Source organism: Schistocerca nitens, chromosome 4, assembly GCF_023898315.1.
Source record: "Schistocerca nitens isolate TAMUIC-IGC-003100 chromosome 4, iqSchNite1.1, whole genome shotgun sequence".
Lineage (NCBI taxonomy): Eukaryota > Metazoa > Arthropoda > Insecta > Orthoptera > Acrididae > Schistocerca > Schistocerca nitens.
The window spans coordinates 524,327,320-524,615,677 of NC_064617.1; the positions used below are offsets into that span (position 1 = coordinate 524,327,320).

General features: G+C 43.5%; 1 pseudogene; it reads left to right on the forward strand.

The window, feature by feature from the left end:
* The first annotated feature begins 10,053 nt into the window (after positions 1-10,053).
* LOC126253915 (5S ribosomal RNA) lies at positions 10,054-10,171 on the forward strand (annotated as a pseudogene).
* The last annotated feature ends 278,187 nt before the right edge of the window (positions 10,172-288,358 follow it).

Genomic DNA, 288,358 nt, shown 5'->3' on the forward strand with positions numbered 1-288,358 from the left:
TAATCTACATCTTCATCTACATATATACTCCGCAAGCCACCCAACGGTGTGTGGCGGAGGGCACTTTATGTGCCACTGTCATTACCTCACTTTCCTGTTCCAGTCGCGTATGGTTCGCGGGAAGAACGACTACCGGAAAGCCTCCGTGCGCGCTAGAATCTCTCTAATTTTACATTCGTGATCTGCTCGGTAGGTATAAGTATGGGCAAGCAATATATTCGATACCTCATCCAGAAACGCACCCTCTCGAAACCTGGACAGCAAGCTACACCGCGATGCAGAGCGTCTCTCTTGCAGAGTCTGACACTTGAGTTTGCTAAACATCTCCGTAACGCTATCACGTTTACCATATAACCCTGTGACGAAACGCGCCGCTCTTCTTTTGATATTCTCTATCTCCTCCGTCAACCCTACCTCGTACGGATCCCACACTGATGAGCAATACTCAAGTATAGGCCGAACGAGTGTTTTGTAAGCCACCTCCTTTGTTGATGGACTACATTTTCTAAGGACTCTCCCAATGAATCTCAACCTGGCACCCGCCTTACCGACAATTAATTTTATACGATCGTTACACTTCAAATCGTTCCGCACGCATAGTCCCAGATATTTTACAGAAGAAACTGCTACCAGTGTTTCTTCCGCTATCATATAATCATACAATAAAGGATCCTTCTTTCTATGTATTCGCAATACATTACATTAGTCTATGTTAAGGATCAGTTGCCACTCCCTGCACCAAGTGCCTATCCGCTGCAGATCTTCCCGCATTTCGCTGCAATTTTCTAATGCTGCAACTTCTCTGTATACTACAGCATCATCTGCGAAAAGCCGCATGGAACTTCCGACACTATCTACTAGGTCATTTATATATATTGTGAAAAGCAATTGTTCCATAACACTCCCCTGTGGCACGCCAGAGGTCACTTTAACGTCTGTAGACGTCTCTCCATTGAGAACAACATCCTGTGTTCTGTTTGCTAAAAACTCTTCAGTCCAGCCACACAGCTGGTCTGATATTCCGTAGGCTCTTCCTTTGTTTATCGGGCGACAGTGCAGAACTGTATCAAAAGCCTTCCGGAAGTCAAGGAAAATGGCACCTACCTGGGAGCCTGTATCTAATATTTTCTGGGTCTCATGAACAAATAAAGCGAATTGGGTCTCACACGATCGCTGTTTCCGGAATCCATGTTGATTCCTACAGAGTAGATTCTGGGTTTCCAGAAATGACATGATACGCGGGCAAAAACGTGTTCTAAAATTCTACAACAGATCGATGTTAGAGATATAGGTCTATAGTTTTGCGCATCTGCTCGACGACCCTTCTTGAAGTCTGGGACTACCTGTGCTCTTTTCCAATCATTTGGAACCTTCCGTTCCTCTAGAGACTTGCGGAACACGGCTGTTAGAAGGGGGGCAAGTTCTTTTGCGTAATCTGTATAGAATCGAATTGGCATCCCGTCAGGTCCAGTAGATTTCCTCTGTTGAGTGATTTCAGTTGCTCTTCTATTCCTTGGGCACTTATTTTGATGTCAGCCATTTTTTCGTTCGTGCGGGGATTTAGAGAAGGAACTGCCGTGTGGTCTTCCTCTGTGAAACACCTTTGGTGAAGGGTGTTTAGTATTTCAGCTTTACGCGTGTCATCCTCTGTTTCATTGCCATCATCATCCCAGAGTGTCTGGATTTGCTGTTTCGAGCCACTTACTGATTTAGCGTAATACCAGAACTTCCTAGGATTTTCTGTCAAGTCGGTACATAGAATTTTACTTTCGAATTCACTGAACGCTTCACGCATAGCCCTCCTTACGCTAACTTTGACATCGTTTAGCTTATGTTTGTCTGAGAGGTTTTGGCTGCGTTTAAACTTTCAGTGAAGATCTCTTTGCTTTCGCAGTAGTTTCCTAACTTTGTTGTTGAACCACGGTGGGTTTTTCCCGTCCCTCACAGTTTTACTCGGCACGTACCTGTCTAAAACGCATTTTACGATTGCCTTGAAGTTTTTCCATAAACACTCAACATTGCTAGTGTCGGAACAGAAATTTTCGTTTCGATCTGTTAGGTAGTCTGAAATCTGCCTTCTATTACTCTTGCTAAACAGATAAACCTTCCTCCCTTTTTTTATATTCCTATTTACTTCCATATTCAGCGATGCTGAAACGGCCTTATGATCACTGATTCCCTGTTCTGCGCTTACAGAGTCGAAAAGTTCGGGTCTGTTTGTTATCTGTAGGTCCAAGATGTTATCTCCACGAGTCGTTTCTCTGTTTAATTGCTCGAGGTAATTTTCGGATAGTGCACTCAGTATAATGTCACTCGATGCTCTGTCCCTACCACCCGTGCTAAACATCTGAGTGTCCCATTCTATATCTGGTAAATTGAAATCTCCACCTAAGACCATAACATGCTGAGAAAATTTATGTGAAATGTATTCCAGATTTTCTCTCAGTTGTTTTGCCACTAATGCTGCTGAGTCGGGAGGACGGTAAAAGGAGCCAATTATTAACCTAGCTCGGTTGTTGAGTGTAACCTCCACCCATAATAATTCACAGGAACTATCCACTTCTACTTCACTAAAGGATGAACTACTACTAACAGCGACAGACACGCCACCACCGGTTGCATGCAATCTATCCTTTCTACACACCGTCTGTGCATTTGTAAAAATTTCGGCAGAATTGATCTCTGGCTTCAGCCAGCTTTCTGTACCTATAACGATTTCAGCTTCGGTGCTTTCTATCAGCGCTTGGAGTTCCGGTTCCTTACCAACCTAGCTTCGACAGTTTGCTATAATACCGATAGCTGCTTGCTCCCCGCATGTCCTGACTTTGCCCCGCACCCTTTGAGGCTGTTGCCCTTTCTGTACTTGCCCGAGGCCATCTAACCTAAAAAACCGCCTAGTCCACGCCACACAACCCCTGCTACCCGTGTAGCCGCTTGCTGCGTGTAGTGGACTCCTGACCTATCCAGCGGAACCCGAAACCCCACCACCCTATGGCGCAAGTCGAGGAAACAGCAGCCCACACGGTCGCAGAACCGTCTCAGCCTCTGATTCAGACCCTCCACTCGGCTCTGTACCAAAGGTCTATAGTCAGTCCTGTCGACGATGCTGCAGATGGTGAGCTCTGCTTTCATCCCGCTAGCGAGACTGGCAGTCTTCACCAAATCAGATAAGCGCCGGAAGCCAGAGAGGATTTCCTCCGATCCATAGCGACACACATCATTGGTGTCGACATGAGCAACGACCTGCAGATGGGTGCACTCTGTACTGTTCATGGCATCCGGAAGGACCCTTTCCACATCTGGAATGACTCTTCCCGGTATGCAGACGGTGTGCACATTGGTTTACTTGACTGCAACCAAAATGAGAGTCAGAAATTGAGATACGATCTTAAGAACTTGAATTATAGTCCTAAAGAAATTGTCTACCATTTATTTTATAACGTCTACTGTTTAAGCCAAACGTTGTGACTATATAGACAGTAGTGGGTCCTGATAGAAGTTATATCCCACGGTAATTGATTTCTGAGCTTTGAGGCATTACATGCGATCTCGTCAGAAAGGCAGTGTCAGCTATAAGGCAGACCATTAGTTGAAATCCCCTTTCTTTCGCTCGTTTTTGTTTAGATAGTACTGAGAAAATGGTTCAAAAGGCTCTGAGCACTATGGGACTTAACTTCTGAGGTCATCAATCCCCTAGAACTGAGAACTACTTAAACCTAACTAACCTAAGGACATCACACACATCCATGCCCGAGGCAGGATTCGAATCTGCGACCGTAGCGATCGCGCGGTTCCAGACTGGAGCGCCCAGAACCGCTCGACCACCCCGGCCGGCATCGTTCTGAGAAGATATAGTAAGTACTGTAGGCATAAATTCCAGTTTCCCATTTACAAGACTCGGCAATTGAAGATCAGCTAATGTTCGCAATAAGGTCTTCCTAAGACATTCAGTGCGCTGGTGGCCGTAACTAGACCATCGATTTTGGCGGCGTAGCGAAGGTGTAGGAGGCATGGCTACGCTAGCTTTGCTCATTTGTCGACGCGGCATGCAGCAACTGTACTTTTCTGAAGTTTCGTTGCTTTCGCGGTCCGCTCTTCGGACGACACTACAGAAACATATTGTTCGACATTCAATTTTGAAGAGCATGACTCTAAATTTGTAGGTGACGTTTAGCAAACAGCGTTGTCCGCTCTGGCACCAATAGTGGCTGTAACCCCGTGGGGAGTCGACACAAATTGGGCTCGGATGACAGATTTGGGTACAGCTCGGGCAGCATGCTGTCTTGCATCAAATTGTTGAAAGGTTACGTCATGATGACCTCCAAAATGGTTTACAGTCATCAGTTTTTATTTAGCGTATGGCTAATACAGACATATCATGAAATTACATATACATATGTACATATTAACACACAAGAAACTTAAGTTTGTCTTTACAACTGAATATCCAGTCCTTCAATCCAGTGCACTGCATCTGGAGTTGCTAGCAGGAAGTCCTCTTTGGCGCCGTGATAGGCTCGAATCCTGCATTCACTGACAATGTGGTGAACAGTCTGGTATGGAGCCCCGCAGTCACAAGCTGAATCAGGCAGCTTCTTCCACTTAAAGAGAGCATCCCTGCATCGCCCATGGCTGGTACGGATTCTGTTGAGAGTAGACCAGGTCTTGCGTGGTAAGTCGAATCCACTTGGAAGTTTAGCACCTGAGAAGATGTTATGCAGGTGCACATCTGTCACTGCTTCCCACCGACCTTTCCATTCTTCAAGAGGTTTGAAATTCTTAGCAACCATGTCAGCAGCATCGCACAGAGTTGTGATTTCAGTCCCTTGCGATTTAAAAGTGGCAGGTCGCTATGCACGGCTAGGTTAGAATTCCTGGAGATCTTGTGGAATTCTCTCATAAGGGCAGTACATCTGCGTAGATCAGGAGGCATTATACCGGTTAACAGTGGAAGCCAATAAACTGGAGTATATCTGATTGTGCCAGATATTATGCGCATTGTCGTATTCAGCTGGGTATCAACAAGCCTTGTATGATGACTATTCATCCAAACAGGTGCACAATACTCAGCACTTGAGTATACCAAGCCCAGAGCTGAAGTTCGCAGGGTGGTTGCTTAAGATCCCCAGGTAGTTCCGCATAGCTTATGGAGGATGTTGTTTCGAGTCCTCAGCTTTTGATCTAAGTTAAGAAGGTGTTGTTTGAAGCATAGTGTACGATCCAGGATGACACCAAGATATTTTGGGTTCCAATTGTGACGAAGAATTCTGCCTCTGAAACTTACCCCCAGTTTTACGTCATCAGTATTACCACGTCTCAAACGTATCGAATGCTGTCCAAATTATCTGCTTTACGAACCAGAGCTGAGAATGTCGTGTACCCAAAAGCAACCAATACATTTACATCAGGTGCAAGGGCAATTAGATGATGACGCATACAGTCTGACAACGTTTGTTCCTCTCGAAGCCTCCACACATGGATACACCCAACGTGAAACTGAAAGCAGAAATCGGACTCATCTGAAAGGCGATGTGGTCTCAATCATGTGTCCAGTGTTGTCATCGGGATCGCCTCTCCCTGCCGTCGCATCACGGGATTCTGCGACAATGGTCTCCATGTTTACAGTCCGTTGTGTTCCAGACGACATCATCACACATTCAGTGTGGGTACTTTTCTTACTGCAAATAAGCCCATTCCTGACTCAAGGTAAGAGACGTATCAGTACCATTCTGCGCAGCCAAGCAAGCAATGCGTGTGTTGTCTCGGCCGCTAGATGCATGGGGCTCTCGAGATCATGCATGGCGTTGAGTAAGGCCTCCTGCACTCATAGATTCCATATTCGTAAGACAGTCGAGGGAGTCCTGCCAACGAGAGCAGTAACGTCGCGAAATAATAAGCCCCAACCTCGGTAGACCACAATCGTGCTACAAACACATGCCTCTTACACGAGGAATAACATGATATTCTCACAAACGAATAAAATTTAGTTGCGATTTCAGAATGTGAAATCTACTGCACAGTCTTTCCTTATCTGCACAATTTTGATGATATTACTTTTGCGTAATTGTTACGGTTGAACTAATATGCTAACAACGTGCATGTAAGTTACTGTCACGTAGTTTACTTCATGTGAACTTGACGTTTGTTATTTGCTGTCTTCGGAGCTTGTGTTCTTCACAGGATCAAAGCTGAGCGTTTCCTCATTGAATAAAGCGTTATACCTTGTTTTCCTTTTAAAAAAGAAAAAAGCTGCTACAAGACCTCTACCGGCGCAGTAAATACAATATATTATCCATAAAAGTGACACATAAAAGCTGTGATATGCGAAAGCCCATAATCCACGAAATTCGACTGGATACTGAAACTGTCGTCGAAAAAACTGAAATGCTGTCTCCCTTAGACTGAATTTATAGATAGTTTCAAGAGACCTCACAGGTATGCAAATCATTGAAGAAATCAAAGGCTACACACTGATACCGATATTCAAACCGTCAGCTGCTTATTTCCGTGTCAGACTTCCAGCCAACTTTCAAGGCTGACACACATAAACAGTATCACAGGGGTTATGACAATGATGATGAGAATGACACTACACTGCAAGAAATGTGTGAAGGCAACTACGTGAGCCATAAACATCACACGAAGCAGCCAGCGCCACCTAACAGTGGTTGATGTGGTTAACGCAGAATCGTTATAAACTTTCATATCTGCTTCCTGATGAACATTCAACACAAATTCGTTCTCTTGAACGAAACCCCAATATCGTTTTCTTCAAGTGGCTTCGACTTTTCGGAAACTACTAGAGAGGTAACTTCAAATGGCGCTTTCGCTCGTCGTCGGAAGGAGAGCGGTTCAAATCGGCAATTCATATCGTTTTTCGTGATTAATCTAAATCGCACAAGCGAAATTCCAGGCTGGCTCCATTGAAAAATGACAGAGCCCTGGTATCTTTTCCCATTATCATCATTATTATCTCATCATGGCCGTTTGCCATCGTACGACTGTGCAGGTGGTCTCCGAATGAGGTTACGATGTAACTGAGGCACTGAGTTTTGCAATTGAAAGGAATCGGTTCAAATGCAGTGCAGCAATCTCTGATTAGGTTCTTGGTAATTTCCGTAGATCAATTAATGCGAGTGGCTGAATAGTTCCTTTCGAGCTGAGGCTTTTGTTGGTGAAGATCTCATCGTCGATTAGTTGTTAAATCCTAAACATTCCTCCTTTATTTCTCTCTACTGCGTAACACGCTTTTGCTTGAGGCCTTTCAATTCTCCGTCTCTATCACTGCCTTCCCCATACCTTCCTTCGTTCTTCAACATGTTTCCCACGAAGAGCAAAGTGCGAAAGCGAGGTTGGCACCCTGCAACTAAACCTCAGGAAAGTTCAGTTGCTGCGTGCTGCACCGACAAATGAGCAACGTTGACGTAGCCACGTCTCCTACAGCTTCGCTACACCGAAACAATCGATGGTCTAGTGACGGCTGAACAGGGGAATGCTCGGTCCAGCTCGCAGTCGACGAAGACTACAACATAGTCTTAGACAGGCCACCAAAGCACTGAATGTGTTAGGAGAAACTTACTGCGAACGTTATGCTGGTTGATCTTCAAATGCCGAGTCTTGTAAATTTGTCTGTATTAAGTGCTACTTTAATATTCAGCGACAGCTGTAAATACTAAGAACATCCCTGTGGAAGTGGATTATACAAATTTAAGTCATATCTGCATTGTAATAAGTGAACAAATACTTTATACGTTGTAGTTCCGTTCACTCTCCTCTCAGAGAATGCGCCGTTGTGCAGGCTAGAGTATTTTCTTACAGGCACAACAGTTTCTAATTCAGGAATAAATAAACTTCTGTAGATTCACTAAATACATATTACAGTGTCAATCAACTGTCTTTTTGTTGAGTCATGTATGAGGCTAAAGAGGAATCGAGGAGGACAGCCAGAAACACAAGAGCAAAAGAAGCTAATATTTTCTTATTTATTTTGTGTCTATTTCACCTGGTAATATTTGGCCTTCAGACACTCTCTTACTTGTTTCTAGATACCCTTAGTGAGTATGCATTACGATACATAAGAATTCCACAAGTAATACACATATATAAAAAAGTTTTGCATCACCCCAGTTCCCAGAACTCTCGAAGATAGACGTTGACTGTGGATATTGTATCACAGACACAGTCCCTTTGTCTGTTCAGAGATGTCACTAAATCCGCCAAAAGATGTAAACAACCATGCATGAGCAGCGCCTATTAGACGGAGGGAGTCCGAGAGCCGATCAGTTCTAGTCATTCCACCAGGAAGGATGTATACGGCTCGTGTTGTCTGTAGTTCAACCATACCTAGACGACCAATACCTCGGTTCGATCGCGTCCGTATTGTTACTTTGAGCCAGGAAGGGCTCTCAACAAGGTAAGTGTCCATGAGTCTCGGACTGACCCAAAGCGATGTTGTTCGCACATTGAGGAGATACAGAGAGACAGGAAATGTCGATGGCATGCCTCGCTCAGGCCGCCCAAGGGCTACCACTGCAGTGGATGACCGCTACCTACGGATTATGGCTCGGAGGAACTCTGACAGAAACGCCACCATGTTGAATAATGCTTTTCGTGCAGCCACAGGACGTCGTGTTACGTCTCACATTGTGCGCAATAGGCTGCATGATGCGCAACAACATTGCGAATGGACCGCTCAGAATTGGCATCACGTTCTCTTCATCGATGAGTGTCGCATATGCCTTGAACCAGACAATAGTCGGAGACGTGTTTAGAGGCAAACTGGTCAGACTGAACGCCTTAGACACACTGTCCAGCGAGTGCAGCAAGGTGGAGTTTGCTTGCTGTTTTGGGGTGGCATTATGCGGGGTCAAGGAAGGCACCGTAACGTCTGTATGATATGTGAATGCCATTCTCCGACCGATAGCGCAACCGCATCGGCAGCATATTGACGAGGCATGGACGACAATTCGCGCCCCCATCGTGCATATCTTGTGAATGACTTCCTTCAGGATAGAAACATCGCTCGACTAGAGTGGCCAGCATGTTCTCCAGGCATGAACCCTATCGAACATGCCTGGGATAGATTGAAAAGGGCTGTTTATGGGCAACGTGACCCACCAACCACTCTGAGGGATCTACGCCGAATCGCCGTTGAGGAGTTCTACAATCTGGACGAACAGTGCCTTGGTGAACTTGTGGATAGTATGCCACGACGGATATAGGCATTCACCAATGCAAGAGGACGTGCTACTGGGTATAAGAAAAAAAATGGTTCAAATGGCTCTGAGCACTATGGGACTCAACTGCTGAGGTCATTAGTCCCCTAGAACTTAGAACTAGTTAAAACTAACTAACCTAAGGACATCACACACATCCATGCCCGAGGCAGGATCGAACCTGCGACCGTAGCGGTCTCGCGGTTCCAGACTGCAGCGCCAGATGGGTATAAGAGTTATCGATGTGTACAGCAACGTGGACCACCACCTCTGAAGGTCTCGCTGTATTTTGGTACAACATGCAATATGTGGTTTCCATGCGCAATGCAAAGGGCAGAAATGATTTTTATGCTGATCTCTATTCTAACTTTCTGTGCAGTTTCCGGAACTCACGGAACCGAGGTGATGCAAAACTTTTTTTGATTTGTGTATAATGTTCATAATAATGACAAGTAAATTACAGAATGTATAAAAAACCTATGTATTCAGAGGAGGAGTGGAAACTTTTTTGTGGCAAAGATGTCACAGGCGGACCTTTCTTGCTAGAGGTCCTTCAGTTTTCTGACACTCGGGATGTTCAGTGATGGTGCAGAAAGTGCCGTGTGATGAATGTTGTGTCAGAGATGTGACTAACATGTCGTCCGTTTACATTAATGCACAACTGCATCTGCATGCCAATGATTGTATAATAAGGTCAAAACAAACACATGTCTCACTAATAATGACTGCAGTTTCAAACGAGCAGCCAGCTGTTATTGACTATCAATAGACGTCTCCTAGACGAAACGCTTCACCTCCCCACACAAAAATAAATCTGAAGATGCGATGCTGGAGACCCGGCAACGGCCTTGCCGCAGTGGGTACACCGGTTCCCGTCAGATCACCGAAGTTAAGCGCTGTCGGGCGTGGCCGGCACATGGATGTGTGACCATCCGGGCCGCCATGCGCTGTTGCCATTTTTCGGGGTGCACTCAGCCTCGTGATGCCAATTGAGGAGCTACTCGACCGAATAGTAGCGGCTCCGGTCAAAGAAAACCATCACAACGACTGGGAGAGTGGTGTGCTGACCACACGCCCCTCCTATCCGCATCCTCATCTGAGGATGACACGGCGGTCGGATGGTCCCGATGGGCCACTTGTGGCCTGAAGACAGAGTGCTGCTGCTGCTGCGATGCTAGAGAACGAGATGACTACGGTTTAGTTCACCTCCCCCAGTAAAAAAAATTGGGAGAAATGTGATCAAATTGTTCTCTGGTATCAACAGTCAAGTGTGTAGTCGCACCGGCATGCTGAAGCCATACTCATGCGATCAGTTATTAAGAAACTGTAAACATTAGTACAATTTTTCATATAAACACAAAATAACATAAACAATAATATTGTAATTGTTTATCGAGTAACCGTTGTAACGTATATGCAAGTGATATGCAACGTAGCTGCAGCCAACATTGCCTATATTCGTCTGTGAAAATGGACTCAATAAGCAACCTGAGCTGTCAGTAAACGGAATGTAAACTGCATTACACTGTGTGTCAGTTTCACTGTTATTTAAGCCCTCAAAAGATCGTTACATGAAAAACTTTTGGATAGGCTATCTGACTGCGTAGTTGAATATGAGAACTACAGCAACAAATGAACCTGTAACAATGAATACCTAAGTTATATGACTGTGTTTTTGAACAAGAATTTACAAGTGATACACAATCTGACTTGTGCAATGGAATTCACTGGATTAGAGTATATGACATGTTGTATTGTGACAGTGTCTCTGTTTTGGCCCTCAGTTTTGTACTCATCTTTTTACATGACTTCCTTGTTCCACGTGGCTTACATCAATTCGCAGCAGCATGCGGCAGCAGCGGCTAAAGCTTATTGATACTAAGAATGAATTTAATAAAAAGGAGTTTGCTTGGGTCCTGTTCATTACTAGATAACTTGTGAGAAGGGATTTCATTAATTATTCTGATTAAAACTTCAGAATTAACATGACGACGACGTAGGTGTCAATAATGGCTGAGTGCCCTATTATACAAATGGTTCAAATGGCTCTGAGCACTATGGGACTCAACTGCTGTGGTTATCAGTCCCCTAGAACTTAGAACTACTTAAACCTAACTAACCTAAGGACATCACACACATCCATGCCCGAGGCAGGATTCGAACCTGCGACCGTAGCAGTCCCACGGTTCCGGACTGCGCGCCTAGAACCGCGAGACCACCGCGGCCGGCCCTATTATACAATTATTTCAATTTCAAAGATACATTTAATAAGCACAGTAGTTAAATATTAATTAGATTTGGAGAATAACTGTTATTATTTTGAGGATAAGGAGGCTTCTTTAACTAACAAGCAAAGCATGGGATTATTACAAACTCGGACTAACAATCACGAGCCTAACCTCGCTTTTGCGCTATGCTTGGGAATTTCACCTTGAATTCCATCTTGAAGCGTAGTTAGGCCATCGGAATCTCTCCTGGCTGTATAAATGAAATCAGGCCTTGAGTGTGGTAAGATCTGCCATCACCGACGTGAGGGCAGCGTGACACGTCTTCTGTCTCCGTGCTCTCGACCGACACTGTTACTTCCACTTTCGCAGACCTCGCCTCAAAGCAATGCTTAGAATCGCGCTCCCATATTTCGCCCTCAGATTGCTACCATAGAAATCTGAGTGCTTACACAATGCAAAGAATAGCGTTGAGTTGGCTACATTGTTTTCAATGTAATGGAGAGTTCTGACATACTCCTTACAATGGACACTGCCAGCAGTAATGAGAACTTATTCTTCTTAGCAGTAAAATGTACAGGGGTTAGACAAAAATATAGAAACAACGAAAACTTCAGGCTTGAACATAAATGTAGACGGTAGGCAAGCCTGCAGGTTAGACTGTAGTATCTGACCACGAACGGTAAATGTGCAATGTCGTTAGTACCCTGCTAGTGTCAACTGCAATGTCGTCAATACTTTGCTAGTGTCAAACGTGGTCAGAACGCTGTTCTTTGTATTTGTGAGTGCCTTATGTGGGAGCACTATGAGTTTGAACGTGGGCAAATTGTTGGGGCTCGTATGGTAAGTGCTTTCATAATCAAGGCAGCCGAAGGGTTTGGTGTTTCAAGGGGCGCCGCTTCAAAGATTTATACCGCATACAGGAAAAGCGGCAAAACACCTTCCGCTAAGTCACAAAATGAATGAAGTGTAAGTTGATTAATCGTGACAGATCCTCATTTAAAAGCGTTGTGACGAAAAATAAGAGACGACAGCTGCAAAAATCACTGCACAACTGAATGTCGCACTTGAGAATCATTTCAGCACCAAAATAACACGACGGGAGTTGCATAAGGTAGGAATTTCAGGGCGGGCTGTAATTCAGAAACTACCCGTGTGTTATGCAAATGCCCGTAACAGGAAAACGTGGTGCCAAAACTATAAAACCTAGACTATGGAGATATGTTATTCTATCGGATGAGCCTTATTTCGCACTGTTTCCAACTTCTGGCCTTCAAAAACCTGTACCTGCTATTGGAAACAATAAGTTATTTTTCGAGTGTTCTTAGTTTTGTTAACTTGTATTTATAGTGTGCCACTTTGTAATATGCTAATGTAATCTTACTATGACCAGAACGAACATAAATTTGGAATAAAAAATTGATGTAGACTGTCAAAGCACCAGAAGAAGAGCGGGGAGAGATTTAATTGCATTGTGCATTGAAATAAAATCACGGGTGTGACTGAATTCGGTTATGCTTTGTTTTACGAGAGTAATATAGTCAGCGATGTAACACTGACAGAAATGGAGGAAATGATGTTATTTTCTTTGCCAGCGATTTTCCTACAACGTGTTAAAGTGTTATATTTTTGGTGTTTCCATATTTTGGTCCATCCCCTGTAATTGAGTTGCAAATGAGATTCCAGTCTCAATGTTCCGCATACGAAGCAGTCAAAAGATCTGTAAACGTTGGCCTAAAAGGAAGACGAGTGTTGAACACTCAGTGGACCATATGGAGAAAACAGTGCACGCGTGACACTTTTGACACATAAAAATATCTTTTTATTTCTTTTAAACGCACTAAAATTTTGTATATGTAGTATCTGGCCATTAAGCACATGGAGATAAACAAAGAGTTTACCTGCATGTTTTTAATATCCAGATGGGAATGTGCCACATGTAGCGACTTTATAAATCGCGTATCTTAGGATCTGAATATGGCAATACAACTTTACTGAAACTAGTAACCAGTATGTGTGTGAGCCACGATCCATTTTGGATGCTTTTTTACACTGATACAGATATCTCTGTCCATCTGACAATGTCAGATGTCTACGTCAGAGCAGCGACTACTAAGACGCGGGATTATCCGAGCGGTCTAGGGCGCTGCAATCATGGGCTGTGCGGCTGGTCCCGCCGGAGGTTCGAGGCCTCCCTCGGGCATGGGTGTGTGTGTTTGTCCTTAGGATACTTTAGGTTAAGTAGTGTGTAAGCTTAGGGACTGATGACCTTAGCAGTTAAGTCCCATAAGATTTCACACACATTTGAACATTATTGACTACTAGGAGAGGTAACTGGAAGGTGTAGATAACTGTAGCAAACAAAACATTTTTGATTTTCGCAGTGGTTTCCATGTCACAACCGATCGGACCTTAGTTTCCGAATAGCCCTCATAGTAATGAATACAAGGGATGTAGGAAGTCTCGATTCAGTCTATATTTTGTAGAAAAATTTCCTCATTACTTTGTTGCCCAACAGAAATGCATGGAAATCGGATGTGGAGTTCACTGGTCAGCAGAGGTGCGAGAAACGATAGCAAAAGATCAGCGGATGAGATGGAAGGAAGAAAAGAGAGGGTGATCAGGATGAAGAAAGCGTGGACGTTTTATTGTTATGCAAAACTGAACAGCGTCTCGGAGAAAGACATCCGAGAAATAAATGGCGAGGGAAAGCTACCAACATCAGCGGAAGAACACACATATTAAATTATCTTCCACTTTTATTACATCCAGTTAGGAACTAATAGATGAAACAACGTAACAGTAATTGTGACAGCTATCGGACGCTCGAAATTAAAGGATATTTACATTAATTACGGTCAGCGTGGACAAACACAACCTGTACGAGGTTTTTCCGTTAGTCATTACGTGTAGGTATCAGGTGAATTACACGATATCACTACGGGCGACTGGCGTGCGGCGACAATTACGCCGCGTAGTGGGAGAGAGGGTAATTAACCGGCGTGGCTGAGCAGCCCTAGAGGGCGCCGTGGCGCGCTTTTTGCCGGCCCCTGGTCCGCCGCGGCAGGAGGGTAGGGACGGGCACAGCAGCCCAGCTGCATCCGCCCCCTCCCCCCCCCCCTCCCACCACTCCTACTGTGGCCCCGGGCACACTCACGAAAATTACACGCCAGCCAGCCGGCCGGGCGGGCGGCCGGCCGGCGCAACGCCGCGCCACGGGCAGATCACAGGGCTCTGTGCGGCCACGTGGCGCCATGGCAGGCCCACCGCTGCAGGCCGCGGCTGTGGTCAGGAGGAGAGAGGCGAGGAACTCAGCGACTCCAGCGCTGATGGTTGAATAAATCTGAAACCAAGGAACCGCTGCTACGTCAGCGCTATAGTGGCTCCCTTCCTTTCAACTGCCGGAGGCCCACGAGAAAGCCCGAGGCTCGTACGTCACAGCAAGTGATCCTACAGGTCCTACGAGGTGCAGCAACTGTACCCAGAATATCAGACGAAACTTTCTGGCAGATTAAAACTGTGTGCCGGACCGAGACTCGAACACGGCACCTTTGCCTTTCACGGGCAAGTCCTCTGCCAACTGAGCTACCCAAGTACGATTCGCGCCCCGTCCTGACAGCTTTGCTTCTGCCAGTATATCGTCCCCTTCCTTCCAAACATTATAGAAACTCTCCTGCGAACCTTGCAGAACTAGCACTCCCGAAAGAAAGGATATTGTGGAGACATGGCTTAGCCACAGCCTGGGGGATGTTTCCAGAATGAGAGTTTCATGTCAGCGCACACTCCGCTGCAGGGTGAAAATCTCATTCTGGAAACATCCCCCAGGCTGTGGCTAAGCCATGTCTCCGCAATATCCTTTCTATCAGAAGTGCTAGTTCTGCAGGGTTCGCAGGAGAGCTTCTGTAAAGTTTGGAAAGTAGGAGACGATGTATTGGCAGAAGTAAAGCTGTGAGGACGGGGCGTGAGTCGTGCTTGGGTAGCTCAGTTGGTAGAGCACTTGCCCGCGAAAGGCAAAGGTCCCGCGTTCGAGTCTCGGTCCGGCATACAGTTTTAATCTGCCAGGAAGTTTCATATCAGCGCACACTCCGCTGCAGAGTGAAAATCTCATTCTGGATATATCAGACGAGTTTAAAAGTTTATGACTGAGTGTTTAAGTGCATGTAAGTTTACGATACCACACAACAAAATCAGTATCTTTAAAGGGTACATTCCCAATAAAATATTTTATAAAAATTATTAAAATATTGATTTCCCGTGGGCCCTGCACGGAGCCGAGCGTTCGCCAAGTGTGGCAGGCAACCCGACTAATGTGACGTCACAACTTTGTTGCCGGGCCTATACAGGGTGTTACAAAACGGTACGGCCAAACTTTCAGGGAACATTCCTCACACACAAATAAAGAAAAGATGTTATGTGGACATGTGTCCGGAAACGCTTAATTTCCATGTTAGAGCTCATTTTAGTTTCGTCAGTATGTACTGTACTTCCTCGGTTCACCACCAGTTGGCCCATTTGAAGGAAGGTAATGTTGACTTCGGTGCTTGTGTTGACAATCCGACTCATTGCTCTACAGTATTAGTATCAAGCACATCAGTACGTAGCATCAACAGGTTAGTGTTCATCACGAACGTGGTTTTGCAGTCAGTGCAATGTTTACCAATGCGGAGTTGGCAGATGCACGTTTGATGTATGGATTAGCACGGGGCAATAGCCGTGGCGCGGTACGTTTGTATCGCGACAGATTTCCAGAACGAAGATGTCCCGACAGGAAGACGTTCGAAGCAATTGATCGGCGTCTTAGGGAGCACGGAACATTCCAGCCTATGACTCGCGACTGGGGAAGACCTAGAACGACGAGGAAACCTGCAATGGACGAGGAAATTCTTCGTGCAGTTGACGATAACCCTAATTTCAGCGTCAGAGAAGTTGCTGCTGTACAAGGTAACGTTGACCACGTCACTGTATGGAGAGTGCTACGGGAGAACCAGTTGTTTCCGTACCATGTACATCGTGTGCAGGCACTATCAGCAGCTGATTGGCCTCCATGGTTCATCCAACAATGTGTCAATCCTCATTTCAGTGCAAATGTTCTCTTTACGGATGAGGCTTCATTCCAACGTGATCAAATTGTAAATTTTCACAATCAACAAGTATGGGCTGACGAGAATCCGCACGCAATTGTGCAATCACGTCATCAACACAGATTTTCTGTGAACGTTTGGGCAGGCATTGTTGGTGATGTCTTGATTGGGCCCCATGTTCTTCCACCTACGCTCAATGGAGCACGTTATCATGATTTCATAGGGGATACTCTACCTGTGCTGCTAGAACATGTGCCTTTACAAGTACGACAAAACATGTGGTTCATGCACGATATAGCTCCTGCACATTTCAGTCGAAGTGTTCGTACGCTTCTCAACAACAGATTCGGTAACCGATGGATTGGCAGAGGCGGACCAATTCCATGGCCTCCACGCTCTCCTGACCTCAACCCTCTTGACTTTCATTTATGGGGGCATTTGAAAGCTCTTGTCTACGCAACCCCGGTACCAAATGTAGAGACTCTTCGTGCTCGTATTGTGGACGGCTGTGATACAATACGCCATTCTCCTGGGCTGTATCAGCGCATCAGGGATTCCAGGCGACGGAGGGTGGATGCATGTATCCTCGCTAACGGAGGACAATTTGAACATTTCCTGTAACAAAGTGTTTGAAGTCACGCTGGTACGTTCTGTTGCTGTGTGTTTCCATTACATGATTAATGTGATTCGAAGAGAAGTAATAAAATGAGCTCTAACATGGAAATTAAGCGTTTCCAGACACAGGTCCACATAACGTATTTTCTTTCTCTGTGTGTGAGGAATGTTTCCTGAAAGTTTGGCCGTACCTTTTTCTAACACGCTGTATACCTCGCTGCCCCCAGTTCTGCCAGTATGACGGCTCTGAGAAAGATGATGGAGTGGTCGCTTAATACTCGTAGGGTGACCAGCTCTCCCATATTACCCAGGATCGACCGAATTACATCAATATTTCATTTTTTTTAGGGCTCCCAGCTCCCTTATCGTCCGCCTATTTCTCCTGTATATTTCATCAGTGGTCACTGGTGTAAATATACTCTTCACGATAAATGATGAAGGCCAAAACAGTTGCAGGATAAAGATTTATTAAAATTCTTGACCAAGGTTTCGGTATATATAAATATACCTTCATCAGAAGTAAAATATCCTGAACAAGAAGATACTTTCATTAGCAAAAACTTAGCATCGGAAATAAGAAAGAAAAAACACTATAGCTTAAGTAACCGTAAAATTACCACAGTATTACAGGCACAAAAACTTTTACTCACTTACTAAAATTACGTCCGCATCTCGTGGTCAAAAATTTTAATAAATCTTTATCCTGTAACTGTTTTGGCTATCATCATTTATCGTGAAGAATTTCGACAGTTGCTGTTTCAGCCATGTTTAAAATCTTTAAATATACTCTGTTTGGGTTCACAGCGCACATTAAGTGTCGCAGCCAACACAGTGAACTAACGCTTAATCGCGAGTGCCTCAGTATAGAGTATCACTCCAATTTGTTAGCGACAGAGATGCTCTCTCAGTCCAGTACTGAGTAGAGACTTTGTTCCTTGCTCTCTGCGTAAATGCACGATCGCACTCGCTCCTGCTACGTGTCCCCGCTTCAAGAGCGTCACTGGAACGACCCCTCTCGCTGCAAAAAGCGATAGGGTATATCATCTGCTCTTCCCCTCTCTTCTCTGGCTCATTGCTTCAGAAATAGTCCGCCAATCAGCATTACTCTTACAAACAGGAGAATGGCGCTCCTTTTAAGCCGACCAATCGGGAAATATATGGCATCTGCGTTAGGCGTTTACGGTCCACCTGTGAGAAGTCTGAAACTGCACACTAGGTCCATCAAAGAATGCATATGCTGAGGCTCTCCCAAACAATACAGTGGGTTTTGCTTTTACAGTGAACACTCAGGCTATTAGCCCTTTTCTCTGGCAAAAACTTTTTGGTCCCTGTGCGGTTGGCCGGCCGGCGCATCTGCGTGCTAACTCACCCTCCTATGGAATTTCCAGCGTGCTGCTTGCCTCCGCCTAACAAAAACATCTGTGGCCATTGTGTCTTGAATATTTGTGTATGCCAGCCTCGACTTTTTAATCTTGATGAGCACTTGCGATTCATTTATTAGATTTGTATATCGATTAAATGGAAATATGTAAAATTGACATTACCCTATCGAGTCTGGGCTCGAATGAAACGTCTTCATACACAGAATACGATGGTGAGGTCGGAATATGTAAGAAATGAAAAGCAGGATACCAAACCACCTTACAAGAGGTCACTGGTATAAATATTGACCCCGCAAAGTACTATCAACAGTTCAAGTTTTGTGACCGACAGATCTCAAAAAGGTTTCGTATTATGATCAAACTATTGTCGACATAGTCAGTTCTCTCAAGGAAACATTTAATTATAAGATCTGTAACTCAGTTTTCTGTCGGTGCTTCCACCGAAAGATCAGTCTGGTTGAACGGAACGTGAGTAGCATAATAAGAACAACACCGTCTCCGTGTGTGGAGGAGTCGTGAGAGGGGGGAATGTTTGTTTCTCGGTCAGTATTGGTAACCCAGGGGTGCGCTCGCTTCTTGTCACCTTACCACGAAATTATTGCACTGGGCCTTTACAGTAAACAAGTACTGTGGTGACTAAGGAAAACGTATGGCACTGTGAAGGATTTCAAGACAATTGTGCATGTAGTGTCAGCGTGTCATTGTGAAATATCGCAATAAAGCTCACGATAAGCTGACTGAAGCGCCCTCGCTCCCAGGTGCAATAGTATCGTGGTCGAGTAATACCAGCCAAAGCTGTGGTACAAATAACACACACTCCTTAGGTTAGTTAGGTTTAAGTATTTCTAAGTTCTAGGGGACTGATGACCACAGATGTTAAGGCCCATAGTGCTCAGAGCCATATGAACCATTTGAACCAATGCTTGAGTGCAATATTCATTTCCCAATTTATAGCACATATTTTTGCACTCTAAAAAATCTGTCTCGGATTTTGGACTTACTCCACAATATGGAAACATATCGTAACATATCACAAATACAGTAAATGAAATCAAACGATCCTTGTTTCTTAATATTCATTCCTCAATTGTCGTCCGTTCCAAGAAAATGCAATGTAGTTGTAGAGCTGAAACTCATTGTGACCAAATGTCCCGTAAACCTTCCTTAAAATCATGGTCAGATATTGGTCATCCTATCTACTCGTCTGCTTGTATCCTCTTACTGAAGTGTGAAGTGTGTGAAGCCCTGACGTTGCACTAGATGGTGAGCGCACAATCCTTTCGATTGTAGTGTAGTACTGACAGGGCGGAAATGACACTTTTTCGGTATCAGGTGGCCTCTAAACGAGCTGTGTTTAGTGAACCTGTGGTGTAAGAAAAAAAAAGTTTGAAGGCATGGTGTACACGCTGGCAAAAACGCTCCCTAAAAGGAAAAGAGATGTTAAGATATAGTTTGATGCTATGGTCCATACTTCAGCCAGAAAACACACTGAGTTCGTGCCGTGCAAACAAAATGGTTCTATTTTTGATTAACAAATTTAAAGCACTGTTTGAATTTATGTGCATTTACAGCTACATATATACATACCCATGTAAATACACACACTAATATATATATATATGGGTGTCCCAGCTATCTTGTCCACCCAAAATATCTCTGGAACAATAACAGCTATTGGAAAACGACTTTCATCGCTATCAATGTAGGACTGGGACCCATGAATGTACATATTTGGAAACATTCTAAAACGAAAGAATATGTGTTTTTTAACACAAACTTATGTTTTTTTTAATGGACCTCCTATATTTTTTCTTCAGCAATCCATAGCATGACAAAGCACATACACAATGGCGTTGATTCCATCGCAATATTGCTATTACATCCCGAGATATTAAGACGCGAAGTTGACGCTTGAAACACCCGACATGCGCTGCTGGCGCACGTCCTGAGGCTCAGGCGTGAACCCCATGCTGCCCGTAATCGCGATGTGATTCACATGCGTAATCACACTTCCATACTTATCAAGAGGTCCGAAACGAATAATACGGTCTGCTGCCATCCTGCATTAACGTCGTACATTCAAGCAGGTATTTATCCCATAGACTAGGGGTGATGCGGTTCTGTAACATATCTGTGTACCACAACGTTAGTCACAAAGTTAACTTCGCTTATCGTTAATCCGTTACTAAAAAGGTAATGCCGGTCAACGTTAAAACTTTACTTTACTGTAGATCTAGCGCAAGTGACAGTTAATCATTCACTCGTAATAGTAAAATTCATGTTGATGGTTTTAGTGAAACGAGCAAGTGGACTAAAAGTTTTACCGTTGTTTAGGTAAAAATGTTTTGATTTGGGAAGTTCAGGTAGGACATAGAAGATGAATGTAAACATGTTTAACCAATTAGTTTTATTGTCACATAATTATCAATGTTATGTTTATCTAATGCGTTAAATGACAAATTGTTGCAAACAAATGTTTCTTAACATCACTGGGTAAAATGGCCCTTTGTAGAAACTTCTACTGTGATACCAGCACTACATACTAAACATAGCGTTCACATCTCATGCTCAAAGTGATGCCCATTGGCTTGCATACATAGGGTCACTCTGCGGATGAAGGATGCCCTACTTCGCGCTACTGTTTCCTCTTTGATGGCTGTACAAGCATCAATAATGCGTTGCTTCATGTCCTCTGGTGTTGTTGGTTCATGTTGGTAAACAACATCCTTCACTGCTCCTCAAAGAAAATAATCCAGCGGTGTAAGGTCCAGAGATCGGGCAGGCCACCTAATTGGGCCACCTCGTCCAATCCACCTACCAGGGAACTTACGGTTCAGAAGTCGTCGTGCTCGTAAGGCGTTATGAGCAGGGCATCCGTCATGCTGATACCACATGACCATTCTCCGGTTCAGAGGTACGGTGTCCAAGAGAACAGGAAAATTGTGTCGTATAAATCTGGAGTATTGTCTGCCATTTTGGATGCCATTTATAAAGAAAGGTCCGATAATGGTATCTCCAATAATCCCACACCAAACATTAACTTTCCACGGACGTTGATGCTCTACCTGACGGAGCCATTTTGGATTGTCTACGGACCAATAATGCATATTCCTCATATTGACAATTCCTTTGTTGGAGAATGATGCCTCGTCGGTAAAGAGAACATCTGCAAAAAAATTTGGATCAGTCAGAAGTTTTTGCTGAGCCCACCGACAAAATGTTACCCTATTGCGGAAGTCATTTCCATGAAGATCCAGGTGTAAATGAACATGGTAAGGATGAAATTTATGACGTTTAAGAATACGCTGTGCACTTGATTTCGACACACCAACTTCACGTTCAATTTGACGTGTGCTGATTTGAGGATTCACAGCTATGGTAGCGAGCACAGCAACTTCAGCACGTTCATCTGTGCGTGTTCTAGGACGATGTCGAGATCTTGGATTTAAGCTTCCCGTTTCACGTAGACGAGATGTGAGACGACCAAACATCCGGCGCGAAGGCGATGGATTTTCAGGGAATCGTCTTCTGTACAGCCGTTCTGCCTGAACAGCATTTCGTCCACCTACAACAGGGTACAGTACAGATATGTAGAGTAGGGTAGAAAACACACATATTAACTTAATAATCATAATGTTCGCTAACAGTACTATCAACAAACAAGCAATCTCATAACGTATTTCCCGTCAACGTACATTCTCCACAGATCAGCAGCATTTCTACCATATCTTCATGTGCGTACATTATACTGTACAGTATAAGTTCCACAACACAACGTTTATTCACAATGTGTACTACCTCCGTGCCGTCACTAGATTACTCTGATGCACGGCTACACTGGCAAGCGGTGTACGGCAAGCCAAAGCAACAACAAATGGGATGCTCGGAGGGTGGTGGAGTACAGGAGTTTGCATGGGTCGCAAATCATAAACAAGGCGAAGTGGTAACTGTGGCAGTAGTGGGAACTACGTTGGACACTTGACTAGGTTGAGCCAGGCCCTGCGCGACAGGCACAATGGGTCATATAACGCATTAGTTAAACCTTATTTTGGGTGTGCAGGATAAATAAGACAAGCTGACGGGTGTACACCTATCGGTACTGGTTCATATTGTGTACGTAGATACGTAAAACGTGCAAGAGGGAAACCATTATGTGCTTATGAGAGTTGATGGCAGCAGACCGTATTATTCGTTTCGGACCTCTTGATAAGTATGGAAGTGTGATTACGCATGTCAATCACATCGCGATTACGGGCAGCATGGAGTTCACGCCTGAGCCTCAGGACGTGCGCTAGCAGCGCATGTCGGGTGTTTCAAGCGTCAACTTCGCGTCTCAATATCTCGGGATGTAATGGGAATATTGCGATGGAATCAACGCCATTGTGTATGTGCTTTGTCATGCTATGGATTGCTGAAGAAAAAATATAGGAGGTCCATTTAGAAAAACATAAGTTTGTGTTAAAAAACACATGTGCTTTCGTTTTAGAATGTTCCCAAATATGTACATTCATGTGCCCCAGCCCTACATTGATACCGGTGAAAGTCGTTTTCCAATAGCTGTTATTGTTCCAGAGATATTTTGGGTGGACAAGATAGCTGGGATAGCTGGGACACCCCATATATATATATATATATATATATATATATATATATATATATATATATATTCAAGAAAATGGTGTTTGAAGATCACTTTGTACGTTTTCCCTGAACAGTTCTAAAACTGGGGCTTCCATCGAAAATTTATTGCAGTACAAAATCTTATTACAATAAATTTCCTAAAAAATTCGGTTTTCCTGCATGACTTATAGTTTGGGTGTAGCGAGTGAGAGAATATGCTTGAAAGTGTTGTGGGTTGCATAAAAACCAGTGGTAGGGGCAGTTGAATGACAGAGTATGCACTATAAGGAAAATGAAAGAAGGTCCACAACGAAGAAATTATCCGAATGGGACCGAAATCTTTAGAGATGTTGTACACGTATAGACAAACAAGTGATTACAATTTCATGAAAATTGGGCGATTTATTCCAGAGAAAAGAGCTTCACAAATTGAGAGACTCAATAATGTAACGGTCCAGCTGTGGCCCTTATTCAAGTAGTTATTGGCTTTGGCATTGATTAATAGTGTTTTTGGATGTCCTCCTGTTGGATGTCCTGCCCAATGTTATCCAGATGGTGCGTTAGATCATCATAATTCCGAAGTGATGGGAGGCCCTCCCCGTAACGCTCGAAATGTTCTCAGTTGGGGAGAGATCTGGTGAACTTGTTGGCCAAGCACAAAGACAAATAGTAGAAACTTTTGCCATGTGTGGGCAGGCATTATCTTAGGCATTATCTTCCTGAAATGAAGGCCAAGGATGGCTTCACATGAAGATTAACAAAATAGGGCATAGAATATTGTCGATGTACTACTTTTGCTACAAGAGTGCCACAGAGGACAATCAAGAGTTCTGCTATGAAATGAAATGCCACTGTACATTATCACTCCTGGTTGTCGGGCCGTATAGCGGGCGACAGTTAAGTATGGTATCCCACTACTGTGCTCTCATTGATTGGAGTACATTTGTCATCAGTAGTCGGCTACCATCCTAACTGTCGCCCACCATACAGCTCGACCACAATAAATGGCGGTCCGGCGGGATCCTTTTAGTTGTCAGTCGCAGCACCATTACAGCCAGTGGTATGTCGACGATATTGTATGCCTCATTTTGTTGCCCTTCGTGGAAAAGCCATCCTGGGCTTACATTTCAGCAAGATAATGCCCACCCTCACACGGCGAGAGTTTCTACTTCTTGTCTTCGAGTCTGCAATACCGTACCTTGGCCAGCAAGGTTGCCGGATCCCTCCCAAACTGAGAAAGTTTGTAAAATTACGAGGACGGCCTCCAACGATATTGCCATTTCGACGATCTACAGCAGCAGTTGAACATAATTTGTCACGATAACACTCAGAAGGGCATAAAACAACACTATCATGGCCGAATAACTGCTTGAATAAGGATCTGAGGTGGATAAACACATTACCGATTTGCTCATTTTTTTAAGTACTTTCTTGAGCATAAGTCGTCCAGTTTCACTGAAATTGTAATCATTTGTTTGTCCCTACATGTACAGCCAAAACCAAGCTCCGCTCGGGCAGGTTGCGGAAGACCCAACGGCACTGACTGACCGCCATGTCATCCTTAGCCTACAGGCGTCACTGGATGCGGATATGGATGGGCTTGTGGTCAGCATATTGCTCTGCAAGCCGTTTGCAGTTTTAGTGACCGGAACCACCGTGTCTCAGGTAGCCTCTCAATTTGCCTCACAAGGGCTGAGTACACCCCGCTTGCCAACAGCGCTCAGCAGACCGGATGGTCACTGATCCTAGTGTTGGCCAAGCCCGATCGACAGCGCTCAACGTTGGTGATCTGATGGGAACCGGTGTTACCACTGTAGCAAGGTCATGAGAGTACATGTACATCACATCTGCTGATTTCCATCCCATTCGGATAATTCCGGCTTCTTTTTTTGCTTTTTTGCAGCAAGTCTAAGGGTGATGGATCATGTCATGAGGAGAGAAGTTCGTTAGAAACAAAATGTTCGCTGAAGGCGTTCACTGTCGCTTCCCACTAACGCTGTGCATCTTTTGTTATTGGTTACGCCCCTTAGAGGTGGCAGGTCATAGGCTCCCTAAGGTGCGCATATGCAGTGTGTGTCGCCTGTAATTCAGCCATTCATTCTGCTTGAAAGGGGGTAAGCAAAACAAACGTAAAGTTCCTGTATCTCTTCTAAAATATCGTTGCCCACTGATAGATACCCATTCTTTGTAAATCACTCTACCAATTTACTGAGGTAGGTAGTACACAGGAGCAGCGTACCTGGTTAGTAGACCCTGCTAGTTCGATGAAATCTCGTCATCTCAGGGCCAAGGAATTCAATGAAAAGATGCCTAGCGTTGCCGGGGTTATATCCTGCGTTATATACTATTCCCACTACCGTTCATTATTGGTATTGCGGTAGCAGTGTGTACCGTGATAGCTACTGGACTCAGGGCGATGCCTGGTGCTTACGTATGACATTGATGGGTCCGCGTTATTTGGCACCTACAAAGGTGTGTTACTATAACACATTTCAGCAAGATAATGCCCACCCTCTTCGAGCCTGCAATACCGTACCTCCGCCAGCAAGGCCGAGAACGGTGTCTGAGGTGTGGGTAGTACTCTGTAGATATTGGTTTCAGTACGCAGCAAATCTAAAGCCCTGGAATATTTTTCTCCCCTTTCATCACTGGATGTGTGTTACATTCTGCTGCCTCTCGGAGACATACCAACGTGCACACCTGAATTGAAATATAAACCTGTATTTCAGAACACCGACGGAAGCGGGTAAGAAGGCACTGATTACGCACAGTCGCAACCTGGTGTCATCCCGTCTAAATACCAAGCGACAAATGACAAGCATACTCAGTTCCCATTGCTGCTTTTAGTTACAAAGACAAGTCGTTCCGGCACGAAAAGTTATTCCATTCTCAGTCCTGCTTGCAGCAACATTTACAGCGCTGATAGAATCAGCAGACATGGAACATTATAATCAAAATAACTGATGACTGCTCATCACTGGCTAATAAGCGGCCTCAGCTTGACTCTGGCGACTCTACAGGTATGTATTTAAGATTCCTCTGTTTGTGCTGGAGTTTGATGATTATTCTCTTCTTCTTGTTGTGTTGCAGATGTGGTGGCTGTGTGACTGTAACAACTGCTGCTTGACCTTACACGATGATGATTCTTTCGTCACCCCACCTCAATTTGTCAACGATTAATTCATTGTGCCTGCAATCACCATCACAGCTCAGTTCGTCATCATATGTGTGGTACTGCTTAATGCCATTGAGCCGTGGTAAAAATTGCTTTTTTGAAGAGCGCGCCGCAGCGGGTAGTGTGAAGCAGTCGTCCTTCGTTTCTGGCGGTGGCGCCGCAGTGGCAATCGCAGCTTTGGTGTCTCCCTCTGGTGGGACAGGGGAAAGGTTGCTGTTCACGTGCATTTAAGGGGCGCTATGAGCTCGCCAGTCGGTCAGTCTGGGTCAGTCTCTCGTCCTCAGCTTGCTAGTCTGTCTCTCAACCGCATTTGTTAAGCCGTTAGTCTCTGTCTGTCGTTCAGATCAGCCTTTAAAGCCGGCAAAATGAGAGTCTTTCCACTCCGCCAGTAAGAGAACTCAGCAGGTGGTCACCCGGTCGGGGCTTAGTTCCTGCATCTGAGTCTCCGCGTTACGCCGCCAGTCTGCTCGAGTTTGCTCAGGCAAAGAAAGGATATTGCGGAGACATGGCTTAGCCACAGCCTGGGGGATGTTTCCAGAATGAGATTTTCACTCTGCAGCGGAGTCTGCGCTGATATGAAACTTCCTGGCAGATTAAAACTGTGTACCAGACCGAGACTCGAACTCGGGACCTTTCCCTCTCGTGGACAAGCGCTCTACCAGGAGTGCTAGTCCTGCAAGGTTCGCAAGAGAGCTTCTGTAAGGTTTGGAAGGTAGGAGACGAGATACTGGCGGAAGCAAAGCTGCGAGGACGGGGCCTGAGTCGTCCTTCGGTAGCTCAGTTGGTAGAGCGCTTGCCCGCGAAAGGCAAAGGTCCCGAGTTCGACTCTCGGTCCGGCACACAGTTTTAATCTGCCAGGAAGTTTCATAACTATAATCAACAAGAAATGAGGCAATGTGTGCAAGAAAAGGCAAAATGTCGCCCACCGCCATCGGGGGTTCGTACGAAGGCGGGACAAGTACTTCTATCAGAACTGATGTTATGGTATGCTTTCTTTGTTGCCGATTTCGTACCATCGCTCGCATGTAAAGGCCAAAGCTTTGTTTCACACGCTTGTGAGGTTGAGGCCACCGTTCCGGAACTGTAGGGTTAACGTGTCATATTTGGTATTAAATAACATACCAGTACTAATATAATAAGCAAGGCAGCCATGAGGCGGCCTGCAATACCGTTCGGTATTGGTAGTGATGATGAAGTCCCATACTCCGTACTGCCGTATTAGGCAAGGTCCTAATGGAGGTGGTTTGCCATTGTCTTCCTCCGACCGTAATGGGGATGAATGATGATGATGATACAACAACACCCAATCATCTCGAGGCAGGAAAAATCCCTGACCCCGCCGGGAATCGAACCCGGGGCACCGTGCTCGGGAAGCGAGAACTCTACCGCGAGACCACGAGCGGCGGACGGTATTGGTAGTATCTGCGCTAAATGGGGTAGCCTTGACGCTATGTGAACGTTGGTGTATGCCACACGTTGGATCGTGTCAAAGGCTCTCAGTGAGTTGTTGCGTATCGTCAGACGAACATTCTGCAGAAGCCGCCGAGAACTCGCCCCCGCTGACCACCGCAGTGAACGGGTAAATGTGATCCCCAGACATCTCAGTTTCCACCGTCTGAAACGGTCCCGGTACATCTTCCAGACCTCGTGCAATGTGCATAATTTAGGATTTCGTCATGTTAACGACACTGCCTGCCGCCGTCCCGGAAGAGTCTAGATGTTCAACAGCCTGACGCACTTCATGTCCTGATCTGACAAGAAGGATCAGGTCGTCCGCATATGCGCGACAAACGAAAGAGTTCTCATTAAGCGCTATCCCTGTAAGTGACCACCTCATAACACACATCAGCGGTTCAAGTGCTATCGCAAACAGCATCATGGAGAGTGGGCATCCATGTCGAGCTGAGGTGTTAATGGGAATCGTGCCCGCTTCCCGACCGTTTACAGTAACCTTCGATGTAGCCCCTCGTAATAGCCTCATAACGATGGAGATGAAAACAGGTAGAACCGCCATTCGGCTCATGACTGACGCCAAGAAGTCATGGTTTATCCTGTCGAACGCACGATCGAAGTCCGCAGATATCAACGCAGCTCGCATTCTACACGTTTCCGCAAGGGCGATAACGTCACGGTATTCACTTAACGCCGAGGAGATGTTGCTTCGCACCCCTAGGCAAGGCTGATCAGGGGATATTGTCCTGGATATCGCCATTTTGAGACGAGACGCTAGTAGTCGTGCAAAGGATTTATAGTCGGTGTTTAGCATAATGATAGGCCGATATTGATTAACACTGCGACTCCCCGCCATCTTCGGGATGGGAAGAAGGAAGCCCGTCACAAAATACGACGGTAGGGGCATTTCAGGACGCATCGCCTCATTGTACATCGACGCGAACTGTGGCATCATTATTCTCACGAATTCTACATCTACATCTACATCTACATGACTACTCTGCAATTCACATTAAAGTGCTTGGCAGAGGGTTCATCGAACCACAATTATACTATCTCTCTACCATTCCACTCCCGAACAGCGCGCGGGAAAAACGAACACCTAAACCTTTCTGTTCGAGCTCTGATTTCTCTTATTTTATTTTGATGATCATTCCTACCTATGTAGGTTGGGCTCAACAAAATATTTTCGCATTCGGAAGGGAAAGTTGGTGACCGAAATTTCGTAAATAGATCTCGCCGCGACGAGAAACGTCTTTGCTTTAACGACTTCCATCCCAACTCGCGTATCATATCTGCCACACTCTCTCCCCTATTACGTGATAATACAAAACGATCTGCCCTTTTTTGCACCCTTTCGATGTCCTCCGTCAATCCCACCTGATAAGGATCCCACACCGGTCAGCAATATTCTAACAGAGGACGAACGAGTGTAGTGTAAGCTGTCTCTTTAGTGGACTTGTTGCATCTTCTAAGTGTCCTGCCAATGAAACGCAATCTTTGGGTTGCCTTCCCCACAATATTTTCTATATGGTCTTTCCAACTGAAGTTGTTCGTAATTTTAACTCCCAGGTTCTTAGTTGAATTGACAGCCTTGAGAATTGTACTATTTATTGAGTAATCGAATTCCAACGGATTTCTTTTGGAACTCATGTGGATCACCTCACACTTTTCGTTATTTAGCGTCAACTGCCACCAGCCACACCATAGAGCAATCTTCTCTAAATCGCTTTGCAACTGATACTGGTCTTCGGATGACCTTTTTTTTTTGTGGTCATCAGTCTACTGACTGGTTTGATGCGGCCCGCCACGAATTCCTTTCCTGTGCTAACCTCTTCATCTCACAGTAGCACTTGCAACCTACGTCCTCAATTATTTGCTTGACGTATTCCAATCTCTGTCTTCCTCTACAGTTTTTGCCCTCTACAGCTCCCTCTAGTACCATGGAAGTCATTCCCTCATGTCTTAGCAGATGTCCTATCATCCTGTCCCTTCTCCTTATCAGTGTTTTCCACATATTCCTTTCCTCTCCGATTCTGCGTAGAACCTCCTCATTCCTTACCTTATCAGTCCACCTAATTTTCAACATTCGTCTATAGCACCACATCTCAAATGCTTCGATTCTCTTCTGTTCCGTTTTTCCCACAGTCCATGTTTCACTACCATACAATGCTGTACTCCAGACGTACATCCTCAGAAATTTCTTCCTCAAATTAAGGCCGGTATTTGATATTAGTAGACTTCTTTTGGCCAGAAATGCCTTTTTTGCCATAGCGAGTCTGCTTTTGATGTCCTCCTTGCTCCGTCCGTCATTGGTTATTTTACTGCCTAGGTAGCAGAATTCCTTAACTTCATTGACTTCGTGACCATCAATCCTGATGTTAAGTTTCTCGCTGTTCTCATTTCTACTACTTCTCATTACCTTCGTCTTCCTCCGATTTACTCTCAAACCATACTGTGTACTCATTAGACTGTTCATTCCGTTCAGCAGATCATTTAATTCTTCTTCACTTTCATTCAGAATAGCAATGTCATCAGCGAATCGTATCATTGATATCTTTTCACCTTGTATTTTAATTCCACTCCTGAACCTTTCTTTTATTTCCATCATTGCTTCCTCGATGTACAGATTGAAGAGTAGGGGTGAAAGGCTACAGCCTTGTCTTACACCCTTCTTAATACGAGCACTTCGTTCTTGATCGTCCACTCTTATTATTCCCTCTTGGTTGTTGTACATATTGTATATGACCCGTCTCTCCCTATAGCTTACCCCTACTTTTCTCAGAATCTCGAACAGCTTGCACCATTTTATATTGTCGAACGCTTTTTCCAGGTCGACAAATCCTATGAAAGTGTCTTGATTTTTCTTTAGCCTTGCTTCCATTATTAGCCGTAACGTCAGAATTGCCTCTCTCGTCCCTTTACTTTTCCTAAAGCCAAACTGATCGTCACCTAGCGCATTCTCAATGTTCTTTTCCATTCTTCTGTATATTATTCTTGTAAGCAGCTTCGATGCATGAGCTGTTAAGCTGATTGTGCGATAGTTCTCGCACTTGTCAGCTCTTTCCGTCTTCGGAATTTTGTGGATGATGCTTTTCCGAAAGTCAGATGGCATGTCGCCAGACTCATATATTCTACACACCAACGTGAATAGTCGTTTTGTTGCCACTTCCCCTAATGATTTTAGAAATTCTGATGGAATGTTATCTATCCTTTCTGCCTTATTTGACCGTAAGTCCTCCAAAGCTCTTTTAAATTCCGATTCTAATACTGGATCCCCTATCTCTTCTAAATCGACTCCTGTTTCGTCTTCTATCACATCAGACAAATCTTCACCCTCATAGAGGCTTTCAATGTATTCTTTCCACCTATCTGCTCTCTCCTCTGGATTTAACAGTGGAATTCCCGTTGCACTCTTTATGTTACCACCTTTGCTTTTAATGTCACCAAAGGTTGTTTTGACTTTCCTGTATGCTGAGTCTGTACTTCCGACAATCATATCTTTTTCGATGTCTTCACATTTTTCCTGCAGCCATTTCGTCTTAGCTTCCCTGCACTTCCTATTTATTTCGATCCTCAACGACTTGTATTTCTGTATTCCTGATTTTCCCGGAACATGTTTGTACTTCCTCCTTTCATCAATCAACTGAAGTATCTCTTCTGTTACCCATGGTTTCTTCGCAGCTACCTTCTTTGTACCTATGTTTCCCTTCCCAACTTCTGTGATGGCCCTTTTTAGAGATGTCGATTCCTCTTCAACTGTACTGCCTACTGCGCTATTCCTTATTGCTGTATCTATAGCGTTAGAGAACTCCAAACGTATCTCGTCATTCCTTAGTACTTCCGTATCCCACTTCTTTGCGTATTGATTCTTCCTGACTAATGTCTTGAACTTCAGCCTACTCTTCATCACTACTATATTGTGATCTGAGTCTATATCTGCTCCTGGGTACGCCTTACAATCCAGTATCTGATTTCGGAATCTCTGTCTGACCATGATGTAATCTAATTGAAATCTTCCCGTACCTCCCGGCCGTTTCCAAGTATACCTCCTCCTCTTGTGATTCTTGAACAGGGTATTCGCTATTTCTAGCTGAAACTTGTTACAGAACTCAATTAGTCTTTCTCCTCTTTCATTCCTTGTTCCAAGCCCATATTCTCCTGTAACCTTTTCTTCTACCCCTTCCCCTACAACTGCATTCCAGTCGCCCATGACTATTAGATTTTCGTCCCCCTTTACATACTGCATTACCCTTTCAATATCCTCATACACTTTCTCTATCTGTTCATCTTCAGCTTACGACGTCGGCATGTATACCTGAACTATCGTTGTCGGTGTTGGTCTGCTGTCGATTCTGATTAGAACAACCCGGCCACTGAACTGTTCACAGTAACACACCCTCTGCCCTACCTTCCTATTCATAACGAATCCTACACCTGTTATACCATTTTCTGCTGCTGTTGATATTACCCGATACTCATCTCACCAGAAATCCTTGTCTTCCTTCCACTTCATTTCAATAACCCCTGCTATATCTAGAATGAGCCTTTGCATTTCCCTTTTCAGATTTTCTAGTTTCCCTACCACGTTCAAGCTTCTGACATTCCACGCCCCGACTCGTAGAACGTTATCCTTTCGTTGATTATTCAATATTTTTCTCATGGTAACCTCCCCGTTGGCAGTCCTCTCCCGGAGATCCGAATGGGGGACTATTCCGGAATCTTTTGCCAATGGAGAGATCATCATGACACTTCTTCAATTACAGGCCACATGTCCTGTGGATACACGTTACGTGTCTTTAATGCAGTGGTTTCCATTGCCTTCTGCATTCTTCATTATTCTTGTCAGAACAACATATTTTTTCTAATAATAACTCTATTTCAATTAATACAGCGAAGCCGGATACCAGTGTGGGAAAGAATGACAATTTTATTTATTTAATCGATCACATGTGCACTCCCACAAAATAAATCCCTACATCCAGTTTGGTGAGATCTGTGAAATGAATGAATGTATGGTCGTCTGCTAACCGCAGATAGTGAATGTGAATATATGATCGTCTTTGAGACGATCCTTTGGCCACCTTTGGTGGGACCAAAGAGATGAAATTTACCTGAGCTTTGAGCGCCTGAAATGTGGCTCACCAATACGGTAGCAAGGTGCTCCCCCACTTCGGCAAAGGTGCGAGAGAACCTGAAGGACGGCCATGTTTCAGCGCTCTGCCGCTGGATCGTGTGCTGTTAAGACCTGTCTTAGTTGTGCTCCGTAAAGACAAAAGAATGGAGACATGGTATGCATGTGGAATATTTAAGAGTAGTTTGAAATAATAATTTCTCTATTTCAGGAACTTTTGTGGGGAGAATTAAATGTCAGGCAGGTAATATTAATGGGATCATAGTAATCTTCGGAAGTGACCAACGGTCACAATGAAACCACGCGTAGCAATGTTGAAATACTTCCGTGTGCTTAAGTTAAGTTGAATTACTAGCATGTGTACTATAAGTTGAAATATTTAAGAAATAGCGTGTGCAGGACTTGAAATTAGAGGCGAGTACTTCCACGTGGTGAGTACTGTGCGAGTCTCAATCTGTGTATGGGACAAAGGATAAAGAGAAGTACTCGTCCATGGTATCAGTTGAGGACTCGTGTGTGTGATGAATATGTTCTTAATATTACTTTGCGAGCTATGTTTCCGTGTGTCGCTTGATTCAAACTATAACACTCTGAGAGAGAAACAAGGTGAGTCAGCCGTCTATCCAGCAACGCCACTTGGCTTGCATTGCACAGGAAGACGTGCATATATCTCCAGAGTTCATAGTAGGAAAGTAGAATTACGAAGTGGGGCAGTGTCGTGTGAAACTGGGATAAATATTAATTGAAGTGGGAAAGCTGAAAGTGATAATGTTGTGACTATTCCCTGTGTAGTATTTCATGTTGTAGTGTGGTGTATGTCATGTAATTTAAGTATGTGTGGTTTTCATGGGAGAGTAGCAAGGTAGTTTCAGAGGTAGTAGGTTATGCGTGTTCCTTTTGTACTGCTCGATCTGGAGGAAAGTTTCGTGATGATGATTGTGAGAGTCGAAGTGTGAGAAATTATAAATGATCCACCATCCTATCCAGAAAGTGCACTGTAGCGTTAAATAATTATGAGACCATAAGATAGAGATTCACCAATGTAAAGCCACGCCCACTGGGCGGAATTTCTCATGTGTTATTGTTGTAGGTTATAGAATTTGTGTGTTTAGGTTATAGAATGTATCGGAATAAATAAGATAGTGAAAAGAAAAAGATTGGTGGCCTTTTCCTTCGAATTGTATGTTGTCATGATATCCAGAATTTATAATGTGTGCGCCACTCATATTCAGTGCAATGGCCACGTGTTGATAAAAGCCGTTAAATAAAAAAAAAGAAAATGTGGTATTGCCAGTGCGTAGTGAACAGGCAGAGTTCTGTAAATTACTGATAGTCAGATGTGCGTTTCCGTTGCGTATTATTCATACAGGAGGATAATTTGTAACTTAATTGTGAGTACGAGAGTTCATGTTACTCGATAAATAAGAATGAATCCACTCGCTTGGCAGACCACTCATCTTGCAAGCCTGACTGCTTGATGCCACAGTATGAGCAAGGCATGTGGGTGCCTCTCAATATCACTTCAGTTTTACTCGATGATTTGCCGTCTATTACTACGAACTGCGACATTCCTGACAGGAAATCACGAATCCAGTCGCACAACTGAGACGATACCCCATAGGCCCGCAGCTTGATTAGAATTCTCGATAAAACTCTAACACAATCTCATCTGGCCCTTGTGATTTATGGGCCGCTCCTCTTTTGAGTGCCAGCTTTATATCGTCTTCTGTGAGTGGCTCGATAGATGCTGCCTTATCCGTCTCTGCCAATGTCGTTTGCAGATGTTGCAGTATGTCTTCCCCCACTCGACGGTCCGTCAGTGTTCCGGCATATAGGTGGTGGACATGCTCTAAAAATTCATTTGCAATGTCCTGTTGTGTTTTCAGTTGACGGCCATCTAAACCGTGGAGCACTGTTATCAATGCCCGGTGGCAACGTTTAAGTTCCCGCTACACATGGTGCATTTAGGTACGTTCTCCAGTGATGGTGTCCAGACATCTTGCCCGTATTGGGATGCCACCCAGTCGCTGTCACGTGATCGATAGGATTTGTGCCTTGACACGATGAACTTCTGCATGATGTTCTGCAGACGGCACCTGGAATAACAGCTCACGAAGCATGGTGTAATAATAATCAAGAGTGTCTCTTTGCCATCTCGTCTTATCCCGACCATACTGTATTAGAGCTCTTCCTTTTCCCGGCTTAGTGCACTCGAGCCACCATTGAAGCACGGAGGCATATGTTGGTAGACGGCGTTGACATGTGGCCCATACCTCCTCGAATCTCTGACGACATTCGGGGTTCACCAGAAGTGACGAATTGAGCTTCAATGTCCCGCGGCTTCTCCACACAGTTTGCAGAGGGAGTGATATGGTACAAATGTAAGCCAGATGATCAGTAAATGCCGCAGGCTAACGTTCCGCGTCGACCACCTTATCCTGCAGGCCAACCGAAACATATATTCGATCAAGTCTGCTCGCCAAGTGACTGGTAAAAAAAGTATATCCTTCACGGTTCCTATGAATCCTGTCCCAGATGTCGCATAACTCCAGGTCCCGGCATAGCACTTGCAGTTCACGACAGGTATTGTAATGTGGAGTCTGGCGTTTTTGGGCTAAAACACAATTGATGTCACCACCTATAATGAAATGATCGAATCAGCCGGTAAATAAGGTCACAATCTCTTCCGAATAATATCTCGCACGCGCCCGTCTATTGTCTGTGCCGGAAGGCGCATAAACATTGAGAATACGAATTCCATTTACAGCTATCGCCAGTCCTCATGCCGAAGGCAGATAAGCCAGATCGCGAACCGGAATCCCGTTCCGGACCAATATCGCCGTTCCACTGTCGTTGTTCGAGTGAGGCGAAGTGTAGGAGATGTATCCATGTACATCCTGGAACTCAGGAATGTAAATTCCCTGCACTATTAGTATATCCACATCCGACGCGTTTATCATGTCCCAAAACAATTGTTGTTTCACGAGTGATCTAATGGTATTTACGTTCACTGTCCCTATTCTCTATGCCTGGGTTCGAGTACCTGTCATTTCCGCATGATGTCAAAGTGACGAAAATTCACCGTATCAATAGTCCCGTTGCACATCCGCAGACGTCGCCCGACGGACGTCTCCTTGCGGCATTAGGTTTGTTGAGATGCGGACGGATGCGAGTCCCCACCAACAGAAGGGTCCGCATCGGTGATTTCCCAGCTGATATTATTGGGGTTCTCCAAATTGCCCAGCGCGACACTGATGTGTAACATCTGTGGATCTTTCGCAGCTTTAGACTCTGCCGCAGAAGGGGTGTCGGGCCCCTGAGCGGATGCGTTGTCAGAACGACATGACATCTTTTCGCTGTCCGAATTCATATGGTCAGCGACATCCGAAGCTTGTGGTTCCAAGTCAGACAGGACGACAGTGTTAGACTCATCTGGGCTCCCAAGAAGAGAGGGGAGCGTCTCCGCAGAGTTTAGTCGGCGCTTCTTGCGGCGCGTCGGCAAGCGTTCTTTGCGGGCCCTAACCTCGGCATCTGGTGTTCGTGAATCTTGTATCTCATGGTGTCTCACCGCCGCCACAACGCCTCGGGGGCCGTTCCACTTCAGCTTCCATGCCTTGCGTGGTGCTGTCATCCTCTTTCTGCACCACCTGCAGTGTCTGGGATTGGAGGTTGGTCGGAGCCATTCCTTATTCAGTGGGGCCCGATGGCGCCTCAATCAATGGCGGCGTTGGTTCGATAGTACGCTCCGACCTCGGCGTCACCTCCCTGGGAAGCGCCGTCATGTAAGTCAGCGGCAGTGACGTTGGTGTAGTCGGATTCTGGAAGTCTCTGCTGGGGAGTTGCACGAGTCTCCTCTGCATACACGAAGAAAACACCACCACACCCAGAGCATGTCATGGGCTGTCCATCATAGATGACAATAGCTCTACAGCCTCCGATGTTTGTGTACGATGGCACATGTTTCGTAAGGGCAATTCGCACCCGTCGGACACCATTGAAAGTTGGATACGTGCTAAAACTTGCCCAAAGTTCGGCCGTATAACTAATAACTCTGCCGTATGGCTGGAGTGATTCAGTGACCAGCCGGCCGCGGTGGTCTCACGGTTCTAGGCGCGCAGTCCGGAACCGTGCGACTGCTACGGTCGCAGGTTCGAATCCTGCCTCGGGTATGGATGTGTGTGATGTCCTTAGGTTAGTTAGGTTTAAGTAGTTCTAAGTTCTAGGGGATTTATGACGTCAGATGTTAAGTCTTATAGTGCTCAGAACCATTTGAATCATTTTATTGCGCTCAAGACAACGCTAATTGCGGGAGGACATTAACACATATTTCAGGATTGTGTACTCCGTATTGTTGAGGAACATTCAGGAGACAATGATTGTACTGGCAGAACAACGTACCCTGCCAGAAAGAAGCTTCTGTGAGGCAATGGTTTGTGAGCAATAACGTTCCTGAAGTGAAGTGGCCTACACGGAGTCCTGTCGTAAGGAAGCAACGGGTAAGAATGTTGTTATGCGTGGACAGTATCATCCTTCTACAGCATAAGTGCACACATGGATTAAAATTCTTACTTGTACTGGATACTTAACTTGAATAGAGTCCATGTGTTGTGGTGCAAGCTGATCAGTAATAATCCTCTTGCAGACAATATCGACAATATGGATGTTACAAACTTCAGCCACTACTCTGGTCGCTATGCTCTATCATAGCCTGAGTGAGCCGGTGAGTCAGTGAGCCAGTGATACCCTCCGGTCAGTGGCGGCCGCCTAAACGCATGTTGTCGATAGGGCTTTGGTGGCGAGTTGCTTGTCGGTGTGTCTCTGGCCTCTATCGTGATAGGTGCGCTTGATACAGCGCCTACTATCAAAAATGGCTCTGAGCACTACGGGACTTAACATCTACGGTCATCAGTCCCCTACAACTTAAATGGTTCAAATGGCTCTGAGCACTATGGGACTCAACTGCTGAGGTCATAAGTCCCCTAGAACTTAGAACTACTTAAACCTAACTAACCTAAGGACAACACACACATCCATGCCCGAGGCAGGATTCGAACCTGCGACCGTAGCGGTCGCGCGGTTCCAGACTGTAGCGCCAGAACCGCTCGGCCACCAGCGGCCGGCCTACAACTTAGAACTACTTAAACCTAACTAACCTAAGGACATCATACAACACCCAGTCATCACGAGGCAGCGAAAATCCCTGACCCCGCCGGGAATCGAACCCGGGAACCCGGGTGCGGGAAGCGAGAGCGCTACCGCACGACCACGAGCTGCGGACTCCTACTATCGATCTTTGCGCTACATCGTTGTCGACTGGTGACAGCTTACGCCAGTACATGAACCAAATGGAAGATATTTGGGACAACAACTTCGCTCCAGTCCCCAGTGGCAGCATTACTACCTTCCCTGTTTTGGGCTCGAAGTAAAATGGGCCGCTATTACTTCACAATGCTCAGACACCTCACTGAAAGTGTCTGCAGCACAGCTCAAGTCGTCATAAGGGCGAAGACTTGACGCACCGCATATTGATATCTACTAATAGGTGTCCATATATTTTTGATCGGATGGCATCCATGTAGGTGTAGAAAATCTTTTCTGAATCAGTGCATCAAGCCTCAACGGAGACGAAACGTGGGGCTTCGACACAAAAGAAGCCAACGCAGTGATGCTACACAAGTACTACACAGCCAGGCTTAGTTGTCGTTGCAGAGCCTCCGCCGTCTGACACGAGCCCTCAGGCCGTGGCGGGCGCCCGCGGTTCGGCGGACGCGGCGGTTAGCGCTTTTTTGTAGCCGTGGGGCCAGCCATCGCCGGCAGCTTGGGGAGGCGGCGGTACGACAGTCGTCGGCGTCCTCGGGACCGCCGATCCGTTAACTCGACGCTCAATTACGGCGGCGCAGTAACCAGAGGCACTATTCGTATCGCTGCCGCCACTCGCTTAGTAATTTCTCCTAATGGCGTCTCTAATGACACTCATCTACTCGCGCCGTGCTCCAGTACTCACTCTGCAGCGATCGCTGACCACACTCGTGTTTACCGCTCCGTTTTGTGCCACACGATTAACCTACTTCCGCGTGCTTAGAGTAATAACCATCATTTATGATTGATGTACGCATACCTACGACTAAACCTACCTACAAGTCACCGCGTAGTATGCGGCGGGGCGTATCTTCCATTGTATCACGTATCAAGGTTTCTTCCCATTACATTCGCGAATGAAGAGCGGGAACAACGATTGCTTAAATGCCACTGTGTGTACGCTGTAATTAATATAATCCTACTTTCATACACCTATCTGCAAAAAGGTAGTCCGACTGCAGCTCATGAATATGTCAGAAGGAACCAATAATATCATCAAATCAAGAGCGAGAACAACGATTACTTAAATGCCACTGTATGTTCCCTGTAATTAATATAATCTTATTGTCATACATCTATCTACAAGATAATAGTCGGACAGCAACTCATAAATATATCTGAAGGAAACAATAATATCATCAGGACGTTGGTTATGTGATCATTTGCCTGATGACGGTGGAGTGGACCATCGAAACCGGTCGCAATTAAATACACTGTCTGGTCACACAGATGTGCCCACCTGTCAAAAGCCTGAATATCTACCTTTCACACAGCGGAACACTCCGAAACTTCAAGGGAGAGAGTCCATGATGTTCTGGATGGTACCGACAGTGTTGTGTCGCCATGTCGACTACAGTGTCGTGACCACCACCGCTAGATTACTCGGTTGAGGATGTATAGCGCGAACAGCCCGATATAGGTGGTACTACACATTCTCGACTCGGTTTAAATCCGTGGAGCGGGCCGGAGTGGCCAAGCGGTTATAGGCGCTTTAGTCTCGAACCGCGCAACTGCTACGGTCGCAGGTTCGAATCCTGCCTCGGGTATGTATGTGTGTGATGTCCTTAGGTTAGTTAGGTTTAAGTAGTTCTAAGTTCTAGGGGACTGATGACCTCAGAAGTTAAGTCCCATAGTGCCATTTGAACCTAAGTGGCCTCTTTACCCGCTCATGTCATCTTGCCATTTCGTGAAAATTGAATTGCTTAAAGTATTTAATCTCATTGCAAGGTTGTTTTAAACTACTCCATCTTTTACTTCAGTAGCTGCAGATTACATTCACTCACTTCTATGCATTTCCGTCTATCGCTACTCCACTTAAAAAATAGGAAAACGTTAAATGGTTCAAATGGCTCTGAGCACTATGGGACTCAACTGCTGAGGTCATTAGTCCCCTAGAACTTAGAACTAGTTAAACCTAACTAACCTAAGGACATCACAAACATCCATGCCCGAGGCAGGATTCGAACCTGCGACCGTAGCGGTCTTGCGGTTCCAGACTGCAGCGCCTTTAACCGCACGGCCACTTCGGCCGGCGGAAAACGTTAGCCTGGCCACTTTGCCCCGCTCCTCCCTATACAGACTAGACTTCTTTGTAAAATTAAATAAACGCTTTGTTTGGAGTTTTAAGTAAAACCAGCAGGTAAGTAGTGCAAGAGGAGCACTGGCTTCTTTTTTCATTTTTTTTCGAAATAGCTACTTTTCTCGCAATAACCAGTTTGACTAGATTACTGCTGATCATAATTGGTTGCTAGTATACTTACAGCATTGGCCTGTAGTGGCTGCGATTTACGGTACAGCACGAGCGACTGACTGAATGAATGCACGACCGAGCAGCACTCTAGATTGCTTGAAATTTCTTAAATTCGTTTCGCAACAAATCCACGAACAAACTAAAACTTTTCATTGGCCTTCGCCAGAAGTGACCCAACATACTCATTTAACTTGGCTTCGTATTATTACGCTGAAATTTACGCAGCATTGTGAGATGCTACTCATAAAGGCGAGCGTAACAATGTTCAAAACTGACACACGGGGCAGCACTAAAGCAAAATTTATCTCTAAGAAATTAGCTAAAACAATAATACAAGACATTTTAGAAAGAAGAATTCTGTACGCTTCAACAATATTAATATAAGGAACTCCTGAAATGAACCTTGGAAGGAGAGCAAACTTGTCCAAAGACTGCATATCGGCGGTAGGCTGGCTCTGAGCACTATGGGACTTAACATCTATGGTCATCAGTCCCCTACAACTTAGAACTACTTAAACCTAACTAACCTAAGGACATCACACAACACCCAGTCATCACGAGGCAGAGAAAATCCCTGACCCCGCCGGGAATCGAACCCGGGAACCCGGGCGTGGGGAGCGAGAACGCTACCGCACGACCACGAGCCGCGGACTATCGGCGGTAGATGAAACATGTTAATTGGTGCAGGATGGCAAACGAATTTATGGTAAAAGCGTCATCAGCCTGCGACTTTGCATATTGGATGGAACACCTGCTGCCTTGCACCGTTCCTTCCTGATTCTCTCGTCTCTTAATTGGCAAATTTCAATTTTCCATCAAGTTGGGCTTGTGTAGAGGCGCTATGACTTCAGTCGTTCTTAATCGCTAAATTACGGTAAGGTTAGATAGTATTAGCATTCCATCCAGCAGACGTTTACAAAATAACAAAACACGAGCGGTTCGTCTAGACAGCTTCGTGTGATATAATTCTCAGCAATTAATGTATGTCCTCCTTGAGAATCATCATACCAGTCTTTCCAACTTATTGTTGCTGTGGACACGTTCTGTTGCTAAGAATATCGCGGTGCGAATTACGTCTGTTTAGTTTCCTGTTCATTTGACCTTTAGAGGGTATTGTTAAGCACGACATATTACTCTAATGAGTTTATCAGAATCTCGCTTCGTGACTATCGCAGCTACAGTGTTGATCTCGATTTCTATTTAAATGAAGCTGGTCCGTTATCTTCTCTTATGATAAACAGACTGGAGATAAGCGAGTGAATGCGTTTGTAGTTTCCATGATCCTGTGAATTACAGTTTCTCCTAACGTATGTTACTGAATGCTGTTTCACTGCTGGATCTTAAGAAGCATGAACTTCATTCGATACAGAAGTCTCTTATTTCTCCGACAACATCCTTCATTCCTTTTTTGATGCTAGTTCATTATTGTTTTTTGTGTGGCCGCCGGTATGTGACCATCTCATCTCAGAATTAGACATTTATTTACTCTGTTTCTATTTTATATTGTACTCTCTGGAAAAGTGTGTTTGAGCTACATAGCCTACTACTGTGTCGGTTTTAATTCAAATTAAATTTTTTTTAATTTCCTCCATTCCCTCTGATTCATTTAACTCGTTCCTTTCTTCTGAAACTTCCTAAAAAATGTGGACCGCTCATTTAAAAATTTGCGAGGTTGTCGGGTCATATTGCGGGCAACAGTCCGGGACGTTACTACACGCGTCGTCTGTCTGGAATCTCATTGACCAGAGTAGAATCGTCTTTAGTGATGAGGCCGCTTCGAACTGAGCCCCGATGGCCAGCCTTGACGTGTCTGTATACGCGATGGGGTACCAAACTGACTGTCGCCCACCATACGGCCATACAATCAGGAATGATGGTCTGGGATGCCATTTCTTTTATTAGCAGGAGCCCTTTGGTTGCCAGCAACGGAGCCCTTACAGCATAGCGGTACATTGACAGTATTCTACTCCCCGTTTCGTTGCCATTCGTGGAAAACTATCCTGGGCTTACATTTCAGCAAGACAATGCCCACCCGCAAATGGCGAGAAGTTCTGCTGCTTGCCTTCGTGGTTGTCAAACTCTACCTAGGCCAGCAAAGTTGCCGGATCCCTCCCCAGTTCAAAACGTATGGAGCATTATGGTTCAAATGTCTCCGAGCACTACGGGACTTAACATTTGAGGTCATCAGTCCCCTAGAACTTAGAACTACTTAAACCTAACTGACCTAAGGACATCACACACATCCATGCCATAGGCAGGATTCAAACCTGCGACCGTAGCGGTCGCGCGGTTCCAGACTGAAGCGCCTAGAACCGCTCGGCCACATCGGAGCATTATGGCCAGGGCCTCAAGCCAGCCCGGGATTTTGACGATCTAACGCGCCAATTGGACAGAATTTGGCTCGACATCCCTCAGGAGGAAACCCAACAAGTCTGTCATTGCCAAGCTGAATAACTGCTTTCATAAGGGCCAGAGGGGGAGCACTGCATTATTAACTTTCTCAGTTTTTGAATCTGTTCCTCTTTAATGAATCAGTCAGTTTCTGGAATTGTAATCACTTGTTTGTCCGTACGTGTACATCACATTTACCGATTTCCGTCCCATTCGGATAACTCCTTTATGTTAGCGTCTATTTTAAATTTTTTTTATTTTTGTGAACTTCCGAGAGTAGTGGGATGTTAATTTCTGTATTTTGGATTCCTTCCTGAATGAGAAAAAGTACTGCAACTTGAGTGACGCAGTCATAACAGAAAAAAGGCATAAAAACAAATTTAGGTAATATACTTTCTGAAAGTGTTTCGTATGTAATATTTGACGTAGCAGTTAGGGAATTCTGAAGATAAGCTGGAATATGACAAGAATGGACTGTCACTTTTAAAACTTGATTCCATCTTAGCAAAGAATGCTGTAGGACTCTGGAAATTATACAGTAAATCACAAAATGGAATGATTACTATAGGAACAACGTCAAATGAAATTAAAATCAACCATCTGGCTTTTGTAAATGATAGAAAGTCTGATAGCAGCAGTTACAAAAATAAATATTTTAGAGCGAATAGGGGAAATTAGTGCTCTAAGAATTTCGATAGAAAACAAATTATGATCAAGTACGGGAAAGTGTATCTGACAGTAACAGGTAAAATAGGCAAAGTGAGAAAGTTTAAATATCTTGACCAACTAACACACAAAATGAATTAGAAAGATTGTCAGGAGAAGAACGAAGCTGTAAAGTGTTTGCTCTAATTAAGAACATAAGCAACAACACATGTATTTCCGTTCCTTAAACGCTAAGCTGCTACACTCCAGTGGTAAGCCAGAATGTTTAACAAAGCTTAGCAATGACATATAAACTACATAGATTGAAGGCAATAGAATCAGAAATCACAGAAAAGTAATCGGTACAATACAAACAAAAGAAAGATGAATGAAAAAGAGACCTAATGAGAAGTATGTCAAAATGTACTGAGAATATCTGAAGTAATTTCAAAGAAAAAGTAGTTCTCTTTCGGACAGTTTTGTGGAATCGATTAATGCAGGTTAACCGAACAAGATTCCATGTTATTAGAAAAAATCGATACATAATTCCTTGACTCGGAGAAAGAAATAAAATACAAATGGAATGAATTAATACGAGCGACGTACAGAAAAAGCAGAATGAAAGTGTTTTAAGCGTAAATATAGTGTTTTGCTATTTGGGGAGCAAAATAACTGGTCGAAGTAGAGAGGATACAAAATATAGACTGGCAATGGCAAGAAGAGAAGTTTGTTAACATCGAGTATAGATTTAAGTGTCAGGAAGTCGTTTCTGAAAGTATTTGTATGGAGTGTGGCCATGTATGGAAGTGAAACGTGGACGATAAATAGTTTAGACAAGAAGCGAATAGAAGCTTTCGAAATGTGGTGGTACAGACTAATGTTGAAGATTAGATGGGTAGATCACATAACTAATGAGGAGGTATTGAACAGAATTGGAGAGAAGAAAAATTTGTGGCACAATTTCACTAAAAGAAGGGATCGGTTGGTAGGGCATATTCTGAGGCATCAAGGGATCACCAGTTTAGTAATGGAGGGCAGCGTGGAGGGTAAAAATCGTAGAGGGAGACCAAGAGATGAGTACACTAACAGGTTCAGAAAGATGTAAGTTGCAGTAGGTACTGGGAGATGAAGATCCTAGAACATGATAGAGTAACATGGAGATCTGCATCAAATCAGTCTCTGGACTGAAGACCACAACAACATAGTGGGATAGCCATGCAAGAAAAAGAAGAAATCTAAAGAAGAACAAAGTGAATTATAACCTGGGTAAGAAATGAAACATTTTTTGAAAGTGCAGGAAACAGCAAAGATAGAAAAGGAACTGAAAATGGTCTGTGCTTCTTGTTGATAAACTGCAACGAAAAAGAAGGTATACGAATGTAAATGCACCGTTTACCAAGTTTCAACATTTTATTATCTTTTCCTTATGGAACTGTGGGCCGGTGATCTACAGTGATATGTGTTGAGATATGAATCGCGTGGTGGATTCCTGATCGTTAACCGGAATTTCTATATTGTGGTGTACTGATAGATGTTGTCCACTCAGGTTAAAAGAAGCACTCGTTTCGTTGGCATAAAAGGAAAGAAAAAAAGACTTTTTTGATATTCTAATTGCTACGTTACAGCAAATTTAAAAACTTGCAGCGAATAGGCAGTTGTGCCTTCTGAGTGGTCGGTATAAACTGGGTAAGAATGATGTTAAGTTTAATATTTCAAGAACTTGTTACCGCTGATGCGGAACATTGTGTAAATGTATCAGTCAGAAGAAGCCGCCAAGAGAGCGGGAATAATCGAAGTGTTTTTTATCAAACCGCGGCGCTGTGTCCGCGACCAGCAATCAGGAGATTCGATTGAAACTACCGCATTCTCTGGAGGACAATCCAGAACAAATTGGATATGTATTACAGAGACTCTGAGCGTGAAATATACACACAGTAAGAAAAACCTAAGCGGTCCGGAAAAGGATCGTCTTCACTTGGTTAGAGACGGTGTGGCCTAACGGAACAAGGTAGGTCATCTTAAAACCCGTGAAGCACGTACTTTCTTCCAATAGTTACAGGCCTCTCGTTGAACTGGCATTCCTGCGCAAGTATCCTAGGTCGTTTCCAACACGTTGTTCGAGACACGTGCAGATAAAAAGAGGACTGTTATTGATCAGCAATCACTTTCTGTGACTAATTGTAGATTTCCCAAACGTACCATTGCTGCGTAATTACTTACAGGGTTGCTACTTAGTCGGTAAATGGATGGAGCCGGCGAATGCGTAAGGAGCGATCGGGATTATCGGCCGTTAAATTATGGCTCTCTTGCAACCACCAATTAAGACTTAACGGAGGACGAGTATGCTCGTAAAAACGTTCGGCTACCAACTTGTGTCAGATCAGGATTCCGTCTCGGGTCCGCAGTAAGATCGGCGTTCTCGTTTGATTGCTAATGGAGGCTTTTTTTACATCTCTTCATGTGTTATCGTTTCTCTAACTTCTGCTGAGGCTACTCTGCAAATTGTAGGTCGTAGTGTCAAGAGATGAGGTTATACATAGCGTTGTGTGCGTGATTACAGACCAAACCGTTGTTGCGGCTGATGAATTATTCTCCCCTGTGTGATTATCTTACGTCTAATACTGTACCGTGCCACTTCCACCTTCACTGGCAGTGCCGGAAGAGAAGGAGAGTTCGGAGCGCACGTGTTGCTGTTTTGCAGACTGATCATATAGAGTTACTGAGAAAGTTGACGCAATTGTGCGCAGCTTTGCTCGTTTATGAAGTCATCAAAAATACGAGCCCTTAACAGGTTTGGAAGAAATTTCCAGCATATTATTACAGATGGAGTCCCAGAAGGAATGGCCAATATCCAGGGATACGAGGGGAACAATCTTCGAAGAAAAAGATTCTAGTAAGCATGGGCTCTAAAACGCATACCGTAAGAGTTATGAGCACTTGTTCATCTTCAATACTGTGAAACAAATCTTTTCTACGGCCAGCTCTTTGCCTTCCCTTTTTTAAGAGACAGTAATATGGACCAGAAGAAGGAGAAAAGTCCTGTAAACATGAAATCTAAAGTGCGTGCCTTCAGAGCAATGAATACGTGTTTATCTTCGCTATTGTGAAACATTTCTTCTACTGAACAAGAATTCATAGCTCTTACGGTATGCATTTGAGAGCTCTTGTTTTGTAGCCAATTTTGTTTTGTGTTGGATCATACTACCAGCTCCGAAAATAAGGAGCACCTTTCTTAAAAACCCTATATACTTAGATTGTTCTCTCGAAACCACTGTGAAGTTCATCGCACTGGGTGCTTCGTAAGGCACCGCTCTCTAGAAATTCTTCCCATTACATTCGCAAGGAGTGAGGGACGAATTAATGTTTAAATATGTCCGTATGCGGTGTAATAAGCTTAATTTTCTCACCGTGGTCCCTGAGGGAGCCATACGTAGGGCGTTCGTGAAACTTGGTAAGCGTTTCACAGAACAGTTCGCCTCCGTCTTCAAGCGTATGGCAGTGCATGTCCGCGGCGATCTCTTATAGATGAAAATTGTGTAGTGGAAAAGAGTGTAATTCTTCTCTGTCTTCGTCCAAATCCCTTTAGCCATTTTTGACATGGATTCCCGCACTTGAACAGAGTTCTACGATGATCTCACCGATATATTGTAAGAAATCTCTTTTTGCAGACAGGTAGCATTTTTACACTATCCTAGCTAAGTCTACCATCCTCTTTATCTACTACGGAACGAACGTGATCACTCAATTTCATATCTCTGCAAATTATTATATCCAGGTAGTCGTATGCTTTGTCTGACTGCAGTTGCAACTCGTTGATATATCTGGCACAGGAGACTATATATCTTCGTTTTGTGAAGTGTGCAGGTTTACATTTCTGAACATTTAAATGAAATCGCAACTGTTTGGAAACCTGTCAAGATCTGACAGAATATTTGTGCAGTTCTTTTGAAATAGTGATTTACTACAGCTCCTGTAGCATCTGTGAAAAATTTGAGGTTACTGTTAACGCTGTCTGCTATGTCATTAATATACAATATTAACAGCAAGAGAAATGGCTCTGAGCACTATGGGACTCAACTTCTGAGGTCATTAGTCCCCTAGAACTTAGAACTAGTTAAACCTAACTAACCTAAGAACATCACACACATCCATGCCCGAGGCAGTGAAACGTCCCCTTTGAACAATTATACATCACTGTGCTTAAACTGACACACAATATTTTTTAGCGCAACGCAATCTGACTTTCAATAATCCCTACAAAAGAATGGCCGTGACTAACATTGACCTATACGTTTCACAAATCACTTACCTCACAAAAATCTTCGTTACTCGAACTACTGCAATACAGCGAGCGCCACTACTGCCAGTTAAATAAAAGATTCGAACTACGGAAGGCACTAACTACTGATAGGCATAGTTAGCAAATGAAAGATTTTAATAGAGAACAAACAATGTATTTACCTTAATAGTCATAATATATATAGCAGTTCATGACATCCAGTCAGCCTACTTACAGCAGGATTCGAACCTGCGACCGTAGCAGTCGCGCGGTTCCGGACTGAGCGCCTAGAACCGCTAGACCACCGTGGCGGGCATTTTAACAGCAAGAGACCCAACACGTTTCTCTGGGGCACACCAGCAGTTGCTCCTAAACATATCGGCCACTCTCCATCCAAGATAACGTGGTATGCCTACAGTAACAACAAAACCGAAATCTAGCCATACATTTCGTTTGATATCCGTCTCATACAGAGTTATAGAGAAAAGAGAAACAATTGTGTGCATGCTTGCTCTCTTACGAGGTCATCAGAAATACGCACCCTGAAAGGGTGCAATGAAAACCTCCATAATCCGTCTCATTCCTGCCGTGTTCTCATCCCGCTGGTCATCAGCAGTCCGTTATGGCAGGGCAGGTGTAGCTCACCAGCTCACCCTACAAAGAGAACGCGATAGCGAGTGCTTATGTTTCCTACTGCAGTTTCTCGAAAGCAGAGCCGGTTAAGCCGCTTTCAACAGGCTGCGCCTAATACGGATGTCGTAAAGTTTGTTTTACAGTCGGCAGTTTGAACGCACACAGCCCAGCCGTCACGGCTGCAAGACCCTCTGTGCTCTTTCCAGGGACGGCGCACACATTTCGGAACGTACAGCGCTGGAAGGCAGCCGCGAAGCTACGACGGCTTCTTTTCAAAAATTAAATATTTTTGTTCAGTGAAAAGAGCCAAACACGTGACATGTGGATCATGATCGTCGTAAAAGCAGGACAAGTGACGCTAAAATTGGAATGGAGGGAAACAAACGCTGAGGTTCATGTTACTGATATCCGTTTGCGAAGCAGAGGAAATTTGATACCAGAACAACCGCGTTCCAGCAGCCTCTTGAGCCATCTTCATTGCGTCTTTAATATTTATTATGTCAATTATAGAACAGCCGCGTTCCAGCAGCCTCTTGAGCCATCTTCATTGCATCTTTAATATTTATTATGTCAATTATGTCCCATTGTCACTTCAAAAATTAATAACTTGGAAACTACGAGGGTGATCCCAAAAGTAAGATCTATTTTTTAGAAGTACATAGACCTCTTTATTTCTTCAATGGTTTACACCAGTTTACATCTTGAACATTTAGCGATTTTTCGACATAATCACCATTCCTGTCGATGCATTTTTGTAGGCGCTGTGGCAGTTTTTGTATGCCCATGTCATACCAGCTCACCGCCATGCTCTTCAGAAAGTTATTAATCTCTTCTTTCACCTCGTCGTCGGAGCTGAATCGCTTTCCGGCTAAATGTTCTTTTAATCTAGGGAACAGGTGATAGTCACTGGGTGCCAAGTCAGGACTATAGAGTGGGTGGGTGGGTGATTATGTTCCACTGAAACTGTTGCAGGAAAGCAACGGTTCGCCGAGCGATGTGTGGGCGAGCGTTCTCATGGAGCATGTGTACGCCCTCGCTCAACATTCCTCTTCTCTGGTTATGAATTGCCCGTTTGAGTTTTTACGGAATCTCACAGTACCTGTCAGCGTTAATTGTGGTCCTAGTGGGCATGAAGTCGAGCAACAATAACCCTTTCCGATCCCAAAAAACGGTTGTAATGAGTTTACCGGCAGACTGTGTTTGAATTTCTGCAGCTTTGACGAAGAAGGATGCCGCAACTGGCGTGACTTTTGATTGGTCTCAGGTGTAAAGTGGTATGCCCAGGTTTCGACAACCGTGAGAATTGAGTTCAGAAAATTGTCCTGTTCGGCTACAAGACGGTGAAGAAATGCGCGGGAAGCATCAACTCGTTGCCGCATGTGGTCCTCAGTCAGCATGCGTGGCACCCATCTTGTGCACACCTTCTGGGAGTTCAATGTTTCCGTTAAAGTTCTGTGAGCGGTGCTTCGGGAAATTTCAGGAAGCAACGTGCAGAGATCATCCAGGGTGATACGCCGATCTTCACGCATGCTTTACTCAACCTTTAACACTGTCTCCTCAGAATTTGACGGTCTCCCGCTCCTTTGTTAGTCGTGAATTTCGGTCCGACCAGCTTTCAATCGGCGCAGTGCCCTTTGCGTTCAAAAACCGAATAACTGTGCGCAATTCTCACTTGGCGGTAACATCCAACGGGAGCTCCATTCTCAACGGCTGCCAAGCCAAGACTGAGCGCCTCAGCACGGTGTGCACATGTTTACACACAGCGCGTGAAGCACTCTTCATAACAGTGTGACCAACTGCCCAACACAAACACAGCTCTGTACTTATAAAAAAATAGGAGACCTTACTTTTGGGATTACCCTCGTATTAGAGACAGAGCACTGTGCTTTGTTGTACGAGATGGTTCGATAAGTAATGCAACACATTTTTTTCTGAAAATAGGTTGGTTTTATTCAGGATTCCAATACATCATATTACTCTGCACTCTTTCGGCTACAACACCCTATTTTTCAAAATAATCTCCTTACGCTATCTTACTGGGAAGGCGTATATGCCTGCATGGTAACACTGTAGTGGCCGACGTCGGAACCAACATTAGCTGCATCAATAACTTCCCCAGCATCCACGTATTGCGTCCCTTAAAGTGCATCCTACATTGGGCTAAACAACGGAAGACGGAAGGTGCGGCCGCGCGGGATTAGCCGAGCGGTCTAGGGCGCTGCAGTCATGGACTGTGCGGCTGGTCCCGGCGGAGGTTAGAGTCCACCTTCGGGAATGGGTGTGTCAGTTTGTCCTTAGGATAATTTAGGTTAAGTAGTGTGTAATCTTAGGGACTGATGACCTTAGCAGTTAAGTCCCATAAGATTCACGCACACTTGAACATTTGAACGGAATGTTCGAGATCCGAACTGTAGGGTGGACGAAGCGGTACAGTCCAATGAAGTTTTCTGAACTCCTCTCTGGTGCGCAGGATTGTGTGAGGCTCTGCGTTGTCTTGGGGAGGGAGAAGATCGTTTCCAGTTTTGTGGCAACGATCACGCTAAAGTCGTTTCTTCAGTTTCCTGACGGTATCACAGTACGGTAGCACAATTCAGAACTGATCGTGGCACCTTGAGGGAGGCCATCAAACAGAATAACCTCTTCAGAGTCCCGGAAGACCATCGCAATAACTTTACTGGATGCGACTTCGAACTCTTTCTTCGGAAGAGAGGCGATGCAGCCCACTCCAAGTATTGGCATTTTGTTTCCGGTTCGAAGTGATAGACCCATGTTTCATTACCTGTGACGAGACTCGACAAAAAAATTATGAGCTAAGCCTTGCACCACACAAGTAATTCCACGCAGATGGTCCTTTGTTGCTATTTATGGTCTTTTGTTAGAGGGCGAGGATCCCAGCGGTCACATACCTTTCATTACACCAGGTGGTGGATGGGTGTATCAGCGATAACCAACAGAGACGTCCAGTTTAGCAGCGAGGTTTTTGATCGTGATCCATCGGTCACCTCGAATGTGAGAGTCCGCAAGTTCCAAGAGTGCAGGAATCACAGCTGTGTGCGGTCAGCTGGCAGGTGCGACGTTGTTGCGATGATGGCAGTCGTCTCGCCCAACGACTCACCGCGCCTTTGTTCACTGCCAGGTCTCCGCAGATGTTTGGCAAACGTCAATGAGTGTCTGCGATGCTCTGAAGGGACTGCCTACAATATGCTTTTCCGTCCTATTCCGGAATAAAGCAGCACTGTAAGGGGACCGTATCAGATATGACTGTCGAAGGACGTCGAAAATTCCGAAAAAAGGGCAGTTCCTTTTATATTACCGCGACACAGGAGAGATCGTGTCACTGATATGGTACGCGAATAGTCGTGGCGATCATTAAAACAAAGGCGTTTTTCGTCGCAGCAGGACCACCTCATTAAATTTCTGTCATCAACGTTCTGCTCCGAATGAGAAAATATTTTGTTGCGCCCACCTACATAGGGAGAAATGATCATCTTAATAACCCAAGAGAAATCAGAGTTCGCACTGAAAGATTTAAGCATTCGTGTTTCCCGTGCGCTGTTCGCGATTGGAACGATAGAGAAATAGCTTGAAGGTAGTTCCAATTCGGTTTTACAGAGAGTTCTCTACTGCATTGGCTCTCTACTCAGCTTGCATTTATCGAGAATCTATTGCTCAACGTAAAGTCCCGAGCGACTGGAAAAAAGCGCAGGTGACGCCTGAATATAAGGAGGGTAGAAGGACGGATCCTCAAAATCACAGACCAATATCCTTAACATCGTTTTGTTGCAGGATTCTCGAACATATTCTCAGTTCGAATATAATGAATTTCCTTGAGACAGAAGTTGCTGTCCATGCATCAGCACGGCTTTAGAAAGCATCGCTCCTGCGAAACGCAACTCGCCCTTTTTACACATGATGTCTTGCGAACCATGGATGAAGGGTATCAGTTGGATGCCATATTCCTTGGCTTCCGGAAAGCGTTTGACTCGGTGCCCCACTGCAGACTCCTAAGGTACGAGCATATGGGATTGTTTCCCAAATATGTGAGTGGCTTGAAGACTTCTTAAGTAATAGAGCCCAGTACGTTGTCCTCGTTGGTGAGCGTTCATCGGAGGTGAGGGTATGATCTGGAGTGCCCCAGGTAAGTGTGGTAGGTCCACTGTTGTTTTCTATCTACATAAATGATCTTTTGGATAGGGCGGATAGCAATGTGCGGCTGTTCGCTGATGATGCTGTGGTGTACGGGAAGGTGTCGTCGTTGAGTGACTGTAGGAGGATACAAGATGACTTGGACACGATTTGTGATTGGTGTAAAGAATGGCAGCCAACTGTAAATATAGATAAGTGTAAATTAATGCAGATGAATAGGAAAAAGAATCCCGTAATGTTACAATACTCCATTAGTAGTGTAGCGCTTGACACAGTCACGTCGATTAAATATTTGAGCGTAACATTGCAGAGCGATATGAAGTGGGACAAGCATGTAATGGCAGTTGTGGGGAAGGCGGATAGTCGTCTTCGGTTCATTGGTAGAATTTTGGAAAGATGTGGTTCGTGTGTAAAGGAGACCGCTTATAAAATACTAATACGACCTATTCTTGAGTACTGCTCGAGCATTTGGGATCCCTATCAGGTTGGATTGAGGGAGGACATAGAAGCAATTCAGAGGCGGGCTGCTAGGTTTGTTACTGGTAGGTTTGATCATCACGCGAGTGTTACGGAAATGCTTCAGGAACTCGGGTGGGAGTCTCTAGAGGAAAGGAGGCGTTGTTTTCGTGAATCGCTACTGAGGAAATTCAGAGAACCAGGTTTCGAAGCTGACTGCAGTACAATTTTACTGCCGCCAACTTACATTTCGTGGAAAGACCACAAAGAGAAGATAAGAGAGATTAGGGCTCGTACAGAGGCATAAAGGCAGTCCTTTTTGCCTCGTTCTGTTTGGGAGTGGAACAGGGAGAGAAGATGCTAGTTGTGGTACGAGGTACCCTCCGCCACGCACCGTATGGTGGATTGCGGAGTATGTATGTAAATGTAGATGTAGAGTTCGATGAACTCAGCCAGGCACTTTATTGTGAATTGCAGAGTATTCATGTAACGTGATTGTGTCGGTAAATTAAGTGTTTTCTAAACAAGTGTTCACTTATCGCTGTCGTCTCGAATACGAACGCAATTTCTTTCTTTCCAGAATTGAAACGCAGTCATCTCCACCTCCTCTGAGGGAGAAGGAGTGAAATTACGATAAAGCGGCAAAATCAGAGTGCTGTGGTACCTAAGAGAAGCGAGTGTTTGGTCGGCCGCTGCGTGCAGACGGCGGCTGAGGCGCGGCCGCCGCTGGTGTGCGGTGGTTACTCCGGGGCCCAGTGCTGGAGCTCGGCCAGGGCGGCGCGTGCCGGTGGCAGGAGGCACGCGCCTCTGCCGACGGCCGCCCCGCGACCAGCCTTGAACCCACCTGTTGCCGCGGCCGCTACCTCACCTCGCCTCACCACCGGCCGAAACAGCGGCCCGGCCGAACACTTGTTCGTACCTCCACTCCCTCGCGCCGCGCCGTCCTGTCGGCGGCTGCAGCCAACGCCCGTGCGCTGCAGGGGCTCCACCTGCCAAAGTACAAGGATATCATGTTGCAGAATGGTGAAGAACCACCGTTACACACGCTAAGAAAAAAAATGTAAAATAAAAAAAAGAAGACTGCGTACCACGAAGGAATTATCCGAATAGCACTGAAAAGGCCGGCCAGTGTGGCTGAGCGGTTCTAGGCGCTTCAGTCTGGAACCGCGTGACCGCTACGGTCGCAGGTTCGTATCCTGCCTCGGGCATGGAGGTGTGTGATGTCCTTAGGTTAGTTTAAGTAGTTCTAACAAGGGAACCTCCCCATCGCACCCCCCTCAGATTTACTTATAAGTTGGCACAGTGGATAGGCCTTGAAAAACTGAACACAGATCAGTCGAGAAAACAGGAAGAAGTTGTGTGGAACTATGAAAAAATAAGCAAAATATACAAACTGAGTAGTCCATGGGGAACATAGGCCACACCAAGGGTGATGTGAGCTCTAGAGCGCCGTGGTTCCGTCGTTAGCGTGAGCAGCTACGGAACTAGAGGTCCTTCGCTCAAGTCTTCCCTCGAGTGAAAAGTTTAATTTTTTATTTTCAGACAATTATCAGAGTTCAGGCACTCACACATAATCAACTTCGCTCTCCAAAATTCCAGGACATGTTCAGATTTGCTTGGACATATGGAGGATTTGACGGTGTACACACGGAAAATTTTGAAAACGTTAAAAACATATGTTTTGACAGAGCACAGAGAAAACTGTGCGACTGTGAAACTGTTGCGTTCATTTTTTGCAGTTTATGTGACACACTCTTATGTTTTCATCAGTTTTTTGGAAGTGATTATCACATCCACAAGAAAACCTAAATCGGGCAAGGTAGAAGAATCTTTTTACCCATTCGCCAAGTGTGCAAGTTAGGTGGGTCGACAATATATTCCTGTCATGTGACGCACATGCCGTCACCAGTGTAGTATAGAATGTGTCAGACATGTTTTCCTGTGGAGGAATCGGTTGACCTATGACCTTGCGATCAAATGTTTTCGGTTCTCATTGTAGAGGCACGTCCTTTCGTCTACTAATCGCACGCTTTTGCGGTGCGGTCGCAACACACAGACACTAAACTTATTACAGTGAACAGCGACGTCAACGAACTAACGAACAGATCATAACTTTGCAAAAATGAAGTAAGTAAAATTTTCACTTGAGGGAATACTTGAACCAAGGACCTCTCGCTCCGCAGCTGCTCACGCTAATCACGGGACCACGACGTTCCTGTACTCACATCCTCCTTGATGTTGCTTATCTTGCACATGGACTACTCAGTTTGTATATTTTGCTTATTTTTTTCATAGTTCCATACAACTTCTTCCTGTTTTCTCGACTGATCTGTGTTCAGTTTTTCAAGGCCTATCCACTGTGCCAAATTATAACTAAATCTGAGGGGGTTGCGATGGGGAGGTTCCCTTGTAAGTTACAGGGGACTGATGACCTCAGATGTTAAATCCCATAGTGCTCAGAGCCATTTCAACCAGCACCGAAACGGGTAGGTATGACGTACATACACAAACCAGCAATGGATTACAATTTCACAAAGTTGCGAATTTATTAAACAGAAACAGTTTCACAAACTCAGAAAGTCAACAACGACTTGGTCCACCTCTGGCCATTATCCAAGCAGTTATTCTGCTAGAAATTGATTGTCAGTGTGGGGTATCGTGCCAGATGCTGTCCAACTGGCGTGTTAGATCGTTTCGAGAACAGCTGCCAACATGAATAACGTAGAGGTAAATATCCTCGAAGTAGTGAAGCAACTTGTTGTTGTTTTTGTCTTCAGTCCTGAGACTGGTTTGATGAAGCTCTCCATGCTACTCTATTCTGTGCAAGCTTCTTCATCTCCCAGTACTTACTACAAACTACATCCTTCTAAAAATGGTTCAAATGGTTCTGAGCACTATGGGACTTAACATCTGTGGTCATCAGTCCCCTAGAACTTAGAACTACTTAAACCTAACCTAAGGACATCACACACATCCATGCCCGAGGCACGATTCGAACCTGCGACCGTAGCAGTCGCGGGGTTACGGACTGCGCGCCTAGAACCGCTAGACCACCGCGGCCGGCTACATCCTTCTGAATCTGCTTAGTGTATTCATCTCTCGGTCTCCCTCTACGATTTTTACCCTCCACGCTGCCCTCCAATGCTAAATTTGTGATACCTTGATGCCTCAGAACATGTCCTACCAACCGGACCCTTCTTCTGGTCAAGTTGTGAAGTAACTTAAATCACTTAATAAAAGCAAGTCTTCTGGTCCAGACTGTGTACCAATTAGGTTCCTTTCGGAGTATGCTGATGAATTAGCACCATACTTAATTATCATGTACAGTATGAGATTTTCACTCTGCTACGGAGTGTGCGCTGATATGAAATTTCCTGGCAGATTAAAACTGTGTTCCGGACCGAGACTAGAACTCGGGACCTTTGCCTTTCGCGGGAAAGCTCTGCAAGGTTCGCAGGAGAGCTTCTGTAAAGTTTGGAAGGTAGGAGGGGGGTAGCTCAGTAGGCAGAGCACTTGCCCGCGAAAGGCAAAGGTCCCGAGTTCGAGTCTCGGTCCGGCACACAGTTTTAATCTGCCAGGAAGTTTCATATCAGCGCACACTCCGCTGCATACTGAAAATCCTCATTCTGGAAACATCCCCCAGGCTGTGGCTAAGACATGTCTCCGCAATATCCTTTCTTTCAGGAGTGCTAGTTCTGCAAGGTTCGCAGGAGAGCTTCTGTAAAGTTTGGAAGGTAGGAGGCGAGGTACTGGCGGAAGTAAAGCTGTGAGGACGGGGCGTGAGTCGTGCTTGGGTAGCTCAGTAGGCAGAGCACTTGCCCGCGAAAGGCAAAGGTCCCGAGTTCGAGTCTCGGTCCGGCACACAGTTTTAATCTGCCAGGAAGTTTCATATCAGCGCACACTCCGCTGCATACTGAAAATCCTCATTCTGGAAACATCCCCCAGGCTGTGGCTAAGACATGTCTCCGCAATATCCTTTCTTTCAGGAGTGCTAGTTCTGCAAGGTTCGCAGGAGAGCTTCTGTAAAGTTTGGAAGGTAGGAGGCGAGGTACTGGCGGAAGTAAAGCTGTGAGGACGGGGCGTGAGTCGCGCTTGGGTAGCTCAGTAGGCACTTGCCCGCGAAAGGCAAAGGTCCCGAGTTCGAGTCTCGGTCCGGCACGCAGTTTTAATCTGCCAAGAAGTTTCAATCATATACAACAGTTCGCTCGACGAAAGATCCGTACCCAAAGACTGGAAAGTTTCACAGGTCACACCAGTATTCAAGAAATGTAGTAGCATTAATCCTCTAAATTACAGGCCCATATCGTTAACGTCGACATGCAGCGGGATTTTGCAACATACACTCCTGGAAATTGAAATAAGAACACCGTGAATTCATTGTCCCAGGAAGGGGAAACTTTATTGACACATTCCTGGGGTCAGATACATCACATGATCACACTGACAGAACCACAGGCACATAGACACAGGCAACAGAGCATGCACAATGTCGGCACTAGTACAGTGTATATCCACCTTTCGCAGCAATGCAGGCTGCTATTCTCCCATGGAGACGATCGTAGAGATGCTGGATGTAGTCCTGTGGAACGGCTTGCCATGCCATTTCCACCTGGCGCCTCAGTTGGACCAGCGTTCGTGCTGGACGTGCAGACCGCGTGAGACGACGCTTCATCCAGTCCCAAACATGCTCAATGGGGGACAGATCCGGAGATCTTGCTGGCCAGGGTAGTTGACTTACACCTTCTAGAGCACGTTGGGTGGCACGGGATACATGCGGACGTGCATTGTCCTGTTGGAACAGCAAGTTCCCTTGCCGGTCTAGGAATGGTAGAACGATGGGTTCGATGACGGTTTGGATGTACCGTGCACTATTCAGTGTCCCCTCGACGATCACCAGTGGTGTACGGCCAGTGTAGGAGATCGCTCCCCACACCATGATGCCAGGTGTTGGCCCTGTGGGCCTCGGTCGTATGCAGTCCTGATTGTGGCGCTCACCTGCACGGCGCCAAACACGCATACGACCATCATTGGCACCAAGGCAGAAGCGACTCTCATCGCTGAAGACGACACGTCTCCATTCGTCCCTCCATTCACGCCTGTCGCGACGCCACTGGAGGCGGGCTGCACGATGTTGGGGCGTGAGCGGAAGACGGCCTAACGGTGTGCGGGACCGTAGCCCAGCTTCATGGAGACGGTTGCGAATGGTCCTCGCCGATACCCCAGGAGCAACAGTGTCCCTAATTTGCTGGGAAGTGGCGGTGCGGTCCCCTACGGCACTGCGTAGGATCCTACGGTCTTGGCGTGCATCCGTGCGTCGCTGCGGTCCGGTCCCAGGTCGACGGGCACGTGCACCTTCCGCCGACCACTGGCGACAACATCGATGTACTGTGGAGACCTCACGCCCCACGTGTTGAGCAATTCGGCGGTACGTCCACCCTGCCTCCCGCATGCCCACTATACGCCCTCGCTCAAAGTCCGTCAACTGCACATACGGTTCACGTCCACGCTGTCGCGGCATGCTACCAGTGTTAAAGACTGCGATGGAGCTCCGTATGCCACGGCAAACTGGCTGACACTGACGGCGGCGGTGCACAAATGCTGCGCAGCTAGCGCCATTCGACGGCCAACACCGCGGTTCCTGGTGTTTCCGCTGTGCCGTGCGTGTGATCATTGCTTGTACAGCCCTCTCGCAGTCTCCGGAGCAAGTATGGTGGGTCTGACACACCGGTGTCAATGTGTTCTTATTTCCATTTCCAGGAGTGTATATTGTGTTCGAACATTATGAAATACCTCGAACAAAACGTTCTGTTGAAACGCAGTCAACATGGGTTTAGAAAACATCGTTCCTGTGAAACACAACTAGCTCTTTATTCACATGAAGTGCTGAGTGCTATTTACAACGGATTTCAGATCGATTCCGTATTTCTGAATTTCCGGAAGACTTTTGACACTGTACCGCACAAGCGGCTCGTAGTGAAATTGTGTGCTTATGGAATATCGTCTCAGTTATGCGACTGGATTTGTGATTTCCTGTCAGAGAGGTCACAGTTCGTAGTAATTGACGGAAAGTCGTCGAGTAAAACAGAAGTGATATCTGGCGTTCCCCAAGGTAGTGTTATAGGCCCTTTTCTTTTCCTTATAAACGATTTGGGAGACAATCTGAGCAGCCGTCGTCTGTTGTTTGCAGATAACGCTGTGTTTATCGACTAATAAAGTCATCAGAAAATTAAAAAAAAGCTGCAAAAGATGTAGAAAAGATATCTGAATGGTGCGAAAAGTGGAAGTTGACCCTGAAAAACGAAAAGTGTGAGGTCATCCACATGAATGGTAAACGGTACTCGTTAAACTTCGGCTACACGATAATTCAGTCTAATCTAAAAGCCGTAAATTCAACAAAATACATAGGTGTTAAAATTACGAACAACTTAAATTTGGAGAGACACATAGAAAATGTTGTGAGGAAGGCTAACCAGATACTGCGTTTTATTGGCAGGACACTTAGAAAATGTAACACACCTACTAAGGCGACTGCCTACACTACGCTTGTCCGTCCTCTTTCACAATAGTGCTGCGCGGTGTGGGATCGTTACCAGATAGAACTGACGGAGTACATCGAAAAAGTTCAAAGAAAGGCAGCACGTTTTGTATTATCGCGAAATATTGGAGAGAGTGTCACAGAAATAATACAGGATTTGGGCTGGAAATCATTAAAAGAAAGGCGTTTTTCGTTGCGACGGAATCTTATCACGAAATTTCAATCACCAGCTTTCTCCTCCGAATGCGAAAATATTTTGTTGACACCGACCTACATAGGGAGGAACGATCACCACGATAAAATAAGGGAAATCAGGGCTCGTACGGAAAGATATAGGTGTTGATTCTCTCCGTGCGCTATACGAGATTGCAATAATAGAGAATTGTGAAGGTGTTTCGATGAACCCCTGCCAGGCACTTAAATGTGACTTGCAGAGTATCCATGTAGATGTAGATGTAGATCATCAAAATCCCGAGCTAGTTGGAGGGCCCTCCCCATAAGGAGGGAGGGATCCAGCGACCTTGCCGGCCAATGTTTGCCAAGCACGAAGACAAAAAGTAGAAACACTCTCCGTATGGGGAGGGGTCAGTCTCACTGAAACCTAAGCCCAGGATTTCTTGCTATGAAGGGCAACAAAACGGGGAGTAGAATATCGCTCGACGTACCACCAACCTTCAAGGGTGCCGCCAATGATAACTAAAGGGGTTCTGCTATGAAAAGAAATGGTACCACAGACAATCTGTGCCAGCTGTCAGGTCTTATGGCGGGTGACAGTCGGGCCGGTATCCCACCGCTGTCCATGGCGCCTCCAGACACGTCTTTGGCCTGGAATCTCATTGACTGGAGTAGAACTGCCTTCATTGATGAGCCTTGCTACTATCTGAGCCCTGATGATCAGTGAAGACGTATCCCCCAGTTTCAGTTGCCTACCAACCTGACTCTCGCCCAACATAAGGCACGGCAACCAGGAGATATGGTCTGGGATGCCATTTATGTTCATAGCAGGACCTGTTTGCATGTCATCCGCGGCATCCTTACAGCACAGCGGTTCGTCGTCGACGTCCTACGCCCCTTTTTATTGCCGCTCATAGCAAGCAATCCTGGGCTTAGACTTCAGTAAGATAATGCACTCCCGCAATGGCGAGAGTTTCTACTCCTTGTCTTCGTGCTTGCCGAACCCTACCTTGGCCATAAAAGCAGTCGTGTCTCTTCCCGATTGAGAAAGTTTGGAGCATTATGGGCAGGACTCTCCAGTCAGCTCGGGATTTTGACGACCTAACGCGCCAGCTGGACGGAATTTGGCACGATATCCCTCAGGAGGAAATCCAGCAAGTTTGTCAATCAATACCAAGTTGAATAACTGCTTTCATAATAGTCAGAGGTGGATAAACGCAACCCGCCAGGTTAGTTGACCGCGCTAACACGCTGCTTCCTGGACTCGGGTAAGCACGCCGGCCGCGGAACGAATCCGGCTGGCGGATTAACGACGAGGGCCGGTGTGCCGGCCAGCCTGGATGTGGTTTTTAGGCGGTTTTCCACATACCCCTAGGTGAATACCGGGCTGGTCCCCAGGCCTCAGTTACATGGCTCGCAGACATCTGAACACTTTCGCACTATTCCATGGATTACACTAGTCGCAACAGTTGGGGTACACTCATTCCTTCCCAGGGGGTACGGGGTGGCGGCAGGAAGGGCATCCGGCCACCCCTTCAACTAACATTGCCACATCCGATTAACCATGACGACCCTGCGTATCCGCGGGAAAAACGGCACAAGCAAAAGAAAGAAAGAGGTGGATAAACGCGTTATTGACTTGCTCAGTTTGTGAAGCTCTTTCTTTTGAATAAATCACCCAGTTTTCCTGACATTTTACTCATTTATTTGTCTGTTCACATAAGTCATATCTTCCGATTTCCGTGGAATCCTGATAATTCCTTCATGATGGACGTTTCTGTTGTCTTGGACTGAACAATGGACAAAGTTGAAGGTGTTACATCACGAAACCTGAGTAATACCTCAGTATCTCAGAAAGGGAAACGTAATGTTTCCTTAATTTACGAGGGCTGCAATTTGAATATTGGCTCTATTTATTTACAACTTGCACAAAATAGATACTGGTTTCAAAGTTTTACTGTCCTTCCTAGAAGTCACCAGCACTGTACATAAGACCTTGCTAACAACGTGAAAGCCGTAGGTTACATTTAGAAGCGCCAGTTGGGTTGATAGAGTGGAGCTGTCCTTTGCCTGACGAATCTTTGTAACAGTTCTGAAGCGAATTCCGTGAAGTGTTTTCTTAAATTTACGAATCATTTTGAAGTCGCAAGAACTTTAAGCCGAGGAGCATGGTGGATGATACAGCACTTCTCAGCCTCATCGAACTAACAAATCAGTCACAATTTGAACCGCAAGCGTCAGAGTATGGTCCTGTGAAATAAGGAGTGTATCCTGCAGTAAGTGTCGCAGGGTGTATTCCAAAAATGGACAGCCCCGAGAAGGAAGTGGTGGCACTTTCCGCAGGTCCCGCCCATCAATTTGCAGGACAATGCTCCGGCGAATGTGGTGCAAATTGTGCCTGATTTGTTCAATAGAGTACGTTAGGAAGTATTTTACCTTCCACAACACTCACCGAACTTAAGTCTTTGCGACTGCAATTTGATTCGTAAATAGAAGAAAGCACTCCATGGCGTTCGCTTCTGAACTGTTACAGAGATTCTTCGGGTCATGGACTGCTCCTCTCGAACTATCAACACAACTGGCACTACTAAGAGTAACCTATCACTTGCAAATCGCTGGCAACGGGTTATGCACAATTCTAGTGGCTCCTTTGAAGGACAGTAAAACTTTGAAACTTTTGTACAAGATGCAAATAGATACTTGCCAATAATAAAGTTCCAACCCTTGTAGTAGCTATACTATTGTTAGTGACGCGAATCGTCGCATTTCTGGTTTTTACCAGCTGTTGTTAAACGATGTGCTGTAACGAGACTCATACGCAAACTTTTGACTTTCGTTTCGAAGTTAGGAAAATAGGAAATGGGTACTATCAGAATAGAAGCTGTATAGGCTGGTCATAAGTAACATCTAGATATCGGTAACTCGTACATTCCGGTAAACTCATCAAGGCGAATATGAAATAGCAGTGTCTGTGTTTTTAAGAAGTACGATCCAATGTTCCTTCAGACATGCATGCCCTCGATTCTCAACAAATATGTCCTTCCTGGAAGGGGACATATGTTAACGTACGAGTGCTGGTTCTGACACATGGACGACAACATATGGAAGCTTGGATCTGGCCGTGGCTCGTGCAAGGACAGCCGGAGCTGTTAAGGCGACCGCTCGCGCAAAAACGGGAAATCCTGGTTTGAGTCCCAATCCGGCACGAATTTTGTCATACAGCCGGTGGCGGTTATTATTCGCAAATGCATTTCCTGTAAAGTCAGCTAGCTTTCTGAGTCCGTAACAATAAAATAATGTACGTAGAGATTGGAGGAAATGAAAGATCGAGGAAGAAATATATAAGGAAAGCTGAGCTGACGACCGAGGACGCGAGTCAAAAACTATTGGGTAATGGCAGGTTGGAAACTATGAATTTTGATGGAATTAAAACAGTATTATTTTCGAGAAACGTTAAAATAAAATCTTTGAATCAACTAAAGTGAAATTATGCCCGTCAGATTGACAGATTGTCACAGCACCGAACCTGATGAACCTACAAATGCGAAAGCTCGTGGTAGATATCCACAAACACTTCGTATCAACTACATGGTGTCTTTCGTTGAAAATAGATTTGAGGAAGATACTGAGATTGAAGATAAATTTAGTAACGAAGGAGAACCAAACCCTGCTTATTCCGTGATGGAAGTTTTACACCATGAAACACCAGTCTAGTATTTAAGGGTCTTCGTGGAGATATTCGTGATGTTCATCAGCAACATCAGTATAAGGTGAGACACCCACGGGCACGAATACACTCTTATATTCCTTAAAAGTTGAAAACAAACTCCAAATGTGAACTTGAGTAATTTCTTGACGTGCCTGAAACATGTACTACCTCAATTCAGGAAGATCGCTGGCTGGACGCCATTTCCTCACATCCCACACACTTCCTGTGGGTGACAAATCAGAGACCCAGGTAGGCCAGTCAAGGATTGGTAGATCTCTCGATGCGTTTATAGTATCAATACAATGAGCAGTCTTTCATTACACTGCTGGAATGTGCCATACGGTATCCTGGTCACGAAGGATGTGGCAACAGGTTTTACTATTTACATATATTGCCAACCAATTATTTTGATATACAGAATCATGTATCCAATGGCTCCCCACAGGTGAGCGTAGGTACCGGTCTCAAGAACCACTGCTTACTGTGACCTTCCACTAAGTCATCTGTGTCAGGGTCGACGTGACCACCAGAAACAGCTGTAGGCACCCGCTTGTTTGTCAGAATAAGTCGAACAATCCTATGATTTCCTCTCAGTGTCACACTTCTTTAAGGACTACTGTCGACATTTCTTCTGACAATGATGTCCTAAGTCGGTAGTCCGTCACGTCAACACTCATTCTCCTTACAACTGATTATGCGATCTGTCGGCATGATGCTCCTACACTGAAGCGCCAAAGAAACAGGTATAGGCACGCCTATTGAAATACAGGCGCTGCGGTCCGCAACGCCTATATAAGAGAACAAGTGTCTGGCGCAGTTTTTATTGCTGCTACAATGTCACGTTATCAAGATTTAAGCGAGTTTTAACGTGGTGTTATAGTCGGAGCACGAACGATGGGACAAATCATCTCCGAGGCAGCGATGAAATGGGGACTTTTCCAGTACGACCATTTTACGAGTGTAATGTGAATATCAGGAATCCGGTAAAACATCAAGTTTCCAACACCACTGCGGCCGGAAAGGGACCAATGACGAGTGAAGAGAATCGTTCAGCGTTACAGATTTGCAACAATTACGTAAATTGCTGCAGATTTCAATGCAGGGCCATAGCAAGTGCCAGCATCCGAGCCATTCAACTAAACATCATCGATATGGGCTTTCGGAGCCGTAGGCCAAATCTTGTACCCTTGATGACTGGACGACACTAAGCCTTACGCCCCGCCTGGACCCAACACCGACATTGGAGTTTTGGAGACTGGGAACTTGTTGCCTGGACAAGTCTCGTTTCAAATTGTATCGAGCGGATGGATGTGTAAGTGTGTGGAACAACCTCTTGAAACCATGGACCTTGCATGTCAGCAGGGGAATGTTCAAGCTGGTGGAGGCTCTGTAATGATGTGGGGCGTACGCAGTTGGAGAGATATGGGACACCTGTTACGTCTACATACGACTCTGACAGGTGCCATGTAAGTAAGCATCCTGTCGGATCACCGGCATCGATTCATGTCCATTGTACATTCCGACGGACTTGGGCAATTCCAACAGGGCAATGCGACACCCCACACGTCCAGAATTGCTACAGAGTGGCTCCAGGAAAACTCTTTGGAGTTGAAATACTTCCGCTACTAAATGGAATAGTGTGGTAAATGCATTAACTAAACACCTACTGGTGCAGGTCGACAGAACACGCTGCAAGGGCTGACAGAACACCTGAAAAATTCGTAATGCTGGGCTACGAAGATGCTCACCGTACGCAGCACCCTGTCGTGAACAGCTCTTTGCTTGCTGCCGCAAATCTGCAAATGTGCGACTAGCTCGTCCGTGAACGGACTTGAATGTTCGACTACACTGCGATCGAAGCACCCCAGGCGATCGCAGCTATTCCGATTACCTCTCCAAGCAGTTCTCAGATCAATTCTCCTGATCGGCACCCCAAATGAACCCTCTCCTAAATTCTCTCGAAAGAACCTACTCCTCTACAGTTCACACCCGTGGAGCACCACGGAAAACACACACTACTAATTGATATGCAGCAGGAGATGTCTACGCCAATAACATAAACATATTCTGACACAGATCCTCCCACCATGAGATGGGAAAAATCATTCCCCGCAATAGAGGGACTTGCAGCAAAAAATTACAAATGTTCAGGATAAGTCTTCTGACATCAACATCTAGTTTCCAGTCAAGCTTACTTTTCTCCCATCTGGGAGGTCGCTTGGCGTGAGAAACTAAAGAGCTCTAAGAAACACACTCGCTGTAATGGCGGCACAGTGTCCAACGTTTTTACAAGCCAAACAGACACGCTCCTCTCAAAAATAGTCATCCAAAGCCGGCGTGCAAATACCTGCAAATACTGAAGACGTTCTTTTTGCTCATAGAGAACAATTTGCTGGGCACCGGCCCGTCGTGCATCAAGGCCCGAAGGTCGGAAAAAAAAAGACTGTAGCTAGCACTGGGAACAATGTACCGTCGTACATGAATGGCAGGATGTTCTTCGGGGCTGGTCGACACCCCGTTGGCACGGGTCTTCTGCTAGCCACTTCCATGATGCGAAAGCAGCTATCGTTTCTCGCTTTGCCCGTGACATTGTACCTGCATCGCTGCGCTTACGCCTTCCCAGTATTGCCGACATCAAGACGTCCCTGTGGTGACTATCTGAGCAGTGTGTTTCTCCCCATGCCGTGCCAGCACAAAACAGTTCTCTAGAGTGCCCGATAGAAAGTAAGACTCGTCACCTCTAGTTACGCAGAGAAACTAGATGCCATGGCAAACTGTATACAATCACTGTCGACTCACTTTATTAAATGTCATACTTTCCTAGTGCCTTACTATTTAGAAAACCGTGCCTTAAATTCTTACACATTCATGCCTGAATTGCTTGAAAACGAAAGGAGGCAATCCTTCAGGACTTTATGTATATTTGCAGGTGGGGATATTGAGCCGCCAAATAACGGTCAAAATTCATGGTGAAACCTCCAGCTGTCATCTGTTTTGCACAATTCGAACCTAGTACCGAATTGTGCAAAAAAAAAAAAAAAAAAAATGACAACTGAAGATTTGACGAAATAGATCTCGGGTGAACAGGCTGGTGTGAGTGTACAAAGGACAATATTTCGTTGCCATCATCAGGTGTGCTGATTTACTGCTCTCTCGGCCGTCCGCCCCGGGTTTCGACACCCAGCTTGTGTGCCCAGCGTCTGGGTGTTCGCTCGTACGTCCGCGCCCAGGGAGGTTTGCCGGCGGCGTTTCGGAGGTTCCTCACCCTGCCCTCGAAGTCAGTATATAGCCGGGCGTCGAACCCGGGCGCGGACGGCAGAGAGAGCGCCCATGGCGCAGACGGTGGAGGGAGCGCCCGAGGGATGGGGAAGGGGAATCTGATATATACCTCATGCCTGCCGTCCCTTGGCAGTACATCAGCACACTTAATGATGGCAACAAGGTCGATTGCCGAAATATTGTGTCCTTTGTACACTCACACCAGACTGTTCGCCCGAGATTTATTTCGTCGTGAAATACGCCTGGAGAAAATGAAGAATCACAACTGAAGATTTGACTGTCCATTATAACCTTCATGACTTGCCATGTTTAATGGTCTCCACTTGAGGTCCCAGTAATATTACATACCCAAGCTATACTTCATCTGTAGGAATGACTTTCTTTACTGTACTATGTGGTAGATGAAGATCAGTTTGGCTTTAGGAAAGGCAAAGGCACGACAGAGGCAGTTCTGACGTTGTGGTTGATAAAGGAAGCAAGAATGAAGATAAATCAAGACATATTCATAGGATCTGTGGAACTGGAAAAAGTATTTCAATATGTACAAGAAGGAATGTAGTCATATTTATGTATTCTTGGATCATATGAATGTTAAGGGTAATTTCTATGGCTAGGTGGATGCAACCGTGGAAATCAATAATTATCCACATGATTCTGGACAATAATGCATACTTTTTAGCAGCAATATCTTTTGGAAGAGGGATGAAGCTGGACTCATTATAATTTGGATAAACACATATGAGCACACACTAAGATGAAGTACGCAGCTGAGCACCTTACTGGATCCTCTGTCCTGAACATCGAGTAAATTGGTGAGTATGACTTTCTTGGTAAAATTTTCACACCACTCTCTAGTTGAATAGCTCACAATACAGTGTTGCTTAGCTCTTACTGGCAGGATATCACAGGTTATTTATTTATCTGGCGAGCACCCTTTGAAGAACAGCTTGACAAGCCTTAAGGGAAGTGGTAGGATCTTGGTAGCCCGCATTCATACTATCAATTCATGCCAGTAATATCCCACCCCAAAATTAGCCAGCAAATTACAGTGCAGTTCCATATAGCTGCAGAGCTTACTTGGAGATCCTTAAGAGCTAGACCCAGCATGATGTCGACATTTGCATGACAGGCCAGGATGTGGGGAGACTGGCACAGACCTTGGAAAATGAGCCAGAGTTGTGCCATGCCATGATGATGGTACAGCTTGGGATGCTGATGGCTTGAGCTGCATCACAGATGACAGACTGGGCTGCAGCATGTCCATCTGCGGGCAGATCATTGTCGATGAACCAGACTGAGATGTGACTGGTCGTGGGTACACAATCACTGATGATGCGCTGGGCTGCAACATGTCTGGTCGTGGGCACACTTTCATCATTGATGGCCAATCAGTTGTTGTTGTAGACGTTGTTGCAGTTGAAAACCTATTTCCCAATGTTTCATCAATACCACCTTCAACAAAAGGAACAGAAAATTAAGTATCATGCATAATTTAAAAAATGAAGATACATGTAGATATCCATAGTAGTTCTAGTCATGCTCAAAATTAGCCATGTGTGAATCAGTCTATGGGACATTTTTGGTTAATATCTCCAGCAACATTCCATCCATTGTAGCCTGCAGGTGGAGAGTCCCTTCGCTCAAGGCAATGTTGTCATCGAGTACATGTAGAGTCGAACATCAACACTTCAGATTACAAATACGTGCATGCGAATGTGGTAGGTAAGAAGCATATTATTATTATTGTAGAAGAGGAATGGAAACAACTACAACTGAAATATTCACTTCTCAATAAATAGCATCACACGCCATGAGCTGAGTGGAGAAAGATGTCGGTTCAAATACGGTGATTTCAAGATCCATTGTCTGAATCAATCCCAGGATTCACTACTATCTGTTACAACTTTCTAGAACCTCTCAATAGTAACAATCTCAGATTTTCCGTCTTTCCCATTTCAGTAAAGTGCTTGGACTTATTGGTCCACTTGTTAGTAGCACCATAGTCACTGCCAATTAATCTGTCATCTCAAACAATTACAATGACCGACTATGATGTTGAATTAATAATTACAGGACTCGATGGCACCTCATCAATTTCCATATCTGTGACCTTATTGAAGAATTCTACGAGAAACAGAAAAAAAGTATAACGTTAGGCATCTGCATTATTGACACTTACGTGGAGACTGAGGGAGAGAGGGAAAGAGAAAACAGGTACTAGTGTCCACATGATTCGTGATTTATGCTGATTCTATCCTCTGGAACTCCAAGAAACCTCGCCAGGTCCTCCAGAGCACTGTTGCCCAAAAGGAGTGATGGCGATATTAGTCATCAGACTGCAGGGAATAAATATCTACGCACACAAAAAACAACAGTGATATAAACTGAAGTCATCACCACACACCTGTAGAGTCATCAGAGTTAAATTTGGAATGCTTATTAGCATCAAAATCGTCACTGGCAATACGCCTCTTCATGGCTAACAGAACGCTGACAAGGTCTAGGAAGGAAGGAAAAGACGGGGGGAATAGCAATTCGTACTGAGAAGCGATAGAGTACTCTATCCAGTGGGAATGAAGGGAATGCTGCGATGGTTACTATTGAGAAGCACTAGACTGTTGTTCCCGCCAGTCCACTCAATAGGGAATGCTGAAATATTTACTCTAATAAGCACCAGAATGTAGCTCTGGCCAGAATGCTCGCTAGCATAAGGAAGAGAAGTGACTCCTGTCAGCGATCAGATCAGAATGTTCGTCTGCTCAGAAGCAGGCCTTTTTATTAGCGAAAGTCGCATTCCACTCCCTATTTAAGTCAGTAGAAATTGAGGAAGCTTATCGCTACAAGGACAGGTTGATTCATGCTTCTGTAGGCAAGAATGAGTCAGAGCCTGCCTCACACTGATTTAGCCACATCCCGTAATCAAAACAAAAGTATTTCCTTCCACCACTTTACGGCTTCCAGTTATTTGCAACGCCCTTATATTTCAGTGCAGGTGGTCACTGTACCATATTCAAAGTTACACATGGGTAGCGGCACATCAAGTTATGATGAATATTCTTCCGACTGTTTGTGGGGCTGCACGTCACGAGTAGAAACTCTACCAACACCCTCTGGCTGGCAACTCGTGCAGGCACATCTACTGCTCTGTGCCAGTTGCACACTGGGTATGGACTGGCCAAGTTGCACTGCACTTACACATGGCTGGTTTTTTTTTTTTTAAGGATTGTGATAAAAGACGTCTCATTATTAATGAAAAACGTCCACTATCCATATGAAGTTCGACCCTTAGTTCATATACAGAATGATTGACCACTTACCCTGAACAGAGTGACTCGGGCGGGCCCTTAGATGCAAGTAGCTGCTGGCAGATCGCGCTTCCAAATCTGTATTGAGGATGCTTCTAGAATTATAACGCCAATACTCAGTGAAATGCACGGCAATATATAATCAACAGAGCTGTGTAAGAGGTATAGGAAGATGTGAACAAATGAAGATCATTTGAAAAATAATGTTGTCCCGACCCAAATATTTTCCCTGTGGTCAAAACCAGATCACCTACGTGTATATCTAGAAACAGTCGAACCATTTCAGGCTGAAACTTCCTGGCAGATTAAAACTGTGTGCAGGACCGAGACTCGAACTCGGGACCTTTGCCTTTCGCGGGCAAGTGCTCTACCAAATGAGCTACCCAAGCACGACTCACGCCCCGTCCTCACAGCTTTACTTCCGCCAGTACCTCGTCTCCTACCTTCCAAACTTTACAGAAGTTCTCCTGCGAACCCTGCAGAACTAGCACTCCTGAAAGAAAGGATATTGCGGAGACATGGCTTAGCAACAGCCTGGGGGATGTTTCTAGAATGAGATTTTCACTCTGCAGCGGAGTGTGCGCTGATATGAAACTTTGGAAGGTAGATGTTTACGACACGCTTAATACCCGACGGGTATGGGGTTTCTTGCTTTCGAAATAAACATTACCAATTTCTAGTTTTATTATAAGGTAAAGTGACCTGTTCATGTAATCCATTATTGGAATTGTAAGATGAAGTAGTTAGGAAATAAGACCATGGGGAATTGGAAGAAGAATGAAAGTCAGTTTCCATTTTTACTTTCGGCACTTAAAAGTTGGGTCAGCGGATCAGATGCGACTTTATCTGTCCTTTATTGGTCCCTTCCTCTGAGACGTTACGGTTGTAAGAATTTATATGACAATCTTGTAACATCTTTGATGCAAAGCAACGAACACACATAAATCGTACAGGTACCTGCGGCACGATGTTATTAGACCTGAGATTCATTGATTTCGTATCCATCACACAGTGGTCATTAAAGTGCTGCTCTTCAATGCGGGGAGCAGTATACTTCTTGTCTGGGTTCCCTCAGAGTCCAGTACAAAATCTGCGCTGTCAACATACGGCATCTGCAAATATTTTAATCAACCAACCGGTGAGTTTACTGAACTTTCAGTGACAGTGCTGACATTTTAATTACGTATTATGTTTACATATTGACCAAAGAAAATCCTAAAAATAAGAAGGATTGTCTCACAAATGCTTCCGCATTTTGCACGCGTATCATTAAGAATAATATTGTGTAAATCTTTTACGTGGAACTTAGTATAAAATGGTAAATAGACAGACACTAAACATTATATACGGTCTGCACATCTGGTTGCAGAAAGTACCATGTCGTTCTTCCGTATATCTGCTCTGTTCAATAGCAAACGCACATTTATTTTGCTCTACGGAAGACTGTGTTAGCATCTCACTTTCCAACCAGTTGCTAAGAAGAAGCCAAATAATATAATACGTTACGCAACAGACAAATCTTTATACTCCTGTTCATGACAGCCGTGAAATGGAGCATCTCATGAAAATGAAGAAAAAGTCTTTTAAGAGCAGTTAAAGTTACCTTGGTAATATCAAACAACAGGTTTTCTCCGTAGCTGTAGAGGGATTCCCAAAACTGTTGAATGTTTGTTCTTCGATTTGTGTGGAGGATTTTACGTTTCTTAACAATTGTTCGTGTACACTGCACACCACAATTTCAGAGTCAAAAAACGACGAAAGAAAGTATCCAATAGACTTCTGGAAGCACTCGTTTCTTGGAACAGGTACTTCAGCCTCCAAGACTGTGCAAGTGTTGAGCGGAGAAATATGATGTCACTGGGCTCAGACCAAGGCCATGTGGCCCAGTTCGGTGCCAAACGTCCGCCGACCGAGTGACGTAACCAGATGGCAGGTAGCAAGCATACAGTGTACTAAATTTGTTGCTTTATCACGACTCACTGTCACTTCACCCCTTCGCTGTTTTGAGAAACATGCTGTACCTTTGAGTGTTATCATCGTTTCCGAGAGCAGCTAACAATTCTTCATCTTCGATTAGATTTTTGTCCAGGCTGTCTTGCAGCAAAAGATTTCAGAGTATGTGGCTTTCCACGGAAGAATGTGAGTTTCTTAGACTATTTAGCGGAGGTATGGCTTTCATAGTCAGTTTCATTAATTTCATACCCACTCGACTCACACTAGATCGCTCGCAGACAATTTTATTCTAGTCGACAAATTAAAGCAGTTATGCTAACTTGGAAGCAAAAGCAATGTATGGCGGACGAAGCAAAGAGGATATAAGAAATGTACTGTCACACCTAGACGGAGCTTTCATTTTGAAGAAGTCCACCAAAGACCCTAATTCGAAGGCGAAATTTCTGAGAATTTACTTTCAATGGAAGTAAAGAAATAGTGGACAAACTGTGAAAAACAGGAATTTAAGAGTTTCAAATTTGATGTAATAGAAGGATGCTGGAACGAGAACTAATAAGATTAAAAAAAATGATTTTCTGTGCAGAATGTGCGATGATAGAAATACACGTGCAAACACCAACTAGAAGACGGGACAGGATGATAGGACGACTTTTAAGACTTGATTGTACAGCAGAGAGCCGTAGAGAGCAAAACTTGTATGGGAAGGCAGAGATTAGAACATATGAAACAAATAATTGATGAAGGTGCTACCTGAGAGGAAGACATTGACCCAAGGATGGAAACTGTTTGAGACGTATCCAGTCAATGGAGAACCTGACAAAAAAATTATTTTTCGCAAAGCTTTATTGTGAAGAAGTTCACATGCTATTTGGTCTTTTCTGTATTGTTGTACTGTAGTCTTAACTAGCTTTAAATGCAAAAAACGCGGAAATTGCATTGGGTCGTTCACGGAAGCAAAATAAATAAAAATCTAGGTTAGCTCTCATTGCTGCTTTGGCAAGGGCTGTGCGTAGATAATTTACGACACCACTCTGACATGTTGTAGAAGAATGTCATGAGCACCTAGGGGACGATGGTGTTTCTGCTGTTGCACTAGAGTCTGGAACGACCAAGGAACCAGAGATCTCTTTTACCCCATTCTGATTGACTTTGAGGAAATCTGAGTCGATATCAGCAAAGTATAAGTGTAGGAGGTGAAGTGACATGTCAGAGTGGTGAGTTGAGGTTCTGGGAGGTGGTGGCCGTCAGTAGGATTTTGCTTTCGTCAAGCCTCGTTCCACATTCCCTCTTCCTCCCTCCAAAGTTCCGAGGCACACGGAGGGGTCACTTTCCACAAGAGACGAATGTCTAATCACTGACTTACGATCGAAGTCTTGAGGTTTCTCTTATCTTTCTTGTTGTTGCTCAGATCCATAGCGTTTCTCATGATTTACCCCACACCCTTCTGTCCAAACTGTAAGCATGACCGGATTGAAATTGTCTGTTTTGTGTCGTGCTCTAATATCAAAAATACCAAGTCCTTTAAAGTGGTCAATGCATCTAGCTGCGGTAACACATCGCAATTGGTTCGAGTGATGGAATTCATCAGTCGAAAACCGCTGGGAAGCGGAAACAATTTCAGTAATGTAAGTCGTCGTTAACCATACAGCCACAAGTACCGCGCGAGGCACAAGGATTCATCATACAAAGGAACCTGGCTTGTCGACCCGCGCCCCGTTAGTAAATACCTAGTGCGCCCAAGTCACTTTGGCTGGTGGAGAAGCCTGAGAAGGTATGGTTATGGAACTGAGCCATGGGTGTGAGTGGGTGGCAACACAATACTTAATAGGATGGGACATATGGACAGGCCTAAGGTTATGGCTGCGTCTCATGAGATCTTGGCAGGGGCTCTGGTTGCACGTGTTGACGCAGCTGAAACTGGTTCCTGTGACTGACTGTCTGCACCAGTTCAGCTGTGACATCAAAAAGCTGATGTAGAAGATCAGACAGAGCGTGACATATGCGCTCGTGTGAAAATGACCATTGACGGGCGCAAATTCGTAAGCAGCGAGGAAGCTGACGAGTGCTTCCTTGGATAATGAAATTCATATTATTTTCCTCATCTGCGTTCTGAAAGCTATGAACAAAAGATGCCCTTGGAATTGGGTATTAGGTGGAAGTGGACGGTGGCAAAACTGCTGACACACAAATGAGACGAAATGAGGACCATTGTTTGTCACGATGATGTGGGGATAACCATCGACTGCAAACGGTGTCACCAGGGCACAGGTGATAGTCTCTGCTGCTGTTGCACACATTCGTGCTGCGTAAGAGAAAATGGAGAAAGCATCCTCTACCAGCAAACACATAGGAGCCTGAAATGTGAGAATGAGATTTTCACTCTGCAGCGGAGTGTGCGCTGATATGAAACTTCCTGGCAGATTAAAACTGTGTGCCGGACCGAGACTCGAACTCAGGACCTTTGCCTTTCGCGGGCAACTTTGAAGTGCCGATAGTAAAAATGGAAACTGACTTTCATTCTTCTTCCAATTTCCTATGGTTTTATTTCGTAACTACTTCATCTTGCAGTTCCAATAATGGATTACATGAACAGGTCACTTTACCTTATAATAAAACTAGAAACTGGTAATGTTTATTTGGAAAGCAAGAAAACCCATACCCGTCGGGTATTAAGCGTGTCGTAAACATCAAAGATGCAGTTGATGCTATCACAAACGGTCCAGATGAACTAACAGCAATTTACAAAAGGCCACTATCACCGCACCACTTAACGCTTTGCGATAAAAGCTCTTATTTCGAACAACTGGTTTTAGCATTGGGCGAAATTGCCTTATCATAATTTAACGACCCTAGCTGCGGAAACAAATCTGATACGATCACACCAGAGTTTTATGGCCTATTTTGGCATATATCGTTTCTTCTATCTTCCCAGGCTCTTTATTGCCTATAGGGTGGGATTTGTTAACATCCACATAGAGGCAGGTTGGGAACACAGGTTACAATGATCACGCCAACGCTTTCTGTACTTACTTTATGCATTACAGTGTATGTATGTAATTCTCTACGGGTATCATTGCTCCTTCTCCTTGATTAGAACTGTTTACCATTTACCTATACTCACTACTTGTTTCCCATTTCCGTGTTACACTGGACAACGCCCCCCACTCCCCCTTCCCCAAGTACCTGACACTTGCAGTAACTGGCAGCCCCATTAGCAGAACCCCAGTGCCGACTCCCCCTCCAGTAGCTGATACTCCCCAGTAACTGACGCCTCAGTAAGTGACACCCCAGTAGCTGACACCCTACTACTGACACTCTCAGTACCTGACATTGGTAGTAGCATGAATCCCCAGTAACTGACAGCTCGAGTAACTGACACTCCCAGTAACTGACACTCCCAGTACCTGACGCTCAAAATATCCAACACGGTCAGTAACTGACAAGGCCAGTAACTGACACCCAAAGTAGCTAACACTCCTGATATCTGACACCCTAAAAAGCTGACGCCCCCGGCAGCTGACAACCCTATAGCTGACACGCAGCTAGCTGACACCCCTGTAGCTGACACCTCTCAGTAGCTGACACCCCCAGTAGCTGAGACCCTCCAACCCCACTACCTGCCATCCCCAGTAAATGACACCCACTGTCAAGTTGTGGCATATGTACCAACAGCTTCTGGTGATAGAATAATTCTGAATGCTTCTTTGCTCATGTCAGCTATCCCTGCTTTGCCTGCTTAGCATTGTAGTTTCCATGTGCGGTAGCATAAGCTAGCTACATCAGCAGAAAATGAAACATATCTTTATACTGCAAGATACACTAGCATGGAATCGCTATAATGGTTGCATAACTCTGAATACGAGGTGCGGCTAGAAAAAAACCGGACTGATGCTGGAAAAAACATTTATTTACAATTATTTACAATTTCATGTTATCTCCTTCAACGTACTCTCCTCCTCGGTCTCTACACCGCTCCATACGAATTTCCCACTGTTCATAGCAATGCTGCAGATCATTTTCGGTAAGTCCATACATTACTTCCGTCGCTTTTTCTTTTACTGCTTCAACAGTCTCAAATCTAGTTCCTTTCAAAGCTGACTTGACTTTAGGGAAAAGAAAAAAGTCACAGGGGGCCAAATCAGGTGAGTAGGGTGGATGATCTAAGATGGGAATGTTGTGTTTTGCCAAAAACGTCTTCACTGACAACGCACTGTGAGCCGGGGCATTGTCTTGGTGAAGGATCCATGACTTTTTTCTCCACAAATCGTTCCGTTTTCTCCGTACTCGCTCACGTAGGGTAGCCAGGACGCTAATGTAGTAATGCTGATTCACTGTTTGTCCCTCCGGTACCCAATCAATGTGCACAATCCCTTTGATGTCAAAAAAAAAACAATCATCATTGCCTTGAATTTCGATTTTGACATTCGTGCTTTTTTTTGTCGTGGAGAACCAGGAGTTTTCCAATGCATCGATTGGCGTTTAGTTTCGGGATCGTAAGTAAAAAACCACGATTCATCGCAAGTAATAACATTTTGTAAGAAGGTGGGATCACTTTCAATGTTTTCCAGGATGTCAGAACAAATCATTCTTCGGCGTTCCTTCTGTTCAATTGTGAGACACTTTGGAACCATTTTTGAACACACTTTGTTCATGTTGAAACTTTCATGAAGAATCTGCCTAACACTTTCCTTGTCAACTCCTGTTAACTCAGACACTGCTCTGATTGTTAAACGGCGATCTTGTCGAACAAGTTTACCGATTTTTTCAATGTTTGCATCAGTTTTTGCTGACAATGGTCTGCCAGTGCGAGTGTCATCACTGGTGTCTTCGCGGCCATCTTTAAATCGTTTAAACCACTCAAACACTTGTGTTCGCGATAAACAATCATCACCGTACACTTGTTGTAACATTACAAACGTTTCACTTGCAGATTTTCCTAGTTTGAAACAAAATTTGATGTTAACACGCTGTTCTTTCTGTACACTCAACATTTTCCGACGCACAGACAAAAAGTCAACTACTTAAAACAGACGCCACGGGCAGACTGAGTGCAGGATGCAGATGAAACTCGAGCAGTAGGCGGAGCGAGAGTCACGTGACAGGCCACGCGACTTTCAGCCTTATTGCATTCGTTTTATTGTTTCACCAGTACTAGTCCGGTTTTTTTCTAGCCACACCTCGTATAGGTAGTTAAAAGCATAGCAACCCTCATTCCTTACATATACAAACGTATGTTACTATTCTATTCCATTAAAATGTAATCTAGTTCCTACAGTGTTATAGCATGATTTATTATTCTCAACAGAGCATGACAAATGTTTGGTACTAAAAGATAAATTTAATACCATAGCATGGAATCGCTTCAATGTGTAACCTACTTTTTTATTAATTTAAATGTGGGGATAACTTTGTTTGCTTTGGTAAATCTCATCAACAAGTGCACTTTAAGCTGTAAGCTAGATTAGCAGTTGTGTCCATGTGTGGTTGCAACGCGGCATTATTGACATATTACGAAGAACCAAGAGTCAAACACGTTGGATGTCAGCAAGACAAGACTTGTCAGAACGAGCTCAATTGGCTGGTGATTACCTGCCTGCTTTGTGACACTTAACAAGCATGCTAGAACTATCTAGACGTGAAAAGTAATTGATTTGAGGCTCTGTTATGCATTAAATCATCTACGGTCAGAAATGGAACTTCACACATAATTTTTGGGATAATATCTGAATATGGCAGAAGAAATTCAGATCATTCAGATGACTTCGAATATGACCAATATCTTATATTGTGATTGGCAGTTTCATTCCAGTGATCTACATTGTAATAGGATCTGATTGGCAGAGAAGGGAAGGTGTCACAAGGCACAAATGGGTCAGTTATGCAATTTGTATTTTTGATTTTTTCTATTTTTCTTAATTTCTCACCCTGTTTTATTTTTCAATTTTCTATCTCTGCCATCTTTTATTTTGAAATGTCCTGTCATCCGCCATGTTGATGACGTTTTGCATTTTAGGTAAGTGATGCCGTCACTGACAGTGTGGTGGAGGTAAGCCGTTGTCCTGTGCGTGGGTAACCCAAAAGACATAGATCACTGTGGCACAGTATCGGCAGAGATATTGTACTTCTTCCATATATCTACACAAAATTGAGATGGAATTTTTATTACAGTATAATGTGTCATTAAAATAGCTGCGAAGTATCAGTGATTTAGACGGAGGAGATAAATTCTTGATCTCTTGTCAGTGTAAAGCTAGTCAGAGACAGAACACTACCTTCATACTGACCATGGTCTTATTTTAAGATTGACAATTAGTGATTAAGACATCCACAGAAAACAGATTATTGCTTGAGTATACAGGGCTTAGGACCCTACTTTCCATCGAAGCAGATCTCGATTTGATCATCGGCGTCTGAACATCAGTGGAAATAATAATCGAGACCAAAGCATCGAGGTTTCCAACATGGCGATTTCACAGAACAGCATTAAAAAGCACGACATAAATGCATCTACAATCTAAGACACAGACTACAGTTTCAGAAAAATTGGATAGTTTATTGAAGAGAAAGAACTTCACTAACGGAGAGAGTCAGTAACGCATTGGTCCCCGTCTAGCCCTAAAATGTAAATGTCGTGTGACTAGGGCCTCCCGTCGGGTAGATCGTTCGCTGGGTGCCAGTCATTCTATTTGACGCCACTTCGGCGACTTGCGCGAGTCGATGGGGATAAAATGATGATGATTAGGACAACACAACACACAGTCCCTGAGCGGAGAAAATCTCCGACCCAGCCGGAAATCCTACCCGGGCCCGTAGGATTGACATTATATCGCGCTGACCACTCAGCTACGGGGGGGCGGACCCCTCTAGCCGTTATGTAAGCATTTATGCCGCTTGCCATAGATTGACACAGTTGTTGGATGTGCAATTGACGCGTTAAATCTTCAAAATCTCAAGCTGGCTGGAGCGCTCTGCCCATAATGCTCCAAACGTTCTCATATTGGAAAATGCGTCTTTGCTGGCGAAGGGACGACTTAATAAGGACGGAGATAAGCAGTGGAAATTCTCTTCGTGTGCGGGCGGGCATTGTCTTTCTGAAATGTAAGTCCATGGTGGCTAGCTACGGAGGACAATAAAACGGGGCGCAGAATACCATAGACGTAGCGCTGTACTGTAAGCGTGTCACGCATGACGAGAGAAGGCGTCCTGCTATGAAATGAAATGGCATCCCTGACCATCATTCCTGGTTGTCGGGTGATACGGAAAGCGCCAATCAGGTTGGTATCCCCTGCTGCCCGGAGCGTATCCAGATGTGTCTCCGCTGGCCATCGGGGCTCAGTTCGAGGCGGGACTCATCACTGAAGACAATTCTACTCCAGTGAATGAGATTCCAGACCAAATGTGCCAGGCACCACTGCAAACGGACTTGTTAGTGTACAGAGGTCAACAATAGTCGGTGCAACGTGCGCCACGATCTCAGCTCCCTTTTTGTGAGTCGCCTATTAACAGTCCTTGCGGTCACTGAAGCACCAGTTCCACGTCGAATCGATGGTAATGGTGAATCCGGGGCTCCGAGTCCCCCTCTGACGGTTGCTCGATCCTCGCGTTCTGTTGTCTCTTTAGGTCGACTGCTTCCTTCTTGACGCTGTGTTCAGCCAGGGTTCACCCATTCCTGTCAACATCGTCGAATAGTGGCCATCGCTCCTATTCAAATCCTTCGCCGATTACTCGAACGGGCCTCTTTGAGACCAGTTACAGTCCTCTCTCAAATGCTGACATCTGCGTGCATTGTTCATACGCCTGTCTGCGAGGCATAGTTACTTTGTAACTGAGTAAACGAAATGAAATTCGCAAAGAATTTATGCCCTGGGATTGAAATGTTCTCGCTGTACAATCCTTACCAGCTGCGAGGTAAAAGTGCTCTGCAGCGTTATTCATCCATCGGCTGCCACAGTTTACAATTTTGCATGCTTCGTCAATACTTGTATGCTTGTATGAATGTCAATTTGTGAGCAGTTTACTTAACTCCTTCATGTGTTACGTCGTTTTTTTTCTTTTTTTATGAGCGTAACATATTCATCACATTTATTAATTAATAAAGACAGGAATAGTAGACATATATTACAACTTTTTATGCATACTCTAAAAATGACTATTTTGACAAAAGTTTCCCTTTCCGTTTACTGCTCTGTTGGCATAGCAAATCCTGCTTTCAAGAACAGCTTTTCAGATGCTGACGATGTGGCTGTACAACTCAAATGCTTCGGAGCAACTTTTTGAAGCTGACGGTGATGTTAGCCTATATTTCTAATGAAACTCTTTTGAAGTACAGAAAGAGATATGAACTTGATGTGCTATTTTATGATGTTTACTTCATAAAACTAATTTTTTTAATGTTCTACTGTAATGTACCAACATGTTCGTTGGCAATCGTCTCAACAACGGCAAGCAAAGTCTTGATGGTTTCACTTCCTTTAGAACACGTTGAAGGATACTGAAACCGTATGTTCTTGAATCTAGGATCGAGCAACGTTGACATGGCTAATATGTTAACATGGTCCACTAGTAGTAATCTCCTTTTGATTTCTGTTACGATGTTACTCTTCATATTCTCCCCAATAGTTTGTGTTGACAGGGTACCAGATATTTTGCCACTAAGTATACCAGTTAGTGGCAATACTTCACTGCCTGCGATGCACTTTTCTCACGTAGTTTCACATGTAGGCCACCTCTACAGACCATATAATGTCACAACCATCTGCCAGACCTACAGTATCTGCAGCTCTTTGCATGGATGGCGCACTAGCATGGTAGATAATGATATTATTTATCACTGGATGCATCTGTAAAAATATTTCAGTCATGTTGAACGCTGAATTTCATCTAGTTTTTCCTTTTTTTTCCTACGTATTCAGTCCCGAGTCTCGAGCACTTATTAAATGAAAAGTTAATTGCCATGCTTTAATATTCCTGAAAAATTAATGGCCGTCGAAAACTTTTTTGAAAGTGTAGTGATTTTTTTGTACATGGTATCACATATGGTACCTCAGCACTTAAGCAGGACAATTACACACAGAACTTTGCAGCTTCTAATTGCATTATTACAAAAAAAAGTCATCAACATTACACACACCCCTCATATTTGCTGTAGTTTTCTAGATGAGTCAGAATGCACTCTTAGTGTCAAAACTTTCAAAAATTGTGAGTAACCAATTTGAAATACATAAACAAAATACCCGAAACAAAACTTTTCAAAGTATTTCAGCTTTTTATGATATTACCACATGGATCGGTATTAACGTTACTTCTAATGATTAAATTTTATTTCTTGTGAAATGTGTAAAGAAATTCTTTTCAGAATTGAAGCAAAGGAACGCTTTGCACTGTTCACACCGTACAGACTAAGCATCTTCTGCCCGGCATTTTGTCCTGTTCTTCTGAACTTGGCAGTAAAGCCTGCGAATCAGTCCATAATGAACATATAACCCCACTTCCATCGACGTAAACAATGTTTGCATTGAGCCCCTAAGTATCATATACGACACCCAAAAGTTTAAAGCTTTTAAAATCCGTTACAACATTAGCATGTAGTTTGCTATTTACTGAGGAATGTCGGTGCAGCCTTAATAAGTTATTAAACCATGTGATAACACTCATAATTAGAAAAAGACATGTCTTTACCTTAATTTCGTGGAGACATACTGTGCAGTTGTAAATCCGAGGTTTGCGGTCAATGCCGACACCTCGTCGTGCTGGAGGCAGAAGCATGACCAAGTGCGATGTGTCAGTGCGATGCGTATCGCATGTGATACCACAGGCCAGAAAAGATTCAGCTTAATACGAGCCCGAGAAAAACTTAAAAAAAAACTAAAAGCTGGAGGTGTCTTATATGAAGATGTGGAGAGGTTAAGCAACTGCCCTGGTGTTGTGAGTCGTATTTGGAAAATGATCACTTAAATGGGGAAAAAAGGAGAGAGAGACACCGGTAATAAGTAACCTGGTTTTCTTCCCAACATCTAAAGTCTTTAACATCAAAATTACGATGTTTCAAAGCCTTCAGTATTGACACTGGAACATCGGTAATTATCGACAAGCCTAGTAAAGATGTAGGTAATTACTGCGTTACGCCCTTGGTTGTAGACAGGAGTAAGCTCAGACGAGCACTCGCAGTAGAGTCGGCCGCTGGGGCTCAGACGGTACAACTCGGCGGCCCGACCGGCTACCGCCGACGCTGCCTGGAGGCGGCCTGACCTTGACCGTAGATCCGCCAAGGTCGGCGGCGTGGCCCGCGTCGGCGGCGTCCCGTGACGTACCGTGTCTCACCGCTCTGGCCCGCTGCCCTGTGACGCCGGCCACCCGCGTTCGCTACCGACACGTCAGCCAGCACAAAGCGGCTGCAGCTGGTGCCAGCGTTCGTAGGACGACGATTAGTAACCCCGACTGCTCCTGCGAAGTACAACTAACTGTGCGTGCCACAAACCCAGCATGCAGTCGATGACACAGTGTGGAAGTGTGGTGGCAAGTCCTCTTGCAGCGGTATCCTAGCAGGGGCTTCTTCTGTGTGCCCTGGTTGCACTGAAGTCGACGACCTTCCACTATTGCCTTCCATTTTGATTAGTCGGTCCTTTGCGCATTACTCTCCACTCCTCTATTCGGGATTTCTAGAATAACTGGGGAAAGTGGCAACAAAACGGCTGCTCACGTTGGTGCGTAGAATGTATGACACTGGCGATATATCATCAGACAACACACAACGCCGAAGACAGCAAGAGGCGACAAGTGCCAGAATTATCGTACAGTCAGCTTAATAGCACAGGCATCAAAATTGCTGTCAACATTAATACACAGAAGTATGGCAACAAATTTTAGATTCTCTCAGACGACGACCAGTTTTGACGGTGCAATTGATAATGGAAGCAAGACTAAAGGAAAATCAAGATACGTTGATAGGATTTGTCGACCTGAAAAAAGCGTTCGACAAACTCAAAGATTGCAAGATGCTCCAAATTTTGAAGACAGGGGTAAGCTATAGGGAAAGAAGGGTAATATATAACATGTACAAGAACCAGGAAGGGTCAACAACACTGAAAGACCAAGAACGAAGTGCTCCTGCTAAAAAGAGTGTACGGTAAGTACGTAACTTTTGCCCCTACTGTTAGATCTGTACATCGAAGTAGCAATGATGGAAATAAAAGACAGATTCAAGAATAGGATTAAAATTCAGGGGGAAAGGATATCAATGATAAGATTCGCTGTTGAAATTGCTAACCTCAGTGAAAGTGAAGATTAGTTACAGGAAATGTTGAATGGAACGAGCATTCTAATGAGCACAGAATATGGAATGAGAGTAAATCAAACAAAGAGGTAAGTAATGAGAAGCAGCAAAAATGGGAACAGCGAAAAACTTAACATCAAAGTAGGGGTTCACGAAGTAGAAGAACTGAAGGAATTGCGTTACCTAGGCAGCATAACAACCCGTGACGTATGGAGCAAGGAGGACATATAAAGAAGACTAGTACTGTCAAAAAGTGTATTCCTGGCCAAGAGAAGTCTACTAATATCAGACAAAGGCCTTAATTTGAGAAAGAAATTTTTGGGAATATACGTCTGGAGAACAGCATGGACTATGGGGAACCCTATACAAAAAAAGAGTTGGGTTGTTGTGGTGCAGGAGACCAGACAGCGAGGTCATCGGTCTCATCGGATTAGGGAAGGACGGGGAAGGAAAGCGGCCGTGCCCTTTCAAAGGAACCATCCCGGCATTTGCCTGGAGCGATTTAGGGAAATCACGGAAAACCTAAATCAGGATGGCCGGACGCGGGATTGAACCGTCGTCTTCCCGAATGCGAGTCCAGTGTGCTAACCACTGCGCCACCTTGATCGGTATACAAAAAAAAAGACTCGAAACATTTGAGGTGTGCTGCTTCAGAAGAACGTTGAAAATTAGGTGACTGATAAGATAAGGAATGAGACGGTTCTCCGCAGAATTGGTGCGGAAAAGAATATACGGAAAACACCGACAAGAAGAAGCGACACAATGAGAGGATATCTCTTACAAAATCAGGAAATGACGTCCATAGTACTAGAGGGAGCCGTAGAGGGTAAAACCTGTAGAGGATGACAGAGAGTGGAATACACCCAGCAAATAACTAAGGACGTAGTTTGCAATTTCTACTCATAGATGAATAGGTGGGGCAGGAAGGGGATTCATGGCGGGCCGCGCTTCAAACTAGTTGGAAGACTGATGGCTAAAAATAAAAAAAAAAATACGACATCCACAACTGCTTCTGTACTCTGGAACTCACCTCGTCTTGTGTCTCGAAGGATATTTTGGGTGCTACTGTCACTCCCCCCCCCCCTTTTCTGATCCAGTCGCGATTGGTTCGCGGGAAGAACGGTTGTTGGCAAGTCTCCATGTGAGCTTGAATCTCTCTATATGTCGAGGAGCAAACAGTATATTGATTTTTCTCTAAACCTATCTTCTCGGAATTTTAACAGCAAACCACATTATGGTGCACAATCCCTCTCTTACGGTGCAGCCACTGTAGATGGCTCACTAACTCCGTGATACTTTAACGTTTGCTAAATGGACTAAGGAAACGTGTTGCTCTTCTTTCGATCTTCTCTGTTTCCTGTATCAGTCCTACTTGATACGGATCCCAGACGAACAGTTTTCAAGTTTTGGTCGAACGAGAGTATTGTGAGGATCCTCCTTTGTCGCTGCATTACATTTCCCGAAGATTCTTCAAATGAATCACACTCAGGCATCCGCCTTACAGGTGATTTGTTTTATGTGGCCGAGCCACTTAAAATCACTCCGTACGCTTTCTCCCAGATATTTAATGAATGTGATTGCATCTAATGACTGTTTTCCAGTCATATAAGCATGTAGTAATGGCAGTTTTAAGCACAGTTCGTCCCATTTGTTTAGACTGAGGATCAACTGCCAATCCCTGCAGAAACGGTTGATCCTCTGCTCTTCTTCTTGCATTTCGCTACAACTTTCTAACGTTTGCTAGCGATGCTACTTCTCTGAGTACCAAAGTACCGCGCACGAAAAGCGCCATGGGACTTCCGACTTTCACATTTTGAAGAGTAACGGTGTTATAGAGTGCTCTGATAAGTTACTTGTTCGTCTGAAGATTTCTTTCCATCAGCTACATGGTGATTGTGTTGTCACAAGATTTCGCCATTTTACATTGGCATTTTATGTAGAACTACTTGCGTATGACAGACTACCAGTCTTTCTCTTAAAATGCCACGCGCTATCACTTTGTTACACTATGGTGAAACCCTTCAGTAGATGATCTGCCAGTCGCAGTTCACGATTCTGAAGTCTACCTATAACAGATCATGTCTGAGGCGTATTGGTAAAGTAAGATCCTAGCGTGTAGGCTTTCTACTATTGGACCACGGCCTCTTAGCACGGAAGTTTTAATTACTAAAGTAAGATCAGATTGGGCGCGAAATGGAAACCACTGTGAAAATCCAATGGAACTCTCCACAGATGTGTTGGGCGGTGTCTTTAGCGTGTCTGTCGATCGCTTCAGGTCGCTCTTTTCAGTTCAGAGCTCAAAGTGATCATGAACAAATGCCTAAAACAACAGTGTCTCCCGTCAAATATGTGGATCTAGTAAGAGATTTCGCCTGAAGCTATGCAGCCCACATAACATAAATGCCATGCGTTTCTTTCTTCAAGGCAATTTTCAGCTGCATTCTGCAGGGGCAGTGAAGACGCTCCTGCAGCGTTTTCGATGGGAAGTGTTCGATTACCCACAATACAGCCCTTAATTGACTCCCTCCGCTATTCATCACTGCTCACATGAACCACTGGCTATGAAGACAACATTTTCGCACAAAAAACGAAAGGCAGACAAGCGTAGAGAATTGGCGGAAAGCGCAGCAAATGCTGAAAAGTTTTTACAGCGCCACGACAAATGTGTAAGTTGTGAGTAAAAAAAGAAATTATTTTTCGATGTGGTTTTCATTTCGCAACCAGTAGGACCTTACTTTCCGAACAGTCCTCGTATGTAATCTAAATACTAATTGGAAAAGCAGAGAGCAACCACTCAGACATTGTCACATGATTCCCAGAAAATCATACGTACAAACTCGATTCTGGACACACTGTACTACTTGCATATTCGAATGTGCTGGTTTTCCCTACACTGCGACAGCGTACTGCAGGACAATTCTTAGCAGTGACTTGTACAGGACGATACCCAGTTGTTTCGATGATGTTCATGCGTTAAGCAGCGGGCAGAGGCGCTCGAGGATGCACAGTTCCGTCCCTCACAGTTTTTGCGGATGCTGGCGTTATTTTTACCGAATGTGACGCATGCGAAAATAATATTTTTTCCTTGACTTTGGACGGCTTACGAGTTGGCGTAACGTTCCGACGACTGGCAATAATAAGCTGGTTTTTGTCTGCCTTCACAGCAAACTGCTGTTCGAGGGCACAGGTGATTATGCAATCAATCGCACCTTGGAAACGTTGGTCAGTGTTGGGTTCAGGATCAAAGTAACGCTGTGTCGTGTAGACGCGCTCTGCAATTCTCACGTTGGCTGTGAAAAAAGTGTAGTCAATCGCCCCAGAACGGACTCTTCCGCCTCACTAGCACTGATGTGGTTTGAAGAGATTCGTGTTTTTTTTTTTTTTTAATTTCTTTTTCTTCCATTAGTGCTCTGACCGGTTTCATGCCGACCACCACGACTTCCCCACTTGTGTAAGCCTCTTCTTTTCAGAGTAGTACTTGAACCATACGATCTCAGTTATTTGTTAATGTATGGCAGAGTCAGTTTTCCCCAACATTTTTGTACCTCTAGAGCTCCATCTAGTAACATGGAAGTCATCTCCGTGGGTCTCCACACGCATTGCCCCTTCTTCTTCTCAAAGTTTTCCAAATGTTCATCTCCTCGCTGATAGTACGGAGAACCTCATATATTATGATACTTGTCCATCTATCAATATTCTTATACACAATCTTATTTCATACTCTTCGAAGCTTTTCTTTTCCGGTTTTCCTCACAATCCATGATTCAGTTACATATAAATTCTGTGGTGTAAACATTCTTCAAAGGAAGGACGATGTTTGATATCACTGGCGCTTGTTTCGTCAGGAAGGCCATCTTAGCCTATGCTAGTCTACTATTTGTGTCCTCCTTGCTTCGTCAGTCGTATGTTATTTTGCTTAGGAGGTAGCACAATACCTTCACTTCACTTCGCAGTACCCAATTTTGATATCAAGTTGGCCACTAATGACATTTCTGAAACTTCCCGTTGCTTTCGTGTCTCCTTGGTTTACGCTCAGTCGATAGTGGATGCTCATTAGACTGTTCTTTTTGGGCTCTATCGGTCCTGCATTTGTCCTGAGTTTCACTGATGATAGCAATATAATCAGTGAGTCGTATCCCTGTTAACCTTTGACCAAGAATTTTAATCCCGCTCCTAAACGTTTCTTTTATTCCTGTCATTGCTTCATCGGTGTACAACTATGAAGTGGTAGAGGTACGTAATCAGCCGTTGAAAGGTCTCTGTTGGATTCCTTTCATGTTTGATTTCTTAAATCTGTTGTCATTTATGGAATAAATATCTCTTCTAAATTTACTGTGGCGTTTCCGACTATCTGGGAGGAGACTGAGTAGTGGAACGTGTTACTTTTACACGTAAACAAGAACGATCTGTCACACTACTACACTTTAAAACACAGTTTATATGTAATTCATGTCACACAGTCTCATACGGAACCTACATCCGCTTTCTTTTATTTACTGTATATGATAAGATACTGTCATCCCCCTTCCCTTTTGTGTGAGAGGATGAATGAGCAAATGTATTTCTAGTTGCATGCTTGATGGTAGCAGACAAGCCTGTCTGCTAGAGAACAGTAGGACCAACGTCGGAACAGGTAGCTACGCTTTCTTAAAGCAGAGAGGTTTCTATCCTTAATATGGTCCTGTCTGTCCGTTGTCATGTTGGTATAGGAAGCTGCCCCTCTGGCCCCTTCCGTTTGTCTTTGTGAGCCACCCTCAGGAAGCACGCTCGGTAGTAGGGAGTTGCAGTCTGGCGGTGGCGAGCGTCTGAAATGGTAAGATCTCCGGCTAAGCGCGTGTCTGCTAAGTCCGTAGGACAATGGATTTGTTAAGTTCAGCCTAACTGAAAATTTAATCACCTCTATTTCAGGTTTAGCTCTAAGATATCTAATGTTATCTTAAATTGCAGCGCAGTATAATTCTCGTGTGAAGTTCAGATTATTTTCCGGTAGTTGCTTTGTCACTACTTTGAGTAAAGTGGAACCACGTGTTGGTCAGTAACTCTAACTAAGATCAATCCTAAATGCGAATGCTTGTGTGATTATAACGTCTCGTCTTGACAATATTTTCAATATAGCAACTTTTCTTTATGTTCAACCCACGTGGGGTGTACTTTGTGAGACCAGTACCACGTGCTTATATAACTGTTTGACCCGTCAGGTTAACAGTAAGACGTTAGTAACCAGTTCGAGGTTTTTCTTTTGTAATTTGCTTTTCGATCTAATTTATTTTAATTATCAAAATTATTGTGGAGTTATACGCTTTGTGTAAACCAAGTTGACCACGTGAAGCATGTGGTGTAATCATCTAAGTAGCCCTCAGCTATTCTTTTCGCGAAGATTTCACAAAGAGTTAATATGAATTTAGTATACCAGTGTGTGGTAATTACATGACGGACAGGATTGTGCTTCGAACGTAATTTCTTTGGGTAAAAATTTGAATCTGTTTGTAGTGGTTAACTTTCTCTTGCATGCGTTTCAACGTTCTTTGTGTGTTGTTTTATGAATGCAGTGTTGTATGCAGACTCCCAATCTTGGCTCCATATTTGATGTGTTCCGTAAGATTTTCACCATCCTAAATAAGGCACCAGCTTGTTACGAATAAAATGTAATATGCTCAAATTTCATGACCAATCTTAAAAATAAATTTCCAAATATAAACTGATTTCTTTCTTTTTATTTAAATTCTCCTTTTTATATATATATTACCGGTTGTTGTATGACTATTAAAAGATTATCATTAATGTTAGTCTGTTTGGGAATTTGGTAAACCTGGACTAGATACCTGATGAAACAGTTTCCCAGTAATCCACGGTTAACTTCCCCAGACAGGTCACAGCTTTTAACCCGGTTTCATTGTCCATCAGTACCGCTTTCATCATAGCAAAATTAAAGCTAAAACGTTACACATGGCGACCCTGTTCTGTGATTCCGCTAGACTCAGGAATCTCTGAAACGTTAGATTGCGAGCGTCTTATAATCCTAATTTTTTTTCCCTACAGCGCTCAAACAACTTCTGCGTTGTTTCTGAGCAGACTTTCAAAAGATTCACGGCGTTGTTGAGCGGCGTTGTGTTGTTTGTCTTGTTTTGTTTTCTATATTTGTGTATTCTATATGTGTGTTTATATGTGTGGTTTTTTTTTTCTCGCTTGTAAATTCCACTGTTTCGATCAAAGATAAAAATTTGTTTTGGGTGTGAAAGAGTGCGTACTAGGTTGGGTATCTTTCGTGTGACTGTCGTAATTTTTGGGGGACACATTTATTGAGATTAGTGTGTTGCGTACCGGGTGTAAATTGCACTAATGCTGACACGTAACCAAGCTAAAAGTAAGCGGTCCGACAACTTAAGCAACATGGACCATGGGGATAATCTGATTTCGAATATTAACGCGTCAGACAGTTCCGAAAATACAATGGGAAATACTTCAGACGAAATGCAAAACAGGACGAACGGGCTCACAGCAGAGCCAGAAATACATTTGCCTCCTACTAACCAAATTGATTTGGCAGAACTCATGAAAGCCTTATTGCAGCAAAATAAAGAAAACGCAGAGAAATCAGAAAAATCGTTCCGAGAACAAAAAGAATTATCCGAAAAATCGATCCGCGAGCTAGGCGAACAAATGACGCAGAAATCAGAAAAATCGATCCGAGAGCTAGGCGAACAAATGACGCAGAAATCAGAAAAATCGATCCAAGAATTAGGCCGTACATTTGAACAAATCGATGACCGTCTGCAAGCCGTAGAACAGGGCAAGCGGAGTGGCGATGCCAAATCTAAAGAGAGCGAAGAACAGCTACTTAGGAATTTCCAAGCGCTGAGAGAAGAATGCCAAAGGGAACACCAGCAGGTACTCTCGAGGGTCCAAGAGGCGGAAACGTATTGTCCCACGTCCGTTAGCAACACAATAGCGGACAACAGTTTAGCGATTCACGAGCTGAACCAGTCTGGTTTCGGCAGCCCTGCACGCCTATTCGATCACATGCTGCAGGAAAATCCATTTTTATATGACCCATATGGGCCTGCGGAACTAATTAGGATATGCATCACCAAATTGCCGAAGCACTTGCGCCACGTCATTCTTGCGGGACGATGCAAAGAGGACGTGGAAACGTTTAAAACACTTCTCCAAGAGTTGGAATATAATACAGCAGAATGCCCGCCTAATCAGGCACAAAGTTATTACGGGGCACAGCAGCGCGATCGCAGTCGTGGCCGTAGTACTAATCAACGGCGTGACCGGTCGTCGCGACGCGAACGTAACAATAATCGGGACCGGCCGTATAGAAACAGGGGTAACACTCGCGAGCACAGGTGGAACAACAGAAATGATCGAGGACGTGGACAAGATCGGGAACGCAACAGGTACGGCAACCAGCATCGTTACTACGATGAACACGGTGGGAGTAAGATTGTAGGCGGAGCCCCACATGATGTTGAAATTCGGCCGGCCAACCCTAGACATAATCCGGCAAATGGAACTGAACAAAACCGGCAATGACAAACGATCAGCGCAGAAGGCGCCCAATCGGAACAAATGAGCGACATGGCAAATGAGTACATAGGGTTTATAGAGAGGAGAATGAATTGATTAGTTTAAATTTGTGACATATGCATTTTGAATAATATGTTCGTAAAAATAATGATAAAGATGTTTCTATGTGATTGATAGAAGTGATGTTTTTAATTTTTTTTCTTTCCTTGTGCAATTAGGATTTAGTTTGATTCAAACGTGAAGATAAAAGGTTTCTTTGTGAACGAGTGAAATGCTGTTTATGTTTTTTTGTGTCAATTGAAAAGAGTCGCTCCTGAGGGAAGCAAGATCTGTGTTGAATTAATGCAAAACTCAGGGGAATATCCGATCTGTGGGTATTATGGGTCTGGCAAACCCAGGTCCCCAGCTGTTAGTAGCCTTGTTTCCGATTTTCTGCTTTCAGTGCTACTATCTATCTATTACTATTCTATATCTGTCTGTATAAACGAGGATCTCTTACTATAGTATGCGTGCTGTATGAATATTTTAAGATAGGAGAACTCTGAGAAAGGAATGAGTAAGTTTGGAATCTTGAAAACAGGATGCGATAATACGATTGTTTAACCAATGGCTTCCCAATATACGCTAATACGTTAATATTGATGATATATGTCTTTTTTGTTCTTTATAGCTGAGTACGTAAAGTGCTGTCTGTTGATTTCGTAAGTATATTGATTCCCTTCAAGGTGAAAGAAGAATTGTGGTTTGTGTAACTTACGTGGCTCTGAAATATTATTGTGGTAGTCAAATACGAGCAGTTTTTCAGCAAATGGAGAATGGAACGGAAATATGGATCCTTTTTGTAGTCTTAATTGATGTTGAGCCAAAGCCTGAAAAATTATTCTGCGTTAATACTTGTCCCAGAAAAGCGACGTTTATGTGTTTTGCTGATGCTGTGAGCATTACAGCCTACTGTTTTCGCTGGTGCGGGATGCACTGCAGCCTATATGATTTGTACTGAGGAAGTTTCCCTCTTGAAGGTAGAGGATGATTAAATAATTTTGTTTATGGGACCGAAGGAAAGCTTGGTTTAAGGTAATAAGGATGAAGCAAAACATTTGTCATTTAAACTACAGGAGGATTCGGATCTTTTGTGTCTGTTGTAAGTTCAATATGTTAAGATGAAACTGTTTTACAGAATAGAGGTGACCACAATTTTGCCATTCATGAGAAATGAATCCAGAATAACCACCACAGGCGAAATAACTGATTTGGAAGCGAAAGGTAACTTAAAGAAGGAACGAAATCGCAGCAAAATGGGTAAGAAAATGTAGTATAACCTGTATAATGCAGACATCTTTACTGTTCTCAGAGTCATCTGTGTGATTAATTCTTGTGATAACGTAATTTTAGATGAAATTTTCTTACTATCTTATGTGTGAATATATGAGTATGATAAATGTATAATTGCGAGTCTCTTTTCAGGTGTGTGAACTGGTATAAATGTTTTGGCGTGTAAATAACCATTGTTCTTTTTACTGTGTATGTTTAAGGAAAGTTTCTCCATATTTATCATGTGACAAGACATAGGCAGCGAGCGTCAAGAAGAGGACGAATTAGAACAATGTTGTAGTGGTATATACACTTTGCTGACGTAGCATTGAAGTAGCTTGTTGGATTAATTAGTAGTGGATAGAAGTAGAATTATGAGTAATGCATGTTTATGGGTAGTTAGTTTGTAGAATAGACAACAGGTGTGCATGTGTGTGTGTGTGTAAATAACATGTGAACCCTATGCTGTCCTGACCTATACTTGCACAAGGGATAATCCTATTCATTTTAGTGAATTAATAAGTAGCATTTGATTTATTAAAACGTAAGGAACCACATTAGTGATGTGGATTTAAATATTATATTGTCAGTTCATTTAATTTTAATTTTTTACATTGTCAAGTCATTTCACTTTTATTTTTTTTATATTGTCAAGTCATTTAAATTTTATTTTATACTGTCGATTCATCTAATTTTTTTTATTTAAAAAAAATTAAGTCTCACGTTTGTTCTTAAAAATTGTGAAAGACAATACTAAGTGGTATTATGTATGACATTGTGTAATCACATAACTACGATAAAAAATTTTTCTGTGAATGCAGTTGAAAACGTGAAAGCGAACCGGCTAAACTCTTACGAGACAGCGGGAGCAGCCGGACTAGTTGTAAACTGGCAGGTTTCCCAGCGGGGGACGCTGTCAACCGGGCCACTTCGGGAGAGCGCGGCCGACAACAAAAGAAGGGTACGCGGCAAACACCTTCCCTTGTACCTGGAGCTAATGGGCGGCCGCCCCGTGCGACCCTTCCTGAAAGCGTTGACCTGAGATGGGCGAGCGGTCCACCACGCGGAAATCCATCTGCTGGCAACGCACCACAAGCACGCGACCGTGACGAGACAGCCGCGGAGAAACAACACAAGGGGCGTGGAGCCTTTTGACAGGTACTGTCCAGAGAAACTTGCAGACGTCAACGACGCTTATCGACATTTCCTGACGGATGCCCACTGTCAAGCGACAGTAAATCATGGTTCGATGTTCTCTGGTCGCTAAGGGTGACACAAAGAAGAGCCATTAAGTGTCATCCTTGCCCAAGAATATCAACCTGGCGTGTCAATCGAGGATACCGCACGAATTTGACAACACAAACATGGAACCAAATCGAGATGTACGTGACACAGACCACCAAGAGAAACTTCATGAGAGGGCAGAGACGGCGGGATTGCACGCAACAGATGGACAAAAATCCCTACTGACAGCTGCGGCGACGAACCCCCCTCCCCCACCCCTTATATTATGCCTCGGAACAGTAGAACTAGTGAGTGTATCAGTGAACAGTGATTATACGGTTCTTAGTTCAATGCATATACGTGTGTTTCTGTCACAGAAACTTTGACTCGTGTGTCTTGCAGGGATTCGATTTATTGGTGTTTATTAGACTGACCCTTGTATTTTGCAGGTGTTCTATTTATTTTTTTTAGACTTTGACTCTTGTATTTTGCAGGTGTTTTATTTATTGGTGTTTTTTTAGATGTTGACTATTGTACTGTTTTATTGATCAATGTTTGTTCTTGTGTGATGTATTAGATTTGTGTTATTCTGTTTCATAAATTCATTCATGTGGCATTGCTTCGTTTATCAGTCAGATTGCTATTCATTCTCATTGGACTGTGATCGATTAGCCTTTGCATGGGGCATATTTATTGTGAGGAACCCCTTAAGGGTAACAATCACACAATTATTGTAGTTTCAGTATAATGACACAGTGCTCATTGTTTGCTAACTAATTGAAATATAGTAGAGTGACTAAATTAGTGCCACATAGTTATTTTAATTCTACAAATTATTAGTTTTATAAGATATATAATTTTTTTTGCGATAACCACTTTGTAAAACATGTTTTTTCTCTTATCATTTTTTTTGCTTTTGCGAATTGTGCATTGTAATGTTCTGCTTTATCATACTGATGTTATTTCATGTTCTTTTTTAATTGCTGTGGCACCTTTGCTATTTTCATAAATTTTGCTTGTTAATAAACAGTCATAAATTTGCCTGTGATCAGTTGGCTCTTGCAATGAGCAAATACTGGTGAACTCCATAAGGGTAACAACCAGAAATTGTTTTCATATTAAGGACACAGGGACCATTGTTTTTACTTGCTGACCGAATTAGGTCTACAATATCTTTTAAATAGGTGTCACAGATTTTTTTTGTTTCAAATTGGTAGATTCTAAAGATGTGTTGAAATTATTGTGTTTTAGCAAGTAGCTGGTGACCTTTTGCCTTTTCTTTACACTTTTGGTTTAAGTAGGGTGTGAGAAGCCTGCTTGGGAATATCCTAGCATGGCCAGAAAATTCCCTGCACAGTCTTTTCCCGGAGCGTTGGGGTTATGAAAGGTCTCTGTTGGATTCCTTTCATGTTTGATTTCTTAAATCTGTTGTCATTTATGGAATAAATTCCTCTTCTAAATTTACTGTGGCGTTTCTGACTATCTGGGAGGAGACTGAGTAGTGGAACGTGTTACTTTTACACGTAAACAAGAACGATCTGTCACACTACTACACTTTAAAACACAGTTTATATGTAATTCATGTCACACAGTCTCATACAGAACCTACATTCGCTTTCTGTTATATACTGTATATGATAAGATACTGTCATCCCCCTTCCATTCTGTGTGAGAGGATGAATGATCAAATGTGTTTGTAGTTGCATGCTTGAGGGTAGCAGACAAGGCTGTCTGCTAGAGAACAGTAGGACCAACGTCGGAACAGATAGCTACGCTTTCTTAAAGCAGAGAGGTTTCTATCCTTAGTATGGTCCTGTCCGTCCGTTGTCATGTTGGTATAGGAAGCTGCCCCTCTGGCCCCTTCCGTTTGTCTTTGTGAGCCACCCTCAGGAAGCACGCTCGGTAGTAGGGAGTTGCAGTCTGGCGGTGGCGAGCGTCTGAAATGGTAAGATCTCCGGCTAAGCGCGTGTCTGCTAAGTCCGTAGGACAATGGATTTGTTAAGTTCAGCCTAACTGAAAATTTAATCACCTCTATTTCAGGTTTAGCTCTAAGATATCTAATGTTATCTTAAATTGCAGCGCAGTATAATTCTCGTGTGAAGTTCAGATTATTTTCCGGTAGTTGCTTTGTCACTACTTTGAGTAAAGTGGAACCACGTGTTGGTCAGTAACTCTAACTAAGATCAATCCTAAATGCGAATGCTTGTGTGATTATAACGTCTCGTCTTGACAATATTTTCAATATAGCAACTTTTCTTTATGTTCAACCCACGTGGGGTGTACTTTGTGAGACCAGTACCACGTGCTTATATAACTGTTTGACCCGTCAGGTTAACAGTAAGACGTTAGTAACCAGTTCGAGGTTTTTCTTTTGTAATTTGCTTTTCGATCTAATTTATTTTAATTATCAAAATTATTGTGGAGTTATACGCTTTGTGTAAACCAAGTTGACCACGTGAAGCATGTGGTGTAATCATCTAAGTAGCCCTCAGCTATTCTTTTCGCGAAGATTTCACAAAGAGTTAATATGAATTTAGTATACCAGTGTGTGGTAATTACATGACGGACAGGATTGTGCTTCGAACGTAATTTCTTTGGGTAAAAATTTGAATCTGTTTGTAGTTTTTAACTTTCTCTTGCATGCGTTTCAACGTTCTTTGTGTGTTGTTTTATGAATGCAGTGTTGTATGCAGACTCCCAATCTTGGCTCCATATTTGATGTGTTCCGTAAGATTTTCACCATCCTAAATAAGGCACCAGCTTGTTACGAATAAAATGTAATATGCTCAAATTTCATGACCAATCTTAAAAATAAATTTCCAAATATAAACTGATTTCTTTCTTTTTATTTAAATTCTCCTTTTTATATATATATTACCGGTTGTTGTATGACTATTAAAAGATTATCATTAATGTTAGTCTGTTTGGGAATTTGGTAAACCTGGACTAGATACCTGATGAAACAGTTGCTTAGTAATGCAAGATTAACTTCCCCAGACAGCTCAAATATTTCAACCCGCTTTCATTGGCTATTAGCACCGACTTCATACCAAATTAAAGCTAAAACGTTACACCGTATTATAATTCAAAAAAGTGGCAGATGATGCTGTGGACAAAGATAAGTGAGTCACAAGCATATTTTTACATTGTTTTTAATGATATTCTCTTAAAAATTGTATCGAGCTTCACGCTGGGCGCCATTTTAATGATATTCTCTTAAAAATTGAATCGGGGCCCCACGCTGGGTGCCATTTTAACGAAATTCCTGGAATGAATGATTTGAAATTTCGTAGAAATAAAAAAAGGAAATAATAATTTTATTTCTTGCTTAAAAGTTAATTTGCCTTAGTGCGAACTTTGTTGTAGAACCACTCTCTTCATTACGTGTGGTAATAAAAAAACAAATTTTACTTTCTTAAGGATTACGTACATTTAAAGGAAATTATTACGTGCACTCATATTAATTGGATAGTACTATCTGGATAAGAACTGAGTCTCTTAAATCATTCGGCCTTGGCATACACTTTCCAGAATGCAGTGGGTTTTTCTTTTTGTGAAATATTTTTACTGACTTTTATCCCGGCACTAGCCATAGAACACAAGAATATTTTAATTAACAGAAAACGTCTTAATTATTGCCAAGCCGACATTTATCACTGATCAAACCTACTACATTACGCATGTGATTTATAGATGACGTGGGCATGCTCATTTACATAAATAATTCACACTTTTAATGAATACTAATATATTTAGCCCAAACAACAAGTCAACTCACATTAATTCGTACGCTTTGATTAAAGGCGGCAAAGTCCCGACAGATACAAAAGAAGTACATCTTAACTCTGCTGGATAACCACGATGCATACACAACCTTTAGTGCCCACAATGCGGGTTAATGAATCAGGCGCGTCTAATGGGCGCGAGCGTAGCTGCACATCGCGTCTGCTAGAGCGATCAAGGATTAACACTTCCTCACTTCTTCCTCACTTCAGCTGCTCTGTCCACAACTGACCCTTCCTCACTCTAGCGGCTCTGTCCACACAACTAGCTGCTCTCTCCATACTCTGGCTGCTCTGTCCATACAACGAGCTGCTCTGTCCACAACTGACCCTTCCTCACTCTAGCGGCTCTGTCCACACACCTAGCTGCTCTGTCCATACAACGACAGAGAGTCTCCACATACCAAAGATAAACAACGGCACGACTATTACGATTATTAACATTTCTTTGTAAATCGATTTCTAGCAAATATCGCTGATACCGCAAATACTGACACTTTTACATTCACATAATAAATATAGAAATTTCCTATCCTAAATACAGAGAAATGTTACAAACAAATATAATAAAAATAACAAACATATTTCATACCACATTCAGTAATATTAAGATATATATATACATATATAACTTGCCCAGATCGGCGTATATGTTACAAATAAATTGTGAAAATGCCAGGGAACGTTACATTGCCCCCTGGCAGCATTTGGCAAAGAGGTTTTACACTTTGACACAATGGTGCCAGTAACGTTCTTTACACCTCTGTATGTTTTATGGAATGGCTCTTGTAATTAGCCCCAGGATTATATAAGTACATGGCTCCCCCATTTGGGCGTAGGCAATCAGGAAACCTGGGCAAAACTGTGCCGGAGCCCAGCCATCCCAGTTGGTTTATAGTCCATATTAACAGTTTTTCATTTGAAGTATTTTTGCAGTTTGTCACAAACGGGTTTACACAATTACACAATATCACTATTTTTCTTGTGATACACTACAAGGTCACTTGTCCTAGGATATATCAATTACGGACGTACATAGTACATGTTCAATGTTTATCAAAATGAAGTCATTAATATGTTATTCAGTTTATGTAAACATTTCAAAAGCCAATAATGTATTTGATGAGCGGTGGGGTGCGGCGCTCGGCGCGGCGCGCTGACTTCGTGTAGGTCACCGCCCCATCGTTGACAGCTACGGCGCGTACGGGCGTGGCTGTCTGGTCTGCTACGGGCTGCTGTGGCCGCTGCATAGCTGCTATAGCCGAACGCGTTGGATACCAGCTCGCCCGTGCGACGTCTTCTTGCGGTGCTCCAGGAAACATGCAACAAGTTCACAAACAGTATACTATCCGTATTTCCTGCTGTGGGAAAGAACGCACACAATTAGTGGTAGTTATTACTCAGTAGGCCTTCACTAGTCTGGTTCGCACAAGGTTTCATTGTCACAGTACACTTTTATGGGCACACAATATTTTCCACCGTCATGACTTGTCATTAGTCACACGCTCTTTCCTAGCGTCCCTTTACATACAAAAAGTTAAAATTTGACACTAGGTTTATCCACCGTCCGTTATCGGTTCACTGTTCGTGTTGTGCTAGTTCTTTATCAGTGACTGTCACTGTCTGTTTCTGCCGCACAATACTACACTTTTGTTAAAGTTTATTTCTATTTACCATGTCCGCTGCTGAATTTGTTTGCAACAGCACATTCGTAACCTTTTACCAGAGTGTAAGATTTACGTACATACAATCAACGTCCTACGTAACCACAGTGAAGTCTCTGTAGGCGAAAATTTACTTGGACCGTATCTGGCTAGCTCTTTCTTATTGATTGAATCTGCACATGCTTCAATTGAAGCTTCTTTGTGAGTTTCTTTACGCTACATAAATTTACAACAAGGTTGCCTCCCGTGGTGCTCTCGGGTCACTACTGGGTGCATTATTTTGTGATAACACTAGTGAGATAATAAAGTTCTCAGGGCCTTATATTACTAATATTGTTCCGGGTTCAGACCTGTCAATCTGACAGCTACACATAGATACACATAATATAAAGGATTGTGCCAAGAAATATCTCAAATTAAACACAAATTAAAAGAGTACATAACACAAATATCCACACACATGAAAAAAGTCAATCATATTCTTATAACTATACACTCCTACACTAGTACACCTTATTAATGTTCATTGTTTACAAAGGAACGGTGTCCGCATAGGACTATTAGTCTTTTACTGTAGGAATGCTTTTACATCCTTACGCGGATTTCTTGGACCAAGGAATGGAGTATGAGGCTCGACAGTAAGTTTTGCGAGGCTTTACCTCGATCTTGTATTGATATCCCTTAACAACTCCTGGTCGTTCAGAAAATACATCTGCATAATTAGATAATAACTGTACTATTTCCTTCTGTTGAATTGAATTTAAATTTTCGGACTGTGATACTTTGTTCACTAATATATCCATATTCGCCTTTGATTGATCACCTTGTACGTCAGGATAATAGAGATTCTGCCCTGGACAATAATTGTCTAATTGTAGTATCGATTGGTTCCTACATTTTATATTTATGGCGTTACAATTAGGTACAGGTACCTCTTCAGATCTAAGCATGGAAAATTCTATTCTCCTACCAGCATTCATCAAACTTAATTTTCCCCGAGAAAGGTCTATTATTGCGTCCCTCTCTCTCAAAAAATCTACCCCCAAAATGCAGGCTACCTTTAAACCCTTTACTACCAGGAATGAGCTCGTTATGGCTTCTTCCCCTATATACATCTCTACCCGCACTTGGAGCTTAATTATTTGTCGCTGTGCACTTATGGCTCCAGTGACTCTACAATTATTCACGGGAAAAGTCAGCATACGCCTTTCCTTCCCCAGTACCTTGAATAAGTCCATACTCATAACACTAACAGTAGCACCTGTATCTATGACCACTTGCACATCAATATTGTTAATTTTAACTTCTATTATCACTTGTACATTGTCCTTGTGTTCCTTCATGCACGTGGATGGTTCGGTTATTAATTCATCTCCCATCTGTACCCCGTCATTATACCTAAGGATACAGATTGTTTTCGGTGTTTTGTTTTGTGTCGGGCTGCTCTCACTCCAAACCGTAGCCGACGATGGAGAGCGTATCTCGGCCGCATCTAGTTTGTTGAATTATTGCTAGTGGATGGGCGTGGCTGCTCTGTGTCATTGACCTCCACTATGTGCACGTTGTGTTGCGTCGGCCGCCACGGCTGCGCAATTGGCGCATTTTGTGGTGGCGGTCGGTTATTGTCATATCTATCACTGTTTTGCCGGTCCGGACTGGGCCTCTGGTTCTGTGGCCAAGTTCGGTTTGCATCATTATAAGTATTAGTGTTGTACGGCCCCCTGGCATTTTTCCATCTATGACTGCTTGGTGGGCCTGTTTCATACCGGTCATCGAACCTCCTTTTCCTATCATTATTCCCCGGTGGTCTATTTCCGTTCCGGTCTCTATCTCTATTTCCGTTTTGTGTATACCCTTGTCTCCTATTATTACCTCCGCCGTTTCTATTACTGGTTAGAGGCGTGTTATTTCTACCATTTCTATAACTATTTCCGTTACTTCTAATCTGTTCAGAGGCCGCCTTAATGTCCTCCTGAATCAGGTCAATTGCGTCCAGAATAGACAAGAAATGTTCCATATCATTTTCGGGCACGTGTATAAGCTTTTCCTTTACATCTATCGGCAAGTGTGATTTCAAAAGTCTGATCAAATCCCGAGATGAAATCTGTTCGTCCCAGTAACGGGTCTTATTAATGTACTTCTCAAAATATTTTCGCAAATTGCCTAATCGTGGAGAATACGGCTCTGGATTATATACTTCCTTCCGTAATCTCTCCTGAATACATGTTGACCAATATTTGGCCAAGAATGCCTTTTCGAATTGCTCATATGTATCGCAACTGTCAGCTGCTTCGGTTGCCCATAACGCAGCATCTCCCTGTATGTAAGACATAACAAACTGTATTTTCTGGGTATGACTCCAAACGCTAGGCAAAATGTTTCTAAATCCCTTGATAAACACTACAGGGTGAACAGATTTCTTCTCCGTTGTAAAGATCTGAAACTGTCGGTTCCTAATCAGACTTTCTTCAATCACTACTTTGGAATGACATTTATTTGTTCCGCTTACATCGGTTGCCTGTCCTGTCTTGCAGTCACAATTGTGTACTGCTGTATTTATATGCCTATCATTGTTGGACTTGGCTGGCGTGACATACGCCAGCGCATCGTCTTGCCGCAAACTTAGCTCCATTTCGGCAAGACGGCGGTCCACACTCCGCTGCCACAGCGGAATGTCCTTTTGCACTATCTTTTTAAGATCTTGCACATCCGCAGTAGAATCCATCTCTCTGGCCTCAATTGCGGCGTGCACTTTCTCATCTAATTCCTTTATGAAGTTACGTTCTACTTTGTGCACATGTTCGATCACTTTGTTCTCAATTACGTGGGTTGTGTTAAGTTCTAGTTGTTCGACCCTATTAGTCAGGACACTGACTTCCTCTACGATATTGGCATTAGCCATTTGAATACTATTTAGTCCTTCGCTTAATGCTTGCACCGTTTTGGGCATGGTTTCATATTTTTGTTTCAAGTTAACAATGTCACTTTGCATAACTTCTAAAGCTTGCATCAACTGCAAGTCCCTCTCATACATGCGTCGGTCACGCTCTGCTTGTTTGGCATCACGTTCTTTATCACGCTCTGCTTGTTTACATGCAAATTCAGCTACCAATCTCTGGTCACGCTCTGCTTGCATTTGTACAAATTCAGCTTGGAAAGTGAGCATGCGCTCAAACATATCTTTTAATGATTGCACTTCTGACATCACACCACTCTCTGGTCCGTGCCCAGTGCTTGCGGATGGCACATTATTTACGCTATCAACTGAATCACTGGGTGGCAGTGGCAACATTTCTTGCCCTTCTGCCCCCAGATTCTCACATTGTACTTCCTGAGCTACGTCACTAACATTACTTTGTGTCCCATTTTCTAACTCGGTATCACTATTAACTAACTGTTGCTCATTATCCATGTTGATATCTTTCTGACTACGCAATCTAACCATAGTAAACAAAAGAAATAAAATCTGAACTAAGTATCCTAACACTTCAGGTTTCACTCACATAAGCACACAAGAAATGGACATTACCCAATACATACGTACTATATACTACAATGACTAACTACTTAAATGTCCTGTTATTTTAAAACAAAGTACTAACAACAAGCACACCACTAATGATCCGAGGACACTGCACGGAGGCTACTTTACTACCTACAGGACAACTACACTGTAGCTTTACCTTTTGGTGATCTATCTTGGGTGCTGCTGCCCCCTGATATTGTGGAAGGTTATTAATTTTTCAAAATAATGAGCTCTCTGCTTCAGCTCCGGATACATAGTGTTCTCATGCAAAAAATCATACACAGGTATTACCACACAATATTGGTTAAGCAATACATACAGTACATGACAAAATTATTAAATGTCCTGCAACAAAGTTCGACTATATTAATTCCCTAGGTATCTCAAGGGTATTTCGTGGCCACTGCATATTCGTGCCCCACGCTGGGCGCCATTTTAATGATATTCTCTTAAAAATTGTATCGAGCTTCACGCTGGGCGCCATTTTAATGATATTCTCTTAAAAATTGAATCGGGGCCCCACGCTGGGTGCCATTTTAACGAAATTCCTGGAATGAATGATTTGAAATTTCGTAGAAATAAAAAAAGGAAATAATAATTTTATTTCTTGCTTAAAAGTTAATTTGCCTTAGTGCGAACTTTGTTGTAGAACCACTCTCTTCATTACGTGTGGTAATAAAAAAACAAATTTTACTTTCTTAAGGATTACGTACATTTAAAGGAAATTATTACGTGCACTCATATTAATTGGATAGTACTATCTGGATAAGAACTGAGTCTCTTAAATCATTCGGCCTTGGCATACACTTTCCAGAATGCAGTGGGTTTTTCTTTTTGTGAAATATTTTTACTGACTTTTATCCCGGCACTAGCCATAGAACACAAGAATATTTTAATTAACAGAAAACGTCTTAATTATTGCCAAGCCGACATTTATCACTGATCAAACCTACTACATTACGCATGTGATTTATAGATGACGTGGGCATGCTCATTTACATAAATAATTCACACTTTTAATGAATACTAATATATTTAGCCCAAACAACAAGTCAACTCACATTAATTCGTACGCTTTGATTAAAGGCGGCAAAGTCCCGACAGATACAAAAGAAGTACATCTTAACTCTGCTGGATAACCACGATGCATACACAACCTTTAGTGCCCACAATGCGGGTTAATGAATCAGGCGCGTCTAATGGGCGCGAGCGTAGCTGCACATCGCGTCTGCTAGAGCGATCAAGGATTAACACTTCCTCACTTCTTCCTCACTTCAGCTGCTCTGTCCACAACTGACCCTTCCTCACTCTAGCGGCTCTGTCCACACAACTAGCTGCTCTCTCCATACTCTGGCTGCTCTGTCCATACAACGAGCTGCTCTGTCCACAACTGACCCTTCCTCACTCTAGCGGCTCTGTCCACACACCTAGCTGCTCTGTCCATACAACGACAGAGAGTCTCCACATACCAAAGATAAACAACGGCACGACTATTACGATTATTAACATTTCTTTGTAAATCGATTTCTAGCAAATATCGCTGATACCGCAAATACTGACACTTTTACATTCACATAATAAATATAGAAATTTCCTATCCTAAATACAGAGAAATGTTACAAACAAATATAATAAAAATAACAAACATATTTCATACCACATTCAGTAATATTAAGATATATATATACATATATAACTTGCCCAGATCGGCGTATATGTTACAAATAAATTGTGAAAATGCCAGGGAACGTTACATGTTCTAAGGCTTTTGATACTGTTGACCATAAGATTCTACTTCATATTCTAGAAGCATTACGGATAAGAGGGGTAGTTAATCACTGGTTTCTATCATACATATCGAATGGGGTGCAATGAGTAGATGTAAAGAAATAAAATATACGCACATCAAAAAAAATTTGCATCACCTCGATTCCGAGAGTTTCGGAACCTGTACAGAAAATTGATACAGTGATCATCATAAACATCATTTATGCCCTTTTCATTGCTCATGAAATCCACACATTGGATGTTATACCACCATACAGCGAGACCTTCAGATGTGGTGGTCCACATTGTTGCACACACCGGTACCTCTAAAACCCAGTAGCACATTCTCTTGCATTGATACACGCCTGTATTCGTCGTGGCATACTATCCACAAGTTCATCAAGGCACTGTTGGTCCGAATTTTCCCAGACCTCAACGGCGATTCGGCGTAGAACCCTCAGAGTGGTTGGTAGGTCACGTTGTCCATAAAGAGCCCTTTTCAATCTATCCCAGGCATGGTCGATAGGGTTCATGTATGAACATGCTGGCAACTCTAGTCGAGCGATGTCTTTATCCTGAAGGAAGTCGTTCATAAGATGTGCACGGTGGGGACGCGAATTGCCATCCATGAAGACGAGTGCCTTGCCAGTATGCTGCCGATATGGTTAAACTATCGGTCGGAGGATGGGATTCACGTATCCTACAGCCGTTGCGGCGCCTTGCGTGACCACCAGCGGCGTACGTCGCCTCCAAATTATGCCATCCTGAAACATCAGGGAACCTCCGCCTTGTTGCACTCGCTGGACAGTGTGTCTAAGGCGTTCACCCTGAGCGGGTTACCTCCAAACAGGTCTCCGAAGATTGTCTGGTTGAAGGCATATGCGACGCTCATCGCTGAAGAGAACGTGATGCCATCCCGAGCTGTCCATTCGGCATGTTGTTGGGCTCATCTGTACCGCATTGCATGGTGTCGTGGTTGCAAAGATGGATCACGCCATGGACACCGGGAGTGAAGTTGCGCATCACGCAGCCTATTGGGCACGGTTTTAGTAGGTAAAACGACATCCTGCGTATGCACGAAAAGCATTATTCAACACGGTGGCGTTGCTGTCAGGGTTCCTCCGAACCGTAAACCGTAGGTAGCGGTCATCCACTGCAGTGGTAGCCCTTGGGCGGCCTGAGCGAGGCATGTATCTCCTCCATGTCTGAACAACATCGCTTTGGTTCACTCCGAGATGCCTGGACAGTTATCTTGTTGAGAGCCCTTCTTGGCACAAAGTAACAATGCGGATGCGATCGAACCGCGATATTGACCGTCTAGGCATGGTTAAACTACAGACAACATGAACCGTGTACCTTTTTCCTGGTGGAATAACTGGAACTGATCGGCTGTCGGACCCCTTCCGTCTAATAGGCGCTACTCATGCATGGTTGTTTACATCTTTGGGTGGGTTTAGTGATGTCTTTGAACAGTCAAAGGGACTGTGTCTGTGATACAGTACTCACAGTCAACGTCTGTCTTCAGGGATTCTGGGAAGCGGGGTGATGCCAAACTTTTTTTGATGTGTGTATTAATATTGGCGTTCCTTAGGGTAGCACATTACGACCAATAGTGGTCGTGATACATACATCAATGGCTTTCCCGTTGGTGTTAGCCACGGGGAAGAAATTCGCTTTGATGTGACAGCAGTATGCTAGTTATTGAGGCAACAAGAGAACTCCTTGCAGAAAAAGCAAATGAAACCCTCAAGTAGTTTACAATTGATCAATAAGCAATAAAGTGATACTGAACATAAAGAAAACTAATGCCATGAATTTTAGCTTTATGCAGGAAAATGAAACTGTTAAATCAAACCTAGATGAGACGACTATGGACTGGGTAACAGATGCAAAATTTCTAGGAATGAATATTGAATTTCAGTTAGAGTTCGGCAAACACACGAAGACACTTCCAAACAGAATGTCATCAGCATGTTACGCCCTTAGAGGCCTGTCATCAGTGTGTAACAGGTAGTGCCTTTTAGTTACATACTAGTCACATTTACACTCAATTTTTAGCTAAGGAATTATTTCTGGGGAACAAATTTACAGAATATGGTCATAGTTTCAATATGCAGAAAAGAATCATAAGAGTAATAAGCAAAGATATTATTCAAGCTTATTATAAAGATCTGTTCTATGTTGTACCATTTGAGTGCATTTACCAGTCACTTATACACATAATTAATAACATTGCTAAATACTGGAACTTCCTGACAGATTATAACTGTATGCCGGACCGAGACTTGAACTCGGACCTTTGCCTTTCGCGGGCAAGTGCTCTTTCTTCCAGGAGCGCTAGTTACGCAAGTTTCGCAGAAGAGCTTCCGTGAAGTCTGGAAGGCAGGAAACGAGATACTGTCAGAACTAAAGCTGTGATGACGGGTCGTGAGTCGTGCCTGGGTAGCTCAGCTGGTAAAGCACTTGCCCGCGAAAGGCAAAGGTCCCGAGTTCGAGTCTCGGTCCGCTACACAGTTTTAATCTGCCAGGAAGCTTCATATCAGCGCACACCCAGCTGCAGAGTGAAAGTCTCATTTTGCTAATTATTGCACAAACAGCTGTGCCCACTACAACGGAGAAAGAACTAAACTGAACTTGCGTTAACCAAGAAAGAATAAATGTCAAACTCAAAGCGGTATAAAACTACACAACACATTTCCAAAGGAGATTTAAAAATTACTAAAGCAAAATTATTTAAAAAGGCAGTTAAAACTACCTGTTAATCAAAACATTCTATACATTGAAGGATTATTTAGAAAAAGCTGTAACACAATAGCATAGACAATAAAACTACTGTTTATTGCCATGGAACAAGATCTATACTGAACTTATATTTACAAAGAATGAGTGAACATACAACTCAAAACAGCATTTTCGAACAAGTAATAAAACTGCACAATTGGCCGCCAAGAGTAGATTAAAATATTGCTAAAACAATTTTATTTGAAAGGGCAGTTAATAAGTTCATGTTAAGCAGTAGATTTTACACAATGAAAGGTTACTTATATATCACAGACTGGGGGTTTGGCAAAAAATGTAACATCAATAAATAATAAAAATGATAATAAAACAATTATCATTCACATAAGGCATTCACGCTGTATTTTTCCTTCTTTCTTCTTTTCTGAAAAAACTTACTTCCGAAGCTATGCACTGTATTATACAACATCTCACTCATTATAGAGGGATGCTGACTCAGTTTTTCACTTTCAGAATAGTCATGACGTCGACTGATAGTGTATGTAACGTTAATAAGCAATCTGTGAATAGTGTGTGCATAAACTGGGCGTACGACATGAATGAAGAGTGTACCATTAGCCTTTAATATCATTAAATAACTTATTTGTTAAACTGTATTGTTGACTAGGGATAAACCGAATAAGGTAGTACTTTTTTAAACAGAGTGGCCTTGTATTCTGGAGGGTGGAGTCTCTAATCTTCGTGTAGCCAACCATATTTAAATTTTCTTTTTCTCTTTTAAATTAGTTCAGGCAAACGACAGGATGCTTCCTACTGTAAGGCCACGGGCGATTACATGTTTCACCCTTGTCATACTAGACCTTTAAATAGGTAAATGTCTGTATATTTGAATTTCTTTATTTTTGTTCTTAAATTTTACTACAGAGGTATGTCTAGTATGGGCAACGGCCTTGCCAGAGTGGATACACCGGTTCCCGTGAGATCACGAAAGTTAAGCGCTGTCGGGCGAGGCCGGCACTTGGATGGGTGACCATACAGCCGCCATGCGCTGTTGCAATTTTTCGGGGTGCACTCAGCCTCGTGATGCCAATTGAGGAGCTACTCGACCGAATAGTAGCGGCTACGGTCAAAGAAAACCATCATAACGACCGGGAGAGAGGTGTGCTGACCACACGCCCCTCTTATCTGCATCCTCACCTGAGGATGATACGGCGGTCGGATGGTCCCGATGGGCCGCTTGCGGCCTGAAGACGGAGTGCTTTTTATGTCTAGTATCGTTGTGAAAGAGATCTACAGATGAATGCTTCTACTACTACTGCTGGTGGTGGTAGTAGTAGTAGTAGTAGTAGTAGAAGTAGATGGGTCAAAGGCTACATCACTGTCTTACACCCTTTCTATTCCGAGGACTTCGTTCCTTGTTGTCAGTTGTTATTTTTTCCTCTTGGTTAGTGCATATATCGCACATTATCCGTCTCTCATTATAGTTGGCACCCATTGTCCTGAGAATTTCGAAAATCTCCCACCAGAAATAATTCGTTATCGTTGAACAGGCACGAAAATTCAGTTACTGTACCTTTGGCCTTCATGTTAGACACACACAAGAAACGCCACATTTTATGGTTACAGCGGCACTGCTGATTTTTCTTGTGGACACGTTTTGGACTACATTACGTACTTCACTGTTTCGGTTTAGTTGCACTGGCATAATTTTAGAGATGGAGTTGTATATTTTCACAATAGGTCGTGTGAATTAAATAACATCAACCAAACAGGTGAATGGTTTATCCACTAGCAGTATATTAACTTGATGAAGTGTTTAATGGTAAGTTTAAAGGCTGAATGTTATATACTGACTACGGTACTGTTAGAGACTGGTAAATAACAGTCGTTTACCACATTTAATAATAACTTTTACAGATATCACTTCTGTTTCATAATATTCACGATTTTGAAACATTCACGTCCGTTATAAGGCGTTGTCGTTGATCACCTCTGTCTAAAGCCGGAAACCAAATCCTTCCACTTACACCCTTTTTTGCGCTTGATAAGGTACCTGCAGTAAAAATACTTTCCTCTAAATGTTTCCAAATAATAAAACAGTGGAAAACCTGTTCTCAGCGATTCGTATAGCAGTTTAAAATGTCCAGCGGCTCACCATCTCCATCAACTTGTAATGAAGACGGGCCACGGTCATGACTGTTTGCAACATCTCTGATGACGGCTATCTGCGGCTTCAGCCAACCATTAAAGGAGAAAAATACCGTGATTAAAAAATACAGCCACTCTTTCATTCTTCTCTTTTTTATCAAACTAGTTTCTTAGCGTTTTAATGACCAATCTGTTAACGCGACGTAAATTGTGTCAATTAAACGGAGCTTAGATTTAACGGAGAGAAGACCGATACACTATACAATGAAGTCAAAGAGACAGTTCTCTTCTTTAGTTTTTCAGTGTCCGCCATTTCTCAGAAGTACTGTTTCTCATGTTATCGTACTCCTAAAATGATTATTCGTTCTTTAACTTCCTTAACCGAAATTAGTTCATTAAAATTACGATTAAATTTTCGTCAAACTTGATAAATGATTTTCAATTCTGAAATTTCAAAACATTTTCTATCTCGGCACATTCTACCCCTTGTTACTGGTGCAGAAAGTATTATAGAAAACAAAGGGGCGTTCGAAAATTATTTAACGCTACGCCTTTCCTTAACAAATTTGTATACCTATGCTCTTTCGGGTGACAATGACCCTATTGGTATTTAAGAGCCTAATATTCATAAATTATTAAAAGTTATTATAATTTTAAATCTAGGTTCTGTTTGCTCATTTACGATTACATCGTAGTATTCTCGTAGGTGCTGACTTCCCATCTGCTCTTTGTGGTCTTCAGTTAGACTTGCCTTAGAATCGTAACACACGTAAGATGTAACGGAATCGTTTCTTTGAAGTTACGGCAGACACTATGGCTCCATCTGTTTCTGGATTCCATAGCCTCCGCTTAGAAGCCATACGATTTATTCACACGAGCCATTAACAAAAATCCAATTAGGTTTCAAGTATAATTTGATCTACTTCCCAGCTGTCACTATAAAGTTTAGTCGTTTCTGCCACAAGACTTAATATTATCGTACACTACTGGCCATTAAAATTTCTACACCAAGAATAAATGCAGATTATGAACGGGTATTCATTGTACAAATATATTATACTACAACTGACGTTTGATTACATTTTCACGCAATTTGGGTGCATTGCAGGCGCTCCTGTCTGTGATGCAGCGTCAATGGTAACCGCAGCCATGGTCCCCGAGCTGATAGTCCATGCTGCTGCAAACGTCGTCGAACTGTTCGTGCAGATGGTTGTTGTCTTGAAAACGTCCTCATCTGTTGACTCAGGGATCGAGACGTCGCTGCACGATCCGTTACAGCCATGCGGATAAGATGCCTGTCATCTCGACTGCTAGTGATACGAGGCCGTTAGGATCCAGCACGGCGTTCCGTAGTACCCTCCTGAACCCACCGACTCCATGCACTACTAACAGTCATTGGATCTCGACCAACGCGAGGAGCAATGTCGCAATACGATAAACCGCAATCGCGATAGGCTACAATCCGACCTTTATCAGAGTCGGAAATGTGATGGTACGCATTTCTCCTCCTTACACGAGGCATCACAACAACGTTTCACCAGGCAACGCCGGTCAATTGCTATTTGTGTATGAGAAATCGGTCGGAAACTATCCTCATGTCAGCACGTTGTAGGTGTCGCCACCGGCGCCAAGCTTGTGTGAATGCTCTGAAAAGCTAATCATTTGCATATCACAGCATTTTCTTCCGGTCGGTTAAATTTCGCGTCTGTAACACGTCATCTTCGTGGTGTAGCAATTTTAATGGCCAGTAGTGTATATTATTAGTTGAAAAGAGGAGTTTTTTATATCACATGTTAGGGAACAGTGTATTTACTTGGAGCAAGAGTCAGTTTTATAACGTTTTTAGTTGATGCTCTTACAGTCTGCGTAAAATTAACGGAGTTCCACACGATATTTTGCCTTTTTACTGACCCATTGGCGCTTTTCAGTGCGAGGCAGGCCTTTTAATTTTGAGTCAGATGAAAGATGAACGCTGTTGCCGCTGGTGTGATTTTCTTCTTCAGAAATATTTTCCTCATTGTCAGTTGCATTTACTAATGCTTCCATGTGCTCCTCAAAAAATTTATTTCGACTCGATAGCAACACTGAAATTGCTATCGTTGATCAAACATAACTGACACTGTTAATACTTTGAGAATTAGAACGCAATAAGCGATCTGAATTGTTATGTAACTTCACACATTTCAGCAAGTAAATATCGACATACTTACAAAAAACCATATGCATTTATCTCAGACACGTAGAAATTAAATTTTACTGCGGTACTTTACGTGTTGTGAACTTTTGTACACCCATTTCATGCAGAGCAAGGGATGTAAGTGTAACAAATTAAGCTATAACAAGGGGAAAAAATCTTATTTTTTCATTTGACCCTCAAGCTATGTAGATTTCATTAAGTTTAAATATAAGAACGTTATGAAAGGACAAACTCCTTTTCGTGTCATACTGACCCGAAGATAACAGCAGCGTTAACAATAATATGTCGCTTCTGTAAATTCTGGTCTGAGATATTTTCGTAACATCATGGACGTTTTGCTCGTTATAATAAGAAAACTTGTCGCATGTGTTGGAAAGGACAACCTGTTTCAATTGTAAAATGGCAACGGCGAGCATTCCACTCATTTAGAGTAAAGGACTGATGACACATACATTTGCCAACAACAAATCAGCATTTGTGCTAATCATTGAACAGCGTGTGGTGGAGGGTGCTAGACACCAGTACTGTTTGATATCGTCCACACAGTACTCGTCGACTCTGTGTAACAAAAAAATTAAAAAGAAGCTCTGCCAGCACTCTTTTGTGTGTGCTTAATCTACTTAATTTGATCTTGGCGATCCTTCAGCGATAAGTCCGGAGCGAGGAGTAATATCTTCTAAGAATCCTGTGAGAAGACGGTTTCTCGGAAGCACACTCCACCTATTCTACATCGAAGGGGGGGGCGGGGGAGCTAATAATCGAGCAGGGTTAGCAGGACAACTGTCGCGAGACTGTAGAATAGTAGAGAAGGTGCACTGATAAATTGCAATTTTGTTACTTAATGAGACACGTTCGTACGGCTACGTACTCCGTCAAATTTTTAGCGCTGTCGGTGGTCGTGACGCCACTCAGCTGGGTGATGTATTACTCGATCCACCAAGCATTATATTTCCGCAGGTTTGCTTGAATTTCGTTGCAGGTCCTTCGCTTATTTGCTTCATCGGCTGGACCCGACATGCACCGAGAGCGTTTCTGAGGTTGTTGAGTGATATTGTCCGAATATTTCCGTACAACGATGAAAAGTTTCCTCCCTCCGCTTTCTCTAAAGTAGTAACAGTTTTCAGAGAGGCGATTCAATCGAATTAATTAAATTAAGCGACTTGTAAGTAATAGATGCAGACAACAAACGCCACGAGAGGACAACACTTCATTTGATAGTGGTAAGTGATTCTGTTATCACATGTCGTTCGTGCTTCGAAAAGAAAGAACGTATGTTCACAGCAGAGTGCTGTATGAGAATGCTTGACATTTTTCTTGCCACCATCCTTTTAAGGCAGAAGAGCGGGACCTTTGTCTGACACTGTTTACCCTACTGTGTGTAAACCAATGACCGAATTATCCTCAACATAGCTTGCACAAAAATTACACCAAGGTAATTTAAAAGACAGGTAAGTTATCTCAGGGCAGATCCATATGCTGATCGTAGACAAATTAATGAGTGAACACTGTCTGAGCTCCGCCATTGTCTTCCAAAAATTCGTTACTGACTTTGCTGCTTCAGCCTTTGAATATTCTGAAGTATAGTGAATAAATACATATACATGTCAAAATCCGAGGAAAAGAAAGTATTCTTTAAATGAGCAACAGCAGAATATGCTACATATACTTGTTTAACCTTATTTAGCGAAAAATACGTATAGGGTCAAACACTGGACTTAACTCTGCAGCGCAGAAGGCGGAAGGGGAGACAGCAGCACAGAATAAAGAGTGTACAGAATGGTAACTCAGCTGAAATTCATGCGCCAAAATTTAGTGCGCATGCGGGAAGTGTGCCGTATTGAAGCCGAGTAAATAGCTGTTAAGCCATAGTCGAACGGATAGGTTTTCTTGATTACATTAATTGTAAATTTTAGCTGATGGGTTTGCTTACGGGAAAACAGTTTTTTGGTGTACCTTGAAGTCAGAAAAGCCGGCCATGTTGCCGAGCGGTTCTAGGCGCTGTCTAGAACGGCGCGACCGCTACGGTCGCAGGTTCGAATCCTGCCTCGGGCATGGATGTGTGTGATGTCCTTAGGTTAGTTAGGTTTAAGTAGTTCTAAGTTCTAGGGGACTGATGACCTCAGATGTTAAGTCCCATAGTGCTCAGAGCCATTTTTTTTGAAGTCGGAAATATATAATGAACAGTAGTAAGAGAGGTGATCACACAGGAAAGTAACGAGCAATTCCCACGAAGTGTCTGAAGCAGTACATGAGAAAAATGAGTTTTCCGATTTTCTTGCTATAAACAATAAAAACTCATACAACTGTAAAAAATGTCTAAACGAAGCAACGCTACATTAACTCCTGCAGTTAGTTTTTCGGTAAAGGTTGTCCTTTTCCTTTCAGAAATTGAAAACGACTTGTTACATAATTGCGCTTTTTCTGCGCTACTGTATCTCTCATTCGATTCTGAGGAAACTAATTGGTACACAAAATTGACTTCTCTCGTATTTTATAGTTTCATGTCACAGACTGATGATGAAGTGTCTAGTTTTTCGATATTGGTCATAGTTACTGTGATACTTAATTTCCAAGTACTCTGTAGCACAAAATTTGATGGGTTTGTACTGAAAAATGTTTGTTGCCTACTTTGCGTTTGGTTCATTTTAGTTGATAGGTTACTATGTACTAAATGTAGCTAAAAAACCGAAGGTATGGGGTTCACAGATGTCTGTAGAGACTATTTTATCTTGTATACTTTCAATTTTTGCGTTACTTACAGTACAAAATAAACGGGAAAAGTGTTCAATACATTGTATACTTTGATAAAAGACATGAAAAGGAGGGCCAGAGAAAAACTTGGTATTGCGTATAATTTTCCAGGAAGCGATTGTAAGCTTTACACGAGAATTTCGTATATAAAATTAGTTTCTTTCATTACTTTACAGTTGATTTACACGATATATATTTCAAAAACAGGGAAACCAGTTATTTTCTCTGCATCCTGCACACACTATAAACGTCAATTTCTTATAATTTCATTGTTGTCTTTAAGTTTCTATAGAGAAACAAACTTTGCTTACATCCATAGAAGGTACTCTGTCATTGGACCGTTTGGCAGCATCAAGTCGCCAAACACTGGCGAAGATTGCAGGTGATGCGCGGTAGGGTGTACGTCGTTTATTTATTGGTCTCGAGGTGATAACAGCCGTTTTGAAGGTTTCTGATCAAATTCTTTATTTGACCACAAAAATAGACATCGCAGGTTTGCACTAGCATAGTGAATTTGGGGGAATCACTTTAATACTGTACGATTGAAGCTCTCGTTCATCTTGAAAAATCGCATTGTATAATTGTGAATTTTCTTGTCCATCCTACGAGTCAGTTAAAAGAATTAAGAGAAGAAATCTGTTCTCCTGCTCGTACGGTTTCAACACATCAGTCAAAGATTTTTTGAGTAAGGTTGTTATAAGTTTCATAGATTTTGATGAAGCAGTGACGACACACGTATATTTCACCTTAGCCTTTCCTTTCCATGTCGTTTATGAAAATAATGATAAATTCGATACATCGAGCACTAACCTTATTTATTTCAATGTTATTAACATATGAGTTGAAAATAAAAGAGATAAAACTGTTTTCACGTAGCGTCTCGTCCCCACGAACCTTGGATTACAATCCTGTACTCTTTTCGCTGCGCCACTTGCTGTTTCGGAACTACGATAACATAAATGGCTCATGCTTTGCCCGAGTCGTAAGGAAAATGCTATTTTTTCTAAACGTTTGGTCATATGGCGCTCCCACTTCTGTCATTTTTATTTCTGGCCAGTCTCCACGTATACCATAAACTGGGAAGAAATCAGTGAAGCCGAGTAGGCGCGGCCCCTTTGTCAGTCGTGAACATTTCTTGGAAGTAGATGCACGTTTCTCAAATTAGTGATCGCGATTTATTGCAGTACTTTATGCTGGACGAAAATGATGAATAATAAGACATTCTACTCCAATAGTTACATAATAGAAAAGCTGAAACACATCACATATTTAGGACCAAGTGGGGAAGAGTTTTCTTTGCGACATTTATCAGTCGTCATTTATTCAACGAATGTGATTCATAATTTAATTTTAAGGCAGCCTACTATCTTCTTTTAAAGTAGTACCTATGAGTTACTTTCATGTTGAAAACATGAATGAAAATTTCAGCGCTGTTAGAAATGCTGAAACTCATGCGTAGTGTTCACAACAGCCGTTCCTGTTGGAGGCGAAGTTGATTTGTCAGTTCACAATTAAAGAAAAGAAAAATTAAAGAGTAAAATAAAATTGCTGCAAAAAAAACGATGTATACAAAACAAAGTGATATCCCTGAATGCAGGACGGGATGGGGAAACAAGACTCGGAAAGACAGGCCCACAGTTGTCCTCATTTTTCATATCCAAATTCATGTTTATTTTTAATAAACGTAAAAGTTTAACAAAGCAAATGAACAGTACGTGCCAATTTAAATATGCAATTCACCACTTAAGATTAATCAAAAATTAAAATCAACAGTGCCATAATGGTATTTAAAAAAATTATAATTTTTAAAAGGATATCAAACTATCTCAGTCCACAAGGCTTAACTTTGAAGTTACTGTTTGATGATAGTTAACTATAAAATTTCTGTAAAACATGTTCCCCAAGCCTTCAACAGATAATCTTGGCATTAAGGTAGGTAGACAAAAATGGCCTTAACAACAATCTAAAAATGGAGCAGTAGACAAATTTTCTTAAAAAAATGAAACAATATTTACATGACGTTATGTTAAAACATTAATTAAGGGAAAATTTTGTACTCAACTCACTCTCATAAGAAACTTATACAATAAGGCTCACTAGCAATCAGAGTGAAATAGGTATAACTGACTGAATTTATGAAAACATGACGTCTCCATTTACAGGGAGGCGTTAAAACAGTAACCTTTATGTGGGAAAGAGAAAAGCTGATAAAACTCAACTCTGTCTGCAGACCGCCGACTTAAACAGACTTGCGCCCCACGGTGCGCCGCCGCGTTTAGGGGACGATATCTAGCGTCGAATCGCGACGAACGCAGAACTTTACCCCGATGGACGTCTAGCGGTGTTCGATCTTCGGCAGCCAAGTAGAGAATAACAGCTCGTTGTTCCTGTTTGGACGCATTTGGCAACAACTTCACCATAGTTCATGTTTCTGTGTTTACCGTACGCACGTCAGAAAGACACAAATGCTACACTGACTAGATGTTGGTGTTTAGATACCCGCATCGGAGTTTCGCTTCGCTACATGTACGCTGCAGAAACGTCCTCAAAAGTGAACTTTTTGATGTTGATAAGCCGGCCAAAGTGGCCGTGCGGTTAAAGGCGCTGCAGTCTGGAACCGCAGGACCGCTACGGTCGCTGGTTCGAATCCTGCCTCGGGCATGGATGTTTGTGCTGTCCTTACGTTAGTTAAGTTTAACTAGTTCTAAGTTCTAGGGGACTAATGACCTCAGCAGTTGAGTCCCATAGTGCTCAGAGCCATTTGAACCATTTTTTTGATGTTGATACGAGTATATCAAATTCTTTGTACACGCAGGTATAGAATATACGTTATGGCTTGAAGGTGACCTATAATTATGCGCACACGAATTGTAGCCGCTAAAGATGAGGTAACCTAAATATCCTATATCACAGATTCAGTAGTTTAAAATAGGATATGCAAAGTTTTCACACAAAATTACTTCGCATAGCTAAAGTGTGCGTCTAACAGTAAAGCATAAAATATGATGCCATTCTTGAAGTCAGAATAAAATGTGGAAAAGATGCATACAAACTATTTATAGAAAATCATCTTTCGAAACATAATAAATAAAATAAGACACTGTGTGAAAAGTGACCAAATGAAGCAGTAACTGTTGAATTACAGTAGTCGATGGTCAGTGGAGCATTCAGAGTGCAGAGTGTTCACCGGGCGCCGCCTCGCGGACTCCCTGTGGAACGTTTTGTTTCGCTGTGGCGGTGCTATCTGGAGCAGACCCGTTCTCGACTCCGCCTGAGGCCAGCGCACGCATCCCATACCGAGCTCTCACGTCGGTCGGCACTGCTCCCCCGGGAATGTTCCTGCATACATACAAATAGCCGTGCAAGCCAGGCTCATACTACTCATAGAACAACAACTCCAGTATCCATTTTCTATATACGTATGTCTTCATTTCTTGCAATAGGTTTAATAATTATCCTCTTGATGCTATATGCAACACTTGTAAATGTAGTAGGATGACCGGAGCGGGTGACATGGTCGGGGTTGTAGGGCGTGGCTGGGTAGATGAAGGTGGCTCTTTTTAGCAATCTTCCTCTTTATTGTTGGTTCTGCCAATACATTTACCAGCAGCTCAGCCCCACCACTCGTGTTGTGGTGGAGACGTACTGATGCTCGCAGCCGGGGGAACGCAACTCCGTGCTCGGTCAGCGGCTGCAGAGGCGGTAGGAGGTTAGCAGCACGAGGCCTGACCCGGCACGCCGGCCTCCTGCAGACGCTGTGGCTCGACGCCGGACAGCGTCACTGATGACGACGACGTAACAGCGATGGAACGCCCAATCGGTCGAACCGAATGCCGACGCCCACCTCTGATGCCCTTAAATAATGCAGACCGCTGCTGAATCCGCCGGTTACGCGGCGCCGTGTTGATTAGAAGGTTCTCGATGAGTTGGCTAACGCAACCGCGCCACACGCGGCCCGCGCCTGCGTAATTCTGCTAATGCTGCATTCTGGATGTTGATGGCTGCCGTGCACGTACACACATACCGACGCTCGTTACAAAACTGTGTCACCGTGAGAGGTGGCATGAGCCCCCTCTCATATTTCTATCTTACGATTTTCCTCTCTAATTGCATGTGTTGAAAAGTTGCTATTCCTTCACACACGGACTTCTCACGCAGCGTCTCTCGTCACCCAGGTGGTCCGGTGACAGGCGGGATCTGCTGATCTCAAGAGGGTTAAGCCGACGGGTGTGAGGCAGTCGAGTGAATGCTTTCCAGACGCCGACATTGTCAAAATACACGCCCGGAGGTAGCGGCTGGGCGAGAGGTTCCGTTACTTCGCAGAAACTTAGCGAAAACACTTTCTGGCGGGCTACCAGCGATGCGTGGGAATGACTTGTGTTCCCAAGCAGCCGTGGCGCGCAAATTCCCGTGCTTTCTGCAAAATAGTAACTGTGATTGGCTTGCTCAGGGCATAGCTCCGTGACGTAGCAAAATCAGCGCAGAAATTGGCGCCAAGAATCTCCATTGGTGGAATGGTAGTGCTCCGGCAATACAGTGGAATTTTCCGCCGGTTTTCGAGTTGCTGATTGGAACGTTTAACCACGGCCACTGTCGTGGGGGCGGGAATGTTCTGTATTCAGCTTGTACAGGTGCTCAGGGGTAGTCGTCTCTCGCCTTTCGGTCGGAGTAGGTTACAAGACTGAGCTCTCGCTGCTCTGGACAGCCTGCTTTCCGTTGGCTGTCTAATATACTTTTATTTAATTGTAACTGTTTGACGAAGTTGCTGAAGTTTCGACTTCAACGTAACTTTCCGAGTACAGTTGGCAATTGAACGTTCTGCGTACAAGCGGCCTATGTTGTCTGTCTTGAGCAGTTTTGGCTAAAGTTGACTGTATCGGAGTTACAGTGTGACTTCGCTTGTTAGAATCAATCACTGTACCGTCAGTGATTGTGTGGCGAGCCTTCTTCGTCTCCCTCAGAGGCGCATTTGTATTGCTAGGAAATCTTTAGTCTGGAACAACCAAAACCAGGATAATTCGTTTCGGGCTATACTCGCGACATTATCATCACCACGACAGGACGTCGAAGCAACCAGCCATCGCCTCCGGTACGCCAGATCGTGTTCTGGCAGTTAAGAAGACAGTTTGGTAATGTATGTCCGCAGTACCGGCAGATAGGGATTTTCCTAAGTGATAATCAGAGCTCAGCAGAGCGCGCCTGTTCGTCTTTTTCTAACTTTGTTCTGTCTTGGGTAGCAGCAATTAATGTTGGGTTAGCTGTGTGTCTCTCTTAAGATTTGAGTGGCAAGGAATTGGCTCCACATACCACTTCGTCATAAACCTCACAGTCTAGTTTAGGGACAACTTCACCTTCACAGCGTTTGTTTGAGTATCCAATTTGAGCCAATTTGATGTATTATAAATGTTTCATGTGTTATTGTTTATTATTTTGTGTTTAGTCATAATAAATCATATTGTTATTTTGGACAGAACTTTCATTCTGTTAATCGGTAGAGCAACCCTATCATTTCTCACTACGTTACTGAAACTTTCCTTTATTTAATTGATGTCTATTAAATTAAATTATTGCAAGTGCCAAACTCTTTTCTACTCCACTTGCAGGGTCTATTACAGTCAGTTCGCGTTTCTTTTTAATCCTTGTGCAACAACAAAAGTCGGAGTTAGAATAGGGGGGGCTTCGAGCATCATTTATATATGAAGATTCTCGAAGAATTTAGTGTTAAAAACACTGCTAGCCCCGGCACCTCGCAACCGAGCGAGGTGACGCAGTGGCCAGCACACTGGACTCGCATTCGGGAGGACGACGGTTCAATCCCGCGTCCGGCCATCCTGATTTAGGTTTTCCGTGATTTCCCTAAATCGCTCCAGGCAAATGCCGGGATGTTTCCTTTGAAAGGGCACGGCCGACTTCCTTCCCCGTCCCTCCCTAATCCGATGAGACCGATGACCTCGCTGTCTGGTCTCCTCCCCCAAACAATCCAAACAAAACTGTGTCACCTGCACAAGGCGCCAGCCAGCTTTCGTCCGTCGTCTGCCGTGAGGCAGGCACATCGCGCACTGAAGCACACTAAATCACAATTTCGCACCATATTTCCTAAAAATAACCCCTTGTCCTCTGTATAATTTACCCTGGATATTTCTCGTCACAAAAGTTTCCCAGTAGAAATGCGTACCAAATGCGCTTTATTTTAGATATAAGCGTGTTCTCTGAAGTGGGTCTTTAAATTACTAATCGCCAACATAAAACATTTCATTGTTCTGGAATCTGATTTTGTAGACTCACATCCTGAAGATGTATTTCGTTAGTTGCCAACTTTGTGATGTAGCCTAAAGCCATTCCTACATTTTGTCTGAAGCTTGATCTTAACTTTCATTTCCCTGAAAGCTTATGCAATTCTGTCAGAAAGTGCACCATTGTCTGACGTGGCAATAAACGATTTGTTGTTCTACTTTCTCCTTCGCATCTCGTGTTTTTGACTTCAGTTTGTTGTGTGTGTTTCTTATATTTTTTATCTTCTGATTCTGAGATAGCAACTTCATCGAGATCTTCGAGAGCGTCTGTCCACGTTCAATATTTAGCCATTCAGCGTGTGCATACAACGCCCGTCTACAAAGTCAGGAGATTTTTTATTCGTGGCGGATAAGCGACGTCAGTGTGGGAACTACGATGGCAGCTTGAACTAACAAATACAAACAACAGATCCGCAGTCGACCAATCAGTTGTGAGCAGGCAGGTGTTAAAAAAAGTCGAAGTGCGACCGCTGTGCGTCAACGTTGTTGTGTCACAAATCGCAGTCGAGCGAAATCTTTAAATCAAGTGCTCAGGACGTCTTCCATAATGCTCTGAAGAAGGGAAGTGTGTGGAAAATATGTCCTGCACGTGTTGAATCCCGAACAGAAACAACAACGCGTGGATCCCTGCAGCGACTTGATTGAAATGCGAAATGCGGACAGTTCTTTTCTGAAAAGAGTACGGAGGAACGAAGTGCGCAAAATCACATGAAGAATCAACACTTTGACGATGTAACCGACAGTAAAGGCAATGTGATTCGCGAGTTGAACAACATCCCAAACGACTTTTCTGACAGTTTCACATCGTTGTATGAACATTCTGTGCGTTGTTCTGTAGTGGGGGGAGACTACGTAGAACATATGAAGCAATAAGAACTCCGTCGTAGCTTTTCTCAGTTTTCCATTCATACAGTCTCGAAAGCTGTTGTACTGATGAAGTACTGTACCCGTCAGCAAGCAAGTGTTCCATTTAATTAAACGCCTGACCTATTTCCTGTTGCCTTTCGTTGGCCACGGCTATGTCGTTAGCGAATAACTTCCACAACCAGACAGAATGAAACTAATGACAATTTATGTACTCGTTTGTATTTCGACGCTAAAAGAAGAAGGTAAATGTCCCGGCGTGATTGGGTTACACTAATATGTTAACGGAAAGGTGTTGAACGGAGGGACTACGTTTACATCTCCTAAGAAAGTATCGGCTTACCAGTTCGGCAAGTTTAACGTGGTCTTTCGTGTAGTTCCCCGAGGCTAGAGATGTACGGTATTTGTTGTTGAGCACGTAACACATTGGGCTACACGGCAGTAATGGCCGAAAGACCGTGTAACTTACCGGCGGAGCCCATTTACTCACTGTTGAAATAGCATTAACACCGCAGTTTAGCCGGTGTAAGCCGTACATAAGGGCGAGGCGACCACAAAAAAGCCGGCGTCGGCAGCCGCCGACAGCCGCATACGTAAAAGCCGCTGAGGCTCGCGCCCACACCGCGTGCACACACACACACACACACACACACACACACAGAAGAGGGGCGCCCTCCCTCCCGGCGACACTGTACGTCAATGGACAGACGTTTTGCGGTCTTGACTACACCAGTGTCATTCGGGTAAGCAGTCCATCTTAAGGGAGGAAACCACACTAGAACGTTCAAGAATTCCGATTTCTTTTTATGGCATAAATCGTTAGCTTAATTATTCAAGAATACGCTGTCAAAATTTCGAAGCGAAATTCGTATTCGTTTAGATTTTATGAGCGTAGATAGTGTGCAAGACATAAAAAAAGCAATTATGGCGACATACTACCATATGATTTCCACGGATGTCCGCCCCCGGTAGCGGAGTGGTCAGCGCGACAGAATGTCAATCCTAAGGGCCCAGGTTCGATTCCCGGCTGGGTCGGAGATTTTCTCTGCTCAGGGACTGGGTGTTGTGTTGTCCTAATAATCATCAATTCATCCCCATTGACGCACAAGTCGCCGAAGTGACGTCAGATCTGGACCAGGCGAACGGTCTGTCCGACGGGAGGCCCTAGTCACAAGACTTTTTCTTTTTTATCTCCACGGATGAATATCCTCGATATGAGTATTGCCTAGAGGGAGAAGACAGCTGGCGCGAGTGGCAGAAACTAACAGCTGTTGGAATGGAACATGAACCGCACCCTACTCCATTGCACCCCGACGTACAGAAGGAAATTGCCAGCAGGGTGGCCGAGCGGTTGTAGGCGCTACAGTCTGGAAACGAGCTGCCGCTACGTTCGCAGGTTCGAATCCTGTCTCGGGCATGGACGTGTGTGATATCCTTAAGTTAGTTAGGTTTAAGTAGTTCTAGGTTCTAGGGGACTGATGGCCCCAGAAGTTAAATCCCATAGTGCTCAGAGCCATTTGAACCATTTGAACAGAAGGAAATTATTCCAATATATGAATATTTATCAAGGGATACATTACTGGAGAGTTGTTTAGGTAGCCGCACACAAAATGCGAATGAAAGTTTTAATTCCAGTGTTTGGCAGTTAGCCCCTAAACACTTGCACTCCGGTTTAAAAGTCGTAGAATTGGCATCGTATTTAGCAACGGGCTTATTCAATGAAGGAAATTCATCCCTTCTGACGGTCATGAACGAGGCAGGAATTGTAGTAGGCACACAAAGCTTCAGTTATGCCAAACAAATTGGTAGCCAGTGCGTATACCGGCAGAATCGACGTAGTCCATTGGAATCGAAGGAAGTTCGAAAAGCTCTGCTGCAAACCCAAAATGAAGCACACGAGAAAGAAGATGGATTACTAGATGGTGTGGCATCGCAGATTAACCGGTAAGCATTTTAAATTATTGCTAACTACCTTGAATTTATAGTTTCCGAGAATTTATTTTCAAACGCGTTTATATCAAAATAACTTCTTCCACGTTTGTGTGCAGTCTAACTCAAAAAGTATAGAACAGATCATTTTGAAAACTGATAGTATGGTTCCTTATAAAATTACGAATCATATGAAACAACTTGTGAGATGATATCATGATTTTAAGCGTATTTTTATTTGCATAAATAGAGGAAAAATAATCGTGAAAATCGAAGTAAATTGTTCGAACGCCTGCAAAATTTTTAATTTTCATTTTTTTCACCTGAATCGATGTTTATATTCTTAGAAAATAAGTTATTAATGTAAAATCAAAACCTTTTTGATTTCAGATGAAAATCGGAATAGCTACACTGCACGCAATTGGAGAACTATACTCACAACCTTCAGCGGACATCACAGCGTAATTTTGTTATTTTTGGCTACAATCATTCAAAAAAATTCACAAAACTGTTAAAAATATGGGTGAAAAGATGTCAAAATTTGATTAATCTCTAATTTATTCCTCCCACGCAAAACAATCCCAAAAAATCAGTGTCAAACAGCCTCCTAATGTGGTTTGCCACCTTAAATAAGCACACCGGATAAAAAATTAGTCACCACTAGAGAAATCATTAGAAGCACAGTTTAATATTGTGTAATCCCATGCCTGGACTTGATGATCTCCTAGGTTCGGGTAGGAAGTGAGTCCTCAGGATTTTGCAGGTACGTCGGGTGCAGATTAAGCTACTTGCTGAGTATTTGGTAGCGCAATTCCACCAACTTGCGGGCATGTGCTGTCGCTGTTCCACCATGTCCCTCGAGTTTTCTGTGTAGTCAGGCAATTTTGCAGACCCATCGAGATGTCATAAGGTGGGGGAGTTTTCAGAAACTCAGTCACATGTGCTTGCAGCGCGATGAAATTTACTGTTGCTTTCTTCGAAAACAGGGGTAACAGAAACGCAAAGCACAGGCGACCCAAACCTTTTCCCTTCGACCCAGTCCTGGCGAAAAACAGTGAAGGACCACCCACAAAAGACGTAGTACCGATCCGCACCGCGTGTCCGTTGCGCCAAGCACTGCCGCTGGGCCCAAGTCCACACTGAGCGAAGACCACACGGAAACTACATACACTGCGATGTTCAAAAGTCTCCTCGACACCGCTCTAGCAGTCACTTTTGAAGCCTAGCCAGGGCACCAATAACCGCACGTGCCACATGGTGAGACGCCAGCTGGAAGCTATCGATAGTGGATAGGTGAAATGTGCCGCCACAGCTGAGGACTTTTCCACATTTCATCTGCGTAAAGACAGAATTACGATATCTTAAACGGTTTCGGATATGTTGCTGTTGTTGTGGTCTTCAGTCCAGAGACTGGTTTGATGCTGCCCTCCATGCTACTCTATCCTGTGCAAGCTTCTTCATCTCCCAGTACCTACTGCAACTTACATCCTTCTGAATCTGATTACTGTATTCATCTTTTGGTCTCCCTCTACGAATTTTACCCTCCACGCTGCCCTCCAATGCTAACTTGGTGATCCCTTGATGCCTCAGAACATGTCCTACCAACCAATCCCTTCTTCTAGTCAAGTTGTGCCACAAATTCCTCTTCTCCCCAGATCTATTCAGTACTTCCTCATTAGTTACGTGATATACCCATCTAGTCTTCAGCATTCTTCTGAAGCACCACATTTCGAAAACTTCTATTTTCTTCTTGTGTAAACTGTCCGTGTTTCACATCCATATATGACTACACTCCATACAAATACTTTTAGAAAATACTTCCTGACACTTAAATCTATACTCGATGTTAATAAAATTCTCTTCTTCTGAAACGCTTCTCTTGCCATTGTCAATCTACATTTTATATCCTCTCTAGTTCGACCATCATCAGTTTTTGGCTCCATAAATAGCAAAACTCATGTACTACTTTAAGTATCTCAATTCCTAATCTAACTCTCCCAGCATCACCTGATATAATTAGAGTACATTCCATTATTCTCCTTTTGCTTTTGTTGACGTTCATCTTATATCCTCCTTTCAAGACACTGTCTATTCCGTTCAACTGATCTTTCAGGTCCTATGTTGTCTCTGACAGAATTACAATGTCATCGGCAAACCTCAATGCTTTTATTTCTTCTCTAAATCTACACACATACTCCGCTAGCCACCAAACGTTGTGTGGCGGAGCGCAAAATTCGTGTTAAAATCATATTTCCCGCCCCTCTCCCCCCTCTGTTCCACACGTGGATCGCGCGAGGGAAAGCGACTGTCTGAAGTCCTCAGTATGAGCTCTAATTTCACTTATCTTTGAATGGTGATCATTGCGCGATTTGAAAGTTGGTGGTAATAATATGTGCTCTAAATCCTCGGTGAAGATCGGATTTCGGAATTTAGTGAGCAGCCCCTTCCGTTTAGCGCGCCGTCCCACTTCAAACTTTCTATCAGATTTGTAACGCTCTCGCGATGGCTAAATGTACCAGTCACGAATCTTGCCGCTCTTCTTTGTACCTTCTCAATCTCTTGAATCAGACCCAACTGGTAAGGGTCCCATACAGACGAACAGTACTCTAAGGTTGGACGAACTAACGTATTGTAAGCAATTTCCTGTGCTGAAGGACTCCATCGCTTCAGGATTCTACCAATAAACCGCAATCTAGAGTTCGCCTTACCCGTTACTTGTGTAATCAGATCATTCCATTTTGGAGAATTTCGAATAGTCACGCCCAGATACTTGACGGATGTTACCGCTTCCACAGGCTGGGTATTTATTTCGTGCTCGCACATCAATGGGGATTATCGCCCCGTTATACGCAGTAGGTTACACTTACTACTGCCTGTCATTACACCACGCATTTATTTTCTGCAAATCATTGATTTGTTCACAACTTTCATATGATACTTTGTGATACTCCATGGATACTCCGTGGATTTTAATTCTTACTTCAAATTTTTCTTTTCTTTCCTTTACTGCTTGCTCAATATATAGATTGAATAACATCTGTGATAGGCTACAGCCCCGTCTCACTCCGTTCTCAACCACTGCTTCCCTTTCATGCTACTCGACTCTTAAACTGCCATTTCGTTTCTGTACAAATTGTAAATAACCTTTCGTTCCCTGTATTTGACCCCTGCCACCTTCAGAATGTGAAACAGAGTTTTCCAGTCAACATTTTCAAAAACTTTCTCTAAGTTTACAAATGCTAGAAAATTAGGTTTGCCCTCGCTTAATCTATCTTCTAAGATAAGTCGTAGTGTCAGTACTGCCTCACGTGTTCCAACATTTCTACGGAATCCAAACTGATCTTCTCCAATTTTGGAAATATGCTAACAAAACTAACGAAAAAGAGAATCTCCCAGAAAGAGAGGAGGAAACCAAATGAAACTTCATGAGTTGAGAGGGTATGTGATGTTATTTCAGTGATTACAAAATGCAGTGAAAATTACAAAGAACTTGGCGTTATGAGCCCACTTATCACTATGAGGTTGCACATCCTGTGGTATGGATGCATGCACTGATTTGGTTGGAATGCGTGTCATAAAGCCGTTGCAACGTCTCCTGGAAGAAGCTGGCCTGCAACGCTTGTAACTAGTTCTAGATATGCTGGATACTGGCGCTATAACAGCGTTGGCATCTGAGCTGGTCCCTCACATGTTCTGTGGGGGCAGATATGGGAATCTCGCTGGCCATGGGAGAACATCATCACACGGACTGTTCATAGAGACACGTGCCCCGTGTCATTTTCCTGTTGAAAGATCACACCACGAAACTGTCGCATGAGAGGTAACACTTGAGGATGCAGGACGTCAGTAACTTAACGTGGTGCCGTCGTGACACAAGGAGTGACAATGCTGTGCCTCTCCAAAACACTGGAACAATGGGACCTGTGCCGAGGTCGCCACCGTACTCACCGGCTTTCGTCATCCACAGTATTGTAGAAACGCGATTCATCGTTGAACACAATGTGATCTAGTTCACCTGCTGCCCATGCTTCCCGTACACGGCACCTCTCCAAATGCCGCCGTTTGTGTTGTGATTTTAACTGCAGTCTACTCACTATATGGTAATTCCTTAAATCGGCTGTCGCTGGTCTCCGACCAGTGGTGAAAAATGACACACAATCTTACTTGTTCTAGATGGCAGGCGCTTGTGTGAGGGTGTTAGGATGTGCTCAGTGCACAAAACGGAGATTCTCCCCTGTGTTGGTCAAGTCTGATCGTTCCTAAACTTCACGACGACTATGCCTTCCCTCACATTCCCACACAGACCTATATTGGGCCACTAACACATCCGAATGGCCCCACAAATCTAGATACTGCACGACTCGACCAGGTGGCCAGACGTTGACTTACGATGAGTCCCCCTTCAGCGTTCAGTTCCTGATAACGCTCTCAGACGAGTGGGAGCATCTAGTTGTCCTTCATAGTGATCACTCAACATCTAACCATGTTCACGTACCAACCAGGCACAGTGACAGCACTAAAGACGAACAGTTCCAATGCACTCTGGTGATCATTCTACCTCTCACGGAGAAATGCAAGCCGGCCTGAGAGGCCGAGCGGTTCTAGGCGCTACAGTCTGGAACCGCGCGAACACTACGGTCACAGGTTCGAATCCTGCCTCAGGTATGGATGTGTGTATCTCCTTAGGTTAGTAATTATCACTCCAAAAAACTTGGGTACTTGATTACTTTTTTATTTGTTACAGGGAAAGTAAACACAGAGAAAAACAGTTGCACCATCAGTTATGCTGCGCCTTTTTGTTTGGTTAATGATTGATGACGGAGATTCAAACCGCGTTAAGAAGTTCCTGCTACTGTGTCGCGTTGACGATGAATTAACGCCATCAAAATGTGTGACAACAGAAATATAATTTGCGGATTGGGAGATCGCCACTTTCGATGTACAATTCCGTTAGAGGTATGATCGTATAGAAGCTTCGTGACATTTATCGCTGTGAGTAGTACCTACACATAAATTAGTTGGCGAGATATTTAATGGTTGGTCCTGGTCCACGCAAAGAGCGTTTCGAGTTCTTATTACTCTATGTGGAAATGTCGTGAGAGCACTTTCAGGAGGATACACAGACCATTAACTTCTTGGCCACCATAAAGTAACAGATTGTGGAGGGAAAAATATAAGGTCCATTATTAAGTACCTGCTCAGGATCCTGTTTTGAAACGCACTGAACTCTTAAGGAATATTTCGGAATGTCGATATCGAGCCAGATCGGTCGACAGCACTTTGAGTTGTAGCTCTTCTTGAACGTTTTTCGTACAACTTTTTATTTGGTTTCAAATGTGTGCAGAGATGCAATGACAATCGTGCAAACAGAAGATAGGACGAGTCCATACTAGATTTTATGACCGACAATGAAGTCACTACAACTCTTCACCTGCAATTTCAGGTACTCCAGTAATTTCGATCAAGTAGTCTTTTTCACTGCAAAACGAGAGCTCAAATTTACTACCAGCGTGCATTTGGCGAATTCTGAAAGGGTAGCCATCTGTATGGCGTAGCACAATGGGAAACTGCTACTTCTGTTGTTCTTTCCTTCATGGTTTGGAATACTATTGGAGACAATGATTTAATATGATAAATTTTCATCATGATCAACTGGGTCTGTAACGGACCACGTTCACTTGAACTGTTGTAGTGGACGCTAAGATAATGCATTAAGTCGTCCTGTACAAATGCTGTTAACCAGTTTTACTTATTTTTGTGGTTGCCAAATTTATATGAAAGACAAAGACACTAAGCTCCCTCTCGCTGTATTCGATTTCATTCAATGTCAAGATATTGTTTAAGAATCATCTAAGAATGCATCAACACCAAAGCCGTTAACGACTGGTAACTGTATTACGTAAAGTAGCATTTTCGGTTGTAGAATTCCTTAGCTAAGCAGCAGCTCCAGTCCAGTAGCAGAACTTTACAATACAGTGTTCCTTTTGTGAGATGTAATGAGCTTCCAATTAACAGAAAGCGACTTACAGTTTTACCTATTGTGCCCATTTCAGTACAAAATCTTAGATTTCGGGCAGGTTTGTGCTTTTAGGGCCGCGCGGGATTAGCCGGGCGTTCTAAGGCGCTGCAGTCATGGACGTGCGGCTGGTCCCGGCGGAGGTTCGAGTCCTCCCTCGGGCATGGGTGTGTGTGATTGTCCTTAGGATAATTTGGGTTAAGTAGTGTGTAAGCTTAGGAACTGATGACCTTAGCAGTTAAGTCCCATAAGATTTCATACACAATTCAGCATTTTTTTGTGTTTTCAGTAGCCAAAGTTTCGCGTTTAGTTACTGATCGGTGTATAGTCCCTTTCTTCCAGAATGAGATTTTCACTCTGCAGCGGAGTGTGCGCTGATATGAAACTTCCTGACAGATTAAAACTGTGTGCCCAACCGATACTCGAACTCGGGACCTTTGCCTTTCGCGGGCAAGTGCTCTACCAGCTGAGCTACCGAAGCTTCTGTAAAGTTTGGAAGGTAGGAGACGAGGTACTGGCAGAAGTAAAGCTGTGAGTACCGGACGTGAGTCGTGCTTCGGTAGCTCAGTTGGTAGAGCACTTGCCCGCGAAAGGCAAAGGTCCCGAGTTCGAGTCTCGGTCGGGCACACAGTTTTAATCTGCCAGGAAGTTTCAGTCCCTTTCTTGTTTGACAACAGGCGTTTGTTTTCACGTGAATAACAAGTTACACCTGTAGAACTCGTTAGTTGGGCAGCAGCTCCAGCTCATGCATCAGAAGTTCAGAGCACAGGAATAGGGACAGTGATTGCTGTGCACAGATGCGAGCTTTCGCTCACAGCTGCAGGCGGTGCTGGTTTCCGTTGTGCAGCTTACGGCAGTTGCCAATGGGCATCGCTGTCGGGGCTGGACGTAGGGATGCAGAGTACTTCCAGCACGACCCACGTGTCCCCCGATCTGTGCATAATTGTGACTGCCTCAGGTACTGCTCATTGAGGATGATCCAGCAGCAGTGGTTGAGTTGGAGGTTGTTTAAAAGTGTGGCAGGCAGCAAAAGACTTTATAGGCATCTTCAACTTTTGTGGTCCTGTCCTCCTCAGTTGCGCGTAATACTACGGTATATTGATAATTTTCACTTATGGACCGTCTGACAGCAACTTAATAAAACACAATTTTAGTGCCATACGCGTCTCGCCTTTATTTTCTGCAAGGCATCATCAGTGGCCTGGAATATGTACATATGTTAGCTATTTTATTTACATTTTTGTCACTGTGCCTATAGGTTATAAACAGTTCTGGTGGTTGGTATTTCCTATTAAGTAGTAATGTTTTGAACTGTACTTACAGGTTGCGTAGACAGTTTCTTACATATTACGCTCCTGTTGCATTTTTGGTGTTGTTCTTCTTCCTATGAGCGCCAATTTGCTGTTTTTTCCGCATTCCACAGCACTATGCACTGAGCGCTTGTTTTAATGCAATGTTTTGGTTTTTGTTGCCGACTGTCAAATGTTTTTGCCAAAGATCGAATATTACTGCCAAACTTATGAGTGTAACTATTGAAGTATCTGTGGTCTGTTCGTGTATGCGTTTGTGTGTGTGTGTGTGTGTGTGTGTGTGTGTGTGTGTGTGTGTGTGTGTGTGTGTGTGTGTGTGAGTGTTTGAGTGTTTTTTGGTGTCGTATTAATTTATTAGGCAACCAGATGGGGTTCTGCCCCCTCCACCCCTCTACCCCCATTTTTCTGACTAACAGGTTTCCGATGCTAACAGTTGCAAACAAAGCTAAAGATACTGCACCAGATGCAGTCGCCCACCTTGTTGCAGAGGAAGGCTCTTGGACACAAGGTATGGGTATTCACTGAGGGTGGGTTCACTGGTAATTTGGAGCTCCATTGTGAGGAACGTGATGGGGATGGAGGAAATGCCCAGTGTGCCCTCTGTGTGCCGGAGTCATTTCAGGCAGATGTGTAACTAGAGCTTCTGGATGCCATGAAGAGCTTAGGATGCACACAACGGCAGGTAGTGCCTGACGTTGGTACCAATGCTGAGTGTCGCTATCGATCAGAAGAGATCCTCTCTGGTTTCGGGCAGCTACCTTGTGAGATGAAGGCAGAGCCCATCATCAATAGCATCGTCGACAGGACCGACAGCGGAACTTTGCTACAGAGCCAAGTGGAGGGTCTGAATCAGGGGCTCAGGCGGTTCTGCATCCGTGTGGGTTTCAGATTCCTCGTCTTACTTCAAAGGACGGTGTGATTTTGGGTTCCGTTTAGTAGGTGTCCACTATACACTAGAGGCTGCTAGTAGGCTGTATGCAAGGGATTTGGCGGCTTGTGGAGGTAGGGGTTCTTGGAAAAGTGCAAAGGCGGCAGGCCGAACACGAGAAGAGGGTGGACACAGCAACAATCGATAATGTTATATGAATACGTGGTGTCAGTTCTTTCGGACATGTCCGAAGGAATAGATACCACGAATTCAAATAGTTTGATTGGGCTAGCAGGGCAATGGATCCACTTTCTTCAGTGCGGACGCACAAATACGTCCAACCTAATGTGGGAATCTCAGCGATCGAACATGGAGGCAATGGAGAGGCACTGCAGATAGGTAGGGATCCGATGGATTTTGCATCGGCTATGAGGCGTGCCAAGAGAGCCCGCGAAGTTTCGATGGAGCAGTGGTTAACACACCTGCCTAGTAAGCAGCAGATCCCTGGTTGAACCCCGACCGGTACACATTTTTACTCGTCGCCGCTGATTCCGCTTAATGTCCCGATGCAGCTCACAGCAACAGTCACCTCCGCTTCCTTTCCTTTCTTCTCCTCTCCAATTTGGGTATTATCAATAACATAGCTGTAAAATGACTTAGTTACGTTCAGAAAGAAGCAGAGTTCCAAGTACTAGTAGAAAGCCCTAAAGCTCAAATCGTTATAGGCACCGAATGTGGTTAAACCCGTAGATAAGCTCAGCCGAAATTTTTACAAAGGATCTAACGGTCTTCAGAAAGGATACATTAAATGTGGTTGGTGGCTGCTTCTTTATAGCTGTTAGAAAGAACTTATCTTGCAGCGAAACTGAAGCATACAGTTCCTGTGAGCTAGCACGGGTAGAGGTTATACCTGATGATCAGAATCAATTAATAATTTGTTTTTCCTATCGTCTTCCCGACTAAGCCGATTCAGTTCCTGAACAATTCACAGAAAACTTGAGACTCATCACAAGTAGGTACCCACTCACGCAATTATTGCTGATGCTGACATCAATCTACCCTCGATAGCTTGGTGAAATTATATATTCAACAGCGCTGGTAGGTACAAGATATCGTCAGAAATTGTCCCAAATGCTTTCTTTGAAAATTGTTTTGAGCAGTTAGTTCAGGAGCCCACTCGACGTGTAAACGGTTGCTAGAGTGGAGAGCATATACGAAGACGGGTGAGGGTCGCGTTCTGCGCAGACGGAAAGGGAAGATATGCTGCGACGCTGCCAATTTCCTTCCGTCAGTTCACGCACTGAGACAGCTGACGGCGCGCAAGCATAAACATCGTTCCACAGTGAACTTTAAGAACTGCATTCTTAGTAACGAGAATCCTTACGAGTGCACACTCACAACCAACCACATAGAACTGATTAATATTGAACTCAATGACAACATTCCCAATCGTATAAAATATGGAGATAAATAATTTCTCTACATTAAGTTCTATATGGTTGAAGACGACAGACTCTGAAAGTAAAGCACCTGTAAAGAAAAACATAAACAAACCAGGAAAACCCCTGCGTGTGGTAACAAGGTATTGTTGAGTGGTACTTAAGTAAATAAATTAGTGAGATCAAAGTGAAGTAGAAATTAGAATATAAATGAAAAACTTGGTTTAGTTTAGAGAGTTACATACTGGCAAACAGCGGGCAGAACAGCAGAGCAGAAGTGACAATGACCGTGAAGTCAGCAAGTTCCACATAAGCGGGCGCTATCGATTCAGCCGTCAGGGCATCGCCCGACCGGCTCACGTGTTTCTCAGTTGTTGCATGTGAACAAAGGCCCTCGCCTACATTCCAAGAGCCAATGACCGACGTTAAGAAGATTCTTCGAGAAGCTTTTCAACGTGACAGACGAGGCAATGACCGTGAAGTCGTTCACCTCCAATAAACTGAAGTGAATAAATACGCGAGACGCAGTGGGCCCGAGAGAGGAGAGACGGAGACGAAGGGAGAAGTGAAGAAGAGTAGCAGTAGTTTTCAGTCAGTTTCGGTGCTGAAGACCGTCATGCAAGAAGAGACTACATCATACACAGACGCACCAAGTCCGCCGCTGTAATGGAGTAGCAAGCAGCAGCCTCGGCGCCAGAAGACAGAAGTTAAAAGGTATTTGAAGTCTGATTTTTACGTACCCGGGTGACTCGTGAGGACGGGAAGGAGACGGCCACACATCAGCAGTCACCTGTGAGCTGGGATGAAGATCTGACAGCCGAAGACTGGCAAGCGGGAGTCCGTTGTTCGAGTCCAGGACACTGGCCTTCCCCCGCCGTGCCGCTCCGCTGGCCGACGCACAACACATGCGGCCGCTTAGAGAAGAGAAACACTGGGACGCCACATCCAAGGTATCACCATCCGATGCACGACTTCGCTCGCAAATAATTAAACGGGCCACCTCGCGCTGCGCGTCTCCAGTCAGCTGGGCGAGACGGCGACACGAGATACACACTGCCACGCGCAATCAGACGCCGCCGCCGCCGCTGCCGCAGCAGAAGACTTCGCAAACGACACAGCTGCCGCTCTCCGAGCCAGAACATCGAGTAAGAAACAGTTGTACAAATCTTCAATAAAAGTTATCTTATGTAAAAATGATGTTTCATTCTACCTCATACCCGAGCCAAGGAAGAACCCACCCTGCCCACATGTTGTTAAGAGAGAAAAATTAATGAATTTAGTATTTTCACCCTGACATAATGCTTTAGAATGCTCATCCTGACAATTGACTATCATCAAAAGAGAAAACCCAGTTACATTTAGTATCAGAACTGTTACAGTATATATGCAATACTTTATGCTGTTTCCAGATTTGTAAAAACTTTCTCAAAAACTCAGATTTATATATATGTAAGTAATAACGAATATTTTTCCTATTGTATAACAGAAAGCAAATGAAATCCCAGCGACGATGCTGGAACCTCAGCGAAACGTCTCTGGGTGATAGCACAAAAAGAAACAATTGTGGTTTGCTCAAGGCCGATCTCTTCCAAAAGTACAGTTTATTTGTAAAGCAAACACAGACGGAAGAGCTTCAATCTCAAGGCGATAAACACACCATTTTGTCAGCAATCATGATATAGCTTCATTCTTCCTTTAAATACTGTCAGTGCTTAATCATCCGTCTTTTGAACGACAGGGATTTGTTTCGTTAGTCAAACGAATTTTTAAATTGCTTACATTAGGCACCAACAGTGATCGAGTAGATTTAAAGCATTTTCAAGTTTTTATAATTTGTGACCATAAGGAGATCAGAAACAGCTCGTTTAACGTGTTACTAACAGCTAATTTTCTTTCATTGTGCAACCTGCTACGGCGTTATAGTATATGAACGAAAAATGTTTTATGAAGAAAACGGCATGGTTACGAGGTCAAAGATGAAACTTGAGCTACTAATAATTTTTTATGCTGCTACAGGCACAGTCGCACAAATTCATAAGTAGCAGTAATTGGTACTACATCCTTCACTGCAAGAAATCCACTCCAACGTCTTCGCTGTCCGAAGTAGATGAATCAGACTTAGCAAGATTTATGACGAATGGTTCCATAGCCGTGTCCCTGCCAATTTCCCTGTTGTAATCTTCATCTTCCAGTTTTTCTGCGTATGTTATGCAAGCTGCCCATGCGTATGTTGATATGTTGTCTATAGCCTCATGTGTAAGTCTCTCAACATCTACAGTTTAGAATGTATGGCTCTTTTCCGCAATATATTCTTTCATCTGAGCTCATACGAGCTCGATTGGGTTGTAATGGCAATGGTATGGGGGTAATCTAACGATACTGCATACAGAATTTATGAGACAGACGAAACTGCAGAAGCAACGAAAAAAGCATGCCACAATTCAACTAACGCAAAATCTCCATATTGGCGACGTTTTACTCAAGCTCGAAACTTAGTGCGAACTTCAGTACGAGAAGCTTTTAATAGCTTCCACAAAGAAAACCCTTCTCGAAACCTGACAGAAAATCCGAAGATGTTCTGGTCGTATGTAAAGTATACCAGTGGCAAGGCATAATCAATACCTTCAATGACAGATACCAAAGGTAGTATTACCAATAGCAGCATCACTAAAGAGACGTTAATAAACACAGTTATACTAAATTCCTTCACCAAAGAAGACGAAGTAAATGTGCCAGAATTCGAATCGAGAGCAACTGCCGACATGAACAAGTTAGGAGCAGAGATGCTCGGTTTAGCGAAGCAACTTAAACCACTTAATAAAGGCAAGCCCTCCAGTCCAGATAGCATACCAGAAAGTTTCTCTTCAGAGTATCCCGATACAATAGTCCCATACTTAGCAAACATACACAACCATTCGCTCGACGAAAGATCCGTATCAGGTGACACCAATACTCAACAAAGGAAACAGAAGTAATCAGCTGAATTACAGACCCATATCACTAACGTCAATTTGCAGTAGGATTGTGAAACGTATACGATGTTCGAACCCCATGAATTACCTTGAAAAAAAACGGTATGCTGACAGATAATCAATAAGTATTGAGAAAATATCATTCATATGAAGCACAACTAGCTCTTTTTCGCAGGAAGTAATCAGTGCTATCGAGAGCCAATATGAAATTGGTTCCATATTTCTAGATTACCAGAAGGCATTTGACACCGTTTCTCACAAGCGACTTCTAATCAAAATGCGTGGTCATATCAGCTAGGTGACTATATTCGTGATTTCCTGTAGAACAGTCGCAGTACGTAGTAATCGACAAAATCTCAAGTAAAACAGACGTGATATCCGGCGTTCCCCAAGGACGTGTTGCAGGACCTCTGCTGTCCCTAATCTACACTAACGATTTAGGAGACTGTGGTGTCACCGCCAGACACCACACTTGCTAGGTGGTAGCCTTTAAATCGGCCGCGGTCCATTAGTATACGTCGGACCCACGTGTCGCCACTTACAGTGATTGCAGACCGAGCGCCACCACACGGCAGGTCTAGAGAGCCGTCCTGGCACTCGCCCCAGTTGTACAGCCGACTTTGCTAGGAAAGGTTCACTGACAAATACGCTCTCATTTGCCGAGACGATAGTTAGCATAGCCTTCAGCTACGTCATTTGCTACGACCTAGCGAGGAGCCATTACCAGTTTATATTGATATTATAAATTATGTATCATCAAGAGCGATGTTCTCCAATTATGGATTAAAGTTATTACATCAACTACGTACTTTATTTGCTACTATTAATTCCCTTAACTGTTCCAGACCTCACGCCAGTCTGCGTGAGATTAAACGCGTGTATTTCGGCCTCCTCTAGCAACACGGTGTTGGCTCTTCTGCCAACACTACAGAGACAATCTGAGCAGCCCTCTCTGTTTGTGCGTGATAGGCCTACTATCATTTACCCTTTTGTAAAACCATCAGAAGATTAAAAAACAATTACAAAATGACTTAGGCATGTATCTGTATGGTGCAAGACGTGGCGTTTTTCTCTTAGCAGGGAAAAGTGTGGGGTCATCTCCGTGAATATAAAAAGAAAATCGCTAAACTTCAGTTACGCGATAAACCTCACTAATTTAAAGGCTGTCAGTCAGAGTAAAAATCTAGGAATTAAAATTACGAACAATTAAGTTGGAACGATCGCATAGATAATGCTGTGGTGAAGGCAAACCAAATACTGCTAACCGCATCAATTTCACAGCACTACTCCAATATGCTGAAAGAATTAGTTGCTATACATGTGATTACAGAGTTGCCAGATTGCCAACGTTCTTGCCTGTTACTTTCCTGGAGGTAGAAAAATTACTCCCGTTCGTCAGTGCTAGGACTACTGCGCAACACTGAATTGTACAGGCATCGCAAACACGTTCATATAGTACATACAATTAAGGTACTACATTACGTTCTCTCTTGTTAACCTCTTGTTTTTCAGTTTAGAAACAACTTTTGCAGCACACGTTTCGAGAGATTAAACTGTTGTCTGCTGTTGCTCATGCTTTCCGATGTTCGTAATTGATATGTGTCCACCCTGGAAATGTAATTACTCGGCCTTGAGCATGCTGACCGAGTAAATAACATCGGAAATCGCAACACCAAACGATAATTTAACCTCACGAAACTTGTATTGCAAAAGTTGTTTCTAATCTGAAAAACAACAGAATAACAAGAAGAAACGTAATATAGTAACATACTTTAAACTAATACGTAACGTATTTATTATATACATAAAACAAACATGTGTTACAGGCCACTAAAGAAACTTAAAAAATAAAAGAAACTGTGTGTGGCAAAAACAAATTGCCTTTATTTAGTTGCAAAGACCGAATATACTTCCATGAACAAACAAAAGGGCTGCCTCTGTATAGCCACATTAGAAGCAGTCACATTGTTAATAAAATTCGACCATTGTGGTGGGCGCCTTCGTTTCTGTTTGCAGCTGTGCCACGACTGGAGGGGAAAGACACAAACAGCTCCTAAAAGACTGTTCCATCCATGCCAGCCATATCAGTCACCATTAATCTTTGAGACTGATGCATCGTTAAGAAGGCATTTCTTCGGACGTGATTCTTCACACTACGTTTCAAAATATTTCGTTCCATATGTTATTTATATTATGATAAAATGTATGCGCCACTGTTCTGCTGTCACTATCACTTGTTTATAGACCAACACAGAGTGAAATTGGACCACTTTTACGTTAAAGGAAGTACCTGCTGTTATCCAGGTGCGGGGAACAGGGCGTCCCGATTGGCTGGTTTGACTGCCTTTCTTGAAGGCCAACATTCTACTCGCTCTTGGTTCTCATTTAAGCACTTCGCTGTTCAGAGTGAACAGACGTGTTTGGTTAGGTGTGTGGATGCTTGGTAATTACCACATCAGGTTGAATCACATACCAGTAGCTGAATGAACGTTTCTGATTGTGGAGACTCATTTAATTATCTGTGTTTTCGATACTATCTCTATTACTACGCATTCACGTATTTAATTTAAGGCTGTGCTGTAACATTCTGGAAAAATGCTGAAGGAAAATCATTAAAGCATCTGGAAAGACCGGTACGATGTACAAGCAATTTCTTACATGCACATACTACAGAGCATGTGTAAATTATTACAGTTGTAATTATCCGTAAATGCTAGATCTGCTAACAGAAAATGTTAGTGTTGTGGCTACATGCCATAAGCGACCCGTTGCCGCCGGTTGTTCGTTATGGAATTACTGCAGTTAGTTTGATTTCTTATCCCATTTATCTTTGAAGCTCTATTGCACTGAAAATATCTGTAAAACAGTGCAAATATTCACAGCATCGATGTGTGTCTTGTTTAGAAATAAACTATTTCATTATTCACAGTATCTACTGATAACAACAGTAATGCCCACTTTCATCTCTGCCCTAAAGCTTGAATTCAGTACTGCTTGATTCTGACTCTTGTTTGTTTTCCGACAATGATGGTTGAATTTTTGGAAAGGTTTACCGATGGACATTCAGCTACGATATACCTCCTGCGTGGGTTCAGTAAAACGTCACCACGCAGAGCTGACCCCGCAGTGACAGCAACTATACAGGGTGAGTCACTAAATATTGCCACCAAGAATAACTTCCCGCATCTCGTGGTCGTGCGGTAGCGTTCTCGCTTCCCACGCCCGGGTTCCCGGGTTCGATTCCCGGCGGGGTCAGGGATTTTCTCTGCCTCATGATGGCTGGGTGTTGTGTGATGTCCTTAGGTTAGTTAGGTTTAAGTAGTTCTAAGTTCTAGGGGACTGATGACCATAGCTGTTAAGTCCCATAGTGCTCAGAGCCATTTGAACCAACCAAGAATAACTCCGAAAGTATGATAGGAACTGAAAAGTTTGTGGGACAAAAGTTGCATGGAACAACAGGTGCCATAATACGACATTGGTTTTTTTTGCTAGGTGGGGTCACTTCAGAGATATGAAGGTCAATTTTTTTTTAATGAGATGCAATAGTTTGGTACTTATTTTCTGATAGCGCCTATCGAGACGAATCCACTGATGTGTAACGAATCCAATGATGTGTAACAGTAAGGTATTTGAAGGTCAACGAAGGTCACAAAGGTGGCACGAACGTCCATTTGGCGCTCGATGTGATGACCATTGGTATCTTATCGTGGATTGAGTGGTATTCCTTATCATATCGGCGCTTATCTAAGCAAATGCTCTTACAATTCTCTCTCGCGTATCTTCAGGTGTGGTTGGAATGTCTTTATAAAAATGTCTTTTACGAATCCCCAGAAGAAAAGGTCCAGAGGCGTCAAGTCTGGCGAAGGAGCGGGCCACGACACATCTCCTCCGCGTCCAATCCAACGATTTGGGAATTATCTCTGCAACTCATTTATAGATATCAGCAAAAATGTGCCGGACACCCATCGTGTTGATACCACATTCTGTTCCTTGTTCCTAAAGGTATTTCTTCCAATAACAGGCCTAATGCTTCTTGCAGAAATGTGGTATACTTCCTACCATTAAGATTTTCTTCGATGAAATAGGGGCCTATAATTCTGTCCTCCATAATCCCACATCGTACATTCACCGACCACTGTTTTTGGTGTGCAACTTGCCGAAGCCAACACGGATTTTCAGTTGCACAATAATGCATGTTATGAAAATAAACATTTTCATGGTTCGTGAATGTAGCCTTGTCAGTAAATAAAATCAAATTAATAAATGTGTCATCCATCTGATTCTGAAGTTAAGCCCATTGGCAGAATTCAATGCGACACATACAATCCGTTCCAGTTAATTCTTGATGGAGACTGACACGGTAAGAATGATATTTATGGCGATGCAGAGCACGAACAACACTACTCTGGCTCATGCCAGATTCCCTTGAGATTTGACGCGAACTAACACAAGGATCTCGACCACAGTGGCAAGGGTACCAATTTCCGTTTCTTCCATGTAAAGGTTATTTAAATTACGCTACCAGTCACAAACATTGTTAACTATTGTACTATTTATTTATTTTGCTACGTGTTTCGAGGGAATACCTCATCTTCAGGCTAAATGGCATTACAAAAACAATTTCACGATAAGATTATACTAATGTTACGTAATCTTTTCCATAAATGCTGTGGTTATCCTCTGGAAGAAGAGGAAACTTAGTAAGAGGCGATGTCACTTTGGAAGCTGGACTGATTTTTACACGAAAATGTTCTGTAACAGTCACTCACTTTGTTCTTATGGCGTATATTTTCAAATTAATGTGCTAATTGGGCTGGCGACCGTTCACTTTTTTTCATTCACTTATGATTTTATCACTTCCATTAACTTCCAAGGTTAATGTCTGTTTGGTTCTTTTCTGTTAATTTCAACAAATTCAAAATTATAGTCCGATACCTTTGTCCATTAGACACATTCGCGGTCACTCTTAAAAATCCTCCCAGAGGGTAACATTAGCTTGTTTCATGGCAAGTTAGGTTTATAGTGTCCTTCTGTTAAATTTCCCCTAAATGCTAAAATCTAAATTTCAACAGCAACGAAAACAATTTTAAGAGCCTTCAGCCTGAGCATATTACTCGGGAAAGCTATGTTTATTCTCAGATCTGCAGGCATTAGGCTTCATCACGTGATAGTTAGCATCGCGTTCACACTTAAATTTACTGGGTGTTGGTTTTTCTCAAGAACTGAAGCAACCTACCACAGAAATTGTCAGTTAAGACAAGTGCGATACCTTGCTATTAATAAGTTAATAGATGACCAGAATACGAGTGTCGTCGGAGTGGCGACTGCATATTTTTCCAAGAAGTGAAATACTGCTGTATTTTACTGATGGTTGGTTGGTTGTTGGGATGTTTAAGGGGGACTAAACAGCTAAGGTCATCAGTCCCCCATTTTACTGATGATCTTCATAAATGTGCTTTGGGACAGTCATTGCTCACAGTGGAATCGGAACACCATATCACTAGTATTTTTGCTACCCGTTCTTCATCACGCATTTGGAATATATACAGGCACTGAAGATAAAATCTTCCTAGAAACAGGACAGTTCAATTAGATACAGTCGATCTGTAACGATAGCCAAATAAGGATTTCGTGAGAGAGTATTGCTTTGAAGTTTCATGTTGAAATGTGGCAGTCGCGAAGGATTAGACAGAGTAGAAGAGCAAGGTACTCACAGAAGAGTATCAGAGTTTATAGAAATATTCAAATCGTACACAGACGGATGCATTACATAATGAAGCGAATTCTGACAAGTCGATTTTTGGGCAATGTTATCATAAACAAACAGTGACAGTGAATATTTAGTAGTTGTGACTTCTCTTGGTTTAATTCCCCTACTTCGAATCTTTCAAATAGCTGAACACGTGATCACAGAATCTGCAGTATTCTTTCTTCCACGAGTGCTAAACTTGCAATTTCGCAGGAGAGCTTTGCGATGTTTGGAAGGTAGGAGATAAAGTACTGGAGGAAGGACGTCTGTGAGAAGTGGTCGTGAGTCGCCCTTGTGTAGCTCAGACGGTAGAGTAGCTGCCCGCGAAAGTAAAACGTCCCTAGTTCGAGTTTCGGTCCGAGACACAGTTGTATCATGCCAATAAGTTTCAAATCTTACTCTATTCGACGTTCCTTAGTGCGTTCCGATTTTTTTCTTCATATAACCTTCATTAGCCAAATATCAGTTTTTATGTGTGGAATAATGGTTTGATATTGCAAACGTGTGATTTCGTTTTCCTGCATTCTATTATTGTTGTGAAAGGAAGGTAGTATTTTATACATTTGTGCAACAATCTTATGGAAGATACTGCTGATGTCAGCAAATATTAAATTTTGCATCGCAAACGAACCATAACGTCTACATTTTAAAAAATCGACCTTTAAATTTCGAATGATTATACCAGAATTAGCTTAGAACATGTACTGGAATCGCTGCAAGAACCATTTTTGACCGAGTTTAATTTGATGTTCGATGAACCTGAAGAACAGAAACGTCAGGTGACACGTACAAAAGGGAAGATTTATTGTCACCATTAGTGACAGAGTCGGTAGAAATAGTTCTTTGGTCACAGATGACGAAAATCGTGAGATCTGTACAGAAAATAGCTTAAAGGACACTGCCAGCGAATCGTCACCAGCAGCAGAGGAATTAAGCTTGAATCCAGTCAAAACTCCTAAAGGATATTAGCAATCACTTCCGTCTTAGTTAACTCGAGTAGAGCGTGATAGCGATTCACTTGTAAAAATATTGCATCGTACCTCGCTTTTTCTCTCGCCTTAGGACTTAAACATAACGATTATCTTGCGACTGTGGCGAACACTTTAGGCATCCTAGTTACGCGGTAAACGAATGAATGGTGTCACCGCCCATGGTTGAGACAGCGGATACCTAGAAAGTCCGCAACCGATATACACCAGCACTCTGAGTAAAAAAAAAAAAAAAAAAAATTGGTAAAAAAATTGGTTTTAATAGCTCGTGCCTCTGCTTATCCAGCACACTGACACTCTTTCCCTAGCAACCTCGGGCAGCGTAGATTCCATATCAAATATCTCGTGATTATTATCAAATACCTGGGTGTCCATTAAACTTATAAGGAGGAAATCAGATGCTGCTGTTGTGGCACATATTGTATAATACTCTCTTTACTGTGTTGTATCAGTCATTCCTTAATTGTAATACAAGTACCCAATGCTAAATAAGACGAAAGAGGTTAGTAACAAAGCAGCATAGTTTCCGGCTGCTGGACAGAAGAGAAACAGAACACGAGTGCCATCCAGTAAAGAATTGCTGACTTGCTTTATTTAAGATACTTTGCATATGTTTCCCTCTTGGAAAAACAAGAACATTCACAAGCTTAAAATTGGAAACGCTAGCGCAGCGCTACATTTAGAACTTCTAACCAAATACAATAATTGAAGGGTCGTATTTGTTTTTTTAAGAACGCTGAAATAGGTGGGCACTGACTGATAGAAAAGAGTAGTCTATGTTCTCCTGAGTAACATCACCCCTCACGTCGATCCAGCCGATTGTAGAACATCCCCAACTACAGCTGCTCCAAGTAGGGATTCGGTGTAATCGATAGTTTTTCGACAGGCTAGATATATATGACCTGGAACAGCAAGGAAATAAGAGTGTATTGTAATTATTTTCAAAACAGGTGAAGGCCGTGTGTGCTGCAAGGGAATGGGTGTTACTTAAGTGGTGAATTGGCCGCCGTCTGTGTTTCCGCACATTAAAAAGGGAGGATACACAGTCAGATGCTATGATGCCATTCTTAATTCCTTGGTCTAAGTGACCTTCCTCTAGAAATTACAGGGTGGGTGAAATAAAACTGGCCCAGAAAATATTTTGCACAGCTGATTGTATATCATCTGCACCCAAGTTTAATGTATTACTGTTATACCGGTTTTCTAAAACACCCAGAAAGAAGGATTACACATCAACAAGGTTTTATTTGCACATTCCGCAAATTTTTGATATTTGTTTTTAGTTATGTGTACATAAAACAGAGTGAAAGTGTGTATGTCCAAGACCTCCTAAACCTATGGATTACTTTCACCCAAATTTGGCAAAGAAAAAGGAGGTCTCACAACTATCGGCCTACCAAATCACCCCGTTATGCAGGGCAGCCTACATATTACGGGTAAAAAAAAAAGGGTCTTCCAGCGCCTGACATGTAGGCCGCACTACGTGGCAAGTGGGATGTGTTGGTGTAGTATTGGTCTGCTTTATCGACCTGCTCTGCATGGCAGAGAGGCAAATAATTGATTTTCAAGCCCTTGATGTGTAACCTGCCCCGCATGACAGGTGTGTTATAGCCAATGAGCATGGCTGGGGACAGACTGAGACAGATAGAAGAGGGGGTGAAAGAGTGGAGGGATTATTGGAAACGGACAGAGAGATGGGAGGAGGGACAGGTGCATGAGGCAGTTGGAGATGTAGAGAGGTAGTGGGCAGTTGCAAAAGAAATAGGGGAGGTGGAGATGGAAAGAGTTGGGCGGAGGATATGGTAAGAGGGAGGGAGGAGAAATACACTCCTGGAAATGGAAAAAAGAACACATTGACACCGGTGTGTCAGACCCACCATACTTGCTCCGGACACTGCGAGAGGGCTGTACAAGCAATGATCACACGCACGGCACAGCGGACACACCAGGAACCGCGGTGTTGGCCGTCGAATGGCGCTAGCTGCGCAGCTTTTGTGCACCGCCGCCGTCAGTGTCAGCCAGTTTGCCGTGGCATACGGAGCTCCATCGCAGTCTTTAACACTGGTAGCATGCCGCGACAGCGTGGACGTGAACCGTATGTGCAGTTGACGGACTTTGAGCGAGGGCGTATAGTGGGCATGCGGGAGGTCGGGTGGACGTACCGCCGAATTGCTCAACACGTGGGGCGTGAGGTCTCCACAGTACATCGATGTTGTCGCCAGTGTTCGGCGGAAGGTGCACGTGCCCGTCGACCTGGGACAGGACCGCAGCGACGCACGGATGCACGCCAAGACCGTTGGCTCCTACGCAGTGCCGTAGGGGACCGCACCGCCACTTCCCAGCAGATTAGGGACACTGTTGCTCCTGGGGTATCGGCGAGGACCATTCGCAACCGTCTCCATGAAGCTGGGCTACGGTTCCGCACACCGTTAGGCCGTCTTCCGCTCACGCCCCAACATCGTGTATCCCGCCTCCAGTGGTGTCGCGACAGGCGTGAATGGAGGGACGAATGGAGACGTGTCGTCTTCAGCGATGAGAGTCGCTTCTGCCTTGGTGCCAATGATGGTCGTATGCGTGTTTGGCGCCGTGCAGGTGAGCGCCACAATCAGGACTGCATACGACCGAGGCACACAGGGCCAACACCCGGCATCATGGTGTGGGGAGCGATCTCCTACACTGGCCGTACACCACTGGTGATCGTCGAGGGGACACTGAATAGTGCACGGTACATCCAAACCGTCATCGAACCCATCGTTCTACCATTCCTAGACCGGCAAGGGAACTTGCTGTTCCAACAGGACAATGCACGTCCGCATGTATCCCGTGGCACCCAACGTGCTCTAGAAGGTGTAAGTCAACTACCCTGGCCAGCAAGATCTCCGGATCTGTCCCCCATTGAGCATGTTTGGGACTGGATGAAGCGTCGTCTCACGCGGTCTGCACGTCCAGCACGAACGCTGGTCCAACTGAGGCACCAGGTGGAAATGGCATGGCAAGCCGTTCCACAGGACTACATCCAGCATCTCTACGATCGTCTCCATGGGAGAATAGCAGCCTGCATTGCTGCGAAAGGTGGATATACACTGTACTAGTGCGGACATTGTGCATGCTCTGTTGCCTGTGTCTATGTGCCTGTGGTTCTGTCAGTGTGATCATGTGATGTATCTGACCCCAGGAATGTGTCAATAAAGTTTCCCCTTCCTGGGACAATGAATTCACGGTGTTCTTATTTCAATTTCCAGGAGTGTATATGGCCAGAGAAAAAGGGGGGGGGGGGAGAAGGTGTGAACACATACATGTTGAATGTATTTATGGATGAAGCCATGGAGAAAAGCCTAGTATATAACTGCCACTACATAACACACATCTTGGAATGATGATATACTTACAGTTTCAGTTTCTCACACAGCGTCCTGTACCTACAGTGCAGTCTGCATTTGACTGTAACGACAGTTAATTCATACGGGATACCACTATGGATTGGTAGTGTTGCATGTAGCTCGTAACTTATCGCTGTTAGTCAAAAGATGTCACCATCGAAGCTGACCATGCCAATACCATTCCATCAAGCCTCAAATATGTTCAGTTAAATAAGATCTGGTGATCGCGTTGATCGGAGTACTAAATAATGTGTTGTAGTAGACATAAAATGATACTGGAAGTGTGTACGTGTGTTTTACGTTATTATGCAGCAAGTGAGATTCTCCATAACGGGGTAGGATGGTAAGAGGTTGGGCTTCATGCTTCTGGATGGAGCCTGCACTGTTCATTATTCAGTCAACGAACGCCAATGGTTTCGATGATAATATACTATTGGCCCACACCCAATGATCCAGTAGGGTCTCGGTAAGACACTACATTCACGTTCGGGAGGAAGGTGCCTTAAATTTTTTTCAAACTATTCAGATTTAGGTTTTGTGTCGTTACTCTAAATCAATTAACGCAAATGCAGAGACTGTTCCCTTGAAAAGAACACAGTCCTTTTTCTTCCCCATCTGCTCTAACTCGTTTCTACTGACCTCATCATCTACGGAACAACAAACCTACTATTTTTTTCTTCTTCCATCAACGCACCGATGTATGAAGTCGACATTGTGTGTCGCTGCAGAAACACAGAAACTGCTTTCCAGGCCTATTCCGCACTTGAAGACTCATAAATGAATTCAAAAAGGAAGTTGCTATCATAACTTAACGGAACTTTGTGTCATATATCACTTCACTAGTGTCTTGCATTATGCCATCGGCAGTGCTGTTCTCGGTTATTTGATTATAGAACTAGCCCGGGGAACAACACCGTTCCTCGTAACCATGGTTGCTGCTAATAGTTTTTGACAGTCCCAGCTGAAACCCGTGTTTTGACATTGGTCCTAATCCCTGCTGTAGCCGCCGCACAACTAGCAGTGGCCACCAGTCTCATGCATCGCTCCAAGCGTGTATCTGTGCTGCTGCAATTCCGAACTATGGCTGGCGTACAGGCTTTCTTCACCACCAACAGAAACTGATACGCAGCCAACACCTCACGTCTGAAGTAGCTTACTGGAAGAGTCAGTCAACCTGCCCCCAATACTTTCTTTCGGTCCAGTTATTTGTGTGAATTGTATTCGCCGACGCCGTTTAGGTAAGTCTACAGTTATACTAATCCAGCTTGATGACTGAAACAATATACGTATTGAACCCTGGATTTACTTTCAAAATCTTTTCTTAAAGAATTTACTTTATTTACTAGCGATTCATCAAGAACATTAACACATTTAATCACACTACGTGAGCGTGAAAATATTTGCCAGTGGGTAACGAATGAAAACAAATTGCTTTCAACAAATGGAAATTTATCCCTAAAAACCCTTTCTTTCTTGTTTTTTAAACAGATTTAAAAATTGTAATGAGAAAGCATCCTCTAAATATCAAGTTACAATTTATTCAGAGGCAGAAAAAAACAATTTATTTAACAGTATGAGCTTGCGGGCTGAGAACCCTGCCGCTCCCTTTTAACACGGCCGTAGTCACGACTGCTCAAAACAACCTCTGAAAGACTACACTGGTGCAAATCTGCAACACACCATATTACTTTAAACTAAAAATTTTAACAACTCAACAAAGACATAAATTATGCACCCCGTAGGAGGGATGGAAATGGTACAAAACACTCAAATTTAAAAAAAATTACTTGCCACCGAAAGTGCAACTTGTTTTTAAAAGAAACTTCTTACGGTGGAAGGGTGGAAACTTTATATACTAAAATGACCATTTAAATAAAAACCCATGAAATACAGTCTTACACAAAATGTACAAACATGCTCTACATTACACAAATACCGCCTCTCTAGGTGATGGGCAAGATAAAAACATATTTCAGGAATTCGACCTTTACACCGTAAGCAATAAATTCGTTAACACCGAATCCGACAAACATGACAGAGGCAGCTATTAACGTATGGCAAATTGACAGGGGGATTACTGAACAACTCGAACCGCAGGTTACTCTAACCCACCCCTACTCCACAAGGGAAAAACGGATCACCCAATTCATAAATAACCACCTTCCCGCGGGTGGGCAAACGGAGAAGAATGGTGGGACGACCCCAAACCAAAGCGGCTGGTGACCTCACCAAGAAAACAAGTAGAATTTAACAAGTAAATGAAACAACATATCTCCAATCACTTAACTTCTAATAAATTGCGATTTCTGGCGAAGACCTGGCGCAGCACCCCAAAACGCTCTCCCGAACCGTCCGCTGCCAGCCGCTTCAACGGACGCAGGAAGGCGCGCCGATCTCCCGTCTCACGGCGTACCAGCTCGCACCGGCCAGACTGATGTCGTGGGTTGACTCCTGTTGCTCTCGTGTCGACCGCGAAGCCACTACCCCTTCCTATACTGCGCGACCCACCGGACTCACGTGGGGACCTCACATGCGCCGACGCTCAAGGCGGATAAGTCATCTCGTGCCTCAGTGCGCGACCGACCAACCGATCGATCCAACCGCCAATAACTGTTACCCGAGCAACTCGAGCAGACTGGCGGCCTAACGCGCAGACTCAGATGCAGGAACTCAGCCCCGACCGGGCGACCACTAGCTGAGTTCTTTTACTGGCGGAGTGGCAAGACTCTCATTTTATGGCTTAAAGTTTGATCCAAACGACAGACATACTAGCACTCTGACAACTGCAGACACTAACTGCCGCACAAATGCGAACGAGAGAGAGACCAGCAACTGGTGACGCGAGACTGACCCAGCCTCACTCCGACTGACCAACTGCCACTGGCGAGTTTATAGCGCCCCTTAAATGCACGTGACAGGCAACCTTTCCCCTTTCCCACCAGAGGGAGACACCAAAGCTGCGATTGGCACAGCGGCGCCACCGCCAGAAGCGGAGGGCGACTGCTTCACACTACGCGCTGCGGCGCGCTCTTCAAAACAGCAAATCTTACCACGGCTCACGTACTGTTCACTCGCATTGTCTTTAGAGATGCTCGTATTACATTTTTCATTGGTATGAGTGTCTATAAGAATTAGAAAACTGATAATGTACAGTTACTGTTAAGAAGAGTGGAAACTATGATTTCAGTGTTTAGTCGCTGTTGTCAGCCAAACTTTTTGTCCAACAAGTAGCGTAAAAAACTATTAAAATTTTAAAACCAGAAATGGATCAAATTCGAAACCAAAGTTTTTAGATAACATAGCAATTATGATGAACACTGAAGGAAACTAAAGAACTGGTGAACAGAGCGGACAGCACACGCAGAACAGAATTGCCGTTAAGGACAAATAAAGCAAGGAGAAAATATACTGACGAGTGGCAGAAAGGAACAAACGAGGATGACGTAAGGTAGAAAAGTAACTGATTTCTGTTATGTAGGAAGCAAAATCGCAAAAAGTGATGTAAGTAAGAAAGATAAGAAAAACTAGTTGTATAAAATGCATATTTGAACCATCAGTTTTGATTTTGAACCTAAACTCTACCGGTTTCGGTCTTGGACCATCTTCGCGGATGAAGGGTTAAAATGGTTTAAGCCACTATATTGCTTTAGTCATTACTTAAAATATGTAGTGCATGCCATAAATGTAAACACATGATACAGGACTTTAAAAGCAAACATCCGAAATCTAAATGTATTCAGTGTGCTCGTCTGAGTACATTTAGAATTGCTTTTAAAGTCTTGTCCCTAAGCCCTATGGGACTTAACATCTGAGGTCATCAGAGCCCTAGACTTTGAACTACTAAAACCTAACAAACCTAAGGACATCACACACATCCATACCCAAGGCAGGATTCGAACCTGCGACCGTAGCAGCAGCGCGGTTCCGGACTGAAGCGCCTAGAACCGCTCGGCCACAACGGACAGCTATATTTATGGCATGCACTACCCTTTTTAATTAATGACCAATGCAATACGGTGGCTTAAACCATTTTAACCCTTCATGCGGAAGGTGGTCCAAGACCGAAACCGGTACAATTTGGGTTTAAAATAAAAATAGCTGCTGGTTCAAATATGCATTTTATATATTATTTAATATATGAGACAGGCGAAATACCCACAGACTTCAAGAAGAATATAATAATTCCAATCCCAAAGAAAGCAGGTGTTGACAGATGTGAAAATTACCGAACTATCAGTTTAATAAGTCACAGCTGCAAAATACTAACGCTAATTCTTTACAGACGAATGGAACAACTGGTAGAAGCGGACCTCGGGGAAGATCAGTTTGGATTCCGTAGAAATGTTGGAACACGTGAGGCAACACTAACCTTACGACTTATCTTAGAAGAAAGATTAAGAAAAGGCAAACCTACGTTTCTAGCATTTGTAGACTTAGAGAAAGCTTTTGACAACGTTAACTGGAATACTCTCTTTCAAATTCTGAAGGTGGCAGGGGTCAAATACAGGGAGCGAAAGGCTATTTACAATTTGTACAGAAACCAGATGGCAGTTTTAAGAGTCGAGGGGCATGGAAGGGAAGCAGTGGTTGGGAAAGGAGTGAGACAGGGTTGTATCCTCTCCCCGATGTTATTCAATCTGTATATTGAGCAAGCAGTAAAGGAAACAAAAGAAAAATGAGTAGGTATTAAAATTCATGGAGAAGAAGTAAAAACTTTAAGGTTCACCGATGACATTGTAATTCTGTCAGAGACAGTAAAGGACTTGTAAGAGCAGTTGAACGGAATGGACAGTGTCTTGAAAGGAGGATATAAGATGAACATCAACAAAAGCAAAACGAGGATAATGGAATGTAGTCAAATTAAATCGGGTGATGCTGAGGGGATTAGATTAGGAAATGAGACACTTAAAGTAGTAAAGGAGTTTTGCTATTTAGGGAGTAAAATAACTGATGATGGTCGAAGTAGAGAGGAAATAAAATGTAGACTGGCAATGGCAAGGAAAGAGTTTCTGAAGAAGAGAAATTTGTTAACATCGAGTATAGATTTAAGTGTCAGGAAGTCGTTTCTGAAAGTATTTGTATGGAGTGTAGCCATGTATGGAAGTGAAACATGGACGATAACCAGTTTGGACAAGAAGAGAATAGAAGCTTTCGAAATGTGGTGCTACAGAAGAATGCAGAAGATAAGGTGGGTAGATCACGTAACTAATGAGGAGGTATTGAATAGGATTGGGGAGAAGAGAAGTTTGTGGCACAACTTGACTAGAAGAAGGGATCGGTTGGTAGGACATGTTTTGAGGCATCAAGGGATCACAAATTTAGCATTGGAGGGCAGCGTGGAGGATAAAAATCGTAGAGGGAGACCAAGAGATCAATACACTAAGGAGATTCAGAAGGATGTAGGTTGCAGTAGGTACTGGGAGATGAAGAAGCTTGCACAGGATAGAGTAGCATGGAGAGCTGCATCAAACCAGTCTCAGGACTGAAGACCACAACAACAACAACATATTATTTAACGTCTGTTGGTAGCCATCTTTCAAAAATGTTTAAAAACTAGTTCGTAGGGAAGACGTTGTCTGACTAATGCTGCGTGTGAAATGGGCATAGCCGATTTGCTTCCCAACTCTGAACCCTTAAGCCGTCTCTATTTGTCACGCCGTAGACAGGACGTGAAGCTCTAACCTTGAACGCTTTTTTATAAAGCCACAGTCAAAACGCGTCCTACTTGCTAAACTGTAACACGAAACTTCCTGGCAGATTAAAAAAAGGCAAAGGTCCGGAGTTCGAGTCTCGGTCGGGCACACAGATTTAATCTGCCAGGAAGTTTCATATCAGCGCACACTCCGCTGCAGATTGAAAATCTCATTCTGGATACATCCCTCAGGCTGTGGCTAAGCCATGTCTCCGCAGTATCCTTTCTTTCAGGAGTGCTAGTTCTGCAAGGTTCGCAGGAGAGCTTCTGTAAAGTTTGGAAGGTAGGAGACGAGCTACTGGCAGAAGTAAAGCTGTGAGGACCGGGCGTGAGTCGTGCTTCGGTAGCTCAGATGGTAGAGCACTTGCTCGCGAAAGGCAAAGGTCCCAAGTTCGAATCTCGGTCGGGCACACAGTTTTAATCTGCCAGGAAGTTTCATATCAGCGCACACTCCGCTGCTGAGTGAAAATCCCATTCTGTAACACGAAAGATATAGAGACGACGTGATCGTTATCCATCTCATCCACAACAACCGGTTGCAACAAAAATTTGATGCCTAGAATAAGAATCAGATTTCACTATGGGGCCGGCCGAAGTGGCCGTGCGGTTAAAGGCGCTGCAGTCCGGAACCGCAAGACCGCTACGGTCGCAGGTTCGAATCCTGCCTCGGGCATGGATGTTTGTGATGTCCTTAGGTTAGTTAGGTTTAACTAGTTCTAAGTTCTAGGGGACTAATAACCTCATCAGTTGAGTCCCATAGTGCTCAGAGCCATTTCACTATGGGATACCTATGATACAGTACAGTATCGTATTGACCTACTCTAGAAGTCAAATTGTATTCAAGAAATAAAACTACAAGCGACCAATAGTCGTTTTGAAAAACACCGGTGTTTTGTGACGCTAGGAGTTTGTACGACGGCAGTATGTGAGTGCAGTTTCATAAATTGTAGCGTAAATACTCACAAATATTCGGTTTATTACGTCCAGGATCTGAATTTTAGTGTAATAACATGATCCACTATTGCTCGAAAAGATGTAGAGGATGGAAGAAAGAAGCCAGATAAAATGGGCAGGGTAGGGGACGTATAATCCAGTAATGTTTTCAGATGACCAGAGGACAGAGTTGCAGAGTTGTAGAGCTACGGTCATAGGACGACAGCCAATCACTGACGAACGACCGGAAATGTATGGGTTCAAACTAACTTGCAACAGATACTGCCTGTAATGCTGGAGACCGCATTTAATCATTAAATCAATTGAAGATATTGATTTCAAAGTGACAATCAAAGCTAGTGTAATTTAAATCTCTATTCGTAGCTGATTACGTCAGTGGAGAATTTTCTGGGATGTTTTCAGCGTAAAACTGCAGTAAAAGGTAAACAACGTTAGCGTGCCTTAGGTTATGAAGACAATAAGCTGTATGCAAAAACAGCACTGAATTAAGATATCCGACACATGTTACTGCAAAGTGCAATGTTATTAGTAAGGAACTCTAAAAACCAGGTGTTGTAATAATTGCTACCGTACAGAGAGCACAGTATGGTTCAACTGGACGGCACCAGCTTAGTCGGACGAAACTGCGCAGATAGGCACACCAGAACACGTTCGCTTACCGGATACACATCGCGCTGTCGTCGGTGTTGTCTTTCGTTTCACGGCCCTGACAGCGCTGAGTGGCCGCGGAGTTTAAGGCCCCTCCCGCCGGAGGTTTAGGTCCTCCCTCGGCCATAGGTGTGTTTGTTGTTCTTAAAAAAATGGTTCAAATGGCTCTGAGCACTATGGGACTTAACATCTGTGGTCATCAGTTCCCTAGAACTTAGAACTACTTAAATCTAACTAACCTAAGGACATCACACATCCATGCCCGAGGCAGGATTCGAACCTGCGACCGTAGCGGTCACGCGGTTCCAAACTGAAGCGCTTAGAACCGCACAGCCACACCGGCCGGCCTGTTGTTCTTAGCATAAGTTAATTTAAGTAGTACGTAAGTCTAGGGACCGATGACCTAAGCAGTTTGGTCCCTTAGGAATTCACAAACATTCGATCATTTTTTTCATGGCCCGTGCTCTGTAACGATGCATTTTAGGCCTATGATGATCAGGAAAATTTTGTTTGAGTCATCGTTCCTTACCCCACACTGACCTTACTAAGAGGTTTTTTTCCGCTCCTTGACGTGCAGTACCGTGATGATGCTACAAACTTTCAGGGATGAAGGAAAGGTGTAAATGTATCAATGTGAGGTAAGACACGCTTGTCCAGAAACGACCGCGTTTAAAGGTGTAAGCGAAGATCCACACGAGTTTCGCGCTAACCTCGCGCAGCGCTCAAACTACGGGCCCCAACTTCAAACTGTGATGATGACTTACAGAGTTCCCGCTGAATACTCCTCAACACCCTCATACAATGGACTAGTAACGGCGCACATAACTTCATGTCAGAGAGACCGAAAATCCTAAATCTCATGGTATACTAATAATGAATTCAATATACACGCAGAAATTTCTCAAGCTGCTGCATTTACAACTGTTATTCAAAATGACGTCCCTCGGCATCAATGCAGGCATGACATCATCTCACAAAGTTCTTTTGTACCCGATCTAATAACCCCCATGCCGTTTGAACAGTGTGTCAGTCAGCTTGAATCCTAGAGAGGAGACCCTCTTCAGTCTCGACAGGCGTCTCTTACACAAGACATTTTACATGGCTCCACGAGAAGAAATCAAGTGGGTTGAGGTCGGTTGAACGAGCTGGCCACGAAACAGGGCCTCCTATGCCTATCCTCTATTCAGGGAATGTCTGATCCAGGTTTTCGCGATCCGGTGGTTCAAAGTCATTTGGGGATCCACCAGGTTGAAACCACATACAATGGCGAATATCAAGTGGGATATTTTCCAGTCAACTGGGTAATATGTCTCTCATAGACACTGTGTGCACTCGTGCATTTAACTGGGAAGAAAGAAGGGATCGACCTGCTACGTAATCACTAATGGTTGCACACACAATGTCTGATAATCTATATTGGCAGCTTTTCACAGCTGCAACGTGGGAATTCTCACCGGCCTGAACATGACGATTGCGACTTTTAACATTCCGTCTTCGGTGAAACACACGTCATCCGTGAAAACGTTTTCCTTTATAATTTTCGACGCGGTCTTATCTGGACTAAGGTCCCCAACGAAAAAGTGATACATTTGCCCTTCTCCATCATACCTAATTGTTTGTAACATCACCATGGAATTACCCTGTATGTACCGAAGTTGTGTGTTCTAACGGCACATTTTTAAAGTGATTGTCACTATTTTGTTTGGATTACACGAGAACATTGACGGTGGATATTTATTATCTGTCAGTGTTTCCCCGCCCGTAGTAGAGTTCTTGCGCTAAAAGAGGGACACAAGTCCTCAAACACTCACCATTTTCGCCTTATATTTCCTAGTCCATATGCTCTTCCGTAAACTGAAATCTGTCCTCAAGGATGTTGAATCGATTAAAAGGAATGTGACCGCTATTCCGAACAGGTTTCCTGTCGAAGCTTTTGCCAAAGGTGTTCCACACCCTCTACGATCAGCGCTTTGTGCGTCTGTGTGTGTGTGTGTGTGTGTGTGTGTGTGTGTGTACCAAGGGAACGGACGTACGTTGAAAACTTGTAGCATAATAAATTTTAACGTCATTTGGTATTTTATTTTGAGGAAGTCTCGGAATTTAATTGAACCTACTGTGTATGCTTTTTCAGTGGTGTCAAGTTTGTACAGATGCACGCGACGTAGTGCACGCTCCAGTCCCTCGATAGCTGCGTAATTATTGAAAATTAAGAAGTAAAATACCAGTAAAAGGGGAAGTAATTTAATTATTTTGCCTGCAGTACATGATGATTGTTACTCTGAACAGAAAAATAGAAAGTAGCTTAAAATTATCTCTAGCAAAAAGTGAGGAATACTGACCTCAGAATTTCTACCTATTTCCTGCGTTCTTGTTGCTCGTGGACGACGGCACAAGACTCATTGTTCACGAAAGACACAATGAAGCAGCCTTTTGTCATCTGCATCTGAGCTACACCTCCGACAGATAATAACCCATTATTCAAAATATCCAGCTCGCGGGCGAACAAAGCGAATAAAGGGTCAAATCAAGAGGACATTTTAGCCGGCAGAAGATCCAAAAGGAATGCGAGGCCGCAGAAGAAAAGGCCGAGTTTGGGCGACAAAAGCAGTTAATTCTCGAGGAACAAATTGTGCAGCGGGCGCGCGGATGTCCCCCTTGGCCCCCTCTCATAAAGTACGATGTTGATTAGAAATGTTAAAGAATTCGACTGTGGGTTTTGGCCGGGTCCCCGGCGCGGCTGAATGAGGCATAAATTGTCCGCGGAAGGGAGTTTATGTCACATTAAGGGGAGCGGGAGAGCCGCGGCGATGCGAGATAGGCGCGGCGTTCCCACAGAGCGGGCAAGGGTTGTAACTCAGCGCGTCTCGCGGAGGGGCGCCTTTGTCCCGGGGGTGGCAGGTGAGCGGGGCCGGCTTGTTAACGCGCCGGACAGCACAATGGGGCGGCCCGCCCTCGCTCGCCAATTCGTCATCGCCCGTAATAAAGTCGCCGACGATCCGCCGGCGAGAGGTGGCCGCTGCCCTTTGTTTTTTTTCTTTTCTCGTGGAACTCTTCTCTCCATCCCTGGCGGGCGCCCCAGCACTGAATATCGTTCATCGCTCTCGCGACACCGAGGGTTTACAGTAAACCCCATTGTACATGAGCGACTTCCTGCTCAAAATCCATTACGCGACGGGGATACATATTACATGCCTGCTTCTAAACAGCCGCTAACCAAGTCGCGAATTGATCGATAACAACAGTATGGGCTGGACTACGCATGCAAGGGGCTGAGTGGTCGTCTGCTACAGATGGTGTGCAAGTAAGAGAGCGGCAGCTCTATGGATTCTGTTGCACTGTTGTGCAAAGCTAAAGGACGATAGTATCTTCCGCATAATATGTCACTACAAAGCAACATAAATCGATGAAACTTGGACCAGACATATATAGAAATGCTACAGTATGGTGAAGAAGGTAGCTGAAATAAATACGCACTGAGACGAACAGAAATGACATATTTATTCAAAAACAATAATTACACTGACGACATCGCGATTCGTAATAGACCTAATCCCCAGCACATTATAAAAGGTGGGACATGGTTCTTACTGAGTTGTGCGACCATCATGGACAGCGATGCATGCTGTGGAACGTGCTCCCATGTTGACGACAATCTTGGTAAAGACATCTACATCTACATCTACATGGTTACTCTGCAATTCACACTTAAGTGCCTGGCAGAGGGTTCATCGAACCATTTTCATACTACTTCTCTACCATTTCACTCTCGAACGGCGCGTGGGAAGGAGGGACACCTAAATCTTCCCGTTCGAGCTCTGATTTCTCCTATTTTATTATGATGATCATTTCTCCCTACGTAGGTGGGTGTCAACAAAATATTTACGAATTTGGAAGAGAAAGTTGGTGATTGAAATTTCGTAAATAGATCTCGCCGCAATGAAAACCGCCTGTGTTTCAGTGACTGCCAACCCAACTCGCGTATCATATCAGTGACTCTCTCACACCTATTGCGCGATAACACGAAACGAGCTGCCCTTCTTTGCACTTTTTCGATGTTCTCCGTCAATCCTACCTGGTAAGGTTTCCATACCCCGCAGCAATATTCCAGCAGAGGACGGAGAAGTGTAATGTAGGCTGTCTCTTTAGTGGGTTTGTCGCATCTTCTAAGTGTTGTGCCAACAAAGCGCAGTCTTTGTTTCGCCTTCCCCACAATATTATCTATGTGGTCTTTCCAATTTATGTTTCTCGTAATTGTAGCTACTAGGTATTTAGTCGAATGGACAGCCCTTAGATTTGTGCGATTTATATCCAAAATTTATCGGATATCTTTTGCTACCCATGGGGATGACCTCGCACTTTTTTTTGTTTAATGCTAATTGCCACTTTTCGCACCATACAGAAATTATCTCTAGATCATTTTGTAATTGGAATTGATCGTCAGATGATTTTACTAGACGGTAAATTACAGCGTCTTCTGCAGACAATCTAAGGGGGCTGCTCAGATTATCACCTAGATCATTTGTATAAATCAGGAGCAGCAGAGGGCCTATGACACTACCTTGCGGAACGCCAGATATCACTTCTGTTCTACTCGATGATTTACCGTCTATCACTACGCACTGTGACCTCTCTGAGAGGAAATCACAAATCCAGTCACACAATTGAGACGATACTCCATATGCAAGCAATTTGATAAATAGTCGATGGTGAGGAACGGTATCAAAAGCCTTCTGGAAATCTAGGAATATGGAATCGGTCTGAGATCCCAGCAGCACTCATTACTTCATGGGAATAAAGAGCTAGCTGTGTTGCACAAGGAACGATATTTTCTGTATCCGTGTCGGCTATGTATCAATAAGTCATTTTCTTCAAGGTGATTCATACTGTTCGAGTACAGTATATTGTAAGTAGGCTGTTTAGGTTTTCTTATTGGTAACGCCACGTAGCGCTCTGTATGAAAAATCACTGACTGTGCTGTGTGCAGTGTGTGGCTAGTTTGCATTGTTGTCTGCCATTGTAGTGTTGGGCAGATGGATGTGAACAGCGCGTAGCGTTGCGCAGTTGGAGGTGAGCCGCCAGCAGTGGTGGATGTGGGGAGAGAGATGGCGGAGTTTTGAAATTTGTAAGACTGGATGTCATGAACTGCTATATATATAATGACTATTAAGGTAAATACATTGTTTGTTCTCTATTAAAATCTTTCATTTGCTAACTATACCTATCAGTAGTTAGTGCCATCCGTAGTTTGAATCTTTTATTTAGCTGGCAGTAGTGGCGCTCGCTGTATTGCAGTAGTTCGAGTAACGAAGATTTTTGTGAGGTAAGTGATTTGCGAAAGGTATAGGTTAATGTTAGTCAGGGCCATTCTTTTGTAGGGATTATTGAAAGTCAGATTGCGTTGCGCTAAAAAATTATTGTGTGTCAGTTTAAGCACAGTCATGTATAATTGTTCTAAGGGGACGTTTCATATGTCGACACTTAGCCGAGGATACCTTAGTGGAATCTTCTGATTTTTTCTTGTAGTTTGTGTAATTAGTGTAGCTTTTGTTTATTGCTAGCGCGTAATTGTAGAGAGATTCTCCTTTGTAGTTGCAGTCTTTCACTGTTGTACAGTAAAACAGTTGTGGCACGCATGTAAATTTGCACCAAGTATTTCGCAGCTGCGCTTGCAATTAACTAGATATTATTTTCAGTGCTATGTTAATGTGTCCTCTTATTTTTGCTCTTCAAATTATGCTTTTCTGTGTTATCGTGTGAAATATTGTGACAATAATGGCGTGTGAAAAACGTAACACTAGGCTCCAAAGTAAAGTGAGAAATAATAGTGACGACGAGCGTAGCTTATCAGCACCACTGTGTAATGAATTAACAGACATTCAAAGTAGTAATTTGGTAACTGTGCATAGGGAAATGGAGCGGGCGGCAAATAATGGTGTAGACAGTGAAACAGGTAGTGAACAGGGAAGCATTATCGATCGATCGGTCGGCAACAGCTCGCCTCAGGAATCGGGAATGACAGAACACAATATAGCAAATACTGTAGACTCAGGTTTTGGGTTCTCACCGTTTTCTCAAATGAGTCAAGACACATTTTCCGCTTGTCAAAATGTGAATGTTGCCGGTGCAAATTCACTGCCGAAAAGCACTGAGGAACATGTTTCAGACACCAGTGCATTGTTATTACAATTAATGCAACAAATGGGACAAAAGCTTCAAAAGTTAGACACAATGGAAGAAAATCAGAGACAAACACAGCAAAAGCTTCAAAAGTTAGACACAATGGAACAAAATCTTCAAAAGTTAGACACAATGGAACAAAATCTTCAAAAGTTAGACACCTTGGAACAAAATCAGAGACAAACACAGCAAAAACTTCAAAAGTTAGATACCACACTTGAACAAACACGTGAAGATTTAACTACTGAGTCACGTAACATTGAATCGAAATGTCAAAAAGTTTGTAATGACGTAAAAACACAAATTTGTGAGCATTTTCAACCTATTTTTTCGCGGTATGAAAATGCATTACAGAATCACGAAGCAGCCATAAAAGAACTGCAAACTATTGTTCATGAAAATCATGAGACCTTGCAAGCTAAAATTGACTCAGTTGCATCTACCGATTCGGTTACACAACTTGCAAAAACTCAGGAAAACTTAAAGGACACAGTAGATATTCTGAAAATTGGTTCGGAAAGACACATGGAGGAAATTAGTTCATTATCAGAGAAAGTAGTCGAACTTTCGGATCAGCTAAATAATTTATCTACAAAGGTAGATAATGATCTGAATGACACAAGACCTGTAGCCTTCACTGACACTGAAGAGTATGAACAACTTAGAAAATTCAAACAAAATCAAAATCAAATCAATACACAGTACAAAAGAGAAATTCGGGAAGTACAAGATCAGTTGACACAAGTAATACAAGAATTACATATTTCAGAGGACACTAGCGCTCCAACACGGGAAGAGGAACTTAGAAATACGGAAAAGTCACAAAATAATAACACAGGGCATTTCGGAAATTATGAAAGAAATTGGCAAGGTGCACCGAATTTTGAGATGGAACCGCCGGCACGACGTAACAATGACCGATATGCGACTCGCCGACATGATGATTTTGACTATAAGCTGTTTATTACTACACGTAAATTCAAAACGTTTAAGAATTCTGGCAACGACATTCATCCACAAGCATGGCTTCATCAATTCTCTCATTGTTTTCCTCCCAACTGGTCATTAGAGCACAGATTAGAATTTATGTGTGGGTATTTAGAGAATAAACCAGCTGTAAGAATGCGATCGGTCATTCACGACTGCCACAGTGAAGGAGACTTTTATCATGCCTTCCTCTCAGCGTATTGGTCTCAAGTTACACAAGACCGAGTAAAACAGCATCATAATGATGAAACACTTTGAACAATCTGAATTTTCCAGTCTTGTCAAATATTTTGAAGACCTGTTGCATAAGAATCAATGTCTTTCATACCCATACAGCCCTTCAGATCTCATCCGCATTAGCTTAATCAAATTGCCTGAACATTTATGACATATTATTTTAGCAGGACGTTGCAAAGACTGAGAGGTGGCATGAGCCCCCTCTCATATTTCTATCTTACGATTCTCCTCTCTAATTGCATGCAGTGAAAAGTCGCTATTCCTTCACACGCGGACTTCCCACGCAGCGTCTCTCGTCACCCAGGTGGTCCGGTGACAGGCGGGCTCTGCTGATCTCGAGAGGGTTAAGCCGACGGTTGTGAGGGAGTCGAGTGAATGCTTTCCAGACGCCGACATTGTCAAAAGGCACGCCCGGAGGGGCCTGAAGTAGCGGCTGGGCTAGAGGTTCCGTTACTTCGCAGAAACTTAGCGAAAACACTTTCTGGCGGGCTACCAGCGAGGCGTGGGAATGACTTGTGTACCCAGGCAGTTGTGGCGGGAAAATTCCCGCGCTTTCTGCAAAATAGTAACTGTGATTGGCTTGCTCAGGGCATAGCTCCGTGACGTAGCAAAATCAGCGCAGAAATTGGTGCCAAGAATCTCCATTGGTGGAATGGTAGTGCTCCGGCAATGGAGTGGAATTTTCCGCCGGTTTTCGAGTTGCTGATTGGAACGTTTAACCACGGCCACTGTCGTGGGGGCGGGAATGTTGTGTGTTCGGCCTGTACGGGTGCTCTAGGGAGTCGTCTCTCGCCTTTCGGTCGAGGACGTCGAAGCAACCAGCCATCGCCTCCGGTACGCCAGATCGTGTTCTGGCAGTTAAGAAGACAGTTTGATAATGTATATCCGCAGCACCGGCAGATAGGGATTTTCCTAGGTGATAATCAGAGCTCAGCAGAGCGCGCCTGCTCGTCTTTTTCTAACTTTGTTCTGTCTTGAGTAGCAGCAATTAATGTTGGGTTAGCTGTGTGTCTCTCTTAAGATTTGAGTGGCAAGGAATTGGCTCCACATACCACATCGTCTTAAACCTCACAATCTAGTTTAGGGACAACTTCACCTTCACAGCGTTTGTTTGAGTATCCAATTTGAGCCAATTTGATGTATTATAAATGTTTCATGTGTTTTTGTTTATTATTTTGTGTTTAGTCTTAATAAATCATATTGTTATTTTGGACAGAACTTTCATTCTGTTAATCGGTAGAGCAGCCCATCATTTCTCACTACGTTAATGAAACCTTCCTTTATTTAACTTATTTATCAAATTAAATAATTGCAGGTGCCAAACTCTTTTCTACTCCACTTGCAGGGTTGATTACAGTCAGTTCGCATATATTTTTTAATCCATGTGCAACAGCAAAAGTCGGAGTTAGAATAGGGGGGCTTAGAACATCATTTACATATGTAGATTCTAGAAGAATTTAGTGTTAAAATACTCTGCTTGCCCCGGCACCTCGCAAGACGACATTGAAGCTTTTCAGGAACTCTTACAAGAATTAGAAATTGATACTGACAATCGCGGAACGCGAAAACAGGAACACAACATTTACAGGTCACATCCGTCACAATTCCGCGATGAAAGAAATAATAACTGGACACGACAAGGCTATTCTTACAACGCAAATCGTGAACAAAACAGACACCACCCATATGACAACCACTGACAGAGTAATAGTTACAGAAAAAGATCGCATTTCTGTAGTAATGAATATGACAGAGACAATCATAGAGACAGACAATATGGCAACCAGAATTATTATTATCACGGGAGACATAATAACTTCAGACGCTACGGACCACTGTGCAGTGATAGTTCAGGGAGAAATTCTCCACCACTTACCCGACAAGAAAGAAACTACAGGAACTACCGACATGACGACATACGATATAATCATAACGACAGACCTGAATTTCATCAGAACTGGCGAGATTCAAACAGAGCAGGGCATTCTCGACAAGGTGAATTTGTAGAAGTTAGGTCTCCTAATCCTAATAACGACGCGCGCCAGCAAAGAGACAGACAATGACTCGCACAGCAGGCAGCCGCGTGCGCCAGCTGGCTCAGAGAAAAATAACATAGATGCTAACCTTGAGAAAAATTCCAGTATTCTTTACCGACATATACCACATGATGATTCCATTGAAGCTGGAGCTTTGCATAGTAGTAAGAGTAAAGGCTTGCACCACATTTCACATGTAAAACCGTTTATTGAAAGTTAATCTGCTTTTTAACTTTGTCTTTGCCATATAACTTTTCACTTTACATTACTAGTATGCTTTGTCAGACTTAGAAACTGTTACCATGCAACAATGTTTGAAGTTAAATATCCAGTCAAGAACCAAGAGAACTTATTTAAACAGAAATTACGAATGCATTGTTATTGTGAACAGACAACACAGTGTTATTGTGTGTGTACATTCTTGCTTGTTAGTTGCACGATTACGTAATGTCTATAAGGCTCACATACTTAGAACATTTACCAGTACTGCTAATGAGATTTTAATACAACATTTTGGTTTACTTGAAAATACATTCTGGATTTAAAGTAGTTTCTGTGAGATACCAGATGACACAGTGGTTAGTTTATGTGACAGCTACACGATTTTATCACGACGCCACTAATGAGTGACATTTTACAATGTTGCTTTTTGGTGTTTCTGTTTTATATCTGTACAGTTTTTCTGAATTATTCTGGAAAGTAAAACATGTTTTAGTAGTAACTTTTGTGGTATAGCTACAATGAGACAGCCTTTCCAGTAGCACAACAATATGTTACAGCACAGTACTTTCTTCATCACGGCAATAAGAGTAATAACTAAGATATCTATACGCAAAGCATTTCACTTTTGTTTATCATGAGGTAAGTACATTGCCTTCTGCAGAACTTAGCTTTCGGAGGACGATAACTACGACACTTCCACAGAGATTATCTTACAATAAGACGCACAGTTTAGCGCTACAGTACACGTATTCGAATGATTAATTTTTGTACTTAAAACATTTATTTTTAAAGATATTTGAAGTACAATGATACAAAGGTTTTCCGTGATACATTTCATTCCATTGCTGTAATCTGTAACACCTGAGGGTATTATTCATTAATCCTCAGGGGGTACACGCTTACTTTGTGTACCATGTGTTTGGCAAGTTGGCAAGCACAAGGAGCCCTAGCTAATATGGTATTTGCTTATACAACTTTACACATCGGTACCATATTCCTCTAACACATAAATTACACAGCTATCTGATCATTTAACTGAGAGATAAACTTTTTTTTACTACATCAGTGACATATGTTTACACAATTACACAGTTGGATAACTTCACACTTATGAAACTGTATTTTGTCTGTAATGTGTGAACTGTTCATATTTTTTCGGAACCATTGTGATACTATGAGAGCTTTGAATGATGTATTTGGTATGAGATCATGATTTTTAAAGTACGTTTGAGGTAGATGACACTATTGAAATGAGCAGAGAATTTTCTTTAGGTTTTGAAATTATTGCAGAAAGCTATGACGTTTTTGAGATTTGACTGAGGTGTTATGACATTATTATTACGACGACGTTGTGTATTATGCTGCTGAGGTATGTTTATGATTAATAAGCTGATGATATATGAGTTATTTGATTATGCTATGTATCTGTTATGATGAAATATTGAAGAAGTGTCGACGAATATGTATATGTGTAAAAAGGTAAAGAATAATGAGTAGTGGTTAGGGACTCTGGTTTGTGAAAAAGGTTGCTGGAAACCAAGAATCGTACTTTAAGAGTTATGAAATGTATGTAAATGCGTGAATGTATTACAATGCCGACAAAAATTTTTTGGATGCTGTTATATCAATAGGATTTTGTTTCTACACATTTGTAACGCAAATTCTCAACCTATGGAATCTTTTTATATGAGACTGCCACTGTAGCAGAAACTGCTGTCGTAAATATTTCAGTAAGAAATGTAAGTGACCTTGACGTAATGCGTTTTGGGCACCCAGTTGAGAGGTAGTTGTCTGACAAAAGAAAGCCATTAGGTGAAAAAGAAAGAGGCCATTATCCTCGCCATTGACATTCCTTTAGAGAAAGCATCGCAAATACGACACGCTCATTACTTGGAAAGATACTTACATCTGCACACCTGATTATGACAAGTGCCTTTCTACAAGAGTTGAGAGAATTTCTACTAACTTATGAAATGTCACATGACTATTGAATGATATTTTTATGCTTTGCTTTTCATAGTTGCTTATTTCATGTGATATCTAGTTTCCAGCTGTGTTGCAGCGTTGGTTTTATAAAATAATATAGAATGCATTTGCAAATGTGAACACTTTCTGTCAACAGATCTATTAAATAATAATTTTGTGATCCACATTCTTCAAAAAAGGAGCACTTGGAAAGGAAAGAACAATAAGAAGGGACTAGTAACAGTAACTGCATACATAATTTTCTTTTCAAGTGCATGGTAATATTTTTTTTACAAAAACTTGTTGTGGTGCACCACTTTAATTACATAGACACTAAGATGTGACATAGGTATTAGACATGGCCATCTTTACTGTAATATTTTTTCTGCTTGAGCTTTGTCATGTTTAGATATAAGTTATTGCATTTGCTGCTGCTCTTTGCCAGGCATAGTGCTACTAAATTTCACGTTGTATTACTCTGTTAAGCTAGTTTTACTACTGATTTATTTTTCTTGTTGCTGCACATTGGCTCATATTAGTTGTAATGTTGCATTGCTTGGTAATTTAGATTTACTGCAGCTTGCTTTAACAATTTCCATTTCTTTTCATTGCTGTTTGTATTAATTGTTTTATGCTGCTGCATTGCCTCGTCCCTTAGTTTAGCATCTGAGCTCAATAGATTTAAGTTAGCTTAAGATGGGGTAGGCTATATAAGAGAACGAGTTGTGATGATTTCAAAGAAATGCATTGAGAAGCTATAAGAAAATTGTTTGGCCAAAAAAGGATTTTGAAAGAGGATATGAACAAAAAAGTAGGGTTTAGGGACAACAGGTTTAGGTAGGATTTTCTTGTAAATAAATGATAAGGTAAGATAATGTAAAATAAATAGTGAGGTAAGAAAAATGTGAACATATAAATACAGAAAGCATGCTTGGATAGGATTTTTTTGGTGGAAACAAATGTTGAAATAAGAGGAAAGATATATGGAATGAAGTTTTGGGTTGGACTGCAGTACCAAATGTCACACCGAAAACAAACCCTGTCCTGTCCTTTTGTATCATTCCGCTATGTGTTAGTGTACCCTTGTGTATTTGTGTCCTTCCTGTCTTTATGTGTTTATCTGATAAGACTTATGTTGTAGAATTTTTCTAATACTCAGTCACATTCACTGTGATGAGGAATACTGTTATCCTCAAATATAATTTGCATTAATAATATGTCATTTTCTTTGTAAAGATGTTTACACATTATTAATTCTGTTCTGTTTCAATTTTCATGTGTGAAATTAATGTTTCAAAAACTAATCTCATTATTTTATATATTTACTTATGTCATAATTCCTGTAACACTGATTTTTTATGTTTATTTCTATTTTTGTAAAGCCCCTATTACTACAAATGTTATCTGTATTGTTATGTTCTTTAATGATGTATTTTGTACCTTTGTTATTGTATTCTTATGTTATAAATTGTAACTGACACCAGTTCACCAAATTAAGTAACTTGTAAGTCACATTTCACTGCACACATTGCTGCTGGTCATAGTATATGGACAATATGTGAGAAGTAGGGACTGATAGTGTTTGCACATGTGTTAATAATTCAGCAAGGGACTGGATAACAGCATTGGTGGTTCTAAGGACAATTACAAAAACTTTGTGAGTGCACAAGTGGTGGTTTATGGACTTGCTATATTGTCTGCAAGACTTCAAAGGACAATATCGAAAACTTTGTGCGTGCACAAGTGGTGGTTCATGGACTTGCTATATTCTCCGCAAGACTCTTCGATGGTGATAGTGCACATGCATAGTTGCAACAGATGGCTGCTGGCCGTCTCTACAAGGACTACAGTGGGTCTTCTACATGTTTATGATGGCTGCCCGTCTTCCAAAATGATCATCCGTCAAGAAGACAGCAGCCATCTTCAAAGGGCTACACATGTACTTCCATCGGTTACGTAACACTTATTAAGCAAATCACATCTCGACTGACCCACTAAATAACTCTGTCCTGGTCCCACAAAACATGTCTTCAACTATATGGAACATTGGATGAAAACAACAGCCAATATCCCCTACCAATTTGATTGCTTTATGGAAGCTAATCATCAAAAAGTGGCGTGAACTGGAGATGACACACCTGTAGAATTTAGTGGACCCTCTCCCTCGCCGAAAGGACGCCTTTATCAGGGCTAGACACGGTATCACACGCTATTATCGCGATCTCTCCAGGGAGTGACTAATTTTGTTCCTTGTGTGCTCAGTCTGAAGGTGATTTTTCTGTGTAATAATGATAGAATCTACTGCAAAATTTTTCGCAATAATATCTGTACAACCAAGTAGAAATTATTACATGTTCCTCATTCATTTATGGCTTTTGACAGAATGTACATTTACCTGCATATTACTTTACTGGCGGCATCCTGGGTATTATATGCATTGTAACTGTTAGGAGCAGCGTAAAGTCGAATCAGACAAAGGCTTTGGACAGCAATCCGTGGGCACAAACAGTCTCTTTTAAATGGGTCCATCTCTGGGCATCCGTCGACTACTGCCGAGTGAAAATTGGCGCCCGTGAATAAATGCAAAGCGTGCATATTGCGTATGTATTCTACTAGTAGCCACGTATGTGATGCTGTGTGGAACTATTGGACTTGGCCTTCAGTGGGAAAGGGTCCTGTTAACAGAGCCTTTCAAGTGATCCAGAGGGATCCTATTCAGCAAAGTGTAGTGGAAATTTGTCACCTGCTACCACAGAGCACCAGTACTACATCTTTGTCGTCATCGTCATCGTCTGCCTAAGAATAATGTCTGACTGTATACCTGCTGCAATGAAAATTTTATCTGATTTAATTTCAGAATGTAACTTTGTGTGGCTGTAGTTGGGCTGAAAACTATTATTTTTTTCTTATTCGTTGTTATCTGGGACACGATCATATTCTCGATCGGCCCTGTTGCAAAGTCCAAGGATCAGTATCAATAATCCTGTAAGAAATGAAAAGCATCAATTGAACTTTTGCTGATTTCATCTTGAATTTCGGAGGAAAATATAAAGTTATGTGTGGCACAGTAACTAACTGCTTGAATGTCATTAACTTTAAAATTCGTAGTATTCTAAATTAAAAGCAGATAAAAGCGAAAATAATTGTAAAGAGGTTTATTAATTAAAATATACATATTTTGGTTGTACCAAGGCTTTTCTGTTTTGCTTTTCATGGTTTTGTCTTTTGTTGTTGAAAGTGTAGAAAAAGTATTTATTAGAGTGATAAAAACAGGTTCGGTTGGCATGTAGTCTAGTGCATTTTTTCCAGTGACAAAATTTTACACATATAGAAATGCTTAATGCATTGCTACGAGCCAGTATTCGTATTTAGTGTGCAGACTGTCACTACATATTTCTTGCAAATGTTAGATCCAAACAAACCCTTTTTCATTTTTGTGGCTCACTGACATATTAAAGGTGCAATTCCTCTAATAGCATACTGCCATCTGCAGTGCTCTCAGCACTTATCATGTTTTATTCAACAGTGACAAGTCATCAGAAAATCACTACACAGCTCAACAACATGAGTTGTCAGATTGCAGTTACCACTGGGTGTATTTACCATATATTTCCACTTTGCATGCAGGAGCAGTGGTCACATATCCACTGCGGACTGAGGTATTTATGGTTTCCGCGCAGTGAAAAGTGACATCTGGAAGTACAGATCACGCCAGACAGGTTCAGTGACAGAGCTACGGAGTGAATTAAGGTTTATGGTGCATTACGAGCATATAGTGTGGTATGGTCGCATTGTGCGTTCCAACACCTCTTACTTGATACACTTCATTTTCTTAGATCTACTAGATCTATATGCAGTTTAGAGTCATAGCAGCTTTAATGACCCAACTTGCAGAACCGTCAGTTTTTATCAAAATAGGCAGCTGCTTTTTAACTTGCTCTTCTGATTATGACGCAGTCATCAACTTTCGTGATGCTTGCAGGCTATGGAACCGTGGCGATTCCTTACTCAGTGTGATAGTGGTGAAGCCACTAATAGAAACTGAGGACGGGTTAGGAGATTACAAAGCTATGTAAACAAGATTTGTAGACTATGGTGAAATCTATGTAGTACACCTTTCCCCTACAAGGGATGCGATCTAAGCTGAAGTCAAAATAGGACAAAATAGCATACCTCTTCTCACCAGTGATTAAATACGCGACGTTGTTACCGAAGCTGTGCGCTACTCCCTTCTGTGTGTTACCACAGATCTCACGTAGCTGTTTCCTTTTGTACTGGAATAGTAAGACATGTAAGGGGCCTAGCTCTCTCTCGCCAGAACATAACCAGATTCTGAAGTCCTTGTTCGGCAGAAAGAAAAAAAATTGCACAAATAATAATGTAAATACACGAGAAATTGTAGAACAGCTAGATAGAGATTCTGTCAAATGGTAGCAGAACGTCTGACGTTACCCGGTTGGTAGCATGGATGACAGTTTGGATGTGGTCTTACATTCGACGTAGCTTCACCTATCCATTAATCTAGACAGATTTCTGGAGCTTAAACACTCATTCAAGAACATTTGCACAACAAGGCACTTATTGGTCCTTGTGGCCAAGCGTCTGCATGTGCCTATCGCGTGGGTGTATGTTGGCTTCATTAAATGACGGCACAAAAATTAAGAGGCACTATTTGCTTAGAATGTCATTTAAAACCATTGGTCCCAAAGAAATCAGTCGACAGACCAAAGCGGACTACTATTTATCACGAACCTAGCCATGTCTTTTGCAGCAGTTCTAGACGGACCGCTTCGGAACGTTAAGTTGCTAGGCCCTGGCCTCTCCCATCAGCCAACTTCACCTTGCAGGTGTGTCATTGCACTTGAAAGTATTCCACTGGATATAAAGACTTGGTTTTAACGGAAATCGCCATCTATGGTATTATTAGTAAGTCTTTAATGCAACTAGGTATCAGGTCGCAAAAATCATGAGAAATATAAGTCTATAGTTTTATTTAAACATTGCTGTTATCTGTTTATCACCTCTCCTGGCACCACAAATAAAATATATATGCAGATTTGCACACTCATTAATTATTCATATTTGTGAACTAGTTTTTTTTGTTTAAAGAGTTTCATCATCTTTACTCTAAACTATTATAAAGTTTGGGAGTGTGGCATGTGACAGCATTCATCAAGATTCAAAATGTCAGTGCACCGAAAAACATTTGTTAGAGCCAGTCGTACGATCGCACTGCAGTCTCTGACTTCAAGAAATTATACTGGTACATGTTTTCAGGTTCCCAAGTGATTTGGCCTCTTTTCAGTGGTGCGAGTGATTGTACAGTGTTCTTTATCACTACACCATGGAAGGCACCTACGAGCTGCAATATTTGTAGCTTGTTTGTGCTGCACTGTCTTGCACATAGTACCCCACCCACAGAAATGTAGTGTGAAACGTCTCTGTGAAGTCGTTTCGTAAGACGCTTGTCGAATTCGGTACAAATTATTCACTTTACTACCTGGTTTCAGCTCAATTCATGAACTCTTCCAGATAGACTGAGCACTCAAGTAAGGACTACTGAATATTATATGTGTGTTTTAATGTGGGGTTTCGGTTTTGTTTTGTGGAAAACGCTGAGTTTGTCATCGTCTGCTGGGGGAAGACGATGTTGCTTCTCGTTCGACGGAAAGCACAGGATGACTAACTTAGGTTTCCAATACCTGAACAGAGGGGTTTACCTATCTTAGTCGAAGGCTGTGTCAAAGGCTGTTTTTGTGTGTGAGGTTGGTGACGGAGGACTACCCCTTTGGTAGCTTCCGCTGCACGGGGAGCTAGGTAATCTCGAGAGTTAAAGGGACTCTTCGGTGAACGCTTGGTGAGTACCGATCGTAGCTCTTAAGGGGGGTTTCAGGTGATAGGAAGCTGGTTGAGATAGGACTTCGTTATGTTTAACTGTTGAAATACATAAGAACTTCAGCTTAACTGAAGCGTTTGAAGGAGTTATTTTCCCGAATGTACCATAATCATATTGCTTTAAATAGGCGATTTTTTTGGGTGTTTGAATTAAAAGTGAGGAAATGACTTTGTTCATTTTGAACAACGTTGAATTCGATTTTCAAACGGTAAATCTGACTAAGAAAAGCTGGTTAGGATCACTTCAACCGTACGTGAGTGTAATACTGTGTCAGAGAGAGTATGATTTTTGATCTTATATTTTGTGGAACTTGCTTTTGTCTTTGTGTGTCAATTTTGTGCCATGTGTTTGGTAATCAATGACCCTTCTGGTCCACCACGGCACCGCAATAGGCTTTATTTTAACAGTTTACTTGTTTAATGAGCTATAATTTCTGCAAGAATATCTGTTCTTCGGTGCGCTTTCTACATAGCAGCACAACAGCTTGATTTGGAATGCACCACGTGCTCTAGTTCGGCCGTTTGGAAACAGCGGACGCAGTTAGTATGTTGAATAATTATCGCACAACCTCGTGCATTGGTTAAACCTCTGTCCAGAATAGTGCATGCGTAGAATCGTAATGCGAATCTCACTGACATATTTTTATGGTATGAATGCAAAGGAGATGATAGTATCATTGTCTCCCACCCCGGTTTTCCGTGTTTATTCTTGCTGTAGTTAAATTGTGCTCTGTTAGATTCTCTCGTAATTCTTACTTAAATATTTCTAGTCAGGCACCAGTTATGTGTAGTTAGGATGTGCAACCAAATACTTAGATACAATAAATAATCTACGTGAAATATAAATTCTGTGGTGCTGATCTTACCCACTTACTCCGATTTCCAATCCTGAATTAATCAAGTTGCTTAATGCACGACATGGATTGCTATTTATCTGGCTACTGAAACCAATTTGCATTCTTGTAATGAAAATATTAAAGTAATTAGACTAATAATTTTCCAGCTCCGTTATTTTCTAAATGGTTAGGAACGGCTTGGGCTGGTGGCGACCCTGGATGTCTGAATTTTTATCGTTATTTGTGTGAGAGAAGCAGCTAGAAATGCGAGATGACGTATATGGCTCGATGAGAAACGTCGTAAAGATAGTAATACGTTACAAGTGTTGAGGTGTGAAAATCGGAGAGTGATTACAGTGATACGGTCGACGCAATATATACTGCCGCTCATCTCTTTATGTTGTCTACTTTCCATTATTATACTTAACTCTTGGAGAACCGTTTTTTTTACTATTAGCGAAGACAATTTTAAAATACCATTCAAGGCAAATTTAGAGTGCACATATGTCTAAGACAAAAAAAAAAAAAAAAAAAAAACGACGCACACCGCAGGAATTACCCGACTGGAACAGAAATTGGTGGATGTGATGTACACTTGACAGCTAAAAGAGTAGGCCACTGCAGAGTGCAATCAACACAAAGTAGCTGCGTCACAGACCCTCTAAACGCTGAAACCTTGTGGGGCACAGTCGTTTGACTATACACAGTGGCTCGAACATCCTGTCTGTAATGCTACAAACGTTCTAAGTTGGGGAGAAAACGGTTACCTTGCTCGCCAAGGTAGGGTCTGGCAAGCAGTAGAAACTCTCGCAGTGTGCAGGCAGACATTATCTTGCTGAAATGTAAGCCGAAGATGGCGTTCTATTAATAGCAACAAAACGGAGCGTCGAATATCGTCGACGTACCGGTGAGCTGTAAGGGTGACACGGATGACAACCAAAGAGGTCCTGCTGTATAATGATATGGCACCTTAGACCATCACTCCTGATAGATGATATGTATGTTCAGTTGCGAATACGAACGACCATCGGCTATGCAAGGGCATGATGACAGTGAAAATTTGTGCCGCAACGAGTCTCGAAACCGGGTTTCCTGATTTACGCGAGCAGTCGCCTTAATCCCACCGGCTATCCGTGCACGACTCACGATGAAACTTCCCCTTTAGAAATTATACACGACTGAGCTTAAACTGACACACAATATTTTTTTAGCGCAACGCAATCTGACTTTCAATAATCTCTACAAGAGAATGGCCCTGACTAACATTAACCTGTACTTTTCACAAATCACTTACCTCACAAAAATCTTGGTTACTCCCACTACTGCAATACAGCAGGCGCCACTACTGCCAGCTAAATAAAAGATTCAAACTATGGAAGGCACTAACTACTGATAGGGATAGTTAGCAAATGAAAGATATTAATAGAGAACAAACAACGTATTTACCTTGATATCATATATATATATATATATATATATATATATATATATATATATATATATATATATATATATATATATATATATATATCAGTTCATGACAAATTTCAAAATTCCGCCATCTCTCTCCCCACATCCACCACTGCTGGCAGCTCACCTCCAACTGCGCAACGCTACGCGCTGTTCACAGCCAGCTGCCTAACACTGCAATGGCGAGTATTACAACAATGCAAAGCAGCCACAGACTGCACACAGCACAGCCAGTGATTTTCATACAGAGGTGGCGTTACCAATAAAAAACCTAAACAGCCTACTTACATAGCCCCCATGCTACCCACAAAAAATTTTACAAATTTTTTTGGGTACTGGCCAATACATATTTCTTAAAATTTTTCATAATCGTAATTACAATAACAAAGAAATCAAATGCACACACTTATTGATACAATGTTGGTCAAAAGCTAAAATTTTCTCACAGTCCATAAAGACAGTCCTGATCATTCATCACATTGCAGTGTTTTTCCCAAAGTCTGAGCAGTAAAAGAAAATGCACACGGAAGTAGTGGATTTCCATGCAGTCTTGAAGAAGTAGTGTTGTCCTTCCAACGGAAAGACAGTGCTGACTCTTGACATGCTGACAGGTAATAGGCCACAACAGAGCAAACCCACAGCGGAGTCAATCGAAGTTTTGAAGAATATCGTTTGGTAGGTCATCACAGAGCAGACCCACTGCAGTCCTGGTAGAGATTACGGTATTGGTGGGCCACCAGAGGTGCAGACCCACTGCAGTCCTTGTAGAAATAATGGTACTGATGGATCATCAAAGATGTAGACCCACTGTAGTCCTTGTAGAAATAATGGTATTGGTGGGTCATCAAAGATGCAGACCCACTGTAGTCCTTGTAGAGATGGCCAGCAGCCATCTGTTGTGACTATGCAGGTGCACAATCACCATTGAAAAGTCTTGCGGATAATATAGCAAGTCCATAACCACCACTTGTGCACTCACAAAGTTTTTGGAACTGTCCTTAGAACCAGCAATGCTGTTATCCAGTACCTTGCTGAATTATTAACACACGTGCAAACACTATCAGTCCCTACTTCTCACATATTGTCCATATACTATGACCAACAGAAACGTGTGCAGTGAAATGATATTTAATTTGAAGAACTGGTGTCAATTACAATATTATAACATGAGAATACAATTACAAAGGTACAAAATACATTATTAAAGAACATAACAATACAGATAACATTTGTAGTACAGGCCTTACAACAGAATAGAAATAAACATATACATCAATGTTACAGGAATTATGAGATAAGTAGATACATAATAGATCAGAATAATTCTGCTTCACACATGAGCATTAAAACAAAACAGAATAAATAATGTCAAAGCATATTTACAAGGTAAATAACATATTATCAGAAAAAATTCTACAACTCTCATCAGATAAACACATAAAGACAGGAAGAACACAAATGTACAAGAGTACACAAACACATAGCGGAATAACAGAAAGGACAAGGTTTGTTTTATTGCAGTATCTTGCGAACAAAACTTTTTTTGTTCTTGGAGATCTCCCTTCGTTCATCATTATTCCCAAAAAGTCCTATCTATACCTCCTTTCTGTATTCTAACCATATTTCTTTCAAAATAATTACGGATCATTGTACAATACTCATTTTGGCCCAAAACGTTTTCATATACCTTCAATGCATTTCTTTCCATTCATCACAACTAGTTTCTTATATAGTCTACCCCCTCTTAAGCTAACTTAAATTTACTGAGCTCAGATGCTAAACTATGGGACGAGGCAATGCAGCAGCACATAAAACAATTAACGCAAACAGCAATGACAAAAAGGTGCAGATTTGCAAAGGAAGCAGCATTTTAGAAATTAGGGAAGCAATTGCAATGTTACAACTAATGTAAGGCAACGTGCAGCAAACAAGAAAAATAAATCTGGCTTAGCAGAGTAACACAAATTAAAATTCAGTAGCACTATGCCTGGCAAACAGCATACCTTATACCTAAACATGACAAAGTTCAAGCAGAAAAAGTATTACACTAAAAATGGCCATGTCTAATACCTATGTCACATCTTAACACTAGAGTGATGCATCACGAGAACTTACACTAGCAGATAAGTTACCAAATCGTAAAGAAATTATTTATGCAATTCCTGTGAAGGGAAATGTCTATTTATGTGCCCTCGTTTTCTTGGAAGTAGATCATAAATTTCTTATTGACTCGATCTGTAGGCATAAAATAACTATATTAGTACATATATTAAATTTTATTTTAACCAATGCTGCAGTGCAGCTAGAAACTAGATATTAAACAAAATGAGTAAATAATCAAAAGGAAGGCATGAAACATCATTCATTAGCCATAGGGCAATTTCATAAGGTAGTACAGAAAATCTCTCAACTCTCGTAGAAAGACGCTTGTCATAATCAGGTGTGCAGATGTAAAAATGTTTCCAAGTTATTATTAGCGTGTCGTATTTACGATGCTTTCTACAAAGGAATGTCAATAGCGAGGATAATGGCCTCCCCTTTTTTTTCTACCACCTAATGGCTTTTTCTCAAGGCGGCTGGCACACCTGGACGCTCACAACGAATTGCGTCACGGTCACTTACCTTTCATACCGAAATATTGACGACAGCAGTTTTCGCTACAGTGACAGTCTCATATAAAAAAATTCACAGGTTGAGAATCTGGTTACAAATGTGTAGAAACAATATCTTATGAATATAACAGTGTCCAAAAAATTTTCGCCGGCATTGTGATACATTCACGCATTTACACACATTTCCTACCTCTTAAAGTACGATTCTTGGTTTCCAACATCCTTTTTTGCAAGTCAGAGTCCCTAATTCATTACTCCTTACCTTATTACACATATATATATTCGTCGACGCTTCTTTAATATTTCATTATATGAAATATGTAGCATAATCAAATTCCTCATATAGCATCAGCTTCTTGACCATAAACATACCTCAGCAGCATAATACACATCGTCGTCGTAAAAATAACATCATAACACCTCAGTCAACTCTCAAAATCGTCGTAGCTTCCTCCAATAGTTTCAAAACCTAAAAAAATTCTCTGCTCATTTCAATAGTGTCATCAACCTCCAACGTACTTTAAAAATCATGATCCCATACCAAATACATCATTCAAAGCTCTCATAGTATCACAATGGTTCCGAAAAAATATGAACAGTTCACAAAGTACTGACAAAATACAATTTCATAAGTGTGAAGTTATCCAACGGTGTAATTACGTAAACATCTGTCACTGACGTAAAATAAATGTTTGTCTCTCTCAGTTAAATGATCAGATAGCTGTGTAATTCTGTGTTAGAGAAATATGGTACCGATGTGTAAAGTTGTATAAGCAAATACCATATTAGCTAGGGCTCCTTGTGCTTGCCAAACACATGGTACACAAAGTAAGCGTGTACCCCCCTGAGGATTAATGTAATTATACCCTCAGGTGTTACAGATTAGAGCAAAGTTTGTTTCTTTGTTAAATAATCAGATAGCTATGTAATTTATGTGTTAGAGAAATATGGTACCGATGTGTAAAGTTGTATAAGCAAATACCATATTAGCTAGGGCCCCTTGTGCTTGCCAAACACATGGTACACAAAGTAGGCGTGTACCCCCCTGAGGATTAATGTAATTATACCCTCAAGTGTTACAGATTACAGCAATGGGATGAAATGTATCACGGAAAATTTTCTTTGTAATTCAAAAACCTTTAAAAATAAATGTTTTAAGTACAAAATTAATTACTCAAATGCGTCTCCTGTAGTGCTAAATGTGCGTCTTGCTTAAGATAATTCTGTGGAAGTGTCGTAGTTATCGTCCTCTGTAAGCAATGTTCTGCTGAAGTCAATATACTTACCTCATGATAAACGAAAGTGAAATGCTTTGCGTATGGATACCATAGTTATTACATACCGTACCGTGATCAAGAAAGTGCTATATTGTAACGTATTGTTGTGTTACAGAAAAGGCTGTCTCATTGGAGCTATACCACAAAAGTTACTACTAAAACATGTTTTACTTTCCAGAATAACACAGAAAAACTGTGCAGAAATAAAACAGAAACACTGCCAAAGCAACATTGTATATTGTCACTCATTAGTAGCGTCGTGATAAAATCGTGTAGCTATCACATAAACTAACCACTGTGTCATCTGGTAGCTCACAGAAAGTACTTTAAATCCAGAATGTATTTTCAAGTAAACCAAAATGTTGCATTAAAATCTCAAGTTAAAAAGCACATTATCTCTCAATAAACGGTTTTATGTGTGAAATGTGGTGTAAACCTTTGCTCTTCCTAGTACGCAGAGTTTCAACTTTAACGCAATTATCAAGTGGTATACGTCGGTAAAGAATACTGGAATTTTTCTCAAGGTTAGCGTCTATGTTACTTTTCCCTGAGCCAGCTGGCGCACGCGGCTGCTTGCTGTGCGAGTCATTGTCTGTCTCTTTGTTGGCGCGCGCCGTTATTGGGATTTGGAGACCTAACTTCTACAAATTCGCCTTGCCGAGAAGGCCCTGCCCTGTTTGAAGCTCGCCAGTTCTGATGCAATTCAGGTCTGTCGTTACGAATATATCGTCTATCGTCATGTCGGTAGTTCCTGTGGTTTCTTTCTTGTCGGTTAAGTGGTGGAGAATTTCTCCCTGAATCATAACTGCGCGCTGGACCGTTGCGTCTAAAGTTATTCTGTCTCTCGTAATAATAATTGTTTTGGTTCCCATATTGTCTGTTTCTCTGATTGTCTCTGTGATAGTCATTACCGCGGAGAGGTGATCTTTCCCTGTAATTATTACTACTCTGCCAACGGTTGTCATACGGGTGGTGTCTGTTTTGGTCACGATTTACGTTATAAGAATAGCCTTGTCGTGTATTATTTCTGTCATCGCGAAATTGTGACAGATGTGACCTGTAATTGTTGTGCTCCTGTTCTCGCGTTCCGCGATTGTCAGTGTCAATTTCCAGTTCTTGTAACAGCCCCTGAAAAGCCTCAATGTCTTCTTTGCAACGTCCTGCTAAAATAATATGTCGTGAATGTTCAGGTAATTTGATTAAGCAAATGCGGATGAGTTCTGAGGGGCTGTATGGGTTTGACAGGTACTGATTCTTGGGCAACATGTCTTCAAAATATTTCACAAGACTGGAGAATTCAGATTGTTCGAAATGTTTCATCATTATGATGCCATGTTTTACTCGGTCTTGTGTGGCTTGAGACCAGTATGCTGAGAGGAAGGCATGGTAAAATTCTCCTTCACTGTGACAATCGTGAATGACCGATCGCATTCTTACAGCTGGTTCATTCTCTAAGTAGCCACACATAAATTCTAATCTGTGCTCTAATGACCAGTTGGGAGGAAAACAATGAGAGAATTGATGAAGCCACGCTTGTGGATGAATGTCGTTGCCGGAATTCTTAAACGTTTTGAATTTACGTGTAGTAATAAACAGCTTATAGTCAAAATCATCATGTCGGCGAGTCGCATAGCGGTCATTGTTATGTCGTCTCGGCGGTTCCATCTCAAAATTCGGTGCACCTTGCCAATTTCTTTCATAACTTCCGAAGTGTCCGGTGTTATTATTTTGTGGTTGTTCCTTATTTCTAAGTCCCTCTTCCCGTATTGGAGCACGAGTGGCCTCTGAAATACGTAATTCTTGTATTACCTGTGTCAGCTGATCTTGTACTTCCCGGATTTCTCTTTGGTGTTGCGTATTAATTTGATTCTGATTTAGTTTGAATTTCCTAATTTGTTCGCACTCTTCTGTGTCAATAAAGACTACCGATTTTGTGTCGTTCAGATTATCATCTACCTTCGTAGATAAGTTAGTGAACTGATCCGAAAGTTCGGCTACTTTCTCCGATAGTGAACACATTTCCTCAGTGTGTTTTTCTGAACCAAGTTTCAGAGTGTCCATTTGTGTTGAAATCGAATCTACTGTGTCCTTTAAGTTTTCTTGAGTTTTTGCAAGTTGCGTAACCGAATCGGTAGATGCAACTGAGTCAATTTTAGCCGACAAGGTCTCACGATTTTCATGAACAATGGTTTGCAGTTCTTTTATGGCTGCTTCGTGATTCTGTAATGCATTTTCATGCCGCGAACAAATAGGTTGAAAATGCTCACAAATTTGTGTTTTTACGTCATTGCAGACTTTTTGACATTTCGATTCAATGTTATGTAACTCAGTAGTTAAATCTTCACGTGTTTTTTCCAGTGTGGTGTCTAACTTTTGAAGATTTTGTTCCATTGTGTCTAACTTTTGAAGATTTTGTCCCATTTGTTTCTGATTTTGTTCAAGTGTTGTGTCTAACTTTTGTAGCTTTTGTCCCATTTGTTGCATTAACTGTAATAATAATGCACTGGTGTCTGAAACATGTTCCTCAGTGCTTTTCGGCAGTGAATTTGCACCGGCAACATTGACATTTTGACAAGCAGAAAATGTGTCTTGACTTATTTGAGAAAACGGTGAGGACCCAAAACTTGAATCTGCAGTATTTGCAAGATTGTGTCCTGTCATTCCCGATTCCTGAGACGAGCTGTTGCCGACCGATCGATCGATAATGCTTCCCTGCTCACTATTTGTTTCACTGTCTACACCATTGTTTACCACCCACTCCATTTCCCTATGCACAGTTACCAAATTACTACTTTGAATATTAGTTAATTCATTACACGGTGGCGCTAACACACTGCTTTCATCTTCGCTGTCATTTCTCAATTTACTTTGGAGCTTAGTGTTACGTTTTTCACACGCCATCATTGTCACAGTATTTCACACGACAACACAGAAAAACACATTTTGAAGAGCAAAAATAAGAGAACACATTAACATAACACTGAAAATAATATCTAGTTAATTGCAGCTGCGAAATACTTGGTGCAAATCTACATGCATGCCACAACTGTTTTACTGTACAACAATGAAAGGCTGCAACTACAAAGGAGATTCTCTCTACAATTACGTGCTAGCAATAAACAAAATCTACACTAATTACACAAACTACAAGAAAAAATCAGAAGATTCCAGTGAGGTATCCTGGCAGGGTCGCCATATGAAACTTCCCCTTTAGAAATTATACACGACTGTGCTTAAACTGACACACAATATTTTTTTAGCGCAACGCAATCTGACTTTCAATAATCTCTACAAGAGAATGGCCCTGACTAACATTAACCTGTACTTTTCACAAATCACTTACCTCACAAAAATCTTGGTTACTCCCACTACTGCAATACAATAGTCGCCACTACTGCCAGCTAAATAAAAGATTCAAACTATGGAAGGCACTAACTACTGACAGGGATAGTAAGCAAATGAAAGATATTAATAGAGAACAAACAATGTATTTACCTTGATATCATGACAAATTTCAAAATTCCGCCATCTCTCTCCCCACATCCACCACTGCTGGCGGCTCACCTCCAACTGCGCAACGCTACGCGCTGTTCACAGCCAGCTGCCTAACACTACAATGGCGAGTATTACAACAATGCAAAGCAGCCACAGACTGCACACAGCACAGCCAGTGATTTTCATACAGAGGTGGCGTTACCAATAAAAAACCTAAACAGCCTACTTACAACGACCCTACCGAAACTTACACATGTCATCCTTCCTGCTTCACCACCTGTACACATACACACCATAAGTAACTCTCGTAAAGAGGAGAACATTTTAACTGAAGGTAATATATGATATCGGCGATACATACGATAATGCAGTGCCTGTGTTGTTAAGAAGAACGATGCAGTTACCTTATGACATATGTGAAGGACCGTTGCATCGGTCTTCGCAACAACACAGGCACAGTAGAAGTAGTACCACTACTGGTTGTCAGGCCGTATGGCGAACGATGGTCATGTTGGAATTCGCCCCCTGTCCTGGTCGTCTCCAGACATGTCTTCCCTGATCATTGGGGTTCATTTCCAAGCGGAACTCATCAGTGAAAACAGTTTTCCTCCAGTCAGTGAGATTCCATGCGGAACCGGTGGAGATTAGAGCTCATTTTATGCTGAGGAAACATCTATACTTCCGACCATTAAAACTGCTGCATGATTAAGCAGGCATGCAAAAAACGTCCAATTCGTATGAAGTGTGTATCACACGCTTAGATACACAACTTATTACCACTTCAGTTCAACCACGCAAAGAACATAGAATTGACGCAACCATTTACTTTATGCAATATGAAGAAAAGTTATGTATGGTGTTTATCATTCAGTAACTGAATTTCAAAGTTATTCTTAGTGAAAGGATCGTGTTAAGCGTCGACTAAGAGGGAGAAACGTATACACGCACGTGCCGGAGATTGACAGCAGCAGTATTGTGGACCGTCGTGACTGCGGTTATTCGTTCCACGATACTGTAATTCGGGTTCGTCGAAACGCCACGACTGTCAAAATGGCTCCGAGCACCATGGGACTTAACATCTGAGGTCATCAGTCCCTAGACTTATAACTACTTAAACCTAACTAACCTAATGACATCACACATATCCATGCCCGAGGCAGCATTCGAACCTGCGACCTTAGCGTCACGACCATCATGTGAATATAGAACTGATGAGTGCTGGAAAGTCATACTCAACAACGCTTTGCAGTATCTCAACCCCACGAGACCAGCGCCCGAGGGAACAGACGTGCTGTTAGCTCGGTCTTGCAGGATCGTACTACCATGCCAGGTACTTTGACTTAGACTTGACTCGGCTTGACTGCAGCAAGAGCAGCATTAACTCCCGTATGGCGGACATAGTAATAGGCATCCTTGGCATACTGAAGCAACTGAAAGAACTGAAAAGAAATTAGACGCCAGGTCCGGATGAAATCCCAATTGGGTGGTGCAAAGGGTACTCTAGGGCACTGGCCTCTTACCTAGTTTGCATTTATTGCAAGTCTCTCGCCCAGTACAAAGTCCCAAGCGACTGGAAAAAGCACAGATGACTGCTATATTTAAAAAAAAGGTAGAATACGTACCCGCATAATTGCAAACCAATATCAACATCGGTTTGCTGCAGAATTCTAGGACATATTTTCGGTTCAGATATAATAAATTTCCCTGAGACGCAAAATCTTCTGTCCACAAATCGGCACTGTTTTAAAAGGCATCGCTCTTGCACAACTCAGCTTGTCCTTTTCTCAGATAATAAACGGTGATTGGGGGATGAAGAGCTATAAGGAGATTCCATGTTCATAGATTACCGGAAAGCGTTTGACACAGTGCCCCACTCCATAATGTTGGCGAAGGTACGAGCATACGGGATACGTTTCCAGACATATCAGTGGCTCGAAGACTTCTTAAGTAATAGAACCCAGTATGTTGTCCTCGACTGTAAGTTTCTCGGAGACAGGGGTATCGATAGGAGAATGGTAGGGAATGATATAGGACCGTTATTATTCTCTAGTCCAGTTTACATAAGTGATCTGACGGAGAGGGTGAGCATCAATTTAGATCTGTTTGCTGATGAGGCTACCATGTATTGGAGAATGTTGTCGTTGAATGAGTGTAGGAGGATGCAAGAGACTTAGACAAAATTTGTGATTTGCGTAATGAAAGAAAGCTAGTTATAAATGTAGAAAAATGCAAGTTAATGCGCATTAGTAGCAAGAAAGAGGCACGTAAAGGTCGAATACAGCATCAGTAGAGAGCTGCTTGACACAGTCACGTCGTTTTAATATCTAGGCGCAAAGCTGCAAAGCGATATGAAATGCAACGAGCATGTAAGGGTTGTAGTAGGGAAGGTGAATGGTCGACTTCGGTTTATTGGACTAATTTTAGGAAACGGTGATTCATCTGCAGAGGAGCTCCGTATACAACACTACTGCGACCCATTCTTGAGTACCGCCCGAGTGTTTGTTACCCCCACCAGGTCCGTTAAAGAAGGGCATTGAGCAAGTGACAGGCGGGCTACTCGATTTGTTACCGTTATTCGGAAGATGGCTCGGGAACTCAAGTGGGAAAACCAGGTAGGAGACGACGTTCTTTTCGAGAAACAGAGAATTGATGCTCTATGTAGAACGATTCCGCCAACGTACTCGTACATTTCACGTAAGAACGCACGAACGTAAGATAAAAGAAATTAGGACTCATATGGAGGCATACAGACAGGCGTTTTTCCCCTGGTCTGTTTGCGAGCGGAACAGGAGAAACGAAATGGCTAGTAGTGCTACAAGGTACCCTCCGCAATGCACCACACTGTGGCTTGCGGAATATGTGTGCGGGTCTAAATGTAGAACAGTGCAACGGCATCTGGTACACTTCGGACTCCCTGCGCGGCGATCATTGTTGTGGCTCCACGCGATGCGGATTCAGAGAGAGGTGCGAGGTCAGGGCTGTATAAAGAATTACAACAATGGACACAGAAGTGTCACCTCGTCGTCTTTCGAGACGAGTCAGGGAGCTGCATACAGCACCACGATGGGCTAACCCTTGAATGGGGCTTCTGCTGGATAGAGCTTTGCCTGATATCACTCGTCATCGTTACACGCGTCCGCCGGCCGGTGTGGCCGAGCGATTCTAGGCGCTTCAGTCTGGAACCGCGCAACCGCTACGGTCGCAGGTTCGAATCCTGCCTCGGACATGGATGTGTGTGATGTCCTTAGGTAAGTTAGGTTTAAGTAGTTCTAAGTTCTAGGGGACTGATGACCTCAGATGTTAAGTCCCAGCCGGCCGCGGTGGCCGTGCGGTTTTAGGCGCTCCACTCCGGAGCCGCGCTGCTGCTACGGTCGCAGGTTCGAATCCTGCCTCGGGCATGGGTGTGTGTGATGTCCTTAGGTTACTTAGGTTTAAGTAGTTCTAAGTACTAGGGGACGGATGACCACGGCAGTTGAGTTCCATAGTGCTCAGAGCCATTTGAACCACTTTTTTTTTTGTTAAGTCCCATAGTGCTCAGAGCCATTACACGCGTTCAGTACCTGATACGATGATGTGGGGTTCCTCTGGGGACACAACACCGTCCCCCGTTGTTCGCTTAGCAGATAATGTGAACAACAGCATATAGACTTCTGACGTTTTAAACACATTGGCTATGTCCTATCTTCCAACTCTGCGTGCCGTTATGTTTCAACGAGATATTGCAAGACCACAATTTGCCCGTGATGTCCTCCCCCACCTCGATACAGAGGGTGTTCCATTAGTACCCTGGCCATCATGCTTTTCAGATCCCTCTGGCAGTGAAAACATCTCTTCAAGTACTGCCGAGAGGCTGGTACGTCAGCACTTCCCATTCACAATGACTGATGAACACTGGTACAGAGCTGAAGCAACACGGAATGACATACCCATATCTGTACCCAAGAGCAGTTCGACTCGATTCCCAGTTTGCTGTTGCCAGAGGTTAAAAGTCCGTGTATTAACATTTTGCACCATTTATAAATCTCAGATCACCTATAAATACTTCGTGCCGTCACATTAATATGTCCAACTGTCAAAACACTGAATAATCTTTTGCACAGCGGACCACTAGGAGATGTGCAGGCAAAGGAATGGTGAGCATCCGGAAGATACCTGCAGGGGTACGGAGCCTCGCCGACTCCAGTGCTGTGACTAGGTTCCTCAGCTGAGGATCCATGGCGGGAACAGCCCGATCAAGGTGGTTCCACAGACTCTCGATCGGGTTTAAATCTGCCGAGTCTGGCGGACAGAGGAGTACAGTAAACTCATCCTGGTGTTCTTCGAACCACCCACGTAAATTGAGAACTGTGGTACACGTTGCATTGTTCTACTGGTTGATGCCATCGTACCGAGGAAAACAAACTGATGTAACGGTGGACATGGTCACCAAGGATATATGCATACATGTGTCGATACATTGTGTGTTCTAGAATGAGGACATAACCCAGCGAATGTCACGAAACCCTATCTCTCCTTCCTGCCTGGTCACTTCTGATGATTGTGCTAGGATGGAGCATAAAACGTTATTCATTTCGGAAGGCCACATGTTGCCACTCATTGGACATCCCGTTGTGACAGTTGCGTAGAAATTCCAGTTTTCTTCGCCGGTGAACTGCAGTCGGCATGAGTGGCATGAACCAGGCGCCTGCTGTGGAGGCCGGTACGCACCACCTTTAGCTGTACAGTCGTCCACAAGACGTGTTGGTAACGCCTTGGTTCATCTGGTCGGTCAGTTCCTCAACAGTTGCACGTCTATTGCCGGCCGGTGTGGCCGAGCGGTTAAAGGCGCTACAGTCTGGAACCGCGCGACCGCTACGGTCGCAGGTTCGAATCCTGCCTCGGGCATGGATGTGTGTGATGTCCTTAGGTTAGTTAGGTTTAAGTAGTTCTACGTTCTAGGGGACTGATGACCACAGCAGTTAAGTCCCATAGTGCTCAGAGCCATTTGACCCATTTTTTATTTTTTTATTTTATTTTTTATTTTTTATTTTTTTTTTTTTGCACGTCTATTCGCCCGCACTAGAGATGGGCAAAGTCGTTCATCCTTGGGAACTAGTTCCCTGGTGATCGCTCTTTTTTTGGAACCGTTCATTTTCACTCGTTCACCGTTCATTGAGCTTGGTGTATGTTTCTTATGAAAAATTGAAAATTACTAGCGTAGGTGACTGAAGATGGAAGTCGTCAAGAGGGGGTACTTGCCTACCCCCTTGGAGTACAGTGTTTTTATTCTTAACAGAATTCTCGCGCACTTGTAATTTTCGTGATTCTGCAAAACATCTCGTTTAGCTAACTGTAGCGTTATGTGGCTGATCGCAGTGAAATAATACAAGGTGGCGCACGAAAAACCCGGTCCCGAGTACAGACTGACCGCCAGTTACGCACGATTTGTTGACCGCTACGAGCAGAATAGATAAACATGTAATAACTAGGCAGTGAAGAAATAGTAAATAAGCTAATGCAAACAACTTCGAAACAATAGATGACGATTGGTAAGCGACGATGAGCAGTCTAGTACTCGGGGACGATTTTTCGTGCGCCACCCTGCACCACTGAAATAATATTGTAGGAGTTATGATATTCCCTTTACAAAATGTGCACCATACACTCGATTACGAAGCGCGGGCTTCATTCGCTTGTGAGTCGGTCTGCCTTCCATATCAATGAACATACTCTTGTAACTTGGATAAAAAAAAGACGGAAAATAGCCACACGTGTGTCCCGTGCCGATGTCCTTCGCATGTGTAATAACAAAAAACCATGCCATTTTACAAGTACTTCTTCTGCTATTTATCGAAATAGTGAAGTAAGCTGATACGCCATTTTGTTACCTGAAAACATCTACTTATTACATTCCACGTAATTTTTATGTAACTTACGTTGAAAGGTCTCTGTTGGATTCTTTTCATGTTAATTTCTTAAATCTGTTGTCATTTACGGCATAAATTCCTCTTCTAAATTTACTGTGGTGTTTCTATCTGGGAGCAGTGAAACGTGTTACTTTTACACATAAACAAGAACGATCTGTCACACTACTACACTTTAAGACAGTTTATATGTAATTCATGTCACACAGTCTCATACGTAACCTACATTCGCTTTCTTTTATATACTGTATATGATAAGATACTGTCATCCCCCTTCCATTCTGTGTGAAAGAATGAATGAGCAAATGTATTTCTAGTTGCATGCTGGATGGTAGCAGACAAGCCTGTCTGCTAGAGAACAGTAGGACCAACGTCGGAACAGGTAGCTACGCTTTCTAAAAGCAAAGAGGTTTCTATCCTTAGTATGGTCCTGTCCATCCCTTGTCATGTTGGTATAGGAAGCTGCCTCTCTGGTCACTTCCGTTTGTATTTGTGAGGCACCCCTCAGGAAGGAACCACGGCAGTCTGTCCGTGGCGAGTGTCTGAACTGGTAAGATCTCCGGCTAAGCGCGTGTCTGCTAAGTCCATAGGACAATGGATTTCTTAAGTTCAGCCTAACTGAAAATGTTATCACCTTTATTTCAGGTTTAGCTCTAAAATATCTAATGTTACCTTAAATTGCAATGCAGTGTAATTCGCGTGTGAAGTTCAGAATATCCTCCGGTAGTTGCTTTGTCACTACTTTGTGAGTAAAGTGGAACCACGTGTTGATCAATAACTAACTAAGATCATCAATCTTAAATGCGAATGCTCGTGTGATTATAACGTCTTGTCTTGACAATATTTTTCAATATAGAAACTTTTCTTTATGGTTAACCCACGTGGGGTGTACTTTGTGAGACCAGTACCACGTGCTTATACAACTGTTTGACCCATCAGGTTAATAGTAAGACGATAGTAACCAGTTCGAGGTTTTTCTTTAGTAAATTGCGTTTCGATGTAATTTATTTTAATTATCAAAATTATTGTGGAGTTACACTCTTTGTGTAAACCAAGTTGAACACGTGAAGCATGTGGTGAAAGCATCAAAGTAGCCCTCAGCTATTCTTTTCGGGAAGATTTCACAGAGAGTTAGTATGAATTTAATATACCAGTGTGTGGTAATTTCATGACGGACAGAATTGCGATACGAACGAAACTTCTTTGGGTGAAAATTGAATCGGTTGGTTGTGGTTAATTTCCTCTTGCATATGTTTCAACGTTCTTTGTGTGTTATTTTATGAATGCAGTGTTGTATGCAGTCTCCCAATCTTGGCTCCATATTTGTTGTGTTCTGTAAGATTACGAACTCACATTTTCACAATCGTAAATAAGGCACCAGTTTAGTTATGAATCAAGTTTAATATGTTGAAATTTCAATGATCAATGTTAAAATAAATTTCCAAATATAAACTGATTTATTTCTTTTTATTTAAATCGTATATATATATATATATATATATATATATATATATATATATATATATATATATATATCACCGGTTGTCGTATGACTATTAAAAGATTATAATTAATGTTAGTCTGGTTGGGAATTTGGTAATCTAGACTGGATACACAGGTGAAACAGTTGCGCAGTAATGCAAGGTTAACTTCCCCAGACAGCTCACAGCTTTTAACCCGCTTTTATTGTCTATCAGCACCTCTTTCATAGAAAATTAAAGCAACAACGTTACACATGGCGACCCTATTCTATGATTCCGCTAGACTCTGGAATCTCTGAAACGTTAGATTGCGAGCGTTGTATAATCTTAATTTTTAGGGATTGATGACCATAGCAGTCTGGTCCCTCTAATCCCACAAACCAACCAATCTTAATTTTTTTTCCCTGCACCGCTCAAACAACTTCTGCTTTGTTTCTGAGCAGACTTTCAAAAGATTCACGGCGTTGTTGAGCGGGTTGTGTTGTTTGTCTTGTTTTGTTTTCTATATTTGTGTGTTTTATATGTATCTGTTTTTCTTCTCGCTTGTAAATTGCACTGACTTCGATCAAAGATATAAATTTGTTTTGCGTGTGAGAAAGTGCGTACTAGGTTGGGTACCTTTCGTATGACTGTCGTAATTTTTGGGGGATACATTTATTCTGATTAGTGTGTTGTTTACCGGGTATAAATTGAACTAATGCAGACACGTAACCAAGCTAAAAGTAGGCGGTCCAATAACTTAAGCGTCATGGACCAAGGGGATAATTTGATTTCGAATATTAACGCGTTGGACGGTTCCGAAAATGCATTGGGGAATACTTCAGAGGAAATGCAAAACAGGACGAACGGGCTCACATCAGAGCCAGAAATTAATTTGCCTCCAACTAACCAAATTGATTTGGCAGAACTCATGAAAGCCTTAGTGCAACAAAATAAAGAAAACGCCGAGAAATCTGAAAAATCGATCCGAGAGCTAGGCGATCAAATGACGCAAAAATCTGAAAAATCGTTCCGAGAACTAAAAGAATCATCTGAAAAATCGATCCGTGAGCTAGGCGAACAAATGACGCATAAATCTGAAAAATCGATCCGCGAGCTAGGCGAACAAATGACAGAGAAATCTGAAAAATCGATCCGTGAGCTAGGCGAACAAATGACGCGGAAATCTAAAAAATCGATCCGCGAGCTAGGCCAACAAATAGACGAAAAACTAATCCAGCAGACAAATAAAGTCGACAAGTCGATGCAGAGGGTGTCCAATGATATCTCACAAAGAATAAACAATCTGGCAAGTGAAATAAAAAGTGATATTATGAAAGAATTAGGCCGTACATTTGAAATCGATGATCGTCTGCTAACCTTAGAACAGGGCAAGCGGAGTCGCGATGCAGAATCGAAAGAGCGCGAAGAACAGCTACTTAGGAATTTCCAAGCGCTGAGAGAAGAATGGCAAAGCGAACACCAGCAGGTACTTTCCAGGGTCCAGGAGGTGGAAACGCATTGTCCCGCGTCCAGTAGCAACACAGTAGCGGACAACGGTCAAGCGATTCACACACTCGAACAGCAAGTAGAACAATTGAAGTAGACTGGGGCGGAGGACAACAGACAAATACATGATAAGATTGTGGCATTAGCGGACATCGTAGGCACGTTGAAGGTGACGGAAAGCGAGAACAATACTACACCAGTAGCGGTCCCAGAGACCGAAGAAGTGCGTTCGCTTCTTAGATTTCAGGAGGGACAGTTCGAAGTGAACAGGCGGCACAAAGCTGTAACAGGCGAATTACAAGAACGCGTGGCACATCTGGAAAGCCGCATTGGGTGTGATTCCGAACTCGCCAATAGCACTAAAAATAACCGTACGAACAGTGCAGAGAGGGACTCTGGCCACGAGTGAGGTTTTGACAACAGGGAAGAATGTATTTTGAGGGGCAGACATGAGAAAAATAGAAACATTCAAAGGCCTTGCCGGGAGGAAATGCGGGGATTTGATTTCAAACATTTCCTTACAGTGAGAAAGTTTGAGATATTTCGAAATTCGCAAAAAGGAATACAGCCACGAGCATGGCTCGAGCAATTTTAGTTCTGTCTTCCCCCCGACTGGGCAAGTTCACATAAGATAGAATATATGTGTGGCTATTTGGAAGGCGAACCGGCGATTCGCATGAGGTCGGCAGCGCGTCACTATAACTCCACTCGGGAGTTTCGACAAGCCTTTCTGTCCGCCTATTGGTCGGAAGCGGCACAAGATAAGGTCAAGTATGGCATAATTATGCTGCCAAATTTGAACCAGTCTGGTTTCGGCAGCCCAGCACGCCTACTCGACCACATGCTGCAGTCAAATCAATTTCTATATGACCCATACGGGCCTGCGGAACTAATTAGGATATGCATCACCAAATTTCCGATGCACTTGCGCCACGTCATTCTAGCGGGACGATGCAAAGAGGACGTGGAAACGTTTAAGACACTTCTCCAAGAGTTGGAATATAATACAGGAGAATGCCCGCCTTATCAGGCACAAAGTTATTACGGGGCACAGCAGTGCGACCGCAGTCGTGGCTGTAGTACTAATCAACGGCGTGACTGGTCGTCGCGACGCGAACGGAACAGTAATCGGGACCGGCCGTATAGAAACTGGGGTAACAGTCGCGAACACAGGTGGAACAACGGAAATGATCGAGGACGTGGACAAGATCGTGAACGCAACAGGTACGGCAACCAGAATCGATACTACGGTGAACACGGTGGGAATAGGTCTGTAGGCGGTGCACCTTATGATGTTGAAATTCGGCCGGCTAACCCAAGACATAATCCAGCAAATGGACATGAACAAAAGCGGCAATGATAAATGATCAGCGCAGAAGACGCCCAATCGGAACAAATGAGTGACATGGCAAATGAGTACATAGGGCGTATAGAGAGGAGAATGAATTGATTGATTTACATGTGTGACATATGCATTTTGAATAATATGTAGGTAAAAATAATGATAAAGATGTTTCTATGTGATTGATTGAAGTGATGTTTTTAGTTTTTTTTTCTTTCCTTGTGCAATTAGGATTTAGGTTGGTTCAAATGTGAAGATAAAAGGTTTGTTTGTGAACGAGTGACATGCTGTTTACCGTTTTTTTTTGTGTAAATTGAAAAGAGTCACTCCTGAGAGAAGCAAGATCTGTGTTGAATTAATGCAAAACTCAGGGGAATATCCGATCTGTGGGTATTATGGGTCTGGCAAACCCAGGTCCCCAGCTGTTAGTAGCCTTGTTTCCGATTTTCTGCTTTCAGTGCTACTATCTATCTATTACTATTCTATATCTGTCAGTATAAATGAGGATCTCTTACTATAGTATGCGTGCTGTATGAATATTTTAAGATAGGAGAACTCTGAGAAAGGAACGACTAAGTTTGGAATCTTGAAAACAGGATGCGATAATACGATTGTTTAACCAATAGCTTCCCAATATACGCTAATATGTTAATATTGATGATATATGTCTGTTTTGTTCTTTATAGCTGAGTACGTAAAGTGCTGTCTGTGGATTTTGTAAGTAGATTGATTCCCTTCAAGGTGAAAGAAGAGTTGTGGTTTGTGCAATTTACAGGGCCCTGAAATAGTATTATGGCAGTCAAATGACGAGCAGTTTTCCAGTAAATGGAGAATGGAACGGAAATATGGATCCTTTTTGTAGTCTTGACTGATGTTGAGCCAGAGCCTGGAAAATTATTCTGCCTTAATACTTGTCCTAGAAAAGCGATGTTTATGTGTTTTGCTGATTCTGTGTGCATTACAGCTTACTGTTTTCGCTGGTGCGGGATGCACTGCAGCCTATATGATTTGTACTGAGGAAATTTCCCTCTTGAAGGTAGAGGAAGATTAAATAATTTTGATTTTGGGACCGAAGGAAAGCTTGGTTTAAGGTAATAAGGATGAAGCAAAACATTTGTCATTTAAACTACAGGAGGATTCGGATCTTTTGTGTCTGTTGTAAGTTCAATATGTTACGATGAAACTGTTTTACAGAATAGAGGAGACCAGAATTTTGCCATTCATGAGAAATGAATCCAGAATAACCACCACAGGTGAAATAACTGATTTGGAAGCGAAAGCTAACTTAAAGCAGGAACGAAATGGGTAAGAAAATGTAGTATAACCTGTATAATGAAAATATTTTTACCCTTCTCAGAGTCATCTGTGTGATTAATTCTTGTGATAACGTAATTTTAGATGAAATTTTCTTACTGTTTTATGTGTGAATATATGAGTATGATAAATGTATAATTGCGAGTCTCTTATGAGGTGTGTCAACTGGTATAAATGTTTTGGCGTGCAAATAACCATTGTTCTTTTTACTATGTATGTTTAAGGAAAGTTTCTCCATATTTATCATGTGACAAGACATATGCTGCAAGCGTCAAGAAGAGGACGAATTAGAACAATGTTGTAGTGGTATAAACACTGTGTTGAAGTAGCATTGAAGTAGCTTGTTGGATTAACTAGTAGTGGATTGAAGTAAAATTTAGAGTAATGCATGTTTATGGGTAGCTAGTTTGTAGAATAGACAACAGGTGTGCATGTGTGTGTGTAAATAACATGTGAACCCTATGCTCTCCTGACCTATACTTGCACAAGGCATAATCCTATTCATTTTAGTGAATTAATAAGTAGCATTTGATCTATTACAACGTAAGTGAACCACATTAGTGATGTGGATTTAGATATTATATTGTCAGTTCATTTAATTTTTATTTTTATACTGTCAAGTCATTTCACTTTTATTTTTTATATTGTCAATTCATTTAACTTTTATTTTTATATTGTCAATTCATCTAACTTTTTTATTTAAAAAAATTAAGTCTCACTTTTGTTCTTAAAAATTGTGAAAGACAATACTTAGTGGTATTATGTATGACATTATGTAATCACATAACTATGATGAACAATTTCTGTGAATGCAGTTGAGAATGTGAAAGCGAACCGGCTGAACTCTTACGAGACAGCGGGAGCAGCCGGACTAGTTGTAAACAGGTGGGTTTCCCAGCAGGACACAGTGTCAACCGGGCCACTTCGGGAGCGCGGTCGACAACAAAAGAAGGGAACGGGACAAACACTTTCCCTTGCACCCGGAGATAATGGCCGGCCACACCAGTGCAACCCTTCGTGGAGGCGATGACCTGAGATGGCCGAGCGGTCCACCGCGCGGAAATCCATCTGCTCGCAACGCACCACACGCATGTGACCGTGACGAGACGGCCGCGGTGAAACGACAGAAGACAGGGGATAAAGGGGCGTGGAGCCTTTGGACAGGTACTGTCCAGAGAAACTTGCAGGCGTCAACGACGACTATCAACATTTCCTGGTGGATGCCCAGTGTCAAGCGACAGTAAATCATAGTTCGATGTTCTCTGGTTGCTAAGGGTGGCACAAAGAAGAGCCACTAAGTGTCATCCTTGCCCAGGAATATCAAACCGGCGAGCCAATTGAGGATAACTCAAGAATGTAACGACACAAGGGGCGTGGAGCCTTTTGATACATACTGTCCAGAGGAACTGGCAGACTTCAGCGACGCCTATCGACATTTCCTGGCGGATGCCCACTGTCAAGCGACAGTAAATCATAGTTTGAGGTTGTCTGGTAGCTAAGGGTGGCACAAAGAAGAGCCATTAAGTGTCATCATTGCCTAGGAATATCAACCTGGCGTGTCAAACGAGGATACCGCACGAATTTGACAACACAAACATGGAACCAAATCGAGATGTACGTGACACAGGCCACCAAGAGAAACTTCATGAGAGGGCAGTGACGGTGGGATTGCACGCAATAGATGGACAAAAATCCCTACTGACAGCTGCGGCGACGAACCCCCACTCGTATATTGTGCCTTGGAACAGGGGAACTACTGAGTGTGCCAGTGAACAGTGATTATACGGTTCTTAGTCCAATGCATATACGTGTGTTCTTTCAGAGAAACTTTGACTCATGTGTTTTGCAGGGGTTCGATTTATTGGTGTTTATTAGACTGACTCTTGTATTTTGCAGGTGTTCTATTTTTTTTTAGACTTTGACTCTTGTATTTTGCAGGTGTTTTATTTATTGGTGTTTTTCTTTTTTAGACATTGACTGTTGTACTTTCAGAGCTGTTTTATTGATCAATGTTTGTTCTTGTGTGATGTATTAGATTTGTGATAATTTGTTTCATAAATTCATTCCTGTGGCATTGCTTCGTTTATCAGTCAGATAGCTATTCATTCTCATTGGACTGTGATCGATTAGCCTTTGCATGGGGCATATTTATAGTGAGGAACCCCATAAGGGTAACAATCACATAATTAATTGTATTTTCAGTATAATGACACAGTGCTCATTGTTTGCTAACTAATTGAAATATAGTAGAGTAATTAAATTAGTGCCACAAAGTTATTTTAATTCTACAAATTATTACTTTTATAAGATATAGAATTTTTTTTGCGATAACCACTTTGTAAAACAGTTTTTTTTTCTCTGATCAATTTTTTTGCTTTTACGGATTGTGCACACTACTACACTTTAAAACAGTTTATATGTAATTCATGTCACACAGTCTCATACGGAACCTACATCCACTTTCTTTTATATACTGTATATGATAAGATACTGTCATCCCCCTTCCCTTTTGTGTGAGAGGATGAATGAGCAAATGTATTTCTAGTTGCATGCTGGATGGTAGCAGACAAGCCTGTCTGCTAGAGAACAGTAGGACCAACGTCGGAACAGGTAGCTACGCTTTCTATAAGCAAAGAGGTTTCTATCCTTAGTATGGTCCTGTCCATCCCTTGTCATGTTGGTATAGGAAGCTGCCTCTCTTTTATATACTGTATATGATAAGATACTGTCATCCCCCTTCCCTTTTGTGTGAGAGGATGAATGAGCAAATGTATTTCTAGTTGCATGCTGGATGGTAGCAGACAAGCCTGTCTGCTAGAGAACAGTAGGACCAACGTCGGAACAGGTAGCTACGCTTTCTAAAAGCAAAGAGGTTTCTATCCTTAGTATGGTCCTGTCCATCCCTTGTCATGTTGGTATAGGAAGCTGCCTCTCTGGTCACTTCCGTTTGTATTTGTGAGGCACCCCTCAGGAAGGAACCACGGCAGTCTGTCCGTGGCGAGCGTCTGAACTGGTAAGATCTCCGGCTAAGCGCGTGTCTGCTAAGTCCATAGGACAATGGATTTCTTAAATTCAGCCTAACTGAAAATTTAATCACCTTTATTTCAGGTTTAGCTCTAAAATATCTAATGTTACCTTAAATTGCAATGCAGTGTAATTCGCGTGTGAAGTTCAGAATATCCTCCGGTAGTTGCTTGTCACTACTTTGTGAGTAAAGTGGAACCACGTGTTGATCAATAACTCTAACTAAGATCATCAATCTTAAATGCGAATGCTCGTGTGATTATAACGTCTTGTCTTGACAATATTTTTCAATATAGAAACTTTTCTTTATGTTCAACCCACGTGGGGTGTACTTTGTGAGACCAGTACCACGTGCTTATACAACTGTTTGACCCATCAGGTTAATAGTAAGACGATAGTAACCAGTTCGAGGTTTTTCTTTAGTAAATTGCGTTTCGATGTAATTTATTTTAATTATCAAAATTATTGTGGAGTTACACTCTTTGTGTAAACCAAGTTGACCACGTGAAGCATGTGGTGAAAGCATCAAAGTAGCCCTCAGCTGTTCTTTTCGGGAAGATTTCACAGAGAGTTAGTATGAATTTAGTATACCAGTGTGTGGTAATTCCATGACAGACAGGATTGCGCTACGAACGGAACTTCTTTGGGTGAAAATTGAATCGGTTGGTTGTGGTTAATTTCCTCTTGCGTATGTTTCAACGTTCTTTGTGTGTTATTTTATGAATGCAGTGTTGTATGCAGTCTCCCAATCTTGGCTCCATATTTGATGTGTTCTGAAAGATTACGAACTCACATTTTCACAATCGTAAATAAGGCTCCAGTTTAGTTATGAATCAAGTTTAATATGTTGAAATTTCAATGATCAATGTTAAAATAAATTTCCAAATATAAACTGATTTATTTTTTTTTTATTTAAATCGTATATATATATATATATATATATATATATATATATATATATATATATATATATATATATATAATCACCGGTTGTCCTATGACTGTTAAAAGATTATAATTAATGTTAGTCTGGTTGGGAATTTGGTAAGCTAGACTGGATACACAGATGAAACAGTTGCGCAGTAATGCAAGGTTAACTTCTCCAGACAGCTCACAGCTTTTAACCCGCTTTTATTGTCTATCAGCACCGCTTTCATAGAAAATTAAAGCAACAACGTTACAGCGTAATCTTAAAATACATTTTTATTACTGGTCGTGGACGCTGAATAGAATACGAAAAGATCCAGAAGTTCGCCGGCCGGGGTGGGCGAGCGGTTCTAGGCGCTGCAGCCTGGAACCGCTTGACCACTACGGTCGCAGGTTTGAATCCTGCCTCGGGCATTGATGTGTGTGATGTCCTTAGGTTAGGTAGGTTTAAGTAGTTCTAAGTTCTAGGGGACTGATGACGTCAGAAGCTAAGTCGCATTGTGCTCAGAGCCATTTGAACCAGAAGTTCAGAGCTCAGAAGGGATCTAGAATGAGCTTGTGAAGCGATCGAAACGAACAACAACAACTCGAAGCTGAACTAACTATGAGCAGTTGGCAGTGGAACTGCGACGAGTGGCCACGCGAAGAAGAACGAGTCCGGCCGAGCGAGACCGAGACAGACGGGAACGGGACCGAGGCTGGAACGATACCGGGCGACGTGCCGTTGCGGGAACTAGACCGACCTTGTCCCGTTCCCGGGAACTATAAGTAGAAAACCGCGACCGATGTGAACTATGAAAGACCGTTCCTTAGCATTCGTTCCTCGCTCGTTCCGTTCACCTTGGTGAACCATTCCTGTGGACTCATTAGCTCGCGAACGACCCATCTCTAGCCCGCACACATCTCCACAGACGTCGGTCACCCCTCATCAACGGCTACGCGACGGCAGCCTCGGCGCGGGTTTCCGATAGCGCGATTTTGCTACGCATGGTAGGCCTATACTTTAACCACGGCAGCGTACGAACAATTTACAAAATTATCCGCTTCTGAAATGCTACCACACTTTGCAGGAAAGCCAACGATCGTGGTCTTTCGGACGACATATACGTGTCTCCGTTTCCGCATTACGACAATGACTGCACTGTTTTCTGCGCCCCCGGACACGCTTTATATACCAGGTGATCAAAAAGTCAGTATAAATTTGATAACTGAATAAACCACGGAATAATGTAGATAGAGAGGTACAAATTGACACACATGCTTAGAATGACATGGGGTTTTATTAGAACCAAAAAAATACAAAAGTTCAAAAAATGTCCGACAGATGGCGTTTCATCTGACCAGAATAGCAATAATTAGCATAACAAAGTAAGACAAAGCAAAGTTGATGTTCTTTACAGGGAATGCTCATTATGTGCACCTTCATTCCTCACCAACAGCTGTAGTCGAGGATTAATGTTGTGAACAGCACTGTAAAGCATGTCCAGAGTTATGGTGAGGCATTGACGTCGGATGTTGTCTTTCAGCATCCCTAGAGATCTCGGTCGATCACGATACACTTGCGACTTCAGGTAACCCCAAAGCCAATAATCGCACGGACTGAGGTCTGGGGACCTGGGAGACCAAGCATGACGAAAGTGGCAGCTGAGCACACGATCATCACCAAACGACGCGGGCAAGAGATCTGTCTGACATTTTGTGAACTTTGTTTTTTTTCTGTTCTAATAAAACCCCATGTCATTCCAAGCATGTATGCCAATTTTTACCTCTCTATCTACATTATTCCGTGGTTTATTAAGTTTTCAAATTTATACTGACTTTTTGATCACGCGGTATATCACATCAGTTGCCAGCATAACTCGATGCGCACTGCTAGTGCTACCACCTGCCGACTGCGAGTGGTCATTGCATGTTGACGTCGAACACAGGTGTTGACCATATTAACGTTACTGGACCGTGTATAACCATTTTGTTCTTCATACCATAGAGTCTGACGTTTATGTAAAATAATTAAAATTTCGTCGTCCGCCGCGGTAGCTGAGTGGTCAGCGTGACAGACTGTCAATCCTAAGGGCCCGGGTTCGATTCCCGGCTGGGTCGGAACTTTTCTCCGCTCAGGGACTGGGTGTTGTGTTGTCCTAATCATCATCATTTCATCCCCATCGACGCGCAGGTCGCCGAAGTGGCGTCAAATCGAAAGACCTGCACCAGGCGAACGGTCTACCCGACGGGAGGCCCTAGCCACACGACATTTCCATTTCCATTAAAATTTCGTTATTTGATATGTTTCTGGTGTTGTAATATTAATGGCCAGCGGTGTATATAGTGCTTCCAACACTATTCACAACACATTCATTAATAAGTCATGTGTACTCACATTGAAAAAAAAAATGAACCTTATGTAACGTCCCCTAAGAAAAATTATACATGACTGTGCTTAAACTAACACACAGTATTTTTTAGCGCAACGCAATCTGACTTTCAAAAATCCCTACAAAAGAATGGCCCTGACTGACATCAACCTATACCTTTCACAAATCATTTACCCCACCAAAAATCTTCGTTACTCGAACTACTGCAATACAGCGAGCGCCACTACTGCCAGCTAAATAAAAGATTCAAACTACGGAAGGCACTAACTACTGATAGGTATAGTTAGCAAATGAAAGATTTTAATAGAGAACAAACAATGTATTTACCTTAATAGTCATAATACATATAGTAGTTCATGACATCCAGTCTTACAAATTTCAGAACTCCGCCATCTCTCTCCCCACTTCCACCACTGCTGGCGGCTCACCTCCAACTGCGCAACGCTACGCGCTGTTAACAGCCAACTGCCCAACACTACAATGGCCAACAACAATGCAAACCAGCCACAGACTGCACACAGCACAGCCAGTGATTTTCATACAGAGCGCTACGTGGCGTTACCAATATAAAAACCTAAACAGCCTACTTACACTTATATAATACCCACGTAAGCCACTCAGATTTGAGACTCGGTTCTTTGACTGACGTATGTCCGCCTCACTGTCTTGGCTACAGTGTATCCGCAGTTGAGTGCTATGTCGTCCATCTGCACCTGTCACGCGCGTGACAATTAGCGTGCAGGTCAGCGCAAAGCCGAACAGTGAGACCGGTCCCAGGAGCTGGCTTCCAAATGAGCTCCTCTGGCCTTGTAGAGTGTGAAGGTGAAGGGCGGTCAGCACATAATGCTGAGCACACTACACGCCGACTGGCTGCAGTGGTCGGCCACCTACCCGTCCAGGCTCCGAACGAGGCAGTTTGCTCTTCGAGCCTCCTATTTTTCAAAAGTTCACAGCCAGGGAACCGGAGAACACACATAGTACTGCTGCAACTCACTTTGCGACTAACATTATAACTAATCATAATTTAAGAGTGTGCTCACCAATTACAGCGAGGATATGGACTAGCTTTTTGAATGGAGTGGGCGTGGTGATGTCTACAAAATATCTTCATATGATAGCAATCCGAATTAAGACGTATGTTTTCTGTGGAGGTACACAGAACCACAGGACTTGTAAATATATTAGAAAACAGAGGGTAGTCGGCGTGTGAATGCTGTTAGTTGCATAAAACATGTAATAGTGAACATCACATACAAGGGGATTGCCACGTTACGTATTAAATATTTTTATACTGATGTTGAAATTGTCTTTTATGACACTATTATTAGTCAATATGCTACACTGTTGCCACGCGGGGTAGACGTGCGGTCTACGGCGTCTTGCCACGGTTCGCACGGCTTCCCCGTCGGAGGTTCGAGTCCTCCATCGGGAATGGGTACGTGTGTGTGTGTGTTGTTCTTAGCGTAAGTTAGTTAAGTTAGATTAAGTAGTGCGTAAGCCTAGGGACCGATTACCTCAGCAGTTTGGTCCCATAGCCCTTACCACAAATTTCCAATTTGCTACACTGCTCCGTCCTGGGCTTGCGTTACTCCACGTGGATGTTGTATGGATACGTTACGAAATGAAGATGTATCTGATGAAACGGTTACACATACTAGGAAGTACCTAATCCACATTTATTAAGCAAATATTATAGGTAACACCTAGTGACCCTTACGAAGCCACGTGGTTGCAAGAGGTATGTTCAAACAAAAGGTAAAGAAATTTAGATGTAGATATTAACAATCATATTGGAGCAATTTAGTACAGTAGCAAGAGCACAATAAAACAAAAAGAAAAAGCTAACCACACCATACACACCAGGAGTTTCGGATATGTGTTCAGTCAAGAAATAGGGCACACCGTCTATATTACAGGAGTGACATTGAGAGATATGAACAGAAAGGACCTTGCGTCCTAGAAATCGTAGACGCACTTGAATTCTCCCTTTCTTATACTATGGGACTGTTCATTCCCAAAATAAATATTCAACGCCTGCTCGGCAGACAGACTCAGCACGTATTAGAAACTACTTCTGAATAAATTTTGGATGACGACAAAAGCACTAGAAACAACTAAATAAGCATAGTAAATTAGCTATGTGCACGACATTGTCTCGCCTCACGAACCCCGCGAACGTACATGATGAGCGATGTAGACGCCACTAAACCCCAGGTCAAAATACCCAACCAGACACGCATTCCGCTTAGGCCTTCACCCGGAAACATTTGCCAAAGAGAACGTTACAACTGTGTGCAACGTCACATCAAAGGACATGGTGCGCCTGCCATCTATAGGTCCCAAGCTTAGAGAAAGAAAACATTATCACTACAGAACGTATTGCGATTTGTGAAAGTGATGAAAACATGTGACAGACGATGTAAAGACGAGAAACAGACTCTTGTCGCGGAGATATGCCTGTATTCTTCTCTCTCTTGGCTTCTAAGACCTCGAAGATTGACTGCCAAGCTCACGTGAGGCTTCCAAATTCTTCTGTTTCGTGCTCCTTCTTGCCAATTATTTACTCCACTACTGCTGCATATTTTATGTACTACTGAGTCTCCCCCTTGGTCTTTTACTAAATGACCTCTCCTTGAATATTCTTGAAACCACTCGATCCTTTTTCAATATCACTGAAGGCTTCTGAAATTATTATGCTCATTATTGTTGCATGCTGTGATAGCACGTGGATTTTATTTTCCAGTTTTGCAATTCAATATCGTAGTGCGAAACAAAGATTTTCCTATAATTATTTTTTAAAAACTTGTAACAGTATCTCTTCTGTTTTAGTTAAACTCCATATTTTCGCTCCATGGGTTAAGACTGGGCTGAAAATTACGATTTATAGCTGCATTTTGGTTTCTCTTGTAATTAGTTTAAAGCCTAGATGCTTTTTCAAGGAATAGTAGACCATATTACCATTATATAAGTCGTACAGGAGTTCTAAACACGGTTTCTGAAAAGTAGATGTGCACTCGAGGCGAGTATCTTACACAATTCTTAGTAATCCTTTCTTTACATTTAGTGCAGTAATAATATTATAATTTTTTTGCTGTTTAGTGGCGCTGGAGATTTATGCACAAGAAGAATGGTGTTATAAGAGATTTTTCAATGGTTTGTTGAAATAATTCAGGAAAGTACCTATATTACTTGTGAACATCTGAACACGCCACATCTCTATAGCGAAAGAAAGGAAATCATAAAGGTCTACGATCATGATGCACTTCTGCATCTACATCTGCATGATTATTTTGCAAGTCACAATTAAGTGAGTGACAGAGAGTGCACCAACCTATTTCTTTGCTGTTCCCCTCTCGAACAGCGCGGGAAAAAAGAACACTTAAGCCTTTCCGTACCATGTCTGATTTCCCTTATTTTACTCCAGTGATCATTTCTTCATGTGTAGGTGAGTGCCAACAAAATACTTCCACACTCCGAGGAGATAACTGTTGATTGAAATTTCGTGAGTAGATCCTGCCGCAAAGAAAAATACCTTTGTTTTAATTCCAATGCCAATTCAAGTATCACACCCGTGGCACACTCTCCTCTATTTCGCGATAATACAAAACGAACTACGGTTTTTGAACTTGTTCGATGTCCTCTGTAAATCCTATCTGATATGGATCCCACACCGCGCAGAAAGATTCCAAAAGAGGATGGACAAGCGAAATGCAAGTAGTCTCCTTAGAAAACTTGTTGCGTTTTGTATTTTGCTTTCCCAATCATAAATATCTGTGTTATCTTTCCAATTTAAGTTATTCCTAAGTTGTATCCCTACGTATTTAGTTGAATTCACAGTATGATTTATCGTACAAACGAAATTTCGCGAATACTTTTAATATTCACGTGGATGGCTTCACATTTTTCATTATTTGGAGTCAAGTCCCACTTTTCGCGCCATACAGAAGGTTTTGAGAGTCTGGTGACTTTGCAAGGCGGTAAATGACAGCACAATCTGCAAACCATCTGAGATGGCCGCTCAGATTGTCTTCTAACTCGTTTATATAGATCCGGAACAACAAAGGGCCTTTAACATTATCCTGGGGAACGTCAGACTTTACTGCTGTTTTTCTCGATTTCTTTCCGTCGATTACTATGAACTGCAACCTTTCTAACAGAAAATCACGAATTTAGCTGCACAGAAGAGACGATGCTCCGTAGACGCGCAATTTGATTTGAAGCCGCTAATGAGGAACGGCGTCAAAAGCCTTCTGAAGTTCTAAAAATATGGAATCAGTTTGACATGCCATGCCAATAGCACTCATTACTTCGTGTCAATAAAGAGCAAATTGTGTGTGACAGAAACATTTTCTGAATCTGAATTGGTTATCCATTCATTTTATAAAATGTATGTACGTAAATACATAAGTCGCCTCCTAAACCACCGGACTGTTTGCAACTAAACTTTGTCTAGAAATCATCTCTGCTGGAGTAAAACCCACATATTATGATAGGAGCGGGAATGAGGGTGAAAAACGAGTGTAGCTCACCACGCAAGAATTCCGCGACTTTATTCATACATTACTTGAGGACGAGAGTTCAAAAATGGCTCTGAGCACTATGCGACTTAACTTCTGAGGTCATCAGTCGCCTAGAAGCTAGAACTAATTAAGCCTAACTAACCTAAGGACATCACACACATCCATGCCCGAGGCAGGATTCAAACCTGCGACCGTAGCGGTCGCTTGGATCCAGACTGTAGCGCCTAGAACCGCACGGCCACTCCGGCCGGCAGGACGAGAGTACTTAGTGACTGGCAACTAACTTTTCACATAAATTCAAACCTTTACGACATTTTTTTCTCGCTGACAACCTCCTGAGAAAAATGACAGGAATCAATTTCATTGCTTACTACATTTTACACCCATAATACAGTAAAACTGCCGCATCGCGCATTTCTTTACTTCTTTATTCACGAAACATTTTACCTACAGTATTCACATATACCAATGAACATAGCTCGAAAATTATATCATTCTACGTCAAGTACTTCGGGAGACATGACGTAATTAACACTGAAATGCATGTAAAAACACCACATCATTCAAGACGTTTAAATTTATTACTTCTCTACCACTTACTCTATTCGCAATGCATTTCGCTGACAGCATTTCCATGTGGCGCTGAATGTACCTGCAAAATCGTGTCGTTGTATGACGCGTAGTCCAAGAGATATAACGTCATAAAAATTGAGCTGCGTGGAAACAAAGTACAGAGCGAAATTCCCTACGCATACAAGTGAAATACATGTACAAATATGTGTGAAATACGTTAAACATATGTGACATATATCTAACCTGTGCGTACTTCGGCAAAGAGAAAAAGCTCCTAAACCCCTGAATCGATTTCAACAAAACTTGGTACCCACTTAATTACTATCTGGAAACAAATAATGTAGGAGTAAGAACCACCAGCCTACTATTGTGATCGTAAATTTGTAATAGTGAAAGAATGTGAGGAGAAGGATATGGACAGAGAGAGGGGGGAGGAGCAGAGGGACAGAGAGAGGAGGGAGAAGGAAGAAGCAGAATCATAGGGAGGAAGGCAGGAGGAAATTAACAGAGAGTGGGGGACAGAAAAAATGGACAGAGGGGAACGACGTGATGGACCAAGAGAAGACAGGAATGCATACACGGGAAATACCGGGTACACAGTTACTTTGTCAATAAATGATTTTCTTTGAGGTAATTCATAATTGTCGATCACTGTACATGTTCAAAAATCCTACTACAAATCGAAGTTATTGATACGAAATTTAACGGATCACTTGTTTTCCCTTTCTTGAGAACTAGAAATACTAAAACTGCTTGTCTAAATCGCACTTTATTTCTGCTAACGCGTTTCAGTAGACTTTCATCGTCAGATTAACCTAAAGAATCAGTACACTATATCACGTCAAACGGTACATCCTCGCAGCGAGTATAAGCGCACAAATACGTCACATCACAAATGCGTTTGCGGGTAATAATGGAAATGTTTGGCGTCATAGTCCACATGAAAGTGTAACAGAGGTGCTTGGGGAAATTAAATGAGAGTCCTTGGTAGAAAGAAGATGTAGTTGTCATGAAACTTTATTGCGTAAATTATGAAACATCAATTCGAAGAAGAGTGTGCGACTGTTACGCTGCCACGATTGTATACCATACGTGGAGCTCACGAGAGTAAGACGAGATAGATAAAAACACATGCCGAGGTATATAAACAGTCATTGAGCCCTCGCTCAGAAAGAGAATCGAATAGTGAAGAAAATCGATAATACTGATACGATATATTCTGTACGCACTGTGCAATGGCTTGTGTAGTGTTCATATATATGTGGCAGTAGATGCAAATATAAGTGCGCACATTTATTTTTTCATGATGAAATTAAGATATTATGACCACCTCTCATGTTAAAAAGAAATCTGTGCCTGGGTTACACTCAAGAACCATTGAGTTAGCTATGCGTTTGAGCGAGAGAGATGTTGTCGGTACGAGGACTGATGCAGATAGGTGTTTCACGTCACTGGAACGTCGTCAAATTACGTACTAGCCGTTGGCATGACGGACAGCCGCGCTATAAGAGGATTTAAGAATTTTTAGCATATTGCAGCCCCGTCAGCAACTGTGATAGACTAATATTTTGAAGAATCAGCCTCAGTTGCGCAAATTTTCAGGTATTTACCAGGATTCGAATAAATTAATCTAGCCTTCTTCAGAAGCATAAAATTACTGTAACATCCAGAGTAAGGCACTGTCAACATTAAAAATTAAAACCTATACTACCGTGTTATCATGTCGAATTAGAACTACTTAAGTCCAGCCCCGGCGTCTCTGCATCACGCGGTTGGCAGCGGCAACGACGCTGGCCAACGTAGTTACTGCTTCTAACCGACAGCATGGTGAAGAGATGCTGGGGCTGGACTCAGTTAAGTGGTAACTATCCCAATTTTAGCCAAAAACTGTCTAAGAGAGATGGTTGTGTGTGCAGGTGCGTTGTCGTGGTGAAAGAACCAGTCTCCTGTCTACCATAAATCGAGTCTTTTTTACCGAATACTGTCGCGCAATCTCTGACAGTTGATCAGTTGTCTTTCAACTGTCTGTGAGCATAAGCTCTCGAATTTTTCTACGTTTTCATCGATTCGGGCAGAACGATGTTCGTCATCTATCTACTTGTAGCCATTTTTAAGTCGAGCAAAGCACTTGTTCACTTGAGTTTTTCCCATAGATTCCTCTTGGTAAGCTGTTTTCAACATTAAAACAGTTTAAGCGGCATTTTTACCAAACAGAAAAGAAAAATTTCAAGGTGGACTTCGTCCACTTAAACTTGCCATCATAAACTACGAAGCAAGAACAAACCAGCGCTAGCAAAAACAATCACTGCAGATGAACAGAACAAGCCAGATCGACAACACAGGCGGCACTAAACTGGCAATGAGTTTGCGCCTAACACGCTTAGCGGCAGAAATGCGTAGTGCACTAGCTCTGCCCACGGCAACGTTATTCAGAGTTTCTTTTCTTCTTTTTTGGGGGTAGGGGTGGGGGATTGTACCCCTTTGTAATACACGGTCCAGTCACAGTAAAGTTACCACCTGTCGGTACCCTGAATAACCACCTTCTTCAGCACGGACCGTTGCGAGACGCACAAGAAAAGTGTCATTGAGGTTTTGGATGGTCCTAACAGGGATGAGGAGCCATGCCGACTTGAGTGCCACGGCCAGCTGCGTTACGTTTCTCGGTTAGGGATTCATGGCGCGAACAGCCAGCAGGTGGTGCCACGTATTTCCGACTGGCTTTAAATACAGAGAGTTTGGTGGCCGGGGAAGTACGGTAAGTTCATTCTGGTGCATGCACGTACGTTGCGAGCTGTGTGACACGTTGCATTGTACTGCTGGTAGATGCCACAGTGTCGAGGGAAAAACAAACTGCGTGTAGAAGTGGACGTGGTTCCCAAGAGTAGATGCACACTTGTGTTGACCAACTGTACCCTTAGAATGACGACATCATCCAGGGAATGCAAAGGAAGTATTTCCGAGACCATAACGCTCCCTCCTACGGCCTGGACACTACCGCCGATTGTTGCAGGACCATGCACAACAACGGCCATTTGTCCAGTGCAGCATACAACTTGATTCATCTGAAACTGCCACTATCGCCACTTAGTTGTAGTCACTTGCGGTAATGGTTTGCAAATTCCACCCTTCGTTGCTGATGAAGAGCAGTTACCGTAGTTACATGAACCAGGAGCGTTCTGCGGAAGGCCAACACGCAGTAAAGTTCGAGGAACCTTCTTTGAGGAGATACTGTTGGCAGCCCCTGATTCTTCCAGGCAGTCTGTTGCTGAACAGTTGCACATTTATTAGCCCCTGAACATCTCTGCAGCCGTCGTCTTCGGCTGGTCCGTGGTCGCTTCTGCACCCGTTTTGGATGCGCCAGTTGGCCACACACGGCGTACTCTAACTACAGTGGCACGTGAACAGTTTACAAACTTAGCCATTTCGGAAATGCTTCCATCCTTGGCCCAACGAAACCCAATGATCATGTCATATAGGCCCAGTTTCCGCGTTACCACAACGACTGCACTGCTTTCCTCGTCTCCCCAATATCCTATGTACACTAAGGTGACAAAAGTCATTGGATAGCGCTATGCACATATACAGATGGCTGTAGTATCGCGAACACAACTTATAAAAGGGCAGTGCACTGATGGAACTGACATTTGCACTCAGGTGGTTCATGTGAAAAGATTTTTCACCTGATTATGGCAGCAGGACGGGAAGTTACAGACTTTGAACGCAGAATTGTAGTTGGAGTTAGACGCATGGGGTATTCCGTTTCGGAAATCGTTAGAGAATTCAACATTCCGCTATGCACAGTGTCAGAATACCACATTTCGAGCATTACATCTCACTAAGGACAACGCAGTGGCCGACGGCCTTCACTTCACAACCGAGAGCAGCGACTGTGTGGTGTCGTGAGTGCCAATGGACAAGCAACACTGCGTGAAAAAACAGCCACGAACGTATCCGTTGTGACAGTACGGCGAAATTTGGCGTTAATAGGCTATGGTAGCAGAAGACCGACGAGAGTTTCTTTTTGCTAACAGTGCAGTCTCTTCTGGTTTCACGATCACATCGGTTGGATCCTAGACCACTGGAAATCCGTGGTCTGGTCAGATGAGTACCGATTTCAGTCGGTAAAAGTTGATGGTAATGTCTGAGCGTGGCGCAGACCCCACGAAGATATAGACCCAAGGCACAGTGCCATCTGATGGTGCTCTATTATGATGTGGGCTGTGTTTACATGGAATGGACTGGGCCATCTGGTTGTATGGCTACTTCGAGACCACTGATGGACATCAAGTTCCCAAAGAACGACGTAATTTTTATGGACGACAATGCACCGTGTCATCAGACCACAATACTGTTCATGACTGACTTGAAGAACATCCTGGACGACGCGAGCGAATGATTTGCCCGACGTCAATCCTATCGGGCATTGTTCTATAATGCTGGACTGGCAACGCTTTCGCAATTTTGCACGGCTACAAAGGCAGCATCCGTCAATATTTCTGCAGAGGACTTCCAACGGCTTGTTGAGTCCATGCCACTTCGAGGTTCTGCACTAAACCGGGGAAAATGAGGCCCGCAAGACACCCTCCAATACTGGTGGTGCCACCAGACGTGTATGATGGTTAGTGCACGCTAACGTCGAACGTAGGTTCAAATGGTTCAAATGGCTCTGAGCACTATGGGACTCAACTGCTAAGGTCATTAGTCCCCTAGAACTTAGAACTAGTTAAACCTAACTAACCTAAGGACATCACAAACATCCATGCCCGAGGCAGGATTCGAACCTGCGACCGTAGCGGTCTTGCGGTTCCAGACTGCAGCGCCTTTAACCGCACGGCCACTTCGGCCGGCCTTCGAACGTAGGTGGTGGCAGCATTGACGTTGTAGGGTGGCAACGGCCTTGCACCTTACATGAGTCCATTTAACGTGACACTTTAGGTTTTGTTGGAGTAATACTCTAAATTACAGTGTAGGAAATCTATGTGGAAACGCATCGGCTCGCGGGAATTCCGCGATTTTGTAATTATAAGATTTTCCGGAAAGGCAGTATGCAAGACAGAGCTCGGCTACGTCCCCGCCTAGCCGCCGAAGGTCACAGCCTGACGGTATGAATGGTGAACTGGGGGATTTCTTTGGTTCAAATGGCTCTGAGCACTATGGGACTCAACATCTTAAGTCGTAAGTCCCCTAGAACTTAGAACTACTTAAACCTAACTAACCTAAGGACATCACACACACCCATGCCCGAGGCAGGATTCGAACCTGCGGCCGTAGCAGTCCCGCGGTTCCGGACTGCAGCGCCAGAACCGCTAGACCACCGCGGCCGGCTGGGGGATTTCTGTAAGCCGTTTAGAGACAGCGGCCGCCAACCTCTTGAAGGACGCGCGGCTGTATGTGTTCACGTGTTTACCAAAACAGAGCAGTGGATAGCTGGACGGGCTTTCCTGTGCATGCTCTCGCCTATGTCCCACTAATTTTACGCCTTCGAGTGACTCAACTGGGACAAAAATGGTTCAAATGGCTCCGAGCACTACGCGACTTAACTTCTGAGGTCATCAGTCGCCTAGAACTTAGAACTAATTAAACCTAACTAACCTAAGGACATCACACACATACATGCCCGAGGCAGGATTCGAACCTGCGACCGTAGCGGTCGCTCGGCTCCAGACGGTAGCCAAGTGGGGCAGGCTAGGAGTTCCGAATAACAAACTTTCAATGCAAGAATCAGTGTTCGCTACGACGGGGAATCTTGCCGGGAAAATCTAGAGTGGTCTCTTAGGAGGAAACTTCCAGTAAACGTGTTATTGCCCACAGATGTGGTTCTTCTCAGCCGGCGAGGGTGTAGTTAACTTGTGAAATTTTGTAGAAATAAAAAAATTTGGGAAAAGAATTCTATTCCCAGGCCATACATTGGTCGGCACTGGCAAACTGGGTATTTTGAGAGCTTCTAGTGATGTGATTCGCTCTGTAAAGGTTGAGGTGAGAAAACAAAGGTGAAGAGCGATCTTGCTGGACTCTCGGTAAAGGTCTTCCGTTCTGGGCTCTCGTACTGAGAGGACGTTAGCCAAGTCGTCTCCCCTCTTGGTCTTTCGTTCTGAGAGGACGTTAGCTGCGCCAGCTCATTGCTGACGGAAACATTGTCGCAATTAGAGAAGTATACGGACGGCAGTATGGTGTTCGAATACTGTAGGATTGTACTTTCCGAGACGCCACACGCCGATCGCACTGCCGCGCCGTCGCCGTCGGAGACCGCCGCTACAACAGGAATATTACGGTGATATCGCTCCCGCTTCGGCCTATGTTAGGAGTAACGTTAAATAGTTGGATCAATTGCAATTGATGTTTCTACAGAGGTTTCACGGTACTTTGGAGTGTAGTGGTTCTTCGTAAATATGTTATAAGAGATCGCGTTTTGGACCGATTTTAATACAGTTACTGCTAATGCCAGTTAGAAGAACAATTTGTGAATTGTTCATTGTGTTTTATTCAGCATTGATCTGAGGATTATAATAAAAGTATGGTGATTCAGTAGAGCCTTTACTTTCAGTAGTTGATCCTAAATTCACCCTTCTGCTTTATTTTATTTTTGTGCATGTGTTTGATGCCATTGAACACCCTAAGTGTTCGTGATCGTTCATGTTTGGAAGTAAAAATAGGTGTGATTTATCGTCAACACTACCATCGAAGATTAATTAGGGATGACACATTTAAATCTAGCGTAATCCATTTTTGAGTATAGTTCCACTCCCAATTTCTCTGCAAGTTGTTTGTCAGGGGCGAACACACTCAAAAATCGGACAAGCAACGGGTGGGGTTTTACAACGTAAAAGACTTCCGGATATGGATGCATTTGGAGATGAGGGAAATGCCGAAGCGGTGCGGAGAATTCTCGCCCTATTCGCGCAGACCTATACCTATAAGGTAGAAAATGGTACGTTCCGCAGTGAACCAACAGTCTGAACCTGTGTACGTGCGTGCGTGCCTCTCTTCCCCGGCCAGCTGTTTCTATCAGATGCCAGGGTCATTTACCCGCATTCTCGCGGGGGGAGAGGGCGGATGCTGCATTTCTGAGAGCGTGCCCCCGGCGCGGGCAAGGTGAACAACCGACCTCGTTGTCGGTGGGCAAGAAGCCGCCGCCCTAATGAGGCGGCGCTCGCAGAATTGGGCGGCTGCGCTGGGTGGGCCGCGCGCCGTCGCCGGGCAACCGGTCGGCAGGCGGCGCGCTGTGTTGTGGCGGAGGCTGCGGCTGCACCTGTACGGCGGAGGCAGCTGCCGCGCGCCGGCCGCCGGCGCCGTGGTGGGGGCGCGGCGTGTGGCGGTCGCGTGGCGGCGAGCGACAGAGACGGAGCATGGACACTGACCCACAGCTGCGCGCCGCCGGGAAAGGGATGACAGCGCAGCCGCGGCGCGCGCCGCGCCTCGCCTCGTACCCAGCACCTGCTGCGGCCGCGGGCACGTCGCGCGCCGCCCATCTGTGGCGTTTACCTTTTCCTCGAACGGCGCTATTGCTGCCACTTCTGTCTATAGCGCTCTGCTTCGATTGTTTTCAGTGGAGGCGCACCGCCGGCCTGTCTCGAGCGGCAGCTGACAGCCCAGTTAGCTCCGAGACAAAAGAAAGCCGCCTTTCAGCAAAACAGGAGGTTACGCGTAAAGTCTTAACCGCTATCTCCAAAAAAATATAAATAAATAAATAAATTATCTAAGACCGCCACACTTGATGTGGTCTCCACATATTCACCTTCCCGTGCGACACATTTTTCTTAGTGACAGAAGACTTCCCGAAGATCTTGGCTGTGGAGTAACGTAATAAAATGAAGCACTTGCATAAGTCATTTTGATTTTATTTCATGATATTGCAACCAGTTTCGGTGACTTAATACACCATCTTAAAGGCGTAAATGAAGTTGAGGAATGTACTCACAAATGGCCAACATCTATGAACTGGCTTCCTTATGACACTTTAACAGCGATGTTTGCCGGCCGGAGTGGCCAAGCGGTTCTAGGCGCTACAGTCTAGAACCGCGCGACCGCAACGGTCGCAGGTTCGAATCCTGCCTCGGGAATGGATGTGTGTGATGTCCTTAGGTTAGTTAGGTTTAAGTAGTTCTAGGGGACTGATGACCTCAGAAGTTAAGTCCCGTAGTACTCAGAGGCATTTGAACCATTTTGAACAGCGATGTTTTGGTGATGGTTGCAGACACAACATAGGCATATTTTGCGGAAGCCAGTTCATATTTGTTGGCCACTGACGGGATGGTGCATACGTTCCGAATTAACTCCTTCAGCGTTAGTTATGGCCTGAAGATGGTGTACTGACTCACCGAAACTGGTTGCAGTAGATCAAAATAACATCAGAACGAAGGATGTAGGTGGTTCATTTTATCACGTGAGTCAATGGCCGAAGGTCTACAGACCGTTGCTCACAAGGATGGACGTACAAAACTTGTCTGTGAAAGACTGTCCAGGAAACGTTCCACCTAGGAAACCACTTCGTCCTCATTCTGAAAATTCCTGCCACTGCAGTGTTACCATCACCTTAGAAAACAGACAGAAATTCACTGTACTGATACTGCCCGCGTCCAACGAGACATGATGTCGAAATCGTTCTGGAGCTCCGCCGTGGACTGTGTGAACTGCCTCCCACACTTTCGGCTTCAACATCGAAATGCTGTATGAGCAAGTACAATCCTCTTTATGCGTTAGTGCAAACAAATTAAGAATAATCTCTGAAGCATGAGCATCTATATTGCAACAGAAATACCGTCACAGTGAGACAACAAATTAGGCTGCAAATAACTAAGTACACAGACGGAAAAAGTCACAACAACAAGATGTTATGTGACATAAACGAAAGTTGGTAGACGTCTTCCTACACCTGAAAGACGATGAATACTCAAATTTCGCACCTGTCGCGTTAGTAAGGCCACTATGAGGATGGAAATCACGTTTGCTTCAAGTCCACTTCGTAACAGTCGTGAGCGTTAGTTGCCTTTGAGACTGCACGTGGTGAGTTGATGTTAGTCAAGAATGCCTTTAAGGCGACGAAGACGCTATCAAAGCCCCACTGAGTTTGAACGAGCTTGTGTAATAGGACTACGAGAAGCTGGCTGCCCCTTCTGTGATATTGCAGAAAGACTTGGCAGGAATGTAGCCACTGTACGATGCTGTTGGGAGCGATGGTCACGAGAATGTACGGTCGCAAGAAGACCGGACTCAAGCGGGGCCACGTGGCACTACCGAAAGGGAAGACCTTCGTGTTCAGCGTATGGCTCTGGCACATCGTATTGCCTCTACAGCAGCAATTTCAGAAGCAGTGGGCACCACGGTGACAAACGAACTGCTACAAATCGGTTACCTCGAGGACAGTTCCGAGTCAGACACCCTGTAGCGTGCAGTCAACTGACCACATACCACCGTCGTTTATGACATCAGTGGTGTCAAGCGAGAGCACATTGCAGATCCGTTGTATTTTATGATGAAACCTGGTTCTGCCTCGGTGCCAGCGATGACCGTGTGTTGGTTAGAAGGAGGCCAGATGAGCGCCTGCAGCCAACCTATCTGCGTGCTCGACACCCAGGGCCTACACCTGGAGTTTTGGTCGGGTGCGATTTCTTACAACAGGAGCACTCTCGTGGGTACCCCACGCACCCTGACTGCAAATTTCTATGTCAGTCTGGTGTTTGAACCTGTTTTACTGCCGGTAATGAACAGCATTCCAGGGGGTATTTTCCAGCAGGATAACGCTCGCTCACATACTGCTGTTGTAACACAACATGCTCTGTAGACTGTCGACATGTTGCCTTCACAGGCTCGATCACCAGATCTGTATCCAGTCAAGCACACATGAAACATCAGAACTGTGTTGATTGGGAGGGGATTACCAGTTCTGACTTTTCCATTGTGACCATGGGAAGCAGTCCAGGCTCTTTGCTCAGAACTAGGTATGTGTGGGGCGGGGGGGGGGGGGGGGGGGAGGGCTGGCTCTATTTGTCGTTTGTGTATGGGACAGTGTTGGCCATTGTCCTAAACAAACAAACACAATTGAATGTATATACGTACGTATGTGTGTGTGATTGTGTGTGTGTGTGTGTGTGCTGTGTGTGTGTGTGTGTGTGTGTGTGTGTGTGTGTGTGGTCATGCGCTGGTGATTGTGTCAGAGTGATGTGTGTATGTATGTATACGAGTGAATTATGTCTATTATGTGGTAGACAGATACGTAACTAACAAGGTACAGGGAGGGATAAATAAAAGTTAAGAAAAATTAATTAATTTTTCCACAACCAGTATTAACCATCCCTGTATTGACCGACCAAGGTCAACAGGTATGGAGATCCATCCCACAAACTGACAACCGGCATCTTCTTTACAACACAATGCATGCACGTTTGCATGCTTGCATTCAACATACTGACGTTTGTTATCGTACCAGCACTTCACATTTGCAATGGCTAACATCAGACTTAAATTAACCTGTAATCTTGGAATGTTAATCACTTAAATATGTCACATAGACAAATGTATTCCTGAAATTCCATTAATCTACATTAATTACTTATTGATGTGTTGATTTTTTTCCGTCACTATATGTTTATTATTCAAAGGGTCGCCTAGTTAGGATTAGTTGTAGGACAAGCGGGCTTATAATTGACAGGCAACAATGCATGAACAATAGCTGTCTATAGTGATCAAAGCTCTACATGAACCAAAGAAAATTACTATTAAGTGGTTACTATCATGCGAACCTCAGTTCTCTGAAGATTAACAGCAAACAGTGGCTCACTAGAAGCTTAAATGCATCTGAATGTTTCACTAACATTTTGGAGGATACCTCAAATGTAGCTGAAAGACTGCTTGGAAAGCACAGCAACCTTTCGTAATTTGCACTACAGTTAACCAAGCAATCTAAGTTGTGCTGTAAATCCTGCAAATTGTAAGCTGCTCGGATAACGGACGGAACTAATGCGAAGTGGAAAACTAACTTACAGCTCAGCGAACGTGCACCACAATTCACAAGGCAGAGCTGAATGCGAAACGGGAAAAATGGAGGTGGAGAAAAGCTACCACCGACGTCAGGAGAGGTCCAAACATCCTCCCCACGGCAAGACCCGAAGTGTAATCCCCTCTCAACCTAATTCTATGCTTCTTGAAAAATCCATCCTGGAGGGAAGGACTTCCAGCTAAAGCCACACTGACTGCCGAGAATTCCGCTTTCTTTTCCAGAGCGCAGGGGTGCCTTTCACAGATTTTCCAGTCTTGTCTCAATGAATGCGTTTTCTTATGCAGAAGGTTGGTATTGACTTCTAGCCACATCCCATTCATTGGTCGAATCCTTCGCGCCAAAGCACGGTGTCGGACAAGATTCACATGACTGGATAACCAGATTCAGGAGGCAAGGCAACGTGTTTTTCCACGGGAGGCTAGCAGTGCCATAGCATTCTCTTCTACAGTATGTGTACAGGAAGGTGAACACAGAAATATTGTGGAGAGTGTGTGTGTGTGGGGGGGGGGGGGAAGGGGGGGTAGTCGGCTATTGCTTTCAAAGGAAAAAACCGCATTCGTGGGCGAAATGGGTAGCTAGGGGCATGCTGCAGACGTTTCTGCGAAAAGCAACACCTACGGAGACTGCGCCCTTCCACCAGAGGCTTTGTGGCAGACCTCCTGTGGTCATGCCAGAACCGCTATGCAGCCACACAGTCCCTTCACTTTCCACGGCAAGCTGAAACCTTTTTCCAGAGCTAGCGAGCCTTGTGCTTTCTCAAACTTAGCCAAAAGTGAAAAAATAAAAATATTAAACATCGCGTAGCGATATGTGACTGCAGTGTGACAAGATAACAGGAGCATAAGGAGGATGAGACAAAATAACTCCACATCCCGTAAACAGTTCTAAGTATTTTATCAGTGATATACTGTGATTTATCCTAAGCAATGGATCGTAAACCATAGTACGGGAGAACTGCCCTGGCACAACGGCAAACACGTTTTTGAAATTTCCAGAAGAAGAGAGAGAATCAATGGGACTGCCCATGCACCATGCAAAAGGCAAGCAATCTACAGCTAGAGCACTGGCTGGCTGAAAGGGCCAAATGTTGAACCATGTCTTGCTTTTGCTTGGATCTCGTAAATCGTTGACTCGTAACAAACCTTCTGGGATGTCTCTAATTCAGTTGCTCGCATTTGCATATAATATTTGCGGCAACAGAGTGAACAGAAAGGTGTGCGTACTTCTCTATACCCTACAGTACAGTAGGATTTCGAGACTGATTTAACCCCATGCCGTACTTTCATGAGTCCGACTCGTGGAAAGAAATGCGGACCAAACGTAAACATCACGAGCCACAATCGTGGGAATGAAATTCGGGCCAAACTTTTTTTTTTGTGTCTGATACGGTTGTATTCAGTACGTAAATTATTCAAAAAAGAAAAATATATGGTCAGAGAAGGGAAACATATTGGTTAATTAATACATACCGCAAAGATAATGTTAGAAAATGCACACTTTTCGGACTAAGAAAAGCGTGGAAAATCATCGTGAACGATCTCTTGAGCTCCAAGCGCAACAGTATGGTGTCCATTTCCCAAAGCATAGCCATCCGACGCCTAAAAAAAAGGAATGCACGCAATGTAGAATTACGTCTACCACAACACACGCCATGCAGAACTTTTAAATTTTAGAGGTGTAGGTATTTTCCCATTAGAAATTCGTTCAAGGCGAGCATTTCTTCTTGTAATTACATTTTTGACTGCCAGTATCTACGTTAAGGTGTCGTGTTATTGCATTCCTTCTCATTAAGTCACACTTGAAGACACCCATAAGGATTACAATTAAAGTATGTATATGTGAAAAAATTTATATTTATGTTTTAAACTATTGTTTTAAATATCTGCATTGTATTACAAAAACATGTATAAAAAAGAACAAGAATTAAATTAGTGTTCACGTATACAGGAGCAGCATCGCGCGAAACAAATAGAAATATAGCTACACAACACGTATCCGCATATCGGCTGGTACTGCTATAGTCTAGTGTATCAAACTGGCGCGTTTCGTACGCGTCTTCTCCAGTCGCTTAGGCACGGATTTCGTCGAACTAAATGGTACGGAAGGAGATCAATAGAAGACAGACAAAAGTTAAGATGATGGTTTTTTTGCTTCAGATTTCTACAGTCTGCCTGACTTGAGTGCAACGCGGATAAATTTCATACAACTATATGAAACTGTCAGAAAAGTCATCCTTTGAGATGATGTTCAACTCCTACTCCACATTTTCCTGAATATCTGTAGTGTCCTCAAAGTGCTGACTCTTCTTATGAATTTCTGTACCTTGTCGTTTTGTCATCCGTCATCCGTGTCAATTTTCTCCAGAAACGAATTGCCCGCGTTTTCAGTCAAGTCCAGCAGGCGTCTACGCGTCGGTGTTTTTGTTCAGAAGTCAAGTTGTGCAGGCAGACTTTGCGCACACTTTTCACATCTTCAAAACAGTCTGGAGAATGCCCTGAACACCTGATTCAAAGATGTTGCTCCGTTGCGATTTGTGACACAACGACATTGATACATTATGGCTGGAGGCTCAGTACTTAACACTAGCCTTCTTGCCCAAGATGCCTACGAGAAATACTGGTTCCAAAATCAACTTGTGTCATCACATTAATCGGCTTGTTCGCCACACTTCGCGAACACTCCATCCGTTCGGGCCCCACGGAAAATCAATATGTAATTGAAAAGTTACCTACTAAAAGTCTTAACTTCGTCGTATGCTATCGAGACCTTTCACGCATTTAAACACGCAGTTACTGCTCGCCGCCGGAGGCGGCTAATGCCACTCATCAGACCTGCAGTATCTCGTGCTGTGACGTACGCGCCACGACCTGTCTTTCTCGTGGGCTCCGATTTGATCACAATTGACTGGTCGATTGCGCACTTGTTGTTTACAGTTTTTAGTTCAATGTGTCACCGTAGTTAACACGAATAAAACCAGTTTTAGAACTTTTTGGAGGGACGGTGTATGCATACTACTCACAATTTTTTTTATCTAGATGTTGTCTTTGTAAGTATCCAGAATGATTAGCGGCGTTGTCGTGGAGCAGAAACACCCTCTTGGTCAGTTTCCTGCGGCGCTTCGTTTCCACAACCTCCAGTAACCTCACCTGAGATTTCGGTAGTGAGCTCCTTTACTGGTTTTCCATTAAGAACATAACCACACCATGGCAGTCCCAAAAATCTCTCAGCTTCGCCTAGCCCGATGACAGTTGCTCCCTCTCATTTTTGGCTGTGGTAATTTCACATATTTCCATTTCTAGCTTTCTTTGTCCTGAGGTCATCTGGACCGATCTACTACAATTGCAATAATTCCCCTGCTGCTTTGGTTCAGTGCGCTTTTTGAATATGTGTGAACATTCGCGGAATCCGACAGAGAGCAACCATGGTCATGTGCATAGTATCGGGCAAGATGTTCGAAACTGACCATCACTGATTTTCATTTTTCCACTACAGCCTCCATTGTGTTACGCCGGTCTTCAAGCACCAGGACTTCTACTTCTCTTGTGATTACCGGTGCTAGACGGAGAGATGGTCTGACGCTATGTCCTCATTCGGCCTTGAGGGACCATAGTGCGTCTGCCATCTTCCCTCTGTGCCATACGATGGTTCATTGTCATCATACAATTTCACCAGCCACCTTCAACTGCAGCAGACCTACTACCAAATGATGTTCCTCTTTATGAGCTGACCGTGTCACTTTGTTTTGCTCCTCTACTTTGTTACAACCTGAGCCAGGTTCACGCTGTTGTCAGATGGTCGAGCGAAGAGCCCGGGGAGGGAGGAGAGGGGGGCCAATCCTGTGGAGAGCCGTGGAAGTAGTGAAACATCAGTTAACAATAAATTAATGGCCAGAGTTTTACAATCACTCCGTCTCCTACTCAGTTCTGCCTACCAGCGACCGCGCTGAAGCCACGCTGCTTGAGAGCGCGAGACGGCACGTCGGTGCCAGGTGAGCAGGTCCTGGCGTTTTCTGTGATCAGTGAAGCAGTCTATAGGAAGGTGCTGCGGCCGAGCATCTCTTCAGCCCAAAATGGCTGTTCGCATGTATTGGAGCCTCAGCGCTCTCGATGCTGGGCTTAGGCATACCCCTGTCGTCGGCTGTCGAGATGGTATGAAGGCCGAAGACTGAACAACAACACGAAGGACAACCCGAGTAACGGTCCCAACGTACAGCCGGTACGGCGGTAAAGTACTGCCCCAGTAGTGGCGACACAGGCCCTCAGCGCCCAAGTTGAACAGCTTGCAGACGGACAGATAGGTTCTTCATCCACAGCAGATCGTCCCGGTCCCCATCCCCTTTCACTCACCGGAGAGACCGGCAGATCTGCGGCTTGCAGATCAGAAGTACCTTTCACCCTCAGACGGCTGTGGACATCCACTTTGTAGACACATGTTGAATTCACCAGAGCATCCTGCAACTTAACAGAGCTGGTGTTCCGTCAGTATTTGTGATGCAGATTGCGACCTTGAGGAGCGTGGATGTTTTATAGCAGGCGATGAAGTAAATAAAACTTTTAACATAGTCTTAGAAATATACATCACACGCCTAGCAAGTGTCTAGTTTGACAGTATTACTTTTACCGTGCAAGTCTGTTGACCCTCGTCATCTACACATAAAGGTTTTATTTTATCCACCAAGGAATCCAACATGGGCGAAGACTCATCAACCACGTTAAGTTTCAAAACATTATCAAGATACATTTTGTAAATTGAATTTGTCAGCTTCTCTGATTTTCAACACGTGACGTGAACATTTTTGACGAATCGGCTAAACGATTGATCTCTTATGTTTGAAAGAATAAATCTACAGATCGCATTTAGGAATCCAACATAGGCCCTCCGCTGTCCATGCAGCCTTCATTTCAATAACTAGCGTCGCTTTCGTCGGAAGACATTAACCCTATAGTCTTATAGATGCAGCAGCGGCAGTCTCCTAAGTTTCTGTTACCAGTTTCTCAAAAAGTATATGTTTATGATTCCCATAAATAATGATGAAAATCCATCGATTCCGTAAATCTTGAATCGATTGTGGGTCATGAACTTCAGGGGTGTTTTGTATCAGAAACGGGGGTGTGAGTGGTGGGTCTGGGGAATGTACTGAGTCCTTCGTTGTAGTTGATGCACATCTTACCCGTCAAATGTGAGACAAGTCGGTTGGCCCTTGTCATTAACAGACTACACATCCAAAAGCCCTCGGTTCGGTCTCCTACTGCTCAGAGGCTTTTTATCTGTCGCGTGTCACGTTTTTCGCTTCTGGCAATGTTTGAAAATGTGAAAAACGCTTAGTTGCGCCGTAGTTCGTAGTCTATGTTAAAATACACGACCTACAATAATTAGCTAGGCTAACCACTGCAAAGTTGGCGGAAAGCAGGCGTACACTACCTCCATTAGGATTATACCGTACCGTGGTGTTCAAACCAACTATCGGGGTGTGACTGGTTTACCTTTTCCAATTCTGGTATATATGTACCTCAAAATGTGGCTAAGATCGCGTCTTGGTTCTTATGAAGCCGTGAAATTGATTAATTTAACAAATTGGCAATGTCTTGAATTTAATAGAACAGAAGAGAAGGTACGCACAGTTATGATAGGAATATTTGAAAATGCTTTGCCCGAAACACTGCAATAATCATATTTACCAGAGTTTCTCGTTCAGTACTGCGGTGGTGGTATTTGTCACTCGTACACGTATGACGTCAGAAACGACAGAGCAGGTGGAGACAAGGTCATCGTTCTTCGCAACCGGTTCGTGGTGTCCAAGCGAAAGCGTCGCCAAATTGCTGAACACAGAACTACCAAAAGGTGGTATCGCTAAGGATTTCTCGCGATGCTGTAAAACAACGACCTGATGTTACTGTCAACTTTAACTACCCAAACTCTAATGCTTCTTTTCTCAATCACCTGCGAACGTAATTGAAAGAAACAGTTGTTCGCGAATTGCAAGTACCGAGAATCTAAAAGTAATTTCACACAATGTGGGAATGGTGCATCAGAACTTAAGATTGTGAAATTATTTAATAGTTGTTCTTCTTTTATCGCTGACGCAAGCTCGTTCACTCCGCAGTACAGTGTAAATTGATTTAAAACTCTTGCAGGCGGCTCAGCTTTATAACAGCTGTGAGGTTTTTAGAGGAGACATCATAAAAAGAATTAATAATATCCTGGATGCACACCCGAAAACTATATAATATTTTATGGTTGTCCACCGGTTCAGAGACAGCAACCTACGTAAAACTACGGACTGAAGATGATTTATTTTGCTCTATTATTCATGCTTTTAGAGCGCAATACAGGTGTAAACCAGCTCCATGCGATGGTCACAAACGCTAAATAATTTTGTTAAAGTATTATTAAATGCATAAAAGCAGACAGAATTTAAATACATATAATAACTTTAAAGGAACTACACACACTGTGGACACACATTTGAGTAGCTGAGCAAGTGTGAAAATTGTCGCGAGATGGTGGAATTCTGCAGAGGTATTTCACTTTTTGTTTTCAGTATGAGGCATTTAGTGACATTACTCTGAAGAAAGGGTCGTCTTAAATTACAGATCTAGATGCTTGGTAAAGCGTGTGTCCTCGTGGAGCTTCTGGTGCAACTACTGAAAGACAGTGCCCTAAGACACTCTACGCAAACGACAAAATCGACAATGCAAAGTTTAAGTTGATAGTACACCTGCTTATTTATATCCTACCTAGCACTATCTGATCAGGAAAGCTATAGGACGATTTCAGAGTTTTGTAATGGAAGTCAGATGAGCTTGCAACAAAATTTTTATTTGTTCCATAGTTGGACAAGAGCAACATAATGTTATTTGTCTTTAACATAATTTTAATTCTACTTTTTAATGAAACTGAGTAACTACAATAACTTTGCTTTTAGTAGAACGTCGAGTATAGATTTAAGTGTCAGGAAGTCGTTTCTGAAAGTATTTGTATGGAGTGTAGCCATGTATGGAAGTGAAACATGGACGATAACTAGTTTGGACAAGAAGAGAATAGAAGCTTTCGAAATGTGGTGCTACAGAAGAATGCTGAAGATAAGGTGGGTAGATCACGTAACTAATGAGGAGGTATTGAATAGGATTGGGGAGAAGAGAAGTTTGTGGCACAACTTGACTAGAAGAAGGGATCGGTTGGTTGGACATGTTTTGAGGCATCAAAGGATCACAAGTTTAGCATTGGAGGGCAGCGTGGAGGGTAAAAATCGTAGAGGGAGACCAAGAGATGAATACACTAAGCAGATTCAGAAGGATGTAGGTTGCAGTAGGTACTGGGAGATGAAGAAGCTTGCACAAGATAGAGTAGCATGGAGAGCTGCATCAAACCAGTCTCAGGACTGAAGACCACAACAACAACAACAATAGTAGAACCTGACTTTTCTCATAAATTGAGCAAGTATTTAAGACTGACAAGGAAAGTTACAATTAATCTTCTTTTCGATGATTCTGACTTTCCTCTTCAGTTGCTCAAATATTAACAACCTTTGACGCTGGAAGAAATAAATCAGTTGACCTTTGAATTAGCTTAACCAGCTGGATGAGATTAACACCGTGAAAGGTCTCTATGGAAGAAAGACTACATGGGAGGAACAGCGTCAGCATGTCCTTATCTGTGCAGCTCACTATCGCAAGATTAAAGAAATTAAACTCCAAACCCAGTTAAGTCAGCAACTTTGATTGCACAATCAAACACACGAGAAACGAATGGCGCAAATTTCGCTACCACGGACTGCGAAAACTCACTTCTGTTCAGAAACAGGAGAATACTGCAAGCCGTCACAGATGGCCAGCAGCTTCCGTCTTGGTCGGTCAGCGGCCACCCCACGCGAACCACTGCCCCCGACTCCCCGAAAAAATGCCTTCCTCCTGTCCAACTTCCAACCTTCCTAAAATTACAGGTGGTGGGGCTAACTCTGTGCTGTTGCCAACAAGACGGCCAGGAAACGACGTAAGATTTTCTAAAAGTCATGTAAAAACATTAACTTTCCCCTCTCTGCGACACGAAGTACATTTAACTTTCACGAAGTTGTTACTGGAGTTATTTCCGACTGGCCGGTTCGTCCTTGCCCTACGCTAGGCGAAGCGATGTAATCTCATTAGCTGAATCGTGATTCTGGAGCGAAACAGACGCACTGCTCCAACGTGCGCTGGCGCCAGGGCGTTGATACTCAAGACGCAGCACAGAGCAGCCTGATTATCGCACTACTTATGCGCAGGTGGTGGCGAGGCAGTTTCCAACCGCCGTCCTCTTGGCGCCATTCGCCAACACACAAGTGGCAGCAGTGTGGGGGTGTTCACGTGGTCGTCAAAGTTCAGGGCACGCCAAAGTGGGCGTGGCTGAGGCAGTGAGATTTCCGACGGCCTTCTTTGTCGCTACAAAAGAACCCTACAGCCCAACACACCGCTGATGTAGAAATGGAAAAATATGATGGCCCTGAAATGAATCGATATCGCATATAACTGGCAGCGCACTTTAAATCACCGACGTCCAGACTGGCAGCGATCCATGTAAGAACGACTATGTGTGTTCGATGGCCAGTTGTGCCTCTGGATAATATCACGACTGTTTACACAAATTACATTAAGATATATCTTTCTATTTACTAAAAATATTCAGGAGGCTAGATCGCATGAATATTTCTTTATTTAAGGCAGCCGGTTTCGACAGGCTTTGCTGTCATTTACGTGACAACTCTGCGTGAGGTGCAACGTCAAATAAACGCGTTTCGTAACAAAAAGCTTTTTTGAAGATCTGAAGATGACAGCAATGCCTGTCGAAACGGGTTGTCTTAAATAAAAAAAAAATATTTATGCAGCCTACGCTGTTGAATGTTTTTAGCAAGTAAAAGAGATCGCTCGTTCGATCTTATCAAATGAGAAAATTCAGTCAGTATCTTCATACCTTCGTGGCAGTCATCAGAACAAACCGGCACCTAGAAACTTAACAGTATTCACAATAGGCTTCCGGTTACCAGCAAGCTCCCATGAGCACGAGTAGCGTATTACATATCACTTCCATCTGTCCACAACAGGTTAGTGATATTCCAGGTACAACAAAAAGTTAACAGTAGTGTCTTCGAGAATCTTACGACATACGTCAAAGTCAGTCCCATACTCAGGGAATGATCGTAGAGGAGCATGTACAGGAATTTTTATTTTACACTGTCTATTCTTTCAGACATATATGCATGTATGTCTGAAGGAACAGACATTGGTGAGGATCTGTAGCTGTATTCATATTACGAAATTAAAACACAAATGCGAGTTGTTTTGACCTCAGCTGTATTGGGTATGGAAGTGTTACCTATTGGTGAAGCATGAAAATTTGTGCCGGATCGGGCCTCGAAGCTGGATTTTCCGATTTCACAAGTGGTCCTCGTAATCATCTCGGCTATCCATGCACCCTCCCCTGACCAGTCGAAACCTCCATATGCTACACCTTGTGCGCCCCTATTTCTGGCAGCTTTACGTGGATTCCGGCACAGGATTAATGAGACAAACGTTTTCAACGCTAGTATTTTTACCCTTCACCCGTCTAGGTTTGTAATACTTATTTTACAATGTCTGGTCTTTCAGACATGCAGATATATCTGAAGGAATGGAAATTGGTAACGATCTGCAGCTGAGTTAATTTCACGAAATTTAATCGCAATTGTGAATTTTTTTTCCATCGGCTACATTAGGTATCGAAATATTACATATTGGTGACACATGTGAATATCTACTAGATCAGGAATCTAACCCTGTTTTCACACATATCGCAAGCGGTCACCTGAACCATCTCGGCTGTCCTTACTATCCGCATCGATTCAAACACTCTACACTGTCTACGCTCCAGTTTTCCGATGCAGTGCTTGCATTCCAGCAACGGGGTTAATGAGATAAACATCTTCAACGTAAGTACTATTGCTGTCAATTGCACGTTAATGCTTGTAATACTTATTTTATAACGTCTGTTCGTTGTGACATACCAGCATGCACTCCTTGCGAATAGGGACGGATCTTATTGTCATCCATAATATATTACATTGAGAGGTGGCATGCCTTTACGATGCACACAGTGACTTGCCCCCTCTCGTATTTATATCTTACTCTGAGTAATTCGATTTGGGGAAGTATAGCCGAGTATGGTTATTACAAGGCTAGTATTGAGAACTCAGAAGATATGAATATTTTCCTCTCGAATTGCATGCAGTGAAAAGTTGCTATTCCTTCACGCGTGGACTTCCCACACAGCATCTCTCGTCACCCAGGTGGTCTGGTGACAGGTGGGTTCTGTTGATCTTGAAAGGGTTATGACGATGGGTGTGAGGGAGTGGAGTGGATGCTGCCCAGACGCCGACATTGTCATAAGGGCGGGGGCGATACGCCCACAGGGGCCTGAAAGGAGCGGCTGGGGCTAGAGGTTCCGTTACTTCGCAGAAACTTAGTGAAAACACTTTCTGACGGGCTATCAGCGAGGCGTGGGAATGGCTTGTGTTCCCAGGCAGTCTTGGCGGGAAAATTCCCGCGTTTTCTGCAAAATCATAACTGTGATTGGATTGATCAGGGGATAGCTCCGTGACGTAGCAAAATCGGCGCAGAAATTGGCGCCAAGTATCTCCTTTGGTGGAATAGTAGTGCTTCGGCAGTAGAGTGGATTTTTCCATCGGTTTCAAAGTTGCTGATTGGCACGATTAACCACGGCCATTGTGGTGGGGGAGGTAATGTTGTGTGTTCGGCTTGTACGGGTGCTCTTGGTAGTGTGGAGTCTCGCCTTTCGGTCAGAATAGGTTACAAGACTGAGCTCTCGCTGCTCTGGACAACCTGCGTTCCGTTGGCTGTCTAATATACTTTCATTTGATTCTAACGGTTTGACGAAGTTACTGAAGTTTCGACTTCAACGTAACTTTCCAAGTACAGTTGGCAACTGAGCATTCTGCGTACAAGCTCTTGAGCAGTTTTGTCTAAAGTTGACTGTATCGCAGTTACTGTGTGACTTCGCTTGTTAAAATCAATCATTGGACCGTCAGTGATTGTGTGGCGAGCCTTCTTCGTCCCCCTCAGAGGTGCATTTGTATTGCTAGGAAGTCTTTAGTCTGGAGCAACCAGACCAGGATAATTTGTTTCGGGCTATACTCGCGACATTATCATCACGACGACGGGACGTCGAAGCAACCAACCATCGCCTCCGGTACGCCAGATCGTATCGTTGCAGTTAAGAAGACAGCTTGGTAATGTATGTCCGCAGCACCGGCAGATTAGGGAATTTAGCTATGTGATAATCAGAGCTCAGCAGAGCGCGCCTGTTCCCGTCTTTTCTAACGTGGTTCTGTCTTGGGTGAGTCTTCGTTTTTCGTTTGTTCTTTGTGGTAAATACGTAATAGTAAAGCTCCTAAGTCATACAGCTTTGAGAAAACATAGGGGCATGATGAGGCTCTTTACTTAGCTCGCATACCGACAGAGTAGGACCTAGACACTGTCCGACGATATTCTGCAAATTGTCACCCACCACTAAGGCCAGTTAATACCTGACTTGTAGGGAATGACGTGCTGACGTGTATGTGCATCAGACCCCAAAACGCGTATATTTTCAACATGCGAAAGAAATACCAAACTCAAAGCACCATCATAGATTATTTTAATGTGATGTCACTAAGTAAAGAGAGTGTAAAAATAATTAAAGCGCATTAGCTGAATTCTCATTCGGTGCTTGACGAACCATAACAATAACCATAGAAAGTCAGACCTGATAGTCAAGGGAAGGCAGGATTCGGTAACGATTGTGGACGGGGCCGTAATCAGATACTATTGGTTGCCTTTTACAGTTACACACATTAATTTTTAAAACAGTAATTCCTAACTCAACAATAAATAAGAAATACCGCACGTTATTAATGAAGGAATAAACAACTGTGTAAATAATAGTGTTTTCAGTGCGTTACAATTTAGCAAATTACCATAAGATACAGATACAGATAATGTTTCGAAAAAAAAAACAAGCCACTGTGATCACGGCTGAAAGCCTTACACGCCAAGAATGGCAATAAATTAAGAACGTTTAAGAACTCGCTGCAATTACAACTTACAGGTATTGAAATATTAAGAGGTAAGTGGCCACAAACGCAGCAGAAGGTATCAGACGCCAGGAATGGCAGTAAATAAGTTTTTAAGGCTTACTGCTAAAATAAAAACATCGAATTATTTTTTCAAAGCAAATGAGCACAATCACGGCTGAAAGCCTTACACGCACTCATCTTAAGGTTTGCAGGATCTGGTTTACGACGAGGTCGTGCACCCTCGTGACCACAGCCCTTTCATCCGGCAGCCCTTGCACTCCACCAGCGTTACCGGCGTGTTCGCGCACTGTGCGGGCCTGGCTCCTCCTGAGTCTCCAACCGAACTGCCAGACTCACACGGCACGGAAAAACAACGAAGTCGCCCCAAAGATAGGGCAACAGTTAATACATATCGATAACGCCACTGCTGCCACTAACGGCCAGGCAACGCTTTCGAAACGACTGGCGCCAGTCAAGACGAGAAGAAGTCAAACAACTGCAACCACGGCAACTAAAGGATACTGTCTGGCCTTCAACAGAGGGCAGAAACCTACAAACAGCATCAACGAGAGACGCAGCACGGCTCAGAAAGGTAACACTTCGTCTATGTTCTGCAAATAATATTTATGTCGTCACGAACCAGATTTCACCTTCTTAGGGCATTGTCAAGTGGCAACCGAATGTCGCTGCTACAGAGTAAGTGGCGTGCAACTGACCTGGGTATTGCTGATCCAGATGAAGAGCGATGAAATATTGAGTGTTCACAAAGGAAAGTGTTACAGATTTTTATCTTACATGGATATGTTTACATTCAATAAAAAGTTAAATATAAAGAAGAATTTACCATTGTAATCTAACATTTCCATAACTATAACTGAATTTAACAGTGGGGAAAAATGAAATTGTATTTGGTTGTTTAAAATTAAGCTGGAATTTGCATTATATGGTTATTTAAGTACTTTCAACAGTCTACATCAGAAAAGGACAACCTCTGGTGATCCTCGGACCTGATTCATGTACTTCCTAAAGCTCACAAGCCATCTCATCACAACACGTGACTGCAGCGCTCTTGGTGCATGAGTCGAAACTATAGCGTCCGTGTCATTAATATTTGTGAGGTAATTCAATGACGTGAAGGGCACCCACTTCCGTGCAATCCGCCCTAACAAATTAGGCTTCAAAACACGCGTTCCTTAGAATACTGCATCATCAGGTGTTCACATTTACGTCAAAAACCTACTTACGACCTATCAAAAAACTGTCTTAAGAACTTGGAAACCCAGTTCTAAGCAAAGAAGGGAAAGCAGAAATGTGGAAGGAGTATATAGAGGGTCTATACAAGGGAGATGTACTTGAGGGCAATATTATAGAAATGGAAGAAGACGTAGATGAAGATGTAATGGAAGATATGATACTGCATGAAGAATTTGACAGAGCACTGAATGATGTAAGTCGAAACAACGCGAAGGGAGTAGACAAAATTCCATTACAACTAGTCATAGCCTTGGGAGAGCCAGCCATGGTAAGACTGTTCCATAGGGTGAGCAAGATGCATGAGACAGGCGAAATATCCTCAGACTTCAAGAAGAATATAATAATTCCAATCTCAAAGCAAGGAGGTGCTGACAGGTCTGAAAATCACCGTACTGTTAATTTAATAAATCACGGCTGCAAAATACTAACACGAATTCTTTATAGACGATGGAAAAAACTGGTGGAAACCGACCTCGGGGAAGATCACTTTGGATTCCGTAGAAATGTTGGAACAGGCGAGGCAATACTGATCCTACGACTTATCTTAGAAGACAGATTAAGAAAAGGCAAACCTATCTTTACAGCATTTGCGGACTTAGAGATAGCATTTGACAACGTTGACTGGAATACTCCCTTTCAAATTCTGAAGGTGGCAGGGATCAAATACAGGGATCGGAAGGCTATTTACAATTTGTATAGAAACCAGATGGCAGTTATAAGAGTCGAGGGGCACGAAAGGGAAGCAGTGGTTGAGAAGGGAGTGAGACAGGGTTGTACCCTCTCCACGATGTTATTCAATCTGTATATTGAGCAAGCAGTAAAGGGAACAAAAGAAAAATTAGAAGAAGGAATTAAAATCCATCGAGAAGAAACAAAAACTTTGAGGCTTGCCGGCGACATTGTAATTCTGTCAGAGACAGCAAAGGACCTGGAAGAGCAGTTGAACGGAATGGACAGTGTCTTAGAAGGGTGATATAAGATGAATATCAACGAAAGCAAAACGAGAATAATGGAATGTAGTCGAATTAAATCAGGTGATGCTGAGGGAATTAGATGAGGAAATGAGACACTTAATGTAGCAAATACGTTTTGTTATTTGGAGTGCAAAATAACTGATGAGAGTCGAAGTAGGCAGGCTACAAAATGTAAACAGACTATGACAAGGAAAGCTTTTTGTGAAGAAGAGGAACTTGTTAACATAGAGTATAGATTTAAGTGTCAGAAAGTCTTTTCTGAAAGTACTCGTATGGGTTGTAGCCTTGTATGAAAGTGAAACATGGACGATACATAGTTTAGACAAGGAGAGAATACAAGCTTTCGAAATGTGGTGCTACAGAAGAATGCTGAAGATTATATGGTTACGTCAACTACCTAATGAGGAGGTACTGAGTAGAATTAGGGAGAAGAGGAATTTATGGCACAACTTCGCCAGAAGAAGGGATCGGTTGGTAGAGCACATTCTGAGGCATCAAGGGATCACCAGTTTAGTATTGGAGGGAAGCGTGGAGGGTAAAAATCTCAGATTAAACTGATTCAGAAGGATGTACGTTACAGTAGTTACTCGGAGATGAAGACGCTTGCACAGGATAGAGCAGCATGGAGAGCTGCATCGAACCAGTCTCTGGACTGAAGACCACAACAACAATAACAAGAACATCGGCTGAAAAACTCTGCAGCACTTCGCTCTCCCTTCCGCTTAATGGCTCCGTGGGCCGAATTGAAACTAATTCCTGGCAGTGTGTAAATAAACGTTTCCTAAATACTTAAAATGATATAACTCAATAAACAAAAGACATAAAAAGCCCAGATTCATTTCAAATAACGAATCGAAATTTCCTTTTTAACCTATGTTGAATTAAGTTACAGTTGTGTAAATGTTAGAATGCAATAGTGAAATCACTTTATCTTTTGTAATCAGCTGACAATGGATGAGTAAGCTACAACATGGTTAATGGTCAAATTGATATTATTGGCAGAGGATCAAGTAAGACTTTCCTTTTTATTGTTATTGTAGAACTACTTATCAATAGCTTTTAATTTATAAGGACGAACTCCGAACTGCACTACCGGGGACATACTTTCAGGTGGCCAGCTGGGCATTTTCAGTTTCATCATCACAATGTCACATGCTTAGTGCTGTATATGCATTGCGAAGAGATACAAAAGTGACGAAAGTAAGAGGATGGGAAACTGCTGTGCTTGAAGCTTTTATGGTTGACTGCTCACATGCAAAAATGGTACACACTAATGCATGTGAAATCATCACACCGGACAAAACAGTAGCCACGTCGCTAGTAAATTGTCCCGTTATAATGTGAACGCCCGAATAACCGCCTTTACATCTTGGACTGCTGCTAGACCAAGAAGAGAGTCAGTGAGTTCTGTTAAGTACGGACAGGAATGTGGGACCAAGCCGACACCGCTGCAGTGGTCAGCTGCGCAAGGTTTCTCGAGTGAGGATCCATGACTCGAACAGTCCGATCGAGGTGGTCCCACAGTTTCTCGAATGGATTTTCATCCGGGGAGTTTGATGGTCAGTGGAGTATGGATAACGTCTGCTGTTGCTCTGCGCTGTGAGGTGTGTGACACATTGCATTGTCCTGCTGGTAGAAATTTTCGTGCCGTGTCATGTAGGGGTGGACATGGTCCCAAAGCATAGATGCATGCTTGTGTTGATCCATTGTGCCTTCCAAAATGACGAGATCACCCAGAGAATGCCACGAAAACAATCCACAGACCATAACGCTTCCTCTTTTCCTGCATGCAGACGTTTCACGTCTTACACGCGAACTGACACCTGTCCATGGAGCATAAAACGTGATTCATCTGCAAAGACCAGTGATGGACAGCAGTGATCATTGGGCGCATGAGCCACGCGCGTGCTGCGGAGGGCCATACACAGCAACGTTCACTGAGTTGTCGTTGAGGAGACACGATTGGTCGCACCTTGGTTGATCTGGCCAATCAGCTGCTCAACAGTTGCATGTTGTCCCTGTCACCTATGGCCTGTGGCGCACCACAGCTGCTTCGGCGCCAGGTCTGGTCATGTGCGGTATACTTTAACCACGGCTGCATGTGAACAGTTCACAAACTTAGCCGTTTCCAGCCTTGGGCCGAAACCAATGATCATGCCCTTTTGGACATCAAATAAATCGCTCCGTTTCCTCATTATGACAACGATTGCACTGTTTTCATCTCCCCAACATGCTTTACATACTCTCCACTGCTAGTACCACCACCCGCCGTCTGTGAATAGTTATTGAACGTTGACGTCGAACATAGGCTGTTATCTTATCAATCGGACGGACTGTCACCACTTCAACGCTTCATAATGGCTCCCACTTGACAAAGAAGGGAGTCCGCAAGTTTCTTTAGGTCTGCAGTATCTAGCTCAAGGTTAAGAACTACTAAGCTACGGGCTCATCCGCTGACCCAAACAGTCTCACACATTTTCGACGAGATTAAGTAGGCAATTTAAAAGGCCATTCGAGTTGAGATGGGATGCCTGCGTATTTGTCAGGCCAGGGACGAACACAAGGATGAGCCACGAAATTGTGACCGCCTGCTTAGTAGCATGTTGGGCCATCTTTGCAACGCAACACAGTACCATTCTACATAGCACGGATTAGACAGATTCTTCGTAGGTATCCGGAGTGGAGGCCTGTTAACACCTGGTGTCTAAGCATAGGTCACACAAATCTCTTAAATTCCTTGTGTTGGTGCGAAGCTGGCACCTAATAGCGTCCCAGATGTGCTCCTTCGGGCTCAGATGAGGCGAATTTGGTGGCGAGGATATCAAAATGAGTTCACTATAATGCTCCTCAAACTAATGTACTAAGATTCTAAATTTTTTTCACAGTTACCGCGCTGGAATATGCCATTGCCGTCGGGGAAGACATAAATCATGTGGGGATGCATGCACGTGGGCCCCGTAATTATGGTACGTAGTCCACAGCTGTCATGGTGACTACGACTACTACCATTGTTACCATGGATGACCAGATGGGCGTCCTCCATTCGAGTGGATGAAGGAGTATCCGGACACCACCACAGGATGAGTTTACCGTCCTGCCCTGGCCGCCGTATTTAAACCCAATCGGGAATCTTTGGGATCACCTCGATCGGGTTGTACACGTCATCGATTCTCAACCAAGGACTCTGGAGACGGCATGGCTCCATATGCCTGTCTACATCCTCTAGAACCTCACTGATTCTCTTCCTTCACGTATCGCAACAGTCCGCGCTACAAAAAGTGGTAATTCAGATTTTTGACGGGTTGTCACATTAATGTGACTGGACAAGGTACAAACCACGTCACTGTCAACACTTACTTCAGCGGTGGGGCAGCGCTTGACGGCCTACTATTAATTCTCCACTATGTGCAGTGTTCCAAGGGCAGCGAGTGGCCTCTTTTAAGGGCGTGATCGATATTTTTTCGAACCTACTTTCAGCTGTGTTACTCGCATTTTAGCTCTCTTACGGTCCCATAACGGCAGCTGACTAGTGTTGTTAATCCGTTCCCAATATTTCTTCTGACAGTTATACTGACGTCAACTTATTTGTAGAATACAACGCGGAAACGTTGTTCTGCAAACACAAACGTGATGTGTTTAAAATACTGTGAAATAGCTGTGACAGAAGCGTTCACAATGGACAGGGTATATGCAAAGTGGGACAACAGCTGCTCCTAAAGATTTGACTGGGATGTGACCTAACCAGACCACAATGATCTGCGGGGAAAATTTGGTTTACCGGGCCACTCGATCCTGAAGTGGAAGAGTCTGACAAGGAGACCTTATCAGTTTCTTCATACTTACCCATAAGATATGAAAGTCAGAACCCGAACATCAACTTTTTAAACCAATACGGCGCTGTTCTCAAATAAACTCCAAATAATCATATTTGAATATTTGGAGATTTCTACAACATTTTAGTAAAAACAGGGGTTTCAGATGCGTTTCAAGTCTGTGTTTTTAATTTAATAAATTAATCTTTTCTTTTCAAACATGTTTCTGTTAAGATCTTCAATTAATACCATTTTAATATTATGAAGTTCTCCACTTTAGGATGCACAAGTAGGACTATTACTTCTCCAAGTTAGTAGACTAACTAATGTACAGTAATTCACCTTCTGTCTGTTAATTAATTTTCTGTATCAGGATAACCATTTGAAACAACAGCGTTTTCAACTGTTGAAAGGATGAAATATAGTTTTAGAACAGCAAGAAAAACAACTCTGAGTGTCTCCTGTAGTTTCACGGACCTTTCCACGTATTTCGGTGTTGATAGTGAATTTGTGTTTTGTTTGTGTACTATTATTGCACCATACGCATTTTTGACAACTAACTTATGGGCAGCCCTTTATTTGTTTTTAACATTTCCACTTGTTAATAACAGGGAATTTAAGAAAAAGTAAAACAAACAATAATAGCAGCGGGTTTCGAACCAGAGACTTCGAGACTACAAACCTCTAGTGCTATAGGCTTAGCTACTGATTAATACGTTAACAAGCTAGAAATGTTAGACGGCAGGACACTGGCCTTCAAATTCTATAAGTTTGAAGTCCGTAAAGTCACCTTGTGAGCTGAGCGTACTTGCTTTCCCGGTGCGCTAGCAGAGCGGTTCGTATCGTCTGGCGGAGGACGGGTGCACGCGCCTCGCCGAGCCGGAATGGGCCACGCCAGACAAAAGTCCCGGCGCTGCCGCAGGTGAGAAGCTGGCGCGGAGGAACACGCATTAACAACGAGCCTGGCAGCCAGTGAGAGGGGGGGGGGGGGGCAAAGGGGGAGCGGGGGACGCACTCAAAGGGGGGAGGGGGAGAGAGAGAGTGCGCGCCGAAAAAGGAGCACCACGTCTGAATTTATTCTATAGAAATACCCCTGCAGCTCCCAACAATAAGCAGAGGAAAAAAAGAGGTGCCATTTTTCACGATGGGAAACCCCTCTCGGCATTACGTGACCACACACACACACGCACACACACACACACACACACACACACACACACACAGGAGTTCAGAACTGTGTGGATGCCTAGACTAGGAGACCGACTAAAAAAGTCGGGAAGGCCGAGATAAAAAGCCCCCGGAGACGCGGATGAAAGAAAAAGCGGGCAGCGCGGACTACGTGAAATTTATTTCCCCCCTCGTGGAAAGTCTCGTCCTCTGCGCCTACCTGCGGCAGGCGGCCGTCATTAGACGGAGCCCCGCCCAGGACCAATTACTGTGTCGGCACCGGCGGAGGTGTGAACTGGCCACGGGCTGCGAGCCGCTAATGCCGGGGTCCAGCCGGCCCGGCGCAGGAGATGGCCGGCCCGCACCACCCACCGGCGTCTGGTCAGTTCCGCCGGGTCCTGCAGGGCAGCTGCTAGCAGCAAAGTCCAGGCAGAGGTCTGCTCCTTCCACAGCGCCGAAAACGTGCTGTTGCTGCTGTCAACTATGGGCCTTAATTAGGGAATCAGAATGAGCTCCAGTTCCTTAACTTACCAGAGGCGTTATACACTCCCGGAAAAGAATTACTATACACATTTACAGGTTTCCATTTCACTCAAGACTGATTGAAGCAACATTCCATATGGAGTGCATGAAATGGTTACTTTTACAAACCAATAGCACAAGCGGTTCTGAGGTACCAAGTGTCGACCTGTGCTGGAAAACACATATTAGTACGTGGTGTATTCTCCATGGGCAGCAATACAGGCGCTGACTCTGGCATCGTACAGATGGTGAATACTATCCTGGGATACGTTCACGTAGCTCTGTAAGGTTTGTTGGTTGATGAATGGCACGAGTCGCCTCTGCTTCCCCCTCATTTCCCGCTCATGCTCCACTGGCGGTAAGAGATTGTGCTGGCCAGGGAAACTGCTGCACGTCTATCAGAGCACGGTGAGTTTCAGAGGCAGTGTGCAGGCGAGGCTTATTGGCAACACACCACCTTCCTGTTGAAAGAATGGCAAAAGAACGCGTCTAACAACATTCTGCACGTCTCGAGTACTGGTTAGTTTCCCCTCCAGAAACGCCAACAGTGAACGTGAATTGTAGCTTATCGCACCCCAGAACATAAGGCCTGAGGTGGGGCCAATGTGTCTTGAAGGAATGCACGCTACGAGACAGGATCGTCGCATTATACACATCAAAAAAAGTTTTGCAACACCCCAGTTCCCAGAACTGAAGATAGACACAGTTCCTTTGACTGTTCAGAGATGTCACTAAACCCGCCCAAAGATGTAAACAACCATGCATAAGCAGCGACTAATTGACGGAGGGGGTCCGACAGCCGATCAGTTCCAGTCATTCCACCAGTAAGGAGGTGCACGGCTCATGTTGTCTGTAGTTCAATCATGCCTAGACGGTCAATACCGCGGTTAGATTGCGTCCGCATTGCTACTTTGTGCCAGGAAGGGCTCTCAACAAGGAAATTGTCCAGGCGTCACGGAGTGAACCAAAGTGATGTTATTTGGACATGGAAGAGATACAGAGAGACAGGAACTGTCGATGACATGCCTCACTCAGAACGACCAACGGCTACTACTACAGTGGATGACCGCAACCTACGGATTGTGGGTCGGAGGAATCATGACAGCAACGCCACCATGTTGAATAATGCTTTTCGTGCAGCCACAGGACGTCGTGTTACGACTCAAACTGTGAGCAATAGGCTGCATAATGCACAACTTCACTCCCGACGTCCATGGCGAGGCCCATACGACAACACCATGCAGCGTCGTATAGATGAGCCCAAGAAAATGCCGAATGGACCGCTCAGGATTGGCATCACGTTCTCTTCACTGATGAGTGTCGTATATGCCTTTAACCAGACAATCTTGGAAGACGTGTTTGGAGGCAACCCGGTCAGACTGAACGCCTTAGACACACCGTCCAGTGAGTGCAGCAAGGTGCAGGTTCCCTGCTCTTTTGAGGTGGTATTATGTGGGGCCGACGTACGCCGCTGGTGCCCATGGAAGGCGTTGTAACGGCTGTACGGTACGTGAATGCCGTCCTCCGACCCATAGTGCAGCCATATCGGTAGCACATTTGCGAGGCATTCGTCCTCATGGACGCCAATTCGCACCCCCGTTGTGGACACCTCGTGAATTACCTCCTTCAGGACAACGACAACGCTCGACTAGAGTGGCCAGCATGTTCTCCAGACATGAACCCTATCGAACATGCCTGGGATAGAATGAAAGGGCTGTTTATGGACGACGTGACTCACGAACCACTCTGATGGATCTATGTCGATTCGTCGTTAAGGAGTGGGACAATCTGGACCAACAGTATCTTGATGAACTAGTGGATAGTTTGCCACAACGAATACAGGCATGCATCAATGCAAGAGGACGTGCTACTGGGTATCAGAGGTACCGGTGTCTACAGCAGTGTGGACGACCACCTCTGAAGGCCTCGCTGTATGGTGGTATAACATGCTTTGTGTGGTTTTCATAGCAATAAAAAGGGCGTAAATGATGATTATGTTGATCTATATTCCAATTTTCTGTACAGGTTCCGGAACTCTGGGAACCGAGGTGATGCAAAACTTGTTTTGATGCGTGTATAAGGACAGCAGCGGCAGCTCGTACAGCTACCAGAGCATATATACGAGCGCTTGTGATCCCAGACGTGTGAAGACGAACTGTTGCGAACCGGTTAATAGAGTGGGACTATGAGCACGTTCACCTCTATCTTTTCTTCCACTCTCACCACAGAGCCGACGGGCACGGCTGGAATGGCGCCTTCAGTGGATTTCGTGGAAGATGGACTGGCGCGCCGTGGTCTTCAGCGATGAAAGCAGATTCTGCCTACACCAAGTAATGGTCGTTTGGCGCATGACGTAGACCTGTTCCGTGAACGTCTAGAATTTCGTCTAAGAGTGTGAGAATGAACCACAGATACCAGCATTTTTGCACAACGGTATCAGCACGTCCAACTTGTGGGGAAATTGTCCGAAAGGAACAGCCCGCCATCAGTACGCCACAATCTGACCCCTTTCAAACTCGCTCAGTTGGCTTCATACGCCTGCATCACTCTGAGCCGTCTGGCTATGAGCATTCCCTGTTAGACACAGATGTCGCTCTGATAGCTATGATACTACGCTATCTGTTGGCTGACTATGTTGAAACTATCATAAGTACATCTGCTATCCCTCAGGCGGCATATGCTGTTACATGATCAAAATCGACGTCTTCTTGCCAGGTGTATATTTGCTGTCGACAACGTTCATTCTGCCTGAAAGAAACGTGAGATCTCAGAAAGATATGAGGAAGCACAGGTTGAAAGCGTATGTGATATTATTTCAGTGATTACAAAATGGTGTAAATTTACAAAGAATTTGACTATATGATTCCACTTGTCAGTATAGCGATACAACCCCTCTGTACCGGATGCATGCATTCTTTCGCTTGGGAAGGGTGCCATAAAGCCGTCGTATCCACCCCTGAAGCAACCCGGCCCGCAGTTATAGTAAACGGTCAGTAATATCCTGGATAAAGTAACTCGAATTGGGTTAACGTCAGAGCTGGTCCCACTTGGACAGATATGGGGATCTTGTTGTTCACGGGTGTATCTCAGTACTTACATACAAGTGCTATGTGTGGACACGCTTTGTCCTGTTGAAAAATGGCACCACGGAGCTATTCCCCGAGAGGTAACACGTGAGAACGCAGGGTGTCCGTGACGTATCGTTGTGCCGTCCTAGTTCCCTCATTTATTACCAGCCGTGGCCTGCAGTCATGTCCAATGGCTCCCCAGACCATGACGCAGGAGTAACAATACTGAGCCTCTCTAAAACATTAGAAGAATGGGATCTCTTCCGAGTCGCCGCTGTGGTCACCGACGATAGTCATCTGGGGCAGTGAGGAACCGCGATTCATCTCTGAACCATCTAACGTAACTACATTCATTAGCAGACCATGCTGATCAGCCACGGCATCGCCCCAAACGTATCCAGCCCTGTTGTGATGTTGCATGGCATGGGACGCTAATTCCCTGATCTGGCTGGAGCTAGTCTTAAATCTAGGGTGGGAAACGCCACAGAAATTTCTTGGGAATCCAGTACTTGACCTCAGATGGCAGCAGCAGATTTTAAGGGGTTGTGGCGTGCTTGGTGCACGATATGGCGATGCTCCAATGTGGTGGACAGACGTGGCTGGACGGAACCTTGACGACGACTATGCCTCGTCTCATGCGGTCCAACACTGGGCCACCGACACATCCGAATGTATGGCACGATTTGAACATCCGGCAAAATAGAGACCCGCACTGAGACCTATTGGAAACTATGTCAGGACTGATAACGCTGCCTCACAAGTGTTCGTAGCTTCTCCGTACCCTTCACGGTGATTCTGCAACACCTGACGCTGTTCACAGTCCTTACGTACTCTACCAGGCCTGCTAACAACACTAAACATGAACAATGATGTGCAGTCCAATTTCCGTTCTCCCTGCCAGATACAACATGATGGTGTGTACATGTACGAAGATTTATTGACTTTTTTATTTTTTGACAGGTAGAGTATAACATTTTCCCAGAAACAAAGTAAAGAAAAAAAAAGTAACAAGTGAATGTTGTTTATCTACTTGGAGGACATTAAAAAGCCTGATGATTTCCGTAGTTGTAATGCATTCATAAAATAACACACGAAGAACGTTGAAACATATGCAAGAGGAAATTTAACGACAACCAACCGATTCAATTTTCACCCAAAGAAGTTACGTTCGTAGCACAATCCTGTCTCTCATCAAATTACCACTCACTGGTATACTAAATTCATACTAACGCTCTGTGAAATCTTCCCGAAACGAATAGCTGAGGGCTACTTTGGTGCTTACACCACATGCTTCACGTGGTCAACTTGGTTTACACAAAGAGTGTAACTCCACAATAATTTTGATAATTAAAATAAATTACATCGAAACGCAATTTACAAAAGAAAAACCTCGAACTGGTTACTATCGTCTTACCATTAACCTGATGGGTCAAACAATTGTATAAGCATGTGGTACTGGTCTCACAAAGTACACCCCACGTGCGTTGAACATAAAAAAAAGTTGTTATATTGAAAAATATTGTCAAGACGAGACGTTATAATCTCACGCACATTCGCATTTAATATTGATGATCTTAGTTAGAGTTACTGATCAACACGTGGTTCCACTTTACTCACAAAGTAGTGACAAAGCAACTACCGGAAGATATTCTGAACTTCACACTCGAATTACACTGCGTTGCAATTTAAGATAACATTAGATACTTTAGAGCTAAACCTGAAATAAAGGTGATTAAATTTTCAGTTAGGCTGAACTTAAGAAATCCATTGTCCGACGGACTTAGCAGACACGCACTTAGCCAGAGGTCTTACACTTCAGACACAGGCCGCGGACAGACTGGGCCCCTACCGAGCGTGCTTAACAGATACAAACGGAAGTGACCAGAGAGGCAGCTTCCTATACCAATACGACAAGGGATGGACAGGACCATACTAAGAATAGAAACCTTTCTGCTTTTAGAAAGCGTAGCCACGTGTTCCAACGTTGGTCCTACTGTTCTCTAGCAGACAGGCTTGTCTGCTACCATCAAGCATGCAACTAGAAATACATTTGCTCATTCATCCTCTCACACAAAAGGGAAGGGGGATGACAGTATCTTATTATATACAGTATATAAAAGAAAGCGGATGTAGGTTCCGTATGAGACTGTGTGACATGAATTACGTATAAACTGTGTTTTAAAGTGTAGTAGTGTTACAGATTGTTCTTGTTTATGAGTAAAAGTGACACGTTTCACTGCTCAGTCTCCTCCCAGATAGTCAGAAACACCACAGTAAATTTAGAAGAGGAATTTATGCCGTATATGACAACAGATTTAAGAAATTAACATGAAAGGAATCCAACAGAGACCTTTCAACAGGTAGAGTATAACATTTTCCCAGGAACAAAGTAAAGAAAAAAAAATGTAACAAGTGAATGTTGTTTATCTACTTAGGGGACATTAAAAAGCATGATGATTTCCGTAGTTGTAATTTTTTTTCATTAGGAAGTTACGAACACCAATAATCAGTCCTCTGTACTTTCTGTTTGGTATCCGCTTCCTCTCCGTAAGACTTGCTCAAAAACATATCACAGTCTAACATTCGCGTAAAGATGACTTTATTAAAAGTGCAACACGAAACTAAGTTTTGCTCTCCTATGCCAGCACACCGGGCAGGTAAGTGGGATAGCGTAACTCGTCTACTTGCTGCAGTTTAAAGTAATGGAAACACAAGGTTCAAATGGCTCTGAGTACTATGGGACTTAACTTCTGAGGTGATCAGTCCCCTAGAACTTAGAACTACTTAAACATAACTAACCTAAGGCCATCACACACATCCATGCCCGAGGCAGGATTCGAACCTGCAACCGTAGCGGTCGCGCGGATCCAGACTGTAGCGCCTAGGACCGCTCGGCCACTCCGGACGGAGAAACACAAGGAAAATGCAACTGGCCAGTCCGTCAGCTACAAGAAAAAAAAGTAATAATGATGCCAAATGGTTCAAATGGCTCTAAACACTATGCGACTTAACTTATGAGGTCATCAGTTCCCTAGACGTAGAACTACTTAAACCTAGCTGACCTAATGACATCACATCCATGCCCGAGGCAGGATTCAAACCTGCAACCGTTGCAGCAGCGCGGTTCCGGTCTGAAGCGCCTAAAACCGCTGAAAGCACCGGCCGGCAATAATGATGCAATTATAATCACAGACTGATTTCACTGTACACAAAATACCGCTCAGAAGTACCACATTACTGTACTACATGTACCAGTACTGTAAATGAAAAAATCATTGTTGCAACTTCTGTTCTGTTACGATAGATTTTCTGCAGTTGAGTATCATTAGTACCGTGTCTTAGTTGGTGTACATCGTACGTACACATCGTCAGCTGAGAACGCCTGACTGAATGACCAATGTGCATGTTTCTTGTGTTCCTATTTATTTAGTATCGACTGAAGCAATTGCAAGAGTTACATTATCCCTGGAACCTGTGCTAATACAGGAGAGTCAAAGGCAGTTTGGTGTTACCGTTTTAATAAAGTCATGTTTACGAGAATGGTACACTGAGACACGTTTTTGTGTAGGTCTTCATGGTTGGAAGTTGACTAACGAATAAAAGATATTGTGTGCTATTTAAAAAAGACATTTTGTTGTTCTATTTTATGTAACTAACAAAGTTAATGACGTTGGTAACGTCCATCTCTTAGGTAAACAATATTTGCTTAATACATGCTTTATTTTGCTTCTAGACAGAAAGTTACTTGAGATGGTCAAGGCAAATACGACACGCAGTATGTATAAGCAATTAATCATATATGATCAGCAGCACTATCGAAATTTAGCTGACGCTTCTGTTCTCTATAGTGAAGTATCGTCGCTGACCGGTTGTAAAGATTTGCAGAAATTCTTGAAGACATTTTCTCCTGATGTAATGAATGGCAGCTCTCCGCAATTGTGGGTAAAAGAAAGATAACGGCTACAACGGAGAGTAGGAAACACATAGTATCTGAGTGGAAGATGTTTGGTAAACATCTAGGGCACATCTAAGCACCCTCCATTGGACTCACGGTAAACATCCACACGACAGTCAGATCGCGTAATGTTTAAAGTTAATGCAATTACCGCGTTACTATGCGGTAAAGCGTTTCACCGAATGTTTCTATTCTTTCCCCTCCTCGCACCCGACCCCACATCCAAACCCTCACTTGTTTTTAATGTGGTAAATTGCCACCAAACAAATTTCTTTTGCATGATAAATGTTGATTTGCTATACAGATTTGGCTGTATTACAATATGGACTTATTTCATTGAGGGGTGGGGTACGGGCGAAGGGCGAGGAGCGATCTTGACTAAGTAATAAAGGAGTAGGTGGTGCACCAAGTAGGCCCTAAATTACTCGCCTAGGGTGTCAGAACACGTACTATCAGAAGTATCGACTAGATGAGTGCTTTGCTCCTTACAACTAAGTAGGCTCGTGGTTACGATACTGCAGTTTCAGTGAGCCTGTAGTCGAACGTGGTTGCCTTCTCGGGACAGCGAAACCTGTATCAGCCCATGTCGTGAATGGGCATGATGAAATGGTCTCCATAAATATGTATTGCAAGTCTCTTACATTACTGTTTGTGTAACTGTACTTAATTCTCCGACATGCGACAGTGATCGTACTATCGCATGACTTTATATCTCATTCATTTGATAACAAGACGAATGTGGTTTTCAGATATTGTGTATGCTTCTTCTTTTAGTGTGTGTTAGAAGTATCTGGACCATTTAAAAGAAGAAAGATGCTTTAGTTGGGGATCAAAAGCAAAATCTGCTGTTCTACCATTTAATCTTGGTATCTGATGTGTTGGCAGAAGAGCCAACACCGTGTTGCTAGAGGAGGCCGAAACGCACGCGTTTAAACTCACGCAGACTGGCGTGAGGTCTGGAACAAGGTAAAGTAATTATCCTATGAAGAAAAGAACGTAGTTGATTGAATACTTAACTTTAATCCATAATTGGAGAACATCGCTCTTGATGATACATTAATTACAATCTCAATATAAACTGGTAATGGCGCCCTGCTAGGTCGTAGCAAATGACGTAGCTGAAGGCTATGCTAACTATCGTCTCGGCAAATGAGAGCGTATTTGTCATTGATCCATCTCTGGCAAAGTCTGCTGTACAACTGGGGCGAGTGCTAGGACGTCTCTCTAGGCCTGCCGTGTGGCGGCGCTCGGTCTGCAATCACTGACAGTGGTGACATGCGGGTCCGACGTATACTAGCGGACCGCGGCCGATTTAAAGGCTACCACCTAGCAAGTGTGGTGTCTGGCGGTGACACCACAGTATCCTTCCATTAATTTCCAATAAATGAGTAAATTTCACATGAGTTTGGTCGTCACTCTTACTGCGTCAGAAGTGTATGCGATTTTCTTTTGTAGAGGAATATGAGACAAGGTCACATTTTAAGGACTGTTCAAATATAAATATGCAGTGCGCTCTTGAGCACTGAAATAGGGAAAGCATCATCATCACAAACATGTAACCACGACCGTATGTGGAATAGCTCCAGCAGTCTGTCCTCGGCAAAAACTCTACAGATCTCTGCTGTTTGCCTTTTAGCGTAATCCATCAGCAGTGAATCTCTTTACCTATTTATGCACAACACGTTACATTTATTTACGTTCGAGGTTAACGTACAGCCCATGCACAAATCATCAATCCTCCGCAGGTCTTCCCCCATTTCGCCACAGTCTCCTGGCGTTACAATCTTCCTATAGGTGCGAATAGCCTCAATAACGGCCCAACGTTACCCACTAGTGTATTGACACTAACTGTAAACAATAGTGATCCTATAACATTCCTTAGTGGTACTCCCGAAACTGGCTGTTCTTCTTCCCATTTGTATCATGGTTTAACCTCTCCACTACAGATTTCTGTATGAAATGTAGCCTACATTTATCTCCCACTCCATAAATAATCTACGTATCGTCAAAACTATGTACTTACAAACTGTTATCCAAATTAAACTAGTATGCTAACCTTTGACTAAATAGAACCTAATTGAGCTGAACTGTAACTGGTCTGAACGCAACCTGTCTTTATGTTAAATGCGTGACTGAAGTAAAACAGTTATCTGGCCGTAATCAAAATTTCCACTTACCTCGCGCTTGACAATACTGTTGCATACCATATGGCACAATGTGGCAATGCGTAATGATAAACCTTCTTTAGACAGTTGGATGGGGAAAGTAACTATTCCTATGAAATGATTATCCAAGAGAACGATTTTAGAATTAAGTATGTACTCAGAAAGACAGAGTAAAGTTTCGCGTGACCTTCACACATAACATTGGCCTGATCAATACTATGCTTAACAAAGTGAACAATGAATTGAGAAAGTTATATTGTTAATACAGCATTTCTATGAAAACCAAACAGCTTAACCAGTTGATATCTTAATGCATGATTCAGGGAAGTGGGGTAGTCATTCTTACGGCTCTGACAGGTTAACCAAATGTTCAAATGTGTGTGAAATCTTATGGGACTTCTGCTAAGGTCATCAGTCCCTAAGATTACACACTACTTAACCTAAATTATCCTAAGGACAAACACACACACCCATGCCCGAGGGAGGACTCGAACCTCCGACAGGGGAAGTCGCGGGGACAGTGACAGGACGCCCTAGAACGCGCGGCTACCCCGCGCGGCTCTAACACATACATCACAAGCCAACACAGGAGTACTGAATATGTCCATCATCTACCACACTTCAACTGAAAATACACTGCTGGCCACCGTAAATGCAACACCAAGAAAGTCAAGAAGTAGCACAACAAAATTTATTTTGTAGATAACATGTTGACCAAGTATCAAATGATTACGTTTACAGACGTCTGTGACATGTGTTTCCTGCCAGAATCAGTAGCCAGAGTAGCCGCCATTGTTGGAGATCACCGCTGCCACACGTCTCGGCATTGAGTCAAAGAGACGTTGGATGTGTTCCTGGGGTACAGCAGCCCAAGCAGCTTCCAAACGTTGCCAAAGAACATCTGGTGTGGCAGTTGGGGATGTAATCTGGGTCACTCGTTGAGCAACCATGGACCACATGTTTTCTATCGGCGAAAGATCCGGAGAGCGAGCCGGCCAGGGAAGCACTTCAATCTGGTTATTGACGAAGAACCTTTGGACAATGCGTGCCACGTGTGGTCGCGCATTATTCTGTTGAAATATGGCTGTGGCAGAGCCCTGAAGGTAAGGAAGGACAACTGGCTCCAGCACCTCGGATATGTAGCGCCGGCTATTTAAAGTACCGGCAATGCATACTAGAGGCCTGCGAGAGTAATATCCAATACCGCCCCATACCATAATACCCGGTGCAAGACCAGTGTGGCGGTGCATAATGCAGCTGTCCAACATCCTCTCTCCACGGTGTCTCCACACTCGAATCCGACCATCGTGGTGCTGCAGACAGAAGCGTGCCTCGTCAGTAAAGACAACGTCATTCCATTCTGCCGTCCACATCCGTCTGTCATCACACCATTGGCGACGGAGACGTCTGTGGTTCTGCGTCAATGGTAGGCGAAGCAATGGACGTCTTGCGGACAGACCACTCTGCTGTAAACGGCGTCGAATGGTACGCGCAGACACTGGATGATGCGTTACAGACGCAATGTGCTGTGCTATGGTTCGGGATGTCACTGAGCGATCCGTCACTGCCATGCGCACAATTTGCCTATCAGCACGTGCAGTGGTGCACCGAGGTGAATGCGATCGACCACGTCGGTCCGTCGTACCCTCCTGCATCCAACGGTCACATATCCGCATTACAGTTGTTTGGTTTCGTCCAACACGACTAGCGACTTCTCTGTATGATAATCCACAATCTCGGTAAGCCACTATCCTTCCTCTGTCGAACTCGGATACTTGATCAAACGATGTTCGCTGTTGTCTACGAGGCATAACTGATCGTCTTGTGAAACAACCAGAAGGTAAACACACGTGCCGAACGTACACTCGTCGAAATCGCCAAGCCTTAAATGGCGCTATGAGGTGGCGCCACAGCCGCGCGTGATGTGCGTCTGCGCTGAAATTCTAATCAGTTGCATATCTCGTCGCTGCAAACCCATGGTGTAAATTTCATTTGATTCGGATGCTTCCTTCAGGGTGTTGCATTTACGGTGGCCAGCAGTGTATATCAGGCTGCGCAGAGGCAAAGACCGTTCCACAGCAAGACCAAAGACTATTTAACAGTAACACAACTTGCTCTCTCTCTCTCTCTCTTCTGACGTGCATACCGATAACTTACAAAAATCAAAATGACATGCAAACCTTACAATGGCTGCTCATTGCATGATGTAGATCATGCCGTCAGTGTTGAAGATTCTGAATATATTCTTTTATTATCAAAAACTACGGCAACGGCCTTGCCACAGTGGATACACCGGTTCCCGTGAGATCACCGAAGTTAAGCGCTGTCGGGCGTGGCCGGCGCTTGGATGGGTCGCCATCCCGCCGCCACGTGCTGTTGCCATTTTTCGGGGTGCACTCAGCCTCGTGATGCCAATTGAGGAGCTACTCGACCGAATAGTAGCGGCTCCGGTCAAAGAAAACCGTCATAACGACCGGGAGAGCGGTGTGCTGACCCCATGCCCCTCCTATCCGCATCCTCACCTGAGGATGATACGGCGGTCGGATGGTCCCGATGGGTCGCTTGCGGCCTGTAGACGGAGTTAGTTAGTATTATCAAAAACTGTAAAAATTGTGGAACGGGGATGGCATTTCTTGTAGCTTAGTTAAATAAGAACTTCCATTTGCCACTATGTTAACATAATATTGAGGTCTTTTAAGTTGTCTACGGAGAAGTGTGTGTTGCAGTTTAAGTTAGGACGAAAAGCAGCGGAAGCTGCTGTAGAATCGTAGGAAGTAATATTAATCCTCGACGTCATGGCGACGAAGTGAAATCGAGATTTTTACCGTCCACGAGCTGCCCATGAGAAACTATCTTATTATCGTACTTAAACTAACTGATATAAATAATTAAGATAATTCTCATTTATTGTTACGTCTCAGTCGCACATTTTTAATTGTATTACATGTTTCGATCATACTGGATCATCTTCAGATCTAAATAGTTGCGTCTGCAACCCGTTTTGTCTAATGGGAATCACGTATGGGAGTACTGTACCATGTTATGCGATTCTGATTGGATAAGACTGGTTGCAAACGCAACTACTTAGATCTAAGGATGGTCCAGTGTGATCGAATCACGTAATAAAATTAAAGATGTGCAACCGACACAGAACAATAAATGAGAATTACCTTCATTATCAGAACGTTATCGAATTCGAAACTCGATTACAGTACGCTGTTTCTCATGCATAAACATATTTACGTTACACACCGCCATGTTACACGCAATTCGGAGCCTTTTCGGAGCCTTCTGGCGTCAGAGGGCTCTAGATAATTATTTTATTTAAAAAGTTAAGAGTTTTCACACTTTCGGAGTCACTACTATTCAGCGTGCCGTCGTAAATTTTAAAGTCCACTATTGAGCTAATACATCAGCGTTGTCTTATTCTTATAATGTACCAAAAAGTCCTGATTATTAGTTTGTTAGTCGCTATTAGATAGCTCAAGTGGCAGTAACTATACATTTACCACCACTAGAAAACTGATCAGCTAAACCACAGAGGCAGTCTTGTTGCCCCACAGCCCTAAAATCATTTTAAAGATTAACTTCCCTAATCACTGCACGGCCTTTCCCAGTCTGAGTGAAGAGGTTGCTATTAAGTACGAGGTGATGTGGGTGTTGAGCCTTTAATAGTGATGAAAGCGCTACTTCTAGCGTCTTCTGAAAAATTATTGGGTTATGATTCTGAGGGTTTTCGTCAAGTACGCAACCGTATGTAACGGTACGAAAATGGTATGTCTCATGGGGACAAAATGTATTTGACAAAAGTTACATGAGACAGGAGCTTACATAAGGGGCGAGTGCCGGTATTGTTACAGGGGTATAAGTTCATAAAACAGAGCGTTGACTGGCTGTAGTTCGTGATTATGAGAGTTCAACCATGGTGTGCCACGCTACAAAGAATTTTCTGTAAGGGACCAGAAGCGGGACATGTCAGAGTCTTAAAAACGAATTCCTGTGACTGAATTCCGTACGCAAGAGAAAGAGAATCGCATATTGACCCTCACTGTCGTCTGCAAGATTCGTACGATCACGTTTTTCGGAGCACCGACGTTTAGCAGTTAGAGAAAACCATGTATCAGATGCTCTGGCTTTCGAAATAATGCTGTTATAGCAATGCTCTACTTCCCACAGGTAGTTGCCTGAACAGAATATGTTCACGATGATGCATCGGAATTAACTAGAATACAGACTTTCTTGTATTCCGGGCTAGCTGGAGAAAACTGACACTGAATTGCCATATTTCTCATAATATGATCAAACAGTGAAATTAATTCAGTCTAGAAGTGCAAGTGAAGAACTTGCAAAGGGGCTCCAATAAGTACGTGAACGACTGTACGACAGACACAAATTTACTCGTTGGCTAATTCTGAGTGATAAGAGAAATAAGAATGTGATTTGTTCGAAACTCTACCACAGGCCAAAATGAAGCTTTTTTTATGTTGCAGGAATAAGTCTGCTGAATATTTATCACAATTGAACTGAGTGGTTGATAACGTTAATGCTCTATATTTTGTCACTGATATACGATATTTGGGAATATTTTTCGACCAATACGGATTTAGAAAGCATTAATTATTATAATGAGACGATATAAATGCTACCTTAATCAACACGTTATTCTGTGTAATTACTGCGAACAGTACTAGCTGGTGCATGAAAATGGAGGGCGCCATGAGATATATCGATCATTACAGATTTGTGAACCGGTCCTACCAATACGTTCCAAAAAGCGGCCTGCCAAATTGCAATTGTTCAGGGGGTCATATCTCAGGATCTGTGTTTTAGGTAGCTCGTGGCCTAGCGATCATTTGTATACCTATCGGAAGAATGGGCATAGTTCAGATATCCTGCAGTACAGGGTAAAAATTTAAACATTACACACTTCGTGCAGCCTAGGCCAACTTAGCGCAAAACGGTTGGTTCTTCTACATTAGGAATGGTCGAGGGTGTTCCTCAGTCGCCTCGTAAAAGAAGCATTTGTTCATTGGCCGTTACAGAGAAAACGCTAAAGAACCATTACTTTCGGGTACCCAAAGTACCAGTTGTGGGAGTGGCCACTTCTATAGTTTCTATTCACGGCAAATTGTTCAAATTTTTACCAAGTGTTCTTAAGACAATGTTCTCGCGGAAAAGTGAATCGTTTTCCGGTATCATTATCCGTTATCGAGAGCCAATCGTTCAAGCACATAAATTACGAACATAAATTATGCACTAATATCCAGTCTGAGGCGTAAATGTAGTTTTAATTGACGGAATAAACATATGTCAAGGTTTCTGGAGCCATTATAAGGGTTCAGAGATCACCAAACTATGTTTTTATTTGCCATTTTTTCGCTGTCTCTGTATAACGGACACTTCATCCGTATATATGGTTCTTGACTTGGAAATTATTTCATGGTATCACAAGGCGAAGTAAAGCACCATACTAAACATTTGTTGTCATACGTAGTTCTTTGTATGTGCGAATCAAATAACGCATTTTAACGCATTTTTAGTATACTACAGAAGTTGCCAAAAATGTAATGGGTTTTTATGTAACGTAGTGTAAAGGGAATTTGATTTCGATGGGAATCAATTTTGTTTGAACCTTACACTGTGAGTACTTATTTGTATTTTTATATGTGTCAAGCTAAGTAAATGTGCCGTAGCAAATGAACTAACCAAACTTTACTGATTTACAGATTTTTTTATTTTTATTTTTTACATAGGCAGCACACTCTCCTCTGACAAGGAAAAGAAGGAAGCCAACTGAACATGCTTCAGTTGGAGATCAAAAAGGAGACATTGTAAATGAAAAAGAGGGATGAGTGGAGACCATATATAGGCTAGGGAGTTGTGAAACCTCCCTCCCACCAGACCGGTGAACATGAGAAAGTTTGCTCATTTTCCCCTACCCCCTAAAACCACGTGTTAAAGCCTGAGTGAACCATCCCCAACGAAGTTAGTGGAGAGGAGACAATGGTGGTTGCAGGGAAAAACATCATACTGTAAATGTGGAAGAAAGAAACAGCGGCACTGAGGGAGAAAAAGAATAGTACAAAGTGAATGGCATTGTGACAGAAAGACAGTGAAAGTGGCCGAGAAGGAGACAGCTGCAAGGAAGAGCGATGAATACGTACAGTGACAAGAGGGAGACAGACAGACAGGAGATAGTGTCATTGAGAAAAAATAATGGTTCAAATGGCTCTGAGCACAATGGGACTTAACTGCTGAGGTCATCAGTCCTCTAGAACTTAGAACTACTTAAACCTAACTAACCTAAGGACATCACACACATCCATACCCCAGGCAGGATTCGAACCTGTGACCGTAGCGGTCACGCGGTTCCAGACTGTAGCGTCTAGAACCGCTAGGCCACTCCGGCCGGCCATTGAGAAAAAAAGGAGTCAGTGGAAGAGATATATGTATGGACAGTGGCAGTGAGAGGGAGGTGATGAGTACGAAGACTTCACTACAAAGAGTGCAAGTTAGGAAGCATGCCAAAATTATTGACTTTTCTGTGAAAGACTTTTAAAGAGCGGAATATTCGCGTTTTTTGTACTCTGACAGAAGCATTTTTTCTGTTGGAGTCAGCTATTGTTTAATCTAGTTAATCTAAACATAAAATCTGCAAAACAAATGTAAATTCAATATTTATCTACGCAGTTATTTCACCTTAGGACGCGACAAGGCACAAATATGATGAATCAAATGATCTGAAGAACCTTGGGCATGGCTTGTGTCGGCGATTCCAAAAGTAAGTAACGTGATATCTCCACTGGAGAGCCAAGAGGCTTCCTCACAATATAAAACACCTAAGTAACGCTCCCATAATAACCAACATGAAGACAGACAAACTGCAAATGTGCCTTCTGTACCCTCTCATCTTTGGCAGGCGGCGCTATCTAACATGAATATCTCCCGCCGCAATCATACAGTGCTTTTTTCCGTAAGACTGCTACACGACACTGCTATACGATTACGCATCTAACAGGGAATTATGCAAAGTAAGATTGATGTGTGGAGGACTTCTATCGACCTTGGCAGCATGCAGCGACCATCCGTGTGAGCGACCTGACTTCCAACAAGACGTTCATCGCTATCTCGTTAAAATCATTTCGTAGAGCCATATTCGAAATAACTACAAATGTCGACCCTGCGGCGATTCCCTTGGCACAATTAGCACCTGTCCTCCAACGAAGGTAGCAGCGCATTGTCTGCTTGTGCTGTGTGGTTTCGATTATAAGGTTAGTCACCTCTAGTTCCTGATTTACAAATAATCTTTCTCCCAGAATTCTGAGAAATTGTGGTAATCGTAAGCAAGTAGAATCAATATTCATTTCAGAATATAAAGGATGTTTCAAAAAGAGAGTGCATGATTTCAGGTGTATATCTCAGTTGTAGTTGTTGTGGTCTTCAGTCCTGAGACTGGTTTGATGCAGCTCTCCTTGCTGCTCTATCATTTGCAAAGTTCTTCATCTCCCAGTACCTACTGCGAACCTACATCCTTCTGAATCTGCCTAGTGTATTAATCTCTTGGTCTCCATCTACGATTTTTACCCTCCACGCTGCCCTCCAATACTAAATTGGTGATCCCTTGATGCCTCAGAACGTGTCCTACTAACCGATCCCTTCTTCTAGTCAAGTTGTGCCACAAACTCCTCTTCTCCCCAATAATATTCAGTACCTCCGCATTAGTTATGTGATCTATCCATCTAATCTACAGCATTCTTCCGTAGCACCACATTTCGATAGCTTCTATTCTCTTATTGTCCAAACTAGTTATCGCCCATGTTTCACTTCCATACAGGGCTACACTCCATACAAATACTTTCAGAAACGACTTCCTGACACTTAAATCTATACTCGATGTTAACAAATTTCTCTTCTTCAGAAACGCTTTCCTTGCCTTTGCCAATCTACATTTTATATCCTCTCTACTTTGACCATCATCATTTATTTTGCTCCCCAAATAGCAAAACTCATCTACTACTTTAAATGTCTCATTTCCTAGCCTAATTCCCTCAGCATCACCCGACTTAATTCGACTACAGTCCATTATTTTCGTTTTGCTTTTGGTGATGTTCATCTTATACCCTCCTTTCAAGACACTGTCCATTCCGTTCAACTGCTCTTCCAAGTCCTTTGCTGTCTCTGACAGAATTACAACATCATCGGCGACCCTCAAAGTTTTTATTTCTTCTCCATCGATTTTAATTCCTACTCCGAATTTTTCTTTTGTTTCCTTCACTGCATGCTCAGTATACAGATTGAATAACATCCGGGAGAGGCTACAACCCTGTCTCACTCCCTTCCCAACCACTGCTTCCCTTTCATGTCCCTCGACTCTTATAACTGCAATCTGGTTTCTGTACAAATTGTAAATGGCCTTTCGCTCCCTGTACATTACCCCTGCCACCTTGAGAATTTGAATGAGATTATTCCAGTCAACATTGACAAAAGCTTTCTCTAAGTCTACAAATGCTAGAAACGTAGATTTGCCTTTTCTTAATCTAGCTTCTAAGATAAGCCGTAGGGTCAGTATTGCCTCACGTGTTCCCATATTTCTACGGAATCCAGACTGATCTTCCCCAAGGTCGGCTTCTACCAGTTTTTCCATTCGTCTGTAAAGAATTCGCGTTAGTATTTTGCAGCCGTGACTTATTAAACTGATAGATAGTTCGGTAAGTTTCACATCTGTCAACGCCTGCTTTCTTTGGGATTGGAATTATTATATACTTCTTTACGTCTGAGGGTATTTCGCCTGTCTCATACATTTTGCTCACCAGATGGTAGAGTTTTGTCAGGACTGGCTCTTCCAAGGCTGTCAGTAGTTCTAATTGAATGTTGTCTACTCCCGGGGCCTTGTTTCGACTCAGGTCTTTCAGTGTTCTGTCAAACTCTTCACGCAGTATCGTATCTCCCATTTCATCTTCATCTACATCCTCTTCCATTTCCATAATATTGTCCTCAAGTACATCGGACTTGTATAGACCCTCTATATACTCCTTCCGCCTTTCTCCTTTCCCTTCTTTGCTTAGAACTGGGTTTCCATCTGAGCTCTTGATATTCATGGAAGTGGTTCTCTGTTCTCCAAAGGTCTCTTTAATTTTCCTGTAGGCAGTATCTATCTTACCTCAGTGAGATAAGCCTCTACATCCTTACATTTACTACATTTGTCCTCTAGCCATGCCTGCTTAGCCATTTTGCACTTCCTGTCAATCTCATTTTTGAGATGTTTGTATTCCTTTTTGTCTGCTTCATTTACTGCATTTTTATATTTTCTCCTTTCGTCAATTAAATTCAATATTTCTTCTGTCACCCAAGGATTTCTATTAGCCCTCGTCTTTTTACCTACTTGATCCTCTGCTGCCTTCACTACTTCATCCCTCAAAGCTACCCATACTTCTTCTACTGTATTTCTTTCTCCCATTCCTGTCCATTGTTCCCTTATGCTCTTCCTGAAACTCTGTACAACCTCTGGTTTAGTCAGTTTATCCAGGTCCCATCTCCTTAAACTCCCACCTTTTTGCAGTTTCTTCAATTTTAATCTACAGTTCATAACCAATAGTTTGTGGTCAGAGTCCACATCTGCCCCTGGAAATGTCTTACAATTTAAAACCTGGTTCCTAAATCTCTGTCTTACCATTATATAATCTATCTGAAAAAAAAATGGCTCTGAGCACTATGGGACTTAAATTTTAAGGTCATCAGTCCCCTAGAACTTAGAACTAGTTAAACCTAACTAACCTAAGGACAACACACACATCCATGCCCGAGGCAGGATTCGAACCTGCGACCGTAGCGGTCGCGCGTTTCCAGACTGTAGCGCCTTTAACCGCTTGGCCACCCCGGCCGGCAATCTATCTGAAATCTGTCAGTATCTCCAGGCTTCTTCCATGTATACAACCTTCTTTTATGGTTCTTGAACCAAGTGTTAGCTATGATTAAGTTGTGCTCTGTGCAAAATTCCACCTGGCGGCTTCCTCTTTCATTTCTTACCCCCAATCCACATTCACCTACTACGTTTCCTTCTCTCCCTTTTCCTACTACCGAATTCCAGTCACCCATGACTATTAAATTTTCGTCTGCCTTCACTATCTGTATGATTTCTTTTATTTCATCATACATTTCTTCAATTTCTTCGTAATCTGCAGAGCTAGTTGGCATATAGACTATCCCAGTATGTGGACAAAAAAATGTTCATTTCACGTATACTCAGAAATGATTGGCTTCCGAGTTATAGCCTTCGAAAAAGAGATATTCACCGGAAAGTGTTTCCTGCTGCAGGTAGTTATCTTCACATATGTTCAAAATGTGAAACTCCTTCAATACAGGTCTCAGATTGATGTCTTATGGCCCTGCAAACACAGTCCCAAATTCAAGAAATACCAGTATTTCTCCACAATCTGCTACAATTCATTTCCGAAGGGGTTTGATGTCAGGCACCAGAGACGAATACACCATCAATTTTAAATGGTTCCACATGTAGAAATCGATAGGGTTCAATCTAGCTGAGCGTGAAGGCCAAGAAATAGGGCCACTTCTACCTATCTGTCCATCATGAAACATTGGATCACTGGCGCAATATGTCTGGTGTGGTAACCTAGTGGTGGCAGGGACCCTACACTTTGCAGATGGTAGGGATGCAACTGCTAATCTCGCAAAAGTCTCGGGAGATGAACATTCACTTGCACTGCTAATCTTCGCGCGCTGATGGGAGGAGTCGTGTGCACAGGATCCAGAATCTCCAAGGAGTTGTAGATATTGGTCGTCCCTTTTCGAAACTAGGAGATGTAAACTTGCTATTAGCGTACTAATGTCGATGGGGACATTCAGGTGTCATCCGACCTGAATATCTTCGCTGTAGGTACGTCTCATGGCACAAGTGACGAGCCAGAGCAGTACTGCCATCCGCTTAACAGTGTATGGAGAAGGGCGTGCGGTATCCGTACCAGGTAGGGTTGACGGAAGAAATAGAGAAGATCCAACAGAGAGCAGTGCGCTTCGTTACAGTATCATTTAGCAATCGCGAAAGCGTTAAGGAGATGATAGATAAACACCAGTGGAAGACTCTGCAGGAGAGACGCTCAGTAGCTCGGTACGGGTTTTTGTTAAAGTTTCGAGAACATACCTTCACCGAGGAGTCAAGCAGTATATTACTCCCTCCTACGTATATCTCGCGAAGAGACCATGAGTATAAAATCAGAGAAATTAGAGCCCACACAGAGGCATACCGACAATCTTTTTTTCCACGTACAATACGAGACTGGAATAGAATGGAGAACCGATAGAGGTACCCAAGGTGCACTCCGCCACACACCGTCAGGTGGCTTGCGGAGTATGGATGTAGATGTAGATGTAGATGTAGATGTTACCACTGTCATTTCCCCTATTTCATGTTCCATTCATGAATGGCGCATCGTAATAGTGGCTATCGGTAAAACTTCGCATGATATCTAATTTCTCTTATTTTCCCTGAGTTATAATTTCAAGAGTTCGACGATGGAGAAAATAAAACGTTCTCGGCCCTCCCTAGATAGTACGACCATGAAATTTCACCACTACACCTTTCCTTGATGCTCAACGCCTCTCTTACAGCGTCTGCTTTGTTTGTTGAGCATCTGTCTAATTCTCTCGCTTCGAGTAAACGATCCAGCAACTAAAAACGCAGCTTTTCGTTATATCTTCTGTGTCTGCTCCATTAATGTTATTTGATAAGGGTACGATAGTTTCTGTTTTCAGTGACTTGTCGCAATAGAGTGATCCAACTACATGGCTGTCATCTAAGATTTGGATCCGCTTATTGATTTTCATAAAATATAAAGTTCTTAGGAGTTTTAGACCGATTGTTTCGAAAAAATTTAGTTGCAGATTCACTGAATGCTTCTCAAGTCGCTCTGCCTATGCTAATTTTAGCGTCATACATTTTAGGTTTGTTACGTGGCTTCGGCTTCGCTTAAACCGGTGATGAAGTCCTCTTCGCTTTCGCAAGAACAATCTAAAAAGACTATTGATCCGTGATGGGTCATTCTCTTCCTCACAGCGTTGCTCGGCACATGTTTGTCTGCGGTATAATGTAAAATGACTTGGAGTTTTATAAGCACTGCCTGACAAAACGTGAAACACAAAGAACAAGGAAACGAAATGAAACTTCACCAGTTGAGAGGATATGTGACGCCATCTCGCTAAATGCACAGTCATGTCAAATTTACAAAGAATTTGGCAGTATGAGTCCACTAACGAGTGTGATGCAGCACCCCTCTGGTCTGGACGAGTGGGCTTTTTCGGTTGGGAAGTGTGTCACTATGCCACTCTAACATCTCTTGTAGCAAGCTGGCCCGTAACCATAGTAACTGGTCCTTGATATCCAAGATACAAGCACTGGGGACAAACGTCCGTTCTGGTTCAACAGATATTCCATCCGGGACGAATCTGCTGCTCTTGCAGTCCACGTGAGCACCTCAGAATTCCATGTGTGGACGAGCACAGCCCCGTTGAAAATCGTCACCATGATACTTTCACATGACAGGTAACACACGACAGAGCAGGATGCCGATGGCTTACCGCCGAGTCGCCACCTCTCGGTCAGAACCTGCCGTGACCTGGAATCATACCCAATGGCTACCCACACCATGACCTCAGGAGTAACAACTCTGTCCCTGTCTAAATGTTGGAAGTACGGGACGGCTCCGCTGGTCACCGCCACACTCGCTCTTACAGGATAGTGCAGAAGCGCGATTCATCGCTGAGTACAATGTGACGCCATTCATCCGCAGTACATGCTTCCTGATTGTGGCACCATTGCAAATGTAGCCATCTGTGTTATTGTGTTAACGGCAGACTATGCAGACCATGCACGGGACGACATTTCCCTGATCTGGCTGCTGCTAGTCTCCGACCAGTGACGCGAGATGAGACGGAACGTTGAAGAGAGACCATTTTCAATTTTTTGGATGGCAGGCTCACATGTGAAGATGTTACGATGTACTGACACACAATGCGGCGATCCTCCGTTGTGGTGGTCAGCCGTGCTCGCCCAGAACCTTCACGACAAGCATGTCTGCTCTCACGTTCCAATGCTGTCCCAAATCAGGCCACTGTCATATCCGAATGCCTCATAGTCCTTCCACTAAGGAAAATTCCACTGGTGGTACCGCAAACTCAACGCTGGCCCTCTGGATTGCCGTCAGCCATTCTGAACACTCAGCTACGGATGCAGACACTCTGGCTAAACAAAACTATTTTTCCATCTCTTTTAACGCTTTGTAGTACCAGTAATCAATGATGCTGCCATAGCCTGCCGATGACTGATCTCATTGTCTAAATCTATACAAACTAGGAATTGACGCAATCACATTACGTGAAATGACAGCATATCCACTAGTTCAGTGATAATTTTATGTTTATACTGTATAACTGATGGATTTAAATGTTTCTACTGTAACTTTGAGGTTCGCCGATGACATTGTAATTTTGTCAGAGACAGCAAAGGGCCTGGAAGAGAAGTTGAACGGAATGGACAGTGTCCTGAAAGGAGGATATAAGATGAACATCAACAAAACCAAAACGAGGATAATGGAATGTAGACGAATTAAGTCGGGTGATGCTGAGGGAATTAGATTAGGAAATGAGACAGTTAAAGTAGTAAAGGAGTTTTGCTATTTGGGGAGCAAAATAACTGATGATGGTCGAAGTAGAGAGGATATAAAATGTACACTGGCAATGGCAAGGAAAGCGTTTCTGAAGAAGAGAGATTTGTTAACATCGAGTATAGATTTAAGCGTTGGGAAGTCGTTTCTGAAAGTATTTGTTTGGAGTGTAGCCATGTATGGAGGTGAAACATGGACGATAAATAATTTAGGCAAGAAGACAATAGAAGCTTTCGAAATGTGGTGTTACAGAAGAATGCTGAAGGTTAGATGGGCAGATCATATAACTAATGAGGAGGTATTGAATAGAATTGGGGAGAAGAGAAATTTGTGGCACAACTTGACTAGAAGAAGGGATCGGTTGGTAGGACATGTTCTGAGGCACCAAGGGATCACTAATTTAGTATTGGAGGGCAGCGTGGAGGGTAAAAATCGTAGAGGGAGACCAAGAGAGGAATACAGTAAACAGATTCAGAAGGATGTAGGTTCGCAGTAGGTACTGGGAGATGAAGAACTTTGCAAATGATAGAGCAGCAAGGAGAGCTGCATCAAACCAGTGTCTGGACTGAAGACCACAACAACACACTGAAAATAGATTTGAAGGTAAACAGTTAAAATCTTCGCGTGAAAAGAAATGTAACCTGCGGTTTTTTCCGTGAAAACCAAAAGTGGTGGTGACAACATACTGATGGTCTTCTGTTACGTACTTGACACGCAATCCCGTTGTATTAGAGAGCTTGCATAAGGCGTTGAGCCAAACGGAATACGGATGTCTGACGGCTCAGCACAATGACACAGCGATTTACGTCGTATGATTCTGTCGCTTCTGGTGGAATACAATCCACGGCCCACCTTCATACTGTTCAGTTAAACCTTTCGTGATAGAGAAATAAGGGATAAATCATAATTGCCAACAATAATCTTTACTCCAATCACAGAGTGAACTATAAAACTTCGTGATGCAACTATTATACTCACTAATATTGTACACGAACCGAGAAAGCCGTACTCCCACAGTGCTGTCAGCTTATTCTCCATGCGCCGCTATCGTTGGAGGATAATGCGCGTGAAATGAGACGCTGGAAGTGTTCCAGCTGACCGAACACACACGGGCCAGAAACTGAATCCCCGCTGCAAAACAAATACGCCGGCCGTGTTCAGAAGCACCGACACTCTGTCTCCATTGTCCCGATTATTGAAATTTCACACCACCGGAGTGACCTGGAAGAGGCACAATGACTCCATTTTTCGCTGGAACGCGAGGTGTAATCGGGGCTCCAACTGCGGCCTTCCTTCACAGCCAAGTTATTATTTACACAGGATATTTCTTTATGACTAATAGCTCATTTTTTTTTTTTTAGTCTGCTTAGTCAAGGTATTGCTTCTTTCTGCTCCCTCATGGAGTAGCACGAATGTTCATAGCGGAAAGAAAGAGTGTGGAGTTTTCTCTCCTGTCCAATAAATGAACGAGAAGAAATATTTCTGTCACGATGCTTTACTAAGCCGGACACACTAACCACGCAAGTTGTTATTTGTGAAAGGTTGATCGATGATGGTTACGTTCAATAAACGGCGAAGGTAAATTATAGGAAATTTCGCTTGCTTCTTCTTTAGATAATCACGAGGAGGTTTCTTAGGTCATTTCTAAAGCTGTCTTGATGACCCATTGAGTTTCTCCTCCGTAGGCCGCAGCTCCTAAAATGCGGTCTAAAGACAGTGAAGCTTGGAGTGGTTCCAGGAATACCACTACGATGTCAAAATAAAGTCTCACTACATGGAATGCCACTTCCTTTATTAATTCAAATACAAATGAGTAAAATGTGTTTTCACAATCGAGACTATCTGAGAGTCAGTCTGAAATCATCAGTGACAGTAACGACCGCGGAGTCTCAACTTTTCGACCACAGTAATATTCAGAAACCAATACACGGTATTTATTTCCATGTTCCTTTAGCTACAATCGTCGCACTACTCAGCATAAAACTTCAAATGGTTTTATTAAAGGAGAAGTAGCACTCGTGATTTTTACTTGTACCCAATTGATGGCAGTACTGGACTGAGGTGGGTTGTCCTCTTTCCAGCCTACCTGCGACACCCGCACTTTTGTGACTCGTCGTTTAAGTCCACCAATCAGTCGCAATATTAAATTTATTCTATTATTAATCCTTGCAGGTCAGTTTCGAATAACTGAAACTGTAGGTATGTAGACATCAGTGCAAATATAGTCTTCTGCTTTCTAAGAATAGTTTCTTAATCATTTAAACATTAAACCTTGAATACTGGAAGTCATTCGTCTTGGCGCCTTGTCTACCAAAGGATTCCCTACTATGTCTTGACGTTCAGGTACAACATTTCACGCTCTCATAGTATTCCGACACTCCCTGTTGTTTGTGGAATGGGTAATCTCTCGTTCCAACCGGCTCGCACAGTTGCAACAGTGTGCACATTTATCCATACATATTATAAAAGTGTACATACGTATGCTCCACATCTCCTCCTAAGCCACTGTATCGATTTCAACGAAACTTAGTACACATGCCACGTTGTATCTGGAAAGAAATATTGTGGGACTAAGAACCAGAAACTTCCTATTAGTTTGGGGGTGAGAATGTGGAGAGAGAAGGGGAAGGAAGACGTGGACAGGTGGAGAGGAGGAACTAGGAAATGGGCAAATATAGGACAGTAGAGGGGGAAGGAGGAGATGAATAGAATTATAATAAACACATAATGGGGAAATACCTGGTATTCAGCTAGTAGACTATACAATAAATCATGAACACCACTTTCTTTCTGGAAAAAAATGCTGTGGTAATAAGAACCAACAACCCCCTATTAGTGTGGAGGTGATAATGTGGAGAGAGAAGGGTAAGATGGACGAGGACAGACGGAGAGGAGGAAGTAGGAAATTGACAAAGATAGGCCAGGAGAGAGGGAAGGAGGAGATGATTAGAATTACAATAAATACATAATGGGGCAACATTTGGTATTCAGCTAGAACACTATATAATGGATCATGAACCGCAGTCTGACACATACGTCAGTTCGGAAAAACCAGAGATAAATACGTATCCCAAACCGAATGAGGTGGGACAGTGCTGGACACATCGAGTCCGTATTGGGAGAGTGGTGTTCGAATCTTCCGCCAGTCATCGTGGTACAAGTGTTCCATCTTTTCCCTAAATGAGCTTAGTGAAAAAAATAAACTCGAAAATAACCATCTCGGCTGCTTTTCTGTAAGTTGTTTTATTCCCACCACCGTTTATAATCTTTAGATCGATGTACACTGAGGTGAAAAGAGTCATGGCATACATCCTAATATCGTGACGGACCTCCTTTCCTCTTGAACAGGGTAGCAGCTCGAGGTGGCTTTGACCCGACAAGTCGTTGGAAGTGCCCTGCAGAAATGGTGAGCCATGCTGCCTCTATTGTCTTCCATAATAGCGAAAGCGTTGCCGATGCAGGATTTTGTGTACGAACTGACTTCTCGATTACGTCCCATAAATGTTCGATGGGTGGCCAAATCATTCTCTCTAATTATCCAGAATGTTCTTCAAACCAACTGCGAGCAACTATTGCCTAGAGACATGGCGCATTGTCATCCCCAAAAATTTCGTCGTTCTTAGGGACCATGAAGTCCATGAATGGCTGAAAATGTTCTCAAAGTAGCCGAACACAATCATTTCCAGTCCATTATCGGTTCAGTTGGTGCAGAGGAGCCAGTCCCTTCCATGTAAACACAACCCACACCATTGCAGGGCCACCACCAGTTTACACAGTGCCTTGTTGACAACTTGGGTCCATGGCCTCGTGGAGTTTGAACCACACTTGAACCCTACCATAAGCTCTTACCACATGAAATCGGGACTTACCTGACAAGGCCGCAGTTTCCAGTCTTCTAGCCTCCAACGGACTGCTACGGTCGCAGGTTCGAATCCTGCCTCGGGCATGGATGTGTGTGATGTACTTAGGTTAGTTAGGTTTAAGTAGTTATAAGTTCTAGGGGACTGATGACCTAAGATGTTAAGTCCCATAGTGCTCAGAGCCATTTGAACCATTTTTGAGAAGATACACCTGAATCTATAATCTGTCTAAGAGGGCATGGTCTAGAAATAAAACTAAAACAGCCTTAATAGGCATAGTCACATTTTAAAAATGCGGTACATAAGTAGTAAGTCAACACCAAGACTTAACTTAAGCTCTGGCGTGCGCCTCGTCTCCAAGGACGCCGTGCGGTGGGCCTCAGGATCATGTGCTCCTCTTAATGTGATATTATGCCCGTCTTTCGAAAAAAAAAAAAAAAATTAGAGAGGCTGATGTTTAGGTTGCCATAAAATCTAAGCGATTAACTTGAAAAGTTACGTTCACTCGAAATGTCCAACCAGTAATTACATAATGTTATGTAAACTGAAGGTGGAGTAGGGAGAAAGGATAGGAAGCGAAGGAACTATTGATGTCAGTTGCACCAGAACTTTATGCGGAATCGGTGGTAACGAGTGTAAACGTGTGCTGCACTGGGATTCGTACCCTGGACCTCCTGCTTAGTAGACATTTGCAGTAACCATCTTTCTTTTCTTGTTATAAGAGAACCCATAAAAAGAGGGGTCTGTTTGCCACCTCCACTTTGACCCTAAAAACAAAAATATCTGCACCACTTCAGGCCTTGGCCCCTAACTACGCAATTCCCAACGGTTCTACCTAAACTAAGAAAGGAGAAAAGGGAAGGAGAGGAAGGGTAAGAGATGTTTGCAACACAGATTATTTTTTCGGGCCTGTAGAGTGAGGTCCCTGAAAGCCGCCAGTAGTTGTGGACAAATCCATGCACACCTTCCCGAAATAAATGAGAATACCGTTGGGGATCTTAGTATTAAGTAAATAAATAAAAAATAAAATAAAAGTAAAAATAAACAATAGTGCTTCATATCAACTGCGCATTGCAGGGACATTCCAACTGCACTCGAAAGGAAGTCGGAGTGCAGCTGCACTCCAAAGGAAGTTGGAAAATATTGCCTGTATTTCGGATTTTGGACAATGGTGTTATGTCGTTGGCAGCATAAGTCCAAAAATTGAGAATACTCTTCTTGCAGTGGCAAAAGGATATCGAGCACGCAAGGCCGCGGAATAGTTCACAGAATGAATCTTCGTCTACAGATAGTACACGTCATCCGGGAACAACATCGTTTGCGTTTCCATTGGGTCAGGAATATAACTTGTGAGGAATGCCAAAATTCACTGGACCAAGGGGCACACGTCTGGACGTCTGGACGTCTGGAACCCCGCATTTGACGCAGAGCTAGGTGAATTTGGTGAAGAGGAGAACGATTCGGTTGTTTCCCGTTGACGGTGATATACCACGTGCAGCAGTGCCAAAGGAAGGGTCTCTCACCGCCTGCAATATTTTGCGCCACCTACAGTGCCGGTACTTCTGTACTAGGGCGCGGGCCAGTTTCATCTCAGTGTAGACCACTTTTGTCAGTAACAAGCGCACATGCGGTAAAGAACCAGAAAGGTAGTTGTGAACCAGAAAAAAAGAGATCGATGTTACAGAAAGGCGCTGGAATGTCCGTCAATATCACTGAAGCAGCCAACAAGACTGGGGCATATGCATCAAGCAGTACACTTGTAACGCCTGTCGGGCAACGCCGTCAAATCGTCGACTAAGAACTAAGACAAAAAGGGCCCGAGATCTGTCCAGTACAGACTCACATACTGTCGATCCGGGGAAGGGTGAGGGATTCATAGCGGGATTTGATAATCATCCCCTGGCTAACTAAGGAATCCATCGCAACTAACATGCGTGAACCATGGTGTGTGGGACCAGAAGAGCTTGTGCCATGTGAAGGGTTTGCGATGCTGTGTGGGTGTTGACATAGCGCATACGTTGCAGGAGGTCAAGGGAGAGAAGGCGATTTTCAGCGAGTCCAAAACTGATCCGTTGCAGCAGCCTTCTGCAGTTGAGGGCCGCAGAGTGCCACAGGGCAGCCGTGAAATCGATGCTAAGAGGGCTTAAGATATCGGCCATAATGAGTGGGTTAACGGTTCCCTCAGGCAGGATTACGATTTACGTACATTGAGGGAGCTACCCGGCGCCCTACCGAAGGTCGCCACCCATGCAATTGCCGCCCCGGTGTTGTCGGCACTTCGAAAACAGGACCAAATCGACCGCATAGGGGGTGCAGTGAAACCGATGTCCACCGAGCGACATCCCCGTCATTCGTTGTCGTAGACCATGTGATAATGTTTCTAGGGTGAAGGCGTATAGCTGCTCCGACAGTGGGCACCTCTGTCACACCGCGCGTCTGATCAGAATCGGTTGCTACCATTATACAGCATCCGGGATGTCGCGCCGTTCAGGAGACGAATTACCACCTCAACAATAGTTTCTGTGTATTCTATATGATGGAGAACAGCCGTAAGAAAAGAATGATTGACCCGATTTAATGCCTAGCTGAAGTCTAAGGATGCCAAAGTTGCGGGCAGATAATGAGCGAGGGCAATCAGATCTCTGTAGAGGCAGAGCGCTGTCCAACAGGTGTACGCGCCATCTAGTGATGCCTGATCGTAGGTCAGGACATGACGGGCCGTCTTCTTAAACCGTGCTGCCAAAAGGCGTGTAAAGATCTTCGTGTCGCTATTTAGCAGGGTCAAGGGGCGATAGTGTTTGATGTGTAGACCACGTCGAATTTGTGAATAGGGACAATAAGGCCCTCCAGAAAGGCATCGGGGACTCTTACCATGGAGGACATCAGTTCTCCACAGATAACAGGCTACGTGGGCGCTAAGAAACGTCGGAAACCACGGTAAAATTCGAGGGGGATGTCGTCACGCCGCCTTACTTGTTAGCAGCTCCCACTCGGATAGAAATAAGGACTTACTCTTCTGTTACTGGTGCCTCCTCTGATATCGTGCCGAACGCGATACGACTGACTTCAACGACAGACGGTGAATGTGGGTGGTTAGCGTACAGCCTCGCATAATGGGCGTGAAAGACGAATCCATTGCTGCATTGGGTGTCACGTTGCCCTACCATCGTTATCATTGGTAGTTCGAATCAGGACCTGGCACCGCCATCGTCTGTCTGCTAGAAGGTGGTACATCGATGGAGCTTCCAATACCATATGGTCACAAGTATGGGTTTTCACCACCGTCCCTTCCAGGTGGCTGCGCTTGAGGGCTGTGATCTCTGATTTGGAGTGGTTCACTATTGTGCAGCGAAAAAGGCATCGTAAAGAAGTCTCTCAATACTTGATAATAAAAGTTCAAGGTTTGCCTCCTCTAAGCTGTCGAGACTCTGCCACACGCCGTCATGGCCCGGAGGAGGGCAGGTTTTGCACTGGACAGCCAGCATGACAATGTAACAGGTAAGCGCCTAGGCGGCGGCAGTGCGAATCCAAGTCACCTCAGTAAGCTGCCGACAGTCAGGAGACGTCAGGGGGACCATGTGCAGCTTCGTAACACATGTGTCATGCCACATCCTCTGACGGTCGAGAGTGACTGCCCAGACATACGCTACATAGTCGGAAAAGGCGACAGACCAAATCTCAGCCAGTCGGGCTTCTCGAATCAGCGAGTGCGAGGTACAAAAGCGATCAAGGTGACCAGAAGAATGTGTAACGTAGTGCGTCAAACTGGAGAGGTCGCCATTAACGTGTTCCCAAGTGTCCATAAGTTGGAGGCGGTCGACGATCAAGGCAAGCTCTGCACAAGGTGAATGACGCGGCAGCTGATCTTTCGGATGGAGGGTGGAATTAAAATAACCACCTTGCTCCAATGCATCTTGCCGCCCCACAAAAAGAATTAAGACTGCCTCTGCAAAGAAGTCAAAATATTCCCCAGCGCCTCCCCAATCCTGAAGGAGCACGGATGCTAATAATTCGGACACCGAAAAGTGTGAGAGCCACGACTCTCGCATCCAAAAGATATTGGACGTAGTCGACGGTAATCCTTAACGGATGAGGATCACAGCACCGCTGCCGGCATCTGATACGTGAGAGACGAAAGGTACATACCCACACGGGTTAGCAAAACTACTAGTATGCACTTCTTGTAAAAGGGTCACGTTTAAGTCCACTGCACGAAGTGTACCGTGGAGCATCGCTAGGCACGGGTGATGTTGACATTTATTGTAGCTAGGCTCTATATCTGTTCTGCCACTCCTGCTGTCGAGACATGGTGTCTAGCAGTGGCTTCCAGCCGGGGCAGACCACACAAGATGCTCGAACTTTGGAAGTCACTGTGATGAGGTATCAGGGGGCAAAACTGACGCAATGCAGCTGCACACGGTATACATAGGCCGTTCCGATTCCTCCTCTACATCATCCAGCCAAGAAACAGGAGCAGCACCAGTGTGTTGTCCAGGAGTAGAATCAACAGTATGCCGCTACATATCGGCGACCTCCTGAGTCATCTTGTCGATGGACGGCACAAGCAGCAGAGAGAAATCCGTAAAGGCTGCGGAGGACAAACCGTTGAGGTAGGTGGGGAAGGAGGCATGCTCAACCACGGGTCTTTCGAGATCGATGCATCTTCTGACATCGGTTCGCCATCTTGCGCAGCCATCCTGAAGACGCGATAGTTAGATGGCATATGACTGCGTTTCTTGCGCTTCCTCGGTGTGTTGTCCCGTATTGGTGTGGGGTTAGCCGTCATCTGAAGCTGGCGCAACCAGAAGGAAAGGCTGGGTTGGTACGACGCCCAAGTCGACGCCCACCACATCTGTAACGTTGCTTATCGGGTTTGACATGTGTCTGAGGGCGTCGTTTCCGTTGAAGGTGATGGTGGGGGAATCTGAGGACTCAGAGACCCTCAGCGTCCAGCAACGGTGGCAGATTGAAGGGAACCTGAACCGATGCATCTAACAGCTTCGCTACAGCATAGGTGGAAAAGAGTACTATAGATGTCAAGGGTGGTGCGACATCTCCTACCGGCGCCTGAAGCATGAATCTGTGGAGGCGTCTGAGGAGGCAATCAGACCAGACGTGCTCCTCCTGGTCATAGCCAGCACAAGTTTGTGGTTGACAGTTGTACATCATAATCGTCCGCACACTGCCAATCATCTAATAAGAAGGCACGTCCTTTGGAAGTTATAGTTTTATCCGACACACGGATTTTAAGAAGTGGTAGATCTCTAAGATCTGCCATTTTTCTGCGACGTGCCTGATGATGTTGTTGTAAGGTCAGAAGGAAGTTCGTAAACACGCGGGGTGCGGTGGCCGGATCCTGTATGATCAACAGAAACAGTTCCGACTTGACCATCAGCGTGCATGAATTTCAGTCCCTGGATGAAACGTCCGATAGCAGCAGTGCAATCTTCTTTGGACCACAGTCTCATGTACATGGCGATGCTGGTGATGGAGAAGTGAATTCCTACATCTTGAGGTAGGAAATGAAGTTCGTAATGAATAAACTATTCCACTTCGTGCGCTCGAGGCCGTGCATGTTCGGCTTGAAATGTGATCTTTATAGTCGCATGGAGGAAACACAACGTCATTGCAGCTCAGAACTTAAGGTAGCGACACAGTACCGCGCGCTAACGCGTCAACTAAAACATGTCTGCGGAGCGCTGTTGGAGGCGTCGAGCACGTCCGCTTCGTGTCACAACTATCAGTCAAAAACACTGGGCCATCCGGAAACAGTGTTTATGGCAGTTACACGGACTATTGTATCACGCCTCCCGGCCAACTCATATTCCCTTCTAGTGCCACGAATCCGCAGTCCCCGTCCACATCCTGCATGCTCACCACTATGAGATTCCCATAGGAGGTCGAATGTGACTGTGCATCGACAATGAAGGTGGATGATTCACTGTCCATCGAGGTGCTAGGTGGGAATGTGAGTCGGGTGGGAGGCGTACCGAGATAGTTCGTGCATAGCCGATGAACTCTACTTCCGGGTGGCACTGTGGTTGAGCCGTTCTCGCTCCTAACTATGCGATTCCTTGAACTTGGCTGACTATCTGTGTTTGTTTTCCCGCCGTTGTTGCGGTTATGCCGTGGTTCTTCCTCCTTCTACATGTGGCAGCAGCAATGTGTATCGATTTTTGCACCGTCTACCATCTTTGGTCTTGTGCATATAGTTTCCGGCTAGGGGGTGTGCGGCAGTCGGTCGATTGGTGCGGACCAGGGAGGATATCTCCGTGCGGCGCAGTCTCCTTGCGACGCTGGCGGTCCCTGTGCAGTGTCGGAGCATGTGTGGAGCTGTCCGATCGCTACGAGGTTCGTGGCTCACCGGCCCAGGACGTCAAAGCTGAGTAGTTCTTAAGAACCCAAGCCACGTCCGTTCATGTTGTGCTGTTCGTTTCGGTGGTTCGCTGTTGGGGAGCTTTTCCTGTGAGCATCACCGAGTGTTTGTAGTGGTGAAATCGAGCCGCCTTACGGTGGAATTAACTATATTGGTTCACTACAATTCAAGTGTACCAGCAGAATTTTCTGCCTCATGACCGTTAGTGTTCCGGTTATCTGCCCTGGCCACTAACGTAATTTTAGGCAGTGTCTTTTCCTCGCCTGTTGTCGCTGTCCAACATAGTGTGTAGTTTTGACGTTTTAATACATATTTCATAGTGGATAATCACGTCCGTAACAAACTTCCTGGCAGATTAAAACTGTGTGCCGGACCGAGACTCGAACTCGGGACCTTTGCCTTTCGCGGGCAAGTGCTCTACAAACTGAGCTACCCCAGCACGACTCACGCCCCGTCCTCACAGCTTTAATTCCGCCAGTAGCTCATCTCAGCAGGAGAGCTTCTGTGAAGTTTGGAAGGTAGGAGACGAGGTACTGGCGGAATTAAAGCTGTGAGGACGGGGCGTGAGTCGTGCTGGGGTAGCTCAGTTTGTAGAGCACTTGCCCGCGAAAGGCAAAGGTCCCGCGTTCGAGCATCGGTCTGGCACAAATTCTTTATCTTCCTGGAAGTTTCATATCAGCGCACACTCCACTGTAGAGTGAAAATTTCATTCTACGAACGTAACAGTTTGGTCTTTGAGTTTTCATGTACTGATTGGCGGCTAGCAAGTCGTTTTATCGGCCGGTCCGTGACTGTCTCTTGGTTGGGTTACCGACGGATCAAGTGTAGTTGGGCTCACCACCTGTCTCACCTAAGTGAACGTTAATGTTTCTTCGAGGGCAGGCCCAGCCCCCCTCCCCCCCCCCTCCCCTCCTTCCCTGGAAGCGTCTGAGTGCCGTTGTTGTTGTCTATACTGTCCTTTTCATGGGTGGTTAATGGTCTGTTGATAATCTATTATAGCCAATACTTTAAAAGAAAAAAAAATTTGGGGTTTTATGTAAATCAAGGGCCTCCAGCCCGTATAAGTAAGTTTGAATTCTGGCGGTTGTTGTGCTATCTTTTCATTTAGTGCGCTGTCAGCCCCTTAAAACCTAAAGGTTTAAGGTATTTTGAATTTTTGGAAAATCAGTTGTGGGCCTTCAGCCGCTTAAAACCTTATTCTTAAATTTAGGTATTGTCGTTGCGTTGCCTTTACATTTAGTGTGCTTTCGGCCACTTAAAATTTAAGATTTAAGCTATTTTTTTATTTTTTGGAAAATCAACTGCGGGCCTTCAGCCGCTTACAGCCTTAGTCTTAAAATTTCCCCTTAAGCGAAAACACTGAGGCGTTCTGCCTTACAAGATTATGGTAATATATTTCAAAATTTTGAAACTCCGTTGTGGCCTTCAGCCGTTGGTATTGCACCTTGTTTATGTTTGTTCTATCCACTTTAGCCTTGAGGCTTTCAACCTAGCTCTGTGTAAGTGGTCTGGTACACATTTTGTCTTAGTGCCACTGATTCTGCGCCGCGCGGGATTAGTCGAGCGGTCTAGGGCGCTGCAGTCATGGACTGTGCGGCTGGTCCCGGCGGAGGTTCGAGTCCTCCCTCGGGCATGGGTGTGTGTGTTTGGCCTTAGGATAATTTAGGTTAAGTAGTATGAAAGCATAGGGACTGATGACCTTAGCGGTTAAGTCCTGTAAGATTACACACACATTCTATTTGCAATTTTAACTGCATGTCTTCAGTCACTTGAAATTTATCTTGTTGACTTTTAAGATTTCTTGTTTGGAGGCCTTCATCTATGAAAGAATTGGATTTTTAAACTCGTAGTTGTAAAGGTTCGGCTATGTGCGGTTTTGGTTTAAATGTATTATTAAAATACCATAAATTACAATTTTGAAGTGAAACTGACCGCTACCTTATTTGGCCCTTTCCACAATCCTTATCACCTGTACTGCCCTGCAGATTTAGTGGGCGTATCAGTAGTTAACGCATGTGTCTAATAAGCTGGAGATACCATGTTCGAATCGCAGTCTGGTACACATTTTGACTAAGTGCCACTGATTCTGCGCCGCTCGGGATTAGCCGAGCGGTCTAGGGCGCTGCAGTCATGGACTGAGCGGCTGGTCCCGGCGGAGGTTCGAGTCCTCCCTCGGGCATGGGTGTGTGTGTTTGGCCTTAGGATAATTTAGGGACTGATGACCTTAGCAGTTAAGTCCCATAAGATTTCACACACATTTGAACAGATAGTGCATAAAGTCCGGATGCAGCTGACATGAACAGTTCCTTCCCTATCCTTTCCCTTCCCTCCCCTCCACCATCACTTTACAAAATATTTTATCAGAGTTGCGGATACCGCGTGGTGTCTGTTCCTTCAGACTTGTCCGAAAAAGCAAACACCACCCATTCATATAATTGATTCACCTCTATTGGCAATGAATCAACCACGTTCAGTGCGGATGCATAAATGCAATCGACGTTCTGCGGGAATATCAGAGTAGAGAGCATAAAGGACATAGACGTCGGCTGCTAATAGGTGGCCCTCAGTCGTTGTATGAGTTGGCTGGGAGGTATGCTGAGATAGTTCGTGCACGGGCGATAAACAGTGTGTCAGGGTTTCACAGTGATTAAAGCAACTGCGTAGTAAGTAGAAGTTTTCGGGACCGAATCCCGGTCCAAAACGCATTTTTATTCCTCACCGATGATTCCACATAAAGTCTCGATGCAGCTCACATCAGTAGTTTCTTCCCTTTCCTTTCTTCCCCTTCACCTTCAATTTAAATAACATGTATCACAGCTGTGGATTCTGCGCGGTGATATAATTAAGAAAGTGTTACCCGTGCAGGATTTCTCAGTTATGGCCCATAAACTTTCGATGAGATTCATATCGGGTGATCGGGGAAATCATTTGCTCTAACTGCCCAGAACGTTCTTCAAACCAATCGCAAACTGCTGTAACCCGGTGACATGCAGCATTGTCATCCATAAAACTTCCATCGTTGTGTGGGAACATGAATTCCATAAATGGCGGCAAATGGTCTCAGTTGGTTCAGTTGGACCAGAGGACCCAGGGCATTCCACGTAAACCCACCTCACACCATTACGGAATCACCATCAGCTTGCACAAAGTCTTGTTGACAACCTGAGCTATGGGTTCGTGGAGTCTGCATCACACTCGAACACTACGATCAGTTCTTACCAAATGAAATCGCGACTCACTTGGCTAGCGAACGGTTTTCCAGTCGGCTGGGATCCACCGATATGGTCACGACCCCAGCAGAGGCACTGCAGGCCATGTCGTGCTGTTAGCAAAGGAACTCGCGTCGGTCGTCTGCTGACATAGGCCATTAACTCCAAAATTCGCCCCATTGTCCTAACAGATATGTTCTTCGTACGTCGAACATTGATTTCTGCGGCTATTTCACCCAGTGTTGCTTGTCTGTTAGCACTGACAAATGACACTACTCTCGCTCATTACTTGGACGACGTCGGCCACAGTGTTGTCCGCACACTCTTGAATCTGTGGCTCTTGCAGTATTGAATTCCCCAACGATTTCAGAAATGGTTGTTCCATTTGTCTAGTTCCAACTATCATTCCGCGTTCAAAGTCTGTTAATTCCCTTCTTGCAGCCTAAATGACGTCGGTATCATTTTCCCATGAATCAGTGAGTACAAATGACACCTCCGCTTAATGCACTGCCGTTTTATACATTGTGTATGCAATAATGTCGCCATTGTATATGTGCATATACACTAATCGCCATTAAAATTGCTACACAACGTGGATCAAGTGCTACAGACGTGAAATTTAATCGAAAGGAAGAAGATGCTGTGATATGCAAATGATTACCTTTCCAGAGCATTCACACAAGGTTGGCGCCGGTGGCGACACCTTCAACGTGCTGACATGAGGAAAGTTTCCAACCGATTTCTCATACACAAACAGCAGTTGAAGGACGTTGCCTGGTGAAACGTTGTTGTGATGCCTCGTGTAAGGAGGAGAAATGCGTACCATCATGTTTCCGACTTTGATAAAGGTCGGATTGTAGCCTATTGCGATTGCTGCTCGTGTTGGTCGATATCCAATGACTGTTAGCAGAATATGGAATCGGTGGGTTCAGGAGGGTAATACGGAACGCAGTGCTGGATCCCAACTGCCTTGTATCACTAGCAGTCGAGATGACAGGCATCTTATCCGCACGGCTGTAACGGATCGTGCAGCCACGTCTCGATCCCTGAGTCAACAGATGGGGACGTTTGCAAGACAACAACCATCTGCACGAACAGTTCGACGACGTTTGCAGCAGCATGGACTATCAGCTCGGAGACCATGGCTGCGATTATCATTGACGCTGTATCACAGACAGGACCGCCTGCCATGGTGTACTCAACGACGAACCTGGGTGCACGAATGGCAAAACGTCACTTTCTCGGATGAATCCAGGTTCTGTTTTCAGCATCATAATGGTCACATCCGTCTTTGGCGACATCGCGGTGAACGCACATTGGAAGCGTGTATTCGTCATCGCCATACTGGCGTATCGCCCGGCGTAGTGGTATGGGGTGCCGTTGGTTACGCGTCTCGGTCACCTCTTGTTCGCACTGACAGCACTTGAACAGTGGACGTTACATTTCAGATGTGTTACGATCCGTGGCTCTAACCTTCATTCGATCCCTGCGAAACCCTACATTTCAGCAGGATAACGCACGACCGCATGTTGGAGGTCCTGTACGGGCCCTTCTGGATACAATAAATGTTCGACTGCTGCCCTGGACAGCACTTTCTCCAGATCTCTCACCAATTGAAAACGTCTGGTCAATGGTGGCCGAGCAACTGGCTCGTCACAATACGCCAGTCACTACTCTTGATGAACTGTGGTATCGTGTTGAAGCTGCATGGGCAGCTGTACCTGTACACGCCATCCAAGCTATGTTTGACTCAATGCCCGGGCGTATCAAGGCCGTTAATACGACCAGAGGTGCTTGTTCTGGGTACTGATTTCTCAGGATCTTTGCACCCAAACTGTGTGAAAATGTAATCACATGTCAGTTCTAGTATAATATATTTGTCCAATGAATACCCGTTTATCATCTTCATTTCTTCTTGGTGTAGCAATTTTAATGGCCAGTAGTGTAGCTATCCCATGATTATTGTTGTTTCAGTGTAAAGACTGTGGGTTACCGGGAGGTTGTGAGTGCCGCGGCGGTCTGTAGCACTGACCTCGCGGAACGCGAGACCCGGATGGAGGTCGCAGCGGTGGCCGGCGAGCGGACGGGCAGTGCGATGGTAGCGACGAGGCCTCGGCCCCCAAAGAAGCCGCGGAGGGCGGGCCAGCAGCCAGCGCTGCCACAAAAAGCGGCGGACGCGTGCCGCGGTGGTCGCCGTGGAGGGGGCAGCGGTGGCGGCAGGTGATGCGGCGGGGAGATGCCTGGATAAACAGCGCGGGAATATATCAGCGTCATCGTGCCTCCAGCTGCAGCAGCGACGCCCCGGCTTTTCACCGCCGGTCGCCGCTCCTCACGGCTACCTCATTTCGGGCCACTTTCCCCACTTTTTTGTGCTTTCATTCCATCACATTCCATACTCTTTCTGTCTGACAGTTTTTTCCCCCTACCCTGCCTCTGATCAGACATTGGGATGATTGGACTGGCGGTTCGCGTTGATTGAATAACGTGACGGAGGAGGAGGTCATTTAACTCTCCTGGTGATCGACACGGACGGCTTTCGCGCTGTACTATATTGTCCTGGCATGGGCATTAGTACATGCTCGTGACATCATTGTAAGACCACCGCTGTCGTCTCGGTGTAACTAACAGGCGCCAGGATGTCTGCACTCGTTCTGGGGTTTTCCGGCTAGGAACTCATTGGTAGATGCAATACACGGCGGGCTGTGGAGGATACGTTGTGGTATACCATTCCCTGACAGAGTTAGTCTCTAAATTCACATTGGTTTGAGGGTATTTAAGGATTTATAGTTTTAAATATTTTTGAAAAATGATTATTTTACACAAACTACAATTTGAAAGGTATTTTCGACCTTCGCACACAATGGCACCTATCCTTCTCCAAGTACAAGAGTTGTGTCTTAAAGTGTATGTGATAAGTGTCGTCAGAAGCGCAACGTCACGCGACTCCATTTAAAATTCGTGTTAGTACACAGCGTATAGTTTATATACGCGCTTTACACTCTACTTATTTATTTCTTGCAGTAACTTTTGTGTAGCATTGTTACCAGTACAAATCTCGTACGTCTATTTTCAGCAGAGAAATTTATTCCTGCTATAAGAGCTAGCGAATCTTACGAGCTTAGGCTACAGTGAGAACTCTGCAGAGAAGGTTTTAGTGGTTGTTTAGTCTCCCCGTTTACATTTTGCGTACGTTCCAACTTAAATAGCTTCACAATCGGGTAGTTTTCTCTTTTGTGGGGGCCTGTTTCTACTTTCACAGTGACTCCTCACTGCATTGCTTTTTTCTTTTTTTTCCCAGACCTAATTCTGTTTCTTACACATTATGATATGGATACAGAGTGTGCTTGTTGTGAGTGGACAGAAGATTGATTTCTGTCTGTAAACAGCTGGAGGTTGCGTTGGCCACGGTCTATAGGCTCGTGGCTGCTGTTTAGATCTGGAACGACATCAGGGAGCCTGTGAAGAGACCTGCGACACCTGTGGTGCCTTTGAAGTCCCCTGGTGACTTAGTTCTTGCCCTATGCAACATTTGACCTGTTTGTTTTAACTCGAGAGAGATTGGCGGGCTTTAGTGGTTCCATATGTCACTGGACGGGGGGCATAAGAGAGAATAGCGACAGGGCTGAATCCTTAGGCCCTAGCAAAGAGTACGAGGTGCTACCTAATGTCCATAAGGGCCACAACACTTCTGACGCAGCACGGGATGCCTCTCCTGTTGGGCCAACGGACTACTCTCCTGTCCAGTTCGAACAGATACAGAGGCTGGGTACGCTAGTCATTAGGAGCTTCATCATTAGGCAGATAATGGAGCAGCTCAGGGAACCAGCAGCCAGGGCAGGTAAGAATGCTAGTATGCACTTGGTTTGTTTGCAGGTGGGTGTCGTTTGTGCTACGCAGTCTTTGTAGAACTTCTGAGCCAACACGTGATGCCTCTCGTGTTGGGCCAGAAGACGATTTTCCTGTCCAGTTCGTACAAGCACAGAAGATGGCTATACTGATCATTGGCAGCACCAACGTTAAGCGGGTAATGGAGCCCTCAGGGAAATTGCACCCAGGGCAGGTAAAAATGCCAGTACACGCTCGGTAAGTGTGCTGGAGGGCTTCATCCGTGACGTGGAGGAGGCGCTGCCAGCGGCTTTTTTGTGTTGAGTCATCAGTCTAATGACTGGTTTGATGTAGCCGCCACGAATTCCTCCCCTATGCCAAACCTTTCATCTCACAGTAGCACTTGCAACCTTCGTCCTCAATTATTTGTTGGGTGTAAAAATGGTTCAAATGGCTCTGAGCACTATGGGACTTAACATCTATGGTCATCAGTCCCCTAGAACTTAGAACTACTTAAACCTAACTAACCTAAGGACAGCACACAACACCCAGTCATCACGAGGCAGAGAAAATCCCTGACCCCGCCGGGAATCGAACCCGGAAACCCGGGCGTGGGAAGCGAGAACGCTACAGCAAGACCACTGCGGACATTGTTGGGTGTATTCCCATCTCTGTCTTCCTCTACAGTTTATGCCCTCTACAGCTCACTCTAGTACCATGGAAGTCATTCGCTGACGTCTTAAGACATGTCCTATTATCCTGTCCCTTCTCCTTGTTAATGTTTTCCACACATTCATTTCGTCTCCGATTCTGTGCAGAACCTCTTCATTCCTTACCTTATCTATCCACCTAAATTTCAACATTCGTCTGTAGCACCACATCTCAAATTCATAGATTCTCTCCAGTTCCGGTTTACCCACAGTCTGTTTCACTACCATACAGTGCTGTACTCCAGACGTATATTCTCCGAAATTTCTTCCTCACATTAAGGCCTATTTTTGATAGTGGTAGACTTCTCTTGGCCAGAAACGCCCTTTTTGCCAGTGCTAGTCTCCTTTTGATATCCTCCGTGCTATGTCCGTCATCAGACGCATTGGAAGCTGCCAGCTGCAAACAGTGGCACATGCTGGCGAAAGTGGCGACTGCTGCTTGTGTTCTGAGGCCATCGTCGGTTCCTTTTCAGGGATTGCTGGTTTGGTATTGTAGGGTCTCCTTAATAGGTCAAGGATGCTCTACTCACAGGAAGAGGTTGGGGAGTACGTCTGGAATGTACGTCGAGGGGGGCGGAGGGTTAGGTTATAAGAACACCTCCTTGAATCGGTAACTAACCGCCTGCCAAAATCGAAGACATATTCTGAGATTTATGTATACCACGAATGAATTATCGGAATGGGACGAAAGTTGATAGATGTCTATTACATGTACACAAAAACAAATAATTACAGTTTCAGGAAAAAATTGGATGGTTTATTCAAGAGAAGAGCTTCATAAATTGAGCAAGTTAAAAAGGTATTGGTGCACCTCTGGTCCTTATGCAAGCAGTTATTCCGATTGGCAGTGATTTGACAGAACTGTTGGATTTTCTCCTGAGTGATATCATAAAAAATTCTGTTTAACTATGCGTTATATCGTCTAAATCCTAAATTGGTTGGAGGTATCCCAACCATGTCCGAGACGCCTGTAGACTTGTTTTCGCGGGTGTTTGGGTCATAACTGAAAGCGGAATTCTTCTCCAGTGAATGACATTCCACATTCCAGGCAGAAGACGTTTCTGGAGACACTCCATACAGCGGTAGGATACCAACTTGATTGTCGCCGGTCATATGGTCTGATGACCAGGAGCGATGTTCCGGGGTGCCAATTCTTTTCACAGCAGGACCCCTTTGGTTGGCATCCGCGGAACCCTTACAGCACAGCTGTATGCGGATGATATTCTACCCCTCGTTTTGTTGCCCTTCAAGGCAAGCCGCCTTGAACTTACATGTCAGCAAGATGATGCCCGCCCGTACACGTGGAGGATTTCTGCTGCTTGTCTTCGTGTTTGCTAAACCCTACCTTGGTCAGCAAGGTCGCCGCATCTTTCCCCAGTTGAGGGGGTTTGGAGCATTATGGGCAGAGCCTTCCAACGAGCTCGGCATTTTGCCCATCTACGCACGAATTTGACACAATTTATCCCTCAGGAGGATATCCAGCAACTCCGTCAGCCAGTGACAAGCCGAATAAGTGCTTGCTTAAACTCCAACGGTAGACCGACGTGTTATTGACTTGCCCAAGTTGTGAAGCTCTTTCTCTTGAATAAATCATACATATTTTATGAAATTGTAGTGTATTTTGGTATACATGTTCATCATACCTACATACTTCCATCTCATTTGGATATTTCCTTAGTGGTGCGTCGTTTTTTCCTTTTGTCTTAGGGTGTAAATCAGCGACAATGTCCTCAGCGAATGTTCGTCCTCGCAGATCGGATATTGAAAAAGTTGATACGACGTTAATGAACTGCAGGAACGTCCATGGAAAGGTCCTACAATTAATATGGAAGGTAATAGTGACCAAACAGTATTAGGAACAGAAAGTTGAGAGAATCTGGAAGTGGATCGCAATGAAATCGTAAGTTCAGGTAGGAATATTTGTCTTAAGGTTTGGTTAGTCGCCAATGGTAGTGGCTAATTTTTTGCAATAAGGAATTCGATTATAGCTAGCTTTATTATCACGGATTCTGATAGTGAAATAGTCTGAGTGATGTTAAGCATCAAAGGTAGGTCAAAAATGGTAGTCGCACGCTATTGTAGACAGTATGGATCTGGAACTGTATTGGTAGAGCGCTTCAGAGAGAACTGGCACAATATCGTTATTAAATTTCCTAATCATGCCACTGTCAGTATAGATTGGAAGAATCGTGCTATCGTAACTGGTGCCAGAGACAGGGATTCGTATGACAGTTTTGTACGAAAATTACGTTTAATAGATAATTAGAGAACCAACTCGCGAAGGTAACGTATTGGTTCTTCTAGAAACAAACAAACCTAAACTTGTCGAATCAGTTAACAAAGAGGAAGGTGTCAACGATCATAACGCTGTCATAAAAACTACGGCTGCGGATGTTACACAGAATGTTAAGAAAGGTAGAATAGTACTTTTTCTTAGGAAGAGTGACAAGATACAAATTGCAAAATACTTCAGTAGTCAAAATCAAATACTAAGTGCTGAATATGAGGATGTGGAGCATACATAGAAAAAATTCATAAGCATCGTTCAATATGCCTTAGACAAGTATGTTCCGAACAAGGTCTTAATTGATGGGAAAGACCCGTCGTGGTTTAATAACCGTGTTAGAAATCTGATAGGTAAAAAATTAGAGCTACAACACAAATTCAAGATAAATCGAAACCTAGTTGACAAATAAAACTGAAAGTAGCGAAAACGAACGTAATGAAAGCAATGAGAGAAGCTTTCAGTGACGTCGAAAGTGAAATTTTGTCAACCGTCCTGACTAAAAACCCTAAGAGATTTTGGTTTTAGTAAAACCAGTAAGTGGTTCGAAATCCTCCGTTCAGCCACTCGGCGTCTATTCTGACAGAGAAACGGAAACTAACTGAGAGAATGCCGAAATATTGACTTTGGTCTTCTGAAGCTGTTCCACAGCGAAACGGTGTAACACGGTCCCTCATTTTTATCACCACACGAACATCGAAATGGCAGACATTGAGATAACCGATTGCAGAATAGAAAAACAACTACAATCGCTTTGCAGTGGAAAGGCATCAAGATCAGATCAGATGCCTATAAGATTGAACAAAGATTATGCGAAAGAGTTTGTTCCCCTTCTAGCAGCAGTTTATAGTAGATCGCTGGGCACCCGGGGAAAAAGCTCAGGTCATTCTCGTTCAAGAAGGGTCGTATGACGGATGCGCACAGTATTATACTCTCATATCGTTGGCGTCAGTTTGTTGTAGAATTATGGAACATGTTTTATACTCAAGATTTATGACGTTTTTGGAGAACGAAAATCTCCTCTCAAAAATCAACATAGATTCCGCAAAGAAAGAGTTTGTGATACTCAGGTCACTCTGTTTCTCCATAAGATTCCTAGTGCTGTAGTCAACGGCGCTCATGTTGATGCCGTATTCCTTGCCTTCAGGAAGGCGTTTGACACAGACCCGCACTGCCGTTTAGTGAAAAAACTCAACACGTCGCTCTTAAAGCAACAAAATCTACAAATGTAAAGATAATTTCAGAATTACACCATGGAAATGTCATAGGGCGTTTACTATTTACAGCGCATGTAAATGATCTAGTAGGAAGTGTCGAAAGATATGTAAGACTGGTCGTAGATGGTATGGTTGACTGCCAGAAAGTAGCACACTAGAAGACAGTATCGATTTGAAGAATGACCTACAAAAGGACTGATGAATGGTGCAGGCCCTGGCAGTTGATCCTGAACGTAAATAAATGTAACATACTGCGCATACGGAGGAAACAACATTATTGATGACATATTGCTGGAACTATATACACAGCAAACTATTTAGAAGTAACTATCCAGAAAGACCTTAGGTGGAGTGACGACATAAAACAAATGTAGACAAACGAGGAACCGCTAAAAGATTCATAGGAAGAACCTTGAATAAATGTAAACTCATCCACGAAGGAAGTGGCTTACAAGGCGCTTGTTCGACCGACTCTAGAGTGTTTTTCATCAGTATGGAATCTTTGCCAGTCAGGACTGATAGCACAGATACAGAAGATCCAAAGAAGAGCGACGCGTTTCGCTACCGGATCCTTTAGTGGGGGCGATAGCGTTATAGAGATTCTCAACAAACTGCAGTGGCAAACGGTACAAGAGAGACGTGAATAACGGAGAGGTCTACTGAACTTCTGAGGGAACACTTTCTGGGAAGAGTCGGACAATATATCATTTCCAGAATGAGATTTTCACTCTGCAGCGGAGTGTGCGCTGATATGAAACTTCCTGGCAGATTAAAACTGTGTACCGGCCCGAGACTCGAACTCGGGACCTTTGCCTTTCGCGGGCAAGTGCTCTACCAACTGAGCTACCCAAGCACGACTCATGCCCCGTCCTCACAGCTTTACTTCTGCCAGTACCTCGTCTCCTATCTTCCAAACTTTACAGAAGCTCTCCTGCGAACCTTGCAGAACTAGCACTCCTGAAAGAAAGGATATTGCGGAGACATGGCTTAGCCACAGCCTGGGGGATGTTTCCAGAATGAGATTTTCACTCTGCAGCGAAGTGTGCGCTGATATGAAACTTCCTGGCAGATTAAAACTATGTGCCGGACCGAGACTCGAACTCGGGACCTTTGCCTTTCGCGGGCAAGTGCTCTACCAGCTGAGCTACCCAAGCACGACTCACGCCCCGTCCTCACAGCTTTACTTCTGCCAGTACCTCGTCTCCTACCTTCCAAACTTTACAGAAGCTCTCCTGCGAACCTTGCAGAACTAGTAGTCCTGAAAGAAAGGATATTGCGGAGACATGGCTTAGCCACAGCCTGGGGGATGTAGCTCAGTTGGTAGAGCACTTGCCCGCGAAAGGCAAAGGTCCCGAGTTCGAGTCTCGGTCCGGCACACAGTTTTAATCTGCCAGGAAGTTTCAACGTATCATTTATTCTTACATACATGTCGTGAAATGAACAGGACGAGAAAAGTCGAGAAATTAGTGCCAACACAGTGGCTTACCGACGGTTACTCTTACCACGTGCCATTCACGAGTTGAAAAGGGAAGGGGGGTTCAGTAAGTGGTACCAAAAGTACCCTGCGCCAGTGACCCTCAGTCATGATTGACGACAATAGAGTTCATGCGACGAAACAAGATCACTTTCACCTAGATGCATCAAAATTATAGAGAGCATTAATGTATACGATTTACAAACACAGCATGCAAAAAACTTAATTACTCACTAGGAGACATCACTCTAAAATCGAATAACAGTCCACTTTACTTTGATAATGGTCTCAAAAAAAAAAAAAAAAAAGCAAAAAAAAAAAAAAACAGTGGCTCCGAGCACTATGGGACTCAACTGCTGTGGTCATAAGTCCCCTAGAACTCAGAACTACTTAAACCTAACTAACCTAAGGACATCACACACATCCATGCCCGAGGCAGGATTCGAACCTGCGACCGTAGCAGTCGCACGGTTCCGAACTGCGCGCCTAGAACCGCGAGACCACCGCGGCCGGCGATAATGGTCTCAATTCGGCGAGGAAGAGAAGAGAGTCCACAAGTTTCTTCAGCATTGCCATACTCTGCCGAAGTTATTCCATGATGACGATAATGATGATGGTGAAGATGAGTATGACGATGATGACGATGATTACATCCCATAGAACTACCAAATTGTCGGGTTGTTCATTGCCACTGCCTGTTTCAAAGCCTGTGAGACTAAGACCAAGTGATTTAGTGGGATATTTTTTTTGGAAAATATGTCTCTGAGGGCTGCTTTAAACCACAAGCCTCTCAGCAAGGAGGTTACACGATTCATCTAACGGTAGCGACTTTGAGCTACGTGTCTACATTGCTGATATTCGACTACAACAGCATGTACTGGCAGTGGATTTCATTCTATTCTCTGTTTTTCATTTCAGTAACAAGAACGCGAAGCAACACTCTACAGATAGTACCAGTTACACTAACCTGTAACTCTGAAGACGTCACATATATACAATCAGGTGTCCTTTGTTACAGTTGTTCGTTTCCGGAGGACAGTATATTTGGCTGAATCAAATGAATATCAGTTAATGGTATCCATTTTATTCTTCCAGACGACTGCACCACCACAAGCAAAAGAAGTTATTTTCAGGGAATAGTCGTTCAAAAATCTGAATAGCAAAATGCAGGGGCTCATTCAATATATGGTGGGGGTAAGTGAAGTGAACTGGAAAGATCAGAAGCATTTACCACTAGGCAATTATAGGGTATTATCAAGAGCAACAGAAAATGGTACACGGTCCAGTCACATTAATGTCACCACTTGTCACAAGCCTGAATAGCCTTTTGCAATGTGGACGTGGACGAAGAGAGTGAACGAGGCTCTCGAAGGTACCGACAAGGATGAGCATGGGAAGCATTAATGTATACAATTTACAAACACAACATACAAAAAACTTAGTCAACCCCTAGGAGACATCACGCTAAAACCTAATAACAGTGCATTTAACTTTGATAATTGTCTCAATTCGGCGACGAGAGCGTCTAATAGTGCCGTGGCCAGCTGCTCGGTTCCACTGCGCGAACAGCCCAATCGAAGTGGTAACATAGATTTTAGATTTGGATTAAACCCGGGGAGTTTGGCATCCAGGAGAATAACGTAAACTCATTCTGGCGCGCTTCGAATCACTCACGTATATGCTACAAACTGTGGCACAGTTTGCATTGTCCTGTTGATGCCACTGTTTTTACGAAAAAAAGGACCCCAATGATATAGGCATATTTTTGTTGATCCACTGTGCCTTTCCGAATGACAAAATCACGCAGTGAATGCCAGAAAAAGGAGCCCCCGACCATAGCTCTCCCTCCTCCTGCCTGGACCCTTCCGACGATTGTTGAAGGGTGATTGCTTTCGGAAGTTTCATGCAGTACACACCAAAGGTCATCCGTCCGATGAAACGCAAAACGTGGTTCATCCGAAAAGGCCACCTGTCGCCACACACTGGACTTCCAGTTGCGATTCTGGCGTGCTAGCTACAGTCTTCGTCACTGATGAACAGCAGTCGTGAAGGGTGCACGAACCAGGCGTCTTCTTCAGAGGCCCATACGCAACGAAGGCCGCTGAACAGTCGTCGAGGAGATGCTGCCGGTAGCCCCTTGGTTAGTCGGGGTGGTTATTTGCCTGACGTTTGCACTTCTATTCGTCCGTACGCAGCTCAGCAGCCATAGTTCACCCCTGTCGTCTGTGGCGTGTGGTGCACCACAGTTGCCTAGGCCCCGGTTTTAGATACCGCCTTTTTATCGTGTAGGATATAAGTTAACCACGGTGTCACGCCAACAGTTTACGAACTTGGCCGTTTCGGAAGTGCTCGTACCCATGGTCCGAAAGCCAACGATCATCCGCTTTTGTACACCGGATAGATCGATCCGTTCAGCATTATGACAATGACTGTTTTCCACACGCTTTAGCAGTTGTATAAGTATGAAACCTGAATTTCCCTGTAGACGGTGCTAAGCGTCAGTGTAGTGCCGGTGAGACAGCGTCTGCAGCGCCATCTGCTTCCTGCAACGGCTGACGACGAATGTCAACATACAGTAATCCAAGTGCCATACGTCGGTATCTGTTTCAAACCAGTAAACATGTCGAGTTGTGTGCCTACAAACTACGATTTGCGGGCAGCATTGGTTGACTGTTGTTATTTGAAGAAAACTGCTGCACAATAGGTTCAAATGGTTGTCGAAGCTCTCGGCGAACATGCTCTTGGGAAAACAGTGTTTCGAGTGGTTCAAAAAATTCCAAAGTGGTGATTTTAATGACGAGCGCGGTAAACCACCGAAGAAGTACAAAGACAACGAATTGCAGGGCTTATTGGATGAAGATGATATTCGAACTCAACAGAAACTTGCGGAACAATTGAATGTGACGCAGAAAGCCGTTTCTCTTCGGTTAAAAACTATGGGAAAGGCGCAGAAGGTGAGAAAATGGCTTCCGCATGGACTGAATGAAAGACAGCAAGCAAGCAGAAAGATCATTTCTTGAATGATGCTCTCCAGATGCCAAAGAAAGTCGTGATGAAAAATGGATATATTTTGAGAATCCAAAGGGTCGCAAATCATGGGTGAATCCATGTACTGCAAGACCAAATCGCTTTTGTGGGATCAGAAGGATGTCATCTATTATGAGCTGCTAAAACCGTTAACACTGATCGCTACCAACAGCAAATGATCGATTTAAATCGAGCATCAAGTGTAAAACGATCGGAATATTGAAAAGTCTACACAAATTAGTATTGCTCCATGATGATTTCCCATCACTCACAGCAAAACGGGTCAGGGAAATGATCGAGGTGTTTAGTTGGGAAGTACTAGGGCATGCGGCTTAATCTCCAGACTTGGCTTCGCCCGATTATTGTCTGTTTGCATCACTGGGACACGCTCTCGCTGAACAACGCTTCAGTTCGTATGAAAATGTATGAAAATTGCTCGCTGACTGGCTTTCTTCAAAATAAGAATAGTTTTTTCGGCGTCGCATTCATAACCTACCAGAGAGGTGAGGGAAATGTGTAAATATCAATGGAGATTGTTTCGAATAAAATATTGTTTATCGGCTTCAAACAAAATTCCGGTTTCATACTTCTACACCTGGTGCATATCCTCCAGTACTGGAGCAGCTACCTGCCGTCTGTGTGTGGTTATTGCACGTTGACGGTGAACATAGTCGGTTGTGACGTTAACGTCACTGGACTTTGTAGGCCTATAATGGAAATAGGATATGTTATGAATTGGAATACTGGTAAGAGAATGAATTAATTTGATCAGTTCTCATGAGATACGACAGCGAACCAATGCTAACCACAAGAATTTAATTATATACGTTAACACCACAAGCTGAAGACAAAGAGACAGAGAGAGTACATAAAGACGTCGGACAGGTAGGTACGAAAAGGGACATGAAAAAGTACGAGTAATAGTCTTGGAGGACTGGAAAAGCTTGAGGGGAAAAACAGAAAATGGTTTTACGAGAGGATATGAGCTCTGTAGTACGAATTGGAGACGAGAGCGATTACTAGAGTTCTGCAGTAAACTTGAACTGGTAACAGCGAATGCTGTCTTCAAAAATCATAACATGAGGCATAATTGGAAAAGACACCGAGTCAAGGGCAGATGCAAGTTGGATTACATCATGGTCAGATAGGGATTCCAATATCACGTATTGTGCTACAGACTGACATAATTTAGTAATGATGAAGAGTTGATTGAAATTTAAGAGAATCGTTAGGAACAATAAACTTGGAAAGGTGTGAGATCCTGAAGAACTGATTAATGATCCCACCCACTTGAAGTTACTCGTATGTTACACTCTAAATACTGCAATAATGAATAGAATAGTAGGCATTTCAGTTAAGAGAAACAGACATGTCTAAGTAAGGCAATTACAGAAGTTGGACAGACAAATACAGGGTCACTCATAAGTACCAGTTGCCTATAATTAAAGTGCAGCTGCTCACGGAGTTCCGGTGTGGTTTTCAATTATCGTACGGCAGTGAACATTGGTGTATATGCTATTTTGGCCAATATGGACAAATCTGGGGCTTTACAGCATCTCGTCGACGTTTCCAGGGCTCATACAGGACTAACTGTGTAAGGTGCAGTTAATAATAAAATCAAAACTATGCCTTTCTCGTTTGTTTGACCTTTTCTGTCCACATCCTAATCCATTACACAAGGAAACATTTCTATACGTCTGTCTCGCATTCACATTGCCAGATTTACACCTGGTGTCCAAAATTGGAACAAAAGTTTTGCATCCGAAATTGGTTCTGCATGAACCTATCAGATTATGTACTAGGTATCATTCTTATACGATAATTACATTCCACACTGGACCTCTGAGAGTAGCTGCACTTCAATTGTAGCCACCCACAACCTCTGAGGTTTCAGAAGACGGCTGTATAGAAACTAGAAGACAAAGAAAAAAAAATAAGGCTCGTATTGGGAGATAGACCATAGATCGAAAAATCGGTGCCTGCAAACCTCTTGACTTGATTTGACTTGACTTGATTTGACTTGTCTTGATTGAACGAACATACTTGGCAGTAATACATAACGAACATACTTTGCAGTAATACATAAAGTCTGCATACTCTTCGTTCAGATCCATCTAAAACTGTTGTAACTGACGCTGGAATATTGCGTGAGACTTCAGAAATTTTAATTTTCTTACTAGCAATTTCTTCACGTGCTCCATGCCTGCAAATTTAGAACAAAGCACTTCTTGAAGTACAGAGCAATGATTCCCGTCTTAAACCGTTGCAGTTTTTTGCTGTTTCATTGTCAATTAAATCTTTGAATTCTTTCTGTACAGTACTGTAATGTTGCTTCGTAGCAAAGTTGCAGTAGCTGTCGATTATGCAACTACGTAATAGATACTGAGACTTGTCATCCTCCCTTTTGTCATTCCCATTCATTTTTAATGGCTTGTGACAATAGATCGCTAGACTGACCCTTTTTTCCCAACACTCGCTGAGCCTGTAAATGTCCTTCTTACCACAAACAAATACCGTAGGGTAAACAGCGCTGGCACAACGAGTCTGCAGTACTGAAAATAATTATGTAGACAGAAAAATCCCACAGCGCAATACTAAATTAAATGCCGTGCTGTACGGAGTATTTCCGAGAAAGGCCGAACATAGCCAAGACAGGACGAGCCTCAGCCTGCACACAGTTCGTACACCCAGCACGCGAGCCGTTTGGCACATCATGACCGGCACTGATGTAAACAAATCATCTGCTCTATATTGGTGCATCGAATTAGTTCTCGCCTGATACAGGCAACCCAACGAACATATTTCCGAAGTGGGCTGCTGCAACACCTTCTTGGGAAATTCATACCAGTGACGTCACTGAATTGCATTCACATATTGGCATATGTCACGTCAAAAATGGTGCCCATATTGAGCACCTCTGATGTAAACTAAAAGCCTGAAGAGATGCTCTATCCACTGGTATGTGTCTATTTTCTGTATATACTGCAGTTTTCGCGGAGTCATCTTCTGGAGTTCTGGGCATACTTGTGAAAGCCCTGTATGCATAGGAAGAGGGTAACTATAAATAAACCTTGGGTAACAGAAGAAATACTACAGTTTACGGACGGAAGAGGAAAGTACAAATATGCTAAAGAAAAGAGAATAATATAGCACTGTAAGTCATTTAGGAATGAAAGAAATAAGAAGTTCAGGGAAGGTAAGGCAAAATTATTGTAACAGAAGAAATGAGATTAGGAAGAACAGATTCAGCACATTGAAAAGTCAAAACGACCTTCGCTGAAGCTGGAAAGAAAATATGTCAAAATTAAGAGAACAGGAGAGAGAGAGACAGAGAGAGAGCTGGTAAGTGGATGAAATATGCTGTTGCCTCTATGACGGGAAGGATCTGTCGGCTGATGTCATAGAAGAACGAATAAATATCTATTCATAAGACGAAAGAGATCCAGATTTACAGTCATAGTCTGACAGAACTTCGGAAGATCTCTAATCAAATACACTAAAGGGCGTAGGTAATATTTAATCATGAACTGAGAGGTACCCGAAAAAAAAAAAGAAAATCGTATCGTTTGAGATGTGTTTTATAGAAGAATGCTGAAAATTAGGTACACAACCATACGCAGTGTCATATACTGGCTTAAGTTGGCAGCTATCAGAGAGAGCAGACGTTACAAGTCAACTCTTGTGATTTTTATTAACAAATTGATGATTCCTTATGTTAGCAACTAAACGTGCTGTCTTGCTACGCAATGCAATAACAGTAATTGTAATTATAACTGAAACAAAGTTTGCGTAAAAAATTACTGCTAAGTATTGAACCTCTTGTTTACAGTTAAAATGATCTGTCGTGACAAACCAGTACTTATAACGGATACCTCGCCCAAGGAGCTGCTCTGTAGTATTTACGTCTAAAAATCCCTCCGATGGCAGTGATCTGGTCCCGGAGACATACGACATATATGCCACTTCACCTTAACTTGTCCCCCAGCCCCCCCCCCCCCCCCCCCCACGGTCCTCTTTGTTAATCTTTTAGTCATCAGTCTTCAAGTGGTCTGCTGTGGCACGAATTTCTCTACTGTGCCAACCTCTTCATCTCAGAGTAGCACTTACACTCAACTTCCTGTATTATTTGTTGGCTATATTATATGTGTCTTCCCCTACAGTTTCTCTCCTCCACAAGTTCCTCAAGTACCACGGAAGCATTTCCTGATGTCTTAACACATATTCTGTTATCCTGACCCTTGTTAATGCTTTCCACCTTCTTCCTTCCCGATTTTGCAGGAGGCCACCTCATTTCTTACCATGCAGTAGTGGAAGTTGTGGCGGGAAGCATGTAACCAGACAAATCAATGATATCCTATCCCCCCCATTTTCTACTGTGACAACCTGCCAATCTCACCATCGTAGAATAACATTTACAGACAAGATGTTCCATTATTTATTACATGTACTCTACCTCTCCCTGCAGTTTTTAGCCTCTGCAGTTCCCTAGACTACCATGAAAGTTATTCCTTTACGCCCTAACTCATTTCCTATAATTCTATCCCTTCCTTCCGCCGATGGTTTCCACATAATTCTATTCGCACCAAGTCTGCAAAGAATTCCCTCAGTGCTTAAGTTAGCCGTCCACGTAATTTTCAGGAATCTTCTATAGTGCCACATGTCAGGTGCTTGGATTCTCTTCTTCTCTGATTCCCCCGACACTCCATGATTCACATCCACACAACGATGCCCTCCAGAAGTCTATGAAAGCAGAAGTGACACGTGGAATTAATGATCACTGAAATACTATGCATAATTGTGTTTATGATTTTGTACTGATATGACAGATGCACTAAACATACACTCCTGGAAATGGAAAAAAGAACACATTGACACCGGTGTGTCAGACCCACCATACTTGCTCCGGACACTGCGAGAGGGCTGTACAAGCAAAGATCACACGCACGGCACAGCGGACACACCAGGAACCGCGGTGTTGGCCGTCGAATGGCGCTAACTGCGCAGCATTTGTGCACCGCCGCCGTCAGTGTAAGCCAGTTTGCCGTGGCATACGGAGCTCCATCGCAGTCTTTAACACTGGTAGCATGCCGCGACAGCGTGGACGTGAACCGTATGTGCAGTTGACGGACTTTGAGCGAGGGCGTATAGTGGGCATGCGGGAGGCCGGGTGGACGTACCGCCGAATTGCTCAACACGTGGGGCGTGAGGTCTCCACAGTACATCGATGTTGTCGCCAGTGGTCGGCGGAAGGTGCACGTGCCCGTCGACCTGGGACCGGACCGCAGCGACGCACGGATGCACGCCAAGACCGTAGGATCCTACGCAGTGCCGTAGGGGACCGCACCGCCACTTCCCAGCAAATTAGGGACACTGTTGCTCCTGGGGTATCGGCGAGGACCATTCGCAACCGTCTCCATGAAGCTGGGCTACGGTCCCGCACACCGTTAGGCCGTCTTCCGCTCACGCCCCAACATCGTGCAGCCCGCCTCCAGTGGTGTCGCGACAGGCGTGAATGGAGGGAC